We start from the raw sequence: 272729 nt of genomic DNA, 5'->3' as shown, positions 1-272729 counted from the left end.
AAAAAGAAAAAGGAGGCAGCTAAGGCAGGGGCCGGTCCTCAGGACGTCAGCCTTCTTCCTCTGCTCTCACAGAACATGCAAGAGATTGATTTCTGCGGTAGGCAGCAGCTCACGTGACCAACTGCTCTATGGTTCTACTGGATTCTTAACTCTGAGTGAAAGCAAAGACTGGTTAAAAACAGGGAGTGCAGGTTCCAATTCTACTACCCAGGCTGGACTCTGGACAAAAGGTGGTGTCACTGCCGCTCCTGCAGCCTCATCCTCACTATCTCCACCTCACCTCCTGCACGGAGAAGGGACACAAAATGAACCTTACCTGGTATCTTTTGAAACAGAGAATGTACGTTCTTCTTTCAGGCACAGCTACAAGTCACAAGAACACAGAGTTCACTTACTCAGGAACGTCTCTGTGTGGCAAGAAATGGTTAGAACTTCTGTTAAGACACTAAGTAGACCACCACCAATGTGTCCTGCACATGACACCTGGGGAGAACATGACCTGTAGGAAGCGAGCAGGTCAGGTCCAGGCCTCCATGACACCCCCAGCCAGTGGCTGCCCATTCCTCAGAACTCAGCAAAAGGGTGGCGGCAGCCGAGTCAAAGGATTCCAATTAGTGCCTCACCAAACCCACCCCTCCTCAAACTGACTCTGAGCCCAGGCACAGCACAGGAAGCAGCACACCTTCCGAAACTGGGGGGGAAAATGTACTTTACGTGAACAGAAAATGTATATTTTTAAAACTATCAGAATGACATGGAAACTAAAAAAGGCTTATGGGCAAAAAAAAAAAAAAGAAAGCTGTAACACACTGAAGACTGTAAGTTTAAAAACGGAACGTTAACAGTAAATAAAAGGATCAAACCTGGTCTTTCCCACATCTTCCCTGATTCTTTTGGTTTGGCTCCTTCACTTTCTGTTTCTTTGGATTTTCCAGCTTCAGCTGGTCAGTATTCCCCCTCTTCCTTTAGTGAAAGAAATATTTTTTATTGAAATATAGCAATATTGTAATGTGATTACCAAGGGCGGAAATGCAAAGCCAACACAGATATGGTGTCTCTGACTTGAAGAAACACACACTGCACAGAAAAGTGACAGGACCGCTGGCCCCTCTCCTCTCCAGCCCAACACCAGGCTCCTTGTTCCAATCCACCTGGCTCGTGTCCCTGTGCACATGCTACCCCCAGCGCATCTTCCACTAGTGCAGGGATGGGATCAGTTAGACCAGGCTGTTTCAAGATCTAGACCAGCTCATTAATACAAATCACAATTCGCCCAGCAAAGGTCACTTCTTCCCAAAAGTATTCAGTTACCTTGTGAGGGCAACCTTATCCTTTACCAAGAACGCCTTCGAATCGGACACTTGACCGTCTCCCATCACCTCTTCTTTATCTGTAGTTGTCTGTCTCCAACTGTAAGAAAGCACAGAGAGCTCAGATGCATCCCAGAGGACCTCGGACAAGTAGCAGTTCATTCCTAAAGGAGGTGAGCCTAGGCCCGCATGGCAGGGACAGTCTATGGCCCATCACGCCTGTGGCTGGTGGTCCTACCGGCAAAGCCTACATCTAAAACACAGCAACAGCTAATTCACATCAACCCACCACCAAGAAAGGAGTAAAGGCACACTGTTCACGAGGTCTCTGTTGAACAGGTGCTAGTCATTCTTGACATTACTACAGAATTACTCTCTCCAGGAACAGTTTAAAGGTATTTTTTTATACATCATCTTTATATATATTGGAGAGGGAGGTAATTAAATTTATTCATTTTGATGGAGGTACTAGGGATTGAACCCAGGACCTCATGCATGCTAAGTGCGCTCTCTACCACTGAGATATAACATCATCTTTATATTTTTAAATATTACAATTAAGTATCTTGAATGTAGGCATAAACTCCACTAAAAATAACCTGTTTGCCAATTCTAGCTGAGTACTTACGGCTTTAGATACATCAGATCAAAAGGAAAACAAACAAAAAAGCTGTAAACTCGCAGTGTTACAAGAGGAAGGCAGATGGAGCTCAGGAAAGGGGGCAGTGCCCCCACGACGAGGACGACCCAGGCCCTGGGGTAGGCCGGTGCGAGAGATTCGGGTTCCAGGGCAGCGCCCCGACCGAGCCCGGGGACAGAGGGGTTTGCGCGTGTGAGCGCGGGTCCAGGCCCTTTTCCGAGGCGGCCAGCCAGGCCAGCGCCGGAGCAGGGGGCCCCGCGGGCCACTCGGAGTCGAGCAGAGAAGGGGGTTTCGGGGCAACGTCCAGCTCCGGACACCGCCGCGGCGCCCTCAGGCCGCCGCACCTGCTCTTCGAGGCCCCAGGCCGCCCCTGCCCGCCCGCACGTGCCGCGCCAGGCCGCCACCACGGGGGCCGCCGGGAAGGCGGGGTCGCGCATGCGCGGGCGCGGCCAGCTAGGTCAGGGGAAGGGACACCCTGACCCAGGCGGGGAGGCAGAGCTGGGCCCTCGCGGAGTGGTGAGGGTGGGTAGGGGGCGCCCAGGGCCAGGACACCCCCCTAGAGGGTCCCTCTCCGGGTCTGCGAAGCTTGGCTTCGTGGGCTCCCGCGAGCCGAGGCAGACCTCACTGGGCTGGGGTGCTCCCCAGACCCAGGCGTGGAGGTGCTCTGGGCGGCTTTGAACGCTGAATGGTAAAGTGTGAGAAACGCTCCCGTAGCAATCTGCTCAGCGTGGGCTGATCCGGGTTCCACGGGCCAGCTGGCGAGCGCCCACTCTGGACGTTGGGTATGCGAGTGATTTCATTAAGCTGCGCCCTAGGCCGGAGGCTGGGGGTGCGAGGCAAGCAAGGCATGTTCTTCGGTGTCGAGAAGGCGGGGAGCATCCTTAACACACAGGGGCTGTGCTAGAAGCACGTTGGGGTCTGGGGAGGCGGTCGCAGGAGGTGACACTCAAGCTGAGTCTGGAAAGTTGAGTAGATGTTGGCCAGGATGGCCTGGTAGAGTGGACCCCAGACAGTTGTGTGGACGGAGGCACAGCACAGCGTGTGTGCAAGCTCTGAGGTTGGGTTCCCTCAGAAGAAGACCCTTGGTGAAATACTTTATTTGGGCAGGGGGCCCAGGAAGCACAGGTAGGGGACTAGGGAAGGGAAAGAGGCCAATCCCAGGTGTGCTGAAGAGTAGGTTTGTGCTGTGGGCCCCCACGTGGGGCCTCTGGGAGAACACAACACACCTCCAGAGTGAGTTAGCTCCAGGCTCCTCCTGTGTGTCATTGCCTGGGGCTGCTTTGGGCCATCAGCTCCGAGGCACTTACAGCAAGCCCTGGGCACAGGCCAGCACAGCTGGGCACTGAGAGGAGCCCGCAGGGAGGAGGAGTGGAGTGCATGGAAACAGCCAGAGTCCAGGAGATGTGAGCTGGGTGCTGAGAGCATTGGCCAAAGTGTGTGGGCTGGTGTTGGGGAAGGGCCTGGCGGGGTGTGGATGGTTCAGGCTCTGGGGGGGCACTGTCAGGTTAGGAATGATGACAACCTGCTTCCATTGCTTTTCAGGCGATGAATGGGCAGGACAGGAGGGCCTGCAGAAAGCTCAACGCCTGGTCCGGTAGGAGATGGACGGAGTGAGGATGGTCATCTGAGGACGGTGGGAAAGAGAGGTGTTCAGGATGGCACCCAGGTTCCAGTTCACATGGCTGGGTGGGTGGGGCTGTCCTCTACCCCTAAAACCCACCACAAGGAAAACTGCCTAAAAACACCTTTGCTGAAAATAGAGGAGGCTATTACAAACATGCTCCCTTATTTTACAATTTGGTTGTTGTTTTACAGGTTCTGGTGCCTTTGTCTTAGGTTCTTAAAGATGCCATTTTTCCTGCCTTCTTAACAAATGGACGTTAGGTAAATAGCTGTTTTCCAGCTTTGGTGAATAATGGCCAGATGGAAGCCTTCTGTCGTGCCGACGGCCTCACACTGCCAGCCGACAGTGTGTGCCACAGAAGCTTTGCATAAAGATGGCATCTAATCTACAATTGTGCCTGGATTTGCTAGAGCCCCATGGAGGCTGAACTCATTTTATTCAGAACGCCACAGGAACGATAACCAAAAAAGGATACCATGAAGGCAACATCTATCATACGCTTCTTAAAAAACCCCATTGTCAGCATCAGTGACAATGGCATTACCGCTCAGTCACTGAGATTAAAAATTAGTCATACGTGGAAAATAGAAACAGGTTTTCAGGGAGAGGGAAGCTTTGGCTCCACTGAATTACGCCCCCCTTTTTTTTTTTCGCTTGGTTAATAAATGATGCATATTTTCTGATGATACATACTTTCAAGGGTAGCTGTGTCTACGTGGTCCCGGGTTTGGGGTGAGAGCCTTGTCAGTTGACTGGCTGGGCACATGTGGAAAATATTTTATAAATTATATCCAAAACCGTCTGACAATGAAGTACTCAGTTGTGACATCAGTTACCTCCATCTAGAATCTGAATCTTTCTGGATTAGGTCACAGAAGAAAAAGAGTCCTTGGAATTAAGGGTTTTTTCCTTCCCAGGATCCCAGGCTATCAGTGAGGCATGGTCATTTTCCAGAGCATCACTCAGCTGGCTGTCCGTGCCCTCTCACCAGCTCAAACCTTGGTGAAACCCTGCCCCATGCCTTCTGAGCAGCCACATGCCAGCTAGGGCCCTGCACCACCAGGAAGGCCCACTCCCTGTCCTGAGCCATCCTCCTCCCCTCCTGTGACCTCCAGCACCCCTCCTTGGCCCACTCCCAGCGGGGCCCCTGCTTCCTGTGTAGGAACAGCCCATAGGGAGCATCTGCATCCTCCCAACCCCACACGTGCCCTGCCTGTGGCCCCCACCCCTCTGCCCTCTCCTGTTCCTGTGGTTGGACTGTTCGTCCCTCTGTCAAAGGCCAGCCAGCCCCTCGGCCCTCCCCTGACCCCACAGCCAGGTGTCACGCCAGTTCTGTGCTCTCCCCCACCCTGGGCAGAACTCCCAGACACGTGTCCACTTCCTCTCCTCTGGCTCACTTTTGAGCCTCATCAAAGCAGCCCCTTGTCCCCATGTCCCACTGAGACTCCTTGCTCCCGGCAAGGTCTCCAGCAACCTCCACCACATTCCCTGGCTTCATTCTGCTGACCGCCAGCAGCATGAGGTGATGTCTTAGTCACCCACTCCCCGTGGACCCAATCCCTCCCCAGGTTCCCGGGCAGCACCTGGCCCAACCCTGCTGCCCCAGTGGCTCCCTGTCTTCCTGACCATGACGCGCTGCCCAGCCCTCTGTGACTTCCAGCTCACGTGGCTCTGTTGCAGCCTGCTCCCCGCCTGGCCTCCGCCCCTCCAGAGTCCAAGGATCTGATGCAGAGTATCGTAGGGGGGGCCCCAGTGGGGAAGAAAATGCTGGTGATTTGGCTGTCTGCCCGAGATCAGACCAGTAAATGCCAACTACTGACACCAGTGCTCTGGGCAGCCCAGGGCGTCCTCACCTCATGCTGTTCTAGGATGAAACTAGTTCCCCAAAGTGGCCAGAGAAAGGCCCGTGGAGCCAGGCCACTCTGCCAAATTTACAAGGACAGTAATCTCCCCCGCTTTTCTTGGCCCTCGTCCCTGAAAAGGGCCATTTTCCCAGAAGCCACCTTCCTTGCTTGGAGCGAGACCTCTCCCTCCCTCCCCACATGTGCACTCAGCACCTTTGTGTCCAGGAGGGACGAGAGTGCGGACCTGGCCTGGGAATGTCCGGAGTGTGGTGGTTGTTCAGGGCCCACAGAGCCCCTCCTGCTAGGGCCCTGGGCTGGGCACCCTGAAGAAGACAGCTCTTGGGAGCTCCCTCCGCCCCCAAGTGGCTTTTTTGAGGTGCCCTCTGCAAGCCGATGGTCTCAATGGCTCTTTTCTTTCCCCCCAAATGACTCTCAACTTGCCTTCAAATAAGAATAAATATGCGTGTCTGCTCCCTGGGCTTTGACAGCCCTGAGCTGGCCCCAGGACGAGGGTGGGATTGATGGTCCTGTCTCACCGGGAAGCCAGGTGCATCTTTTACTAAAAGTGGTTTCCAAATGATGAATGGGTTTCTCAGAAACACAAAACTGTTGATCGTATTTACAAACAATTCCTTTTTCACGTCCTGTCCTCTGGCCTCCTCGTTCCCCAGTGACGCCCCATGGCTGATGCACTGCTGGCTGTTAGCACCATTGATTAAGGCTTCCTGTGGTTCCGAGGTGCCTGGGACTCCATTTGTCACAGACAAGTGGCTCACACACAGCAGTATATCATGTTCCCTTCCGGCTTTACAATTATTTATTCTTCAATTTATGTTGCGTGCCCTCTAAGTACAGGCACATCCCCAAACTCCAAAATCCCAGCCTGCCACAAAGGTCAGCAAACACAGGAGTGAGGGAATTCTGTGCCAGTCCCGTGTTCCAGCACCTGACCCCTCTGCCCCTCATTCTGAAAAAATGTGAAGGTAAATAAACAGTGTCAGCGCTGTCCCTAATTGACACTCAGGACCAGAGAGAAAGTCGACAGAAGTGCCACCACTTTTCACCAAGTCACCAAGCAGTTAGCCCTGAACCAAAAGACCCAAAACCCAAATTCTTCTGCACCTCCTGAGAAGGAGGCAGCATCAAAGTGGCCCAATCCCGGCCAGCAGGGGGGTCTTCCAGGACCAGCTGCTTTGTCCACGTCTCTGTCCAGACCGCCGCCTTCTGATTGCATTTGCGGCTCACCCGTGGCATTCCTCGCCATCAGTCCCTACAGGAGACCAGCTGGTATGCACTGCTGTGGGTCACTACATCCTGCCGATGTTTTTGGGATGCCCTGACATTAAAAGGCATTTAACCTCCCCAGCTTCTGCCCTACACAGCCCCCACGTGGTTCCGACACGCTTTGGTTATTTACCAAGGTTTCCACCTTTTTGGGGCTGACTTGCCGTCCTTCCCTGGAATAAGGATGGAGGCAGGGCAAGTGGACAGGACCCCACCAACAACGGGGTCTGCCACTTAGGTGTGTGGGTGAAATCCATGCAGTGTTTTCAGCCCTCTCTTCATGAAACGTGGCGTCTCACCTGATCAGCTGCTGGTGTCCCTCCCCTTCACCAGCGTCTGTCCTTCACAGATGAGAGGACTTGCTGCGTGACTGTTAGAGTCTGGTGCCCCTTTCAGCAGTTTATTCTACAGTTATTGGTCTAATCTGGTTTTCCTCTCTTTCCAGGGTCAACTTTGATCATTTACGTTTTGGTCCAAGATCATGGTTTTCCCTGGCTCTTCCAGTTTACTGTCATGATGTTCCCTCACAGTTTGTCTTGGTTATTGCTCTGTTTTCCTTTCTTAATGTGGTGTGTTTGTGTTTTCGCTCTGAGGCAGCCGCTACTCGTGGGGATCCAAAGCCCTTCTGGTTCTCCTGAGAGACAGAACCCCAGTTAGTTTGGAACAGCACATGCCAGCAAGGACAGTACATTCCTGGCCTCCCCTGCAGCCATGTGTGGCTATGTGACAAAGTTCTGGGGGACTCTGGGGGACATCTTGCTTTCCTCCTGATGCTTCTTCCTCCCTGGAACCCAGACATGAGCCCAGAGGCAGAGTAACCTCGTCTCCACTGAAGGTGCACAGCAGACACCCCTGTGGCCGTACCCACGCCACCACCGCCCACTTCTGAATGGTGACCTGGGGAAAATGCTAAGTATCTCACTCCCGTGCTAGGCCACCACATCCCAGTCCCCTGCAGTCAGAGGTGGATCCTACATGATACAATCTTTTTTTCTTGAATGGACCCTCTCAGGAATTCATCAACTTTTTTTTCCCTTAAATACTCGGGTTTTTTTTTTTCCCTATGTGACTGATGTCAGCTTTTAATCTTCAGTTATTTCCTCCTACTACTTTTTTTTAATTTGGTTGATTTACTTTATATATATACGCATTATATATGTATAGTAATCAACTCCCCTAAGTTTACAGACTTTCCTTTGGTTTATTCCGTACACTTTATATAATGTTATTTACTTTTTAGGTAATGTGCAGTTTGTGTTCTTTCCTTTAATTCATACCTTATTTAGAAATATCTCTTCATTTCCAATGGTTACGGTCTATTTTGGATGTTTTTCGTTGTCAAATTCTAGACCTCCACACTTCAAAAGACAAGCTTTGGGATTCTCTTGTTACAGAAGATGTGGAGTTTCACCAACCTTAGCTCTACAGTACCCACTTAGCCAGACAGGAGCCTCCCCCAGGGCCCCTCTGCCCTCCCCAGAGGCAACTTCTTGTAACTCTGAGCTGCTGATTTGGCACTGAATTCCAAAATTCCAAACCACATGCTTCTGCATCTGGAATTCTGCTTTCTAATTTAGGCCTTATCTGTTGACTTAGCCTCAGGAGAAGGAAGCTTCACCTTTCCCCACCTAACAGAAACACGTTGCTTTGTCCTGGGGTATGAGTGGGAGCATCTTCTAGGATTACTTTCGATTTTCCCTGGAGCTAAGAATAATTTTATTTTGTTGTTATTGTTGCCGATGGCCAGGGTGAGCCAAGGAGCTTAGTTTACAGGGTTTAGCTCTGGGGGAAGGGCAGCATCAGGCGGGCATGTTGGGGGAGAGGAGCCCAGGGTTCTGCACCAAGGCAGAGGGTGAGGGTGGACAAGGCTGGATCTTTACAGGAACTTGATAAAGATTAGCTGTGGTTACTGCTTATGCTCTGGTGTTGCTGCCCCTACAAACGGTGTTCTTAGGTGAGGTGAGCCCCACGTGAAGTTTGAGTGCGGTCCGTAGTCACCATACCTAGAGAAGTAATGAAAGGGAGCAGGCTGCGGAGAGTCCAATTCTGGAAGCAGGCCGGTTCCGCAGGCTGGCTGCTCCTGGATGCAAGTCGGTTCTGGAAGTAGGTTGTGAGAGGAAGATGGTTCTGGAAGCAGGTTGTGGAGGCGAGTTCTAGAGGAGGGTTCTTGGGGGGTGGATTTTGTAAGCGTTCTGGAGGAAGGTTCTGGGAAGTGGGCTCCACAGGTGGGTTCTGGAGGAAGGTTCTGGCGGCGTGACAATGGACTGCCGACCACCACACCGCTCTGAGGCCAGGCCGGAGCCCGGGTCCCCACCCAGAGAGAGGAAAACGGACCTCAAGCGCTGCACGGGCGCTCGCTCTAGCAAAACCGTTAAGCCCATCGCGAACGTTTTCGGACTCGTCCCGCAGAGGCCCAGCCGCCAGGGAGGATGAAACCCGCGCTGCCCTGGGCCCGGCGCTACGCCTTGTTTTTCACTTTTCCGCCGGCCGGCGGTTACCAGGGGCGACCACATTTCCCCCCCGGGACTCCGCGGGCACGGCGGGCGGGGCCTGTCTACGAAGCCACCTCCCCCACGCTCTGGTTGGTCGAGGCTGCTGTCCGTCGGAGCCGCCGCCGCCGCCGATTGGGCAGCGGAAAGTTTCTCACGTTCGGTCCCCAGCACCCCGCCCCTCCCCTCCGGCCCGCTGGGTTGCCGCCGCCGGGAGAGGGCGGTGCGGGATCCTGCGCGTCGGGAGAGCCTGCGCTGGCGTCGGCTTCCAGGCGGGTGTAGCCCGGGCAGGAGGCAGGAATGGTTCCCGAGGAGAAGCCGGATGGTCCGGGCACCGGCGAGGAGAGCGCCCGGCTGCAGGCGGCCGGCAGCGTCCGCAAGGTGGGCGCCCCCGGGGGCTGGGGGCACCGGGAGAAGGGCTCGCTCTTGTCGCCATCTGCCGCAGGCGCGCACGAGGCTGCGGAGCCGGTGTTGGCTTCTCCCGTCCAAGCGCGCCGCTAGACTCGGGCGGATCCCCGCATCTTACCCCTAGAGGCAAACTGGAATTCCCTCTGGGGAAACTGAGCCGGGCTGCCTGTCTGGACTGAGCTCCTTTCTCTCCCCTGGGGGACCCATCCTGTACCGACCAGGAATGGGTGGGAGCGCAAATCCGGCGCGTGGTTTTCTCCGACGCTCTGAGACCCCTTTCTCTGGCAGGTGATCGGCTCTGGTCAGTGACAATTCGTGGCCCTCGTGTTTGTTCCTGGCCCCCGACATTCCTCCTTTCCTAGCTTTTCCTTCTCTCTTCCAGGCCTCAGGTTTGCACTGGGCACCCAGCTCTGTATTTCATGAAACTTTTAGCAACGGGTGGCTGAAACCTACTGGGTACAGGACATGGCTGGAGGACTTCCCAGCTGGACAGTTTTGTCTATCCTCACTTCCCTGCACCTCTGCCTCCTTCTGAAGTCCCTGGCCCTGTGCAGTGCGGAATGTGGATCATTTCCAGGAGCACTGGGGAAGCTGGGAGTGAGGGAGGTGGGGACCTCAGGAGGAGGTGTCCGGACCTCGGAAGGAGGGGGCACTCAGGCTACTCCACTCTGCAGCCCAGAGCCCAGTTGTCCCCTGGGAATCACCACGAGGCTGCCCCAGTGTTTTCAGTCCTGTGCCACCAAGCAGAGGTGGCACCCGCACCCACAAGGTTGTGGAACCGGCACTGCTGACTGACTTGCTGTTTGTTCCGAGACCTGTGCTGGCATAGTGGTCACCACACTTTGCCAGTTTGGGCCGCCATCCATGCCATTTCCTCCTGGGTTTCTTGAGGGGACCGGCTAGACCCTTGCCCGTCAGGGATGCAGCAGTGAGGGTGCTTGGGTGTCACTTCTCTGTTCTCCATCAAGGTGGGGGTTGTGGCACATGTGGGCAGATCCCTTTACCACCCAGCACTGCAAACTGGGCTGCAGTCGCACCTCCCTCCCAGGGCCTAGGTCCTACAGCCAGCTGGCCTCCTGGAGGGAGCCTGAGGGTTGCGAGGCCATGAGGGGTGCTGGCTGCAGAGCTCAGAGTGGATCCTGGCTCAGAAGCTGCCATCTCCCACCTCCAACACATCTCTCTAGGAGCACTTGACTTTGGAGACCAAATGAACTGTGTTGATGAGGACAGCCCTGCTGAGCTGGCTGCCCCTGCCCAGGCAGACAGTCATGCTGCTCACCCAGAACCCTTAGAACCTGCTTCTCTGCAGTGGAACCATTGGAGGGAGAAGGATGTAGCTTCAGCTGTGGCCTTCCCTCCCAGGATTCTCAGGCCTCCCGGAGGGAAGACAGCCCATGTCCTCTGCTCCTTCCCTCCTGCGCACAGCGGGTGTGGGAGGCACCATGGAGAAGAGGCGCAAGGCAGTGGGAATACAGACACTCAATCAGCAGGGCAGGGAGAGGAGGGCCATGTGTTGTCTTGTTCCCTCCTGGTGCTTCCCCAACACCAGCACCCCGTCCCACCTGCAGAGGAGGGCCCACCCAGGGCCCCACAGTGGGACGTCCTCCAAGTTGACTGCTCCTTCTCTCATTGCTCAGTGGGAACAAGTCCCCTCTCCCTAGTTACCTCAGGACCACTCGGAAGCCTTCTGTCCTTCAAGTCCCAGAAGAATGCCTCCTCCTACAGGAAGTCCTCCCTAACTGATCTCTCCTGAGAATGTTGGAGTCTGGAGGAGATGCTGGGCTGTAATCCAAGGTGGCCACATGCCTTGTGTGTGCGAGGGTGTGAGGCCTTCTTCTGGGTGCCCCCTGTGCAAGGCTGGGACAAGCTAGAGCCCCCAGAGGGTCTGAAACTGCTCTATGTGATGGTGGGGGGCACACTTCCTCAGGTATGTGGAAGACAGTGGACATTGCAGGGAGGCTGATGTCAGGCCTGCATGAATAAAACCTTTGCCTGTCCATGTCATCAAGGCATGGTTCTGGGAGGCACTGTGATCTCATCCCTGCTCTGGTCAGGGGCTGGGTGACCACAAGAGGACGTTGCCCAGGAAAGTGCATTCTGAGAAGCCCTTCTCAACTCTTGGGCTGGTGACTGACCCAAATGGGAGGTGTCTGAATGGCCAGCCATGCCAGGTGGTGGCCACAGCTGCATCAGTCCTACGGGGGCCGTGAAAGCCCCTCCCCTCAGTGGAGGAAGCCTCTCATCACCTCCCCCGCCCCCCACCCCACCCTACCCCCGTGGCCAGAGTCCTCAGGTTGTTGTTGCTGCTTCAAGCTGCCTCACAGCTCCCTGCCTGGGGCTCCAAGACGTGGGCGGGATGGTCCCCATGCAGTGCAAAACCCTCACTGAGGTGGGTGGGGCCGACAGGAGGGCCATTGGGAGGCCTGGCCTCCTGCCCATGAGCCGAGCAACCCTGGGCCTGAGGTTTGGGTACTTGTGGCAAGTAAGCAGCCGGCTAGGACAGAGCACGGCCAGGCTCACTGTGGCCCAGAGGAGCCCCAGCACCCTGCAGGCAGACCCTTCTCCTTGAGCGCCTGGGCAGGAGCTGGGCTAGGGCACCCCCTACACCTAAATGCATGCAGGCCAAGTAATTGTGTGGGCGGATGGGTCTTGGGGTTACAGAAGGAATTCACAAGGGCAGGAGGACATGTGGTGAGTGATTGGCCATCTCCCGCCAGGGGCTGGGGGGTAGGTTCCGGGCTGGACTGCTGAGACCCAGAGTCCCAGCTTCTTCCCGGGACCCTGTCCCAGCCACGCCTCCACCCACCACGGCCTTCCGGGACTGGCCTTGTGACCTGTGGCCTCTCTGCAGAGCTGCGACCTCCTGGCAGATTCGCAGGACAGCCACCTGCAGAGCCGCAGGACCCGGATCCACCAGCAGATCAACAAGGAGCTGAGGATGCGGACTGGCGCCGAGAACCTGTACAGGTGAGTGCTGGGCACGTGGGGCACCTGCTGCCATCCCTTTCCCTTGACTCTTAGGAGAGTGGTGCCGTGTTCCCAGAGGCCCCTGCGAACCAGGCCCCTGGGTGATGGGGGCAGGGCAGTGACCCAGGTGGGTGCCTGCTCTTGTGTCCACATGTGAGTCCATGACTGTGGCCTCCAGTTGGGCTCCCAGGAGGCAGGGCTGCACCTCCCACCAGGGTCTAGGGTGGCCGTGCTGCTCAGCTGAGATCCTCACAGATAACCCAGGCCCCCACCTTGGTGGCCCTCACTGGCAGGGGTCAGCTCAGGGCCAGCTGAGTTCCCTGCTGGGCTGGAGCCGGGCTGGAGGGGTGTCCACACCAGTGTGCAGTGTGGGAGCCTCTGATATGCTCATGGTGACCAGCAAGGGTACTTTCTAGGCTGAGCTGTGGAAGGTTACAGGCGTCCTGAGGTTGAGGACCTGGGAAATGGTCCTCCAGACGTGGAGGCAGCTCCACCTTAGAGCACATGAGCAGCGTGTGTGCTCTCACCTCCACACTCACCTATTCTATGGGTGATGGCCCGAGGCCCAGCCTGCTCCAGCCCCAGTCGGTGAGAACAGAGCCAGCTCCAGGACAAGGCTCTGCTGGGCCCAACAGGCCCCTCTTTCCCTTAGCAGCCCTGCCTTCCTGGAGGCTGCCGGCCCCTCTGGCAGGCACAGAGAGGGTCTGATCCCCACGCCTCCAAGGAAGTGGGCTTCCAGTCGCTGTGGAGAGCAGGAGTGGGCTGTGTCCTGGGGGAGTGAGAGGTGGTGGAGGGCATTTATGTCCTGGAAGTCCTAGGTCTGAGGAGATGCACCTGGGCCAGAGTCACAGCTCACACGTGAGGACAGGAATCTGCATGAACTACGGGGGGACACAGGGAAGGGGAAGTCATCTGGTGGGCCCTGGACCCTGCTGCTGTGCCCCACCCCAGGGGTCTGGGGTTGCAGTGAAGCCCAGGGGCCTGTGGTCCCCCAGCAGGGCTAGGGCTTCACTGCAGCCTGGCCTCCCCCAGAGCCACCAGCAATGCACAGGTCAGGGAGACGGTGGCCCTGGAGCTGAGCTACGTCAACTCCAGCCTGCAGCTGCTAAAGGAGGAGCTGGAGGGACTGGATGGCAGCATGGATGCTGACCAACCCGAGAGGTGTGTGTCCATGTGTGCGTGTGCATGTGTGGGAGGACGCGACCCAGGACAGAGCATGGTGGGGGCCCCTGTGTGCAAGGATGCCAGCCGGGCAGCACCTGTGGGATGTGATGTGTGTGGGTGTGCGAGCACACGTATCAGAATCAGAGGAGAGGAGTGTCACACCTAGCAGGAGCAGTAGCGGGTGCACTCCTTGGCCACTGGGGACGGCAGAGTCCATCCAGCCCAAGTCCGGACTCGACGCTTCTTGTTCTAGTGAAGGCGTCACCGTCCCCATGATCCCCCTGGGGCTGAAGGAGACCAAGCAGCTGGACTGGGCCACACCCCTGAAGGTGAGTGCTGGCCTGTGAGCCCCCCGGGGTCGGGGGCATCTTAGAGGCTTCCTGGTCCAGGCGTCTCACCGAGTGGACGAAGACTCTGAGGCCCAGAGGGAAGAAGGGTCTGACCTGGAGCCGCCTGGCCTCCCCAGGCTGGAGGGGATTTTGATGGGGTGGACTTGGCAGAGAAGCACGCCCTAGAAGCCCCAAGATGGCTATAGGGTTCCCTGACTCTTGCTCTGAGGGTCCCGCTGGCTGGGGGCTGCCCCCTCCAGTCAGAACCTGTGCTGAGAAAACCCACGGGTTCCTGGGGTCCCTGTGGGGTCTCACAAGCCAGGCTGCCCCGAGCAGCTTGCCGCTGCCTGCCAGGTCGGGTGGAAAGGTGCTTTGACTCTTGGCCTCAGTGTCCCTTCCTGTGGAGTGGCAGACAGCACTTGTTCGTGGGGATTATTAAGGGAATTTGGGTAGAAACGTTACCAAGCTTCTGGGCCCCTCATCTGTGGTGCTGGCAGGGCCCGCGTCAGGGCGCGCGCCGGCCCTTCTCCAGGGGCCCCGCGCCTGCCTTTGCTGTGGGTCTTCACTGCTGCTGGGCTGGGAGGTCCCAGGGAAGCCCAGTGCCTGTCCCCCCCGAACCAGGAGCTGATCTCGGGGCACTTCGGAGAGGATGGGACTTCCTACGAGGCTGAAATCAGGGAGCTGGAGGAGCTGCGGCAGGTGAGTGGGCTCCTCCCAGTCTGAGAGGCCGAGGCGCAGTCAGGGACTAAGCAAGGGGGCTGGGTGTTGACGTTCACTCTGCAGCAGTCCCCACCTGGGGCAGCAGGGAGCCCGGCGCCCCCAGGGCTCTGTGCATGCTGGGGAGTTCCGTCCTCACGGGACGCTGCTGGCCCTTTGGGAGTGGCTGCTCCCTGCCTGTCCCCTCCCCAGGGATCCTGCCTGGGCCTTGCGCCCAGTGCCGACCCTCCCCTGGGCCCTACAGTGTCCTGGAGTGGCATGTGTGGTCACAGCAGCCCTGGGGAGGGCAGGTGTGACCCTGTTGACCCCTAGACCCCGGAGTTCTCCCAGGGGGGCTCCAGGGTGGTGTGCCTGCCGTGGGTGGGTTGGGGTGGTGGGACCCAGTGACTCCTGCCCAGCAGGCCGTGCGGACCCCCAGCCGGAGCGAGGCAGGCCTGGAGCTGCTCATGGCCTACTACAACCAGCTCTGCTTCCTGGAGGCGCGCTTCGTCACCCCTGCCAGGAGCCTGGGGCTGCTTTTCCACTGGTAGGGCGGGGGTGGCCAGGTGCCCTGGGGCCACCTCGGAGACTCCTAGCTTCTTGCTGTCAGAACTCTGCCCAGCCTGACCCCACCCCACAGGTATGACTCGCTGACGGGTGTTCCAGCCCAGCAGCAGGCCCTGGCCTTCGAGAAGGGCAGCGTGCTCTTCAACATCGGCGCTCTCCACACCCAGCTTGGGGCTCGCCAGGACCGCTCCTGCCCCAGGGGCACCGGCCGTGCTGTCAAGGCCTTTCAGAGGGCCGCTGGTGAGGCTGCCCAGACCCCAGCCCCGCGGCTGTGCCAGCACACTCCTTGCTTCTAGGCCCGTGCAGCAGGGGCCCTTCTCTGTGGTCAGAGCTGAGGGGATGAGCAGGACGGCCCGCCACCCTCGGAGCTCAGCACGCACAGGCCCTCTCTGAGGCGTGCAGAGGGTGCTCCCTGACCATGGGTGGGGGGCACAGGTGGGGGCACCCTGCTGCACCACTGTCAGCTCCCCTCCCCCTCCGCAGGGGCCTTCGGCCTCCTGAGGGAGAACTTCTCCCACGCGCCCAGCCCCGACATGAGCCCCACTTCGCTCTCCATGCTGGAGCAGCTCATGACTGCCCAGGCCCAGGAGTGTGTCTTCGAGGGCCTCTCCTTGCAGGCCCCCACGGACCCCTATGACTGCCTGGCCCAGCTGCACCTGGCCCAGGAAGCCGCCCAGGTGAGCACGGGAGCCCCTGTCCCTGGGAGACAGGCCAAGCTGCTGTGGCTCAGCAGGCAGCAGGGCCTGGGTGGGGGGTGCCAGCTGGAGCTGAGCGGGCAGAGCTGAGGTCTGGGCAAGGAGGGGCAGAGTGCTGTGGCCACGTCTCCTTCTGTTGACTCCCAAAGCCAGCTGTTGTCCTGTGCCTTGTGGGGTTGATCAGGACCCCAGGGTCCTGGGTCCCTGCTTCTGCGGCAATACCAATCAAAGCAGTAGCTGGGGGCCTCGACCCTAGAGCTCAGCTGAGCGTGAGGCGGGGCGGCTGGGGCTTTGGTGGGGGTCGGTGGAGGCCCCAGGGTGAGGAGAGGCTGGGGCCAAGGCTGCTGGGCTGGTCCCGGTGTCCCGCAAGAGGCCCCATGTCCCGCCATGTGCACCAGCAGGTGGCGGCCGAGTACCGGCTGGTGCACCAGACCATGGCCCAGCCGCCCGTCCAAGACTACGTGCCCTTCCCCTGGACCACCCTGGTGCACGTGAAGGCTGAGTACTTCCGCGCCCTGGCGCACTACCACGCAGCCCTGGCCCTGTGTGACGGCCCCTGTGAGTGCCACGCCCACCTGCCCCTGTGCTGGATGGGCCCGGCCAGTGGCTCATGGCTCTCTCTGACCCCTAGTGGTAGCCGAGGCGGAGCTCCCAGCCGTTGAGCAGGTCTTTCTCGGGCTCTCAGCCTCCTCAGCACCCAGGGGCCCGGCGCTGCCCCAGGAGCGGGAGGAGAGCAGGAAGCTGGGTGAGGCGCCAGGAGGAGGGTCCTGGGGCCCCTGCAGGGGTGGGAGGTGAGTGACCCACCCCACCCTGTCATTCGCAGTCCTGGTGTCCCAGCACTGGTGGGCGATGCCCAGAGCAGGGGCCCGAGCATTGTGGGCAGCGAGCATTACAGGCAGGTGGGGGCACACGTGAGAGGCAGCTGTTCCCACTGGAAGCCCCCACCTGCTCTCCTCTCGCTGCATCTAGGGGCGGGGAGAGCCAGGGCCCCACACGGCGTGTGACAGCTTGGTCCCCTGCAGGCAAGGCCCACCTGAAGCGGGCCATCCTGGGTCAGGAGGAGGCACTGCGGCTGCATGCTGTGTGCCGGGCCCTGCGCAGGGTGGACCTGCTGCAGGCCGTGCTGGCCCAGGCGCTGCGGCGCTCACTGGCCAAGTACTCGGAGCTCGACCTCGAGGATGACTTTTTCGAGACCACTGAGGCCCCTGACATCCAGCGTGAGCAGCCAGGCCCCTAGGGGTGGGTGTGTCCTGGCCGGAGGGCCGACTGTGGGTGGAGGACCAACTGTGGGTGGAGGCCCCTGCCATCAGCTCCCAGGAGCTGCGGGCCCTGGAAGGAGGAGCAGGCCGCCTGGGGGAAGCCCAGGCCAACAGTAGGCTCGCTCCCCGGTCCCTCCATGCCGCCCCATCCCTGCACCTGTTTCCTGTCCCATGGGAAGCTGCCACATGGGAGACAGACACCACAGGCCAGATGTCCAGGGGGAGCTGAGGGCCCAGGAACCACATGGGGCTCCTCCTGGTAGTGAGGGGGCAGTTGGGCCAAAGAGGTCTGCAGAGGGTCCGGTGTGCTCAGCCTGCACCTTGGGTCACCCACTGTGCTCTGGCCAAGCTGCATCCAGCTGCGTCCCAGAGTTCTGGGGCATGAGCCTTGGGCTGAGCCCTGCCCTCCCTTCACCTTCACCCTTCCAGCTAAAACACATCAGAGGCCGAAGGCCAGGGCACCCAGCTTCTCTCGGGTGAAGGTGGCTGACATCTTCCACCGGCTGGTGAGCACCCCTCCCAGGCCACCCCCACCTCTCTCCGTGTTTTCAGCAGGCCCACGACGGGTGGCCAAGCCCCGGCCCTCTGCAGACCCCACTGGTTTCTGTCCCAGGGTGTACACTGGGGTGAGGGTGCTATGGGCCAGGGCTCCGCCAGATGCTGCAGCCCAGCCAAGCCTCTGACCTCTGACCCTCCCAGGGGCCCCTGTCCGTGTTCTCAGCCAAGAACCGCTGGCGGCTGGTGGGGCCCATCCACGTGGCCCGCGGAGAAGGGGGCTTTGGCTTCACGTTGCGGGGAGACTCGCCCGTCCTCATTGCTGCGGTCGTGCCGGGGGGCCAGGCTGCGGTAAGGGCCCCCTGACCGGGGCCGAATGCATGAAGGGGACGGTGGGTCTGCAGCTGGGGTGGAGGGGTGCCCGCAAGACCCCCAACTGACCTGTCTCCCTGCAGGCCGCCGGCCTGAAGGAGGGGGACTACATCGTGTCTGTGAATGGGCAGCCGTGCCGGTGGTGGAAGCACGCGGAGGTGGTGGCCCATCTGAAGGGCATGGGTGATGAGGGCGTTAGCCTGCAGGTGGTGACACTGCTGCCCAGTGTGGAGCCGCCCGGCCTGGTGAGCCCCAGGGCCCTGGGAGGGGGTACCCACCTCCTGTCCCACCCCTGCCCTGGGCCTTCTGCCGGGCCCGAACATCCCCAGGTGCTAATAGGGCCTTGGGATGGCCTTCCAGGCAAGCAGCCACCTGTGCCACAGCCTCCACCAGGCGGCAATTCCTGCCCTCGATGAGGCCCCTGCCCACCCCACAGTGGCCTCCCCACTCCCAGAGGCCCCAGGCAGACGCTGCTGCAGGAGCTCTGACCCCTGGCTTTCACCCACCCCAGCATGGCAAACCCACTGGGGGCCCCGCTGCATGGCCGCCTTCACAGGAACCCCCAGAATCCCCCGTATACCAACCACCTCATCCCCTCATGCTCGCCAGGCCGGCCCCAAGTAGGTCAGGCCAGGGGTGCTGACTGGTGCCTGTTTCCATTCCAAACACAGGGGGCCCGCCGGCCAGGCCTAGGGGCGCTTCTCAGGAGCCAGAAGGAGTGTGGCCGGGAGACACCGGGGCCTGCCCGAGCCAGCCCCAGGCCCCTCCTTGGCTGGAGCCGCAAGGCCAAGAGGGGCAAGACTGGAAGGAGGCTGTCCCCAGCCCCACAGCCCTGAGCTGCTCGCTGCTCTCGCCCTCTGGGTTGCTCAGGGTGATGGTGAGGGGCTGGCTCCCCCCACACCTGGGCACAGGCTTCAGCTGGCTGGGAATGAGGACCCCACTCATGCCTTCCCCACCCTAGAGAACCTTCAAGCCGGTTGGCTGCACCCCGCCCAGTGCCCAGAGCTGCCCATTAAAGACAGTGTCGGATGAGCTGTGGGAGCCCAGTGCTGGCGGCCAGGCACTGCACTTGCATGCGGCAAGTGTCACAGTCGCTCTGGACCCTCAGTCCCAGGTGCCAGAGGCTGCCTCTGGGCTCCCCTGTCCTCATGCATCCCCAGTGCCCACTCGAGGAAGGCAGCTTCCCAGATAGGGGTGTCCAGCCACTCCCCTTAGGCCCTGAGGGAACCGTCCCCGGAGAGCCGGGTGGGCTGGCGATGTGCTGGCAGCAGGCCCCTGCAGCCCAGGTGCCCACTCCCCTGTGCTGGGCTCCCATCCCCGTGCCCTCCAGCATGTCCCTGTCCACACCCGCCCTCAGGGCTAGGTCAACCCCAAGCCAAGTTTCTGCCTGTCCCGTAGTGAGCCTTGCTGGGCACCCCTCCCACCAGCCCACCCAGCTCCCTACACACTGGAGAAGGCTCAGCTCCCTTCCTGCCCGGCCCCTGCCTCCACACAGCAGCCTGGGGTGCCCACAGCACCACCAAGGCCAGCCGCTGTGACACCCTTTACTGTCCCTCTGTGCACAGAACAGGGACCCCTTCCTGCTTCTGTACTTCCAGTCACTTCATTCTCACAGGCCCCTCCCTTTCTGCAACCAGGGCAGATCCCAGACCCAAACCTGCAGTGGAGTCATTGTCCCTGCTGCCTGCCCCATCCCGACTTCCCACCCTGCCAAGCTGGCCCCCACCTCACCCTGTCTCCCCCAGGCCCCGCCCCACCCATCCTCGCCCTGCAGTGGGGCTGGGGCACCCAAGGCCACTGCTCCAGCCCACAGGCAGGTATCTGTGGAGCCGTCTTATCCCCCTGCGCCGGGTGCCTCCAACGTGCTCTGGCCCCTTCGGACCCCATCCCTGCCGCTGTGGCACCAAACTGGGCTCCTTGGACCGTGAGCCCTCAGTGTCCCCAAGCCGCACCTCCTGGAGACAGCCCCTTAGGTGCCACGGAGGGGACACTGTCCTGGTCCCGCGGAGATATGGCTCAGGACTTGGCCTCAGAGGGAGGAGTGAGAGGTGGGAGGGGTGCTGCCCGCGGCCCTAGGCAGGTTGGGGTGGGGGGGTCCTCGTGGCCACCAGGGGGCAGCCGCTGCCTGCTCAAGCGGCCGCAGGAGGGGCGGGGTCTTTGGGCAGCAGCAGGTTTTGTGAAGGGCAGGCCACGGTACCCAGGAGAGCAAGGAAGACCTCTGTAGGCCAAGCCCCACCCCCTCTCTCCAGGTGCCGTCCCTGACCCTCCGTGGGGTCCCCAGGCAAGAGCAGTTCTGGGAGCCCAGCCCCTGTGACCTACTGCCTTCGTCCTGACTTCAGCGCTCCTGGGGAGGGGGGACCTGTGGGGGTGCTAATGGGGGCTGCTGAGAGAGAGCAGCCTCCCAAATGGAAGGGCAGGGCTCCCCCACCTGCCTGCGCCTGGGGACAGGGCGTCCAGGTGTGTCCTTCCCAGACCCACCTGCTCCGAGAATGCCCCTCTCAGCAGAACCGGCCAAGGTCACCTCAGCACTTATTAATTTGATTAATAAAACTGTGCGTCAAGGAAGCCATTACCCACTAATCGGGGACGACAGGGCTGGCAGGTCCTGTCCAAGATCCAGCAAGTCCCCCACGTCCTGCGGCCAGCCTGGCCCTGAGGGGGATCAGGAGCTGCCACCTGCTTCTTGCTGCAGGCAGGGAGGGCCCTTTCCCAAAGACCACACCCTCCCCACTCAGGCCCTGCCAGGGCTCTCCCAGCCCCTACACAGACAAGTGGCCTCTTTCCTGTCCCTCAGGCAAGCCAGGGTCTTTGCTCCTCAGGGATGGGCTGGGCTGTGCATCCAGGGGAGCCCCAGCTCTCCAGGAAGCAATGAACCCCTTTTCCAGAGGGGAAGGAAGTGCTGACTGAGGGCCATAGACCAAACAACACCCCTCAGGGCCCATGGGAGTCTCTGCCTGCACACTTCCTGCCACTTGAGGCACCTGTCTGCTGTCCCTGGGCCCTAAGAGAGGAATGCCACCCTGTGTCCACCCACATCTCGGCACACGGGGACGGACTGGCCTGTCCAGTTTTCCTGGCATCTCCCTAGTTCCCCGAGACTTCCCATCTGCCTGCCCGCACCAGCGCTCCAGTCTCACTCTGCCTTCTGCCTTCCTCTGCCTTCCTTAGACTTAGCCACCTCTCATGTCTCGGCTTTAGACCCCCACTTTCTGGCTTAGCCACGTCACCATTGTCGCTGTGTCACAGATGGGCCATGGGTCACGGACAGGGATCACGCCAGCTCATCCAGAAACTCCATGAATACCTGGGGAGATGCAAGTGTCCCACTTGTGTGTCACCTGGGGCAGGCCCAGGAGCTGCCGAGACAGCCCAGGACACTGCCCAATGCGGGGAGGACCCATGGATGACGTGGGAGAGTGCGGGGCTGAGCACGTTGTGCTGACTGGTACCCAGGGACAGCACACAGGGAGGGCACGTGCACGCGGCCATGTGCCACTGCCCCCAACACCCCTCCCCACCCCTCAGCCCCATGCAGGGGCATCTCATTTTCCAGAGTGGTCCTCCCTGGGCGGGGAGGTTGGGGTGAGTGCGCGCTGTGATCCTTTTTGCTTTGCCAACAGAAAACTGCCGAGAGGGGAAAAGGCAAACTCCATTTCGCTTGGGTCAGCAGTGAGGCCGGTGCAGATTAATGTGAGGAGAGGAGCAGGCGGAAGGCGGTGGGGCCAGGGAGGGGGGGTGGGGCTCAGTGATCACAGGGGAGGGCCAGGCGGAGGGCAGGTGCTAGGGCCACAGGCTGGGGATGACCCTGGGCTCCCAACGCACCCCACCCTGACCCTCACTGGCCTGGCCCAGGCCCCTCCATCTCAGCCTCCATCTACCTCCGATCCCCCAAGTGGCAGGGTGGCCCAGGAACCTCTGAAACAGGGCCTGGATTAATGCCACACCGCAGCTGGAACCCCACTAGTGGTGTCCGCCTGGTGCTCCCCAACCTCCACCCCACCGGACACTGGCCTCTGGGCTGAGCCCACAGGAGGCAGCGCTCAGGGGCCCAGGGCCAGTCTGAGAGGCGGTAAGAGGCACCAACGCCATGCGGCCATCTGGGGGCCAGCCAGGGTGGTCCTAGGGCCCTGAGGATCCAGGGTGTTGGGGGGCAGTAAGTGGGCGGAGCAGCAGTTCCAACCCCAAGTTCCTGGTGGGGCCGAGTTCCCAGGGCCCTGCCCAGGAGATTGGGGTAGGGGTCTGTCAGCCCTTGTGGAGGCCAGGACGTAGGGGACAGCCCAGGGAGCCCGAGGCACACGCAGCTGCCACAGCACAGCCACCTCTCGGTGGGTGCTCCTGTAACCCCTCGGCTGAATCCCGGCCAGCACATCTGCCTGGCCCGTCTCCTGGGGCGGAGGGTCCCTTGGCTCACAGCCCTGGAGGGACAAGGAGGAGTGAAGAGGCGGCGACTGCCCTGAGTTCTCAGGGGCAGAGCGCACCCAGCGCTCAGCTCGCGCGCTGGGGAAGGCCCTGTGCTTCTGACCGGATGCCTCGCTCCCTCCTGACTGTGGGGCACCGGCCCCAGTCCTGCCCCTCCTGAAGCGGCTCCCCAACCCCCACCAGCGGTGCCAGTGCCTGCTGACCTGTGGCCCTCTCTGTCCTCCCCCTCCTCCCCTCCCTCTCTCCCCTCCTCCCCACCCTTTCTGCCCTCCCCTTCCCCCTCCCGGGAATCCCCTCCCACAGGGCCTGCAGTCTCTCAGTGGTGGAGGGCCTCGGGGCGGTAGGTGTGGAGTGGAGGCAGGGTGTGCGGGCTCTCGGGGCGGGGAAGGGCGGGGAAGGGCGGGGCAGAACTGTTCAGCTGAAGCCTGAGGCTCCACTTGGGAGGCCTGGGGACATGGAGGGCGCCCCCTCCCAGACTGCAAAGAAGGCAGCTGGGTTTAAGTTTTTCTATCTGTGAGCTCAGAGCCCTCAGAGGGACGGTACTGTCTGGGAGTCCCGCACTCCTCCTGGAGGGGATGCGCCCACGGTGACTCCCTCCTCTCGGAGCGTTGACCACTGACTCGGCCGGGGTTGGGGGTCAACCCAGACATCAGGTGCTCACGCTCACGCTCACTGTCACACCCTCCCAGGCCTCGCAGACCCGAGTCAGCCATGCTGCACCGGCACACATGCAGGAGGAAGCACGGCCCGGAGGGCAGAGTCAGCCCCGGAAAGGCAGGAAGGACCCTCCTCACTTCCTGTATCCCCTCCCAGGCTCCTGAGAGGGGCCTCTGTCCACCTGCTGCCTTTCCCTTCCCCTTCCCTCCCCTCCCCAACCCCGCAAGACTCACCTTTGCTGCCCTCACCTGCTCCACCTGTCCCAACCCTCCATCAATGTTAAGACCAGTAACAGCTCCAGACAGTGGCCACGGCCAGTCAACAGCCCCTCCACACCCCCATCCCCACAGCCATCAGCACCATCACCTCCACCACTGTCACCAACGTCCACGTCAGCATTTCCCCACCCTGCATCCCCATCACCCCTGTGGCCAACATCCACAGCAGTGTCACCACTAACTTGGTCTTAATCCCCTCAGCCACCACAACACACCAGCTTTATAAGCCCCTGGCCAGCCTCCCCTTCACCATCGTCCCTTCTGGACAGATCACCTCCGGTTGGGGCCAGTCTGTGTTGGGGTGATGGTGACAGGGGCCAGAATCAGCCAGGGATCGGCTCCGGAGAGCCCCAGAACCCAGCTTGACTGGCATCACTGAGCTGCACTCTGGGCACTAAGAGGTCAAGGCAGCCCCCAGCCCCGGGGGACTGACCGACTGGGGGACCAGGGCAGGCGTCTTGGGGCAGTGGCAGGAGCAAGCACAGGGAGCTCTGGGAGCCCAAGGGGCCTTCACTGCCCCGCATTTCAGATTGGGCTCAGCAGGAGTAGGGGTGAGGAGAGTCTAAAGGGGCAAAGAGGCAGGACGGAGCCAGGCGGGGACAGGGTGCCTGGGGCGGTGGGGGACTCCTTCCATGAGCTTTTTCATGAGCTGGGCCCCTGCCTGTGGGGGGCATAGCTGCAGAGCTGCACCCCACTCCCAGAGACGCCCTGGCAGCCTGGACGCTGAGGTCCAGGGTTCACAGTCCCAGAAGCAGAGCTCTGAGGACACCGTGGAGGTGCCTGGGCCGGGTGTGGTGGGACTGTGGTTCCGAGAGGAGGAGCAGGTTAGCGTGGGCCAGCTCAGGCTGGACTCACTGGGCCTGGGCTGCCAGTGGGCACGAGGGCGTGTCCGGGGAGCCAGGTGTGGTCTACAGCTGGAGGGAGAGGGATGTTGGAGGGACCTGCAGGGCCACCTGCAGTCCTGGGAGAGGGTGGTCAGGCTGGAAGGGTCCGGGGGAGGGCTGAGACGAGAATCTCGAGGGGGAGTGGCGGGGAGGTCAGAGGGGAGCAGGGGCACAGCTGCTGAGGGGAGAGGACGCGGCCAGCGCCCTCCTTGCCCCCAGGCCAGCCAGGCCAGCCCTGCTGAGGGCGGGTGGCTGGAGCTACAGGCCGCGGGGGACGCTGAGGTCTCTCTGGAGGGTGGAGGGGGCGGAGTCTGGGAGGGGTGGGGCCCTGCCGATCAGACAGCCCAGACCAGGCTGGGGGCTGGCCCTCCTGGGGTGGAGGGGGCCCTGAGCTGGTGGGAGGAGGGCGGACTAGAGGCCTGGGCAAGTCCCACCTGGGGTCAGCCCCTCTGGGGTCAGAGGGCTCACCTTGCCTTGACCAGGAGGAAGGCCGCAGTAGGCCACCCCTTCTGGGAGTCAGGGCTCGCTGCCTCAGTCTCCCTCATCCCCCACACACTCTGTCCCAGGCGTGGGCTATGCTCTCTTCTCAGCCGCCTGTGACCTACGGGGGTCCTACCGGCAGAGGTCCACCCTGGAAGAGGGCCCATGCATAATGCTGTATTTACCTGGGGATGATTGGCAGGGGCCCCCCAGGCTCCACACTCCCCTCCCCCTCAGCCCCTGGATGGGCAAGCCAGACATGCATTAAGACAAGAGTGACTTATCGAGCTGTCAGGGGGAGCGTTTTAAGACAGAATTATAGGGGAGAGGAAAAAGATTTTTACCAAATTAATGAAAAATCAATCTGGCCTCAAAAATCCATTAGCTTTCATAATGTGCTGGTTACGGGCCGAGCCGCACAATCCAATAGCGGCTGTTAAATACTGCAGCCCCCCCATTCATTACCCCACGGTGCTTACTTCTGAGAATGACACCTGCCACCCCAACTCCAGGCCCCAGGTCCAGCCTTGGCTGGTCCAGGCCTCCTACCCCAGAGCCCCTCTGAGGCCCCAGCCCTGGACCACTGTCTGGCTGAGTGGGCCACTGGCTGCCCCAGCACAGACCCAGAGGGCCCCAAAGACTGAGTGAGGTAGCAGTACGGTGAGGGGGGAGTAGACAGGGTGAGGGATGCTGACAGGGGGCGTGCTGGTGATGGAGGTGTCCATGGAACTGGCCGCACGGGCAGAAGGCTGGCAGTGGTGGCTGAGGCAGCCAACCACTGGTCATGTGGCCATGAAGATCAGTGTTGCTGGCTGTGGAGACAGGCTGGTGCTAGGGTGAGGGGTCAGGGGGCCAGTCGCTGTGGGGACTGTGCAGAGCTGCTGATGGTGGAGGGTGCCGGGCCCTGGGGGAGCAGGCAGCACTCTCCTGGGAGCTTGCTCCTACAGAAGTGTGCAACGTGCCTGTCCCTCCCCTCCCCACCAACTGGGCGGGTGGCTGAGCCACAGGAGCCCTGAGGGTGTCCAGGCTGGAGGCCCTCTGCCCGCTGCCCTCACGCACAGCCGCGTGGGGGGGGGGGGGCAGGAGGCTGAGAAGCTGTCACTCTGTGGAGGCCACAGGAGGCAGGGGCTGGGGACAGCAAGAGGGTTCTGGGTGACCCTAGACACAGACGCTGCCAAGGCGACTCCTTCCCTACTAAGAGGAGGAGGCCAGGCCCAAGAGCAGGCAGTCTGAGGTCCTCCGTGCCCAGCATGGGGTCTGCACCTGGCCACGAGGCTGAATTGATTGATCTTCCATTAAACTGGCAAATCTCGGTCTTTTTCTCCCCTCCCTCCTGGAGCCCCTCCTTAAAGCTCCACTGCTCTGACATCTGCATTCATCAGCAGCCCCTTTCCCACTGACCCCTCTTGGGAGCTGTGGCCAACACCCTTCCTGTCACCTTGCCCCTCACCTCCCTGGAGGGGGCACCCTCCAGCCTGGCCTCAGACAGGCAGGATCCCAGGGAAAGCCCAGGGCCCAGAGGGCAGCCCCCTCACCTGGGTCCTTCTCCTCAGGGCCCCAGCCAGCCCGCTCCAGTGATGGCCCCTGGTCCATCTGCCCTGCGCCCCTACCCTTCCCCGGCCTGTCCTCTTACGCCCCCACCCCACCCAGACTGCGTTTTACAGTCTCTCCTGGACCTGTGACTCTGAGCTGCTGAGCTGCACCCTAATAAGTCCTCTCGGGTCTCTGCTCCCCTCATTTGTTCATTCATTCGCATGTCTCCTGAGTGTGTCCTGGAGTCCTGCCCTGACAGTGCCCGCTGCCTGGCCAGGGCTCAGTCCTGGTCCCTGCTCCCAAGAAGTGGGTGGGTTGCCAGAGGACAGACAGGTAAGAGGAGGGCCCCAATGGGGTGGGGGGTGCAGGTGGCCCCAGGTTGGGAAGAGACAGAGTGGGTGCCCAGCCAAGGGGTGCACTTGGAGCAGGTGTGGTGCTGACCTGAGCATTGGGCCCAAGGCTGTGGGTAGTGGACGGAGCTGGGGCCTGGTTCTGGGGCAGGGCAGAGCCGAGGGTGCTGGGGCAGCTAGAGGAGCCCCACAGGCCCTGCACACCCTCCTCATCCACCCCTGGGGCTGCTGCAGGAGACTGCCTACAAGGAGCCCTGGTGCCCAGAGGGGCGCACACTTGGGGTCCTCCTACCTGCATAGCCATAGGGATCCACAGCCCAAGGGGTGACTGGCCCCAGGCCATGAGCATGTGGGACATTGGGCAGCATCAGCTCCCCAGCCCTGCTGTGCCTTGGCCAGCGGGCTCTGGGACATGGCTCCACTGCCTGCCAACCCCTCACCCGGCCCTGCTGGAGCCAGATAGTCACGGCTGTGGTGAGATGTGGTCTCGTGGATCAAATCCCAATTCATTAGCGGTGCAGGCTTGGGTGGGAGGGCGGGTGTGGGCGAGGGGCCGAGGCCCTGCCTGTGGTTTTCCGAGTGGCCTGGCTGCCTGGCTCCAGAGGCTCCCTGACCCCACCAAGAGAACCTGCTTCCAATAATCAATCCAGGGACGGCACGTGCCAGTCATGAATCACTCAGACCGCAGAGTGTGGCCCAAGGTGACTTGAGCCTGGTCCTATGGCTTAGGGGTGCCCAGGGCCAGTGGGGGCCCAGGTCCCAGCCCAGCCCTTTCTCTGACCTGGTGCCTCTGTTGCTTCCACTTTGTCTCTGGGCCTCTTCTCGGGGTCTTTGCTCCCTGCTCCTCCCCTTCCTGGCCTGTCTCTCAGGTGCTGCCTCTTGTTCTGATTCTCAAGAGCCTCTCCTCCCAGAAACACCATCTCGTGGGTGAATATGCACCTGTTTCTTCTAAGCGTCGGCACTCCTCGCACCAGGAAGGGTCTGCAGTGCCTAGGACCAGCCAGTGCAGGAGGGAACCAGGCCATCCAGGTCAGCAGGCCCCTTGCAACAGGCTGGCAGTATGCCCACTAAGATTCAGAGGTCACAGCCGAGTTCCCACTTTGCCTGGGGAAAGGGTCCCCCTGACCTGCAGGATAGTGCACCAGATGTGTCCTGATCCCGTCAGGGCCCGGGATGTCCTGCTGCTGCCAGAGGAACTCCAGCTCCCACTGCAGGCTGGGCCTCTGCTCTGCCCAGTGGCACTGCCAGGCAGCATCAGGGATGCCCCGGCCCTCAGGGCGGACCAAGCAGAACATTGTCAGCAGGAGTCGGGGGGCGTGGTCCACCTCCATGTGCAAACCCTGACCACGCTGCACAGGCAGCCCCCACCTCCCCCAGGGCCCGGTGAGACCAGCATCCACCTGATCAATGGCCAGGCACATTCCCACATCCTGAACTGGGACAGATCTGCTGACCCAGGCCGGCCTGCCCCATCCTGTCCTGTCAATAGCAGATCATCCATGCTGTGCTGCCTTCCGCCCCCCAGGGAGCCTCAGTAGGACAGTGGCCGGGCCCTGCAGCCACCCTGGGGTGTGGCCCTGGGAGTGAGATGGGCAGGTGGGTAGTCAGCTGGAGGCTCCTGGGCCTCTCCACCCCTCCTGTCTCCCTGGTGGCCTCCAAGGCCTGGCAGGATGGCCCTCAAAGCTGCCTGGGGGCCTCCACCGGGCCTCTCTCCCAGGACTCCTGCAGGGCTCTGAGGCACTGCCCGTCGGGTGGAAGGGCCTGGTAAGACCTTAGAATCCCACCAGGGCACTGGGAGGAATCCCTGGGCCTGACTACTCTCAGTTCGGAGGACTTTCTAAGAGGCAAAGCTGTCCCAGATAGTGGGGGGCCATGGAGGGGTGAGCTCCTCATCACAGCGCTATCAAGGAAGAGGCCAAGTGTCCCTGACAGCAGGCAGCCAGGCCCCTGTCTGGTCAGAGGATCTGCCACCCACTGTCCCCAAGAAAAGGGGCCTGTGCTTCCCAAGCAACATGCGCACCTTGTCCTGTGCTTCCCTGAGCAGCCCTGGCCACGCAGGCGGGGCTTCCTGCCTAGAGAACAGGGGCGCCAAGAAGAGACTGGCCAGCATGGGGGTAAGCCTGGCCCACAAGGAGTGGGGGCCAGAGAGGTGCAGGCCATGGCCGGTGGGGCAGTTGGCCAGGGTAACCACCACCCCTGCCCCCACCTGTGGCCCCCACACCGTGGCTTCTTACAGGCACTGGTTCCTGTTCACCAGGCCCCTGCCTTCTCCCTGGCTCCTGACTCCCCAGGGAACATCCCAGGCCCTTCCCTGGAGTCTGGGGGAGGACAGTCCAGTGCAGAAGCCCCATTTTAGCCCCAAGGCCTGAGCATGGCCAGCCTCCACGTTCTGCCCGCTCACAGTCCCCACGTCCCCACAGCAGAGGTGTGCAGAGAGTGCGCGGGAGCGGGGACCCCGCTGCCCCTGTTTGCAGTGTCTGGGTCTGTGTATTTCACAGTGTGTGTGATCTGTTGCTCAGTCACACAGGTAAACACGTGATAAATAAACTCACAAGTAAACACTCCTGGGCCTGGTTTACTGAGCCCCCTGGACAGCCTGGGGCTTCATTCATGGAGGGGCCTGGCCCCCAGCCATCCACTCAGCAAGCACCTCAACCCAATGGGTGGGGCCAGGAGGCAGACGGGGGACTTCTGGGGGCTCAGTGCTCAGGCATCTGGATGGAATCACAAAAGGGAGGTATATTTCTGCTTGGCAAGGGGCACTACAAAGGATTTTGAGGAGTGAATAGGAGTTCTCTAGGCTGACTAAAGAGTCTCGAAACAGCCTGGTATGGGGAGGGCAGAGGGAGTGAGGCAGTCAGGAGGGCCAGTTCAGGGGCCCCAGAGGAGGGCTTAGAGGGTCGGAGATGCAGTCAGAAGGTCGCTTGGCCACCATGGGGATTGTGGGTTGAACGGGTAGTTGGGAGGTGTCCTGGGACCCTGTCACAGCCTCTCAGGCTGGTAGGGCTGGGCTTGAGCTTCCACTTTAGTGCCCAGAGAAGTTCAGAGACCTGTCCGGTGTCACACAGCATTTGGGCAGAGTTGGTGGACGCAGACACTCACCTCTGGGCCTGCTCAGAGCAGTTTGTTGGGGTTTGAAGGGAACCCCCAAGGGCAAGCCCAGCCTCCACCACCACATCCCCTGCCAGGGGTGACCCCTCACTATGTGCACAGTGCGGGTGGGAGGAGGCTGGTGGGCTCTGTGCTCTCTGCCCTTGAAGGAGGCTGAGCGGGGGCAGACTTCACTTGGGGACTAGGATTTACCTGTTCTTGGAACTGGTGTTTATGAATATTCCTAAAGAGGAAAATCAATCAATTATCCGAAACCGTGGCCATTTTTCTAACTGGGAGAACAAGCAGTTTTATACACCTCGGAAGAGACACAGGGGTGGATCGATGGCCGAGCGGGCGGCCCTCTAAATCCTCCCTGGGCTGGCAGCCACCCGACTGACCGGCTTCCTCGGGCAGACTTCCATCTCCCCGCCAGGCACCTCCGTGCCTCCGGCACTGCCAGGTCAGCAGCGCCACCGCCGACTCATTGGCCCAGGAGCTGTGACCCCTCAGGGTGGCCGGCCTGGGACAGAATGCTCCTTTTGGTCAGTCTCAAATGCTCCTGCCAAGGTCCCCTCCCCAGGCCTGAGGACCCCCCACCTACCCTGTAGACCCAGCTTGTGGGCGATGCGGGGATCCCGTGAGGAGCGCCCTGTGGGGTCGGGGCCTGCCCTGTCCTGACCCAGCAGGATGCCAGGCTGTCTCAGCATGGGGGTAGGTTAACAGCAGAGTTGAAAAAGTTCAATACACCAGCTAAAAACTGATGTGCTTTATATCATCTATGACACACTAAGCACTGTCAATAAGAAAACACCCCGCCCCCCGCGGACCCTCCCCTCCTCCCCCAGCCCTGAGCCTGGGCCTGGGGAAGGCCTGCCCTTGGGGAGCCCCAGCCCCAACCTGGCCTGGAACCCAGCCATGCAACCCCCAGAGTCCCCTTGGCCACTGCCACCCCACCCAGGACAGCCCTCAGAGGAGGGCCTGGCCAGCATGGGAACAGAGTCTGTGAGACACAGTCACCTCCCCCCGGCCTCAGTCCGGTCTCCTGGGAGCCGGTGGTGAGGGCACAGAAACGGGACAGTTTGATTTTTTAAAAATTTCTATTGTGTTAAAATATAGTTAACATAAACTTCACCATCTTAGTCATTCTTACGTGCACAGTTCAGTGGCACACATTTACATTGCTGCGCAGCCTTCACCATCAGTTCTAGAACTTTTTCATCTTCCCAAACTGAGACTGCTTCCTTAAGCCCCAATCCCCTCCCCCAGCACCCGGCCCCATTCCTCCCTCCTGTCTCTCTGGGCTTGGCTGCTCCAGGGATGCCCGGTGGGCTGAGCCCTGGGGAGCCCGGGTGGGACTGGTCCCTCTGTGCCTGTGTCTTCCACTTAGCGACACGGCCTCCAGGCTCAGCCTGGTCATGGCGTGTCCGGCGGTTTTGAAGGAGAGTGGGTACTCTGCCCAGGCCAGCCAGGGAAGGGTGGGAAAGCAGAAGGACACCACCATCCCCTCCCTGAGTGGAGGGTTGGATGGAGGAGGCACGGGGGAAGGGAAGGCGGCAGCCGTAACTACAGTCCAGCAGCAAATTGATGTCTCCAGGCGGCCGGCAGCCGAGAGGATTTTTAATGGTCCCTAAAGCCTTCGGTCAGCCGGCAGCGCTGAGCTCAGCATGCCCCTGTGAGGCTGGGAGGGGCCCACCTCAGCACTCATCCCCCACCCCACTCCTCCTCCCCCAGGGCCACCGGAACCAGCTGCCCAAGAACTCAAGGAGAGGCTAGTAGAGCCCTGTCCTGTGGGCCTTCAGACCCCAGTGCTGACACCTGCCTGCCAGGCCAGAACTGCCCTGCTGGGGGGCAGGGACAGATCGGAAGCTCCCCTCGTCCTATTTGTCAAGGGGCCCATTAGGTCCTGACAGCTGCTTCCCCATCTGCCCAGCGCAGGGTGGGCTGCGGCTCCCGAGCCCCCATCAGTCACGGACCCTGGGGTCTGCAGCCCCCTCCTCCTCGATCTGGGCTGGGGGACCCCAAGCGGACTGCTCATCCAGGAAGGACATCATGGAGGACTTGGGAGCATGTGGAGAGGAGGCAGCCCCCTCAGGCCAGGAGGCCCAGCAGCACGACCCCCAGCACCACAGCCCAGCCCCGGCTGGCGGCCAGAGCCCGCACCTGGGCCTTGAGGAGTCAGGGGCAGGCTGGCCGTTAACAGCCCTCTCACGGCCACCACAGGGGCCCTGAGGCTGACCCGCCTGGGCTACAGGGTGCGTGGGAGGCCAGCCAGACCTCAGGAGGCCTGGGTGCGGGTGGTGGCCTGGCCGGGCCCAGCAGCTGCCCCTGGGTCAGGATTGCCTGGCAAGCTGGAGTTTATTTATATGATGAGGTTTATTTATTTATAGGACTCTCACTGGGCGGTGCCCAGCATGGACTGGGGACTCATGGCTGCTGGAGGAGCCTGAGCCCCCCAGGTACTCAAGGCCCCACTGCGGAGGAACCCACTGCAAAGGTGGCCGATGTCCAGCACCTGCGCCCCCACAGGAAGCAGTCCCCAAGAACCCTCCCTGCTCCCTTTGTGTGGGGAAGCGGGGGCCACACTGCTGAGGGTCACCTAGGGGTGTCAGGTCACAGCTGGGCTGGACCATGATTACAGCAGTCCTCCAGGACCGAGTTCCTGCAGTGCTCATGCCCGGGGCCGGCTCCCAGACCCTGGGTGCCTGGCTGCTCATCGCCTTGGAGGCTGGTGGGGACGACTGGGCCCTGGGGCTGGGGGTGGCATGGGCCCTGCCAGGCTCAGCAGGCACAGAGCTTCCCTCCTGCTTCTCCTGTCCTCCCCTTCTCGCCAGGGTCTTCTGCTAAAGCACAGGGACAAGCACATTCTCCGTAGGTGATGAATACGTTTTAGTGTAAGTAGTCCCCAGGTCAAGCGTGGGCACACTTCATCTCAGATTAAGCTGTTGACCTGAAATCTGAATGTGACTGGGCCTCTTGGGTTTTTATGTGCTAAATTTGGCTGCCCTCCAAACACCAGACAAGCAGCTGCTTGGGACCCCACTGAGGACAGAAGGAGACCCCACACCCTCCCTGCAGAGATGCCCCGACTCCCCTCCCACAGGCCAGCCTGGTCAGACCTGTCCCTGTCCTGCCTTCTCCCCATATTTCAACCTCCAGCTTGCCCTGTGCCCTAACCCCTGCACCCGGATTAATTTGGGAAGGACAATGTTTATATTAACCGTTCATTTATCGACGTCTGCCTGCTGGATCAACGGCCAAATTTATTGTCTCACAAGATGGGCCTTATTGAGCGGCGTATGCCCATCCCCCACCCTCACCCTCCAGCCCTGGGTGGACAGACGCTGTCAATACACAGACGGCTGACCTTGGGCCTGCTAGTCTCTGCTGGAGGTTGGGGTCTCCCGGGAGAGGCTGTGGGAACTGGGAGGACAGTGGGCAGTGGGGTTCACCCCCGCACCCCACCATCACCGCGGTCGCCTAAGCGGCCGCACCCTCCCTCACGGATTGAGGAGGCACTGCCCACAGGCCAGGGATTGGATTCAGGCAGGTAGGACCTGGAGGACATCAGCCAATAAGCCCACTAGGCACCTGCGCAGTGACGGGAGGCACGCAGCAGGCAGCCCCAGCCACTAATGCAGAACAACATGTGGCAGTTGTGGGGGGAGCTTGTGGGGAGAGCCCCACCCCACATCACCTGGAGCAGAGACGGGGCAGAGGAGCCAGGGGGCACAGAAGCCCTGAGAACTGGCTGCCCATCTTGGTGCCTGGCTGTATAGTCGGCCAGTGTAGACGCCTGTGTCAGCACTGAGGCCCTGTGTTGTGCAGAGAGACTAGGGTGTGTGCGGGCCTTAGGGCCATCTGCACCTCCAGGCCGGGCCCATAGTCGCCTGAAGGGGAGGACCAGGCCCCCTGGGGCCCTGAGGGCCGAGCTTTCCCGCAGCCCAGGTCCCAGAGGTCAAGTGGGCTCCTGTCCTTCCTCCCAAGGGGCTCAGACAGGAGTGTTCTGGGCCAAGGGCCTGCCTGCGTCAGGGTCCTGAAGCAGGAGAGGGCAGCAAGCTGGGGGCCAGGCGCAGGCAGGTCCTGAAGAGGCAGCGACAAGCTGAATCTGGAGGGAGGGGCGGAAAGGCAAGCTCCGGTGTCTTATGGAGGAAGGTCACGGGGTGTGAGGGGTCTGGCAGTTGGGGGTGGCATCCACGTGCTTCCAGGGCAGGGAGCTGGCCCGAGATGGGGCAGGGGTTTGGATGGGGAGCTGGCTCTGCTGGGGGCGCCATCCTGAGCGGTGCCTTGGGGCCCTCCCCTCACTGAGCCCCTCCCAGGTCCTCCCCTGGGCTTCCCCGTCAGTGCTGCCCCCATAGAGGTAAGCTGTGGACCTGGGGAGCCAAGGGGGCTGGTCAGTAGGCTCCGTTGTGGGCAGTAGGCGGTCCATGGGCCTGGGACAGTGTGGCAGTGGTTAAGATGCCACCCTTGAGTTAGAGCCTCCTGGGAACAGTGGTGAAGGAATGTCAGCTTGTCAGGGGAGCAGGGCCCAGAGGTAGGGAGAGACGGGGGAGGGGTGCATCCTGCCTTCCCCTCCCTCATAAGGTCTTACCTGCCGCCAGCTTCCCCACCTGTGTCTTGGGGGCTGGGAGGATGGGTGGGTCCCCTGGGGGTAGGTGGATCCCTCAGGCCCTCCATCTCTTCCAACGGGTCTCGCCATCCCAGATCCCCCATCTTTTTCCTGTTTCCTTTGACAGATAAATAGATAGACATAGATATAGATATAAAATTAATAGATCTTTTTTGAGCATTTTTCTGTTTACAGAGAAATGAGCAGAAAGTACAGGTCCCATGTACCCACTCAAATCCTTCCCAACATATTGCATTCATGTGATACCTTTGTTGTAACTGATGAGTCAATACTGATACATTATTATTAGTAGTATTAGCCTATAGTTGACCTTAGGTTTCTGATGTTGAACATTCTAGGAGTTTGACGAATGTATAATGACACGTATCCACAATCACAGGGTCACACAGGAGTTTCACTGCCCAAAAAATCTCCTGCATCCACTTTATTCATCCCTGCCCACCACACACACCCCCGGCGACCACAGAGCCTTTTACTGTCTCCACAGTTTCCCCTTTTCCAAAACAGAGTCATACAGTCGGAACCATACAGTAGGCAATCTTTTCAGATTGGTTGCTTTCACTTCAAGATGTGCATTTAAGGTTCTTCCACGTCTTCTCATGCCTGAGAGCCCCCTTGTTCTTAGCACGAGTTTCCATTGTCTGGATGAACCACAGCTTATCCACTGCCGGCTTAAGGGCATCGTGGTTACTTCCAAGTGTTGGCAGTTATGAATAAAGCTGCTGTAAACATGCATGTGCAGGCTGTGTGGGGATATACGTTTTCAGCTGCTTTGGGTAACAACAAGAAGCATGATTGCTGGCTCCTATGGTAAGAGCACGTTAATTTTTTAAGAAACTACCAAACTGCCTTCCAAACCATCGGCTGTACCGTTTTGCATTCCCTCAGCAGTGAATGGGTGCCCCTGTTGCTTCACCTCCTCGCCATCCCTCCCAGTTGTCAGGTTCTCCATCCTTCCAAATAATCTGTGCCCGTGGCTGTTTCTGGATTTTTTCAGCTTTCGCCATCCTCGACTGCCTTCTTCCTCGGGATGGGGGGTCTCCGGCCCTGCACCTTGACTTGCTCTAGTCCCCATTAAGGCCAGCTATGGTCGGAGCCGTCTCTGGACAGTCATTCCTGTGGTCGTGTAGATCTGTCCATGGCTGACACTCCGTGCCCTACAGCCTACAGACTCCTGGAGCCAGTCCCCCTGCCACCTGAGGCTCAGGACTCTCCTGCATCCTTGCCCTGCGTGGCTCTCTGCACACTGGGTGTCAGCAGCCTGCAGCCCCCGCGGTCTTTCCCAGGTCGTCCCCCTGGACCTTCTGTCCGTCCGGGGATGACTCTGACGCTGCGGCTTCCCTGCGCCTCTCTCAGGTGCCAGGCTCCCTCCTCCTGGGACCACGTCCTCCTCCTCCCTGGTTTTCCCTCACAGCTCACTTCCCCAGAAAGGACACTGGAAGGCAAACCTTTGGGGACTTTGCAGACCTTAAAATGCCCTGATTCTGCAACGCACCCCGAGGGGCAACCAGCCCAGAATTCTGGTTGGAAGTTGGCTGTGAGGGGCGCTCCGCTGTCTTCTGGCACCTCCCCTATCAGAATCCTCCTTTGTATGTGACCTGGGCCACCCCTCCCCCAAAACTTTCAGGATGTTCTCTTTGTCCTCAGGTTGGGAAGTTTCACACTGATGTTCAGACTCTTTCTACCAGGTGTCAGAGGAAGAGCTCGTGGTCCAGAAGTGGGACATCTCTCACCATCCGCAGGCCCTGACAGGTCGTCTCCCTCCTCTGTGTCTGGGAGACAAGCATCAGGCCCTGTGGGACCCACTGGGGAAGCTCCACTTCTCCCCACAGAAGAGGGAGGCCTCCATCCCCAATCTGCCACACCCTATGCCTGCCCCTGGCAGCCTCAGCTGCACTGCTGCTTCCCCACTCACAGCCTAGGGGGCACCAGCTTAGTGGCCAAAGAAGGCCAGGGTACAGGTGGGAAGCCAGCTGGATGCCCAAGCAGGCTTGGTGTCCTGGTCGGCAGGGGAAAGGCTAGAACAGGCAGGAGGCTCTGGGGGTGCCCCCAACCCTGGGGCTGAGGTCACCTTCCAATCTCAGCCAACTGCATTATTCATACCGTGGTGGAGTGGCCTGAAACCCAACCCCACAGCTCCAGTTCCCTCTGCAGAGCCCAAGGCCTGGCAGGAGGGCCAGGAAGACTGGCCCACTGGGGATGCCTTCCAAAAGCCCAGGGGGCCAGGGTGCCATCACAGGCCAGGGCAGGGGAGGCTGGCAAGGGTGAGGTCAGAGACCGTGGAGGGCAGGGGCACTACTCAGCCCCCCGGCCAGGGCCCCGCCCTCTCCATCCCCTGGCTGGCCTCTGGCTTCTTCTCTACCCTGGTTGTGGGACACCTGTGAGGTCATTTCAGATGCCACCCCCCCAGGAAGCCATCCCTCTCGGACGGACACTGTCCCTCCACCTTCTGAGGCCCTTGTGATCCAGCCACGTGATCAGTCTACCCCAGTGTAGCCCTCCCCAAATCCCTGAAGGAAGACTCTGGGCAGGTCCTTGGCCCCTGGGCTGTTCCACCACCTGGGCCTGGCCCCTGCTTGGGGGTCCCTCTCATCCATGGATGCCCTCCCCCAGTGAGGTAGCCACTCCTTTCTGGCCCAGCCTGCCCCTCACACCCCCTGTCCAGGGTCCTGCCCCCTGCATGCCTGGCCTGATGCCAGGTGTCCCCTGCAGGATATCTGGGGTATTTGTAAAAATGCAGATTTTCAGACCTGCCCCTGGGCCTTGGGATCCCTGAGGCGGGGCCAGGAGTATGTACCTTGGTACGGTTGGGGCACTGTGGCAGGTCCTCCAGGGGAGACTGTCACAGGGCCCCCATTAACCACGCGAGGTCCAGGACCCCTATAGAACCAGAAGCTCCAGAGGACGGAACCTGGGTCCCTTCTCAGCCTTTGAGTCCCCCATCCCCACCAAAATGTGTTATTTGTGATAAATATACTTCACTTTGGTCAAATAGATTTGATTAGGAAAACACTGAGCTGAATTTCATTGCTTTGAGAAAACAGTAAATGCAGGTTGGAATGAAATTCTGTTAGTTTCAATACGAGTGTACTGGTTCTAGCGAGTTGTAAAGGCCACACCCCAGAGCCCTGTCCAGGTCCTCACACCAGCGTGGATACCACCCGCCCCACACACTCACTCGGACAGTCAGACAATTCCTGGCTGGGCTCTTCTTCCAGAAGCCTTGTCTGAGGTGTCCCCATTGTGGTCATGGGCCACAGGATACTCTGCTCAGGAGCAGACACAGGATGAGGTCCTAAGACCCTCTAGACTCTTCTGCAGCCTAACCCAATGACCTCACCCCACTGCCCACAGTGGCCCCCTGGCTGCAGCACTCCCAGTGCCTGCTGCCCTGAGCCCCTGCCCTGCCCTGACAGTTCTCCCTCCATGATGGCTGAATAGCCTTCCGGGTCTGTTCCCCTGGGGATCCCCCAAGCCCGAGTCCCAGGCCCCGCCCCCAGGAGTCGCATCCAGCCGTCTCCCACTTCTTTGCCCTGTCCACAGTGTCAGGCACAGGGCCCACCACTGCAGCCAGGAGGGCAGGGGTCATCTCCTTCAGCTGTCCTGGCCTCACCGCAGGACTGGGCAGGGAGAGCGCCCCTCACACTCTGGCCTCCACGCCAGGGTGGCCTCCATTGTTGACAAGAGAGACAGTTCCTGTGACCTCCACCTCCTTCTTGGAAGCCTCCTCAGCCCACCGCCCCACCCACCTAGGGGGAGGAAGTGGGCCCTGGGCTCCCAAAACCCTAGCCCCAGGCTCTGCCCTGGCTGCTGCCCACCTGGCCAGTGACCTCCTCCAGTGTCCCACCCCCCACCAAACTGGGGGCCTCACAGGTGCTCACAGACAAGTGCTCATCTGGCTGCAAGAGTCGGGAGACCTGCCTCCCTTGGACCCCTAGAGCCACCACATAGGGGCAAGGCCACTGTCCTGGGACTCCCACCATGTCCCACTGGGGCCCACCAGCCATGCCTGGAGTTGGAGGCAGCTCCAGCCTCCACCCCACTAGGGCGAGTCTGGGTGCTAGGCCCTCTCACTGAGAGAGCAGCCCTCCCCACAGGGCCACCTGGCTGGGGATGGGTTTCCTCAGAGCTGGTGGGCCGGGCTACCAGGCAGCCCTGCCCAGAGTATGGCCCCTGAGCAGCCTGGGTGTTCCCTCCCCAGGAGCCCCTCCTTGCAGCAACTTCCCCTCTGGAAGCTTCCATGGGACCTGGACCTGTGTGGAGCCCAGCCCACCCACCCTGTGTGCCCTGAGCTATGCCCTTGGCTGCGACCAGGCAGCTTGCTGGCTTCCAGCTTTCCTTAGGGGTGCCCTTTTAGCTCCGGTCCGGTCCTTGGCGTAGGGGTCTCCGTGGGGACAAGCCCCCTGGAGAACAGGTGTGTTTTCCACTTTCTGACAGGGTAACAAGGGCGACTGGGATGACAGCTCAGTTAGGCCACGGGAAGCTCCTTTTTGTTGCTGCGTCTCTTTTGCTTTTGTCTTTAAGAACGTCTATTTTCTACCTTACCCTTTGCACTTCCCGTCCATTACCTCAAATCCTTATACCACCCTACGTCCACCTTGCCCCGGGCCTGCGTGGGGAGTGACCAGCTTACCCGGGCGGCGGGAGCAGCCCCGGGCAGGCGCCGTGGCACAAAGGCAGCGAGAGCCGGCGGGGGGGGACGCGAGGGGCAGTGAGGGGCGTTGGAGGGGTCCTCGGCGCCGGTGCCCCGGCCGCGCGCCCCGCCCCGGGAGCCCTGGCCGCGCAGGCGCACCGGCGGCCCGGCCCTCTGCCGCGCAGCTGCCAGGAGACAGCTGAGCCCGCCCGCGCGTTCCCACCTCGCCCCTCCCGCGCGCGTCGGGACAGCCCCGGGCACCGGCGGTGGCAGCTCGGCGCGTCACCTCCCCTGCCACCCGCGCGGCGCGGCGGGCACGCGGCCCCTCCAGATGCGCAGAGCCCAGGGCCCCAGCAGGCTTCCTCCGCGGCGGCGGGGGTCGGCCCGGGGCGGCGCCATCTGACGCCCCCTCCACCTAGTCGCCCCACTCTGCCCGCCGCCATCTGTCGGCCGTGGAGCCGCGCCAGGCCACGGGCCAGGGCCCGGAGAGCGCCTCAGCCCCTCCCCACGTCCACAGCAGGAATGCTGAGTCCCGCCCGTCCCGGGTGACGCCCCTGGGCCGGGGCAAAGCAGGGGAGGGCGGGTGCCCGACCTCCACGTGGGGCCAAAAGGAGGGCCTCTAGGACCTTCCTTCGCTGGAGTCTGGGCTCTGGGGCCTCCACAGGGTCGCGCGCACGGCCTGCCCCGCCCCTACGACGTTTGGACTGGCCCCGTGCGCGCTGCCCTGCTCAGGGTCTCCGTGCGCCTCCACCGGGCTCCTTGGGTTGGAACCTGAGTACCCTTCACCTCTGGTTTGCAACCCCAGCCTCTGGAGCCCTTTCACTGCCCCACATCACGCAGAGCAGCAAAGAGCCTGGAGGAGACTTTCATCTCACACGTTCACTCTACATGGCCCCCACTTAGGGCCGAAGGCAGGGGTCCCCATAACCCCCTCGCCATCCCTCCTCTCTCCTCCGAATGGAATCAGGCTGATCAGCAAAGAACCGCAAGGGGTGGGACACACACCCCTGGAGGAAGGCCTCCCATCAGCTGAGGAAACTGAGGCTTCCAAGGGCTGTGGCCATCCTATCCTGCCCATTGGCTCCTTCAGGGAGAGGAGGGATGTGGTCCTCCTGCCTTGGGGGGAAGGGGCCTGGCTGCATAGAGCACAGGCATTGTGGGCTGGACAAGGATGTAGGAGGTCTCTCGGAGGGACCCCAACCCCCTGCACCCCACCCCCACCCCAGCTCCCCACACACCCGCAGCCTTTCCTGTCCCATTTTTCATCAGCCTTCCTGCACGATGCCACCCCTCTACTCACCGCATGAGCCTACGGGGAAGGGGCCACTCAGAAGAGATGGGCTTCAAATGTATGGGGGACTGGCCACAGTCATCTGCCTGTCAGGCCGCTGTGTCCAGGTCCCCTGTGGGGCTGTGGCTGCTTGGGGTGAGGGAGGGAGAGCCAGAGTCCAGGGGAGCCCAGGTGGTCACAGATGGGCCAGGACGCTGGAGGGGGCAAGGGCCCTGCCACGAGGCGTGGGCACACTGCCCTCTCAGTCAGGATCCACGGTGAGGGCAAGCAGCTGGAGGCTCCAGGACACATCTTCCCCGGGAAGGCTGTCTCCAGAGGGAGTGGGCTCTCTGTCACTGGAAAAGCTCAAGTCTTTTGGGCAGGGGTGCTGAGGGGAGGTGAGGGCCCAGGGACCCATTTGTCTGAGCAGTCAGAGAGGGACAAGAGAGGCTGCAGGGTCAGGGCCAAGAGATGCAGGGAGCAGAGCCATAAAGACAGGGTCCCTGGGACCAGGGCTGTGTTGAGGGTGGGGGCCTCAGAGTGGGGGCCAGGCTGGGGAACTCGGGCTGGGAGGAGTGCCCACTGCCAAGGTTACCCGTCACCCTCCTCCAGTCTCAATCAAGCTGCTAATTAGCATCCTGACCACTCAATTAATTAGGCTGTGCGTGCTTAATTATGACAGAGTGCTCAGTGGGGGTGGGGCAGCGCCATCAGTCCACACCCCCAGTTCCCCCAGGAACCGAGGTTTATTGACCAGAAAAGACATATGAGGAGACCCTGGCCACGGGGAGCAGGGTGGTGGGGGAGTGAGTGGAGGGTCCAGGAGGCAGGCAGTAGCCCCTCAGTCTGTGTGTGTGTGTGTGTGTGTGTGTGTGTGTGTGTGTGTGTGTGTGTTTGTGTGTGTTGGGTGGGAGGGTTACTCCCACATCCTTAGCCTGGTTCCCGCCCAGGTACCTGGGAGTGAGTTCTCCCCATTCCACACCTCTGGCCTCTGAGTTTCTACCCTTACCTGCCTTGCCTGAAGACTGCATTTACCTGAAGTTATCCCAGGCAGGGTGGGTACATGGCCTGGAGGCCCCTGAGTGGAGGCCACACCCCTGCCCAGCCCTCTTCTCTTAGGGCCTGGAGCAGGTGAGTGCCCCTGGCCAGCCAGCAGGGACAGTGGGAGTCCCTGCACACCCCCTGAGCTGTCTGGCCATGCCATTCAACTCATTAAATGTTCTACCTGACTGCCAACCATAGTGACCAGGCCCGAGGCCCTCCCAGCCCCAGAGACACCTCCTTGTTTACTGTTCTGTGGGCAAAACTAGTCAAACTGGCATTTAATTTTTCGCAGAAATTCAAGAGGGTGTGTCTTATCTCTCAACTAGATGGTCACGAGTCCAGCAAGGCCCTGCGTCCACAGTAGGCGCTGATGGTGAATTATGCAGTGGTGGTAACGGGGGTGGCTGTGGGGGTAGGGGTGATGGTGGGGTGACAATGACAATCGTAGGGGTGATGGTGAGGTGAGGGACCCTGTCTTGAGATGTTCCTCACCGGCTTGGGTGGCGCATCCTGAACACAGCCTGGCGGGTCTGAAGGAGGGGGCCCTTGTCTAGTAAGGCAGTGCAGGGTGTGCATCCCAGGGGCCTGGGAGGATGTTTGCTGGGGGCTTCAGCTTCTCAACAGAGACTCGGCGGTCTCTGGGATTCCTGTTCTCCTGAGATCTGGACCTGACTTCACCACCTACAGGGGGAAACTCAGGGTGGACCTCTGCCTGACCACTGACCTCTACCGAGGATGGTGTGTCCCAGGCACACAGTAGGGCCACACTGTTGAAGACCTCAGTGCCTTCTGTCCAGCTGGGCCTCGTAGGTGACGGGGACCTGAAGGGACAAGCATGGAATAAAGAAGAGAGACTGGCAATGCTGGGCGGGGTGGGGAGAGGCAGGAGCCCTGGCAGGAGCCCAGGGCCTCTGAGGCGCTCCTGAGGGGCTGGCAGAAGCTCCCTAATGGGGGAGGCTGGGCGGAGTCTCCAGGTGTCTGCCAGGCACAACCCTGCAGTGACTGAGGCTCCCCTACTGTGCCTATGCCCCCTCTGCAGCCAGAGTGGGGCTAGGAAGTCTTGCTGGGGGAGGGGCTCACATCCCAGAAGAGACAGGGGCCCACCAGGGATGTCTATGAAGCCAGGAGGCCCCTACAACAAGGCCCTTTGGGGAATCAAGGAGGCCAAGCCAGACCCAGATGGGAGCCTGGAGCGCCCCGGGGAGGAAGAGACAGGGTGCCCTGTCCTGAGGTGTGTAGCCCCACCCTGGCTTTAACAGGGGTGCCCTGGACCCCTACCTGGCCCTGGGAGGGAGGCCTGGTGCTCCTCAGACAGGGAAGCCAAGGAGAATCCTGCACCAGGTGGTGGCGGGCTGGGGGGCAGGTCCCAGGCAGAGGGCAGAGCTGCCTGGGCTGAGAGGGCCAAAGGCCGCGTACACCCTCCACGTCGCCACCCCCTCGGCCGTGGTGGGCGCTGGGAGTCAGATACAATTACTCACTCAGTGCATCATAATTACCGCAAATAGCCCATTAAAGAGAAATTATCATCAATATGATATTAGCGGACAGCGGGGGAAATGAAGACAGGAAAGTGCTTATTCTCCCATTGTCGCCTTAGTGCGGACGAGGGGTGGGGAGGTAGTGACACCCCCCTTCACTGACCCGGTCCCCTCCCCGCTGCACGCAGCCATGAGGGAGCCTGCAGGCCCACGGGCCCTCTCGGCAGCTACCATCCCTGCCCCGGCCTCCCCCTCCCAAACCCCGTTCCAGCCCAGGCCGCCCTCCCACCGCCACCCAGTGGATAAGGCCCTGGACAAGGAGGGGTTCTGAGCTCTGCCCATCCAGGATCAGCGGAACCCTGTGCTTCCTGAGCTCTTGGGTGTCATGGTGCTGATGGGATGTCTCCAAGCACCCACAAAGTGCCTGAGGGGCTGCTCTTAGGGGACACCCAGACTAGCCTGCTTTGGCTCTCCTGGTGGGATGGAGGGATGGGCTCTGGTCACCAGAGGGGTGGAGGCTCTGGGGCCAAATTCATGACACCCCTGGGGTACACTGTGTCACCCCAACCACAGATGAGACTGAAGCTAGAACAGGGCCCAGCTCTCACCCCAGGCAGCCTGGGGGAAGGCACGTGGTCAACAAGGGTGGCCTCACCCTGGGACAGCACCCCCAGAACCCAGAGGGCTGGCAGGTCAGGGGACCGATTAGCCACTTGCCCGCATGTGGAAGAAGAAGGTAAGGGTCCCGCCCAGGCCTGCCAGGGCTGTAGCCCCCACCCAACCGGTTCTACCCCTAAGCTGACCGGTCAGAATTCCCACGCTCCCTCTGAGAAAACTGGGGACTCCGGCTCCTCTGAACTACAGGGCAGGGAGCGGGGGGAGGAAGAAATCACCAGTCTCACTGGCCTGGCCAGTCTGCTTCCTGCACCTGGCAGTGGCCGCTGGCTCCGTCCCTGCATCTCTCCCTACAGCAGCAGGGTGCCTGCGTTGTTCCCACGCCCACCAGACTTACTTCTGTGACTCTCGGTCCATGCCCTCTCAGCCCTCCCTGCCATCATGCCCCAGCCCCTCCCCTGCAGCCATGAGGGCCCCATGCCCCCTCAGGCCAGGCCCTGCACCCCTGCACCCGGCCTCCGCTGCTGCCCCTGTCTGGGGTGGGGGCTCTTCCCCGCCCCCGGCCCTGCCCCAGTTTGTCTCTCGGTGCTTGCCTCGCTCTCGCTCTCGGACTCAGTCTGTCATTTGCTCGTTTAACTTGCTGACCTGCTCCCTTCTCAGTAAGCAGAGCTCCAGAGCCGCCCTGCGCCGGCTCCCTGCTCTGCACACCTGCCCACCCTGGAGTAACAGGTCCCAGCGCTGTGACTCCACGTGACCCACGGGAGTGTCCTGCAGCGACTCAGCCAGAGCGTCTCACACACCGAGAAACACACCTGGAAGTGCCACCTCTTGACACCCTCTGCCACTCACACCTGCAGAGGCACGTCCCCCACCCCGGGCAGGCGTAGCTCCCACCCTCAGCTGCAGCGCTGCAGGAAAGCCTCGGGCCAGCGATGGGAGCAGGTCAGAGGCTCCCCAACCCACCATCCACCAGTCCCTCTCTGGCCACGCCTGATCCCTTCCAAGCCCCAAACCACGGGATCCCCTGAGGATAGGGAGGTTTCAGCTGTGCTGTGGCAGACGTGGGGGTGGGGTCTCCTCTGCTCCCTGCAGGAAGGTGGGAGTTAGCCAGAAGGCCACAGGGCGACAGTCAGATCCTCAGGAATTGGGGCTGAGGGCCCTGGGGAGCCATGGGTGGCTCCTGCCTAGAGAGAGCAGCCCTCGGCTGAAAAGGAGAGACCAGGAGCATTAGGGAGAAGCTGGGGTCAGGGCTCGGGCGGGCCTAGCTGGGTCAGTTGTGTTTAAAACCCCTTCTGTCTCAGACGAGTAGTGGGCTGTGCCTCCCTAAGTCATCAACTAATTGCTGGGGCACCGGTGCCCCACAGAGAGCTTCAGGGATCGCCGAGGGAACCCTGCCCCTCCCCCACCTGGGTCTGATGCTGCAGGAGAAGGGACAGCGGGACCCAGTTACCAGAGGAACCTGGGATTGCGTCGGCGCTGGCCTCTGAATTCCGGCTGGGCCCCAGTGAGTGATCTCGAGGAAAGTCCTTGGCTTGTTCCTGCCCAGCATCTCATCTGTGACATGGGCCTTTGCCACCCCAGGACCATTCCTAGGAGGCTATCAGGTCATACAGACCTGGAGTCTGGCACATGCTGGACACTCGATTGTGTCATTCCTGGGCCCCTCTCTGAGGGACAGGGTGCGAGGGAGGGCAGTCAGGGGAGAGTCCATGGCAGGGAAGGGGAGGCCAGTCTCCTGGGGGCTGGGACCAGGCCGAACACATGCAGGTGTTGGAGGTGCAGGGGAGGTGGGGGACGCCACAAGGCAAGAGGCCAAGGCCCCTGTGGGGACAGGGATGGGAGCAGGAGGGGGATGGGAGGTGAATGGCAGAGGCAAGTACCTGTCTGGGCAGGGCAGGCAGCGACAAGTGATGGGGAACTATCTCCCTCCAGGCTGGTATGGCTGATCCCAGCGGGCCTCAGGACACCTGGCTGGGGTGTCAGCCAGCAAAGGCACCAGAGTCAGGGCAGCCAGCCTGGAGGAGGTGGCAAGGCTCAGGGTAGTGGCAAGGCTAAGATGGACAGGAGCCAGGCTGCTGCTGTGGGCAGCTAGTGTGCCCCCTTCCCCTCCTCTATTGCCTGTCAACACTAGGTTGGGTTGCGGGGCTAGGGGGTCCCACACCCTCAGCCTGCTTCTTTCGGCGCCACCTGCTGCTTCTTGGGGGCATCTCCCTGCCAGGTGGCCAGGCTGACAATCTCCCCCCAAATCTGCCTCTTCCTGTCACCGGCCCCCTCCCCCAAAAGAAAACCTTCTGATCTCTACCCCCTGCCACATGGCTTCAAATCTGAGCGCCCTTGAAATGCTGAGGTTCAAGGAATCTGCATTTTAGCAGGATTCTAGCTCGGCATCCTGAGAAGAGCCCCCCAGCCCATCCTTCTCCCCAGGCAAGGGTGCCAGGTCAGGGAGCTTGGAAGCAGAAGGAGGGGGTGGGGGAGAGGAGGAGGTGAGCTCCCCCAGGGGAGAGGGGCAAGTGGGGCTGGGGGCCCAGCTGCACTTGGACGCCCCTTCCCCGCGCTGTCCGGGCTCCATCCGCCCTTCCGCGCCCCCCTCCTCCACCCTCGCCCGCAGCCTTCTTTCCTCCGGGGCCGCGGGCTAATCGGCTGTGACAGCCCAAGCCCTCAGCAGCTGAGCGGTGTCACTGCGAATTAGGCAGGCGCTGAGCCCGCCAACAGCAAATTACTCATCACTGTGCGCTGGTGCGGCGGCGGGAGAGGCAGGAGTGTGAGCCTCGTGAACAGGCAAGTGGGCACGTGGGCTGAGAGCTCGGTGCCAGCGAGGGGGTAGTGGGCGTGTGGGTGCCTGAGGCTCCCCTGCCTCCCCACGGCCCATCCCTCCACTCCCATCACTGCAGCCCCCTCCCCTCCATCCTACCAACTATCGCCCTTCCTGCCCTACCCAGACCTGGGCCCCGCCCCCCCCCCCCCCCAGCTTTTCTCCCTCACCTCCGGCCCCGGCCAACCTTCTCTAACCCGCCCCCTCCCCGCTGATCAACTCTCCTTTTACCAAAACTTCTCCCAAAGTGACCTCAGCTCACTGTCCCACTTCCTGGGCCCCAGCAGTACCCTACGGGGTCACCAGGAGCAAATCCGGGACTGGCCTTTCCCCCTCCTCCCCTCTGCACTTGCCTAATTTAGGCCCTGGCTCCCCAGCCCTCCCTGGCTGGTCCCCAGTAAAGTATCCTCCTGGCCCTGGGGCGCAAGCTGGCGCCCTCTGCCGGGGGGAGCTGTGGCTTGAAGCACCCTAAGTGTCCCTAGGGGACGCCATCCCGCTGTGCCACACGATGTGGGTCCAGTCTGGGCTTGGCCCAGCCCGCCCTGGCCCAACGTTGCTCCTCCCTGCCGCCTGCGCTCCCACCTTCCCATCCCCCTCTCAGAGCCCCTCCCTGAGGCCCCGCTGCCCCACCCGCAAAAAGCTCCTCCCCCTCCCTGGCCCCCAACCTGCCTCCACCCCCCAACTCTGCCCTGCTTCCTCCCCTCCCTAGGTCCCTCCACCGGGGAAGTTCTTCCCCAGGTCTCACCTGCCCCAGGCACCAGCGCCAGGCCTCTGTGGGCTCCCTCCCTCGCTCCTCAGCGGCCACACCACAGGCCTCACCGTGGGAGCTGGGGCTGCAGAGCTGTCTCCCACCAGAATGGGAACCCCAGCAGTGCGTGGCCTGTCCTGTTCCAGGTTCCATCCTCACCTCCTGAAATAGACCTGGCACACAGTAGGTGCTTCATCAACAGTTTGAGTGAATGAATGGGTCCCCGTCCCCGGAGAAAAGGGGTCTGATTTTCCTCGGACCTCGGTGTCCCTGTAAGGGCCAGGTTGGGCTGGGCTGGTATCTGGGAGAGCAGGGGCAAGACCAAATTCCCCACACCCCAGCAGGGCCTCCCTGGCCCTTGGTCGGACTCCACGGCCTCAGGGACTGCTGACCATGCAGCTGGGCCCAGGGAGGTGACAGGGCTGGTCCTTCGGTCAGAGCAGCAGGCAGGGCTGGGAGCTGGGCAGGGGGACAGCTTTGGACCCCAGCAGGACTGGTGGCCCTTGCCTGTCCCCCAGTTGTCCCTCAAGTGCTGGGGACAACCTAGCTTGTCACCTCCATGGCGGGCTCAAACCAGCCACTCATCTGCTTCCCAGAACCACTGGAGGTGAGGAGACCCAGGCCTACTAGGGTCTGGGTGAAGGCCATTATCTTCCCAACGCCCGCCCTGTTCCAAGTCCCTAAGCCCTGGGCCAGAGAGTTGCAGGGCCACGGCCAGGGGATGGCTTGACCCTTCCTTGGGCCCCTGGTAGGTAGGTCACGCAGCCCTGGCTCCACCCATTCCCCACAGGCGAGTCTGCAGGGTGGGGGACACTTCACAGCTCCCTACACCCTTCGAGGCTGGACCTAGTATCTGCTGAACAAGTGAGTTGTGGACCTGGAGCCCCAAGTCCAGTGCAATTGGTGATGGTCTCCACTGGGGCAGGGCTGGGCAGGGTAGGGTGAGACTGAGGAGGCCTCCATCCAGTGCTGGAGGGCATCTGGGCCCTCACTGGTGGCATGGAGGACCTGGGCTGGCCAGAGAAGGAGGGCAAAGGGGTACGTGGGGCAGCCCCAGGGTTCCGGAGTCTTGGGTCGGGCAGAACCGAGCAGACAGTCCCTGAGGGTGACAGCCCCCTGGGATGGCCAGTGTCAGAGCTCACGAGGCCACAGGGCCAGGATGTGGGATGAAGGGACTGGGACAGACAACACCCACGTGGTCCCTGTGCGTGTGCAGGTCCCACGAGTGCTGCCACAGGTGCCTGGGTCTGTGTGCTCCTGTGCATGTGCATATGGGGGTCTGTGCATTTGCACTTGTCTCAGCCCACACACGTGGCCGTGTCTACTTGCATGTGTGCATCTGTGTGTGCACCCATCCTGGGGAGGGGGAGGCCAGGGAAGAGGACACCTTGGCCTTGGCTGGCCCCACCCCCCAGCAGCTATAAATAGGAGGCCAGGGAGGGGCCGGCAACAGCCGCTGCCTGGCTGCTGAGGGCAGGGCTGGTGCTGGTGTGGAAATGGAGAGGGGCAGGGGGGTGCCAACTGCAAACAGAAGTGGGATGTCCCCAATATGGAGCAGCCCTGGGGCTCCCCTAGGGCCAGCAGCTGGGAAAAGGGGCCAGGGCCTGGCTTGGTCCCCTCAGATCCCGGCTCAGAGATTTTCCTGGAGCCCTTATAACCAGTGGGAGATCGAGGGGAGCAGCTGGGCTGTGTGTGCATGTGTTTAGGATGTAGGGACCCTTGCAGATCTGGAAGCTGAGGCCCAGCTGGGCACTCTGTGTGGGGTAGGGGCCTGAAATAATGCCGCCCCTAGGGGCCCTGGCAAGCCTTGTTCACGGGGAGCAGGGCCAGGATGGTGTGGGGGCGCTAGGGCCTCAGCTCAGTCAGCCTCCCTGGGTAGAAGCTGGGGCAGCTGGTGCAGGGGTGGCCCTGGCCAGAGAGTCTGGGGCTTCCAGCCGGCAGGCACTGAGCACAGCTGTGTAGGTCCAGCGCAGAGGGAAAGGGACTGTGTCCTGCCGCTGCCAAGGCTGGGCAGCCAAGCAGGGGAGTGCGCGTGGCGTGGACTGAGTGTATGTGTAGGGGTTACATGTGCAGGTCTGTGTATGTCGAGTGTGTGTGAAATGAGTGTGCACGTGTCTAGCGTGTGTGTGCCACCCTGTCCTCCCCAGGTCCATGGGCCACAGGTCCAGGCACACAGGCTCCAGGCTTCTCCCTCAGGTCTGGGAAGAGACAGCTGCCTGGAGGGTCATTCCCAGGCCCCCCTGGGAACACATGCTGCCCTCAAGGCTGCCCCAGATTTGCTCTAATGTCCCAGACCAACAGACCAACACCTAGCACCAACCACTACCCCCCTCTCCCCATCCTCCGGGCACTCAGCCTTCTAAGGAACTTGCCTCCTGAATGGGTCTGTCTCCCCTGGAGCTCTGGGCCAGGGCTGTCATTTCGGTCCCTGCTGTGGTCACAGAGTTGGGACTCAGACTGAAAGAAGTAACAAAGGAATGAATGGTTGAATCCCCTAGAGGTGGTGGTGGGGGTAGCAGGCCAGGGTGGTTGGGGTCCCCAAGGCCACAAGGTATAGATTCTGTCCACATGATGGTTCTGGGGAGCCTCCTCCGGGAGGTCACTTTGGCCCCCTGAACATCCAGGCAGGCACATTAGCTCCGGGACCCGGGTGCTGGGTGGAGGCCCGTCCTGCAGCGTGGACACTGCGTCTGGCACCCCTACCCCAGATCCAGGCCCCTGGCTGCCTGACAGCTCCCTCTCAGACCAGTCTGGGTGGCTCCACGGATCTTGGTGCTGCCACAGCCCCCACACACCTACAGAGACAAGAGTCATGTCGCACTCACACTGGCGGATGCAGACAGACATACCTGAGCGCTGGCTGTCACACTCTTGAGGTCCCCCAGCTCTCCTGGCCCCCAGGCCCAGTGAGGTGGAGGTCAAGGCCTCCAGTTCTCACACAGTCCCTCCCACACCTGGGCCCCTGCCCGGCCCCGGCCCGGCCCGAGGCGGGCTGAGCGGGGCTGGCGGGAGGCAGCACCTCTGGGGCCTCCTCTGCTCTCCCGGCCCTTTCGCTTTCCATAGATTGGCTGCTTTCCTGTGGGAGTTCATGGATTCCCCCAAATGTTTTTCGGAAATCTGTCCCTAAACACAAAAATGAGCCATCTTCCTGCCTCCCCCAAGAAGTTCCACATCCTCCATGTTCATTCCTCTTCTCCATTTGATCCTAGATGGAAAACTGGAGGAAAGAAGGAAGGGGTGGGGGAGGAAGGAGGGAAAGAGAAGGAGGGAGGGAGGAAAAAGCAAGAGAAAATAGAAGAGGAAAATGAAACCAAACCCAGCACTCAGCCCCGGGCTCAGGCCCGCCCTGCAGAGAAACCCAACCGCTGCAGAGTGTGGCCGTGGCCCCTCTTCCCGAGCTCCTCGTGGGCCCCAGGCCCCCTGCTGGGTACTGGGCTCTGGGAGGCCTGGGGTGCCGGAGGGAAGGGGTGAGCGCAGCTCCCTCCCCCAGGAGAGCACCAGGCTGCCCACCCGGGCTGGTTTCTCTGCCAGGAGGGAGGCTCCCTGATGGCTCCTCACGGCAGTGGAAGCCAAGGTGCCCTCATCAAAACCAGCCAGTGGACTGGCCCTCACCTGTGTCCAGGCCCCTCCTTGGCAGCAGTCTGGGCCAGGACAACGATCCTCCTCCCATCTGAGCCTCGGGACCCTGTCCTGAGGTCGGCTGGCCTGGTTCCCCCTCGCGCTGCAGCCTCCCGTACTGGTCCCTTGAACTCCTCCCCGACCTCCACACTTCCCCTTCTTTCTACACCAGCATTTTTGCCCTCAGAGACGGCAGCTCGCTCCCCTCCTGGGGGCTGGAGAGCTCAGCCCCTGGATTTAGGGACTTTGGTCAAACCCCTCAGAAATCCAACCTTCCAGTTCTAAATTTTACCCGAAGGCAATTGGGGAGGGGGCAGCACTCGCCTTTTCTGTTTCTCAGATGGAGACAATAAGAAACTCTGGCGACATCCTCTCGGGAACTGCAGCTGTCCCAGCCCTGAGGAGGAGACCTGGCGTCCCCAGGCTGAGAAGTAGCGCAGCCCTCCCTGCGGAGAAGAGCCAGGGAGCCCTGGCCAGGTGGGCGGCAAGTTCAGCTCCAAACGTGAGGACCACAGACCTTCACCCGACTCTGTCCTGTTTTGAAGGGAGATAAATCAAGTATCCTACAATGGCCTCAGCCCCCTTAGGGTGAAATTTCCAGAGGTGCTGCCCTCCCCGGTTCCCCTAGAGTCCAGGCCTTGGACCTTCAGGTGGGAGGCCAGACTGCAGGCTCGGAAGAGCTGGGGACAGCGCTTGCCACCAGGATGCAGTGGTGCTGGGCGTGGGGTCACCACCAAGGCTGGCTTCGTGTACTGGGCCGCTGTCCTGCCTTAATGGGGTCCCCAGGTCCACCCTGTGCATCCCTCCTCCCTGAGGGGCAGCCCGGGGCCAGCAGGGCAGATGCCTCTGGGTCGGGCCCTGACGGCAGGCTTTTTTACAACTCTGGTCAGTCTCTCCCAGTCGGTCAGCCCAGGCGGGTCACCCGAGCTAGCAGGGCCCAGTTTAGGGACCTCCTTTTCCTTCTACTCAGGAAGAAGTAAGCAAAAATGAAAGCCAAAGAAAAACCAGCCAGGCTCCAGTGACTTTTGGATTTAAACAGATTTATTTTTTGTGTTTTTTTTCTTTCCTCAGTTTCGTAGCAAATGAAAAAGGAACCCAACAAAACCCAACAACGCAACAAAACTTCCCGCAAGCTGGCGAGTCTCCTGCGCTCAGCAGGAGCGGCTGTAGTCCGGGACCGGGACCTGCAGGGGCCGGAGCACCAGCCTCCCCACACTCTCTCCCGCCTAGTCCAAAATTCGATCAGGCTTTAAAAAAACGAATCCACAAACAAAACGAAACATATTTTAAACTAAAATAAAAACACTTTCTCCACCCGCCCCCATGCCAGGAGATTCAAGCGAAAACCTCCTCTTTAAAAAATTTTTGTTTTCCGCTAGAAATACTGTGCATTACTATTTTTTCCCTTTTCACTTCTCTTGAGGGTTAAAATAAGATATATTTTCCCAGGAGTCATAAATACGATCTGGTGCATAGAGAAATAGCAGCACGGAGTCCGGGCCAGCCCCCGCCCCCGTCGAGTACAGTAGGGCAGCAGGACTGAACACAGCATAGATAATACTCCTCGGCTTCAATCTCTATGGGACGCCGGCGGCAGGGTTGGGGGCAGGCGGGCAGGCGGGCAAGCAGGGGCCGGGCCCCTTCAAGCGAGCAACACATGCTGGGACACGCGGACAGCCGAGGGCGACCCCGGCTCGGAAGGAGGCAACTTCCTCCGGGGTTTTCTTATATAATCACCGAGCAAAATAAATATAAATACTTCGAAAACAACACCGCTTTGGAAAGGAGGAGTAGAAAAGGGCAGGGTAGGGAGGCCGAAAGAGAAAAAGCAGGAGCGCGGGGCGGCAGAGGCTGCCGGGGAGGGACGGCGGCGGCGCCCTCGGCGGGCTGGGCCGGGCCGGGTCAGGGGCAAAACCGCGCTCTGCGTATGTACAAGCGGACGCCACGAAGGACTTCGATCTGGCGCAACTTTGCTGGGAATCGCCGCGTTCCGCGCAGAGGAGTTGTGGCAGCGTCAGGACCGCGACCCGGAAAGGTGCGCGGGCCGGGAGCGAGGAGGACGCGCCGCGGGAACGGGCCTCCAGTCGGCGCCTGCAGACGTTGCAGCAGGGCGCGCGGGGCCTGCCCGGCGGGAGGCGGAGGTGTTAACGCGGAGGCCCGCGCGCGCAGGCAGCGGCTCGGCCGGGAGTTGCGTCCTCGTCCTGGGCCGCAGAGTCCGAGCCGAGGCCCCGGGCGGCCTGAGCAAGTCCGTTCCCGCCGGCGGCGCGGGCTCGGGGTCCGGCGCTCACAGGAAGAAGTCGGGCGCGCCCTTAGCCCCGCCGGGGCCGGCCTGCGGCGGCGAGGACTCCCGCGGGAAGCCGGCCCCGCCCGCGCCCCCGGGGCCACCCCGGCCAGCCAGCTTCTCGTATTTCTCCTTGTACAGGTCCCGCTCCTTGGCCAGGCGCCCCACCTCCAGCTTCAGCTGCTCCACCTGGCTCTGGAGCTGGCACTTCTCGCTCTCCAGAATGTGCCGCTGCTGCACCCGCTTGAAGCGGCACGACTGCGCGTAGCCGCGGTTCTTGAGCGTGCGCCGCTTCTGCTTCAGTCGGATGACCTCCTCCTTACTGAAGCCGCGGAGCTGCCGGTTCAGCTCGCGCACCGACATGGACACCAGCTGGTCGTCGGAGAAGCGCTCCTCCAGGCGCACGTGGTGGCTCGCGCTGCTGCTGCCGTGGTGGCCCACGCCGGCGTGGTGGCTCGCGCCGGCGTGGTGGTGGTGGTGGTGATGGTGAGCAGAGTGGTGGTGGTGGGTGGCGTGGTGCGTGCCGTGGTGGTGGCCGGCGCCCATGTCGTCCGCGCCGCCGCCGCCCGCGAAGCCCTGGCCCCGGAAGGCCTCGTAGGCCGCAGCGGCCACTGAGTGGTGCGCGACGTGGTGCCCCGCGTGGTGGCCGCTGCCGATGAGCGCCTCCACCGCGTCCTCGGGAGTCAGGTTGAGAGCCTCTGGGTTCAGGTGGTGTTGGTAGCCGCTCATCCAGTACAGATCCTCCAGCGCCGGCTTTCCCGAGGCGCCCCCGACGGCGCCAGGGCCCCCGCTCCCCGGCCCCGGGGCTGCCCCGGCCTGCGCCGCGCCGCTGCCGCCCCCTGCGCCGCCGCCGCCGCCGGTGCCCGGGCTGGGCGCGCAGAAGCTGGGCGAAGAGGGCACAGAGGAGCAGGGCGTGCTGAGCGGCGTCGAGGACAGCGAGCCGGGCGGCAGGCGGTGGCAGAAGCGTTCGGCCTCGGGCGGCTCCTTCTTCACCTCGAACTTCATCAGGTCGAAGTCGTTGACGTACTCGATGGCCAGAGGGCTGCTGGGCAGCTCGGCGCCCATCGCCAGCTCCGAGGCCATCGCCCGGAGGACCCCGCCGCCGCGCCCGGCTGCGCCCCTACGGGAGGCGGCGGGGGGGGGGGAGCCGCAGGCCTCTCCCCCCCCTTTGCTCTCCACGGGCGGCGGGTCCCGGCCGGGTCAGCCGCAGGGAGCGCGGACTCCGGACAGAGGCGCGCGGGGAAAAGTTTCACGCAGCCAACTCAGGGGCGACCGCTAGGGACGCCGCCGTTTAGGCCTCTTGTGCAGCCCCTAGTAGCTCCCTGGAGGGCGCAGGCCAGCCGTGCTCCCCCGTCCCCGCGCCGGTGGCCAAGCGGGTGGCCGGGCGGGTGGCGGTGAGGCAGGCCACCGCCTCGGGCTCCGCAGGTTCCCCACACTCCACCCGCTCACCGCCAGCCCCGCCTCCACCGCCGAACGCCGCGCCGCACGCTCCCCTTTATAGCACCGGGCGCCTGGGTCCGCCTTTCTGGGAGGGGCGCTCTTCCACGGGCCAATCGAAGCCCCAGACCCGTCGCTCTCATTTGCCTATCCCTATGGCAACCCGGAACCCAGCTGTCAATCTCCTGCGGGGAACAGCTGTGGGAAGGGGTGGTGACCCGCCGCCCACGAGAGGAGGGGACAGGGCCCTCTGGTGGCCGCCTCAGGGGTCTGCACAGGCAGAGGGCTGGGGTGCACGAGAGGCGCGCGGGGGCGCGGGGCCTGGCCTGCGGCCTCCGAGGGCTCGCATCCGCGACGGGGCGGCCACAGAATCTTGGGGAGCAGGGGGCGCACCTCGGTGCCTCTGTCCCCCGCCACCTAGCTGGTCCGTGACCCCGCAGCCCTTTTCCAGGTTTTTTTCTGCCAGCCGGCCGGGAGGACGCGTCGGGCTCCGCTAGCTTGGTGGCGCCGGGACATTCCGGCCTCCCAATTCGGATGACACTGCGCGGCCCGGCTGGGCGCTGCGCGGGAGCGCCGGTTATTTTTAGCTCCGCGGTTCAGGCGGGTTCAGGAATTCAGTCAACAAAGTTGCTGGCACCTCCGTGGGGCGGGATCCACCGCGGGACGCCCGGCTCAGAGGGTGTGTAGCGCGCAGGTGGGGAGGGAGTCGTGCGCGGGCCAGTGAAGACGGCGTGCTGGGGACCCTAGGATGGGGGCGGGAGCCGGGGCGGGTGAGGCCGGACACTTAGGGGGTCGGAGGGACTCCGGGATGGGAGGGACCTGGGGGCTGGCTCTGGCCAGAGGGCTGCCAGGCCAGACACCAGGTTAGGAATCCTGGCTCCAGCTGCCCACCTGCCCAGGTCGGGCCTAGTGGTGCCATACTGGCTGGGAGCAGGAATAAGAGGGACGGAGGTGGGAAACCTCCAGAGCCAGAAAACCTGACAGCTGGGCTGACTGTGAAGGTGCACCCAGAGTCCAGGGCTTGGTCACCAGGTAAAGAACTGGAGCAGTGGGTGCACCCGGAGCAGGGGAGCCTCCCTGCCTCTGCCCACCAGGATCTACTGAGATGGGAGAGGCAGGACCCAGAGAGCCCCTCCCACCCCTGTTCTCTACACTGTTATATGACTTTTATAGTTTAAAACTTCAATCTTACACACAATCTTCTATGCATAGAAGGAAAGGTCTGGAGGGTGTGGGCAGGAAGGCACCAGGGGTGGCCTGGACACGTGCTGGGGACACTGTCTACTGGGGCTTTTACTGTGTTCCTGGCACGAATGTCTGCTATTTTCTAATAAGAAAAGTGTCATACTGTGGGGAGTGAAACTTCACTTCCTAAGATGTCATGTGGGTGGCCAGGCCGCAGTGTGCATGGTGGGCAACCCTGCCCCTTCCTCCTTGCCCCCACGTCCCTCTGGGTGGGCTGTGCTGTGACGCAGGGCCATGCAGAGAAGGACCACCCCACAGGGATGGCCCAGCAAGTGGCAGAACCGAGGCCCCAGGCTGGGTGCTTGGGCTCCCAGCTGAATGAGTTGCCAGATGCATTGCCAGGTTTGGGGCTTCCGTTAAAGCACCTTGTGTTCAGAGGGAGGCCACGGCTCAGAGAGCTGATGCCACATGGCGAGCTGGTGGTATTGTCTGCCTGTCTGAGGGGGAAAAGCTTGCACGGGGCTCCTGTGCCTAGCCACCTGACTCTGCCCCTCACACTGTGGCTCCAACCAGGCCCCTGGACCAGGCAGGGGTTCAGTCCCAAGTTCAGAAGGATGCAGGGTGGAGCCAGGCTTGTGCAGACAGGAGCCCTCCTCACAGCTCCTGGCCTCAGGCCGAGGGGCACCATTCCGCAGTCATGCCCGGGCTCTGTTGGACCCCCAGTCCCTCCTGCTCACCTCATCTTGTCCTGAGAGGTGCAGTAAGGAGGCTGAGGCCAGGGCAGCCCTCCTCAAGACCCATGCTCAGCCACATCAAGTAGGGGACAGCTCCCCTCACACCCAGCCCTCAAATGTGATGCTCAAGGATGCTGGGCCCCGGCCTGGCCAGGCTGGCCGCGCCTCCACTGACTCACATAGGTTCCCTCCTTCCCTCACTGGGGGAGAGGAACAGCCAGTGTGCGGTCTGCTGCACGTGGGGACCAGAGACCGCATCCACACTAGGGGGAGGCATAGGGCCTCTGGGGCAACCTGGGAAGGCGGCACTGCCTGGAGCAGAGCAGGGCACCCTGTCCCTGACTGGCGTAGGCACTGGGCAAGCTCCCCTGGCCCTGGACGGGGAGTCGGGGAAGGACTGGCTTCCCAGAAGTTCTCTGGGCTAGTGTGCCTGCCCTCAGCTCTTGGCCACCCCCAAGCTTTGGGGGCAGTTGCCCCAGGGCCCTCCTACGCTCTTGCCAGCGGCTGTTTTCTCCCTGGTTCCCTGGCTCCCCCTGGTCTCAGCTGAGCCTTCTCTCACAGCCAGGTGGGTGGGAGACGGGAGAGCAGCCGACTGCCCCCCGCACACACGCAGGCTTCGGAGTGCTTGCCCACCCGTCCAGCCAGCGGCCTGCAGAGGGGGCGAGGTAGGCTCTCCCTGCCAGGGGAAGGTGCTGCCCCTTCCTGGCTCCGGTGGTGGTCTCTAGGCTTGCTCCTTTGTCTTCGTTAACTCCTGTTTGCCACTTGCTGGCCTGGGGCAGGGGACACACAGGGAGGCACTGACAGCCGGGTCTGGGAGCAGAGGCCGGGGGGTGACCAGGGCCCCCTCCTGTCTGCCAGGAATGGCTGGTCGGAGAGCCACAGATACAGCATCAGATGTGCTGTGTCTCCTGGCCACGGCAGCCACCAGGGTAAGGTCTTCCTCTCGGCTCCCCTGACGGTGGAGGCTGGGAGGGGAACAAGCCAATTCTCCGCGGCCCCAGAAAGGATCATTTTTCTCCCACCTAGCACCACCATGCCCTCCTATCACAACACATCAGTGACTAAACCCATGGAATTCCACAGGGACTCATTGAACCCCTGGGGCTCATTGTTAAATGCACAACACATGTCTTTACTGAGCACCTTCTGTGCACCAGGCTGCCTGCCCGGGGTACCTTCCCCCACCTCCACCAGGGAGGCTGCCGAGGCTTGATGGTGAGATGCAGCCATCACTGGGGTCCATGGGCTCCGTGCCAGCCAGGTCGTCCTGGGAGCAGCCGGAGGCTCTCCCTGACCCGACAGCTGGGGGGACTTGAAGGCTCGAGTAACTGGACAGCTGGTGGGGAGGGGTCAGGGGCTCAGGACAGCTGCACTGAGGTAGGGCACCCACTGCCTGGTCCCCATGGCCACCTCTGGTCTGTTCTGCACAAAAACCAGTGCAGGGTCGGGGTGGGACCCCTGACTCCTCCCCACATCAGGCCAGGCCCCCTCCACCTTTCACCTCCTCACGTGCTGTGGTGACCCCCTCCCCATGAGAGTGGACAGGACCCCTCCAGGGGCTTCCTCACCAGCCTGGACACATGGGGGCAGTCAGGTTGGGGGAGCCAGGGTGACCTCCAGCCTCCAGTTGGCAAGGACCTCGGGGCCTTACTCCTCAGGCTCAAAAGAAGCGGTCTCAACAACCTGAGGGAGCTGGGGGGCTTCCTTCCCCAGAGGAACCTCCAGAGGGGACCCCTCCTCACCATGCAGCTCCTGAGCCGAGGCGTGTGGTGACCTGGCCAGCCAGCCTCATGGACGTCACAGCGTGAAGCCACAAGACATCTCGTCCTCGACAGCAGGCTGGGGTCAGAGCCCAGCTGAAGACCTCTCCTCAGCCTCTCCCCCTCTCGCCAGGGATTTCTTCCTGGGCTCAGGGAGCACTAGGCTGGTGTCCTCCCACCTCGGGGCTCATCTGGAGCGAGAGCTGCCTGGCACCATCCTGGTGGGGCACACTCCCAGCCGGGGTGGGCGGTGGCTCCCTGGGGAAGGGCTCTGGCTGCAGGAAGCTCCTGCCTTCCTGCCACCACACTGCCGGCTCCTCCAGCTCCCCTCCTGCTGCCTGCCCAGCGGCACCCCCTCCCCAGTCAGCACCTGTTTCAGACCCCACCCCAAAGTCACCTTTGTGCCACTCCCGCAGGCCCCTTGGCCTCTCCAGTGCACACCCACCCCGCCTACTGTTCCTACCTCGCCTCTCAACCCTCAGATAGTGGACCAGGCTCTAAGCTCCCCCCAAACGAAGCTCGCCTCCAGCCCACGCCACCTGCTGGTCACATGACTTTGGGTCTCAGCGGGGGGGGGGGTGTCCCCGCTTCCCTGCCTTGCCTCTGCCACCTGCAGGCGGGCGTGTCACCGTCACTGCACCCGGCCCGCCACCCTCACAGGAGGCTCCCTGTCCGTGGGGCCATCGTCTGAGAAGCTGCACGACCTGTTGTCCTAGGGCAAAGGGCAGTCCACAGAGGGCACAGGCCTGGAGAGGGGATCCTTCCTGGGCTCTTGGCAAAGGCAAGGAAGAGGCTCCAGGGTCTGCCTGGGTTGGTACGGGCAGTAGAGGGGGGACCGACCCACACCCTCATCCCCAGGGTTCTTGGTTGGCCTGCCCTGTAGCCTGAGGAGCCCAGGGTGACCACTGGCACACTGCCCCTCCTGCCCGGGGGCAAGGGCTCTGACCAGGCCAAGCCTGAGGCTGACAGGGTCCCCTAATAGGTCACAGAGAGTGGTGAGGGCTCCCGGGGCCGGGGTCCAGGAGAACAGGGCAGCCACTAGCAGGGCATCTCCTGCTTCTAGGAGTGCCCTGCCTGTCCTGAGCCGTCCACGCTGGCCCACAGCTGTCAGACCGGCCGCTTCCAGGCAGTGGGCTGCACCGTGGGGCAGTGGGGCCCGGGTACAGGTGGCAGGGCCTGTGGCTGTGAGCAAGTGGGCGGCCAGGGGAGAGAGGCAGAGCAGCCGGGAAGGGAAGACTCGGGGGAGCAGTGGTGGTCCTGGGCGGGCGGGGGAGTGGTCCAGCTGCCCATCGGTCTTTTGGGAGCCCACCCCCAAGGAACACACCTACTCGCCTTGGATCTGGCTGGTGCCCACCTTGCAGCCAGGGGTGCAAGCGTGTGCCCCTCCTTTATTGCAGAAGGAAGCGCAAGGGGAGGGTCTGAGCTGGTCATGGTTCAGGTCAGGCTGGACCAACAACTGTCTCCCTCTGCCTCTCCTGCCTGTCCAGGCAGAGGAGTGAATTTACTCCCTGCCCCTCCCATTGTCACAGGGTCCCCTGTGTGTGGGAGCTCCCCGCGGGCGTCAGGAGGGAGCTCAGGGGAGGAGGCAGGAGGCCGAGGTTGCCCCTGGTCATGTCGCACACTAGTTCCTGCCGCACCCGCGCCTGTCTGGAGAAGGAGCCGAGCAGCTCGCTCAGCCCTGGCTCCAAGGCTCCTCTGTCAGTGCTTAGCCCAGGCTAAGCCAACCCATGTGGCTCCTCCAAGGGCCTGGTCTGAGGCCACCACAGAGACCCGAGGGGTGGCTAGGTGAGGACACATGGCTCTGCAAACCTCTGCCCGACGTGTGCCCGGCCAGAGCAGCTGCGGGGCCAGGCTGGGGGAGCGAGCTGGCCCACCGTGGGGTCCATTCGGCTCACTGACTGGGTGGGGCTTGCTCTCTGCCCCATGACCCAGCATCCCGCTGAGATGGCACAGGGCAGGCCCGGGACAGGGCGCAGCACCTGCATCGGCACTCGAGGCAACGGGTCCCCTGCTCCCGGACCGAGTGTCGCCGTCACACAACGACATCAGGCAGCGCTTGCCGCCACCCAGCTTGGTTCTCGTCACCTCTGGGGCTGCCACAGGGACATGCCATTGCACGGACAGGGACTGGGGGCAGGACCCCCAGATCCTCACCTCGGCCTCATGGGGCGGGGGCGGGGGCGGGGGCAGGGCCGAGGGACCTCCCCAACGCCCTTCGGCCAGGGCTGGTCAGTGCTGCCCTCTCACCCAGGCCCAGGAGGAGCAGGTGGAGGACAAGTGGTGGTGCAGCCGGCTCCACTCCAGGCCAAGGGGTGGGGCTGCAGGCCACGCGGTGTGGGTGGTGATGCAGCGACACTGGTGACACGGAGATGGAGGCACACGGCAGCGGTCCAAGAACGGGAGGCTGTGGGCACGTGCTCACCAGCTGGAGTGCAGCTCACTTCTCTGGGATGAGGGATGAATACTCTGAATGGCCTTGACCTTGGCCTCCCAGGATCTGTTAGACCAGACCCTGTCCCAGGCCCCCGGGACCAGAGACACTTCCAACGTGGAGCGAGCTGCCTCCTCTTTGCCCTGTCCCTACCTTGGCCCAGCTGTTCTCCTGAGACACCTGGAGGAGGAGCTCTGGAGAGGAACTCAGCTTGGGGGACCCTGGCCCCCGACTGTCACATCCAACATGTGCCCAGGGCCCCCTCCTAGGCCTCTCCCAACCGCAAATCACATTGGCCTGGCCATGGAGAGGCTGCCCCCACCTGCGGAGCCATCCAGGAGGCAAGACAGCACCAACATTCCGGCCCAGAGGCAGCGAAGGGGATGTGCTTTCTCCCTGCCTGGCTCTGTCTGGGTCCGTGGCTAAGCGGGCAGGTGAGAGGATGCGCAGGGGCCATGGCAGGGGTGCCCCCTGGACGGGTGGACGGCCCCTCACCTGCCTCTCAGTCTCAGGCATCCAGGTCTGCGGGGCGGCACCTCTAGGAGAGGCTCTGGGGCATGAGCAGTGTGCACCCACCCGAGCTGATGCCCCACGGGGCTGCGCGGTGGCGTGGCGGCAGTCAGGACAGCCGAGTAGACACAGGACAGAACCTTTATTGCTGAACACAAAACGCCCGCCAGGGAGGCCTGCCCGGCGCGCTTCCCCGGGCAGGCATCCTAGGGGAGGACTAGGGGCACATCGCATGGAGGGGACAGGGCTGGGGGTGAGCCCTGCTGGGTGCCCCTTCGGGCAAGGCTGAGGAACCGGGGTGGGAGGTTGGTGGGGCCCAGCCCGAGGGAGGTGAGACCTGGGTACTGGTCACGCAGAGCTGAGAGCCAGGTGGGCAGAGCGATGGCCCTGCAGCCCCAGGGGGGTGCTCAGTGGCCGGCGGCCCCTCCTCTGGGGCCGTGGCGGGCAGAGCCTCCTTCCTCTCCAGGGCCGAGGGGCCGAGGTAGGCATGGGCCGGCCCCCTGGGCCCTCAAAGACGGGGTTTGATGTGCAGAGATTTCCCTGTTCCGAGAGGGGCAAAGGTCAGAGCTAGGATTCCCAGCCAGGAGGAGGGCCCCCATGGGCCCAGGCCCACCAAGCACGGGCCGCCAGAAATAGGGAGCGAGGCTTCGGGTACACGTCGTCCTCTAGCCCAGCGCCCACTGCCCACCCGGGGGGTCAGTGTCCAGCAGGGCGCAGGCCTGGCCTGCGGGGCTGAGAGGGCAAGGCGGGGGAGCCGCGGACAGCAGGTGGGTCATGAGAGCGCAGCAGTCTGCGGGCTGGGCTACAAATACGGGTGCAGACGGTCTGCAAGCAGACACAGCCCAGACTCACACCTGGATGAGCCTGAGGCTCCCAGATGGAGCCTTCGACGTGGAAAGCCAGGGTGTGTGGGAGCAGTTGCTGGGTGGTGAGGGAGGGACCGAGGCCCCCCTGTGTACAGTGACAGGCCTGGGGGCAGGAGGAGGAGAGGCAGTGGGTCGGGCTCCTGCCCTGTGCACCCTCTACTCACTGGGCACCAAAGCCTCTCCCCTCCAACCACCTCATAGGCCAGCAAACCAGCTGACCACAGAAGCCTCCGTGTGGCTGCCCTTAGGCACAGCACTGTCCGTGTGTCCCCTGCAAGCCCGCCTCTCCTCCTGGGACCCCACTTCAGGGCTGAGGACCCCAGCCACCTGCTTGGCCAAGTCAGAGTGCAGATGTCAGGCCCAGGCAGCTAGGGGCCCAGGCCCGCAGGCTCCACCGAGGGCCTCAGCCGCTACTGGGTGGTGGCAGGGGCGGGTCCAGCCTGGCTTCCTGCCCTGATGTGGTCTCAGGCCTCCCTCTGGCTCCCAGGAAGTGGGCAAGGCCTCAGCAGGGAAGGAAGGCTTGAAGCGGTGGCCCTTGACCACCCCGCCGGCTTCCCCTGATAATGGCGCGGGCGGCAGGGTTCCTGATAATTACTTTAAAAAAAAAATAAGGTGGCTTCCACAGGCTGTCTGCCCCGTGCCCCATCCCCTTAGTGTCCTCCCTGGTGGGGAGCTGGTGTTGGCCTGGCCAGGCAGGTGAGCAGAGGGCCTGCTGTGGGCTCTGCAAGCAGGAGGTGTGGGCCCCAGCCCAGCTGAGGCAGGCCTGTAAGCATGCTCAGCAGAGCTGCGAGAGAGGCTCAGCCAGCATCTTCCATTAATGTTACGACCGTGAAATATGACAATAAAATGATAGCCGTATGGTCGCAAATTTGCAGCCCGCCGAGCTGCGTAGGGTTTATCGTCACTCAAACGCGCGGAGAGCTGTAAAATGTTTACAGAAAGGGTCGTTTGCAGCCATAAAATCCTCTTTTCTCTCCTAAACAAGGCTGAGTGGAGCCATTTACCAAGCCCCAAATGCTCATCAGGGGAGAGGGAGCATCTGTTCTCCCCAGGAGCGTGCGCTGATCTTCCAGAACAAATTAACAGAAATGGGTGCTTTCTAATTAAATCAGGCCTCGGCTGGGGTGGCCTGTGAGGGCAGCACTGCTGTGCTCGCACCTCGGATGGCCCTGCTCCTGTGGGCCAGCAGGTGTGCCCCTCAGCCAGGGACCTGGCACTCCATGCCCAGCCCACATGGGCTCTCTGGCACCTTCCTGCCCCGCCTAGAGATTCTGACCCCATGGGTCTGTGGTGGGCCCTGCAGGAGTGCCGGGCTGGCTTCCAGAGGCTGGGCTGCCTACCTGAGTCCTTGGTGGGGGGGCTCCTGGGGGTCCGGGCCCTGGGCTGACCTCCTGGGCTGGGCGAAGACTGCAGGGAGATGAAGGAAGGCAGCTTGGAGAGGCTGCTGGAGCCCGTCCCTGCCGAGGCAGCCTCCTCCTGCAGAGACAGCTCCTCCTGGTCCAAGGACAGGGAGGGGGAGTGGGAGGCAGGAGGGGGGGAGGAAGGGGAGGGGGAGGACGGAGAGGAGGAGGAGGATGGGGAGGAGATGGAAGAGGGGGGGGCTGAAGCTGCAGCTAAAACCCGTGGGGAGGGAGGGGGGGAGGCCGGGCCAGCAGCCACGGCGGTAGGGGAGCTCGTTGTCTGTCTGCTGGGTCGCTGGGCAGCCGAGGACTTCCTGTGGGAAGGAAGGGGAGCAGAGGTGTGAGGGTGAGCGGCTGTGTGCAGGGCAGGGGTCTGGAGGGTGCTGGTTGACCACCTGTGCCCCGCCTGTCTCAGCAGTGAGGCTCCTAACCCTCCCTGCCCCTTCGGTCCCAGCAGCCAGCAGGCCTCGCCGAGCAGGTTCAAGGCGGCCCTCAGCCCCAAGGACAGGCTGATGATGTCATGGGGCATCCAGCCCGAGGCAGCTCCATGTTGTCCCTGTTCTCACCTTCCGGAGGCTTCCCAGTCCAGGGCAGGTGAGTGCAACGGGGCCAAGCCATGAGCATCGCCCCAATCCTCCCCTCCCCCGGGGAGTGGGAGTGGGCAGCCGAGAAGCCCCGCCTTCCTCCACAGGCTGGTCTGGGCCAGGACGCCCTCAGCTCTGTCCTGCCTGGGGACCGGGGGCGGGAAACCTCTACGGCTCACTCGCTCAACTTGGAGGTTTCTTTTTGGGTCTGAAGCCCAGAGCTGGGCAGGGCCTGGGGGCTCCCCAGAGAGGATCCCAATTGTGCCCCAGAGCAGGAGGGCCCTTTTCCTGACCGCCCCAAGGGTTTACGCATGCAGCACCCACTGTCCCCGTCACCTGGGCCCGTGGCTGGTGGAAGTCCTGCTCCTGGGGGGCGCACTGCTGGGTTCCGGGGCTGGGGGTGCGGCTGTCCGCCGGCCGAGGTGCTTCTGGTTACGGTGGAGTAGCTGGCACTGGGCGCCCCGCGGGCAGACACCCCGCCGGGAGAAGTCGGGGCACAGCAGCGTGTGCTTCTTCTTGCACTGAGGGAGGAGGAGCGCAGCTGGGTGGGCCAGTGAAGGCCGGAGAGCTTCCTGTTGGATGACTAAGGCCCCCAGCCCAGAGTGGCCCCCAGCCCACACTACCCTATCTGTAAGATGTCCCCTGAGCAATCTGAGGGTTGAGTGGGGACCCTTGCATGCTCACAGACCCTGTGGGCTGGCTTGGGGTTTCTCAGGGCACTAACTCCTCCTGACCGCAGCCCACCCATACTGGCAGAAGTCGGGGGTGGTGGCCACTAGTCCTGGGGACTCACTGGGTGGGGTTCAGGCTTCAAGCCTGGGGGTGCAGCAGGTCGGCTGAGGCCACGCCGTGTGGAGGGAAGGCCGGCCACACACCCGATCCATCACACCTGTCACTGTGGCTAATTATACCCGTGGGGGGGCGCGCCATCGGGCAGGTGCTCGGGGCAACATAGCCTCAGCTCTGCCTGCCAGGCCTGCAGGGAACCACAAAGCCTCTGCCCAAGGCCTGTCCTTCTTCAGCTCTCCTGCCCCAGGATGGGAGCTGCAGAGACCAATGCTGCAGCCCTGCTGTGTGCCCACTTCCATCTGGCCCTTCTAGGGGAGGGTGTCTGGGGTGAAGCAAGATTGGGCACCCCAACTGCCCCTGGTGTTGGACACAAAGTGCTGGAGAGACAGACTGGATGAGAACCGCCACAGGCAGAGTCCTTGCCAACCCCCCAGAGCTGAGTGTAAAACCAGCCCTGGTGCCCAAGCAGCCCTGGATGCCCAGGGGCACAACCACTGGAAACACGTGGCCCGGCCTTTAGACCGCTTCCTCCTGGGCCTCATAACCTGCCACCCCGGACATCTGTCCTCAGAGTCTTGGATCTCGGCCCTGTGCCCAGCACCCAGGACGAAGCGCCTGGCTGAGGACCCCACGGAGTGGGCGCCCGTCCCAGAGCAGGGTCTGGGCGCTGGCCGCATTCTTGTCCTGGCCCCTGCTGCTGCCAAGGGATTAGAAGCCCCTCACGCTGGTGCCTGGAGGCAGGTGGCAGGCTCTGAACACCCCTGAGACCCCTGCCAGCTCGTCCCCGTGCCTGGCAGACCCAGCCCTGCCCCTCAGCAGAAGACAGGCTCAGGCTAATGCCTGCTTGCTTCTCCTTCCCTCCCTCCCTTCCTTCACTGACATAAAAACTGAGTGATTATTTCTATAAGCGTAAAAGAATCTGAATCAGTAGTTAAACAGTAAGGGAAACTCTGGCACGGATTCCTGAGGGGGTCTCATTCCAGCCCCATGTGAACTGGCCCAGAGACCAGGAGGACAGAGGAAACTCCTCAACACTGTTTACTGGACCAGAACAACCGTAAGCCCAAACCTGACCGGGACTAGATGAGAAAGGTACATTTAGGCTGATTTCACTTAGGAACAATGACTCCAAAGTTCTACACAAATTATAAGTAAACTGCATTTTGCAATGTGTAAAAACACTGATATGTGGAGACCAATTTAAGTTTATGTCAGGAGTGCAAGGTTAGTTTAACGTCAGAAAATCAGTGAACAAACACATGCACATTAGCAGACGAAAAGAGAGGCACCTTGATGGATAGGAAAGCATGTTCAATGAAAATTCAGCCACAATTTACAGTTTAGCAGATTAGTGACAGAGAGGAACTTCCTTGGCTTAATACAGAGGTTCTTCGAAGAACCTTCCAGAAAGCATCACCCGCCACGGGCGTGGCTGGAAGCCCACTGTCACCTCTCGTCAACTTCGCATGGACCACAGGGAGGGCAGGAGCAGGAAAAAAAGGCAATGCATTTAAACTCAAAGGAAGAAAAACAGTTGTTTTCTGCAAAAGATACGACTGTTTATGTAGAAGAACCCAAGAGAATCTGTGGATAAATTATTATAATTATTAACAGAGTTTAACAAGGTTGCTGGAAACAAAATCAATTATTAAAAATTGTATGTCCGTATCCCAATGAACAGTGAGAAAATAAAATTTAAAAATATGTTATTTGTAATAACAATAAAACTGACAGGAAAAAATTCTAAGAGATAAATAAGAATTTTATTCGACGACATCGAAGGAGAGGCCTGTGTAACGGGAGGCGGACGCCTTGCTCACGGGCAGGAAGACGCACTGGAGACAGGTACCAGTTCTTGCCAAACAGAGGCCCAGATTCAGGCCAATCCCCATCAAAATTCCAACTTTTAAAAAACTTACTATGAATTGAAAATATATTTCTGGAAGAATTAAGGGCAAGAAGAGCTAAAACAGCCATGAGGAAGAACAAGCTGAAGGAATTTGCTTTATTATTGTGAAAGACTGAGCAGCTCAAACCTGCGAGAGAGCCTGGCACCGGCTCCGGCCAGTCAGCAGTGAGGAGGGCAGAGCCCAGAGACAGCCACCCCGAGGAACCTGCTCCCAGGGGGCCAGCTGCGGGCACAGGCCCGTCGGGCAGCCTCCGTGCTCGGGCAAAACGGCATCGCCTCCCGCTGGGCTGAGAGGTGGCCACAGGGCTTGGGGCTGCGGCAGCACCACTCGCGGGAGGCGAGGGTCCTTGCTCGAGACCCGAGATGTGCGAGCTCTGGAGAGAGCAAACAATGTTACTTCCATTACAATTAAGAGCTTCTGATGAAAAAGAATATGAAAACGAATGTATGTCTGCATATGCATGACTGGGACATTGTGCTGGACCCCAGAAATTGGCACATAGTAACTGACTGTACTGCAATTAAAAAAAAAATTTAAAAAAAAAGAGGGTCAGTTCTTCAAAATGCATCACAGAAAACTGAAAAAACCACAAACTGAAATATGATACTTGCCACTAATACAACTGACAAATGATTAATATCCATAATATTTTACGTTGATGTATTTTAATGTTCATATTTATATTTTATAAGTTTCCCACAAGTTATTAAGAGAAAGCTGACCCAGTGGGAAAACGTCCCCACACTCCCTTAAAAAGAAACAAACTCCAGGTGGTTTTCAGCAGAGAAGGCACCAGGGGTTTAAACACTGGGGAAGATGTTTGGTCTCATTTAAATCAGAGGAAGGCAAATTAAAAAATTCAGAAAGGTAACTTAATTCTCAAAGTGGTCAGAAAGAAAAAAAGAGGCTGAGAGTCACGAGGGCTGGCAGAGAAGCGGGTCCACGACTAGTAACAGGCACCGGCCGCCCAGGAGTCGCGTGTTTCCTGCCACAGCAACTGCCACACACTCTGTGCCTGTGGCCCCCACCACAGGCTCAAAGCCCTGGTCTCCTCGGGGGACAGCCGAGCCTGTGGCACAGACTGTTCCCCAGATGTCGGCCTGTCCCCCGTGAAGCCCATGCCACAGGGACCAACTGAACCACACACCGTGGCTCTGGGGGCCCTTCTGTCCAGGGCCTCCCCCGCTGGCTGTCTGCTCCAAGCCAGCTGCTCACCGTGCAGAGCTGGCCTGGGGGTGCGGGCCTTCCCACCCTACCTGGGTCCCGCCAGCTCATCCCCACCCTCAGCCTCCCACACGGTGGCCTCCCTCACCAGTCCTCCCTCCTGGAGGCAGGTCCTCCCTCTGCTGCCAGCAGCTCCTCCACTGGTGGCCCTCAACGTCCCCAGTCCCCTGTGACTCACCAGCTTCCCTCCCACCCTCCAAAACCAAAGCTGCCCCTTCTCCACCTTGGAGGTGCCCCTTCCTGCCCATCTCCGCCCACCCGCTGTCCCTCTGCGCGCCTCTCGAACGCATCTGCCGCGGTCAGTGTCCATGGGGCCTAGGGCAAGGCCTGCCTCATTCACTTTGTCATTCCCTCCAAAACTGGTACCCAAATGCAGTGTGGTATCTTAGAACAGAAAACAGAAATCAGTAGAAAACTGGGTAAAATCCAAATACAGCCTCAAGCTAAGTTGGTAGTAATGTATCAGTGCTAATTTTTTAGTTTTGACAGACAGCTGGTATGGTCACATCAGACGTTAGCAGTGGAGGAGCCTGGGTGCAGAGGGTATGGGGACTCTGCTCCATCAGCAACTTTTCAGTAAATCTACGGTTATCACGAAGATGCTTATCACACAATAAATGATGAGCACTTGGTGCTGGGCCCCACGCAGAGAACAAGCCCAGAGGAGGCGGCGGGGCAGGTGGCGGGGCACCAGGGCCCCGCTGAGTCAAGGTGCTGGCTGGACTCCTCCCGAGTGCATCGGAGGTCACTGGAAGGCCAGGGCCCAGCAACCACCGGAGCTGATCCCAAGGGTGGGCTCTGTTGTCTGAAAAGGACACTTAGATGGGCAAGCATCGGGCGAGACAGCTCGGGAAAAGGCAAGAAAATGCCAACTAAATACAGATGGAGAAGGTTAAAAGCTTGAGAGGCAACAGAGAGTGTTAAACACACCTGCACACCAATACAGTGAAAACCTAGATACAGTAGATCAGTTTCTGGGGAAAGTAAGCCAAAATTGGCATGAAAAGAAACAGAAGGAACTTCCACTTCCTGTAAGATGAAGTAAGTAGACACATTTGTCCCCCATCCCTCCGTGAAGCACAACTAAACCCTGATAACATTAGACGGCTCTGAAAGGCGGAGAGAAGGCAGGCCACCAGGGACCTGGGGACCCAAGGAGGGAGACGGCCCTGGGTCCTAGGACTTGCTCCTGCCTTGTCATCCTGACCTGGAGCTGAAGCAGCTGGCAGCTTGGAAGTGCCAACTCAGGTGCAAAAGCTGAGTGCGGAGCCCTGACCCCTGGCGCCCCTCTCCATCCTGCTTGGGTGGTACCAGAGGATGCCCCAGGGAGCAGGAACGCGGGACCCTTCCTCGACCGACCCGGGAGGCTCCAGTGGAGGCTGAGTGGGAAGTAAGTACTGCCCCCCCCCAGGACTAACAGGGAGGCCCCTCAGGTGTCCCTGGAGGCTGAGTGGGGAACCGGGGTTTCTAGCTCCACTTGGCAGCGACACGGCAGCACCTCCACTGCCCCGTCCACCTGCCACAGGTGTCTCAGAGAAAACCAGCTGAGGCAGAAAGCTTATACGAGATTCAGGATCTCATAGCAGCCAGAATGTCCAGGTTTCACCAGGAAATGACTCATGGTACCAAGAGCAAGGAAGACCTCAAACTAAGTGTCAGCTAGCACCAGGCGGCAGAGGCACCAGCCACCTCTGACAAGGGCTTTCAACAGGCACTTCCAAACACGCTTGAAACAACGAAAGCACAGGAAGTCTCAACAAAGAAAAAGAAGATTTAAGGTAGAATCAAATGGAACTTTTAGAACTGAAAGACATAATAAAAAATAAACTGGGATAAAAAAAAAAAAAGCCCCTGGCCACAGGCTCAAAGCAGCAGAGAACACCGAGGGGAGTCAGAGCTGCAGACAGAGTGATGGACATCACCCAACCTGAGCGAGAGAGGACAGGCTCGAAGAGGAGCAGAGCCTCAAGGGCCAGCGGGGACACGGCCAAGGACCCACCTCTCACACAAGGAGGGCTGTGGAAGGAGAGGACGTGTTCAGAGAAATGATGGCTGAAAATGTCCCAAACGTGGCAAAAAAACATAAACCTAGAGATTCAAGAGGGTCAGCAAACCCCAAACAGGAAGAACCAAAGGAATTCACCAAAAAATACATCACTGTCAGACCTATGAAAGCTAAAGACAAGGAAGCAGCCCTTGAATCAGCCAGAGAAGTGACGCTTTACCTGCAGGGGACAAACGTCGAATGACACGACAGAGGCCAGAGGGAGCGGTGTTGCATCTTTCAAGTGCTGAGAGGAAAGAGCTACCGACCCAGAACCCTCTATTCAGCAAAAGCCTCCTTTGGGAAAGAAGGGAAATCAAGGCGTTCTCAGATGAAGGGGACCTCGGAGCATGCTGCCAGCCGTCCCGCTAACAGTGGCCAAAGGAAGTTCTCTAAACAGAAAGGAAACCACCAAGAGAAACCTGGAGCGACAGCAAGGAAAGACACGGTGAACACACTCGGCTTCCCTGAGTGTCCCCCGCTGTGCCTGACGGCTGAGGCACAGCTCGCACAGCGTGCGCATGAGGCTCAGTCCGCAGGGGCAACGTCCCTGGCAGTTTCCACTTTGGGGGGGGGGTGAGGTTTTCCCTGAGCTGGGAAAACCACAACACCAGTAGGCTTCGACAAGTAACAGACACACAGTGCAATGCCTAGCGCACCCCCCCAAAACTACATAAAGATATACACTCAAAAACACTATATACAACAGCCAAAACATGGAAACAACCTGAGAGTCCATCCACAGATGACTGCACATAGAAGCTGTGGTATATTGATACAACGGAATACTACTCAGTCATAAAAAAAAGAATGAAATAATGTCATTTGCAGCAACATGGATGGACCTGGTGATCGTCATTCTAAGTGAAGTAAGCCAGAAGGAGAAAGAAAAACACCATATAAGGGGAGAGTGTACGGCTCAGTGGTAGAGCACGTGCTTAGCATGCACAAGGTCCTGTGTTCAATCCCCAGTGCCTCCACTAAAAAAAAAAATTAAATAAATAAAGCTACTTACCTCTTCCCTCAACAAACAAACAAACAAACAAACAGAACACCATATGGTATCACTTATATCTGGAATCTTGAAAAAAACATAAGTGAACTTATTTATAAACAGAAACAGACTCACAGACACAGAGAACAATCTTACGGTTACGGGGTGGGGGAGGAAGCGGGTGCAAAGGGATAAATTGGGAGTTCAAGATTTGCTGATACTGGAAATCATAAGCAGAACGAAACGACAACATATGGAATGAGAGAAAATATTTGCAAAAGATGAGAATGACAAGGGCTTGATTTCCAGGATATATAAACAGTTCATAAGACTTAGTAAGAAACAAACAACCCATTCCAAAAATGGGCAGAAGACCTAAACAAGCAATTCTCTAATGAAGACATATGAACGGCCAATAGGCACATGAAAAAATGCTCAATACTGTTAATTATCAGAGAAATGCAAATCAAAACTACAATGAGGTATCACCTCACACTAGTCAGAATGGCCATCATTCAAAAGCCCTGAAGTGATAAATGCTGGGGAGGCTGTGGAGAAAAGGGAACCCTCCTACACTGCTGGTGGGAATGTAGTTTAGTGCAGCCATTATGGAAAACAGTGGGGAATTCCTCAAAAGACTAGAAATAGACTTACCATATGACCCAGCAATCCCACTCCTGGGCATCTATCCAGAGAGAATCTTTAATTCAAAAAGACACCTGCACCCAAATGTTCAAAGTAGCACTATTTACTAAGACATGGAAACAACCTAAACGTCCACTGACAGATGACTGGATAAAGAAGTTGTGGTGTATTTATACAATGGAATACTACACAGCCACAAAAATAATAATGCCATTTGCAGCAACATGGATGGCCCTGGAGAATGTCATTCTAAGTGAAGTAAGCCATAAAGAGAAAGAAAAATACCATATGAGATCGCTCATATGTGGAATCTAAAAAAAAGACAAATGAACTTATATAAAACAGGAACAGATTCACAGTCATAGAAAATGAACTTATGGTTACCCAGGGGGCAGGGGGTGGGAAGGGATAAATTGGGAGTTTAAGATTTGCAGATACTGATAGTTACATATAAAATAGATAAACAAGTTTATACTGTATAGCACAGGGAACTATATTCGATATCTTGCAGTAGGTTATGGTGAAAAAGAATATGAAAAGGAATATATGTATGTGTTTGTATGACTGAAACATTATGCAGTACACCAGAAACTGACACAACATTGTAAACCGACTCTACTTCAATTAAAAAAAAAAAGCACAATGGGATTTAAAAAAAAAAATAGATAAACCAACATAAAATTCTAAGAAATGTTCAAGTAACCCGTAGGAAGGCAGGAAAAAGAAACGGAAAGAACAGAAGACAAAAATCAAATTGCAGACTTAAGCCCTAACATAGCAATAATTACATGAACTGTAAATGACCTAACTACACCAACTGAATGACAGAGATTGGCAGAGTAAATTTAAAAACATGACCCCACTATCTGTTGTCTACAAGAAAGTCACTTCAAATATGATGCTATAGGTAAGTGAAAAGTAAAAGGATGGAAAAAGATATATCACGCAAACATTGATCAAAAGAAAGTAGAAGTGGCTCCGTTAATACCAGATAAAGAAGACTCAGAGTAAAGATTATCAGAGACAGAGAGGGACATTTTATACTGATAAAAAGGACCAATTCAACAAAAAGACACAGCAACCCTAAATTGACATGCACCAAATAAAAGAGCTGTAAAATAAGTGAAGTGAAAACTGGGATATGTAAGGAGAAAAAGACAAACCCACAATTACAGCTGGGGACTCCAACGTCCCTCTCTCAAATACTGACTGAACAGACAGAAAATCAGCAAGGATACAGAAGAACTAAGAAATGCCTTTAACCAGCAAAATCTAATTGACATTTATGAAACACTCCATCCAACAAGAGGGGAACACACATTCAAGTGCCCATGGAACATATACAAGATAGACTGTATCCTGGGCCATAAAACATACCTCAAGAATTTTAAAAGAGGTAACACCATACTGAGTGTATTCTTTACCATGGTGTACTCAAACTAGAAGTTAATGACAGGAAGATAACAGGAAAATCTCCAAGCACTCAGAAACTCAACAACACACTTCCAAAGAATCTGTGGGTCAAAAAGGAAGTCTCGAGGGGGAAAAAAGGAACTGAATGAAAATATAACATCTCAAAATTTGTAGGACCCAGATAACTAAATTCATAGAGAACAAATCTTTAAGTCAATAATCTAAGCTCCCACCTAAAGAACATAGGGGAAAAAAAGATCAAAAAACCCCCAAAGCAACAGAAAGAAACAATAATGGTAAGAGTAGAGATCAATAAAATTGAAAAGAAAAAAACAGTAAGAGAAAAATCAATGAAACCAAGAGCTGGCTCTTTGAAAAGATCAGCAATACTGACAAATCTCTAGCGAAACAAAGAAAAAAGAAAAGTCACATATTTCCAATGTCAGGAATGAAACAGGATCACTGCAGACATCAGAAAGATAATTAAGAAATACTTCAAACAATTCTACACATGTACATTTAACAACTTAGATGAAATGAACCAATTCCTAGAAATACACTACCTACCAAAACTGACTTAAGAAGAAACAAAAAATCTGACCAGACGTATATATAGTTGACCCTTGAACAGTACAGGTTTGAACTGTTTGAGTTCATGTATATATGGATTTTTTTCAACAGATACAAACCACAGCACTACACGACCCATGGTTGGTTGAATCTGTGGATGCAGAGCTACGTATATGGAGGACTGACTGTAAAGTTATTTGCAGATTTTTGATGGGGGTGGGTTGGGGTATTGGTGCTCCTAACCCCTGTGTTGTTCAGGGTCAACCGTTCAGTAGAGAGACCGCATCAGTAATCAAAAGACCTCCCAACAAAGAAAAGTCCAAGACCAAATGGCGTCAACTGCTGAGTTCTACTAAACATGTGAAGAAGAATTAACACTTATTCTCAATTCTTCCAGAAAACTGAAGAGGAGGGAACAGTTCCTAACTCACAATAGTCAAAACTATCTAAGAGGCTAGGCTTATCTTGATTCTAAAACCAGACAAAGATACTACAAGAACAGGAAATTACAGATCAATATTACTTATGAACTTAGATATAAAAATCCTCAACAAAATACTAGAAAACTGAATTCACCAGCATATTAGAAGGATTATACATCATGACCCAGTGGGATTTATTCTCAGAATGCAAGGATGGTTCAACACCCCCAAAATCAATCAACATAATCGTGATTCAATGGGATCAATATGTTTGATTGACCAGTTTAACAGAATGAAGGTAAGAAAACCCACATGATCATCTCAATTGATGCAAAAAAGACAGGGCAAAATTCAACACCTTTTCATAACAAAAACACCAAACAAACAAGGACTAGAAGGGCCTCCACATAAAGGCTGCGCACAGCAAGCCCTCAGCTGGTGTCATCCTCAGCAGTGAGACTGGCAGCTTTTCTCTAAGATGAGGAACAAGACAAGGATATCCCATTTACCACTTTTTTTCAACATAGTACTAGAAGTTCCAGCCAGAGCAATTAGGCAAAAAACGGAAAGAAGGGAGGGAGGGAGAGAGAAAGGACTAAAAAGCATCCAAATCAAAAAGGGAGAAAATTTTCTCTGTTGGCAGATAACATGCTCTTATATGTAGAAAACTAAAGGATCCACAAGAAAACTGCTAAGAGCTAATAAATAAATTCAGCAAAAATTTTAGGATACAAAAGGAACACACAAAAATCAACTGTATTGCTATACATTTGTAACGAATAACCTAAAAAGGAAATTAAAAACAATCCCATTTACAATAACATCAAAAAGTATGAAGTGCTCAGGAATAAATTTAAGCAATTAGGCAAAAGACTTGTACACAGAAAACCACAAAATATTGCCGAAAGAAATTACTGAAGGTCTAAACAAATACAAACACATCACAGATTCATGGACTGGAGACTTAATATCGTTAACACAACAATACTACACAAAGTGATCCAGAGTCAGTGCAATCCCCGTTAAAATTCCAAAGGCCTTAAAAACAACAAACAAAACAGAAATAGAAAAACCCACCCAAAAGTTTATATGGACTCTCAAGGAACCCTGAATAGCCAAAATAATCTTGGAAAAGAAGAACAAAGTTCGAAGGATTCAGATTTTTTGTTTCAAACTTATTACAAAGCTACAGTAATCAAAACACTGGCGTAAGGACAGACACAGACCAACGTAACAGAACGGAGAACCAAGAAGGAGACCACACGTGTGTGGTCAACAGATTCTCAACAGTGGTGCCTAGAGCAGTCCATGGGGAGAAGACAGTCTTTTCAACAAACGGTGCCGGGAAGAGTGGACATCCATCTGCAAAAAAATGAAGTTGGGCCCTTATCTGACACTATATGCAAAAAATTAACTCAGAATGGACCAAAGACCTAGACCATAAAACTCTTATAAGGAAACACAAGGGAAAAGTTCATGACATTGGATTTGACAAAGTATCTTGGATAGGACACAAAAACACCAGGAGGTAATAGGAGAAATAAATAAATTGAACTTAAACAAAATGAAAAAATTTGTGCATCAAAGGACACTATCAGAGTGAAACGACAACCCACAGAGTGGGAGAGAAATGTGCAAATCACATCTCCAATAAGGGGTTAATATCCAGAATATATAAAAAACTCCTGTCACTCAACAACAAAAACCCCCCAAACAACCCAATTCACAAATGGGCAAAAGACTTGAATGGACATTTCTCCAAAGAAGATATGCCAGTGAGCAACAGGCACATGGACGTGCGCTCAACATCACTCACTTTAAGGAAATGCAACCTGAGATCACAACGAGATGCCACCCACTAGGCTGGTTATTTAAAAAAAAGAAAAGAACAATGGATGAGAATGCGGAGAGAACGGAACCCTCTTGCCCTGCTGGCAGGAACGTAAACGGTACAGTCATTACGGAGCGCAGTGTGGCAGCTCCTCAGAGAGCTAAACACAGAATTATCATCCAGTCCAGCAATTCCACTCCCAGGTACCCTCTGCGCAAAGGAGGGCAGAGCAGGACTTGGACAGACACTCGTGTGTCGGTGTCGGTTTGCAGCAGCGTGAGTCACGGTATCCAGGAGGCACCACCGAGTGTCCATTTCCAGGCAAGGAGATGGACAGGGCGTGGGACGTCACTCAGCTGCAAAAGGAATGAACTGTCGCGCTGCAGTGTGTGGACCTTGTGAATGTGATGCTGAGGGAAAGCAGCCAGACGTGAAAGGACAACCACTGTACGACCCACTTATGTTACATCTCTTGAACAGGCAAGCTCACTGAGACAAACGTAGATGAGGGCTTGCCAGGAGCTGGAGACAGCAGGGACAGAGTCACTGCTGGCTGCTTAGAGACTGTGCCTGGGGTGACGGTTTCAGCGCTGGAAGCAGACAGGGGTGGTCGTCGTACAATGCTGTGAATGTGATTAATGCCACTGAACTGTACACCCGAAAACGACAAATTATACGTTGTGTTCATTTTACCGCAAGTAAAAATGTAACACACCAAACCCCACTGTGCCATGTACTTAAATGGGTGGCTTACGTGGAATGTGAATTCTATCTCAACAAAGCTGCGAAGAAATGGGTAAAGGCTTGGCCAACAAGCACACAGGGGCTGGATGTCACCAGAAATACAAGAAATGCAAACCCACACCATGGTGAGAGGTCACTTCTCATCCACCAGCAGGGCTGAAGCCGCACAGAGCCCCGCACACCACACACGTGCGCAGCGGGCTCACCCCAAGAGCCCTGACTGGGAACACCCAGATGACCGTCCACTGACCAGCAGGGAGCAGGAGTGGTCTCTGCACACAACAGAGAGGCCTGCGGTCCTGCTCGCCGCCACAGTACGACGACCCTCAGACCACGCTCACAAGGGAAGCCAGGTGCCAGCGTCTGCTCACTGCAGGCCTCTCATGTGTGAAATGCCCAGAGAAGAGGCTTACAGAGATCGAGGCAGATTTGTGCGCTCTGGCCGGGGGCCTGCCTATAGAAGTCTTGGGAGGTGCTTTGGAGTGATGGAAATTCCTAAAACTGGGTTGTGGTGATGACTGCACAGCTTTGTAAACTGACTAAAACCCACTGATGGGAATGCCTGCGAGGATGGGCTGGACGACACGCAAACTGCGCCTCGGTAAAGCTGGCTGTTACAATTTCAATGGCAGCACAAGTCGGAGAGGAGAGGATGGGGGCTCTGTGTGCAGCTTCGGGGAAAAGACCCACTAAACAGAGAACCTTGGTGAGGCCGTCCGTCCCAGCAGACGACGAGGCGGCCACGCAGCCTCCCCACAGCCCAGGCCGCTCGCGGCTGCGGCTCCTGCGCTGACCCCTGGTCCTCCCGGTCTTCCTGTGCAGCGAGTGCTGCCATTATCCCAGTTTTACATAACGGGACACCACGGCCCCCAGAGGGCGAAGTGACCTGTGCGGGGCCACGGCTCCAAGTGGCAGAGATGGGGCTGGCCTAGGGTCCGAGCCCCGACCCAGAGACGCGTCTCCAGGACCCCTTGCCATGCTCATAAAGCCATGCTGGCGCAGATGGAGGCAAGTTGCTGTGGCCTCGGGTGGGCACAGATCCTGGAGCAAGACCCACAGGAGAAAAATGGCAGGACTCTGCCCCCCAAAATAGAAAGTATTTAGCCTAAGGAAGGCTGCACCTCAGGCCAGTTAACAGGCGGTGACGGGGAGATGCTGTCTGGATCCCAGAGAATGATGTCCAGATGAAAAAGAGCTTCCGCAGGGGAGAGAGCAGGGGGTGTGTGTGGCCAGGGGGCAGGGACCCGGGCACCTCAGCTCACCGCTGGAGCCCCCTGAAGGCCGGGCACCGACAGAGGAGGAGAGGTAAGGACGTCGGCGGTGGAGAGTTTGTGACGGAGGCAGGGACACAGACAGGGCTGGGGCTCGGCTGAGGGCTGGGGGGTGTCAGCACAGAGGTGGCTGTGGATTAAACCACACACGTGCACTCAGACAGCTCCCAGCTCTGTGCCAGGAGAGGGGCTGGAAATGTGACGCCCCAGCTGCAGTGAGCTGGGAGCACCCAGACCAAAAGTTTTAAATCCGAGGGAGGGGAGAGGAGCCTGGGTGCCTAGAGGAGTGGTGGTCCAGGGCTGGAGTGGGCACGGGCCCCTGCACCCTGCGGGCCAGACCACGTGAGCGTGAAACCCAACAGTGACAGTAAGGGACTAGAGCCACTGGGAGGAGTGGGATGCAGGAGGAGTCATGGACACAAACACATAGTGGGGAAGATGGGAAGACCACACCCAGGGCAGGGTGGGGAGTGGGTGGCAGGCAGGAGACAGCTGTGCTCCAACACGAGCGCTGAGAGCCTGGTTTTCCGGAGCCTCAGAGTGGCTCCCACAACACATGCGTTAATTAGGAGCCAAACCCAGCACCTCGGCTGACTCGACAGCAATTGATCAAGGACCCCACCCCCAGCGCCAGGAATGAGCATCAAAGGGACGGGACAGGCGGAGGATGCACTGTGGCTGTGACACTGTGACACCAGGACTGCGGGCCACCCGAGGCGATGGCCATCCCGCGGGAGCATGGCCATGGTCCCCGAGGGCCCCAAGGAGATGGCAGAGGCCGACCTCTGAGCCCCGGCCAGAGGCAGCGCGCAGCCCTGAACAGGGGAAGGGGCAGAGGTTTCCTCTCAGCCTGAATTCTTCACAAGAAAAGGGCCCATGCCTCTTTAACAAGCCGTCGCTTTATGAAGCAAGGTTAACAATTCCACGTGATTCAGTGGAATATTATAAACTCTCTGGGGCCCATCTGAGGACTTCCACTCCAGGCACGAGGTGACGACTCAGCGCTTTCCACATTATTTAGAGAATAAAGTTAACCCTTGCCGGCCCGGCCACCGTGCTCCTCGCCGGATCGCCTGCTCAGCACTTTCCCGGCTGTAATCACAGGCCGCCACCCGGCACGCGGCAGCCACACAGCGCCCACCCGCCGAAAGGACGCAGTAAGCACTTCCACTAATAGAAGCAGAACTTGAATATCGCTTTGATGTTTTCATTTAAATGGGACTCTTTTACAGTAATCACCCACAGCCTCTGTAGGGGTCCTGTCCCCTCACCCCACGACCTGGGCTGGGCTGGTGTGGCCTGCTGGGCTCCACACTCTGGGCAGGGCCTCCCAGGAGTGACCTCTGCCTGAGCCTGGCCTGGGCTGAGCCTCACGGCAGCAGGGAGAGAGCGGCTGTGATTCTACAGTGACCCCCAGCATGGGCCCGGTGTCCTCACCTCCACTGAGCTCCCTGGCAGCCCTGCCCTGGTCTCCAAGCCAGCCTGCGGGCCCACGAGGCAGGGCGCCACTTACAGCGTGTGGGGACCATGCTGCATGCCTCCTTTTGAGGCACGGGGTACTGAGAAGGCCTGTCCAGGGGCCCCCAGCCCAGGGCCACGCTGCCCATGCAGCCTCCCACCAGCCCCGCAGACCTGAAGGACAGCAGTGACACAGAGGGACGCCTGGTGCTCAGCTGCTGGGGGTTTCCCACAAGGGCAGCCCGCACGTGGGGCTGACAGGTGGCCAGAGGTGGCAAAGCAGAGTCACCCATGACCCAGGCTGGGTGTCATTCACAAACCAGCTCCCTCAGCCCCCCCACCTCGGGGGCACACCAGCTCCGGTGGGGGGGGCCGGGGGCTGCCTGCCACCTGCCTACGCGCCTCACCTTGGCACCCAGAGGGCAGTAGCCTTTGAGGAAGTCAGTGCAGACCTCTGCCTTGCGGGACACGTAGACATGGCTGTAGGGACAGCTGCTGTTGCTGCAGACCCCCTTCAGGAAGTAGGAGCACACAGGCATCTGCAGAGCAGGGAGGACAGTGAGGGCCGGCCACACCCCCGACCCCTCCACTGCCCCACTCCACGGGGAGGGGCACCAGGACTCCAGGGGCCCACTGCCGGGCGGCAGCCACCAGAGATTGTGGCTGGAGACCCTCACCCTGGCCCCGCCCCAGGGGAGAAATAAACAGTGCTGGCAAGAGGTGCTGCCCACCCCGAAGTCAGATCCTCAGCTTCCCCAAGAAGGCACGGTCGCCAGAGAGCACGTCTACCCTTGCCCGGTCTAGACGAGCGCACTGAGGCGGGGCTGTGCGCAGGCCCAGGCCTGCTGTCACCCGAGCCCATCATCTGCCCTAGGCCTGCCCAGTTTCCAGGCCGCGGGGCTGTGGGGGATGGGCCGGGAGGAGGCTGCTGTCTAGAACAGGGGCTGGGGGAGGAGGGAGGCAGAGCGTGGGAGCTCTAGGTGGGCTGACAGCCTACAGGGCCTGAACTCCAGATTTTCCAGCTGGCTGACGCGTGGGTGCCTGGCAGCGTCTACGAGCTGGGGGTCTGTGAGCTGGGGCCTGACTCGGCCTGGGGAAGCCTGGGCAGCAGACTCTGGCTACGCACTGACCATAGGCTAGCACCGTGGAAGCCAGGCAGGGGGCTGGCTCCCCCGCGCTGGCCCACTGGCAGGTGGGCCCAAGGGAGACCTGGTGGGGGCACATCGGGTGGGCAGCCCGGGCAGGGCTGTGTGGCCCCAGCCATTCTTGGCCTCCAGGCTGGCAGTGGGAGAGAGGCAGCCCACCTTCTCCCCACTGGGCGGAACTGAGACCTGAGGGTCAGCAGGCCAGCAGGAGGGGTCTCTGATCTGCCCACCCTGTCCTTTGAAGCTGCGACTCTTCCAGGCGACTGCTCTGTTGGGGCCCTCGGGGTGAGCCCTGCCCCTGCTGCAGGCCAGCTTCTTGGGCTGTCTGGTCCCACCTCAGGGGATGGAACCTTGCCTCAACCTTACACAGCTGTCACTCTGTGGGTCTCAGCCCTTCCACAGGCCAACACCTCTCCCGGGCCTCCTCACTCTGCTGTCAGGTCTGCTCCTATGGCAGCTCCTTGGTCCCCACTGCTGGTCCCCACCGCACCCCACTGGGCTCTTGCCTGCCCGCAGGGGATGCACAGGGACTTCAAAGAGCCACTTTTCTGGGGGGAGGGGGAACATAACTGAGGCTGAGGAGGGAAGGAGGGAGAAAGCAGAGAAACAAAGGGTGATTTAGCGAAGAGAGTTTATTTTTAATTGTCTTTTAACTGCAGCGCAGAGGGGAGCGGCCGGCCTGGGGCTGGCGGTGCCGAGGCTGCAGACAATTCCCTTAATGTGCGCTTTGATACAGGGCCCAAATTAGCACTAATAAAAAGGGATAATAAAGCCACCTCTTGCACCAAACGGAACTCCTCGCTGTCAGTGCGGTTATCAAGAGGAAACTGCGTTCGCATTTCAATTAACCTTGTTTGCACCCAGCACGTCCACACAAATAACAATAACATTAATTCAGGGCGCTGGTGCGGGGCGTCCACATTAGACAGCTCAGAACACGCACCGGCTTTGGAGCTGGGAGCTAATGAACCCGAAACGCAACGTGAATTTCCAAATTGCTCACAACAGAGTTCCGAAGCTCTGTTAGGGAGAAAGATGCTGATTGTCCCCGAGCCCCTCCCGGGGAAAAGCAGTAGCCGCAGCAGCGGCAGCAGCCCTTTTGGAGCCCGCCTCCCCTGCCCGCCGCAGACCCCGCTCCAGGCCAGTGGGCTCCCCACCAGCGCTGACCCCGACCTCAGGGCTCCCTGCAGGCTGGCGCTCTGGCCCCGGCACGGCGGGGCCCTGGACAGGAGGCCCCAGCTGTGTGCCTCCCTCTCCTCCACCTCCCAGGGAACGGACCTCGTACAGCCGCCCCTCGCCAAACGCGGGGCTGGACAGGGGTGAGGCCGGGGCCGCCAGGGCACACCTGTGGGGCCACTGCCCCTGGGTACATGACAGGGATGGAGGTGGTGACCCCGGGTGGTATAGGGACAGCCTCCAGGTAGGCGCAGCCTCCAGCCGGCGTCAGAGGCGGCCAAGGCTGGACCTGCGTGGGGATGATGGGGCACCGCCTTCAGGTCACCCTCCCAACTCCTCACACAGACACAGGGAGGGGAAAACTTTGGGCCCAGCCAGCAGGGAGGCCAGGAGCGGCCAGGAACTCACCTTCTCCTTGGAGACATGGTGGGAGAAGGGGCAGGTCCCGTCTGTCTTCTTGCACGTGCCTCGGACAAACCTGCGCCAAGGGGAGGGTCTGAGAGAGTGGGGATGCCTGGGGAGACCCAAGACCTACGCCAGCGCCGCCCCCAAAGGCCCAGGCAGGGGCGGGGGGCACCTGGTGCACACGGCCACCTTCTCGGGGTCGTGGATGTAGGGGCAGCGCTCGCCGCGGTTGCACCTGCCGAAGCGGTTGTAGTACATGCAGTACTCCTTCCTCTTCCGCCTCTTCTGCCGCGCCTGCCGCACAATGGCCAGGCTGCGCTGGACGGCCCGGCTGGGGATGGGGCAGAGGTTCATGAGCCCCAGGGAGGAAGGCGAGGATGGGGAGGGCCCCCCCAATCCAACCCTGAGGAGCGTACCTGGCCAGGGAGCGGCTGCAGCTGCTGGCAGGGTCCAGCCGGCCTGTGGGAAGAAGGCCGGTCACGCCAGGCCTCCCACCCCGGCTCTGTCCTCTCCCTGCCCTCCTGCGTGGCACCGGCCCCCTCGGGATCCCCACCCTCAGCTCAGGCACTGCTGCCCCCTCCAGGAAACAGCTCACCCTCCTAGGCCCTGCCAGGCCCCTCTGGGAATGCAGTGCTGGAGGACAGAAAGCTGCGGGGCCACCCTCCACCCCGTGCTGGTGGGAGGCCAAGGCGAGATGGCAGACATGGGCACGGGGACAAGGAGCAGGGACCAGGTCTGGTGGCACAGCTCCCCAGGGCCACACTGGTTTTGCCTCAAGGCAGGTGGTCCCAGAACAGTGGGTGGTGGGGCCTCCCTCTGCCTGGAGCAGAACCCAGGGACACGTGGGCCTGAGCGGGGTCTGGGAATGCCACCTGGCTTTGCAGTAGCTAAGAATGGCTTATTCAAAGGGTTGTAAAATAAAAAGAAAAAAGTATATGGTTGTAAATCCTGAAATCCTGACTCCCAGGCCCTAGAGAGCTGTGTGCCAACCGCGGCCTGCACAGGCCCCGACGAGCACGTGTGGCCCCAAGCCCCGGCAGGTGCCCGGTCCTCACGATGCCAGAGGCACCTTGTGAGACGCTCCTCAGAGGCCCACATGCGTGGACCAGACAAGGCCTCTCTGAGGCCACTGCTGCAGCCCGAAGGGGAGCTGTTCAGGAAGTGGTCCAGGGTGACCGAGAGGGAGCAGGTGACTGCCCAGCCAGGGCAGCTGGAGCCCGGGGCTGGAGCCGCGGGCCAGGCGGGGCACTGTCGTGTGCAGTGGGAGTCGGCCCTGCAGAGGGGTGTCCAGATTGACACACGGCCCCGCCTGCCTTTTAGATGCCAGGCTCCTCCCTAGGACCAGGGTGGGTGGGGCAGGCGAGAGCCGGCTCAGAATAGCCACAGAGGCTCCTCAGTGCCTCAGACACACATGTGACCCTTCCCAGACCAGATCCGATTCCCACAGGCAGCTGGCTGAAATGAATCTGGTGGCTGGGGCACAAGTGACATCACCCAGAAATTCTAGGGACCTACAGCCATGATAAAGCGTCCCAAGTTTAAAAAGGGACGTCCCCAAGCTGCCTGGCTCTGAGCCGCTCCCATTGGAGCCACATGGGAAGCCTGGACAGGCAGCCCTCCTGCCACCTGCAAGCCCCTCCCTGGCTGTCCCTGGGCCCGCTCATCTTGGGCCCATCCCGAGCCCAACACCCAGTCACACAAATGTCCCGACACTTTACTCGGCCCGTCCACACCCAAACCCTTTTGTGCCTCAGGGGCTGGGCCGTTGGACACCCTTCTCCACCTCCCACCCTCTGCTAAGCCCTGACCACCCCTGGATGCTCTCTGTGCCCTTCCCAGGCCAGCCCTCAAGGCCCTGCTGGAGGTGCCCCTCCAGCCAGGGTCTGCCCTTTTCTGAGCCTCAGTCTCCTCAAGTTAAAAAAAGGTGGCTCCAGGCCTGTGCAGTGAGACCCCCAACAGGAGGGAAGTGTCCTGCACGGCGGCCTAGGCCCAGGTGGCTGAGATCTGAGTGGGGCTGGTATGGTGTGTGAACAGGGGAGGGGGACATGGCGACACAGAGGGGAGAGGGGGGTCTCAAGGTGTGAGGGGCCGGTGGGAAGTGGTCTCAGGAAGAATCCAGGACATACTTAAGTCTGGTTTCTAGGCTGGGGACACCCATCCTGGGGGTGGCTGGCAGTGGTGGCCAGACCAGATGGCACGTGGTGTCCCTGCACCTGCCAGCCTGAGGGTGACAGAGAGCAGTCTGACAGCTGCCAGTCAGCGTGGCTCCCCGGGCTGTCACCCAGGCTGCCGTGATGTTGCGGTGCCACCTGCTCCCGCCAGGGACCGCTGTCATCACGTGTCTGCCTGTCAGACCAGCCCCGAGGCCTGGCCTCTGGGGGGGAGGGCAGGTTTATTCCCCTTTGCACTTTTGCTCTTATAAAAATACCAGTGTGGGGCTTGTAGTGGGAATTTTTACAAGAACAGGAGACACCTTTTCAAATGCTTTGCGGTGTTGCGGTGTTAAAAAATGCACATAAAGTAGCTGGCTTGAAAGGAGGCCGTGGAGGCTTTGAGAGGTGCTAAAAAGTTTAGCTGAAAACGGGGCCTCAGAGCCTTCTGGAGCTGCACTTCCCAGGGATCTTCCTGGAATACACACAGCCAGCTAGGCAGCCCCCTAGAACGCCCACCCGGCCCAGGCGGTGGCTGCTCCTTGAGAGTCGGGGGCTCCTGTAGCCCCCACCTCTCAAGGTGGCCTGGCATATGCACCCTTGGGAAGAAGACTGAAACTGGGTGCTTCCTGGGACAGAGGGAGTCCCAGGAAGAGGTGTCTAGAAGGGAGGGAGGCAGGCCCCAGAAGGACTGCTAGGGCCCTCTCTCACGTGCAGCTCTGTGAGACCGAATGCACAGAACCTAGGGAGGGGTCGCAGGTCACTGATCACAGGTCACAGATGAGGTACAGAGCTCCACTACCTGCCCAGGGGTGCTCACTGGCAGGTCAATAGCAGGGAGGCTGCCCACCACAGCCTAGTCTGCGTCAGTCTGGGACCTGGGGCTCAGAACAAGCCCAGGGGCCAGCCTGGCAGCCCAGGCTGAGGGAGGCGGCCCTGGCAGGTGGACTCAGGGCCCTTGTTCTCGGGGTCGAGATACATGCCAGACCCGTAGAGCAGCCATCCGAGCCTGTGCTGGGTATCCCCAGGTCCCAGGCCAAAGCACGTGGGGAGGAGTCCCAGGCTGCACAGGCAGGCCTTAGACCCGGGAGAAGTGCCTAGCCCTGGGTTCCAGGGGGCTGAGGTCGGCCTGCAGAAAGGCCCTGCCCCTGGGGCTGGGGGGCCAGGAGATGGGCAGGGACAAGGCTCTGCCCCTCTCTTCCCCACAAAGCCTGGGACGGCTTGAGGGCCCAGCTAGGGGCTGATGCTGCCTCAGAGCATTGGCTGCCCAGCCTAGTTGGGCAGCCAGGAGGAGGGGAGGTGGAGCCCCTGCCCCCTCCCAAGGAGGGCTGCACTTTCTTGCTGAAGTCAAAGTTCTGTTGACACCAGAGAAGAAAATTTATTTCTTTAATTATTATTCATCTAAGTGGGCTGCTGGTCAGCAGGCATTCCCACAGCCGGGAGCAATCCACCTTCCTTGCAGACAGTCGGCCACCCGCACTGGGGCCCAGGCAGCTGGTGCTGTGTTGGCCCTGCCTCGTGCCCCCAAGACCAGCTGCCCTGTGGGGTGTGCTCCAGACCCCACCTCCCTGCCCCCACACCGAGGTGGGAAGGCTGAGCCCCAGGGCTGCCTCTCAGCAGCCAGCAGGCTGGTCAGATGGGTGGCCTGCAGGGGCAGGTCAGCAGAGAGGAGGCCTCCTGGGATCCCACCTGCCCTGTCCCCGGAGGCCTCTGTCCTCATCTGATTGCCCAGAAACCGGGGGCCTGGGGGAATAGGGGTGGGAAGGCCCAGACGCCACCCCTGCAGCGCTCCTCTAAGCAGAGGCGGGGTTCTGCGGAGCTCAGCCCTGGGAGGGGAACGGGATCAGCATGGTGTCCTCCCCAGTGAGAGCGACAGCTCCCTCACCGCTGGCTGCCAGCGCAGGTGGGGGTGCCGCGCTGGGGAGAAAGGAGGCGCCCCCACAGCCCCTGATGCGGGCCCCTCCGCTCAGACTCAGTGCCCAGGCGGCTCTAACAAGGGGCCACTCAGTGTCTGTGAGGAGGCTGAGTCCAAACCTGCTTCTGCCCCTCAGCCTCTCCTGCCACGTGGATGTGAGGGGCCCAGGTGGTAGGTGTAGCCCCACTCACAGGCCCACCAGCCCGTCTGGGGTCGGGCTCACGTGCAGCAAGACCCCTGCGAGGGCCATGACAGCTCCAAACCACAGCCTGTCTGTCCAGCATCTGGGGACCACAGCAGGGAGTGGAGCCCGGGTCCTGCCTGCCAGCTCAGAAGGGGGCACGATGAGTGGGGACGATGCATAGGACAATGACAGTGGGTGCTGGGTGTGCCCTTTGCCAAGGAGCACCCACCACCACCACCGCAGCTGGCTGGAGGGTAGCTGTGGCCAGAGGGTAGGACCCACAGAGAGGCTTGGTCACTTGGGACCAACCAGGAGGTCACTCTGCAGAGTGGCTGCTGCCAGCCTCTTGTGGACTCAACCAGATGGGGTCCCCGGTGCCCATGGCTCTGTCCACCCCACACAGCAGCTTGGCCAGGGCAGCTCTGTGAGGGACCTGGTTCAGGGGGAGCAGCAGGCTGGAAGGGGCTCTGCTTCGTCCAGGAAGAGGCAATGGACAGAGGAGGGGTGTGAGATCATGTGGGGCCCCAGAGACCATGAGTGCTGAGGCTAGAGGCCCACCGGGAGCAGAGGGAGGGCTGTCCTCTGATGTACAGTGCTAGCCCCTTGGGGCTGAGTCCCACCAAGGCTCCTGAGGAAGCCTGGCCCGTGCTCCACACCTGCTCCTCTACCAGGCAAGCTCACAAGGCCAAGGCAGAGCGCTCTGAGAGGCCACGAGGCCCATCACCGCAAGGAAGAGGTGGGAAGCAGGCACGTGGGAAGCAGGCACCTGGGGGCGGAGCAGAGCCTGTCCTGGGGGGCCTGGTGCATCTGGTGCACCAGGCCCAGAAGAGGGCAGCGGGGTACGCGGGCCCACAGAGGCCCTGGGAGAACAGTGCAGGGCTTCCGGAAGGGGCATTCTGGCTGCCTCCCTGCAGAGCTGGCCCTGTGCCCACCTCCCCTCTCCTGCCCTGTGGCGGTGGGGTGGGGGCTGAGGGCAGCTGGGCCCATGCAATCCCCACACTCACTACCTGCAACCTCACCTTTTTTTCTTAAAAGAAATGGGAGTAAAAAATGGATTGAAACCAAAATATTTTTCTAGTTAATGTGTACAATAAGCGAATCCAAAGCATTTCCTTCTCCTCCGCCTGCCTCCCCAGGCCCAGAGGTGCGTGTGGCAGTGGCGGCGCCTCCAGACACAGCCGGGAGGCATTGCCAATGCGATCAGGCACTGTGGCCGCAGGTGTTTGCTTGCCCAGGCCGTGTTCACTGTACCTGGCTCATCTCCTTTGTCCAGGAGCAAAACATGGAAAATCAGAGGCGGCTCAGCCAACCGAGAGGCATGCGCCCGGCTGTCCCTGGGGGGCTTCCCCATGGTGGCTGCAGCCAGCCTTGTTAGGGGCAACTCCTGAGGCCCAGGGAAGCCCTCACTCGGATCGGCTCCCAGAGAGCACCAGGTCCGCAGCCTTGGACGGCAGCAAGCGCGGAGCAATTGCGCACCACACAGCCCTCACCCAGGAGCCTCACCTGTGCGCAGGAGGGGCCTGCTGCCCCCGTCGCCGCTGGGCCGGCCGCAGGTCTTGGAGAGTTTGTTGGCCGACACCTTGTAGAGGACCCCTCCGATGCAGCGGTAGCCTTTGCTCCGCCACCGAGGAGAGCCAGTCTGGGCTTTTCCGCCCACTGCAGCCGGACGCAGACGGTTCAGCACCAAGGACCTGCAGACAGGGACGTGCTCATCAGCCCAGCCCCAGGGCCTCTGTCCCCTGACCCCACTGTCACAGGAGGTGGCACCCTCAACCCCACCAGCTAGGCTGGGACCGTGTGAGCCCCTGAAAGGCCCCAGACAGGGGACAAGGTGCCTCCCCCCAACAGGCACACCCCTGGGACATGACCGCCGGGCCCTGGCCTCCTGATGGGGGGCTTTGAGAGAGCTCTGCTGTGAGGGGAAAGGCCCAGCACCCATGCTGAGGCGGCCTCGAGGGTCCGTGCCGAGGCCAGCAGCCACTACCACTGCCCAGGGGGGTCTCTTCCCGGATGCTGCCCCAACTCACGCCACCCTGGCTTTGGGACCACAGCGCTGTGGAGCCAGCAAACTCCACTGCCCACCCTGCCCCACCCCTCTTTCCCCTGCACGCAGAGCCCAGGAAGGGGATGGGAACCTTACGGACCCCCACCCAGGCAAGCTGTCTGGGGAAAAAGACTGGAGTTGCCTCAAGGGCCAAGGCTGCAGAGACCCGGGCTGCCTGTGGGGGTTACCTGAGCAGATGCCCAGGCCAGAAGTGCAGACCTGGGGCCAGCCACACGGCCCTGACAGCCACCTGCTGACTCCTTCCCTCCTCGTTCTTCTCCCTCCTGGCCCTGGGCCCCATCCTGCCAGACGCACACATCCCCCCAGGAAACCCAAGAGCAGAGTGGATTGTGAGAAGGCACCAGTACCTCCCTCAGACAGACATCCCCCCACAGACACCACGGCTGCGGTGGGCAGCGGTCCCAGGACCCCTGGCTCAGGCCTCACGGACTGTGGGCCTGCAGATGCCCTGGCCAACTTGCTCCCCCAGCTGCCACGAGGGGTCAGGGCCTTCCTGCTGCCTGGGACCTTAGGACTCCGGAAGGATATGGCCTCAGCCCTCAGGGTGCATTTCAGCAGTAATATGTTTATGCAAATTGAGCTTAATTCCGAATCAGCTCAACTCTGCTCACACCGCTATCACCACTGAGTGTACATTCAGGCCCCACTGGCAAATCTGGGCAAACGAGCACCTGCTATCTCCATGAGCATCATCTCTGCCTGAAGGTGGCCCAAGCAGTGGGAGGGGCAGGGTGTGAAGACAGCGGCCCTTGGGCAGGCAGTGCCACCAGGGGCCGCTCAGGGCCCAGTAGAGGAGCCGGCTGAAGTCAGGGCCCGTCTGGGCGCACACACAGCCCCCTCCCTCCTGGGTCCTCCAGTATGCTCCCCCTGAGGCCCCCATGCCTTGCAGTCCCTTCCCCTGGGAGCTTATGGACCCCAACTCCACCTGGCTGCACAGGGCCAGGGAGGGGGACCCCAGACTGGGTCCGATGAGTCCAGGCAGGACAGGGCAGGCCTCGGGGTACCCTGGCGCACAGGCTGGCCCAGGCAGCTGGCAGCCGCCGCCAAGGCCCACCACTCAGCCCAGCAGCCCCTTAGGCTTCCGTCTCTCCACCTGCAAGGTGAGGGGTAGTTCTCACCAGCTCACAGCCTCCAAGTAGCAACTGTGCGAGTGTGCCAGGCACTGGGGACCTGAAGCTACAGCGTCAGGCAGGAAGAGCCGAGGTGGCCGCCTGAAAGCACTTGACCCAGTTTCCCTTAATTAAAACATGTTCACAAACACCAATCTTGGAGGGAACAACTCCCACCAAGGGTCCTCAGCGGCCCGACCCATGCTGGCCATGCCAGACAGGCTCCGGCTGCCCCCATACAAGGAACGTCTAGGCAGGAGGGCCAGGTGGGGTGGGCATCCTCTGGGGGAGGCAGCCAGACCCCCGGGGCTCTCGTCAGTCCTTGGGGCCCCACCCTGGCGTCAGGGTGTCCAGGGCACTCTGTCCCCTGGGCTCACACCAAGGCCGGGTGGGGTCTCCTCCCCACACTGCAGAACCTTGTCAGCCTTGGGGACTCTGGACCCTCTGCAGGAGCTGTGGCTACTGTCTGAAAGGCACAGCTTGCCCTGAGTCCTGATCCCCACAGTTGAGAGCTGAGCCCAGGCCAGTGGTCACCACAGCTCGCTCGGCCCAAGGCTGACAGGCCCCTGACAGCCTCAGCCCCGTGCTGCTCAGAGCCTTCAGTGGTCTCCCCACCCCCGAGGCAGCTGTCCTCTCATAAGCCAGCCTGGGCTGAGGCACTGTTAGGGGGCCAGTGGCAAGCCCACCTGGGCACCCAGGGTCAACTCACAGCACCGGCTTCTTGCTGAGCTCGGTGCTCATTGCAGAGTGGCCACTCGGGGCAGCTCCCATACTTCCCAGCAGGTTTGGCATCCAGACAATGGGACACACTGGGTGGGAAAAAGGACCCTCTCAGCTGCCTCTTCTTGTGCAGGGGCCTCCCCTCCTTTTCCTGGGCCACCATTCCTACCCACCCTTCCCTCCTCCCACGGCGCTGGCTACTAGGAAATATGAGTGACGGGCGGCAGGACGCCCTTGAGAAGGTGGGAAGGAGGAAGCGGGGCCCTGGATGCCCCAGAGCCCAGCCTCTCAAGGGCTGAGAAAGCCCTGGGCCTGTGGGCATGTGCTCCTGGCTGAAGCCGGACTGGGACAGCCCCCTCCCTCCCTGCAGAGGTGGCCCAGTGTGGGAGGGCCCAACGGGGTAGAGGCTGGCAGGGCTTCAGGTCCAAAGGAACTGGAAGCTTCAGGGCAGAGGGTGTTCTGGTCCCACAGCTCTGCGCACAGAGGAGCCTCAGTCTGGGGCTGCCACCTCCCACCCAAGAGAAGTGGCCTCATTAATCGCTGTCTTCCGCAACTTGCTCTCACGGCTAAAATTACATCCCAGGCGACACTTCTTTCTTGAGACATTGTTGATTATTCTCATGGTTAACTGGGACCAACCAATCCATCTCCTTTCCCACCCAAAAATCCCTGCCCCTGGGCCCTGATGGCAATTACAGGGCGGCCAAGGCCCCTGGGAGGAGTGGAGGTGCAGCAGGCCTCCTGCTCTGAAGCCCTGGCTTGTGCTCACAGTCTGCACACACCTGTGCCCCAGGGCCCCATGTGCCCTGGGCCCACAGCCTCCAGGGGCACACCCAGGAGCCCGGGAGCCGGCTGGGAGAAGCTGCATTCCCAGACGGTGTCCTGGGACTGCCTGGGAGGGGGTGGTGAATGCACCCAAAGAATTTGGGGAGGGCTGGCCAGGTAGGAATGTCCTTGTCGCCCATGGAAAACAGGCCCAGCCTGCAGGCCTGCAGAGCTGCCTCTGCCTTTCCCTCACCAGCTTGTCCGGCTGACTCTGGACCTGTGGCTGGGTGAGTGCCGGGCAGGCGAGGTCTGGAATGGGGGGCTGGGGGGCAGCCGTCCCAAACGCCTTGTAGCTTTTCACTACCGTGGGTGTCACAGCACTCCAGTAAATTGTTACCCTAATGGAGAGGACAGCCTTTGGAAACGAACTGTATTGAAAAGAGGGGGTAAAATTAATGAGATAATAGTAGGGCCAAGGACCCGGAGAATGCTCCTGCCCTCGCGGCAAGGGCCTGTAATTCCTTTTCTACAACAGGAGCCTCAGATCTAAAGGCTTCTCCCATCCGTCCGGCAGGCCCACGCCGCCAGGAAATTTCATTAACGCTGGAAAATAGGAAAGGTATTAAGCGTGGATAATGAAGGCCAGGGAGGGAACCGTGCCTTAAGATAGTCCTCTTTCTCGCCTTTGTAATGGGAGGCATGAACTTTCCCTTCAAATCCATTTCTAATCCATTTGAAATACTACAGCAAATTATCTTTCCTTCAGCCCGAAAGCGGCCGGCCAATTTACTCCGAATAGAAGTGACAATGCCCCAGGATTTATCACCATAACCTTGACTACATGGGGTGAGGGCTGGGCCTCCCCTCGCCCCCCGCGGGGGCACGAAGGATGGGTGGGGGGAGATAACGTTTTAAATGAAAAGCAGTGGTAATGGGGAGAAAGACACACACAACACAAAGTAGGTTTAAAAAGAAAAGCAGTCCACGTGTCCGCTGCCTGGGGAGCAGCTGGAGAGCTCCAGGCCTGAGGCCGTGCAGGCTGACCGAGGGGCTCTGCTCTCTGAGGCCCCTCTCACCTGCTGTGCCCGGCAAGTGAGTGGGAAGTGCCAGGGCAAACGGACCCAAGAGGGGGTTGTCAGGGTCTGGGGGGGACAGGATGAGTGTGATGAGTCCTCCACCCGGCCTGCAGGGGGCGCCACTGGCAGCGGCCAAGAGTACCGGTCTGCCAGGGCTCTCCCAGCCCCCAGGGATTCTGAAGGCTGGCCCTGGACACCAAGGATCCTGTCCAAGCAGGTCCGTGGAGCCCCCAACACTGTGTGGAGGGCGCTTCTGCCGTGGGTCTGCTTCTCAGGCCGTACAGCCGAGATAGGCCCACCCAGGGCATCCTCGGCTGCGCAGCCTGGCAGCCTGGGGCATGAGCACGCATGCACGGAGGGGACAGGCAGACGGGCTCCTGAACATGTGTGAGCACACACCTCACCTGCCCATGACCTTCCGAGGGCCAGCTGCCCACCCACCCCACAGTGAGTGCTGTGGACCAGTGGGCCGCCTCCTCTGTACCCCAAGACCCTGGGCGGAGGACAGGCAGGCTGCCTGGCCACATCGTGTGAAGGCCCACAGGGTGGCCCACTCCTGATCACAGGCAGAATCAGGTGAAGGTGGGCAAGGGGCAGGGAGCCAGCCAGGCCCTAGAGACCCTGGGGGCAGCCCCAGTCTCCCGGATGCCCTGCAAATCCCACACTGGAGCTGTGCCCAGGTGCCCAGGCCTCCTCGCCAGGTCCAATGGCCTCAAACTCATGCCGCCAGCACAGCCCCGACTCATCCTTGGGCCGCCGGGAGGGTCTGCAGGACCACACTGGGGCAGCGGGGACCCCAGCCCCCTCCAGCTTAGTCCATCCTCAGGTCTCCCAAGGCCTCCCAGCACCTAGTCCCACAGCAGCCAGCGCAGGGCACAACGACCCAGAGAGGGCGGGACAGGTCCCCCTGGGGACAGGGCCAGGCCCAAGGGCTGCACAAAGGCTGGGCACAGAGGCCCCCACACCTGGACAGGAAGTTGCTGGTGGAGCTGATGGCTCCTTCCCACAGTATGGCCTCTTTGACACAGAGGCATTTTGCTGGCACGTTCTTCCCAGTCCCCTCAGAGAGGAGAGGTCCGGCAGGGCTCCCTAGGCTCATGGGGAGAGCCCCCTGGGCATCCCCCTGGTCTCCTCCCCTCCTCTGCATGCCCTGCTCCCTTCCTGGGGGCCCTCACCTCTCCAGTGATGGCAGGCCCAGACCTCAGTCACCGAGGAACCTGCCTCACTGAGCCACTTGCCCTCTCACCCTAGACACAGGCTGGGGTCCTGGCCTCATTCACAACTTCCTGGTGGGTTCCCTGCACCCACCCTGTCCCATCAGCTGGTTTGAAAACTACATGTTTGAGTAAGTTCCCTCTGCTCCACCTAACCTAACACCCTGCAGGGGCTCCCCATTGTTCAACTGATGCCCGCCTCTCAGGAGACCCTCCGGCCCTCCTGGCCACTGCCCCCACACCCTTCTTCCAGCTCAGACCGAGCTCAGACATCAGGTCTGGTCCGCGGGAAGCCCTCCTGACCTCCGACAGCTAGCAGACACAGGCCCCGGGCCCTGGCAAAGTGCAGCGTCACACCTGGGAGCGAGCACCCTGGGGCGGGGCGGGGCCGGGCCAGTGAGTGTGACTCCACTGACCTGTGCTGGGTCATGCACACCAGGAGGGAGGCTGGGGGGCCGCCTGGTTCCATGCACTGTGATCCGCGGAGGGGTCAGGTAAGAGGCAGAGAGGAGGCTGCAGTGGGAGGGAGACGGGGCCACAGTGGGCCGGAGAACAAAGAGGGGGACCCACAGGCACCTACACGAGGAAAAGCCCTCGGGCACAGTGGGAGGACTGAGGCTGGGGAGGCTGGGTGGGCAGAGGCAGGAAGACTCAGGACTGTGGGCAGTGGGGTGCAGCCAGGCTCCCAGGATGGAATGTGACCTGTGGCCACAACCCGTGGGGCAGGGTCCATGCGTGGCTGAGGACCCAGCTGCTCACCGGGCCAGCCACCCAGGCCGGTGGTGACCGTGCAGGAGGCGGGCAGGCTGGCTGGGGAGCAGAGAAAACAACCGGGGAAGCATTTTTCAGGAAATGGAGCGCGGTTCCACGAAGCTCTGAGGCGAGCAGGGAGTGCACCGTCAGCAGAAGGGGGCCCGGGGGAGGCGGCTGTGCACAGCGAATCCCAAGTAGGTCAGGCTCAGCCGCCACTGTGACGGCTGCAAACTGCTTAAGTGGGCTTTCCACGGAAACGCTGACGGGCGCCACCTCAGCTCAGCCGGCTGGCAGCGACAGCACTGCGCCTGCCCATGAGCCTGGCCGGGGAAGCGGCTCCGGGCCCAGAGCGGTGCCCAGCTCCCGCATCAGACACCAGGCAGCCAAGGCCGCACTGGGCGGTCTGTGGTGCAGGCGCTGACAGAACATTCTGGGTCCTCGGGAGTGGGAGAGAGACCCTTGGGTGAGGGGCCCATGCAGGGCCAGCTGGGTGGGAGGGCGGAGGTCGCCGGAGCAGAAGCCAGGGGCCCAGTGGACAGAGCGGGCCTTGTGATGACCGTGGCCACCTGACCTCCTCCTGCCAGACAATTCATTCCTCCTGAACGTGGTCCCCTGCCTGTTCCAGGCCCCTGGCTCCCCGAGAATCGGGCCGCGGCATCTGCCCTGCAGCCAGCTCCCCTGCAGCAGCCTCACTCCTGGCGCCCGCCTGCCTGCCAACCTCTGGCCACCTTGGGGCAGGCCCGAGTCGCTTTCCAGGCCACACCTTCCAGGAGAGGATGGGGGACCACGGGCCTGGGTAGGAGCCTGAGGGCCTGAGGGCCCTGGTGGGGTTGCAGCAGGGACAGGATGACCCTGGAGCGGGACTGGCCGGCCAAGGGCAGAGGCTGGGCACTCTGGAGCTGGAGGGGCGGGGTGGAGGTGGGGATGCTGGCCGGGGCCTGGCTCCCATGGCGCCCCCAACCAGCAGGTCACCTGAAGGCGTCATCACTGAAGGCTCTGCTCCTTCCCAAAGGCCCCTGCCCATCTCTCTCCCATAATGAGTGGAAATGATTCGGGGCCCAGGCAGCTGGCATCTGGTGGGTGACACTCACCGTGCTGCTCCCAATACCAGCACTGTGACTGCAGGACCAGGGGCTGGGACTGTTTTATGTGCTCACATCTATTCAATTGGTATTTCGATCAATGGATGCATTACAAGCGTTTCCTTTAAGAGCCTAATAAACAACAAGATGGAAAGTAAAATTCTCCATAAAATGACACTTTTAAAAACCCATCTCAGCTGAAGCTATCGGTGTTTCGTATGTTAGCTGCAGACAGCAGGTATTGTCAGGCTTTAACGGCCCCACTGCAGAATGCGGAGTTCAGCTCGTTGTACAAAGGGGCCGGGGCCCAGAACCTGGCAGCCATGTGGCTGGGCAGCCCAGGGCAGGGCCTCGATCCTCTGTGCCCAAGTGTCACCCCCCAGGCTGGGTTGTGAGCCCAGGATCCCCCTGGCCCCTGACAGCAGGTGAGGGCAGGGCCAGCCCTTCCTCTGCTCCCTCAGCCCCATCCCCCCTCTCTCTCTCTTGCCCACCAACACCCACCCACCCCAGCTCACTGAGCACGTCAAGTCCAGCCGGCTCATCCTGGGCCTCTCCCCCAGGGCTGCAGCTGGCAGGGGCTCCATACCAGCCATAAGCAGAGGAGTAGGGGACTCAGGCAGCAGAACCCCTGCCCAGAGTTCTCTAGGAAGACCTCAGGAAGTCAAGGGAGCAAAAGGACCTAGATCCTGCCTCAGACCACCTGCCTCACTGGTTCCCAGGTTGACAGCCTCTGAGGGAGCCGTGTGCCATCGCCTGGCTCACCCTGCCCCCCTCGCAGCCCAAGGACGCCCACAGGGTACTGACCCTGACACCTGAACCTGAAGCCTCCCCCCCGCCACGTCCCCTCTCCATGTCCCACCCCTAACCGAGACCCCCGGCTCTGTCCCCTGAGCCCCGAGGGCACTGCCTCAGCTCCCTCCCAGAAGCTGGGCCAGCCCATCAGCCCCTGCTGCACACCATCCTCCCAGCAACCCCTACTCTGTGCCCTCTCTCCAGGTGACTCTGGTGTCTCTGGCCCTGACCCTCATCACCAGGGATGCGGGGACCAGCCCAGAGAGCGCCCAGCTAGCTGACGCCGGCTGCCCTCCACCTGGCAGGCCGGGGTCTCACTGAGGCCCCGCTCAGAAGCCTGGCGGCCTGGCCTCTGGCAGCAGATGGCCTGCGCTCCTCCGCAAGGCCTCGCCTTGTGACCGGTGACCCGCCTCAGAGCTCCCGCCCTTGCGCTGCGCTCTCCAACCTGCAGCCCCCTTCTCGGGATGCTGCTCGTCTAGCCCCCGGCCGCCTGCTGCTCTGCCCACATGTGTATGTGGCCCGGGCATGGCCAGGCTGAGATGCTGAAGCGTGCGACAAAGTGGGACACTTCAAGACCCCAAAATGCCACAAGCTCTGGTCCTTAGGGGCCCGCATGTCACTACCTCCTAAAGACTGAGGAAGAGAGGAGCTGGGGGGGCAGGTGCCCCTCCCACACAGACTTGGGGAGATGGCTCCTCTTCCTCCTAGAATCACACTGAATCCCACCAGCTCCCCAGAAGCGGGGTGGTGGTCCCGCAGACGGCGGGATCCCCGCCAACTCCAGAGAAAGGCCCACGAGCTCAACAGCAAAAGCTCCCGGGAGTCAGTGGGCGAGGGGCAGCTAAGTGCACCGTGACCCACTGACATCACAGCTTTCGGAGACACCAGCAAGACCGGCTGGGGCCACCGAGAGAAGCGAACAGACGTAAAACAGACAGCTGCTGTGACCAGCGGCAGGCGAGAGCCCTAGGATGCGGCTCCTGCAGCACTGAGAGCGGGAGGGTCTTGTGCAGCAGGCAGAGGGAGAAGGTTACGTGTAGCTGGGCTGGTGTGGGGCTGCTGGCTGGGGACGGCTGAGAAACTGAGCCAGTGTCTCTGCAGTTAGTCTGGAGGAACAAACACTGAAGGCAACGACGCCAGACCCACAGGTCAGGTGAGGGCTGCCTCCATCTAAGCACTTCGGGGGCAGAGGGCTCGTCTCTGGGAGAGGGGCAAAGGGACCTAGACCCCACCTCAGACCACAAGTCAAAGTTAACTTATGAGGGGGTCGTAGGCGTAAATGTGATCGCTAAAATGGTCAAGCCTCCAGAAGAAAATATGACCTTGGGGTAGGAAACTCATTCTTAAATAAGACAAAGAGCACTACTCATAAAAGAAAACGACAAATTAGACATCCTGAAAAAGCAAGCCCCACACTGTGAGAAGGTACCTGGCAGAAAAACACATTCATAATATACAAAGAACACTGGCAAGTCAATAAAAAGACAAACTAATACAAAAGTGGATGAAAGACTCCAGGGGTGCTTCATGAAGGAGACAGTAGTCTATTTGTTTGTTGGTTTGTTTGTGTGTTTTCTGGGCAGCGAGAGGTAATTAGGTTTTTATTCATTTATTTTTAGTGTAAGTACTGGGTATTGAGCCCCCGTACTGTGGCTCGAGTGCAGACCAGGACAGCTGTGGGGACCGGCCTTTCTCCCTGCAGCTCAGCACCCATCCCCTGGCTGAGCTCTGCAGAGATAGGGCTCCCAGCAGGACTGACAGCAGCAGAGACCAGGAACAACTCAGATGCCCAATGAGAGCAGAATGAGCACAGGGGGCACACCCTTCCAGGAGCACTTATCAGCAAGGAGAGAAGAGGAGCTTCCACCACACACAGCACCGGCTCAGGCGGCCGGCCGTAAAGCGCCACAGATGGGCAGCCTGACTTTCTCCCAGTTCCGGAGGCTGCAAGTTCAAGACCAAGGTGCCCGCAGGGCGGGCTCCTGGCGAGGCCCCTTTTGCTGGCCTCCTGCTGAGTGTTTACAGGGCCCTTCCCCCATGCGTCTGCAGGGCAAGCCCTGGTGCCTCATCCTCTTCTTGTGAGGACACCAAGACCCACCCCAATGACCTTATTTAACCTTGATCACCTCTGCAAAGACCCAAATACAGCCACACTGGGGTTCATGGCAGCAGCCCATGAAACTGTTCAGACGATTCAGCCCACAGCAAACGGTGAGCAAAAGAAGTCAGACACCAAAGAGCACCTACTGTACAAACCCGCTTACATAAAGTTCAAGAGTTTTGAGACAGAGCTAGTCTAGAATGACAAAGGCCAGAGGAGTGGAATCTGTGGGGTGGGCGGGGTGCAACGGGAGCAGCACACAGAGGCCTCAAGGGGCAGGAGATGGGCATACCCTGACCTCTGCGGCAGGCACGCAAGCTAACCCACAGAACCGACCACTGAAAATGCAAACATGCCACGGACGATTTCAAAGGGAAATCCAAGAGGAAGGACTGTGCAGAGGCCAAATTCAGAAACAAAACTTGTATATGATAAAGGTGACATTTTTAAATATTGGGGAAAAGTCTGAATGTCTAATAAATGGTCCTGAGACAACCAGGTAAGCATTAAACAAAATTAAATTTGACCTTTAATCTTGCACCATGTTCCCAAATAAATTCCAGGTAGACTGCAGTTTTAAATGTAAAACTTGAAAAGACAGCACTAGAAAAAAATATAATTGAACTCATGTAATCTTGGGATGAGGAAGGCTGTTCTAAGCAAATCAATATACCACGTCTTAAAAGACTGACAGATTTAAATACACAGGAAAGTAAAAAGCCCTGTTAAAAAATCCTTATAAACAAAATGAAAGGCAAAATTGAAATTGAGAAAAAAATGTATAGTTTGCCAAAAGGGTGCCACCCTCAATAATTAGAGAGTCTTGCAAACCTGTGAGAAACAGGCCAGAAGCAAACGAACAGTAAACATAAAAACGGTTGAACTTGACAAATCAGACAGCTTTCTCCCCTAGTAAGATGTCAGGAGCTTTCTGGCAGTGGCAGCTAACACTGGGAAGGACACGGGAAGACGGAAACCAGCGCGCAGGAGGTGCTCTCCCTAAAGCCGGGAACCAGGCCGTCCTGTCCTGGATCGACCGACTTCAGCAGCCCGCAGGTCAGGGTGTGCCTCCACAACCCACAGGCGAGTGTCACCTGCTCCCCTCCAGAAAGCTTCGCGCTGCAGACACCACAGGGCGGGGCCGTCTGCAGGGGTGGGGAGAGGAGGTGGCGGCAGTGTCAGCGGACCTGGTCTCACAGCGGGGACCTCGCCAGCACTTGCAGGGACCCGCTGAGCAGAAGTCCAGTGGAAAGCGCTCACCCAGCGCCCGGCCCAAGTAGGCGCTAGGGGTAGTGTGGGGGAGCCCCCGAGGGCAGAGGGGTGCAGCCAACCCCAGCGCGCCTGCATGCAAACCCCGCCCCAGCACGGCCACCTGGGCCTCTACGGCAGGTGGGCAGGGCGGGGCTTGGTGCGTCTCTCCGCTCGGCCCCGCCCTCCCCCCCCAAGGAGCCCCTGCGCCAAGGGAACAGAGCCCAGGCGGTAATTTATGCTCCCCCGCCTATGCTTTATGGCTTTCTTAATTCGGCTCCTGCTACTATTAATGTAGTTAATGCTGAGATTATATCTATTTTCTGGCGTCAGGCAGTGATTTATTCAAGCCATTTTTCCGGTGGAGGCTCCCACGCTGTTAAATCAAGCGCCTTGCCAATTAAGTGCTGACTTGGGAAGTGGACGCAATCTTAACAGACATCTAACCGCAAATTAAACCGGGGCTCCTGACTCTGGGGAGTGGGCGGGGCAGCCAAGGAAACCTTGCTGACTTCGAGGAAAGTCAAGAAAATAAACCGGCTGCACACCCGCCCGCTGCTTGTGCTTGCTGCTCTGGCTCTGGGAGACGGGAGTGCAGGCCCAGAGCCAGGCACAGTGAGAGCTGGGGTCAGGGTCCCACCAGGCGTGGTGCCCGCCCTGCGAGCAGGAGCGGCTGGGGAAGGGCAGCAGTCACTGGCCCGTCCCCCACACAGAAGTCTCTGCAGCCACAGCCCCTCCCACCTGGAGCAGACATCTCAAAGCAAACAAACACCCCATGATTCCTGAGCTGTCCCGCAGCTTGCACACGACGAGACCCTCTGACAGCCTTAGAAGGAGGTGCCAGGTGGGAGAAGATGTGATATGGATAGCCTCCCAGCAGTGGGTGGTCTGCATTCTGGCTCAGAAATCCTGATGCTGGTCGGAGCCTTGAGTGGTGGGGGGGTGGGGGGACATGCCTCCTCTGAGGGCCCAGCACCTCCTTGGAGCTCCTGAGCCCTTAGGGAGCCTCCTGCTCAGAGAACCTGAGGGTGACATGGGGCAAGGCAGATGCCACAGGGTGGGGCCTTGGGAAGAGGCAGTGACTAAGGCGGCCTGAGGCCCACCAGGGCCTGAGCAAGCACTTGCTTGTGGGAGACCTTTGGACATGGTCCTCTGTGCTGTGAGTCCCTGGGCCCCACAGCCAACACAGGGGGCCCGTCTTCCTGCGCTACCCAGACCCCTAGAACAACGCCTCCCCGCACCCATCTCCAGAGGCCCTGGTCCAGCCCTGAGAAAGGAATCATGTTTTGGGGTAAGATCAGGCTGGAGGGTTGATATATGCAAAGAGTTAAATATGATATTGATTATTTGAACAATGCTTTACTACCACCTCTAAAACCAGGATAAAAGTGGCATTTAAAACGGTGTTTGACTGTGTAAGGCACCCAAGAACCGCTGGGTGACAAGGACATTTTATTTCTTCCTGTCAGGGGCAGTATTTTCAGCTTCCCCTGCGCCTCATTCACAGGGACACCTGGGGCACCAACCCAGACACACGAGGACCACAGTGCAAGGTGTGGTCAGGGTCTGGGCATCGCCAAGGGTGACCTCCCACAGGGCTCCACGGGGAGGGTGCTCACAGGCCCTTCCCAGCTGCCTTCAGAGCGAAGCTTCCATCCAGCAGACAGAAGGGATGCTGCTCTCTGGGTTTATCCTGAAACACCCAACCTGGCCTGTCTGACTCTTCCTTACGAGCCGCTGTGCTGTCACCAAGCACATGGGGAGGCCACACTGCGGCCTGTGGTTGTGGCAGTGGCAGCGTCGCATGGGGCCCTGCGGATGCTGTCCAGTCAGGGTTTGCCCATAGGGAGCCAGGCCTGCGAGAAGCACACGGCGGTTTGAAGGCCTTGGCCACCCCAGCCAGCTCCAGAAGAGCAGAGAAGTCACCTGTGTGTCTCACGATCAAGACACAGTCACCACGCAGGCAAGACAGGCCCGGCCAGGTGAAGGATGCAGCAGGGATGGAGGGTGGCCTGGGAGAGCGCTGACCCGTGGGGCTGGCGCAGTAGGGCGGAGGCAGGAGATTCAGAACAGGAGCAGCACAGGGCCCGAGGCGGCCGGCACTCCAGGCCCAGAGCCCAGCACCCTGCCTGCCCCTCCTCCCTCCTCACCGGGAAGCCCAAGGCTCCGAGAGCAGCTCCCCACACCAAGGGGAAGAGGGCCAGGTGGTGGAGCAGGACAGAAGGAGGGACGTCTGTGGAGAAAGGGGGAGAAAAACACAGGTGTGGAGGCAGCAACAGAAAAGCGGGGAGAGACTGAAGAAAGAGGGCCAAGGGCTGGAGGGCCCGAACCCTGCACAGACGTGAGAGACCAGCAGGCCTGGGGGCTGGCCGGACAAGGGAGACAGTCCTGGCAGGGACCTGTGACAGGGCCCAGGGCAGGAGGGCAGAGCACACTGGCCTTCTCAGGGGGCTGCTGTGCCCCACCACCCCAACCTTGGCCCTAGCCCTGCCCAGCAGCTCCCACCTGCCCACGTGGCCCTCAGGGACACAGACACCAGGGCCACACCAGGGCCAGAGAGCTCCGGGCCAGCTCCCTGTGGGCAGCTCACTGCCTATATGACGGCAGGTCCTGGCCTGAGGCGGAGCAAATGGGGGGCCCTGGTATCTGCTACTTCTTCCCTCTGCTCCCACACCATCCACAGATGGAACCCGGGTGCCACCTCTCATGTGTTCTCACCACAAACATTCCAACTACAATACCTGTGACCCCAGACCCTGCACCAGCAGTCCCCATGGCCAGGGAAGAGTGATGGCACAGATACCATGTTAGGAGATGACAGTCACAGGGGCTGTGTGACCACTGAGGTTGGGCAGAGGCTGGGCCAACAGGGAGGTGGCATGTTAGCCCACCTGACCCCGCCCACCACAGGCACCTAAGCACCCCCATGTCAATGCCCCCAGTGCCAGTGACCCCTCCCCCCCCAGGGACAGTGCACAGAGGGCGAAGGAAGAGGCAGCTAGAAGGATGGCTCAGGTTCGCCCTTGCCTGGGAGCACAGGGGTCTTGAGGCACTGGAGCTGCGCACGGCCTCCCCTCAGGGCTCCAGATCCTTAGTTCTGATCTCTGCAGAGGTGTCACAGGGGCCATCCTGGAGCTGCCCACACAGGTGGGGACAGGGATGAAGGAACGAGCAGAACCTGGACCTGGAGGGACTGGCTGGCCTGGAGCTCAGCTCCTGAGGTCCTGAGGCCAGAGGGGTCCTGGGGAGCTAACTTGCCACCCCACGCCGGGATGGGAGTGTCTGACAATGAGCACAGAGGAGGAGGAGGAAGCAGTGGGGTCACCTCGCTGGGACACCAGCTGGACCCTGGCGCCCAGGGCACTCCTCCTCAGGGTCCCAGGCCCAGCGCTGCCAGCAAGGGGCTGGGCTCCAACATCGCCAAGAGAGGCCCCTCTGGACCAGGCTCCGGAGGGAGAGTGGGTGTCCCTCAGCATCCCAGTCCCGAGAGCGACGGGACGGCTGTGCCTTGGCGGGCTGGTCTCCTCCCCCACCTCCCCAAAACCGCCAAGGGCACGAGGGGTGAAGGCAGTGAGGGGTCAAGGCCCCACACCCCCACCCGAGCCCCAGGCCCTGCCCACGCCCCATGGAGGAGCGCGGGCGGGCATTCAGGCCTGGGGGCTGCCGACAGCTGAAAGGCCTGCTAGACTCAGAGAAATACATAAATAACCCGGCGCGCTCTGAACCGACCCCCAGATTAAGAGCTGCACCCTTGCTGTCAGGCCCCGCCAGCAGCCCCTGTGCGCCTCCCGTGCAGAAACGCACCTCAGCTCATCCGTTAGGATGATGCAGGCAGAGGGGCCAACAGCCGCGCTCCTTCCTTAACGAGCAGCCGAAAGATCGGTAAGCATAATTTCAGAGCCAGCAATATTTTATATAATCGCCAAGTGGTTCAAATTGAAAACCCCCAACTGAATCAATATTTACTGCATTGAAACGAAATGAATAGTAATAAGTCACTAAGCTCTCTGTCCTGTTTCATAAAATAAAAAATTATAAAAATGAGCACAGGCGCAGGGAGGCCATCTCATTACCTTTTACAGCACTTGGGGAGCCACAGCCGCCTGCTCTCATAAAGCAAAGCCCTAAAACACCTGCCGGAGGAGGCCTGCTCCAGCACCACGCAGGGAAGTGGACGGGGTCAAAGGTGGGAGGGGAGAGGGTGGGGCACCCCGCGGGCCCTCCCTGACCCCTGCAGGCACCCACCAAGTCCTCCCAGAAGAAGGCCCAGAGGAGGCCCCGCCCTCATCTCTCCAAAGCCCCAGCACTAAGAGTGCTGGGCACACACTCCCTGCCACCCTCAGGCCAAGCCTCTTGCTCTGATTTGTTTCCCTGTTTCTTCACATTCCACCCTGGTGGGTGTTCTGGGCCACTCGCTGACCGCTCTCGGGGCCTGGGCTGGTGAGGGGCGTATGTGAGAGGGTGGAGGGCAGGGTTCAGCAGAGAGCAGAGCCGGGTGAAACCCCCAGAGGGAGCTGTCCCTGGCCTCACGCTCTGGAAGGGGGGCGGACACAAGCCCCCCAGAGGGCCCACCACCAGACTCCTCCTCCCGGGCAGGAAACAGAGCCCCCACTCAAGCTGAGGTCAGCTTGGCCAGGGAAGGGGAGGGCAGAGGGCCTTAAACAAGCAAACAGCCCGGCGGCTAAAAAACAGGAAAGAAACCAGCAATTAAAAACGGGCAAAGGATGCGAGCAGCTCTGACACCATGAATGGCCTTAAATAACCCTATGAATAAGCATTCAACATCACTGGTAATCAGGGAAATGTGTTTAAACCACAGTGAGACGCCAGCATACCTTGGGAATGTGAAAACCAAAAACCAAATGCTGCAACAGGAACAGGAGGGGGCACTGCCCCGAGGAAAGGGCTCAGCAGTTTCACACATGGTCAGATGCGCCTCTTCCCGGGTCCCCATGGCCCACTCCTAGGAAAGTTCCCACGAGGAACAGCAAATGGGCCGACACAGAGCCGTGTGTGAGCAGCCAGCAGCCTCACCCACCACCACCCAGATGTCCGTTGGGAGGAGAAGCAACCGTCAGATGGATGCTGGGGGCGCGACTTGGCCGGCGCACGACGGTGCTGAGGGTGCCGGAGATGGAGGTGCCAAGGGTGTACCTGGCATCCGCGACGTTCTGGAACCAGCCAAACAAACCACAGTGACAGTAGTGAGAAGAAGGTTCCTGGCAGATGAGGTACTGATGGGTGTGACTGAGAGGACGTGCAGGTGGCGGGACGACCCCCCCCCCCACAACCCCGGCGATGACAGCAGGGCTTTTACACAGAGGTCTGCACTGGTCCAAATTCAGACAACTGTATGCTTAGATTCGTGCATCTCACTGGATATACGTTCTACCTGCAAAAAGAACTGTTAGCAAATGCTGAGCTCTAGTGACTGGCTGTGCTGAGAAAAGAGGGGCCAGGCGTCTCTCCGACGGAAAGGCAGTCCAGAGAGGTCGTGTGGCCACGGAACCGGCAGCATCAGTATGAACCCGAGGTCTTAATCCAGAGAGAGCTGTGCACACAGCTGCACGGACTCTAAGCTGGGAAGGCCTGGGAGAAGGACGCACACCCCTGCCTGACCTTCCCCTCCACACGGTCCCCTCACCCTGCAGCTCTGTCCACAAGACAGTTGGCTGTGGGGGCCATGGGGGACAGAGAGCCAAGTCCCAGGAGAGCTTGCAGCTCCTGCTGTGCAGGTGAGCAAGGCTCAGGATGATGATGCCACGTGCAGAGGAAGCAGGGCCAGCACAGGGGCCTCCACAGGCCAGGGCTGTTGCCACTGGAGGGTCAAAATGAACCATAATGATATCAGACTGCAACCTAGCAAACAGAACAAGAACTCGGAGTCCACATCATTACAAACAAACAAATGTACAAGGCAACGGGGGATCCGGACAGCGGCTCCTCACAAGACAGCAACCAACAAGTACGGACACAGTGAGGGGCTGGAGTCACTGAGGGTCTAGAAGCACCGGGTGACGTCCAACAAGAAAGGATGCCATTGTGGGCTCCACGCACCTCCCCACCAGCACCCAGAGGGACCCACACCACAGAGAAGCCTGCTACATCAGCCAGGTCCCCCAGGCTGCACCGAGGGCCGCCCAGCACCTCCGCTGCGCGAATCTGAGGCTCCTGACACACGAGGAGGCCTCTGCTGCTGGTGTCAGGCCGTGGAAGGCAGCCCCGGACTCAATGGGGCTGAAGAGGCAGGACCCCCGCAGCCAGCTCTGCCTCCAGGCCACGCCCGTGCAGCAGGGACCACACCACGGTGCCTGGTCAAGGGCACCGAGTCTCCGACTTCCTCACCAACGGCGGTCTGTGAGCAGAGGGGCGAGGTACAAACCACGGTGAGTTCAGCTGAAGGATACCTGGCGGTTCCCTCAACTAATGCTGCAATTTTCCTCTAAGTACAAATGCAGATCAAAATAGTTACCCCAAAAATTAAATGTTAAAAAACTGATTACAAGAGGGAACAGGAGTGAGCCCAGGAGCCCATGGCCACCGCCCCCGGCTCCTCCTGGCCCGGGGGCCCTGACTCCACGCACCCCTCCCCCAAGACAGCCCACTCACTGTTTGGGCAGCTTCTCCAGGGGCAGAGGAATGATCACAGCAACAGGGTGCTGCCCCCCATCCACCGTGCTGACATAAAGTGGGGAGCGCTGCCTGGGGTCCACTCAGGCCACAAGCCACGGAGCAGCCCAGCTGTGACCATCTGCAGGGCTGGGCAGAGAGAGAGGCGGTGCTGGGATCAGCAGGCCCCTGGGCAGCCAGGTGGCCCTGGAGAGGGAGCTGGGTCAGGGTCACTCTCTACTTGCTTGGCACTGCCCAGGCCTGGTCTAGTTATCCTAGACTCGTCCCTGAAGCCTCAGGTCTGGTGGAGCCTCTGCACTTAAACGTGCTTTGCCCCCTGCCCGGGCCTTCTCACAGTCTCTCCTGTGCTGTGTGCATCATTTCCTCTGTAGGAGTGACCCCCTCTGCCTGGCTACCTCCTACTTACTGCAGCCAGGCCTGGGTGAGCCTGCCTCCCAGGCCTGCTGGACCCCTGGCACACTGGCCCAGGGACAGTCTGTCCCTTGCTGGGCCTCAGCTTCCAGGCAGGCAGGGGCCCAACACAGGGCAGGCCATCCGCAGACACTTGCAGGGTGAGTAGACAAGTGAAAGGGCAGGAGAGGACTGGCTCCTCTTCCACAGGCCCAGGGGCAGCGAGGAGTCACTACAGCCAGCCGCCTGGGGACCCTGGGCCTGCTCTGCTCAGCCTGCAACACCTATGAACCAAGGAAAGGACACACTCAGGTCCTGCCCAGTTAAGAGCCACAACCCAAAGACCTCCAGGCTCTAACCTAGGTCGAAGACCTGTCTCCCAGAGGACAGCCCCATCAGGCAGCGAGGAGGCACGGCAGACCCCACAGAACGGGCGGGGGGCTTCCTCTCCGGGCCCACTCTTGGCTCCTGGAGGAAGTGCCCCCTTCCTCAGGGCAGCCCCCACAGCCTGCTGGAGACAGAGCAGGCTGGGCCTGAACCAGGCATCCCAGACTCACAGCCCGGCCGGCACCCAGGTGAAAGCAGGGGACGTTCTCCTCCCTTGAAACGGACACTTCCCTTTGTAACAGAACCAGCTCAGAACTCTGCTGCCCACTCGCCTCCATGCCTCAGCCCCTTGACAGGCAGCCTGAGCAGTGCTGGCCTGGCCCCTCCTCAGCTGCTGGTGCAGGCTGCTCACAGACAGGGCCATCGTGGGGCGGGCAGAGGCACGGGGTGGACGGAGCCAGTAGCAGTGAGCGGCGTGTGCCCGGGGCTGCACACAGCAGTCCCAGCCTGGGGAGCATGGGCTGCTGCCCCCACCCTGACCACCCACGCCTCCGCCGGTCCAGCAGGCCCAGGTCCCACCATCAGCGCTGGCCTCCAGGTGAGCTCTGCAGCCATTCTGGGCTCCTTCCCAGGCCCACAGGAAAGGCCCTCCCAAGGCAGCCCACACTCACCTCGCAGGCCTCACCCCCGGAGAAGCCTTCCCAGCACCCCACTGTCCGCTTGCTTCCTGACCACCTCTGGCTGGGAGGTGAGCACTGTGGGCGGAGCACCGCCCAGCACGACATCTGCACCCAGGAATTCACAGGGGGAGCCCTGTCAACCAGCACCCGGCACAGGTGCTGGCCTGGGCTGAGCTGGGAGGAGTCTGCCGTGCCAGGCCCGGGCCCTCACCAGAGACAGCAGGGCCTGGAGTGTGGCCACGGCGGAAGGGACGTGGAAGGGAGCACTGCTTCACAGAAGGGTTCACCCCGTGCTCCTCTAACTGCCACACCCTTTGGGGCAGGGCAGGAGGCTGTGGGGACCCCACAGGGCAGGCCTGGGGACGAGCAGGACACCCCCTACTCTGGACTGAAGGCTGTGTCCCCCCAAACTCCTGTGGTGAAGCCCTGGCCCCAGTGTGGTGGTGCTTGGACTTGGGCCTTTGGGAGGCAACGTGGGTGAGGTGAGATCGTCGGGGCAGGGCCCCAAGATGGGCTTAGTGGCCCTGCAAGGCCCCAGAGCCTTCCACTCTCCCTCCCGCCTGAGAGGACACCGCGAGCCCCGGGAGGGAGCAGGCCCTGCCAGCACCCTGACCTCAGACTCCCAGCCTGCAGACCGTGAGAAACGAACGTCTGCTGTCCAAGCCCGACACTCCAGAAACTGGAGGGAGAAGCCATCTGCTCACCAGGAAGCCGCAGGGGCGAGGGGAGCGTGTGGAACCATGGCCACCAGCAGGGATGCCCAGCCTCGTGCTGAATTCCTCCTTAATAATCAGTCGTCACTTTGGAGAAGCATCTCAGAGCCTTCAAAATCGCAGCCCATACCTCGTCAAACCACCCAGAGATTACTCAAGATTCATTGCACAGACGCAAAAATAAAATAAAACAGGGCGGCCCGGCAAGCGCAGCCCTGGTGACGGCACCATCTATAGTCGGGACAGGGCAGCTTCCAGACTCATCTGCTTAAGCACGGCGGCTTCTGTTCACTCCGCACTTCCACGTCAAATGAATTTGGAAAGAGAAAAAAAGTGACAGGCAGTTTAGGGACATAAGTCACATTTCAGCTTCAGCTCAGATTAATGAACTTGCTGGAAACCGGCGAGGGCACAGGCAAGTCCACAGATCTCAGAACAAAAACATTAAATGCTCGCTCAGCATGAGCCTCAGCCCTGGGATGTGCTGCGTGGGGCCCTCTGATGCCTCCAGGACCTGGGCCTACACCACAGACCCCAAGCCCCGGGGCTGGTTCTGGGCAGCAGTGGTGTGAAGTCCTCGAGCCCCGGACCCAGTCCCACCAGGGCCATCAGCCACTGCCCCCACACAGGCGAGCGTCCTTTCTAGGAGGGGCCCCACCCCGTCCCTTGCATCCCCCCTGCTCCAGCCCCAACACGCTCCGTTGGCCAGGGCAGCAGCCACCTCATCCAGCCGTGGCTCTTGACAGGACATCAGACACGTCCCCAAAGACCCTGGCGGACAGTGCCCACGGGGCCTAGGAGCTGTGGCCCAGCGCTTTCCCACCTTCTGTCTGTCCCAACGTGGACGAGTGCAGACCATCCGAAAGAACTGGATGGGCTCGTGTCCTGTCGACTCTCCTCTCGGGTATTTCTGGAGTCAGGGCCTCACCACAGAAGCCCCAGAACCTCCTCTACCTCCAGACAGACAGAGCTGGTGGCAGGAAGGGGACGCCCAGGACTCCTGCTGTGAATACAGGCCCCCATGTGGCCCCTTGGCTTCCCACTCACTGCGCAAAACCAAAAAAGGGGCTGAGAGTAGGTTTCTGTCTAAATCAGGAGAGAGGGCAAAGCCACCTCATGAGGCAGATGTGCACCCTGGTCCCCAGGACAGTGCTGACAGTGGTCTCGGGCCAAAGTGCTGCATGTGGGCTTCCAGAGGGGAACAGGGACCCCACAACTCTATTCCCCTGCCCAGACACCAGGACCCGGGCCTGCGGGCGCCCACCTCCCAGCTCCCGCAGAGCAGGCAGCAGGCAGAGGAGCTCAGCTGCTCCCCCGCCCTGGGCTGGCGGGTCAGGTGAGCAGCAGCCAGGCCTCTCTTGGTGTGGGACTGAGTGTGGCAACCCGCTCCCCCTACACTTTGAGGGGCATGTCGTTCCTTGGCACAGGCAGGGAGGGACTTGGCAAGGCCACAACCATCAGGTGCGGGTCTACACTGAGCCCAGGCTCCAACTCAGCCCCTGCCCACCCAGGGTCACACAGTGTGCGCCGCCCACTGGGGCTCCCTGGGCTCCTCCCAGATGGCAGCCCCCAACGTACAGTCTCCTCTCTGCAGTGACTCACGGTGAGTATCTGTAGCGGGGTGGGGTGGTCCAGGGCCACCCCACACCAACACTGGCACTGTCGGCTGCTGGGCCACCTGCCCCACCTCCCACCTGTGTCCACTAGCCCCCGACTCCGCCCACAGATTCCCAGGACTGCCGAGACCTGCCGGTCGGCCCCTCCACAAGCATCCTCTCTCGAAGCATACAGGTTGGGAGGCCCAGAAAGAGCCCTCAGTCTCCAGGCTCAGATCTGCCACCTTGTCTCCTTGCTGTGCAGCCCTGAGCCCACAATGGCCATGTCCAGCCACCAGCCCAACCCGTCCTCCTGCCAGGGAGAACTGAGAAGACGGCAGCTGCGCAGGACAGAGGTCAAGGCCTAGGTCAAAGCCAGCTGACCCTAGAACCTCCCTGAGGCCTGCCCACCACACACACGCAGCCCCAGCGCTGACGGAGTTGACGGAGGCGGGTGGACAGGTATCAGACTGGCTGCAGGCCTGGGAGACAGGCCCCTTCCACTGCCTCAACAAGCCGAGCCCAGAGTGCCCAGTCGACAGTGGGCCAGGCAGCTGGCGGGTGGCCACTCTGCTGAGGAGGCAGCCTCACCAGGATACAGGCAACCTGGGGCAAAGGAAGCCCAGTCCACTGGCAGCCACACTTCCCAGGGCCTCCTGGCCACTCAGCCACCCACTCTGCAGACCATGCCCAGGGGCCAGGCCACCCAGGATCCAGGGCTCTGCTCAGGCAATGGGTCAGAGCAGCTACGGTGAGGCAGACAGGGCGGAGGGAGGCCCCACTGAGCACGGCCCCCATGCTCATCCCTAGTTAACGTGGGGCCATCCTGGGGTGGGCTTGGCCACATCTCCACACACAGGGAGGGCGCTGGGGCCTGGAGCAGCTGGGAATCTGCCTCAGAGCCCCCAGCCACCAAGCGTGAGCCAGGACTTTGGAGCCTGAGCTGTCTGGCGTCCAGCATGGCCCGTGGGGGCTGCAAAGAGCCATCGAGGGCTGCACCCTCCCTGCTCCTGCCCCCCATGCCTGTAGTCATGCCCTCCCTGCCAGGCCGTCACCGTCGCTGGGGTGAGCAGCTTGAGACATGCAGTGGCCATGCTAGGCTGGCAGCTGGGCCAGGCCTGTCCACTCCCAGCGTAGACACACCACCAGGCAGGGTCTCTCCCAGTGGCCCCCACGCCGTCCGCCTGCCCCTCATCTCCAGAACTGATGCAAAGGCACACTCTCTGCCCTGCCACTGACCGGGCTGTTTGCCGCCTGACAGACTTGACACTCCGGCTGAAAGTGCGAGGCGACGGCTGCCTCAGAGGGGCACCCAGCCACCTCCCTCCTCAGGAACCCTTGCCCCACTGGGCCCGGCACACGTAGCACTGGCCCAGATGGACCGAAACCTGGGGCTTCCTTGGCTCTCAGAGGCCAAGAGGGAGAGACCAGCTGGTGACCCCTCAACAAAAGTCACCCCCTGCCCCTGATTCGAGCCCCCTGGGAGAGGCGGGGCCTGGCCAGGCTGCCAACGTGGGGCTGAAATGCCGACTGCAGGAGGGGAGGCAGGAGCAAGAATCAATAAATCTGAACCTCATTCACGATGATCTGGGGCTCTTATTAAGTAAATTAATTTAAGTTAATTTAGCTCGATCATGACTCCCGATCACAGTGATTTAGTGAGGGGGAAATTGCATTAGGAAAGGCCATGCTCACCAGATAGGAGAACGGAAGAAAATTAGACCCACTTAGCGCTGTGAATTAATATGGAAATAGCAGGTGTAAATTTAACCTTATCGAGAGAGTGAAAATTATCTTCATAAATTTGTAGAAATAGCCCCCAAGATGCTTATAAATCTATTTAAAACAAAAATATTACAAAAAGTGCAGTAAAATTAATTTAAAATATACTTCCAGCTATTGCCTCCAGAAAAGTCGGCAGCAGGGCCTGGTGGGAAGGGAGGAGGGCAATGGGCACGTCTGACCACCTAGGCAGGCTGACCTCCGGGCACACCTATGGGGGTCAGTAAGCTGGCACCACCTCCCCCATGGCCCCAGAGCCAGAGGGTGGTGGGGCCCGTGGGGGGCTGGCAGGACAGCCCTCTGCCCTGTGGTCCAGCCCCTCAGGGCACAAGGACCCCCTACTCCACAGCCTTTGGCCCGAGGCCATGTGCCCTGGAGCGCCCACTGCACCCAAACGAAAGCCCACACTGGCCAAGCCGCTCACACACTGCTCCCCAAGCATGGCCAGAGGGCATAGGGAGCTGTCTGCCACTCCCCGATCCCCACCCACCAAGCCTGTCACCCCTGCCCCTGCCTCACGGAAGGAAGGGGCCACATCCCAACTTCTGCAGCCTTCCTGCTCCTGGGCTCAGAGTACCCGGAAAAGAAGGTGGGCTGTCCACACTGCATGTGCCCTCAGCCAGAAGCAGCCTGGAGCGAAGCCATGGCACCCAGGGTGTAGGCCAGACCCTTGTGTGGGCAGGTGGAGGGCTGCGGCCTCCCCTCCTACCCTTGTGATCAACATGGACAGTGAGATGGTCCCGCAGAAGAGGCTGCTCAGGGCCCAGCCTCTCTCACCAGGAGCTTCTTCCTGAGGGATGCCAGGCGTGGTGTGGCCTGGGCGGCGGCTACTCCCAGACCATGCCCAGTCAGGTAGCGGCCTGCAGACGGACGACAGGGCAGGCAGTGTGTGGTACACGCAGGCCAGCCACACGTCTGCAGGACTGCTGGACGGGAAAAGCAGCCTGTCCCCCAGCCGACAGACTGCAGACGAGGCACTCCTGGCGGGGAGCTCCGTCCCTGAGGCCCTCAGGCTCCCCTATGCTCTGGAGCCCACCAGCCCGGCCTCCTACCTGGACAGGGAGAGGCGCCGTGCCCGCCAGGAGGGTGGGGTCGGGGGGCCAGGGGCAGTGCTGAGAGATGACACTGGGTTCTTCTTGACGATGCGATAGCGGGTCTTGATCACTTTGCTGGTGGGAGGGGGCCGCAGGCCGTGCAGGCTGGAGGCTGCAGGAAACCCAGACACAGTGGTCAGCAAAGGTTGGTGGGGACTCCCATCATCTCTTGATCCAACCCCCCCTCCCCGTGCCCTCGCCCATTCCCGAAGAGCTGGGTGGCCAGGCCCTGGGGATGCTGAGAGGTGCCGGCGGGGAAGCAGGGGAGCAGAAGCAGTGCTTCTGGAGGGGACAGGGGTTGACTACGGCAGCATCGCAGGCCAGTCCCCTCCATGACCAGCACCAATGCCACCAATGGGAGGCGAAGAGGGGCCTGCCAGTGGCTCCCGGAGGCTGGGGGCGTGACACGCTCACCGTCCCCTCTGGCACCCCCGCCACGTGCCCACACAGACTTATGTACTTAATCATCTCTGTTTTCACAACATTTTGCTGAGTGATACACACCACGGCTTCCCTTCTTGCTGAACGTTTCATGCAATGAACAGGGATCTGTTTTGCCCGAGTTCCCTTCCACTTGATAGCCAGCAATTTCTCCATAGCTTCGAGGAACACATCTAATTGCCTGACTTTCATAATATACAGCTCTAACTGCCCAGATAATTAAAGCTAACGCAGCGCAGGAATACAGGCACCACCGCGGCCTCTCCTGACTGACCCAGCGGCCCTGCCCCTCCAGCCAGGCTGCCTGGACCCAGGCTCCCAAAGGCGCCTCCTTGTGGCCCCCTCCAACCTGCCTGCACAGAGCCCAGAGCTCTGCTTGGAAGGGAGGTCACTGGTATAGTAAGTGGCTCCTTGGGGTTCCCACCCACCTAGATGCCCGCAGGCAGGCAGCACAGACAGGGTGGGGAGGGTGTTAGAGTTAGACAAGGGGGCATGTCTGCCAGGCAAGGTGGCCAGGAAAACACACAAGTGGTCTCACCACCTGACCTTCGGCACAGGATGGGCCTACATATGACCCCTGGGCAAGAACTGGTCACCCTCAGCTGAGGCTGCCTGGACTCTGGGATGGCCCAGGAGAGGGAGCAGGGCAGGGGCACAGTAATGCCAGGCCCACAGGCCCCTCACGCCCAGCTGCTCAGTGCCAGCCCTGGCTGTGGTCAGCCACCCACCTCTCCATCGGCACAAAACACTGCTCCATGACTCTGCTCCCCTGAGCCCCAAGGATGAGTCCTCCCAGAATCTGCAAACCCTACAAAGACCAGTTACTGCTCCATGAACCGCGCCAGATCATCTTCCAGAGCCTTAAACAAAACACACCACCAGCCCTAGCCGGGCCCTGCCCCAGGCAGCAATCAGTACCTTGGCCCAGATGCCTCCTGCGGCCTCTCCAGGCTCTCCCAGCCTGCAGGAGCCCCCTGTGCCCTCGGCCACCCACACGGGAAGACCAGGACATAGCACAGGCTCAGAGCCCTCCAACTAGAGGAGGAGGATCTGTAGGCTCCGTCACCCAGCTGGGGTCAGGGTGGACGTGCAATGCTGGCAGCAGGGGACACCTCTGCTCCCGGGACTGAAGGCAGGGACCCATCAGCTGCCCAGGAAGAGGGGACACGGATGTCCAGGCAGTGCCAGGCCAGCACAGCCCAGCAACAGCACAAGTCTCCCTCCACTATCTCTGCCTCTCTGTCTCTCTCCCCATCCCTTCAAGGGCAGCAGCTCGGGGGGAGTCGGGGAGGAGGGAAGCTCAGTGAAAGCACAGGGTACCATCTGGGATGCGATCTTGCTGAGTGACCAAAGTCAGCGAAGCTCTAGCCCTGGCTGTACCACACATTTGGGATGTAGGGGAGGGCCCAGCATACAGGGGGCGTCAATAAATAAATGTTTGTTGAATTGAATTTTCAAGGTCTTACAAGCAAGGAGAGACCAATGAAAATCAATAACATCTTGTTCAAACTAAGAGCTCAGGAACACGAGAATACCTCTAAGCTACTGCCAAGCCCCACGCTGACCTCACGGCCTCCAGACCCACCCCAGGCTCCCTCTCCCACGGCCTCTGCACCTGGACAGCCCACTTGCCTGTCCCCTCCACCCGGGTCACCATCCACAGCCCCGTTCCAACCTCCCTTGGCCACTACCATCTGCCAGTCCGGGCTGTGACATGCACCCTAGCCCCCACAACCCTGCTCTGCAGCTCGGGGGCATAGCTAGGCAGAGGCCCCTCCCCACAAACCTGGCTGTGTTCATCCCCAGCACCGGGAACCCCCGGCCTGGCCAGCTTTGCTCCGCCATCACCCAGACACACAATATCACCTTCCCCCATCCACCCCCACCCCTGTTCTGCCAGATGTCACCTCCTCCAGGAAGTCCCCAGCCCCCAATGCCCAAGGGACTGGACTCTGCATTCTGGAAAGTTCCTCCTAGCACACAGCGCCTCTGGGCCTGGCCCTCATTCCTGCCTGTTGACGGGCATCAGTATCTATAACAAATTCCTTTGCAGTGCAGGCCCACTGTGAAGTCAACTTCATTAACTCACTACATTTTACTTATTAGAGCCCAGTTACCACTTCTAAGAAAATGCAGAGTAATAAAGCAGACTCCTCCCTAAAGGCTGACTGTTACTTCCCAGACATCACCACCTGCTAGACCCAGGCCCCGTGGTCCTGAGAGGTAGAGGGGAGGGCATACTAGCCCATGGCCCGGCCCCACAGTGGGGCCGTTTCCCAGATGGGCAACTAAGACACAGGTGGTGGCAGCACTAGTGACAACGGCCCTGGAGAGAACTAGCCAGGGTGCCCGTGCCGAGGGCACAGAGAGCTCAGCAGGGCGGGCGGAGGGGCAGGATTGCCCCTGACAGGCTGGGGGAGTGAAGGCTCCTAAGACCACTCATGGCACACAGGGACCAGAAAGTTGGGGTGGAAGCCCCTCCCACAGCCCTGACTCCAGTGCGAAGGCAGAGCGGCAGGCGTGGGCTGACTGAGAGGCCCTGCCGCCTGGCATCCTTGAGCGCGCGGGCGCCCAGGCCTCACCCGGCCCCGTGGTGCCGGAGCGCTGCCCCAGCGCGGCCCCGCCAAGCAGCCCTCTCTCCCTGTCCTCCTGGCTGGCTGAGGGCTTGTGTAGATAATCATGTTATTTAAATAGGAAGTTGGTTTAATTCCCTTCATTACAGACTCCCAGGGCTGTAATTTTTTTCTCTGCGTGATGTATTCCCCGTGGCACATTTCACTCAAATCAAACCCTTCGCGCCTTTATTGCCAGCGACGGCCAGGCACCGCGTTATCAGGCCCACACACACAGCCCTTTCCACCCCACCGTGCAGAGGTCACTTCTAATGACTAATCGATCTCATTAGCTTCCCTAATTAAAAACTTTACTACCGCAGTAGAAGACAAACTACACAAAAACTGCTGGCATCATATTTGAATGGGATATGAGCCCATCCATCAGCGGGGCCCTCGCTCCTGCCCGGCATGGGGCCTGGGGCGGCCTGCCTCTCCACTTCCCAGGCTGACTCGCGGGGTGGGGGGCGCTTTCCCGGGGCCCAGCACGGGTGCACCATGCACAGACACCCTCTCCGAGAGGCAGGCCACCAGGCCCAGGGCAGCAGGCGGCGGAGCCTGGCTGGTGTGGCTCCTACTCCAGCTCACACCACCTCCGGCTGCAGAGGCAGGGGAGTGCCAGCTCTCTCAGGCTAGGCCATGCAGCAAGAAGCGCAGGGCTCCGCCCAACCATCGTTGGGCACTGTCTGCAGCGAACGCTCCCTCCGGCTGACCCCAGCCCCCCAGAAGAGCCACCACAGATGGCAGAGCTCATCAGGTGGAGGTCATGGCTCTCACTCTATTTTACTGCAGAGTGGGAGTTGAGAGAGAGTTCAGATTTTTATGGAACTTCAAAAGGAGATAACTAGGAAGAAATCGAGCTGCTGATTTCACAACTGCTTAACGAGTGAAAAGAAGATAACCAGGACTCTAAGCCTGAGGCCGCCACCAGGAGAGGGGAGGCTGCGGCACAAGTTCCAAGGGCCCGGGCAGTGAACAGCCAACAGGGCTGTCTGGCTGCCCTCCTGGCTCCTGGCATCCACAGAAACAGGATGGGCTCCATCAGGAGGGGTGGGGAGGGGGCCATGAAGTGGACCTTGCCCTACCACCAAGGAGCAGGGACCAGAAGATCCGCCACCCTGGATTTGGCCTGGCTGTGCTCCAGGCCCCACGGCTTCTCGTCCACCAGCCTCTGGGCCTCGCCCAGCAGCAGGCCACAGGCAGGGCATCGGGGCCTCCAGAAATGGGCAGACCAAGCGCCAGACAGCAAAGCTGCCCACAGCTGGGCTTCCACCCCGTCCAGGGGCCCCTCCCCCAGCATCTGAGGGCCAGTGGGCTACGAGACGGCTGGGGCACTGCTGGGAAGGCATAGCTCGAGAGCACAGCCACTCTCAGACCTTCCCAGCTGGAGGGCGGGACAGCTGAGCAGAGGCCAGTGACCAGTGCCTGAGCACAGAACTCGCCAGAATCAGCCACACAAGGTGCCTGGGCCGGGCAGAGCCTGTGGACAGAGAATCCCGACTGCCTGTGGGGCACCCTAGAAACCAAGCCCCGTTCTTCAAGGAGGGGTGGGTACCAGACCAGATCCCCAGGCCCACGGGCGAGGGGCGTGGGCAGGGGCAGCACGGGCCACTGCAGCGTGGCGGGGGCAGGAACCAGGCTGGCAGGGCTGCGGGGCAGAGGGCCCTGTGCCAGCCCAGGCTTTCCTGGGCCCAATTCCATGTGATTTGACTTCCCCCAAGTGTCGCCGAGTCTGCTTTTCATCAACGGCTGCCTCGACACTCTGTCAGCGCCTCTGACTTCACTGGTAAAAGCTGCTCAGCCTTTTCAGAAGCCACACTGATTTCTGCTCTCTGGCCCTCAAGCCACCCTCTTGTCCTGGAATCCAGGTCTGTCAGCCATCAGTGCCCCACCTCCTGCCACTGTGCCTGCCTCCCTCAGGCCCCCCATGGCCGCCACGCCAGGTGGGCACAGCACACGGGGACCTCCACTTGACCTGGGCCTATGGGCACCGCCAACTAAAGCAACTTTGACACGTTTGAACTTGCTCTTCTGGTTTCTATGGTCGAAAGACCACAGTTTCCGAGGGTGTCCCCATCAAGGCCTCTTGCTAGGGCACCCACCTTGACTGCCCCCCGGCTCCCACGAAAGCAGGCCTCTCAGACTAACTGCCTGGTCAGAGCTGGGATCAGATGCAAGGTGCTCAGTGGTGCAGGGGGTGTGTGCCACAGCCCGGATCCACGAGAAGCACCTCCAGCTGGCCTTTGTGGGGCCCAGGCAGAGGGGACAGCATGGCCACAGGCCTGGAAATAGCAAGGAGCTGGTGGTGCCCTACCTTCTCCTGGCAGGAGTGGGGAGGTGGAATGGGGGGCTGCTGGGGGCCGGTATGGAGTTGGGGTTCCCCTCTGTGCTGCCTCGAGGCTGGTGGAAGGCTCACAACTTGCTCCCAGACTCTGCACCACCACAGGAACAGGGACGGGGGGTTCTGGACAGCAGGCAGGAAATGAGAAGCCCAGAGCCTGAATGGGGAAGGGTCCCCAGAGAGCCAGCAGGAGAGGCTGAGCCCAGACAGGCTCCAGGTACCCAGCTCAGGATGCGTCACAGGCCCTTCCAGGGCCTCGCCTTCCCACCCGCACACCAGTAAAGCCAGGCCCACAGTGGGCAGGAGCAGGCGAGGTGCAGGTTAGCCCAGAAGGCTCCCAGCCCCGTTGGCAGCAGCAGGTGGGCCTCACACAGGACAGGAGGCCGCGTGCAGGAGCCAGACACGCAGGGCCCAGCAGAGCGGGGGTCAGGCAGCCCCTCTGCAACAGTGGCCAAGCCGCCTTCTTGGAAAACCAGCCACAGAACAGGAGGCACATGCTTCTGAGATCACCCAGCAGCACTGACAGCCCTGTTGCACGTCGGAGCCACGTGCAGCCTGGGGCTGGTGGGACGGCAGTGCCCACTGCTGGAGCTGCAGCAAAAGCCACGTCAGCGGGACGCTGTCTCCTGATGAGGGTGGCGCAAGCAGAGCTCCTGGGGAGGGGGGGTCGTCGAGACCACAGCTGGCCTCTCTGGACACCGCCCATCCACCAGGACATTTCTGAGGGCCAGCCCCATCTGAGCGGTCACCTCGGTGACACTCACAGTCCTGGGGACAGTAAAGCCATGACTGCACTGAGGGGTGAAAAGTGCCCTGGGGCTCTGAGCAGGGGAGAGCAAACCCCAGGGGACACCACGAGTGGCTTCAAGGGGGCACGCCACTTGGCAGGGAGCAGCCAGGAGGAAGCCGAGGGAAGTGCGGGCTCTGAGGCACGGGTGCTGCAGATAGGGGTCCCCAGGAGGCCTCCTCAGGCCTGTTTCTCCTGTCTCTGCAGCAGCTGCCAAGGGAGAGCTGGCCTGGAGTCTGCAGCCTGCCCAGCACACTCCCCGCTGACCCCCAGGGCCCTGCCCCGACGGTAGCTGGGCCCGCCCTGCCGAGACATGTGCACACAGACACAGGTATGTGCACACACCAGCACAGGTGTGCACGTGCACACACACCCAATGTGGCCAGCCCCTCACCACGTGACCACAGGTCCTTCAGTTCTGCACTGAGCCAGGCTGGACAAGTCTAGATGCAGGGCTGCAAACTCCAGAAGCTGCCTGACCCTGGGGCGCTGGGAAATCAGCAGCCAGAATGGGCTCCAGCCCGGGAACCTGAGGGGAAGGCACCCATGACCCAGTGTCCACTGACACTGGTGAGGTAGGGGCTATAGGCTACCCCACCTGCCTCCCTTGGCTCAGGGTAGGCAGTAAAGACTTGGAAAAGGGCCCTGGGCAGACGGTTGCTTAACCCCAGGAAGCCCACCAGGCTCTCCCCACAGACCAGGGAGCTCAACCTGACCCCCGAGCAGTGTGTCGAGGGCACAGGCAGGCCCGGCAGGCATGGACCCACTCAGCCAGGGACACACTGGCTGGAGCCAGAGTTGGTGTGGATGCCCTCAGGGCAGGCTGGGCTCCAGGCAGGAGAGGAAGGAGCCTGCACTCAGCTGAAAGTCCCTCGGGATTCTGGCCTCTTTGGCCCCCTGGGCAGCCAACTTTCCGGAAGAAACAGGTGCTCAGCCCATGCCCACCACACGGCGCTCAGCCTGGCCTCACCTGCCCTGGGTCTGTGGCCAGTTCTTCAGCAAGATGATTGCTAACGAGGCCTCACGGTGGTGGACGGGGGAAGGTAGTCCCCACATTGGCCCCATGCCGGCCCCCACCTTCTCACTGAAGGGCTGGGGCAGGGGTCAATGCTGGGCAGAGTTCTGGACCCGGCTAGGCCATTAGCAGAGCACCAGCTTCCAGTCTGTCACCTCTTCCTAGTGGCCTGAGCCTCTCCCAACTACCAGGATTTCCCTTTTCTGAACGGCCTTAGAATCTGCATCTTCTCTCCTCAGAGTGGCGATGCCAGCTCCACGGTGGACAATGCTGGCCTGGTGTCCAGCCTGCTACTTTCTGGGTCTTGATATTTAAAAGCAGCACACAGGCAGGCTCAGTTTCTCTCTCCAGTCTGATAACCTCCATTTAATTAAAGCACGTAGTTCACGGACATTTACTCCAGCAAGTGGGGTGTCTGGTCCACATCCACGTCTCACGTGTGGAGTGCTCTCAAGTGCTACCAGGTGGTGCCGGGTCTCCCAGAGGGACCAGTCCCACTGCCTGAGTACCAGCCAGGTTCCCCCAACCCCAGGCCGCAGACCCTTCTCCAGTGAGGCCAGAAGCAGGGCGGCTTCCTTACCTGCCCTTCTAGTCAGCACCTTGACCTCCTCCACAACACATCTGCCGAGGCCTGTCCACGGCCGGGCTCAGCCACAGTACCTGCAGCCATACGTTGCCTGTTCCCGAGGGGGGAGGCCCACACCATCCCGCAGACACACACCCCTTGCGCAGACTCTGAGGAGCTCAGGGAACCTCCCTGGCCTCTCCTGCCCTAGACTTCACAGCTCAGCAAACACCCCTGGGCTCCCCGGGGAGACGTGAGGGTCAGGCCGGGGCCGTCCGGCTGCTGCTCCTCTTTCACAGATGTGAAGAAGAGTGGCTGCCACCCTCCCACCACTGCCTCTGGGCCCTCGTCCCTGCCTTCAGCCGTCAGCGGGGCGCCCTCACTGGGGAGGAGCTGCGGGAACGAGCACTGATGAGCATCACTTCCGTGGCAGGCCAGACACCAAAGCCTGCAGGTGGCCCGCGGCCAAGAGGTGCGGCAAGATGGGCTGCTGGGATCCCCCGCCTCTAAGGGAAAGGGAGCAGCAGAAGCAGGTGCTGAGAGTGGCTGGGCCCTCACCCTGCCCAGACCTCCAGGCCCCTCTGCTGTTTAGGGGGAGGGCCCGGGAGGGTTGCTCTGGTCACCTTGGGTCACACTTCACCATCAGGAGAAGCAGGGAGCTTCTGTCCTCTCGTCCCCTCCACACAGAACCCACAATGGCTGCCACACAGCAGACGGGAAGACTGAGGCCCAGAGAAGGAAAGTGACTGCCCCTGGTGCCCAGCAGGATGGAGCCCAGGTTGGGCCAGAGTGGGTGCTGGGCCAAGGGGCCTTTGCCCAGGGGTCTCTCAGGAAGGATGGAAAAGGGGCTCAACTCTCAGCAACACCAGCCTGGAAGACAGGGGCACACGCCACTCCACCCCACAAAGATGCTGGAAACGTACCTGCCAGCTGCCCTGCACCAGACCCACCCCGCGCCTGCAGGCCTCTAATTAGCACTCTCACACAGGGGCACTGGTCACCTGGTGCCAGCCCTGGGCCCACTGCATTCAGTGCCCCGGCACCCGCCCCATGAAAGGTTCAAGTGCCCGCAGGCGCGGGGATGGCAGCCCAGGCAGGAAGCGCGCTCACCCGGCCCTGCGCTCGCCCTGCGGGAGCTGCCAGAAACTGCGCTCTAACAAGCTTCAGACGTGGATGACTGGGATCGCAAAGTATGAATTTTTATGAGTCTAATAAATCACTCCACTTTTCCTGTGTCTGATGGCTCCCAGCACTTCAGACACTGGAAAAGCCCTGCTGCCATCAGATAGCCGGCCCTCATCTCTGGAGGTGGCCATGGCAGCGGTGACGGGACAGCCAGAGGCCCCTCCCAGGCACCCAGAACACCCCAGCTCTGCACCCTGTGGCCACTGGAGGCCAGCACACCCATGGGCCCCTCAGGAATGGCTCGGGCAGCTTGGTCTCCCCTCCACTCACCAGCCAGACTGTGGAAAGGCCCCACCAGCATCCCTCAGACACATGGCCACAGGGGCATGCCTATGTGTTCCTGGCCAGGATCTGCAGGGGCCAGCACTGCGGAAGGATGAGTGGACACGTGCACCCGTGCGCATACACACGCACATGCACACACATACACAGCATGCACACCTTTGTAACAGAACCGGGGTCCAGGGGTGGGGGGAAGACCCCAGGCCCTAGGGGGGGTATCTGATGGGCATCACAGCCCAGGCCAATCCACGGGCCCTGCACGGGCCACTCAGCACCTCCTTGGGAGGACAGGCAAGAGGGAGTGGTCTGCCTGGCCCAGGGCCTCGCGCCCACAACAGGAAGACAGGACGGGCACCGGTGGGGGCTTCCAGTAGCACTGTCATCTGGACCCGGGGACCAGCCTCTGACAAACATTTACTGACCACCCAGTCACCGTGGCAGCCTGTGGCAGCCCAACAGGGCCATACGTCACCAAGCCGCTGTCGGTACTGCCACAAGAAGAGCGTGGGCAGCTGGGTGATGACAAACAGTTGCTGTCAGCTGCCTGTCCCCCTGGCCGCGTTCTCTGTTGTCTCACACTACCTGGTGTTTGATGACAACACTGTCAGCCCAAGACGCACGCGGCGCCAGGGCTGTCAGGCCCTATTAGAGGAAAGATTGAGACCCTACTCTCCTCAAACTCACTCAAGCAACACAAGCCGCTAGTTCCTGTAATTACTGCGTGCGAGCCATCGATCGCACGCCGACGCTGACCCGTCTGCACGAAACGGGAGTAGTCTGCTCCCTGACAGGCGCTGTACGTTATGAGGGGTGGGCCTTCCCTCCCCTTTCACCCATCGCTCTAAAGAATGGAAGAGGGGAAAGTGCACACCTCCCAGCCCCACCCGCAGGCCCTGGGCCAGGGAGCCCCAGCGCACCTCGGTGGTTGGAAGGCGCACCCCAGAAGGCCAACGGGCTAGCACATGGGCAGTGAGGGGGATCCCGGTAGGGGGCAAACAGGCTGAGCAGAGCCCACACGTGTAAGAGGCAGCCACACCCCCAGCCACGCACTCCCAAGTGAAGGCAGGGAAGACAGCACAGGCAGACAGCTCGCCCTCTCAGGACACCCCAGAGACAGGACCAGGCCCAGAACACGCTGATGAGCAATGTCCTCCTGACACAGGCTTGTCCAGGGCAAAGCTGGTGCTCACCCCTCCCCCAGCAAACCAGGTATCCTCTGCCGGCCTGGGCCATGCCCTGTCGGCACCCAACCCGCAAGGAGCTAGGACTCCAGCAGGTACAAGGGGTGCCTGTGTCCAGGACAGCACGCGAGGTGTCCGCGGATGTACTGATGCGCGCACCCCGGGACCCAGCAGGTGAAGGGATGCACACATGTGTGCGGGGTAGGGCCGGTGCCTGTTAGAGACAGGATGCTGCCAAGTGGCAGGTCCCAAGGCTCGGACCCAGCCTCCCAGAAATGGAGGGCTTACAGCTGGGGGGCTAACCCTGGTCCCCTCCTCCCCTCGGCCCTGGGTCATGGGGCAGGACTGGGCCTTCCTATTCTTGGAGCCCAGCCCTGACCTCAGTGACCCTTGGGGCCCCTTAGTTCTTCGGCAGCTGACTGGCCACTCCTGTCCTCACACGGCCCTCTGATCGGGCCTCCCGGCCCTTGCCGGACCCTCGCCGGCAGCTCGCGGTGCTGGACTATCAGTCATCTGCAGCCCGACACCAAGCCAGGCCTGCTGTCTCACTGCCTCTTCTACTATTGCAGTCTGAGGTCTACTTATCACTCACACAAGGTCAAGAGAACACGGACATGAGAAAGCTTAGAAAGAGAACAGTGAAAATGCAGTGTTTAAAAGTGACTACAAACCACGGGAGAGGCCAGAGAGGGAGTGGACCTCCATGCTCAACAAAAGCCACCCCGGAGGCCAGTGGGCTGAGGAAAGGACGCCTGAGCGGCACCCACACCCGTATGCCCCTTGCACAGAGTTCGCTCAGTCGTTCAACAGACATTCAGTGAGCCCACTGTGTGCTGGGGAAGCGGCAGGGAGCACAGCAAGACCCCCACCCCTGCTCAGGTCAGGCGAGCCCCCTCCGCTCCTCCTGGGAAGGGTGGGTCCCTCGCGGCACACAAGAAGAGGCAGCGGCAGCACCTGCTCTATCGGCTCAGAAGGCTGACAGGGTCCTCACCAGCACCTGGGCTGGGCAGGGCCTTCCCACCCAGGGTTCCGGGGCTCTCAGGGGCAGCACCACAGGAAGCACCTCAGCTCATCTCGAGATGATCCCATTCCCTGCCGGGTTCCCAGGGGCTCAGCCTCAGTGCTGCCTGCCCACGGGGGCCCTGAACTCTCTGTGGTCCAAGTGGGACCAAGCACAGAGGTGGGCGCTGCCTGCCGGGACCCCCGTCCAGGTAAACGTGGAGCCAGCCACAGTGCCCCTCTGCAGGTGCATGCTCAGCCCGGCCCCCACCTGCCAGGGGACAGGAAGTGAAGCTGGCCCAGCAGGAGAGGCAGGCCAAGACCTCACGCAAGGCCTCCATACCTACACTGCGGCTGGGGCTGACGTGCCAGGGTGCAGTGGCTGGAGGCCTCTGCCTGGGGGGATCAGGTGCCAGCCAACACCCAGCCCCGCGCTGGGTCTGCTGCTGTGTGGTCTCTGCCCTCATGGGACGGCGGCCCTCCGTCATCACTATGCCCCTTCATTCGGGGGTCTGGCCCAGACACGCCAGGAGGGCAGAGGAGGTGGCCTGGAAGGGGTATTCACCCCCGACCAGGCTGAAACTCCAGAAGCCAGGGCCCTGGGGAGAAACGAGGGCTCCCAAGTCCAACAGGGAGAGACGAGGGGCCACAGCTATGCTCCCCCGGCAGTGCCAGGGCCCCCATGCGAGCCACACCAGTGCAGGGAGGGGACAAAACCTAGTCTGTGAAGTGAAGGCCCACTCGACCCACCTTGGCAGCTCCTTCTAGGGGCTTTGGGTGGGTGGGAAAGTGCTGGAAAGAGCCCACCAGTCCCAGATGGTCAGACACCCCATGTTCCAAGCTATGAGAGACAGAAAAGGTCCCTGGACACAGGCCTGATGACCACTGCTACTAAAGGGCGTTGGGCAGAGCCCCCTCAATGGGAGCTGACAGTGATGCTAACTGGTGCCACAGGACAGGCACTGGTGAGCCTGCCTCCACCCTGCTGACCCCCAAGAACCCCCACCCTCTCCCCCAGGGCGGGCAGTCCAGCCCACAGGGGCCCTAGGAACCATAGCTCCCTCCCGCCCCACTTCACAGGGGCGGAGTCTGGCCAGCTTCCACAGGGGCTGGGTGGCTGCCCCACGGCCTACGGTCCCAGCTTCACTATGTGGCCCAAAGCTGGCAGTCCCCGCGAGGGCAGTGCGTCCTGCTCACCACACCTGGCCTCCCTCGGGATACCTGCACTGCTTTCTCGGAGTCAGGCCAGAGGTGGACGCTTTCAAGAGAGCCTGGGGATAACCCCTCTATAAAAGGCAGCGGCCACGAAGGGAAAACCACCAGTCCCTCCTGGCCACTCACCAGCTCCTCTCTGGGGCTCCTCTGGCCTTTCTGGTGGCTGGGAGCGGGTAGGGCTGCAGCACAGGGGCAGCGAGCAGCCATGGGGGGGCCCCTGGTGCTGGGCGTGCCCCAGCCTCACTCACCCTGGAGCCCGCTTGGACAGACAGTCCCGCCAAGGCAGCAGGAGGGCAGCGCGAGGGCCACGTTTCAGGGAACGTCCCAGGTCACATTACAGCTTCAAGTGTACCTGACAACTGCCCAGCAGAGCGGAGGCAGCGAGGGGGCAGCACAGACTGGCCAGCCAGGGAGGGAGCGAGGGCCTCCCCTACCCTCAGCTCAGGGGCGACTACAGGGAGGAGCTGGGGCACCACAGGCCTTGCCTAGAGCTGCATGGGCACCATCACATTCAAGGATGGGCCTGTCCCCTCTCCTCCGTGTCCTCCAGCCCTGGCACAGGACACAGCCACAGAGCCAGCAGCAGTGTCAGCCTCAGTGACCCATCCCAAGCACAGAGCCAGCAAAGAGGCCCTCCTGGGGCCGCACGGCGAGGACCAGCGGCTGTCCTGGGGACCCCGAGAAAGGGGCTCAATGCAGCCCACCTGCTAGTGGGAGAGAGGGCTCCTCCTACAGACAAGGGCCCACCTCCTCCAGCTCGTGCTGCCCTCTGACTTCTGCAGCCACCTGGCCCAGCCCAGCCCTCGCGCCCACTGTACTTGCCTGTCTCCTGGGGTACCAGGGCCACAGAGGTGCAGGCAGAAGGCACACAAGAACGGACCACAGTCCTGCAAGTCTAGGTGCTACAGGGTGCGGGCCTGGCGGGGGAGAAGTATGTCCTCCCGCTGGCTGTACGCCCTGCTCAGAGGCGACCCTGGACCAGGCCTCTGCTCCCCAGGGCCGGGCAGGGCAGGCACTGCAGGAGGCACCTGGGGCATGGCTGGTTGGGAGAACAGAATTCAGGTGCACACGGTCACCCCAGGATCTCCCACATCTGCCTGCTGGGCCCAGCGCTCTGGCAGGCAGAGCCATCAGCGCACCCTGCTGCCCACCCCGCATGCCTCCCCAGCCCACGGCGATCCGGGGCCAGGCAGCTGCCCTACTGCGCCCCGGTGCACGGAGTAGGGAGCAAGCCGATCTGGAGGCACCCCGGAAGCAAGCCACCTCTCACTCTCCGAGGCGCCTCACGCCTCTCCCAGCGCCCGTCCAGAAGGTAGTTCATGCCCCGCAGGGACTCCCGCAGCTACAGACACATGCTGCTCTACAGGATGACCTGCTGCGTCCTGGGGACCACCTGCTTGCTCAGGGGGCCATGTGCTGCCAGCCACTGTGCCTGTGCCCGTCCCAAACCACCTCCACACGCTAGGCTCAGGACAGTGGCCACTGTCACAGCCCGCACCGCTGTGTGTTCTCCGCAGACTGCCGCCTCCACCGCGGACCCAGAGCCAGAGCTGCGCACACCCACCACTTAATCGCTAGGCCGCTGATGCGGAAAGGGCAATTAGGAGAAAAGCTGCCAGAAGCTACGCAGGGTGCGTAGCTTGAAACACGCCATGAGAAGGAAACACAATGGCTCCAGAATTAATTTAGAAAGCGCAGGCCCCGCGGAATGACAACAAAGGAGCTGGCACGTGCTGCGGGATGGGACCGGGACGGGGCCCAGCCCAGAGGGTGCCCCTAGACCTGCCTGGATGTGCGGCTCTCCCTCCCGGGCACAGCCAGCCGGGGGACAGGGCCGGCCATTCCAGGCTGCCGCACAGAGGGCACTAGGCAGCCCCAAGGCTGTCAGGAGGCTCCCCATCCACAGACGGGCACGAGAGGGAGAGGGGCAGCACATCCTTTAGGTGGCCACCACACCCAAAACTGACAAGATGGGAGGGAGTGAGTGTGCCAGGGACAAGGCCCCTGCAGACACCCCAAAGCATCCCAGCTCCCTCAGTGCAGACCAGAACAGGCCCCAGAGCAGGTGGCCAACATGAAGCAGGCCCAAGTCTGCTCCCCCAGCACAGCTGTAGCAGGTGGGGACAGGCCACCAGGCATAGGCAGTCAGCAGCCTGTGCCCGGCCTGGAGAGAACACTAGCCCCAAACCCATGGGCGGGGGCTGGGCGGGGATGCCAGCCCAGCCTGGTATCTGCCTGGAGAAGGCTCAGTCTCAGGGGAAGAAGAGCCACTTTCCAGGCACATAAGAGGAAACAAGAAGGCAGGAAGGCCCCACAGACACCTGAGCCTTTCCAGGGTCACAGGATCTGCCCAGATGCTCCAACAGCTGAAGGGGTGCAATCCTTCTGCAGAAGGCCACGTGGCCCACCCTTTCCGGGACAGCTGAGCCCAAAGCTCTAGTGTCCCTCCATCGGCAGAGCAATCAGCGGGGGCCCCAGCAGGATGGGAAGCAGATGGTCTCAGCTCAGACCCCAGGGGAGGCCCATCCTCGGTGCCTGTCTTGAGTGGGCTCCATCCGGGCCAACACGCTCTCATGAAGACATGGGATGGGGGGGGCAACCAAGGGGACACAGCCCTGGAGGCTCCAAGCAAGTGCACCATTGCCCACTGCCCACCTGCCGGCTGGCTCTAGGGCAGCAAGCCCTTCCTGTCTTCGTGTCCCGGAGCCCATGACACTTCCTGTCACCCCACAAGGGGACAGGGGACCTCAGATGCACAGAGCTGGGGGCTGGTGTCACCAGGTCCTGCTCTTTGCCCAGTGCCAGGATCAACAGCCCACACAAACCAGCAGAGCTCCCCCTGCCAAGGTGGTCCTGCCCTCAAGGGCCAAGAGGAGCATGCCCTGAGGCAGTCAGCCCCACACGAGGTCCGCGCTAAACCAGAGACACTTCGCCGCTCCCTCAGCACCCTGTGCACCAGGCCCACTGCCTACGGCCAACGTGAAAGTCCGAGGCTCTCCCTGGGGCCCCCAAGGGCCCTGCCAGCACAAACACTGCCACCTCAGCTGTCCCTCACCTCCACTTAGCAACTCCGCCCCAGGCAGGGTGCACCCTGGGCCCCACCTGGCCTCCACCGCCAAGGCCCTCCCCCAGGCTTGGCATCCTGATGCAGCATGGCTGCCAGAGTCCTCTCCAGGCCTGGAGTAGGGGCAGGGAGAAGCCTGCAGGAACAAGGCCACCATCCACAGGCCCACAGGCTGTCCTGTTGACATTATACCCAGAGACCTCTCAGAGGCCACGGGTCAGTGAGCCCCTCCTTTCCCCAATGCACAGGTCACTGGGGATCGCAAGGAGCCACCCTTCCTTCCCAACCAATCACACAGGGGGCGGGGGGGGGGGGAAGTGGGCCTCTATGCAGGGCTGGGTGGAGGGGGCTCCCACTGCCCCTCAATCACCCTCCCGCACAGACCTGCTCTGCTGGCCTAGGGAGCATCTTGGGCAACGCTGTCAAAGGACAGCCAGGGTCAGCAGCCCTCCTGGTGTTCCGTCAGCCCACCTAGAACCACCCCGGCAGAGCCCCTCCCTGGGCAAGACACAGCCCCCAGGGACCTGCCTGGGCCTTCTCACTCCCCACACTGCCCTGACTCTGCAGGTCTGTCTCCCCAGGGACTGCGTACCCTGTCTGGGGGAAGGTGACATCATCCAGCCACAAGTTATCTCCCGAATTCCATACACAACTTCTGCCACACGATACAAAATAACCAGACACACAAGCAAATCACACTTAACCCAAAACTAAGAAGGGAAAAACCAGGCAATGGGATGAACAGTGACCCAGATAACTGAGCGGTCAGACAGGGATTTCAAAAATGATTATGCGTTCAAGAACTCAAAGACAAGACTGCAGATACCGGCAGAGACCCAGTAACCATTTTAAAGGACAAATAATGAAAATCTCAGAACTTAAAATAACTAAAACTAAGACCTCAATGGATGGATTTAACAACAGATTATACAAAGCTGAACAGACAATAAGTAATCTTGAGAACAGGTAGGAAGAAACTGTCCAGATTTAAGCCTGGAGAGAAAAGTCACAGAAGACACAGGAAAGAGCACAGAAAACATGTAAGATACGGTGAAAAGGTTCGGTGCAGACGCAGCAGAGATCGCAGGAGGAGAGGTGGGGATGGAGCAGAGGCCATGCTTGAAGACAGAATGGCTGAGAATTTTCCAAATTTGATGAAAACTGATAAGCCACAAATTCATAGAGTATGGCAAACTGCAGGCAGGGTAAGTAAAGCCTGCAGGAAGCGCCCAGAGCACAACTGCTGAAAACCAGGGACAGACAAAGCCCCACCGCAGACGGGGGCGGGAAGGGGGGGGCCCAGTTACTGGCTGCCACGGGACAGTCTCTCCCCAGCGGTTCCCAACTAAAACACTCTCCAGAGAGCGACAACAGAGACGTCTCAGGGAAACATCTATGGAAAGCAATGGTCCCCAGCACCCCTGTGACACAAAGGAAACATGAAGAAATGTTCCCAAATGCAGGAGAGGAAGGGACGGAGAGGGGTGGCGCAGTAAACACATGGGTGAGTCCACTGCACACAGCGCTTGCAAGGTCTAGGACACACGGAGAGTTAACATCACAACAGTTCCCGTGCTCGTGTCGAGGGAAGAGAGGAGAGTGGGGCCTGGGGACTCCGAGCTCCTCCCACTGTCAGCGGAGGGTCAGACGATCATTACTAAGTCCAGAAACAGTGAGTCGAGGATGCATACTACCACCTCTGTGGAGACCACTGAGGAGAGGAATAAAAAAATGCATTATAAGCTAACTGAGAAAATAGAATAAAAATACACCCAAAACAAGAAAAACAAAAAAAAGAAGAGAAAAGAGCGGAACGGGTGGAACAAAGAGAAAGCACCCAGCAGTATGCATATTTAAACCCAAGTACAGCAATAACTGCACCACACGTGAATAGGCAAAGTCTCTTACAGACGACCGCACGCCACTTTTAACTCTGGGGTTGAACCACCTTCAATTCTCAAGGTGTACTGACTTTTGCTTTACTAATAAAATCCTTTGCTTATTAAAAAAAAAAACGAAAGAAAGACAATCTCAAACTGTGCTTAAGAACCAACTACTTGCTGGATACAAAAAAAAATCCCCCAAAACCACAGCTGTACTACAGGAAGGCCGACAGTACACGCGTTCCCAGGCGCCACGTAACATTTGCATGGCGTGTGAGCGCACATGTGCACACGCACATTCTGCAACACTCCCAGTGTAGCTGTACTCGTGTCAGAGAAAGAGGACTTCAAGGCAAGAAGTGTTACTGGAGATAAAAAAGGACATTTCATAACAGTAAAAGATTCAATCCACCAGAGAGATATAACAACTCTAAACGGTTTGCACTCAGTTAAGCGACCTCAAAATATTTAATGCAAGAGCGACAACTGGAGAAATGAACACATTCACTGGCACAGAGGAAGATCCTGCACTGCCTCCCCGTGACTGTGGGGAAAACAGACTCCCTCCCGGCCCATCAAATCAGTGCACATACAGAAGGTGTCAACAACACAATTAATACCATTTTCCTCACAGAGCCCCACACTCACCAACCAGCATCATTCTTTCCAAGTGGACACGAGAGCTTTACCGAAACTGACCCTAAGCTGGGCCTTAAAACAAGTCTGGGCAGACTTCAAAGGACTGAAATCACACAGATGGCACGCAATCCCCAGGGCATTGGAAATGAAGCACCCCTTTCTGAATAACCCTCGATCAAAGAAAAACTTGAAATGAAAATTAGAAAAACTTCGGAGAAAAACATAAACAATTAACTTGCAGAAGACAGCTAAAGCTATGCTCAGGTAGGAATTTATAACCTTTTACCTGCATGTTTTAGAAAATAGGAAAGCCTGAAGGCCAACGGTCCAGCCACCTGGTCCTGTGTGCTCGGTCTGATCTCAGGCCCACTGGCCCGCACAGGTAGCTCTGACCCTGAAGAGCAGCCCCCGCCCCGGCCTCCGCTCCCAGGCTGCCTGTGCCCCTCGTCACCCTTTGGGGCACTGACTCAGGACCCAGACTCGAGCGTGCACACACCAGCCGGCCCCGTGTCCAGGGCAGCAGGAAGGCAATGTGGCCCTGTAATGCCTCCACCTGCTGCCCTGCCCTCACAAGCCGAGTGGACAACCGTGTGCGGGCAGCAGCCTGAGCCAGATGCAGACGACAGACCCCCACCACACCTGGCACTTTCTTCCTTTAAATTGCAGGGAGTAGGGAGAGCTGGTCTAAACAGAGCTCCCTGGGGAAACATGATTCTGTAGTTCCTTTTGGAGATGCCACCTCTGGGCCCAAGGCCTGCTGCCCACCTCGGGGCCCCAGGCTCCACGCAAACAGAGGAACAAAGGAGAGCCACTCTGGCCCAAACCACTGGCTCTCGGTCTTGGAGGGAGGGTCCATTGCATCCTTGCTGGCTCTGGCACAGGCCCAGGCTGAGGTGAGCAGGGACAGGGGTCCCCGTGACAGTCCCTGGGGAGTGACGGTGTCTCACCTGCTCCTCCCACAGGGCCGGGCACCAAAGATGCAGCCTCAGAGCAGTCCCTGAAAGGACCCTCGGGTGGCAGAGCCGACAGGAGGGGACAGGCCACAGGACGGCCCTCCTCTCCCATCTTAGCTACTGCTCCTCCCCAGAGGCCTGGACCAGAAGGTCCACCCTGGGGACACCCCTGCCATGGCCTGCCTGGTCTTCCTTCTCTGCCCAGCTGTCCCAGCGGGAAGGAGATCCACCCAGGGTGGTCAGGCCGACACAGGTCCTGCCTCCCAGGCAGCTCCCAGCGCCATCCCCAGGACTCATGTCCCTGAGTGATGGCCTGGCTGCCCTGGCTGGGGCATGTTCCCAGGGTGTTTCAAAGTCAGGGCAGAGGGCTGTCATCAACCTGTCCTGAAGAGGAGGAAAGGGAGGCTGAGAGGCCAACACCCTGCTGAGGCCACAGTCACTCAGCACAGTTCAAGGCTGCCTACCAGCTGGGCACCTCCCTGCAGCTGGCACCGGGTCTCCGTGCCCGGCCCACTTAGCTCCTGGACAACCCGCTGGGGTTCTGTCACTCAGGACACAGACACAGCAGCCAGTCTGGCCATCAGTCTGCACCAGATTCTCACTGAGGGACGGGGCAGACTCCTGGACGGGCAGTGCTGGCCTCCGCGCCCCTTCCCGGGCCCGCCTCCTCAACCATCTGGATGTCCTTGGTCACAGCAGCCCCTGCGCCAGCCATCCCTGCCTGGGAATGCCAGGCTCCCTCCCACCCCTTCCCCACTTCAGAGGTGATGCCCAGCATCTGCACACAGCCTAGTGGGTGGACACCCCCGGAAATGTGGCTCTGAAGGCCACACAAGGGTGCACAGGCCCACAGCCAGGTGCAGACCGCTGCCCACAGTGGGGGAGGCCCGAGCCTCCCCAGCCTCACTTACCACCTACAGGAAGCAGTCACCTCAAGCTCAGAGCCCGGAACAAATTTAAGTTGTGTCCTTCCCCTCCTTCCCCAGGATCAGGCATGGATCAGAGCTCACCGGGCACCTCCTCTGCAGCAACGCAGGGCACAACAGAGACCAGGAGGACAGAGATGACAGGAGGCGGTGGGGATGCAGCGCACGAAGTCCTGCCTCACAGCCAGACTGGTGAGGCCAAAGGGACTGGGGTCTCAAAACAGCCCCCGGGGCTGGAGAGGCTGCAGGTCAGATGCTCCACTCCTTCGTGCCACTCAGACCAGCCCAAGGTGCCCCCAACCTAGGGATCCAGGCCTGCGAAAAGGGTGCTCCACACCGTGAGAACGTCACCTCTCCTTCCAGGCCAGGAGTCGGCGGGTAGGCTGGGGAAGGACGCAGTAGCCCCCCTCCCCAACCCGAGGCTCTGAGCCAGCTGCGCCTGACAGGCACACGCACTCCCACGCCGCCCTTGTGGAATAATTAATTGGCAAGGCCACGACAGACGTAAAACTGGATGCCTCTGACACGCCAAATAATCCATGCCAGGCTCGAGCCGGCTGCGGCTGCCTCTCATAGGGCCGACGGCAGCCTTTCTATTTCCCCTTAGGAAGCACGGGTCCAGACTGAACCGCTCTCACGTCCTTCACCGCATCCAGCCAGCATGCCACGGTGGGAAACTCCAGCAGCGAGAAGAGCGGCGGGGACAAGAGGCGCCACCCAGGCTAGCACCCGCTAAGCCCACCCTAAGCACCTGCCTGCCCACCCCCTCAACCCACATAGCCATGCCCAGGAGGTGACCCTTGACCCCCACCCAGACGTGGAAACAGAACACGGCAATGCCAGCACCAGCCTGGAGGCTCAGAGCAGGGCCCCCAGCACTTCGGGAGCCCCAGACTGGAGCACTGGGCAGGGTGGGGACACCACGGAGCCACTCAGCCCTGGTCTTGCGTCCTCCCTTCCCTACCACAGGAAGCCTGCCTCCTTCCTCCCACCCGCTCTCTTCAGGGTCCCGGCTCCTGACCAACCCAAAATGCCTCAGTGGGCCTAGTGATGAGTATGGAGGTCCAGGGCAAGTCTTTGCTCTGCTCCCTCTGACCCCTGCCTGATCTTCCCGCAGGCCTGAGGCCACCCAGCACCATGCAGTGGGTTCTGGGCTGCAGTGTGACTGCGGGCCCCTGCCCACTGGGTCACCGGGTCAGAGGAGAGGCGGGGCCTGTGGGAGGGGGGCGGGGCTGCAGGACTCCAGAGGAGGGGACGTGAGGACGGCTCTGCAGTCTCCCGTGGCTCCCTAGAGGTTGCTGTAGCAGAGCTGGGCCCGGGCACCGCACCACCCTGGAGGTGCGTTCCCGACTCCTCAAGCAGGCGCCTGCTCAAGGGCCGCCCCACCAGTGCCCCTGACAGACTAAGCATGACTGACAGGCTTCAGGGCCCAGGCAGCTGAGGGCCTGCTCTGACTCCACAGGAGCAGGAGGGCGCCCCAGGGACATGGTGACCACCCCAAGGGGGGCCCTTCAAGCCCAAATGACCGAGCAGTGGGGGGAGGCAGCCCAGGATGTCCCCTTACAGTCAGCCCACAGATGGGCCACCCAGGGACCCACACCCCAGTGAGCACTGTGTGCCTGAGGAATCCCCCGACCCTACAGGTCCCTGCTCTGGGGCTGAGGGAGGGGATGACAGCCCCCCAGGGGGCTTGGTGAGGAGCCTGGGTACTGGGGACAGACACTCGCACTCAGGCTGGGATGGCCCCAGCACCGGGTGACCCCAGCCAGAGGATCTCCTCACTGGCCACCACGGCCAGGTGTCAGAGACTGGGGGCTACACAGTGAAGACTGGGTAAGGCCCAGACAAGGGCCCAAGTCACACCTGCCTTTCCTGCTAGTGACCAACGGCGAGTGAACGCCCCACTGTGCATCCATAAACAGGTGACAGCAGTTCCTCCGGATGGTGTGGCTGGCGTGGCCCCAAGCCTGGCAAGCTCTCAGCCAGGGGCAGGCAGCCGTGTGAGGCCCAGCTCAGGAGAAAGCCCTCAGATCTGCCCCTGAGCACCTGAGAGCCCAGCCCTTCTGGTCAGCCCCAGCCCTGCCCACACAGCCCCGGGCCGCCCTCCATGCTGGCAGCCTGTCTGCGAGGTCTGGGGCTCTAGACAGGCAGAGGAGGGAGAGGTGGGGGGGCTACTGCCTCACGCTCACTGCCCTGGGCAGACGAGGCAGAGGGGACCCTCCCATCCCAGCAACTTCCAGAGGTGAGAACACCCTCACCCACCCCCCCGTGGCTCTTCCTTGGCACAGGCCAGCAAACATTCACAAGTGGCTGGAAGGAGCCATGTGACCTGTTGCCACCATGAAGTTTCCTAGCCTGGGGCCCTGTGGGTCGTGTGGACCGGGCAACAACCTCTCCACCCACAGGGAGCCGAGCTCAGCGGCGCACATCGGGTCTGCCACCCAAGGGCAGGGCAGCCTGAGTCATGGTGCTGGGCCCAGCATGGCCAGGGCAGAGGAGCCACGGAGCCAGCCCTGAAGCCACAGTCCTGCCCTGGAGAGAGAGCTGGCGCAGACTGTGACAACTCCACAATTCAGTGGATGGCAAACCGGAAACCATTTCTGAGGTCTGAGAAAGGTTCTCTCCTTTGCTGCCTTCTCTGGGGTCCAGTCCAGCCAAGGAGTGGTCCCCTGCCCATCCCTTCTCAGGTGTCACCTCTCCATCCCCAGCTGCCTACAGACCCACCCTAGGATGAAAAGGAGGACAGAAAGACCTGTGATGGCAGAGGGGGAGGCCCTGCGGCCCCCCCCAGGGACACCCGCCCTGCCCCCCTCAGCCGAAGCCTGACTCTAGGCCCAGGGAACTAGGTGGGAGGGTCAGAGGGCTGGGCCAGAGAATGAAGGCAAGGGTAGAGGCAGGGGAGGGAAAGCAAGAGGAGGAGTTGGGCTGGAACCTCCACAGTGCTCAGTCCCCAAGGCACCAGCGGCCACGCAGGTTTGAGCTCAAGCAAAGCGAGTGTGTGTTGCGCCAAGTAAACTGTGTGCCTGCGGGCTCGCCGTTCCCTGACCGCTGCCTCCTGCTTCTGCGCTCTCAAATGAAACTGCTGATAATATGCGCCAAAATAAAAAATGAGCGCACCTGGTCCCAAGAAAATTGATTCTCCCTTTTCCTGAACTGGCGATTGCCAGGTTTTATATACTCTGTTCCTGGTGATCATTAGTAATTCAATTTTCTTTTTATTAGCCCCCTTATCTGCTGAGCAATATAGTGGCAGAGCTGACCTCTTTTGCACGGGTAAATGTTTAAAATCTTTTCCCTGATTAATTTTGCCAGTTAAGAAAAAGAGGAGAAATGGCCCGGCTCTAAGCCATCACAATGAATAAAGCTTAATGTTGATTGTGATGGAATTTCTAACACCAGGGAAATTGATTGAACGCAGCAATTACACTGCAATGGTAACTCAAGGGAGATGGGCTCGCTTCCCCTGGCCGTAGCCTTTTGGTTATTTAAAACAATCCAATTTGCAAGGATAATTATGTATTAGTGTTTTATCTGCCACTTGAAATGAACAGGGGAGTTTCGATACTGGCCCAGCATTAGCAGGTTATTGCTGCAAATTACTTGATACCTGCTTTCTTTCACATAAAGAGGAAATTAGGCAATCAATTACCAGAAAAAGGTGGATGAGGGATAAGAGGGGCAAGCGCGCCCTCTGCTGGCCACTGAGAAGCACAGCGGGGCTGAAGGGGGAAGCCCATCTCTCCCCACCCGTCCCTCTCATCTCCATCCCCAGAAGTGCAGGAGCCCACAGGGGTCAAGTCTGACCTTGCTCAAAGAGGAGGGGCACCTGGCACTAAGAGTTTGGGTGAGGAAACAGGATGAGAGGCCTCAAGGCAACTCAGTGAGGAGGCCACCCAAGCTCCCTGCCCCCATTCCCAGGGAGGCCCTAGCTTGGGTCTGCACTTTCCAGGAGGCAGGAGAGCACGACCTTGGGCGATGTGGACAGACAGACCAAGAAGCACACAGAGCTGCTCGAGCCCACTGAGGGAGGGCAGGAAGGCCTCACTCCCTTACCCCAAGACCTACAACACTGAATAACCCTTCCCATCCTCTGGTCCCACCTGCCCTCTGGCCTTGGCCCCTCCCACCCTCCGGGATGCCGGCCACAGGGGACCCCTCTTCCCCTGGAAAAGGCAGTGCTCAGCCCACCCATGCCCCTGCCTGCGCAGATGTGCCTGCTCGCTCCTCTCCTCACACAGGTCTCAGTTAAGATGTCCCTCCTCGGAGAAGCCCCCAACTGCCTGGCTAGAGCTGACCACTTCCCAGCAGCACCCCTACGATACTGCCACCCGCTTCCTCTTCCTCAGAGCGCTTCTGCCTCCAGAAAGCGACTTTCCCACCTTTTAAAGCACCTGCATTTGTGTCCACCGCCCACGGTGCCCCGGGAGCCAGCACACTGCCTGCACACAGAGGTGCACCACACACTGTCCTTGGCTAGGTGGGGGGAGGGGAGGAGATGGACGGAGGCCGGATGGGTGGGCTTAAGAACAGGCAGGTGGAGGGTGGGGATGGATGGAGGATGGAAGGTGCGTGAGGGGAGGATAAATGGGTGGGTGGAAGCTTTCTCCAAGCCTTTCCCCCGCAGGGCTTCTGTGCGTCGTTATCCGTGGCCATCACGTTGAACTGTAACTACGAGCTTACTCATCTGCCTCCCAGTGCAGAGAAATGTGAAGGCAGGGACTGTGTCAGCCCCCTCGGTGGACTCTGCAGCCCCTACCCGACACCCCACATCCCACGGTGCCCACAGAGCAGCGCACCTGCCCTGTCAGTAGTGGCGGCCTCCACCATCCCCAGCCTACACCCTACTCTGCTCCAGGCCTGAAAAAGGACCAGGCGGTTCACAAGCCAGCGGGGCCTGAGGAAGTGCCCTCTTCCTCCACCTGGCCTGCTCAGCACACCCACAGGCCCAGTGTATGGTCCCGGCCAGCCCCTCACCCCTCTATCCATCCACCTGGCAACCAGGGGATTGTCCTAGAATGCACCCAGCCCACAAGCCCAGGACGCTGCCCCTACGGCCCCCACCCAGCTCTCCAGCTCCCTTGGGGTCCCTCCGCCAGCAGTTCCTGCAGCAAAGCTGCTGCCAGGATGTTCCTGTGCCCAAGGCAGCCCTCACACCCCTACCCCCAGTCGCACCAGAGGAAGATTCTGCCCTGCCTCCCAGTGACTGTGGACCGCAATCAGGACCACCCTCCAGCCCCATGGGAAAGTCTGGCTCTGCCTGGAGACTTTCTGGTGTCACCCGCCTCCCACCCCATCTGGAGAGGGCTCCTCGAGCCAGCCCTCAGCCCGTGAGACAGAACGACCTCCTCTACCACATGCTGCTCCTTCCTTGGGGGCGTCCGCCGCACGGGACGGCAACAGTCTGTCTCAGGCTGTCGAGCCCCAGACCAGGCTCCGTGGGGGCAGAAGCTGCACAGGCCCAGCAGGGACACAGTCGAGGCCAGCTCCGCTAAGCTGCGAGAGCAGCTCACACGTGGCAAGAGGTCAAGGTGTGCCTACCTGGGTCACCCCACAAACCCCTCAGTGCCCATCCCTGCCTCAGGACACAGCACCCTGGGAGGCAGGAAGGGAGAAAAGAGGGCCCAGCCCTGTCTGCTACAACCCTGCCACACTCAACACCTGACCAGCAGGTGCTCCGCAAACACATGCTTCCAGGCCCAGCATGGAGGCCTGATGCCCGGCAGACGCCGACCAGCACTCGAGGAACTCCGCCCCCCAGAGAGCACTGGGGCCAGGAAGGGCCCGAGGAGGAGGGACAGGGCCTTAGGGCCTCCCCAGCACGCTGCCCTGACTGGGATACTCCTCCCACGAGCCACCTTTTACCACACCCCTGTCGTCTTGCTGAAATACCGCCTCCACGAGGCGCCCTGCCTGGCTACCCCCACTCCCTTCACCCCAACACACCCTCCTCACGGCCAGCCACTCTAAACGTCTGTTTTTCACTGACCAGCTGGAATGCCAGCCACAGGAGTTCAGGAGGGGACCCCAACTGCCTGCCCCGGGCCTCCTGGACCCCCAGCACCCGGACAGGATGCGAAGAGGCCTATGGCCTCTTCCACCTCCCACAGCCAGCCCTGAGCACCGCCACTGCCTGCAAGCTGCCAGCCCCATGTGGCACCTCATCTGTGGGGACAGATCTCCATCTGCAGCTTCTCTGCACATCCATCCTCCGGCGGCTGAGACAACATTGTGATGGAGAGGATCTGAACAGGGGCTCTGAGTCCCCGCAGAGACCCAATGTCCATAGACACCATCTTCTGGCCTCTCTCCCAGATGCCTCAAGAGGCCACCTGAACCCTCCACCTGTCCCCAACCTCCCTGGGGGCTCAGCCACCGCCACCAGTCTCTCAAAGCAAGGGGCCTCCTCAACCCATCCAATCCATTCAATCAAGGCAGCCTGGCTATAGGTCGGTCACCTTCAACCTCTTCACTCCCAGTCAGTCCTGCAGCTAAGGCCCAACCCCTGATCCAGGCACCTTGCTGGCCACCAGGGACCGCCAGCCAGGCTCCCTGTGCTCTGTCACCTGGGATGAAATCTACACCTGCCATGACACACGGGCCAAAGGAGGGCAGGTGGCAGCCGGTGCCCTCTGGCCTCACTTCCTCATGTCTCCCCTGTGCCCTGATCAGCCCTCTGCCTGGGACCACCCTCTCATGGCTCCCCGCATAGATGCTCAGCTCTGCCCAGGCACCCGGTCATCCAGAAGCCTTGAAAGCCTCCTGGCTGGGCCAAGGACAGCGCCTTCAGCTGGGCTCTCAGAGCCTGCTCAGCCCCAAACCCCGATCACCTCGAGATCCACACATGGCCACCTGGGAGTCATGGCCACTCATTCCCCCACTGCTCAAAGGGGCCACGCCAGGGTCAGGTGTGCCTGCAGGAATCCTGGCTCTCCTTCAGGGCACTGCCATCACCTGACGGTGGGGAGCCACCCTTGTTGGGTGCCATGCCCACAATGCTCCCCACCTCTCTCCTGGACACCAACCACTCAAAAAGAGGGCAAAGCCCACCCCTCCCAGGCCAGCTCAGGCTTCCCCAGGAAGAGGCAGGAACCAACAGGGAGGGGACGGTTGACCTGCAGCCCAGGTGGCACCAGTCACGCCCCTCCCCCTCCAGGTCTCACCCACTTCCCAGGGACAGGACATGGAGGGATGTGCTGAAAAGGCCTCCAGGAGCCTGCCTGGAGCATCTTCCCCAGTCAGAGTGCAGGGCACAGCACCCCACCCCAACCCCTGCCCAGCCCGGCCCTTCCTGCCCTCCACTGCCCCCAGGCTGAGCACTCCGAGAGGAGGGCAGGGCCAGCGCAGACCCTCTCGGGCAACTCCCCAGATCCCCTCCTCCCAGTGGTCGTACCTTCCTTGGCGGCGGGGAGCTGCGTCCGGCTGGGAGGCAGGCCGCACAGCCGGTGCCTGGTGACCTGCATCAGGCCCTTGTTGGGTGTCTTCTTCAGAATGGGGCTGCTCTTCCCCCGGAGGGCCTGCCTCCGCCGCAGGCTGAACTGACTCTTGGCCGCTGCAGCAGGTGGGGGGCTGCTCTTCTTGTCCCCAGGAAGGCTGCAGAAACACAGGGCAGGCAGCTCTCAGCAGGCTCCCCCAGCAGGTGGCTCCCCACACCCAACCTTAACCACCCAGGTCCCAGAGCCACAGAATCAGCCCCAAGAGGCAGCCAAGCCCCTCACCTCCCACCCCGCCATTCCCCTGCTGCCCCCAGGTTCCAGCCCTGCCCACTTGGCTTTCCCACCCACTCAGCCTCAGCAGCTGTAGGACAGCTGCTCCCTCCCACCCCACCTCAGCACCAGTGAGCACAGGGCAGCAGCCCATGACCCCACTCGACGTGTCCACAGCCATCTCCTCCACCTCCCCAAGCCACATGAGCACCAACCCGAGTAGACCTGGAGGAGGAACAAAGGAGGCAGGCACCATCCGAGGTGGAGCTGCCCCCAGCCGCCCCAGCCCTCTCTGGAGGAGGGGCTCCCTCTCATGGCTCCCCTTCCACCCTCGCTGAAACAGACCACTGGCCAGAAAAAGCAAACAGCCCGAGTAATCCAAGCCAGCACCTGTCTGGGAGGCAGGGCCCAAGATCAAGGCCAGACAGCAGGAAGGACCCTGGAGTGGGACTCGCTGGGAGGATGGCGAGTGTCACCATGTCTGAAGGCACAGGCAGGCCCTCTGACCCCGCCATTAGCAGCAACCTCAATTGAGTCCCTGACCCCAGACTGAGCACCAGGCTGTGACTCCATCTTCCAGCCTCCTCAAGATCCGAGAGTGCGGAGGGTGGGAAAGGCGACAGGCATTCAGTGAGGCAATGACTCACCCTGTCCCCTGGCTGCCAAGGGGCAGCCTTCCTCCCTAGAGGAAAGATGACTCCTGCAGGTGCACTGCAGCCGGGTCTGTTTGCCGAGCTCCTGGCCCGAGCACAAAGCAGTCCGTCTACAGCCCCCAGGGTCCCAGGAAGGAAGCTGGCCCGGCAGCCTCTAGTCTCTCACCAACAGGACAAATAGTAGGCTTGCTGGCACCACCTCCACCTGTTCCCGCCTGGCTGGGGGCCCCAGGCAAGCAGCCCCTAGCCATGCTGAGCCCCCCTCACTCAGCTGTAAGGAACAGCAGGAACCCTGGCCTCGTCCCTACCAGATATGTTAACACCACACCATGGGCCCCATAAGGGCGATGCTTCCTTCCTACCCCTCACCTCTGCAGGTGGGCCCTCCCAGCTCCCACCTGCTCTACATATCAAGCAGGGAGCCTGCCTGGCCAGCACGCTCCCCACCCTGCCTGCTCAGACAAGACCAGGGGTGGTGGCAGGGACACATACCCAGCACCCCCCCGCCTCCTGATGATCTTGGTGCGGCTCTTCACTTTGTATGCCGAGAGCGGGGTCTCACTGAAGACAGGCTTCAAGCTGCTGTGTCCGACTGCTAGTCGGTCCCCCGGCGGGGACCTAGACGGGACTGGGGAGAGCTGGAAGGCATGGTCCTTGCTGCCAGCCTCTGACTGCCAACAGAAGGACGACGACGAGGAGGCCGAGGGGCTGGAGGCCTTCCACTTGTACTTGCTGGGCGCTGCCCCAGGCATGGAGGACACAGCCGACCTCCTGGGCTTGGCATCTAGGTCGGCACTGAGCTGCGGCTTCTCCACCCGCTCTGCTGCGGCAAAGGGAGCCTGGCACACATTCTCTGCCGCTGGTCTTGGACTGAGGGCCCTCCGAGGGGCCCGGGGACTCTTCGCCGAGGCAGCCACCCACTTGTAGTTGTTTTTCCGGAACTTGTTGGTTCGACAGGACACGAGCAGCGAGGGTTCCCGGGTCTGTCTGGGTCCAGTAGCTGGTCTCGCTGGGCCTGTCACCAAGCCAGAGGCAGTTGACTGATCTGAGCAGCCAGCATTTGCTCTCCCGTCCCCAAGGAGCTGTGTGACAGAGCTGGCCACAGAGTGGGAGCCCACCTTCCGGCCCAGGGCCAAGCAGCCCCGCTGGGGCAGGCTGGAGGGCAGGCAGCAGGCCTTGACCGCAATCGCGCTCTCGCTGACCGTCCGCCGGGGCTCCGAGGGGCTGTCGCTTAAACTGCTCATAGACTTCACCACCCGGGGCTTGCCAGGCTCCTTCTGGCAGACCAGAAGGGGGTCCTCGGCACTGCAGCTCCCTTTGGCTCTGCTTGGCCTAGAGAGCTGCCGCTGCCCACCAGGGGGCTCACCCTCACCTCCCTGAGGTCTGTGTTCATGTCCATCCACGAAGCCCCTCAAGACCCCCGCAGCGCTGGCTGAACCCGGCTCTGATGGTGGTTCTATCTTGATGACCATGTTCTGATCTGGACTGAGCTGGACCTGCCTCTCCAAGACATACTGCTGGGGTTCGGAACCCTGGCTGCCCCCAGCCCTAAGGGATGGCTGTGCAGCACAGTCGCCAGGTGGGTCCGAGGATGCCAGGGGCCGATTCACCAGGGAGTATTTCTTGCGCCACGTAGGCCCATGGTTCAGGGAGAAACCCCTCTGGTTCGGGCGAGGGTAGCGGGCACTAAAGGCCCTGCTGCTGTTGTAAGTGGGTGGCTGCCACTGGGGAGCGGTGGAGGTGCCTGGGGCAGAGGCACTGCCATGGAGGTTTTTGTAGTCGTCAATCAGACCTGAGAAGACAGGAATACAGGCTTAGTTAACCAGAGAGTGAGTAAACCAGCAAGAATCCCCAGGAGGGGCATCCGCTGACAAGACACCCTGCAGACCCCACTGGACCCTGCCAGGTTCCAGTGCAGGAGGAGCAGCCCCAGGGCCTAAGAACCACTGACAGTTCAGCCCAAACTCTCACGGCCAATCTTTCCCATGAGGCTTTTCCTGTCGGTTCTACTTCAGTCCTATTTCTGCCTGCTTGTCCTTAAAATGCACATCTGCAGCACAGTATTTCCTATTTGCTGGGAATACAACACTGGGTCCACAACACTCTGAGGGGACATATCACTCAATATGAAGAGACAAGCAAGGCCCCATGCTGCAATGCCTTGACAAGAAGGGGTCCAGGCGGTCATGGAGGCCCTCTGGCTTGCCCATGGACAGAAAGGGGGCAGGACTGCACCTTAATGACCTCCCTGCCTGGCACACAGAATGGTGACTGTAAGATAACTGATGCCTCTGGGCACTCCCCACTTGACAAGAATGTCACAGTACCCTCCCCTAAGGAGAGGAGAGGCCTGGCCAGCTGGAGCCCCAGCACAGTGGACCACCATGGGGCCTTTCCAAGGAAGCCCCTGGACAGCTGTCCTGGTGCAGGTGGGGCACAGGCCTCGGCTGAACAATCGGAGCTGTTACAACTCAGCCAACAAACTAGTAGCCAACCCCCAAGTTATAACATTCCCCAACCACAGGTCCCGCCCCCATGCCCAAAGAGAGCCATATCCAGACCTGGTGACACATTAGGGCAGGTATGATGGAGATCCAGGAAGCGGAAGGAAGGCGGGTTCAGCCCTCCTGGACACCCCATACACACTTTCCAAGTCCTTAAGTCTCTTTGTGGAAATAACTAAAAGTGGATTTTTTTTTTAAGTATAGAAAGCCAACTTGGGTCAAAAAATTGCAAAGTTTGGAAACTGACGCCTGGGGAATCTGGGCCCAGAACATGAAGGAGAGTGTGGCTGTACGGAGAGAAGAGCGTCAAAACGGGATGTCCAGGGAAGAAATACACACGCCTGCCCCCGAGTGCGCCATGCCCGGCAGCGCCAGGGACCAGCCCTCCGCGCCACGGTCAGGCGCCGGGAGGCAGGAAAGGGGCGCAGAGGACCTGCTCGCCGGTGGGCGGGGGGGGGGGGGCGGGGAACCGCCTCCCGCCAGTTACTAAGCGACCGCTCCGCGGCCACCTGCCGCAGCGTGGGAAACGCCCGTACCTTCCGCGGGACGAAACCGAGCGACGGCTCTCCCCGGCCGGTCCGAAAGACCCTCCGGGTTTCCTAGCCCCAGCCGGACCCCACCTTATCTCCCTACCCGACCCGACCTAGCCGCCGAGACCGCAGGTGGAGAGCAAACCCCTCGGGGAGGTGGACGGGGGCCGGCTGTGAGGTGAAGGGAAAGAAGGGGACGTGCGACCCGAGCCCGGCCCGACCCACCCTGCAGGAGGCGGATCTGCCGCCGTAATTGCTCCTTTTCCTCCATCTCTGGAGTCCGCGACGCCCGGCCAGGCCCCCGCGACGTCATCGCCGAGCGACCGTTTCCCCGCGGGCGGGGCGGAGCGCGGGAGGTGCCGAGACTGCGCACTGCGGCGAGGCCCGGGCGACTGCCCGGCTGCAGGGGATGATGGGGGAGGGATGGAAGTTGCGCCGTCTCCCTGGCAAGGGCCGGGGAGGCGGGGCCACGCACGCGCAGAGCGAAGGTCGGGGGTATGATCACTGCAGAGCGCCCGCAGGGTGCATCTCCGCGCCTGCGGAGGGGACGTTGCGTCTAGTGGTTCCCGCCATGGGCTCTCGTTCCCTGCGGAACTGGGCGGGGGACCGAGCCCCAGACTCCACCGGCGCCGCAGCTCCGTTCCTTCTGCGTAGTGTTAAGTTCTGGGGGCTCCGCGAGGGCGGCTTGGTGGCACGAGGGCCCCAGGGGCTCTGTTACAGTTGCGCGGGCCAGGACAGGAGAGGAGACGTCCCAGACCGAGGAGGCCCTGCAGAGACTTGTTAAACCTCTGAAAATGTGAGATGTTTTGGTTTATCCGTGGAAACAGGTACAAAAACAGGTGTGTAAACCCCTGTACACTGCTGAGGGGTGTAAAATTGTATGGCCGCTGTGGGGAACAGTCTGGTGGCTCCTCAGAAGTTTAAAGTAGAATTACGGTTTGACCCAGCAACTCCACTTCCAGGCATATTTCCTGAAGAAGTGAGAAAATGACTCAAACATACTTGTACGTCAGTTTTGGATGAAGCGTTATTCGCGATAGCCAAAAGGTGGAAATAGCCCAAGTGCCCATGAGGATGAGTGGATAAACAGTCTATATCCATACAATGGAACAGGATTTAGCCTTGAAAAGAATGTAGTACTGACCCATGCTACAGCGTGGATGACCCTCAAAAACATTACGCTAAGTGAGATGAACCAATCACAAAAGGACAAATATGGTAAGCTTCCACTTACATGAAATGTCTAAAATAGGCAAATATATACAGAGAGACAGTAGATTAGAGGTTACCAAGGGCTGATGGAAGGAAAAATGGGGAATTAATGCTTAATGGGGACAGTTTCTGTTTGAGGAAAAAGTTTTCTAAATAAACAGTGGTGATAGTTGCACAACACTGTGAATGTACTTAATGCCATTGAGTTGGACTCTTAAAAATGCTTATATGACAACTTATATGTTGTATATTTTTACCCAATAAAAAAATGGACAGAATGTGTCTGCCACAGACCTGAACAGCAGGAAATGTTAAGAGGAATTCTTCAGGGTGAAAGGAAAGGGTACAATACGGAAACACCTACTTGAACAAAGAGAACAGGAAATGGGAAATACGTTAGTAATTAAAAGAAATCTCACTTCTTATTTTCTCTAAAAGACAAATAGTTACAGCAAAAATAATAAAAACATACTGTAGGTTTATAGCATATGCCAGCAATGAGGCAAAGGGTCACGTGCACTGTGTCTCCTGCAGGTGAAGATGCAGCCACAGGCAGCCTCCCAGATCAGCACCTGAACCTGCCCTAGGGGTTAGTGTTACTCCACTTCACATACATCAGGAGGCACCCTGGGGCTTCTTCCACAGTGGTGGCACCAGGCTGGGAAGACCAGTCAATAGAATGGCCCCCTGCACTCAGGCTGTGAGACCTAGTGAGCCATGGGCCCGGCCCTAACACCTGAACACTGTGTAAGATCCTTGCGCCTTGGAAGACTTGGCACATCTCTGAGGGCGGGGTAGGGGAGTTCTCAGAGAATGAGTGAAATGGCATTTTCCCACTAGGGGTCTTGGAAAGCACTTCTTTGGGCTTGTCTTGCTTCTCCTGAGAATCCTGCAACCATCCCTTTATGAATGAGTCAGGGTTGGCCTGCTGGAAGATGGACAGCATGTGCTCAGTTAATACCACTGACCCTCTTGACAGTCAGCCATCTGCCAAACACATGAGGCCACGCACGCGCAGAGTGAAGGTCAGGGGGTACGATCACTGCAGAGCGAAGGTCGGGGGGTATGATCACTACAGCTAGTCACAAAGTCAGTGAACCCAGGTGATAGCACGTGGAGCAGAGATGAGCCTAAGTGTTATAATTTAAAGAAACTCACAGAATTATGAGCAAACCAGTGGATGTTGTTTCTGCCACTAAGTTTTGGGGTGATTTCTTAGAACAGCACATGGGTGTAGCACTGAACCTGTTGGCTTTGGTGCTCTACAAGCTCTCTGCTCCTGGACTGCAGTCCTGGGGTGGCGGACGGGAGACAAGGTTTGTGGATTCGTCTCCTGGAGCTGTGAAACTAAATGGCATGTAAGTGCTGCCACGGGTAAGCCACTAAAACTGATCTTGACAGTTACACTTAAAACTCTTTGACACCCATCAAGCTGGCAACGATTAAAACAGTCTGCCTTCACAGTGTTGGGGGCGGAGACTCACTTCACTACTCACTTTTTGAATGTTGGCATAGCCTTCCTGAAGGGCGATTTGCAATATGTGCCAAGACCCTGAATACCTTTTGAGGAAATGCACTTTTTGGGATTCCCCCAAAGGAAATAATGAATCACATGCAAGGCCTTATGAACGGAAATACCAGGTTCTGAGTTGTTGCATACACGGGACAAAAATATTGAGTATGCTTTTAGCCCATACAGCATGCCAGGCCCCACTCTGGTGTTAACACACATTCGTGCAGTGACTCTTGACAACAACCCTCTCAGGTGTCATTTCTGTCCTAGGGATGAGGAGACCAACACAGAGCAGGTCAGTCTCTCATCCCCAGTCTGGCAGCATAGCCACGCCCTCCCCAGTCTCCTTGGCAACCTGGGCCAACTACTTCCTGGTCGTCCCTCCTCGAGGGCTCCCTTCTTGCTCCCTGCAGTCTGCCCCTCTGCCAGGCTTCTCTCTTCCCCGAGGGGCTCCCCAGGCGCAGGTCTGGGGCCACAGAAAGGACTTCCGTTTGCACATGCAGCACACAGTTGCTGAGGATCAGACATCCCCGTTATTGGAAGGCCGTTTTCAAGGGCCTTTCCCTCTCTTCCCTGCCAGGGCCGTTTTCTCCACTCCCCCTCACCCCCCTTTGCTCACCCCGCTTCTCCCACACCAGCTCTTTTGCTCTTTTTCTCTACACTACCCCAAGCAGCCTTCTTCCTGAGGAAGCACCCCTCAGAGGAAAGGGCCCCTAGGACTTACACGCACTCAGCACTCATCAGCGCAGCTGGGCATTCACTCCCAGCCGAGTGGTGCTCTGACACACAGGGTGCTCTGGGGCGCCGCCTGCAGGGGCTTCTGGGTGGCAGGGCGGGCAGGGCAAGGGCAGAATGCAGGCAGGATGGGGGAGGTGGTGCAGGGTGTGGCATCCTGGGCACCGACTTCCCGGCATCCTGGGAGCCGCCTCCTCCCGCAAACTGTTACTGGAGGGGGGCACAGGGTGGGGCCAGTCCTGGCTGCACCATCCCCATCGCAGATCCAGCCAAGCCCGCGTGATCCCGGGCCCTGCATGCCCCTGTGTCCTGATGGTCTGGGGCTGGGTGGGGAACATGGGGCCCTCTTATGGAGCATAGGTGGGTTCCTCTGATGACTTCCCCTCACCACGGTCTCATGTGGTCCTGGTCTCTGCTGTCCCCTCCCTGGCTCCCAGCTACCACCCTCCTCCCTCCTTTCCCTAAGTTCATTCTCGTATCTCCTCTAAGGCGTCCCAGTGCTCCTTGCACCCGCCGCACTCTCCTGGTTATCCCCAGGATCTTAATGACCTGCTCCTCCCAGGGCAAAGGCTGGCAGGCCACTGCCCAGTTCCCAGCGGTGCCTGGCCGGGTGCCAGCCCCTCACACTGGGTGGGTGGAGGCACCCCATTGCAGGGAGCTTCCTCTTCCTTAGAGCTCTTGAGGGCACTTGACTCCTTCCCGCACACAGCCAGAAGCCCCCTCCCAGGCCCCCATCCCTGGTCACAGCTCTCCATCAGGGGCATGGTGTCCTCCCTAGCTCTGGACACCTGGGGCCTGCCCAAACCTTGCCCAGGGAGGCCTCGGCCACCTCCCTATAACAGAGTGGCTGTGAGGAAGATACCACCAGACGCTCTGGCCCTCAAGATGGCCTGGCTCTCCCCAAGCCTGTGAATGGTGGTTGGGAGGGATGGGGTGCAGGGTCAGCCCCTCCCACCTTCCTTCTGCCTTTTCTCCCCAGCGAGCGCACTGCCTGCTTTCTCAGGCTGACCTCTGTCCTCAGTGGAGAGTCAAGAGCCCAGTGACACCCCCGCTCACCCAGCCCGGTCCCTCTCGTTTTAGTTATTGCCAAAGAACTGAAAGTGTAAACCGGGAACTGCAGCAGCAATGCCCTCTCCAGGCCTCACTCAGCCTGAGTGGGCACAGTGTCCCATGCCATCCCTGGTTGTCATGGCCACTGCAACCACCACACTGCCCCTCCCGTGGACGTGGTCGGCACCGGCCTGGCACCTCTGCGTCGGGCCCAGTCCCCCAGGGCTGCTGCGCCGCCGCCTCCATCCTTACACTCACGTGGCAGCCAAGGCCTTTTAGAAAAATAAGCCAGGGCTGGTCACACCCCTGCTGGAAGCCCACAGCAGGTTCATCCCACACCGAAGAGGCTGCTACCTCCTGACCTTGGCCTGGAACCTGCCCGACCAGAGAGGTGGCAGTAAGGGCCCCAGGAGCAGAGAGGCTGCACAGCCTTCCAGAAGCTTGGCTGGGCCGGAGAAGGGAGACCCTTCCAGCATCAAGGACGTGGGCCCAGCATAGGCCACACGGCACCCCCCGCACTCACCTGAAAGCACGTAGCCACACACGCGTGCACATGGCAACGCAGACACACACACACTCAGCCTCGGTCTCCTGGCCCTCCTGCCGCCGCCAGCAGGACACCCTGCTCACATGAGCATGTGGGCCCAGGGCCTGGGTCGGAGCTGGGAGCCCCACACCGAGTTGGGTGAGGGCCCCGTGTCCCAGACCCTCAGCAAGCAGAGCTCACAGGTCTGTGCTCCAGCCTCCTGGAGCAGAGAGAAAAGGCCTCCAAGACCCCAGGCAGGCACTGGAGCAGCCCTGCCCACACCCCCACCCCCCACCATGGATGGTGCCTGCCTGTGTCTGCCAAGCACACAACCAGTTCCATGCTTCCACTTTCACGGAATGATTCCTTCCTGTTTGAATCTGCATTTCCACTTATTTGCAGCTGCAACATTCCAGAACACACCCCACAGGAAATCATCTTCCCTGCACTGGCATCAGGGCCGCTGCCCTACCTGGCGAGGCCTTGTCTGGTTCGCCAGAGCCCTTGTTTGGAAGAGCACGTGGCACCGGGTGCTGTTACACACTCACCACACAAGGCAGTGCGTGTGGCAGAGCCTGCAGGATGAGCTCCCTGGTGTGGCTCCTGTCTCATGGGGCCCAGAGACAGGATGTGGCAGTGGAGCAGCGGGGAAGAAGGGGCGTGGGCTCCTGGCTGCCTTGCACTGGACGTGACCGGCCCGCGGCCCAGGACAGTAAGGGCACTGAGCCCCTGAGACGGGCCTGGACGTTGTTACTTGGCCCCAGGGTTTCAAGATAACAGGTTTATTGAGGTATAATTCCCATCCCCAGTAGTTCACCCATTAAAAGTGTAAAACTCTGCGGGTTTTAGCATGTTCAGAGTTGTGCAACCATTGCCACAATCCATTTTAGAACATTTCCATCACCCCGAAGGAGACCGCGTCATGCCCTGTTCCCCTTCCCCTGGCCCCTGGTAACTACTAATCTGTTTTCGGTTCCTGTGCTTTGCCTGTTCTGAACATTCCACGTACGTGACTGCTGTAAGATCTTCTGTGCCTGGCTTCTCTCACGTAACAGTGTTCCGAGGTTCGTCTCCACTGTACCGTGTTTCAGGACTTCCTTCCTTCCGTGGCTGAGCGCCACCCCACCGGGAGCGTTCCGGTGGAGGAGTCCACCACGTCTCGCTGACTCGTGCTTCTGTGTGCAGGTGGGTGCTGCAGTGCTTCCACACTTTGGCTCCTAAGAACGCTGTGTGAACGTTCACGTGCAGGTTTTCACGTGAATGTGTGTTTTGCTTTCCCTCGGGTACACCTCTGGCAGTGGGATGGATGGGGCCTAAAGTAATTCTCTGTTTAACTTTTTGAGGAACTGCTGGACTGTTTTCCAGGGCAGCTGCACCATTTTACATCCCCCAGCAGCGTCTGAGGGCTCCGATTTCTCCACATCTTCCCCGACCCTTGCTACCTCTCTTTTACATTACAGTTACCCTGTTGGGCATGACAGGCATCTCACTGTGGTCTGATCTGCATGTCCCTGACAGCTAAGGATGTGAGCATCTTTTTGTGTGCTCGCTGGCCATTTGTACATTTTCTTTGGAGAAACGTGTATTCAGACCCTTGCTGTGGCCCAGACTTTTAGGAGAGAAAGACAGGAAACATTCCAAGCCGTTGGAGGCAGTGTTAGGTGGGGCGCGAGCCCGCCTTCCCCTCTCCCGCCAACGCGGGGGCGGCACGAAGGGGCGTTTCCCGGAACGTCCTCGCTGCACCAGGCTGCTTTCACTCTTGAGTCTGGTAATCTCCAGGCCGTGCGCTTGCTGTGCAGGCGGCTCCAGGGCAGAGCCGTCAGGACACCGGCTTCAGCGCTGTGGGAGTGGAGCCTGGGCGCAACAGTCAGGGTGAGCTGCCCCCGCGCCCTACCTACACTTGCACTCCGCTGCCAGGCCGGCTGGGCTCCGCTAGCGCTGGGTGGGGGAGGCCGGCCCTTCTGGGAGGTGACCTGGTCCCGGCACCCGCCCAGGGTTTCCTCAAGCCCCCAAGGACTCCTATAATCCCAAACTGGCTTGGGGAAGTCCCAGGCCTCTGGAAAGGGGGACTCCCTCCCCAGCCTGGCTGGTTTAGGCTTTACTCCAGGTAGGCCCCTCAGGTGCCCCTTGGCCCATTCAGATTTCAGACCAGCACCGAGGCTCAGAGGCTTCATAAGGGCTGACTGCTGTGCCTGGAACCCAGATCTGTCTTGGGTCAGGCCCACCTTGGCCTCAGACTCCTGTGGACTCAGCTTTAGACCAGGGGATTGCGGAGCTCAGGGCACAGAGGAAGCCATAGAGGACACGCCTAGGAGCTGAGGACACCATGGCTGGGCGTTGCTGGGGCCCCTGTGCCGAATGCCCAAGAACTGGTGGCTTCTCTTTCTTCCCAGACCTCTGAGCACCTCAGCCAGAGAGACAGCTGCTGCAGGCTCCCGCCTCGCCTTGCCGTTCCTCTAGGGCTGCTTTCCACGAGCAGCCCTAGGCCTTGTTGAGGTGACACAGTGAAGGAGGCTTCAGTGGGTGGCCGAGGGTGGCCCCACCCCACCCCCACCCTCAGAGTTCCAGGATTTTCTTGGGCTTCGTGTGGGCACTCTGGTCACAGAATAGGTGGTATGCATGGCCTGAGCCCCACTGAGGGCTGTGAATGACGTCCCAGCTTGGAGGTGCTCATGGCCCCTCGGACAGGTGGACCAGTGGGTGACAGGGTCCACGCTGTTTCTTTCTGTGTTGGGTAGTAGCCAGGGGCAAGAGCTTTCTGCCAGTCAGAGCCTTACCACGCAGAATCGCCTTGGAGGGAGAGAGTTCCCCATCTCTGGAGACATCCAAGTACCTGCTTCCCCCCTTCCAGCCCTGTGTGTGCGAGGCCTGACTCACCTGCCCGCCTCAGGAGCATGGCATCCGCCTTTGAGAGGGTGGTCAAGAGCGTGGTCCAGGAGCTGGACCACAGTCAGGAGCTAACCCCAGTGAACAGCCTGTGGAGCTCCGCCGGCTTTCAGCCCTACTGCCTTTTGGGCAGGAGGCCCTCGAGTTCATGGTTCTGGAGACCGCGCTACAAATGTGTCAGCTTGTCCCTCAGGGACATCCTGGAGCCTGATGCCCCGGAGCCAGGTACCCACCTAGCACTGAGTCAGAGCCAAAGGTGGGAGGGGCGTGGGTGGGCCGGCTGCCACCTGCTCCGGGCCTCTGGGCTCTCTGCTTCCAGAGGGCAGGCCCTTTCCAAAGGTCCCTTGGCCCAGGCAGGACAGGCAGCAGCTGGATGGGGCCTCAGCTCTGGTCTCGCTCTAGCTGTGGAGCAGGACAGCCCCTTCCACTTCCACGAGACTATGGACGGGCAGCTGAAGGGCAGTGTGAAGCTAGCGGTCCCAGGACAGGGGAAGATCTCAGGCAAGGCCGCGGGGTCCAGCAGCTCCAGTGCCTCAGTGAACGTGTGCATGCTGCGAGTGGCCCCCAGCACCTGGGAAGCCATGCGCCGAGAGAGGTGAGCCCTGAGCAGCCTCTGCGTCATGACCTTGGGACATCAGAAGTCACAGGGTGTCTGTGCCAGGCTGAGGTCAGCACAATTTGAAGGAAGTCCCAGAGGCAGGAACATGCTGGGACCAGGCGGAGAAGGAAGCACAGAGGTCAAGGGGGCCTCCGTCCTGTGGGCCAGGGGGGCCAGGCAGGGCCCGGGGGGTCTAGGGTTAGACAGGGTCCTGCTGCAGGGAAGCTGGGCTGCTGGGATGGGACAGACACAAGGATGCTGGTGAGGAGGACCATTATCTCAGAGTGGAGACGTGAAATTTGGATCCGGGGGGCGGAAGCGAGAGAGCAGCCAGTGGGCAGCCAGCAAAGGCGTGGGAGCCTCCAGGGGGCCTGCAGGCATCCGCCCATCCCTGTTGGACCTTGTCCCTTCTTCCTGCACCCCTACCCACCCACGAACACTGTCGGGAGGACTGAGGGAAGAATGATGGGTGTCCCATGCCTAGGCAGACATGTCACCCGCTCCACAGGCACAAAGGCTGAGGTCTGGGGAGGGAGCCGGTCCGGTGGCAGGGGCAGGAGGGCAGGCTGCCCCACTGTGAGCTCCCCACTGGCTCGCTCACCATAGGCGCCTGCGGAAGCCCGAGCACAAAATCCTGCAGCAGCTGCGGCACCGTGGGGATGACGTGTTTGTGGTGACCGAGGTGCTGCAGATGCAGAAGGAGGTGGAGATCACCCAGACCCACAAGCAGGAGGGCTCGGGCCAGTTTGCACTGCCTGGAGCCATCTGTTTGCAGGTGGGTGGCCTGGGCCCTGCAGTGGGTGTGTGTCAGGGAGAAGGGCAGTGTCCCCGGGTGGACAGGCAGTTCGCTGCCACCAGCATCCCATCACCCCACAACCCAGAGCCCAGTTCTGAGCCGGTATCCATCCCTCAGGGCAAGGGCCAGGGCCACATGAGCCGGAAGAAGACGGTCACCATCCCCTCGGGCACCATCCTTGCGTTCCGGGTGGCCCAGCTAATTATTGACCCTGACTGGGGTGAGCTGGGAGCAGGGTGACTTCTGGGGCCCAGACTCCATGGCAGAGGGCAAGGAGGCCTGGAGGAGCCACCCATCAGCTGGGGTTGCTGCGGGCACCTGGTTGCACAGCTTCACGGGTTGGGGTGGCCAAGGGTCCCTTGCTCCGGCATGTGGAGGGTGGGGCACAGTGGGGGAACTGCGTGGCTCCATCAAACTGCCTCCCTCATCTCTGCTCCTGCCTGGCTGCCAGACATCCTCCTCTTCCCGAACAAGAAGCAGAGGACCTTCAGCGGGCCACTGCAGGCAGGTGAGGCCCATGGACCTGGGCAGTGGGGTGAGGCATTCTCCTGCCCAGCACAGCGCAGACACCCACCCCCCACACACGGGCACAGGCGATGGGCTGAACAGCCTGCATCAGACTCCTCCCGCGGCCCTGGGCGGCCAGTGTTGGGTGGCGGCGACAAGCTGTGAGGGCCCCAGGGAGGTGACCAGTTCTGCCTCACCCAGGCCGCACGGGTCCAGGCAGCCAGCCAGAGCCGTCCCTCCGCGTCTCCGACCAACTCAAGTTCCTGTCAGGTCAGTACCTTCTTGACCACCTCTGGGGCCCCTGGTGGGCTCCCCTTCTGCCCCTTGGGGTCTGCCCTTCCTGACCAGGGCTCCCCAGGGCCATGTGGGCACCTGGGTGATGGCAGCCCTGTCCCCACAGACGGGCTCATGGAGGACCAGTTGGAGACCACTGAGGACTTCCAGGGCCTGCAGTTGGAGGTGGGGGCCTGGGCCGCAGGTCTGGAGGGCTTGTCCGAGGAGCCATGTGGGCAGCTGCTGGGGGGCCTGGGGCAGGTGCTGCAGGATGAGCACGCCCTGGAAGCCCTGGAGGAGCTGGTGAGCGGGCTGCGTGGGGCGGGCGGGCTGGGTGGGGCGGGTGCCTGTGCCCTTCAGGCCCGCTTAGCGGCCCCGCCTGTGTCCCCAGCTGGAGCGGGGCCTGTGCGGCGGGCAGGTGGAGCCTCAGGACGGTCCAGTGGGCGCCATCCTCGAGTGCCTGGTGCTCCCCTCCAGACAGCTGGAAGAGGAACTTGCCGGCCCCGTCTCCTACCTGCTGGGAGCTCTGGCTGGTGAGAAGCCCGGGGGTGGGCCGGCGGGCAGGGGTATGGGCTTATCCAGCTGGGACTCCCAGACCCGCCTCTTACCCAAGGTCTCTCCCCAGTGCTGAGTGAAACCCAGCATGTGCTTCTGGCTGAGGTGCTGGAGATGGGGGCCCTGTCTGAGGTGTTCAGGCTGGTGAGAGGGCCTGGGTTGAAGGGAAGGGCTGGGCTAGATGCCTGGAGCCCCCACTTACCACCTCCTATCCTGTCCTGCCAGGTGCGGAGCCTTTTGGAGCAGAGTTCCCCGTGGCAGGAGCGCAGGGCTGTGTCCCTGCCACCCGAGCTCCTGGGGAGCAGCTGGGGCGCAGAGGCACCCTCCTGGGTCCTGCTAGAGGAGTGCGGCCTAGCGCCACAGGCAGGCGACCCCCAGGTGTGCTGGGAGCCGGAAGCCCGATGCTGCACATCTGCACTGTACGCCTGCCTCGCCCTGCTGTCGAAGCTGAGCCCGCCCTGCTAGCTGGCCTGCCAGTCTGCCCGCTCGTGGGGACAGCTGTCCTGGCAGGACAGGTCTCCTGCCCACCCAGCAGCCAGGAGCCCAACCCAGCCATGTGGGTAGCTCACCACAAGGCCTGGGAGTTGGGGAAAGTAAATAAATGTGTTGAACAAAGGAAAGATGGCTCACTGAGCTTTTGAAGGGCCCTATATCTGGGGTAGGGGGCAGGGGTGGGGACTGTGCCCCTACGGCATAGGGAGGAACGTGGGGGTCCAAAGCAGGCATCTATCCCAGTGGGCTCACTCCTGCTGCATCATGGCGCCCAGGGGAACCATCCCTGTGCTGGGACCGGGCCACCATTAGGTGACCAGCCATGGGGCCAGGCTCCTGGCCCCTCCCCGCAGGCCAGCCTGTGAAGGAAGCGGAGCAAGTCAACCCCCAGGATGGGTCTCTCGGCTTCGAGGAACTTGAGAGCTGATGGAGGCAGGGGCTGCAAAGGGGATGAGAACCCGTGGGCTGACAAGAGATGGACCTGCACTCTTGGGGCTGCATGGAGGCCTGGGGAAGTGACCTGAACCAGAGAAACTGGCCTTTGGGGTGTGTTTCATCCAAATCCATTCACTCAGAGGTAAGAGTCTCTGGAGAAGAGGCCTCCTGGTCCCCGAGCTGCAGTCCTTGCAGGGCTTGGCCTCAGTGGGAATCCAGGACTGCAGCCTCCTGTGGGTCACAGCCTGTGGTCCAGGACTGGCTAAAGAGAGGGGGTGATCGCTTCGGCTGTGGCTGGGAAGTTAACCCCCGAGAAAACTCTGGGTCAAGGCCAACAGTGAAATTAACAAACAGAAGCATGCACCCCAAACATCCCGGATCTAGGTACAGAAACCCCCTGGAAACCGACCCCTCCCACGGTGAAGGGAGATGCTGGATGCCTCTCAGGCCTTCTTGTGTTCACCAGGGCCATGCTGCTCCCTGGGGAACCTTGTTAGGGGAACTTGAAAGGCAAAAGCAAGGTGGACAGGACTGGAACGGCTTAGGTTCTGGGAAGCACTACGTAAGCAGGAGCGGGAAAGCCGCTCCTTGGCCCTGAGACTCTACCCTCAAGGCCAGGCAGTGACTTAAGTCCTGGGCCCTGCCAGGCCCCCTTTGGAGAGTCTGACCGTCAGCACTCAGGTTCTAGGACCACCAGTGCCCTGAGGTCTCCAGTGGCGTAGCTCACCTGAGAATATCTGAGCATCAAGATCCAGGCAGGAGGGCATCATGCGGAAAAGAGTGCACCCCGATCCTAGTGCTCCCAGTCCTGGCCCCGTGTAGGGAGATGGGCTCTTAGCAGGCAGATCCGAGGGACCTGGGCAGCCTGGACATTCACAGACCAGAAGTACTCACCTGGGAACAGGGCTATGGCATCGCTGCTCCACCTGGACTCCAGCCGGCAAATCCCCAGGAACGGTGGCACTCCTAGGACAAAGCAACAGGCTTTACAGGGAACCTCACACACGGCAGGCGCGGAGTCTGGCAGGGCTTCCCGCTACTGGGCGAGCAGCATAGCAAGGCAGGTGGACACATGACCACATGCAGGCAGATGCATCGTTCAGGAGACAGCCTGTACTCCAAACGGCCTGCTACAGGGTGGAGGTGGCGTGAGAAGAGGTAGGGCGCTGTCTGCCCAGACCTCCGTCTGAGCTGGGCTCTCCGTCCAGGTGAGCATCACTGTGGGGTTTGGCACCAGCCTGCCCCGCCATGCTGTGGTCGGACAAGTGTGTACTTGGTGGGAGAAGCAGGCATCAAATGCCCACCCAGGGTCCTGCTGAGCCCAGCCCCGGGCCCAGACCAAGTCAGGCGGCTGTGAGGATGCTGCTCACAGACCTGCCTGCAGTGATGGGAGCTGAGAAGGGGATCCAGCCCTGCCAGGGGCCCACAGGCCTGGGAGCTGGTGCCTCCCTGATGAGTGACTGGCTTGAGAAACCCCGAGGACACGCCCACCTGTGGGGCAGGCTGGCGTTCTTGAAGTCCTTAACCCCCACTCCTGGATGCTCCATGTGCCTACATTCCTTCATAAAAAGATAAAGAGCATTTTTTTCCCAGACGTGTGTGCGCCCTGGCCAAACTAACCGCCCCTAGAAACCGCTAGTCTCACAGTACCTGCGCGGGCCAGCCCTGGTGCTAGAATGGGCTCTCCATAGACTGGAGGGAGCCGGGCAGGGCGGGCGTGGTGCCGGCTGAGGTGGGGTGGGCGCAGGAGGCCTCACTGCACACCCTGCCCTTACCAGAGTCATAAACCCCGTGACTTAGAACAGCCCCCGCCGAGCCTCACTAGTCGCCAGTCGGTGCCTGTGCCCCAGCTGCGCAAGCAGCACCCCCTTGTGCGCACAACCCTGTCCCTGACGTAAGCCCCCGCACGTCTACGCCGGGGCATGCGAGCTCCGATCGCTGTCCACATGGCCCGCTGTCGCCCAGCTGTTGTGCCCATTTCCACTTCTTCCTTGTCTCTCAAACTCTTCTTTGTCTTTGGTAAATTCTCTTACCACCCGCGACACCAGCTTGCCGTGTCCCCGAACACCACCACCCTCCCTTCCCCCTCCCCCTCTCCTTCCCTCAGGGGTCTGCTGGCCTCCTGGCCTCTCCAGCATGACCCCAATATATTTCCTGTAGTTCAGTCCAGCTCTGGCAGCTGCTCTGGAGGATCTGGACTGATACAGCAAACCGTACCTCTGGCTTCACACAGACAAGTGCCTTTGGCCTAAGCCTCCCCAGCCTGGGGATGCCCAGCCAACGAAGAGACCCCAGACCCCTCTGCTGAGCTCTGACCCCGCTGGCTCCACACACTGGACCACAGAGTAACCTCTCGTCTCAGGGTGAAGCTGCCTGACTTCTGCACCCACCCCCGGGCTGCCCCCTGCTCCTGGCCACATAATGCCTTGTCTGTCACCTTGGCCAGGCCCAGCACACCAGCACCACAGCCTCGGCCCAGAACCAGGCCACAGACAGATGCTGAGCCTTCTGACCCGTGCGTTTATTTTAAACTCTCTCCATGGGGATGGACAGAGCCCCAGCCTCCAAGAGGCTGTGTGAGTCGAGGCCTCCTTCTCTGAGGAAGCAGCTCTGGGGGGCCCTGGGAGGGCAGGAGGACACCTCAAGGTGGATACTCCCGGTGGAGGAAGCCACTTGGCAGGGCCTGGAGGGGCCTAGTCACAGCTTCAGACACTCCTAGAGGGGCCTCTTCCCCGAACGTCCAGTCCTGCCTTTCTCATTCAACCCTGAGCCAGGCGCTGGGGCACCGAGGCGAGGGCTCAGCCCGGTGGGCTGTGGATGCGGCTGCCTCACACCTGGACCTGCAGGCATCATCTCGGGCCTGTGCTGTCCAGTGGGGAGGTCAGGGGACATGATCCGGAGAAGGTCCGGGGGGCGGTCTGACACCATGGTGGGCGGGTGGAGTGGGACCAGGCTGTGGGGCAGCAGGTGTGGACAGACCAAAGCTTCTTGAGCAGCGAGGATGTGGCCAGGAGCCTGAGAACCTCAGGCCAGGGCATGGCCAGCAGGGAGTGGAGCATACGATGGAGGGTGCTGGGCTGCTGTGGTGGCCAGGAGGGCCCGACAGGTAGAGGCCCCGGAGGAGGGCTGTGCCAGCTTCACACTGTCCCCCACCAGAGTCTGGCTTGGGAGGCCAGGTGCCATGGGCAGGGCACACTCCAAGGGGCTTGGAGAGCCATATGCCTGAGGGGGACAGGCGGACCCAGGTGTGTAAGAAGTGAGAGGCTGAGAGTGAATTGGTGCTCGGGCAGAAGGCACATGGGCTCCCTCCAGGCCCCATGGCTGTCACGGTGGGGCGCTCCTGGAGAGGGCTCTTTGTGTGCAGCAGGCCTCGGGCAGCTCCAAAGGCAGGTATCGGTGTCCAGCACCAAGCCCGGGTGCCCCTCAAGGGAGACCTCTTCCGCAGAACTGGCCCTGCCCAGACTGGCCACAGAGTGGTGGGGCGCCCCACTCAGACCCCTGACTCCCACCTGGAGGGCAGGCAGGTCAGACTCAGCCTGGTCCTGAGCAGTCCCAGTGGCCAGCCAGGCTCCAGTGCTGGAATGGGCTGTCTTCGTAGACTGGTGGGAGCTGGGCAGGGTGGGCGTGGTGCTGGCCAAGGTGGGGTAGGCGCAGGAGGCCAAGGAGGCGCCAGCAGTGGGGACAGTGCTGTGTTCGGGCCAGTAGTGCCACCTGCTGGCAGGACACTTGTGCTGCTGCCACCACAGAGGGCTCAGGGTCACTCTGCAGCTGCCCCAAGTCTGCGGGGACAGGGAGGTTCATGTGGCAGGGAGCCGTCCACCTGTCCATTCCCATCCACTCCACTCTAGTACCCATCACCTCTCTGGGACCCCACTCCCTGGTGAGTCGGGTCCTTACCCTGGAATAGGGAGTCCAGTAGGTCCTGGTTGATGCAGCTGAGGCTCGAGTGATGGACCAAGAAGCCTGGACCAAAGCAAACCCCTGAGTGCTGGCCCCACGCCCACAGCAGGGAGGGGCTGGCCCAGCTCCCAGAGCCTTGGGTGCAAAGGACAGTGTGACCAGGGCTGCCTCACCTATGAGCACGGCAGCTGCCCGGCGCAGGCGGTCCTGTGGGCTCCGCAGGTAGCCCTGGGTCTGGCTCAGGAAGCTGGGCACGTGGCTTGGGTACCACTGAACCTGGGGACAGAAGGGGTCGTGGCAGGATGAGAGGGCCAGTTCTGCATAGAAAGGCGGCTGCAAAGTGAGTTAAGGGGCCAAGGCCCCCTAGGGACCCCCTGGGTGCCACCATCTTGGCCAGAAGGGTGGGGAGACTCAGTTTCGGGAGAGTGGCCCTGGTGTATACTGGGCCAAGTAGGCAGCTGACCACACCCCGTCACTGTCACTGTCCTCCCCTTACTGACCAGGCGCTGGCAGATCTGGCTTAGGGCCTCAGGGCTGTTGTAGTGGGCCACAGCGACCATCTCCTCCAGCAGGCCCCAGCGCAGGGCCTGGTCACAGCGGGCCAGGGTCCACTCTGAGCTCTGGAACAGGGGAAGGGAGCAAGATTAGACGTTCTGAAAGCGGCAGGAGGCAGCCAGGGGTGGGTGGACAGGATGCGGAGTAGAGGAGCCCAGAGCAGGGGCCCCAGAAAGACCAGGGACCTTGACACGGGCACCTGTGCTCCATGGGGAAGTCCCTGACCCGAAGTCTTTGGAGAGGCAGCTGTGGCGGGGCTGGGTGGGGGTTCTAGTGGGGACAGCAGTGGGGCAGTCTTGGCAGGCTGAGCTGACCTCAGCAGTGTCCCGGCTGGGATCATGCAGGCGCAACAGCAGCGGCACGAGACTCTGCAGCACCAGCTTGCGCAGGGGGCCTCGGGGCCCCACCCACAGCCTGCCCCGGGCCCTCCGCACCAGCGTCCCGAGGAGCCCGACCGCAGAGGCGCGGACTGAGTCGCGGGCCTGCAGGGGAGGGTGCAGTCGGTGTGGGGCAAGCAAGGAGAGGGTATAGGAGGGCTGCTGTCTGGGGGTGCGGTCTGGGAGCCAGGACGGGGGCCAATGCGGGAGCCAGGGGTGGGATGGGGATCCTGGGGCAAGAGGCGGGGGACAGCGGGGGACGGGGCTGGAGGGCGGGGCGGGGCTCACGTCATCCAGAAGCGGTGGGAGACGTGGCCCCAGCTCTGCGCTCAGGAGGCGCACTGGCGCCTGCGGCCGCAGCAGAACCCTCCGCAGCACCCCCAGCGCAGTGCCCACGAGCCGTGTGTCACCCTCGCCCAGGGTGCCCAGGAGCGCGGGCAGCAGTGTGCTCATGTGACGCACCTGCGGAGACAAGGACTCGTGGTCGGCCCCTCACAGCCCCCACCCCCCTCACCCAGTCCTGCCCCTCACCTTCCGGCGGTTCAGCGCCAGGTGGCCAAGGCCCAGCAGGCCCAGCCAGCGCACGGTGGGCTCGGGGTTGCCCTGCCAGGTGCAGAGCCGCTTCAGGATGACCTCCTCCCGCAGGAGCCGGGCGGTGGGCTGGCTCTGTAGCAGCTGGGCGGAGCACACAGGGTCAGTCAGCGCGCTGGCGATGCCGGTCAGGCCGGGCTGCACAGGGGATGAGTCCCCAGTCACACCAACCACCCCTCTTGGGGGCAAGCTCACCCCAGTGAAGAAGGCCATAGCTGTGAGGCGCTGGGCATCGTCCGTGCTGTGCAGCCGGGGCAGCAGGTCTGCGAACAGGCCTCGCAGGTGGTGGTCGGCATGGGCCACCATGGCACTGTGATTGGGCAGAAATGGGAGCTCTCCCTCCACTTCTGGCCTCACCCCTCCCAAAGCCTCTACCCGGCCACCTCCTGCCCTTGCCTCTTCTCCCACACTCATGCCCCACACCTGGCCAGCAGCAGTACACCCTCCAGGTGCGTATGGGCTCCCACCAGTCTTCTCCAGCCACCAGCCTGCTCCATGCACGTGACCACCATGCGGCTGCCGTCACCAGTGAGCAGGGCCTTCAAGGCCTCCACGGTGCAGCTGGAGGTGGGGGCAGCAGACAAGTGAGCAGTGAGGGCCAGGAGGGCACTGGCCCAGCCCTCGCCTCCCCCGGTGCACACCCTCACCTGGCGTGGCTGTGTGGTGGCCCTTGGTAGGATGGGGCCCAGACCTTGGGAGTGTCAGGGGAGCACGTGCCCCGGGCCATCTCATGTAGCTGTGTGACCAGAACAAGGAGGAGGTGCGGGTAGAAGCCCCGTGTGGCCCCCACGCAGCCGGACACGGCCAGCATCTCCCGAAGGGCACGAGTGGCCTGCAGAACAAGCAGCCCACTCTGGCTCAGGCATTGCAAAACAGACTAGGACAAGGCTTCAACGCTTGAGGGATGTTATGGGTGGGCATGGCCCAGCTGAGAGCCTGCTGCCCTCACCCCTCTCGGGTCAACTCTCCTGTCCCCCTGGGCCAAAGCCAGGGAGAATCCCCGGCAATGCTGGCTGGAGCCACCTACCGCCAGAGCCTCCGGCTGGGGTCCGGCCGTGCCCTTGAGCGCCCAGAGCAGCTGCACCAGCACCTGCCCATTCACCCGCTGGTTCCGGCTCAGGCTGCGCCACAGCTCGGCCGCCGCCCTGGGGGCACGGGGCATGTGAGACGGGGCCTGGTGGGATGTGGGAAGTCCCCAGGTCAGGGCCACTAGGACTCCAGCAGGAGGAGGGGCAGGCAAACCGCCCCCAACCAATCCCAGAGAAACAAAATGAATGGCATCCATGCAGACCACAATACAGCCAGGTCCACGGGATTGGCCGCCTGGCAGGGACCACTCAGAACCCTGTTGGGCCGGCAACAATGAAACAAACCTGGTATTAGGAACAATCACCATAGAGAATAAAACCAAAGATAACTTCTCCTGGGGCAGATTAGCCAAAGAGCCAGGGGTGCTGGGGTGCAGAAACCACCTGGCTTGCTCACTTGGCCTTGGAGCGCCCTCCCCAGGCTGGGCTCCAAGAGAGACCTGGAGAGAGAAGGCAGGCCCCAGGCCAGGAGCCCAGCTCTGAGGACCCAAGGTGGGAGGTGAGAGGCAGGATTGGAAGGGACGGAATTAGAAGGCTCTGCCCGCGCCACCACCTGACCCACCCTGGGCCAGACTCTGCCACCAAGCGGGAAAGGGGAAGGAAGCTGCATGGGGGCAGCGGGGAAGTGGTGCGTTGGGGCAGGGCAGGTTACCCGTCCGGGCGCAGCGAGCATGGCAGCAGTGCACACACCACGTCCCGAGGATGCTCCAGGGCAAGTGCGCTCAGCACCCGCAGGACTGCCCGCCGGCGCCTCCCCTCTGCCAGGCCGGGCACCTGTGCCAGCAGCCCACGCACCAGACCACGAACCTGGCGAGGAGGGGTGAACGGCAGCAGTCAGGCCTTCTGACCCCTGTCTATTACCCTCTGAATCCCCCCCAAGCAGGTGTGACCCGAAGGGGGCTGCTTGCTCCAACCCCCAAACTTGGAGGCCAACGGGCAGGAGACTCTGGGGCAGGGACGGGATGGGGGCTAACCTGGTCCTCCAACTGCTCCCCCTGGGCCTCCAGGACTGAGGACAGAGTGAGGGCTGTTGCCTGGGTCCCCGCAAAACCAGCATCTTCCAGGCAGGCAGCTGCGTACAACGCCAGGTCTTCAAGGGCCCCATCCTCCCAGGAACTCTGGGGAGTCTGGGGTTGGGGGTGAGGGGGTGTATGAAGACCCCTTGCCTCTCCCACTCTCTTCCTCCCCACCCCTCCCCGCTCTAAACAAAGCCTCTGTGCCTTTCTGTTGTTCTGTTTGTTCCACTGTTCCCTCCACTTTATCTCCCCTGACCCCCAGACATCCTCCTGCTCACCTGATGGGGTATCGCTGGGGCTGGCTCCTGGGCCGGGGGCCGGGAAAAGGGCTCACTGCCAGCTGTGGGGCTGGCTGCTGCCCTCTGGGGCTCCACTTCAGATTCAAGCTCAGATTCAGGTTGAGGGCTTGTGGAAGGGGGTCCCGGGGGCTGCCCCTGCCTGGCCCGGATCCCTTCGGCCAGAGCTGTCAAGGTTAGAGCCCCCACAGGGGCCCCCCGGGGCCGGCCCCACATGCCCCCAGCCATGGCTGCCACACACGCTGAGCCTCTCAGCCAGGCCCAGCCTGTAGCACCTGCCACCAGTCCTCCCAGGAAGTCATGCCCAGGCCTGACCTAGAAGCATGTCCCAGGCAGGCGGGACCAAGAACAGGCGTGGTGGCGCGTGCGTGCGTGCGTGTGTGTGTGTATGCATGGGGGTGGGGGTTGGGGAGCCACACAGAGGTGTCCCCAGGAGTGGTGCCTGCTGGGGGCTTATGAAAGGCCCTCCTGCCTGGGCTGCTGGAGGTGAGTGGCCAGCATCTGGGGTGAGAAGACTGAGCGCCTGGGGTCTGACTCTGCCCCCAGGCCCTGGGGAAGAGGGAAGGTCCCTGGGAGACAGTGGGTCTGCAAGGGGAGAGAAGGGTCCTTGTCCGTGATCTCTGCCTCCTCTAGGCAGACCTTGGGGAAGGTGTGGACAGCCCTGAAGAGACCCTGGCAGGGTCCAGAACGCTGGGCCTAGCCCTGAGCTGAGGCTTCACCTGATTCAGCCCAGGCTGGGCCTGGGCTGTCCCCTCTGCATTCCGACCCAGCCATTCTGGGAATGGGGGTAATTCAGAGAGCTGCCCACACCTCTGAGCTCGGGGCAGCCCTGGGGTGGAGCCAGAGGCAAGAGGAGCTGCCCTGTCTGTGCCTTCAGGTGTCCTTGCAGGTGACCGCCATCGCTGGAGGGGGGAGGTGCTCTGGGTCCCGGCACCAAGGAAGTGCAGAGCTGAGAAGTGGTGACCCGTGGGTACCTGGGGCCAGTGTATGTTCTGTTGTGTGTCTGTGTGTCTGTATCTTCCTCCAACCACCTGTCCCCCAGGGATGGCCTGACTGGGCCTCTGCCCTAAATTCCCACCATCACTGTCACCCAGCAACTCAGGGGCACTGCCCAGCCTGGGCAGGGGAGCCAGAAGAGCTGGTCTGGCCAAATACCTCGGCAGGCGGCGGTGCTGTGGGAAGCGCCCTGGAGAGTCAGCACCTCCACACCCACACCTGCTTCAAGGCCTGGACAGGCCAGGCCCGGGCCCCGCCCTCGCGTCCGCAGAGCCCTAGACCGCTCTCTTGAGTGGCCCCTCTGGAGACCTGACTAGCCTGCCTGCACAGAGCTGAGCCACTCTCTGTCCCCTCAACTTCTTCACTGGCTCTAGCGCAGGCCCGGACCCGCTCCTCTCCCTTCCGAGGAGCCGGGTCCCCAAGGCCCAGGCTGGTCGGCATCATGACAGGATGCCAAGGCCAGGAGGGAGCCAGATGGGTGGGGCGCAGGGCCACGGGGGTCCCCAGTGGCAGGGTCCTGCAGGGCTGGCAGCAGCAGTGGCAGGTGACACCAGGCTGCTCTCTGGCTTGGGAAGCTCAAGGTGCCCCACAGAGCCTGCCTGAGGACAGTGCCTTTGGCAGCGCATGGTCACAGGAATGCTGGAGCTCCTGTATCTGGCACTCTAGCCCCACCCCGAGGTGCCCCTTCTCGAGCCTCCAGCAGGGAGAGGCCTTCCATGGTAACACCCCCAGCTCCCAGCTGGGCACCAGAGGCCTCCCTTCCCCACAGCCCTGCCCTTTCCCAGCTCCCCAGGCCTCAGACACTCCCTGCCCTTAGCCTACCTCCTCACCACCCTCAGGCCTCGGCACAGGGCCGCCTCCCTGCCCGGGCCAGGCGGGATCTCCCCTGGAAGCACGAGCCCTCACGCTGATCCCTGACTCCAGCCCACCCCGGGAGGCCCTGGGGGTCCAGTGAGTGGCAGGCTGGGTGAAGACACGACACATGACAAGTTGTGGGGGACAGTGAAGGACTCGTGTTAATTTCAGGCAGCTCCCACCATTGGACTCTCACGGGGACTGCTGGCACTCAGTTTGTCCACCAGGGCCTGTAGCTTCTCAGACAGTGCGACCTGCAGGGTGGAGAGGAGGGGACAGTGGGTGGCTGTCGGGGCAGAGAGCACACAGGTCAGGTTGACGATGTGGGCCCGACACCCACCTGGTACAGCTCAGGCTGCTCCAGCCGCCTGTGTGCGGGGCTCAGACGGCTTAGGGACAGCTGAGCGAAGGCTCTGGATTCAGCCAGAGATGGGAGGGGCTCACACAGCTGGGGGGAAGAGGGAAGGAAGGGGCTGGCTCTAGGTCAGGTGTCAGGGCTTGATTTGGGTTGAAGGTGCAGCCTAGCGGGGTGGGTAGGGGCGGTCACCTGTCCCTGCTGGACCCAGAGTCGCAGAAGTGGCTCCACATGGGCCGGCCTCACGGTACAGGACTCCTGGGCCCCTCGAGGCCAGACTCGCAGCTCCTGGCCAGCCTGGGGAGGTGGCTCCTCTGCCAACTGCAGCACATCCATCAGCAGAGACCCTGTGTGTGTGTGCGTGTCAGGGGTGCCAAGAATAACGTGGGGGGCCAGGGGCCTTGAGCCGAACTGCAGAGGGTCAGCAGGGCAAGCCTCACCGTTGGAGCCCAGGAGCCGGAAGGCAGCCTTGCTCCCAGGCAATGTCTGCTTCTCTGGGTCCTCAGTCAGCTTCATTCGTGGTTGGCCTCCCACGGACACCAGCTGCAGAGACAGGGTGTCAGCAGAGTTGGACCCTTCCCCTCGGGCCCATGACCCAGCCCAGCCCGCCCCCACAGGGCCCCTGCCCCGTCTCCACCTTGTAGACACAGCCCAGGGAAGGCTGACGAGGGCAGGTGACCACGCTCGTGCCGATGCCGATGCCGTTCACCTCGCTGCCCTGGAGGAGGGGACAGGAGGCGGCCCTGGGCTCGTCCAGCACCCGCAGGCCTGGGGCCCCCGGCCGCCCTCTGGCCTGCCCCTGCCCCACTCACCTTCTGGGCCAGCCGGGCCAGCTCCTCCTCGTCAATGCTGTTGCTGACGGTGATAGGGACCGACTCTAGCCAGGGCACCCGGAACCTGTGTGGGCAGCCCCTCCGCTGCTCCCGATGCGCTGGTCCCCTCCCACCCGTCATGCCATCTCCCCACCCCCTGATAATCTGCCTTCAGCCATGCTGGCTCTGGCCTTTTTGCCTGCAGGCCCCTGAGTGAGCCCACCCCAGCCTCCTCGCCAGGGCCGTGACTTCTCTACTGAGGTAGCGACCACACCAGAGAGCCTCACCGTGGGAGGGATGAAGATTGGGAAGGTCCCTCCTTCCCCTCCTCTGTCCCATCCCAACATTCCAGCCCCAGAGGGGGTCTCAGCAGGCAAAGTGCCCCGGGGACTCACTGGGCCGCCACCGTTCGGAAGACTCCGCGGATTTCCTGGGCTTGCTGAAGCAGGTCGCCGCTGTCCAGCCTCACGCCCACTGCCTGGTAGCCCAGCCCCTCCAGAGCCAGGGCTACAGCCAGGAAGTTAGGAAGGCCGCTCCTGCAGGCAGGGCAAGGCGGTCGGGGGCCTGAAGGTGCTCGGCTGAGCCCGCTCCGGGGATGCCTGGGCCTCACCTCCGCACACTGTAGGTGTCCAGCAGGCCCTGGAAGGCCCGGGGAAAGGCCAGGGCATAGGCCACAAAGGCTGCCCGCTCCCCCCGGTGTGGCTCCTGCACTCCCAGCCCCAGGTGGGCACACACACGCTCCAGCCATGTCTCCACACTGGCAGCCAGGTCCACGGTGGGGCCCTGACCAGCAGCAGGAGCCAACATCTGGGGAGAGGAACTAGTGAAGGATGGAGGATCCAGAGCACAGGGTGGGGTCTGGTTTGTCCCTGGTAAAGGGTCTGAGCCACCTGCCTGCCAGCTTCCCAGCGCAGCACCAAGACTACCTGCCAGGGTGGCTGAGGTGGGCCAGGCATGGCACCTACCTGAGTGCAGAGCAGGAACTGGCCCCTCCCTCCCCTTGGGCAGCGGCTGGCTTTGGGGTCTGCCCTCTGGACTGCAGTGGGGCAGACAGGGGTACTGACCGGGTCAGGGGGCACCTCGGTACCCAAAAAGGACGTGACGAAGGAGTGTGCCAGGGTTCCGGCCACAGGCACGCCCCGAAGCTGTCCCGCAAGCACATTGCTGCTGCCATCAAAGCCTGGACCAGGGCATCAGGCAAGGTTGAGGGACTTCAGGTACTGAAGTGAGGGGGATCTCAGGGCTGGCCTCCTTTCCCAAACCTTGCCTCCCTCTCCTGGCCCTCACCGCCCAGGTAGCTGTAGGTGGAGGCCGTAAGACCCCCATCCGGTCCCTGAGCTCGCCGAAGCCCCATTTCCAGCAGCCGCTTCTCCGGCCCTGCGATCAGGCGAAGCCGCGCTGCGTTCGTGGCAATGAGGCTGTTGGAGCAACAGGGCAAGGGCCCTGCATGAGGGCCAGGAAGCCAACCAGAGCCGTCCTCTCCTGGGACCCTGCACTGTGGGAACCGAAGGTCCCTCTCCAGGACCCAGGCCTGGGCTCCACCATCCAACCCAGGGGCCACGCCCCACAGGGCGGGGCCCGGAAGGCCGTGCTCCTTCCTCAGAGCCCAGCCTTCGGGTCTTGGGCAGGAGCCCCGGTCCTGCCCCAGGCCCCACCTGGCACCCCAGGCCCCACCTGGCATAGCTGACCAGGCAGAGGAGCGGCGTTTCCAGCAGCTGCACCACCAGGAGTGGCCCCGACACTTGCAGCAGCGGCACCTGCGGGGCAGGCTGTCAGCTCGGCACCCCGGGCCCACTCAGCCCCACCCCGGCGTCCGGCTCACCCTGCACTCACACCGGGGAAGGCGAGGGAGCCCTCGGGCAGGGCCCGCACTGTCACCCCGGAGCAGTCGAGGGCACGAAGGTGCTCAAAGAACGCCGGGTCTGTGTCTGGGGGCAGCACCGAGGCCAGGAACTGCACATCTAGGGGCGGCAGAGGTGGTGGTGGGCGGGGGGAGGGGGCCGGGTAGGAGGGGCTCCCGGGCCCGGGGGGGGGGGGGGATACCTGCTTCCCGGAGGCGGAAGGTGCGCAGGAAACGCACGCAGTCGCGCAGCCCAGCAGCCAGGGCGAAGGCTCCACCGAACGGGCAGCGACGGAAGAAGAGCTCGAATTCGGCCTGGTCCTGCGCCCGGCCCGCGCGCCAGTAGCCCAGCGCCATGGTGGCCTGGTAGAGGTCGGTGAGCAGCGGCCGGGCCGCCGCGCGCCCCTCTGCGTCCTGCTCTGCCGCCATTACCCCCGCACTCCGGACTCTCGCCGCCCCGCCCGTCCACCCCGTGACGCCACGCTCCCCAAAGCCCGCCCAGCCAGCGGGACGCACCAGGAGGCTGGGACACCAGGGAGAGACCGCCTTTCCTGGCAACCGGCATGGGCGGGGCGGGCCGCTGGCCTCCAGACACTCCCAGGGGCCCCAGCAGCTGGACCTGGCTGGGGCTGGGGGCATATGCTCTCGCTGGTCACCCCTGCTCCCCTTGGCCCCTTGCCGCGTGGCCTGTCCCGATCCCCGCGAAGCTGGCAGCTCCATGCAGTGGGCTCCGCGAGGGTGGAAGAGGGCAGCCGTAACTCCACGTCCAGCTGGACTTTACCCGCACCCACCCAGGGGCCGCCCCGGCCTGGGGAGGGCAGCGCACAGCCAGCACCGCACCAGGCAAGGCCCTTACCACACTGCTCGGGAAGGAGTGTGGTGCCAACAAAGGGCGAGGGGGCCATTTGTCCACCCCAGCTGGCAGCAAAGGCTTTCAGCTTCTGCACTGTAAGCCCCACAGAAATCCCGAGGGGGGCCCTGGAGGACAGCACAGAAGTAACCACAACCCACACTTTCTCCCAGCACCAGAAACGGCTGCCTCAATGGCCACGTGGGCCAACAGTCCAGGGGAGAAACCACTAGTGACTCAAGTGTTGTGCAAACCTGGGGCTCGGGAGTGCAGGTGGACAGGGACAGGCAGGACAGTGGGCACCAGCGCACAGGGCAGTTTGTCATGGGATCCGTCTAGGGCCCTGGTCTCTAGTGCGGGGGGCAGGGGGATGCGCGACCACAGACGCAGGCAGCACACTGGAAGGTGGGCGGGGCAGGGCGGTGAGCACCCCAAAAGGACTGAAAGGAGAGGGGCAGGGCTGGGCAGCAGGGGCCTCGGGGCTGAGAAAAGCCCAGCCTTCTTTCTAGAGATGGTGGGATGTCTGGCAGTGGTTCACACAGTTCAAACTTGATGGGGCACCTGGCTATAGTCACAACAGCAGGGCCAGGTCAGCCGCTGGGACCTCTCCCCTGGACAGTTTCAGGCTGGCACTTCTGCACTTGTGGTGACAGCTCGGCAGAGAAGAGAGGAGGTGGTGGACAGGGATGCCTCCTACAGTGAGGGAGCCAATATGTGCTCGTTTCTGGTTTCAACAGCTTGACCTGGACGTGGTGCTCGCGACGGAGGCGTGAGCAAGATGGGAGGGGGCAGACAGGAGGGGCAGCAAGGGGTGGGGTCCCACAGCCACGGGAGGGCTGTGGAGAGGCCAAGACAGCGGTGGAGGCTGGTGGCCACTGGTGCAGGAGCAGGACAGACAGGGGGCCCAGGCGACACTAATGAGGCCTGGGGCCTGGCAGAGAGCCGCTCACTGAACGTGCCCACCGTGGGGCCCAGGCCAGGACAGGAGGCAGAGAGCTGGAATCTGTCTTTATTGGCTGCAAGACTTCACACACACAGGCCCAATGCCAGGCTCAGACCTTGTTGAAAGCAGCAACGTCGACGCTCTGCACCTGTGGAGAGGGAGGCTCGTGTTCACAAAGGCCCACGTGCTCCTGCCACATGCCTGGCCTGGCCGGAGGTTCACTTGGGGACCCCACCGTGTGTGCCTGCCCACTCACGTGCTCCTGGAACTTGGTGATCTCCTCTTCCAGCAGGTCTGTCCCCACCTTGTCGTCCTCCACCACACACTGGATCTGTAGCTTGTGGATGCCGTAGCCCACCGGCACCAGCTTGGAGCCCCCCCACGTCAGCCCGTCCATCTGGATGGAGCGCACACAGGCCTCCAACTGGGCCATGTCTGTCTCGTCATCCCACTGGGGAGAGAGGTGGGGGACTGGGGTCAGAGCACAGTCTGAGTTTACACCTGCCCGGCCCCGCCCTGATCTCTCCAGGACCCCAGGGCACAGGGTGGGGAGGGTCAGAGGTGAGCCACTCACAGGCTTGACATCCAGGAGGATGGAGGACTTGGCCACCAGGGCAGGCTTTTTGGCCTTCTTCTCAGCGTACTGCCGCAGCCTCTCCTCCCGCAGCCGGGCCGCCTCCCTGTCCTCCTCCTCGTCGCTGCCAAACAGGTCGATGTCATCATCCTCGTCATCCTCCGTGGCAGTGGCCACCTTCCTGGCAGGGGGCTCCACTTGGCGCATGGGAGACACGTGCTGCCATAGGGGACAGGAGGCTGAGGCCCACGCAGCCAGGGACCCAACTACACACCCTGCCCGGCAGGGTGAGGGCACCAGGGCCCGTGTATGTGAGGGCCTCCTGCTCCTCAGTGCCAGGCATGCGGTCCCTGGGTGTGGGGAGGGCACTCACCTGCGTCTGTGGGGCCGTGGCTCGGTGGGCTGGCGAGCTCTTCTCCAGTGCGCTCAGCCGGGCCTCCAGCTTTGAGACAGCCTGCTGCAGATCCTGCACCACTGTGGGAGCAAAGTGGGTGCTGGTCAGAAGGCAGGGGCAGGGTGGGGTCCCCCACCCATCAGGCCCAGGGCCTCACCCCCTCGCAGGCTCTGGTTCTCCACTTCCAGGCTGGCAATCCGGACGACCAGCTCACTGTGGTCTCCACTGGGCCCACTGGTGGCCCCAGGCCCCGAGCTCTGCAAGGCAGCAGGAGAGGGTGGGCTCAACACCTCAGCCATTCAGAAGCAGAGCCCCAAGTTGGGTGAGAAGTTCGTCAGCCCCACGGGGTCCACCTGCCCCAGGCAAGTGGGGAGGAAGCCCTGCACGTGTGAGACCAGGGACACCCTTGGCTGAGCAGACAGCACAGGACAGGAAGCAGGAGGCCCAGGGCAGCCCCAGAACAGAGGCAGTGCGGAACTGAGCCACAGCTGCCGTCGCCCGGCGGGGTAGAGGGAAGCAAAGGACTTAAAGCCCTTGGGTCAGCCTGGCCCAGAGCCTCATGAGGACTGGGCAGCACAGCCTTGAGCTGAAAACAGGAGGGGATGGCAGTTGAGGGGCCCACTGGGAGCAGGAGGAAGGAGCATGCCAGAGCAGGGGGCAGCCACCTTGCAGCAGCCAGCGCCACACCCTGCCTCCCTCAAAAGCTCTGAGTGACCAGGGACCCTGGCCTGGCCACCAGCCTCCTCTGGTTCCTCCCTGACTGGGAGCCCTGTCATCTGACCCAACAGCGGGGCCCAGGGAGCTCACCCCCCAGGTGTCATGGCTCAAATTACCCCCTGGGGCCTACAAGCAGGCCACTCAGCACCACCACACTGCAGTGGAACGGCTCCAACGACAAAGCATGGTCACTGGGCCCTTTCCCATGGCCACTGCCCTTCTCCAGTGTCCAACGACAGTGAAGACCTTGAGCCTGGGGCCCGCCCACCCACCAGGCAGCCACAGAGCAAGCCATGTGGCCTCCTCCTCTGATCTGCACACCCCCAGGCCACTGCCAACAGAGGACACACTGACAGCACCTGGCTCCCTGCCCACGGACCTGGGGCGGTACTAGGCCGACACTGTCTCCTGTGACCCACCAGCTCCTACTGCATCGAAATCTCGTGAGAGCTGGCCAAGTGGCGCCGTGCTGCTGGGGAAGCAGTGCTGACCAGGCCCTAGGACCGGGGTGGGCTCTGCTCACTCCATTCCCCTCCTTTTAGATCAACCTACATGTCCATCCCCAACTTGTCCCCATAACCTCCTACTCTGGTTAGCAAATGCCAACAGCATCCACCTGCCAGTTGACCGCCCTCGCCACTGCCACAGAGCACCCAGCCTCTCCAGCCTGCTTCCCACAGCACTCAGCTCCCAATACCACTCCCACCAAAACCCTCCAGCAGCCCCACCGCACAGGGATGAAATCCAGAACCACCTGTTCCCTGCAAGGCCCTGACCACCCTTCCTGCTCCACGAGCCTGCACGCTCCGGCCCGGACCCCTCTCAGCAGGCTCACCTGCCAAGCAAATGCACCAGGGTCTGGCGGCAGGCTGGAGCCTGCTGCCCGGCATGTCGGCCCAGCCCCGGGGACCTCCCAACACAGCCCTGGTGACAGCACTGAGTGGGAACCGACGGTTGAGGATGCAGGCTCCGGGCAAGGCCCCACCTGCTGCAAGGCCAAGAGGAAGTGGCGGGGCAGAGACCGGACTGGGGGCCACTGGGTCACCACTGCCCAGCCCACAAGCCCGTAGTCACTGCATGGCTTCTGTGCCTGAGGGCCACCCTGCCCACTGCTACTCGGGGCACAAAGTCTGGGAGCTCAGTGAGGCGGGCCCAGGCCACCCGGTCCAGTCGCAGACCATGATACAATAGGCAGCCACCTGGCAGCCTCAAGGGCAGACCCACACTAAGGTTTTGAATCCAGGACCCTCCATTCCTGCCTCTAGCCCTGTGCCTGTCACCTCGCAGTTTGTGGGAACCTCCGGAGACGGCAGGTGCTGAGCCCCACCCCACCCAAGTCCAAGCACGGGGCTGGGCCGCAGCATCCCTCCTGGGTTCCTTGGCAGCTGAATGATGCTCCCCTGAAGTTCACGTGGGGGCCCCACCACTAGGGCCTCAGAGTGGGGGCTTACTCGGAAACAGTAATTAATCATGAGGAGTCATTAAGTGGTCCTAATCCCGTAACTGGTGTCGTCATAAGAAAAAATGTGGACACAGATGTGACAGAGACACAGGAGGAAAACAGCCTTCTACACGCCAAGGAGAGAGGCCTTGGAAGGCACCAACCCCCGCACACCTTCATCTCGGAAGCTGACCCTCCACATCACGAGAAGGTAAGTGTCTGTTCCTCCTGCCACCTGGTCCGCGGGGCTTCACACAGCAGCCCAAGCAGACCTGCCCCCAGGCCCAAGCAAGCACCCACGTGCTTCCCCCAAAGACCAAGACCCTGCCACTGACCCCAGTGGCTAAGGCCCCAAGGCCCGGTGGGGGAAGAAGTCCGCAGCCCAGGAAGCTCCAGGGCCACAGCCCCCAGAGTTGCTGAGCCCCCAGCACTGGCCTCCTGGGCACAGGAGCCTGACGCACCTGGCCTGAGTGCAAAGACCTTGTGCCACCTCGATCCCACGTCTGCCTGGCCTGAACTGTGTTGAGCAAAGCAGAGGGTGGCGGGTGGGACTTAGGGCTGCTGGACGGAAGACAAGGCAGGAGCCAAGCACAGAGCACGGTCTGCTGGGCACCACTTCCTGGGGACACTCACCCAGGTCTGCCCAACCTACAGCCAGGACCTCCTGAACCAGCTGTGGCCAGCAGAAGGTTCTAAAACCTGGCCCCATACCAATCCCCAAACCCTGTAAAAAGGTGACCTCGTGGCAAAAGGGACTTTGCAGATGTGATGAAGCTGAGGCTCTGGGCGTAGGGAGATCACCCGGTGTCCACCGGGGAGGCCAGGGTCATCACAAAGGTCCACATAAGAGCCAGAAATGTGGCAGAAACTGACGTCAGAAGCCACGGGCCAAGGAACGGGGGCAACTCTCTGAACCATGGCATGTGCCACCCTCTCCTGCGTTCCTGAGCCGGGAGAGCAAGCCCAAAGCAAGAGGTCTCCGGGTCTGTGCCTTGGGGTGCACCCTGCAGGATGAGGGGGCCCACACTGGCCCCACAGGAGTGGCCAAGGCAAGGTGGGGCATCCTAGGTGACCGCCAGCCAGCTCAGCAAGGACACAAGAGGAAGAACATCTTCTCTGGCGGTGTGGGAACACAGCCCTGCACACCCTACGCTAACTGCTCCAAGAGGCCAAAGTAGTCAGCAGCGCGGGGGAGGAGCAGGGGCGCGGGGAGGGGGGGCGGCGGCCTGCGGTACGCACCCCAGCGAGGGACTTCTGGATGTTTTCTCTGGCTCTCGCGATGTCACGGAGGATCACACTGGCGCCGTTCTCCTGCAGACAGTGCAGAAAAACACCAGTCTCTCTTTTTCTTTTTTAAATTTAAAAAAAACTCAAAAAAAACCCAGACTCATGTGAGGAGAGCAGGGAAGTGCTGCACAGGATGCGCTCAAGGGGCCAGAGGACAGACGAGAACAGAGTCCTGGGCCGCAAAGACGGGGCCCGCGGCGCGGGCTCTGCAGGCCCGGCCGGGCCGGGTCCCGTGGGCCCCAGGGAGCGCCCTGCGCCGAGACGAGGGCAGCTCCAGCTCCCCGGGAACCAGCCAGACCGCCCTCCTCCGTCCCGCCGGCAGCGGCTGCACAGAGTCCCTACCTGGCGTGAGGAGCCGGCCACGGGCCCGTTCATCTGCTCGTAGAACCTCCTTTCTGCATCGTCGTACTTGAACTTGTCGAACCAGATCTTCTCGTGCACAAGGAAGTTTGTGGCCATTTTCCTGTCAGGAAGGGGAGGAGAGACTAAGACAGCCTGGCTGGGAGAGGGTGCTTCCTCGCAGGCCCCAGGGCGGGCCTGCACGAGCGCCCTTTCCGACAGCCCAGACCTCAAGGGTGCCAGGCAGGCTGTCCCATCCTTGGGTGACAAGGGCTCCAGGCCCCGAGCAGAGCACCAGCGGTTCCTGGCACAGACCACAGTGAGCCCATAAGCCCCTACCCCTGCCCCCCGCCTTGGACTTCCTTCCGTTCTAAGGCCCATGGTCCCCGGGCCTATCCCCAAGGCCAGCAGCTCTCAAAGTACAGCCATGAACCTCCAGGGGTTCCCAAGATCCTCCCTTTTCCAATCACACATTTGTTCAAGGCTGAATTTGTCGATCAGACAACGTACACCAGCAGACTGAATGCACAAGCAGGTGCAGGGATCCAGCTGCCTTCTATTAAGCCAGACACAAGAAATTTGCAAAAATGTAAAACAAGGCCACCCTATTTCCTATATCTTTTTGTTACAAGGAAACTATTTCTGCAGAAATATGTTAACAAATAACGACCTTATTATTTTCCAACAAATAACCTCCTGTGTTTTATCACCAACATGGTAGAAATCCATGGTAGAAAGCTCTGGCATCCTGAGACCAGCGAGTCTGAGAATGGCTGGCGAACTCTGGCCTGAGAGGCGGGTGCAGCCACCATCTGTTTTGGCAAACTGGAGCACTGGCACGTCGCAGCAAGACAGGGGAGCTGCCCCAGACCCAAGCACAGGGTCCATCCTCTTCTCCCTCTGGCCCTTCACGACAACCCTGATGCCACAGGACTGTCCTGTCCCTCACTGAGTGTGACAGAAAAGGACCCAATCCCACCAGCTCTCTGTGCCGAGGACCCCAGGCCATCACCGGACCTCGCCAAGTGCCCCTTGGTGACAAGAGCTCCCCTCTGTGCCCCGCCCCCATGAGGCGCCACCATGAATCCAGCTTTAGTTCCATGATCTGCCCCCATACTCCCAACAGGGAACACCCCCAACCCCCCATGTCCTGGCCCCTCACACCAGGGCCCAGATCCTCTCAAACCAGCACATCCACCCCCACTGAGGAGCAAAGGGGCTTTTGCTGGGAGTCACGCCCAGGGAGGCCTAACTCCCTGCTGACCCCGCCTGCACCACAGGCTCTCTCCCCACTGCTGCGCCTCCAATCCAGTCCTCTCCCCTGAGCCCAGCTGGCTAAGGGGCCCCTTCCACGGCCAGACACTGGCCTTGCCCACCCCTCCCCTCTCCTCCAAGACCCCTGAGTACACAGGCTGAAGGCCAGTTGGCCTCGTCAGTGGGTGTCCTCCAGACTCAGGCCACTGGCATGTGCTGGTGCACCCGAGATGCCCACCTCCCCTCAGAGGTGGTTACAGGGTAGACAGAATTCCCAGGCAGGCCCAGTGAGGCTCGGGCCAGGCTTCATTGCTCCCTCTGCCAGGCCCATAGTTGCCAGGCCAAAAGGGAAACCCTGCCCAGGACAAACTCAGCCCTTCCCTCCACCAACTCGGTGGGGGTGACCAGAACTCAGTGACCCCCAAGGGTGATCCTGGAGACCGCAATTTCCCAGGAGGAGAGAGCCACCCCTGCCCAACCCGCTCCAGCATCCAACTCAGTGGGGTCCAGGAATCAGGAAGAGGCCCGCCGGGGTGGAGGTAGGAAGGGGACCATGTTGGCCTCAGCCCAGAAGCCTAGGCATCCACCCAACATGTTTCTCCTACTTGGATCTCAGGCTGGACACGGAAGGGCCAGACCAGGCGCTGGGTTGGCGGGCCAGGGATGCGGCTTCGAGGCGCCAGGCCGTGCGCAGGGCCTCAGCAGCATGGTGGCGGCACTCAGCGCTGTCGTAGGTGGGCTTGCTGAGCCAGGGGGCCTCGGCATCCTTGTGCAGGAAGTACCAGTAGGGCAGGGCGGAGGGGGCCTCCCCGTTGGCCCGTCGCTGCTCCAGCCGCTTGCCTCCCACTGCGCTGCGGCCCCGCCGGTCTTTGCGGCCCCGCCTGGCGCCCTCAGCCTGGCCGGCCCGCTCCCGCAGGCGCACCTTCCCAGGAGGGTGGCCGTCAAACATGGCCTCGTAGAAGCCCCTCTCGGCTGCGTCGTACCGCGGCTTCTCGAGCCACACCCCCTGCACGAGCGCCTGCAGGCTGCCCAGTGGGGGCTGGTTGTTGGCCGGAGGGCTGGGCTGGCGGATGAGGTGCAGGTCCGGGGCGGCTGCCTGCTGGCCTGTGTCGGGAGCTGCCTGCTGGCCGCCCCCCTCTACAGCCAGCAGCAATGCCTGAGACCATTCCACGAACGCCCGCTCTGCCTGGTCAAAGGAAGACTTGTTGACCCAGATGCCCCAGGTCACGTGGTGGCAGGCAACCTGGCTTCCATGGGTGCAGGGACCCCAGGGGGCCTGGGCAGCCACGTCTGCCAGCCTCTGGTGGTAGGAACTCTCTGCCTGGTCAAAAAGCGGCTTGTCCAGCCAGACGTGGTCGGCTGAGAGGCCCACGAGGGCCAGGTCCGCCTGGCTGAGCCAGCCCTTCGGGGAGCGCTTCCTCTTCTTCTGCAGGGGCTTCTTCCCGTTGGGGCTCTTCCCGCGGTCGCTCCTGCTGCCGTCGGGGGCGTCTGCCTCCTCCACATCCTCCCCGCCTGGCCCGTTCACAGCCGGGGCTGCGGCCAGGAGCTGCTGGGCGGTGGCGGGGGCGGTGGCTCGCACAGCCTCGTGCTCGTGGAAGGGCCCCTCGGCTTCCTCATACTTCTGCTTGTCCTCCCAGACGGTCTCCAGGGCGCAGGAGGCCTTCCCGCTCCTCATCTTCACGCAGCGTTAAAAAGCAAGCAGGAGAAGGCAGTTGCAACACCGCGAGCCGTCTGCAGACGGCGCCCCCACCCCCCTGCTCAGCCTGACTGGCGGGGCTGCGGGGGACGCCCGCTGCGGAGGTGCCTGGGGGTTCTGTGAGGCAACAGGCAAAGACCCGGAGTGGAGTGCACAGGCAACCCCGTGAAGCGACTGACAGACACACACGTACACATGCGTGTGCTGTGTGTGCCGTGTGTGCATGCATCCTCCCAACTGCAAAGCTTGTCTTTTCTGATCCAACGGGCAGGGCACCCAGGCTCTCCAGAGGGGTCTGGGGAACACTTCCCAAACATCTTTGGCTACAGAAGCCTTTCCTATGAACCTCCAAGGAGGGCAGCCAGATAAAATACAGGACGCACTCACTTGATTCTCACATCAATGGCAAATGACTTTTAGAATGAATATGTCCCGTGAGACATCTGAGACTCTTATACTGAAACGTTATTCGCTGTTCATCTGAAATTTTAACTGGACGTCCTGTGTTTTTGCTAAGTCTGGCCACCTCCCAGAGGCACTGGGGTTTCTGTTTTATAGACATGCACTTGGTGGTCTTGGAAGATGGCCCCTCACGGTGCCCGGGCCTGAGTCCCCCACACCCGCATGGCCACCCCGCCATCCTGAGCAGGGCATATCCCGAGAGGAGCTGTGAGGGTCTGAGACGAGGGGCAACCTCCCAGTGGGCAGCTGGGAGCAGAGGGTGTAGTGCCCAACCCCACAAGGTCACATCAGGAGAGACACCAGGAAGTGACCATCTCAAAGGAGAGGAGCTCAGGCAGGGAGTGAGGACCAGTTTCCCTGGTCAGTGGCAGCTGCTCCCCAATCAGGAGGCAATCAGCTCACATGTGTGGGTGCACCCGAACTAAAAGGGGCCACGTGGGAACCTCCAAGTACTGTCCTCGGATGCAGGGACCCTCCTCTCATCAGCACTTCTGGTGTAAGGGCTCTGTCACTGGGACAGTGGGAGAAGGGTGTGGGGCTTTGCACCCCACCCGCTACTGGGGCGGGTGGGCAAGCCTCAGCTTAGACGGACCTGTGTCATCCGCTGCCCCAGAGGCCCTGACTCTGCCTCACGCTACCTTCACCCCAGATGGCAAACTCTTCCCACCACTCAGTCCAGGGTCTACGCCCCCTTCCTAACACCCCCTAACAAAACGAAAACCCAGTTCCTATTACTCTGTGGGACATGGGGGCTAAGTCCCACCCCTGCCCTGGACTTCAGGGAGATCCCCCCTCGTGCTCTGAAGGGGCACGCTGGGGGGCCCTCTAACAGCACATGCCGCAGGCCTCTTATGGCAGGGACTGAGGCCCCAGGCTCAGAGAGGTCCCTCCTGAGGGAGAGGCCCTGCTCCAGTGTGGGCCCGCGGGCTTGAGCCTTCCTCCTTAGGCTGGAGGCAGCACTTACCAAGGCCAGGCTGACGGCAGAGGCAGTGGTGGGAGGCGGTAAGTGTGCCCAGGAGGGGGGGCATTGTGACATCACCCACTGCCCTCTGACAGCAAGCTCCTGGCTGACCCCTCACCAGGGCAGGTCTGGGCTGGTCCAGTCCCTTCAGCCCTGCCCACCAGGCTGAGCCCCCAGCGCCAGAGTCCCACATAAATCTACTGACTTAAACATTGTCCTTGCTCCTGACATCAGACTAGGCTCTGCTCAGAGCTGAGGGCCGCAGCTCAAGATGCCCGTGAGCCAGGGACAGGGTCTGGGACCGGGGGCTGGCAAGGCTGCAGCTCCAAGCCATGCCTACAGACGGTGCTCAGGGGATGCCCACCCAACTCACAGGCAGGAACTGGCTCAGCCCAGGAAAGCCGAGCCCACACCGACAGGATCGGACTCTGCTCCAGACAAGGAAACCGAGGCCTGCAGCCTGGCCCCACAGGTATGTGAGGACGGCGGGCAGGTTGAGGGCCAGTCTGGGGGTCTCTGGGCTCAGATGAAGGGAACGCAGCGGGCTACTTACTTTCACTTTGATCTCCTAGGACAGCATGAAGAGAAAGCAGCAAGGTTAGAGGCAGTCAGACAGGGCGGCCTGAGCAGGCTGGAGGGCCTTTTCAGACGCTGCTCGGTGAGGTAGCGTGGAGGCGAGGGTGATGGAGAAGACACAGGGCGAGACCCACCACCAAAATCCCAGGAGGTGGCTGGGTCCACTGCTCAGGGCAGCACTGCTCCATCCTCATGTGAAATGGGCAGATCCTGGGGGGCACCATCTGAGTGCCCCTCCCACCGCTCCCCACCAAGCTGAGCCAACCTGGGAGAGGGGAGCCAGCACTAGGTGTCCCCACTGTCCACCTGGAGCCGTTGCAGTGGAGGGGATCCCCCTCTCTGCACAGCCACTGGGTCCAGACCGCTGGACCAGGCCCAAGATGACCTTGTTGAAGGTCTCAGTAGCCACCAAGCCCCAGTGCCTTCTCCTTCAGCAGGGCCACTGCTGGGGCAGGGTGAGAGGCTAGGTGGGCAGGGTGCCACTGTCCCCGCAGGCTCCCACCAAAGCACTCTCAGGGACACAATGCCTTCCTGGTGTGCACAAAAGGACAGGTGGGGAGACACTAGGTGCCCCACCCGAATCCGTAGGAGGCAGCAGCCCAGGAGCTGGGGGAACCACACACATAAGCAGCGGATCTGTCCCGCTCTGTCCCAGGGGCCCCCAGCTGCCCAGTGACTAGAGACCTGAGGATCTGTCCCTCCTCCCATAGGAGCCCTGCCACCCATGCCCCTGCCCTCCCGTCTACCCCACACTGCAGCCAGCGCTGGAGCGCCTGCATCAGCCACCACTGGACAGGGATATACAACGTGCCCTGCGGGAGCAGGGTGAACACAGGACATCAGCAGGTGGAAGTGCACAGGAGGTCATGGTAGGCTCCTTGCAGACACCCACCGCTGGGGCTTCTCAGGTGATGAGGTTCCCAGGGGGAGGATGTGGCCAAGCACTGGGTGAAGGAGGGCTCTCCAGACACCACAGGAGAGCATCACCTGAAGGCTGGCCACACACAGTGGAGTGCCTCCTGGCGTGAAGCCAAGAGCACCCAGAAAGACTCCACGGGTGGGGGGATAGGTAGCTCTCAGAGTCCCCTGCCTTGCTGCTGGGTCTCCCAGGACAGGTGACACAGCCCCCTAGCATCAGATGCAAAAGCCCACCTCCACTCCCTGTCCCTGAGTGCCTCCAGGTTCCATGAGACCCATCTCTTCCTGGAGAAAAGCAAGTCTGAGTTTGAACACTTCCTCTCGAGGACAGACACCTCAGCCTAGAGCCCTAAAGTCAGGATGCCGTGTGCCTACAGGACAGCGGGCCCTGCTCTGCTGCACTTCCCCCAGCCAGAACAGAGCGGAGCCCCGGGAAGAGAGCTCCCAGACGCCAGGCAACTAGCCTCAGGGGTCCCTCCCACTCACCGGCCCGCCGCTAAGGCCCAACCCCTGGTCCATAAGGTGCATTAAGACCGTTCCCACAAGAGGGGGCAGTGAGGTGGTGGGAGGCCCTGGAGGCACTGCACCCGACCTGGCCACGAGGACCTGTGGTGGAAGCAGCGATGCAGCAGTTCCTCTGCAACCCTCCCAGCTCAGCACCCAGTGCAGAAAGCGCCCACGGCTGTGCCAAGACAGACACGTTCTCCAAAGCCTGTGCTGGGACTCAGGGCCCTTCTTGGCCTCTGTCCTGGAAGGGCAGTTCTTGCAGTGCCAAGACAGGGAACCTAGCAGCAGCCCCCATCCTGGATACTCCTGGCTGGAAAGTCTTGAAGTAAAGCGAGGACACAGACTGGCAGAGCCACACCAAGGTGCCAGGGAGCCCAGAGGCCCCAGGAGGCTGGGTGAATGAGGAAGGTTTCTGGGAGGGGTGGGGGTTGTCCCCTCCCCTGGCTCTGCCTTCTGCACCTTCCCATTTCCCAAACACTGCCCCAGGTATCCCCGTGCTCACATCATCTCATCTCAGTCGCACACAAAGAAGGACTCCCGCATCATCCACCCAGGGAATCAAAGCTCTCTCCACCTTCCACAGGAAGTGAGAATGGGTGTGAACTGCAGGCAGATAGGGGTGGGGTCCCCACCCCCCGCTGTTGTGGTCTAGACCACTGCTGCACAATAGAGCTTCCCCACGGGCAGTGTCCGGGAGGGCAGTGGTGGGCACTGGCCATGTTTCAGGCGATGAGAACAGTGACACAGTGGGGCTACTGTGTGGGAGTGATGCCCTCTGCTTTTCCTTAGGCGGTAATGCCATGCCCCAAATTCCTAGTCAGATGCTTTCCTACCTCTGACTCCTGGACAGTCCAGCACCACCCAGAAATGCCAACCTGCCCTGCTGTCTGTGCTGCAGTGCCATGGCCTTCAGTTCTATTTGTCTCAGTTGGTGCTGCCCTGGTCTATCTACCCTGACTGCCAGGCACCTCTACGCCCTTCCCTGTGGGCAACTCCAACACTGCACCTGCTTTGTTAACCATCCTGTGTACACCTGATTTCTCATGTATGCCTCCAAGCCTCACAGCTGGGAAACAGGAGTTCGGGAAACTGTAGCTCCAGGTGAGGTGAGGACCTGGCAATCTGTGTCTCACTGGTGCCTGTACTTCATGCCAATGTCACACTGCTGTCCACTTTGAATTTACACATGTAATCTTAAAATATCAGCACAGGGCCAGGGCTCAGACCAGCATTTCTTGCTTGCCCCCTAAAAAGCTGACACCAGAGCACAATACGTTGGAGATATTCACAACGTGATCTTTTTTAAAACACCACCTTCAAGAAACCTCCACTCACAAACACTGATCAAGCACGTCTGCCCACCTTTGCTGAACCCTGCAGCCTCACCCAGCTCCCCAGCAGTGGAGCCAAGGAGGCTGGTCCTGCACCAGCCTCCTCCAGAGGGCAGTCACCCCACTGACCACGAGAAGACACCACTCTGCCCAGGCTCCCATGAGGCCCAGGGCTGACTGCCCTGCAGAGATGGCAGAGCACCTGCTCCTTGCAGTTTGTGTGCCAGGCACTCTGCAAGGAGCTTTTTCAGGGAACAGCTGCCAACAGAGCTGGGCACAAGGGGCTCAGGAACAACTGAGTCACATCTGAACCAGCCCACTTACCGGCTGATGGCGCCCAGAGGAAGTCGGGCTGTCAGGGCCGCTTCTGAGGTAACACCAGGCATCCTTCCCTGACCCAGACCAGGCCTACTCCCTAGCGGGTTACCTGCCAGGGTCAATGTAAGAGGTGCTCCCGCAACAGGCAGGGACCACCCCAAATTTAGCCACACAAATAACTCTCTTGCTCTAGGGTAGCCCTTGATTCTGCAAACCCTGCGGTGCTGCCTCCATCGAGTCCCCACCCCTGCCACCCCCTTGGCTTTCCCTTCTTCGTTCCATTTAAAGAGCCCGTTTTCCAGGAAGGCGACACTCTCCCCTTCAGACACTGGCTTGACACCGCTTCCTGCCCGGACCACCTTATCCAAGTCAAGGCCTTCGGTCACTCTCAGAGAACGCTGTGTGTTTCTTTCTAGTCACTCAGCAATCACGTCCTTATTTCCTGCATTCACGAGCTGTCAAGGTTTCCCGAAGGTTGGGCCCGCGCCTGTCCTCCGAGGCCCAGAGCCGGCGTGCAGGAGGTGCTCAGTAAACGCGGACAAAGGAAGCGCTACAGGCCCGGGCCACAGCTAAACAGGCGTTCCTGTCATCCACCGAGGCGCCGGCCAGCGCGGCCGGCGCAGTGTCACCGCCGCCTTCCCGCCGGGGCCGCCGCAGGGGTCCAGCCAACACGTGGCCCGCGGGCCCCGCCCCTCTGCGCTCCCCGCCGGCGCTGCACTCGGCCCGGCGCCCCGGAGTCGAGGACGGAATCGCCGGCGCAGTGCGGACCGCCCCTTCCCCGGGCCCTGGGGCCTGGCGGCGCGAGCCGCGGTACTCACTCGCCAGCCAAGGACGCGGCGAGCAGAGATGAGGGTTCGGCGGCGCTGGACGGCAGAGGAAAGGGAGGGCCGGCCGCGCCGCGCACGGGAAATGAAGCGGCGGGGTCTACCACGCGCCGGGCCGCGGGGGAGGCGGCTCGCGCGCACGCTCCGCCTCGCCGCCGGAGCCCTCCGCGCAACGCTCCCCACGGGTGTGATGACAGAAGCCAAAGCGGGGCCACCACGGGGCCCACTCTTTCCCAGAGGAGCGGGAGCAAGCGGCCGGGCACGGCGCCGCACCTGCTCGCCCCCCTCCGCCGCGGCTCCAGTGGCCTCGTCGGGCCGGGGCGGGGCCGACCGGCCGGCACTTGTCGGGTGACGCGCGGCGCGGGGCGGGGCCAGGAGGGGCCAGCGCGCCTGCGCGCGCCGAGCGGGCGAGACAAAGGGGAGGGCCCGGCCGACCCCGCCCCCGGTGCCCCGCCCCGTGCGGCCGGCCGGGCGGGCGTATGGCCCCCGATCCGGTACCCCCGTCGCTGCCGCCGCCGCCATGTACCCCGCGTGTCCCCCGGCCGGCCCGGCCCCGCGTCGCGGCCGCCGGCCCCCGCCCGGTCGCCCTGCGCAGCCGCTGCGACCCCCCACGCCTGCCCCGGTCTCCGCTGCGCGGCCCCTGCCCCCTGCACCCGGGCCGCGGCCCCGCGTGGCGGTGAAGATGGCCTTCCGCAAGGCCTACTCCATCAAGGACAAGCTGCAGGCCATCGAGCGCGTCAAGGGCGGCGAGCGGCAGGCCAGCGTGTGCCGCGACTTCGGCGTGCCGGGCGGCACTCTGCGCGGCTGGCTCAAGGACGAGCCCAAGCTGCGCTGGTTCCTGGAGCAGCTGGGCGGCGAGGTGGGCACGCAGCGCAAGAAGATGCGGCTGGCCAACGAGGAGGAGATCGACCGCGCCGTCTACTCGTGGTTCCTGGCGCTGCGCCAGCACGGCGTGCCGCTGTCGGGGCCGCTCATCCAGGCACAGGCCGAGGCTTTCGCGCGCCAGATCTACGGGCCCGAGTGCACCTTCAAGGCCAGCCATGGCTGGTTCTGGCGCTGGCAGAAGCGCCACGGCATCTCCAGCCAGCGCATCTACGGCGAGGCTGAGCCGCCGCCCGCCGGCCCCTTGCCCGGCCCCCCGGTCAAGCAGGAGCCGGCACAGTCCCCCCGCGCTGGCCCCCTGCCCGACTGCGCCTCGAATTTCCCGGCCCCCGCCGAGGGCGGCTACGGCGACGAGCAGATCTACAACGCCAACGTCACTGGCCTCTACTGGAAGCTGCTTCCGGAGCAAGCCGCGCCTCTGGACGCGGGGGACCCCGGCGCAGGGGGCTGCGGCCGTCGCTGGCGGGGAGACCGGGTGACGGTGCTGCTGGCTGCTAACCTGACCGGCAGCCACAAGCTGAAGCCGCTGGTCATCGGGCAGCTGCCAGACCCACCCAGCCTGCGCCACCACAGCCAGGACAAATTCCCTGCCTCCTACCGCTACAGCCCGGATGCCTGGCTCAGCCGCCCCCTGCTGCGGGGCTGGTTCTTCGAAGAGTTCGTCCCGGGCGTCAGGCGATACCTGCGCCGCAGCTGCCTGCAGCAGAAGGCCGTGCTGCTGGTTGCCCACCCACCCTGCCCCAGCCCGGCTGCCAAGATGCCCACCCTGGAGGAGGGCGAGGAGACCCCCAGGAGGTGCCGGCTTGAGCCCCTCGGCTCCCCAGAAGAGCTGCAGACCCCTGACGGGGCTGTGCGGGTGCTGTTCCTGTCCAAGGGCAGCAGCCAGGCGTACATCCCTGCCCCACTGGAGCAGGGCGTGGTGGCTGCCTTCAAACAGCTGTACAAGCGCGAGCTGCTCCGGCTGGCCGTGTCGTGCGCTGGGGGCTCCCCGCTGGATTTCATGCGCAGCTTCATGCTCAAGGACATGCTCTACCTGGCTGGCCTCTCCTGGGACCTGGTGCAGGCAGGCAGCATCGAGCGCTGCTGGCTGCTGGGCTTGCGGGCCGCCTTTGAGCCCCGGCCTACGGAGGAGTGTGCTGGGCAGCCAGCTGGCCAGGCCGAGGAGGCTGCAGAGCACAGCAGAGTGCTCAGCGACCTCACGCACCTGGCAGCCCTGGCCTACAAGCGCCTGGCACCTGAGGAAGTGGCCGAGTGGCTGCACTTGGATGATGATGGCGGGCTGCCCGACAGCTGCAGGGAGGACGCGGGCCCCAGCCGGCCCCCTGTACTGGTCCCTGGGGCCCCTCCACCCCCAGCCAGCCTACTGTCTGTCATGGCAGGCGGAGAGGAGGAGGAGGATGTCACTGTGCCCACTGCAGGGGAGGCCGTTCGGGGTCTGGAGACGGCTCTTCGATGGCTGGAGAGCCAGGACCCCCGGGAGGTGGGGCCACTGAAGCTGGTGCAGCTTCGCTCACTGATCAGCATGGCCCGAAGGCTGGGGGGCATCGGGCCCTCTCCCACAGTTCCTGACGACGGGTTGTGACCCAGCCAGCCCGAGCAGCCCCCCCAGTGGCCTTTCTCCTGCTGCACTTGGAGGGAGGGGACACATCGTCTCCCCTTTCCACCTCCTCCCTCCCTTGGGGTGGCCCAGCCCATGGCTCAGGAGTTGCAGGATCCCAGCCCAGCCTGGCTCTGAGGAGCTCTGTAGGTGAAGGGTCATCCCCTCCACTGGTCCCCCTGACTCATGTAGGGGTAGCTAGAAGAGACCCCGGGCTCCTGCCCCTCCTTCCTGGGCAAGCACACATGTTGGGTCTGTGCTCTTAGCCAGGGCTCCCCCCACGCAGGCCTAGCAGACACACACACACCACAGCACTTTACAGAGCAGTTTGCTGTGTTCCCACCCTGGCCCCTGTGGGGCTGAGGCCTCCAGCCCCACTCCTGCCCACACCTCCTACTCCCTGACCCCTGCCTCCAGGGCCCAGCACTTACACTGGACAGGGGCCGGCACACCCCTCTGACTGGGCTCTGATGCTGCGTGATTCCCACACCATAGCCGCCGGTCGTCTCAGCGGGAAGCACAGCAGTCATTTCTGGTTTTAGTGTATTAAGTCCATTTTTACGGATACTCTCCAGGAACCCAGAGGGAGGGGTGTCACTCCCTAGCCCGGGCCATCTCGGAGGGCGGGCAGCTACGTGGGCTGGAAGGGAGAGCGGGGCCTCCTGAGGCTCCGGACGCAGCAAGGGGTGCAGGTTTGTGGTCCACTCGGATTTTCAATTTTCCTTAAGAAAATTCCATCCTGAGCAGCTCTCATTCTGTGGGGCTGGCGAGCACTAGACCTGGGCCCTGGTGACCAGACCAGTGAGTGGACCAGCCACGGTCCACTTCGTCTGGCTCCAGGGAGCTGCCCCGTGGCACTGACAGCCACACACAGGACAATCCTTGTGCCTTTGCTCCCTCCAGGGCTCCTCCTGCCCAGCTCACCCCCCCCCCCCCGAGGCTTCCTCCACCCCTGTCTTGGCATTGCTGAGGGTGTGGCCCACAGCCCGGGGATTTGGCGTCTGGGTTGCACATTTTGAAAGGAGAAGGGAAGGGCTCCTGTGTTCCTGTCCAGCTCTCATTCTGCTCCGGCTCTAGATTCAGGATTCCTGCTGGTGACCTGAGGCTGAGATATCCAGATCTCCCAGAGGCTGCTCTGCAGAGATGTCCAGAGCCCTTGTGAGGGGCAGGGGGCCTGGATTTGAGGGGCTGCGTGCATATTGGCACTCTCCCCTCATCAACTGCCTCATCTGTCTGGGGGTCCAAGACTGCAGAGGCTGCAGAGGTGATGTTCGTGGTAGGGAATGGCTGTGCGCTGTGGGGAGGCAGCTGGGGCACCCTTGGAGCAAGGACGTAAACTGTTCCTTGGAACCATCCCTGGTCAAAAAAGTGTATTTGAGAATGTGTATATGTCAAATCTGAAAGCTAGGGGAAGGTGTGGAGGATTTGGGAGCAAGAGAAGGGAGGCTTGGCTGGCCAGGCCAGGGCAGCAGCCTCCTGCCACACCTGCTGGGGCCCAGCTGGCACATCCGCTGCCAGCTGTCTCAGGTCCACACACCTGCAGGAGGCAGACTGCAGCTGGACCTGGATCTAGCCAAGCAGCTGGCATCAGGCTTCAGGACAGCTTGCATGTTACTCCATCTGCCTCTCTGGCTGGTAGGGACCCAGCCTGGGGCTCCTGGTCACAATAGCCGGTCTGCTGGGCCTCTGCTCTGCTGGGCCTGTCTGCAGGGGTGTGTGGAGACAGAGACCTCAAGCCCCACGTGGGCAGTGGGTGAGGGCGGCCTCAGCAGTGCCCTGCAGCCGCCATCAGCGCCCCACCTCTTGCTGAGTCTCCCTCTTCTCCCCATGGGCCTGGGTGGGGAGGCTGCAGTTAGTATTGGGAACCAGTGTCAGGACAGAACCTCCTGCCTCCCTCTCCTCACGTCCCACCAGTCTCGTCCCCTCTAGGGAGCCAAGGCTGCACCCTAGGAGGTGGCTCTGGCAAGTCCCCATGGCCCTGGGTGTGCCCTGAGTGAATGAGGCACAGCACAGGATGGCCTGGGGCCTTGGAGATCCCAGGTGGCCATCAGGGTGGGTCTGAGAGCTCTTTCTCTCTGCTGGGCCAGGACCTCCTCTAAAGGTATCCTCTCAAAAATGGAGGTGTTGGTGCTGTGAGGCAGAAGCCATGGGCACTGAGCCCTGCACACGGAGGGGGTGGCTCTGCCCCTGAGGGTGGCCTCAGACATGGGTCCTCCAAGCCGGGGGCCTGCAGCAGTGTGTGGGTGGTGGGCGGGCACCTGGGGCCCCACCCCAGCTCTGGTGGCTGTCACTCCCTCCCTGGGCTCCTCTCAGTGTGAAACCATGGGACAGCCTGGTCAGAGCTTCCCACGGGGGACGCTAGAGGCTGTCTCTGCAGGAGAATCGCCAAAGTGGACCCCAGCTGGGTGGCCTCCATGCTGTTGGCCTGCTGGGCCCCAGGCCTTTGAGTTTGCCACCCTGGTGCACAGTAAGGAGAGAGAGGTGTTTGATGGCACCAAGGGGGAGGTTGGAGTTGGCGCTGCTAGTGTCTTCAGCAGCCATCACCTGCAGCACTGGGCACCACGCCGGAGACAAGCTTTCTTGCCCTGGAGGGAGACATGTTTCCCTGGTGGGGCGGGGACACCCACAGCCAGGGAGGTGCTCAGGGACACAGCCACCAGCCTCCCCTCCTGCTGTTCACAGTGCTGTAACGATGCCTTGAGGCAGTGAAGATCACCTTCCAAAAAGTGGCTCTGGGTCAGAGTCACCGTTAGGGCCCCCAGAGGGTTTGGCAGTGGGCATGCAAGGGAAACCCTGCAGATGGAAAGGTGAGCTCGCAGGCTCCTGCTGAAAGCACCCTGACCTGTGGGGTTGGGAGGGCGAGGCCAGGCGGCAGGTCAGAGGAAGCCTGTCTGAGGCCAGCCTTGCCTGATGGGCTGAGTGTGTGCTTAGGGGTGCGGAAGGGGAGCGCCCTCAGGCTGAGGGGTCAGTCCTCCAGTTGGCCTGAGAGGAGGTCAGGGTTGCCAGGGGGAGCCTGCGAACAGGGAGCCCAGGCAGGGTGAGGCTCAGCTCCAGTGGCAGGTCCTAGGGTGGGCGCAGGGTGCGTGTTCTTTCTGGGCCCCTTTCACATCAGCCTCACTGATAGAGTTTACTGGCCAACTGGGCCCCGTGTGCTTTATAATAAAGGCTGAATGTGTCAACCTCACGCATATCCCTGTTCTAGCCTAATTTTTGTTAACTTGATCCTGAACACATAATTTGAAGAAGTAGGGAGGATACAGAAATGGGACATTGATGAAAGCTCACGTCCACCAACTTCTTGGAAAAGTAATTTCAATCTTACAGTAGAAAGTAAAGAAATGGCCAGCAAGGAATTGATCTGTGACCCTGCCCCCATCCCACCAGCTGCCCTTCTTGGGCTGGTCCCTCCTCAACGAGCATGCCTTGTCACGGTCTGTCACCAGCTGGGCTGGGGGATCACCAGGGCACCTCTCATGCAGGAAGTGGCCTGCTCAGGTCAGGCTGGGCAGAAGTGCATTTTCTGCTCCCCAAGTTGAGCCCATCCTGGTCCCCAGGGATCCTGCTGGAAGATGCATCACTGGGCCCCACAGACATAGCGCTGGGGGTGAGGTCAGAGTTGGTGGGGGGCCCAGTGAGCCCATCCTTGCAGAAACCCTGTCCCCACACCACCTCATCCACCTGCCCCAAACCTCTCTGTGCCAAATGTCCCAGGCCTTGGCAGAGACACGGTTCCAGACCGGGATTTGGTTTCATTGGCCTCCCATTAAACCTTGGTCTCTGCTGCTAGGTGGCGTCTTTATTTCCATTTACAGGTACAGAAAGCAGGTGCGGAAACAGACTCAGGCCGACCCTCTAATGAGTGAGGGTCAAGATCAGATGGGCAGCGGCTGGTGAAGGCTGGAATGGGGGCTCCCCCAGGGTGGCAGGGCAGCAGGGAGTGAAGGAGAGGCTGCCACCCAGGTGCCTCACCCCATCTTACAGGCAGGAGGACCCTCTGCCTCCAGTCTCAGCTGTCAGGCTGCAACAAGAACTGGCGCCTCCGCCTGGGGGGGGGGCTCTGTCATGTGGGGAGCCCCCCGAGAGCCCTGGGGGTAGCACAGCAGAGAGCTGCAGGCAGCCCCCCCCAAAGGCTCCATGTCCTTGCTTCAGGCCCCATGTTCCTGGCTCCTGCCCTGCTGGCCCGTTCGCAGACATGCTACAGACCCAAATCCTGCAGTCGAAGGCCAGGCCACGGGACTCTCAGGACTCTCCAAGCAGGGAAGGGTCAAGGCCAGCTCCATCCGCCACTTGCCAGGAGCTTAGGGTCTGGGGAGGGGCCCAGGACCAGCCATGTTCACGGCTGGCCAGGCCCCGTCCTCCAGCTACCCTCAGACCTCAAGCAGCTCCTTCACTGGCCTACAGAGTCTTCGGAAGGGGCCAGGGAGAGAGGAAGGGAGGGGCGGCACTCGGGGCTGTGGCCAAGTCCAGCGCCCATGTGCCCTATTTCCGGCTGATCTCCTTGGCCCGGCAGGTGGCAGCCTCCACGGCGCTCATGGCGGCTGCACGCAGCCCACCCCGCTCCAGCGCGTGCAGCCCATAGATGGTGGTGCCGCCCGGCGTGCACACGTCCGTCCGCAGCTGGGCCGGGTGCTGCCCCTCCTGCAGAAGCATCTTGGCTGTCCCCTGCAGGGAGGGTGAGGATTGGGGTGACTTGGGGGAGGCCGGCAGCCCCTTCTCCAGCTCAGCCCTGACTTCTCATGCACCCCCCACCCTGCCCATCTCAGCCCAGGCTGCCCAGGCCAGCTGTCTCCCATCCCACTGCTCCCAGGAGGCATGCTGACCCCTCCCGTCCACACACTCCTCTGGGGCCAGGCAGCAAGGTCTCACCAGCAAGGTCTGGGCAGTAATGCGGTGGGCCAGGCCGCTGGGCATGCCCATCTTGATGGCACCTTCAGCCAGGGCCTCTGAAAAGGCGCACACCTGTAGCAGCAGGGGCGGGGTCAGAGCCAGCTCTCCCCTGGACCCAGCACCCGCCTGGAGAAGGATGGGAACCTTCAGGAACACAGCCCGGCACACTAGTCACCAGAGTGGAGGCCTGAACCCAGGGGTCTGCCCAGAGGCCGGCCTCAAAGGCCCAGGAAGGCACCGATATAGGGAGGGTGGTGCTCGTGGGCAGCCCAGGGACCCAGCCACAGTGGCAGGGGCTCAGAAAGGCCCCACTCTGCCAAGGGCCGTCCTGTGAGGGCGGGGGTGGGAGCATGGGGACCCAACAACACTCACAAAGGCCACACCACTGCCACTGAGGCCAGTGTGGACGTCCACATGGGCTTCGGGCACCTCCTCGCATTGCCCGCAGGCCTCTAGCAGGGTCCTCAGGAGCTCAACCTCACTGCTGCCGGCATGGCGGCCCCGCGCCATCACCAAGGCCCCCTCCTGGACCACGCAGGGCAGGTTGGGCGAGACCCGCAGCACTCGTGCAGTTGGGGGCAGCAGCTGTCCAGTGAGGCTACAGTCAGGGAGTCCGTAGGATCGGGCCTACTGGGCAGGCACCACCTCTGCCAGCACAGGCTCCCCTCCCTGCTTCCCCCAGCAGGAGAAACCTGAACCCTGGCCCCTCAGCCACCCGGCCACCTCTGCAGCAACCCATCCTGGGCCCAGGCACAGCTGGAAAGGGGTGGCCAGGGCTGGGACGCTGAGTCTGGCCAGCAGAGCCCACCCTGGGGTCAGAACCTCAGCCCCACCTAACCCCACGGGCCACTCACCTCCTCCAGGGTGCTTAGAGAGACCCCAGCAGCCACAGACACCAAGATATGCTCTGCGGTGACCACAGGGGCCACCTCTGCCAGGACGGCCGGCAGGACATGGGGCTTGGTGGCAAAGAAGACGAGGGAGCAGCCCTGCAGCACCTCCAGGTTGGAGTGGGTGGTCTGGCAGCCCAGGGCCTGCAGCAGGGAGGCCGGACCAGCCCCAGGTCAGCGAGGCGCCCTCCCGAACCGCAGCCCTCCCTGCTGGAGGCCGCTCTGGGTCCTCATGGGTCTCTCTCGCTGCAAACGCCTGCCCTGCTCCCGGTGTCCAAGATCGCCCAGACGCCCCTGAGTGTCAGCTCCTCCTCCAGCCCTCCAACCCCAGTGAGTGCCCACGACCACCCCTGCCCATCCAACACACACATGTCCACACGCACACACTCCGTACCCAGCCCTGGCCCTCCACAACCTTGACCTTCCTTGTGGCCTTTGACCTTCCCTTCCCCAACCCAGCCTGCCTCAAAACTTTAGTTAAGTAAGCAGCACTTTCCTGGCCCCAAGGAGCATCTCAGAAGGACAGGAGCCAATAGCCACCCGGGGCCCCGGGGGAGCCTCCACTCCAGCCCACTCACCCGGAAGTGGCAGAGGTTCCTGTCAGTGGGCGCACTGGCAAGCACGTGCTGAGCTTCCACTTTTCCTGGAGAGAAAGGTAAAGGTGGGGCAGGGTTGGGGGTGTCAGTGAGGAGTTGGGGAGAGAGGAAGGAGGAGGAAGAGCCAGTCTGGCAGGCCCCTTCCTGAAGAGTCTCTCAGGCTCAGCCACACCTGGGCCATCCCAAGACTCTCCTGGAAGCAGAGATGGGGCCACAGCATTGGACACATTCGATTTTACTCAGCAGTCATTGCCACCTGCCTGCTGCTGAGTCCAGATGCCCTGCCAGACACAGGGGCCAGGAGCTTGCCTCGTCTCGTGAGGACACATATCCCTCGGACCGCTGCCTGGGGAGGAGGGGGTGTGGTGGGTGGGGAGGCCTGGGGGTGGGGTGGGGCCCAAACGTCCCTGGGACGGGGTGCATCTGCGCTGGGACATCCAAGCAGAGGCTAACTGCCCATTTGGTAGAAATCATCTAGTTTTGTGGGTTCATGGTTGGTAAGCTCAGATTTCTGTGCGGTCTAATAGAATGGCAGAAGTGCAGCCCCAGCCTGAACAGTGACCGCCACTGTGTGCTGCCTACACGTGCCGGGACTGTGATCCATGTGGACTCTACCCACCAGGAGGCAGGCCAGCTCTCAGGTGTTACAGGTAAGACACCTGAGACCTGCAGTAAACTGTCTTCCGATGATTTTGACCTCTCTGGACCTTGACATGTAGCGGAGGCCACGGAGAGGGCAAAACACCCTACAATACGAAGGATGGAGAATTCTCCGGCTCCAAACGTGCACAGTGCTGAGACTGAGAAATTCTGCAGAAAGGCCAGGAGTGCAGCTGGGACACAAACAGAAAGAAAGAGTCCGAGGCTCGACGGGTCAGGCGACTCCACCAAGGTAGGAGGTTGGGGAGTCCCGGGGGATCCAGCCTCTAGGCCAGCCTGGGCGGCCCAAGAGAAGCATCACAAGAGCCACACGCGTTAACTTTACATTTTCCAGTAGTCAGAGTAAGCAAGCAGGAAGAAGCAGGAAAAGTTGAATTGCACTGCATTTTTTAACCAAATATAGCCAAAATATACACGTACTCAATGTTAAAAATGGCTAAGATACGTTACTTTGTGAGCTAGATCTTCCAAATTCTGCGTATACTATACTCCATGCACTCGCCGCACATCTCAGTTTCACGTGTGGCTCGAGTCCCACGGGGGGACGGCGGGCTCTGAGCCTCTCCACATCCCCCTCGGGCTGCGCTCCCAGGGAAGCAGTCCCGAGGGGCAGGTCGGCGCTCCGCCCCCGCCCACGGCCGCCCGGCCCTGCTCCACCCTGGGACCCTGCGCGGAGGGCCCAGTGTTGCCGGGGACTACGCCGGATTCATCCTTCCGGGCAGGTGAGCCTCGCCCTCCCAGGCCGCGCCGGTGTCGCGTGCCCGCCACCCCCGGCAAGGGGACCCTACACACCCCACGTCCGCGGCGCCCCACCTGCTCGGATGAGGCCTTGCGCGACGGCCTCCGCCATGCGTCCGGCGCCCACGAAGCCCACGCGCCGAGGGAGGGACTCCGCCGCCTCCGCCGCCATCTCACCACCGCGCCGCACCCCGCCCTCGGCCGGGCCAATGGGCTGCGCTGCCCCGCACCTGCCCTCGTCCACCCGCCGCCAGACCCTCACGCCTCGTCCCCTCCCGTCCCGGCTCGGCGCTCTGCCGCCCGCTTAGTAGTTGGTCTCGCCCCCTGGCGGCTCGTTGGCTGGAGAGCTCTAGACGCGGGGAGCCGACGCAGAGGGGGCGGGGCGCCGACGCAGAGGGGGCGGGGCGCCGCAGGGGGCAGCACCGGCGCAGTTCCGCGCGGATGTTTCGGTCCGACTGAGGACATGAGTTCTGTTCTGAGGACCCCGGCGAGCGAGCCTTGATAGGATTGCGAGCGCTTGTGTGATTTCTCAAGTGCAGCTCGAGAGAGGCCATTCAAAGGCGAAGGGTCCCAACCGGTGGGGGCTACTCTGACCTTATCCTAGAAGTCGGTGCCCTGCAGCCCTCCAGGTGGGGGTCCCTCTCGGGGATGCTGCAGAGCCTGGAACACCAGTGATGGCGGTCACTGGGCAGCTGAGCTTCCAAGAGGGGCATCTGACCAGCCGCTGATGAAAACCTGGCAGCCGGAATGTGGACTCCAGCCGATCATCCAGACAGGCCAGGGGCTGGAGAGTGGGACCCTGCTCACGCTGGGTGGGAGCAGCATTCTCAGCGCCCTGGTTTTCTGTTTGGAGCTAAGAGTGGACTCGGGCCTGTTGTACAAGGCTACCTGGTCAGGGCTTGTGGACAGCTCTTCTCCAAGCCGCAGTGGGTCCAGCAAGCCAGGGAAATGTGCGAGCAGGGGTCTGTTGCATTTCTGTGTTTAAGTGGTTTCCACAGGCCTCCCAGGGCGCTGAGGGGAGGAAGCAGGAAAGACCTTCCTGAGGCCTTGGTTCCCAGCAGAGACCTAGCCGGCTTGTTGGCCCTGAGGAAGACAGAGTGCTTGGCTGCGGCCAGGGACCACCTTAGAGACTGACAGGGGTGTGGGCTGTGGGTGTGGGCTTTGCTTGTAATTTTTGCTTGACGTGGGAAAAATAAGGTCTGGAGATCTAAGACTGTAGTTAAAACTGCATTTTAAAGACATTTAGCTATCTTCTTTAAACTCTTACTTTGACTTGTTCTAAGTTCTTTCAGCAACTGCCCCTGCAGCATGGGGCCTGCTCTGGGCCGGGAATAAAAGCCACACAGCAGCGGAATGGACAGCCAAACCCCTACCCTGCAGATCTGCATTCTGGCTTGGGGGACAGCCCCTCCTCAATAAACACACACACACACACACACACACACACACACAGGACAACCCAGGGGACAGCTCAGGACACAGAACCACTTTTGGTGTCCTGTCACGCATGTCTGGCCTCTGCTCTGTGCCGGGCCTCCTGCCCACCGTTCTCACCTCGCTGATCTGAGCTCAACTCAGGTACTGCCCCTCCCCCTCAATCCCCGCATGGGCAGACCCTTCATTCACCAAGGGCTGGCACCAGGGGATACCTGGTCCTGGAGCTCCAAGTCCCTGGGGGAAGGACAGGTATCACCAGAGAAGCAAACAGGTAGGGTGGGCCTCGGAGAGGGAGAACCACTTCAGTCGAGACATAAAACGTGGCTAAGCCAGAGAGAAAGGGGGCAGTGACGGGAGCCATGCATGGTCAGTTGGGCACAGGGATAGAGGTTGGGACTGCGTGCCGGGCACAGGGAAGACAGCCAGTGCCGCCTGGATAAACAGAGTTAGTCATGAAAGCAGCTGACACACTTGAGGCCAGAGGAAAGTTGGGGGTCACTGGCACGAAGACCAGGAGAGCCGGGGAAGGTGCCTGGGTCCTGTGTGAGGTGGTCTGTGGACTCTGGCCTGAAGGCTTGGGAACTGGGCACCCCTAGGTCCACACCCAGCACTAGCTGGCTGGCCAGTGGACCGGTCAGTCAAACTGTCCAGATTTCCCCGTTGAGGACGGGGCGGCCCAGGCCGTTCACCTTCCTGCCCACCAGGCCCACTCTGCATGTCACCTGTTAACTGTCCACGGGAGAAGGGCAGGCCAGGCCCTGGCACCCAAGCAGCCACCCGAGGGCTGGGGAGATGAAGGTTCAGGTCTGGTCCTACACTCTTCTGGAGTCCAAGGGGCATCTGAGCCATGCAGTCACCACTCTCTCCTCTGAGCCATCCGTGTGCCCACTCTGCCTGTCTGAATCCAGACCCAGCCTCTTTTCCCAAAGTGCCAGGGATGAGGGGGCTCCGGGAAGAGTGCCAGTTTCCAAGGCCTTCATGTGGCGACAGCCGGCCACTGTGGCCTGGCAGCTTTTGGGGGCTGAGCAGTCAGTGGGGGATGGTGGGTTTGGGGGCTGCCCAGGCTCAGGGAGGCTGTGCCTGTGGGTGGGGAGGGGAGGGCTGGTACAGAGTGGCTGGGGCCAGGCCTGTGAAAATGCACTTTATTGGTTCCTGGGGAGCGGAAGAACAGGACCAGAAGTGGACACATTCAGGGACCGACACGGGGAGTGGTGCCAGGCCTGGCCAGGCCTTGGTTTCCCTGAGGATGGATGTGAATGGTGGGCCCACTGGACAGTTACCCAGAGCTGCCCAGGCAGAGAGGGTGGAGCCCGGGCTCCCTGACGAGGGCAGTGCCCTCAACTCCTGGCAGGTTGAGGGTGGTTGCCACTGGGCTCTGCCGGCTGAGCTGGGTGCCTGGAGAAGGCGGCACCGCTCCCTCTGCCCCGCTTCACTTCCGGGCCTGCTCGTAGTTGTCAGTGAACCAGGCACAGGTCTCCTTCACCGCTGCAGAGGGGGCAGGTAAGGGCCAGGGCCGAAATGACCTCCGTGGGGTAGGGGGGAGCATCATCCCTCTGTCCGGCCTCCAGGATGAGGGTGTGGAGACCAAGCAGCAGGGAAGCAGAGGCCTGGGGAGGTCCTGAGGGATGGGGGGGGCACTCACCCTGCTTGAAGGGCGTGAATCGGAAGTCGGGTAGGTAGGCCCGCAGCTTGCCGTTACTGGCTGTCTTCTTAAACTGCCCGTCCGCCTTGGTGGTGTCAAACTGGGGGCCTGGTCAAGGCCACAGCAGAAAGGGAAGCGCCCACACCTGCCCTTGCCCCTTGCCTAGCCTTCCCAGGGAGAGCCTCTGAGAGAGCAGCAGACCCCACTCCCTGCTGCCTGGGTGAGCAGGCGCGTCTGCACAGAGACCCTCGGTGCCCCTGCCTGGAGTGAAAGGATACAGTGACCTCCCCATGGAAGTCCATGGCCTCCATCACAGCTTCGGCTGCCTCCTGGATGGAGATCTCATCTTCCTCGCCCACTGTGGAGAGCAAGGGGCCAGCGGCCAGGTCAGGCCTCCTCTGCCTGGAGCCCCTGCCGCCCACCCCCAAAGTGTTCCCGCTCCACTACTCCACACAGCTCTCAGGACAGACGGGGGCCCTGGCCTGCCGCCTTTGGGGGCCTCAGGGCGCCCACCTGACAGGATGATGGGCTCCACTTCACTGTACTCCCGCAGGACCCAGATAAGGAGCTGGGCCAGGTCCTGGAAGTCAGATGGCAGGGTCAAAGACCACAAACTATGGCCAAATGGGGCCACAGATCACCCCTCCCAAGTGCCCCAGCTCCATCCCTGTGGGCTTGGCCAGCTCAGTCCCAAGTCCCTTCTCTTGATGAGCTCGGACTGTACCCAGTACTCCCTTGGGGACAGGAGCCTATAGGGACTGAACGAAAACTAGTGACTGCTCCCCAGGGGGCTCAGCCCAGACCCCCACCTTTTCCCAGACTCCCTCCCTCCCACAGCCGGCATGGCAGCCCCAGGAGATGTGCTGGGGGACAGCCATGCACTCTGTGACCAACCAGTGAGTAGATGAACTGCCTCCGAGGCTTCCCTGTACCCCACACCGTCAAGGCTGAGCCAAGGCCTGCAGGTTCCAGGAGGGTGAGGTCAGGGGGGCTGTGCCGGCCACTGCCCCTCCTTCCCCTGAGCCGCAAGGACCCCATCAGGCGGTTGACCTGGCCGGTGTGTGGGTGGTAGCACTCACTCTTGGCCAGGTGCACCTTGTGGATGAGGCCAGGCAGCACGTGGCCATCCTCGATGCTGAAGTTGTCATGGGGCCCGAAGACGTTGGTGGGGATGACCGCGGTGAAGGTGCAGCCGTGCTGCTGGAAATAGGCCCTGCGGGGCAGGCACAGCGTCTCCTCTGGCCCTCACCTCGCGACCACTGACCCACCCCGACCTGGCCTCTTACAGACAAAAAAGCAGAAGCCGGCCGGGAAGGGGGAGGTCTGGGGCCCCGCCCACCGCACGGCACTCGGGCCGGTCCCCCATTCCTAGCAGGTGCGTGGGAGGACCTGTTCTGCACGTCGATCATCCTCTTGGCGTAAGAATAGCCAAAGTTGCTGCTGTGCGGCGGTCCGTTGTGAATCTAGGGGAGCAGAGGAGCCATTGCATCTCAGCCCCGCCCCCAGGCCCCGCCCCGCCCCGGCCATGCCCCGCCCATCACCATGGTCTCGTCGATGGGGTAGGCGGTCTTGTCCGGGAAGACGCAGGTAGACAGGCAGGAGACCACCTTGCGCGCGCCCACCTCAAAGGCCGAGTGCAGCACGTTGTCGTTGATGTGTATGTTTTTCCTCTGCGGGGGCGGGGGCGGGTTCAGGCCCCTCCAGGCAGGACCCCAGCCCTGACCTGTTCCCCCAGGGACAGAAGCAGGGACACACCCTGGCAGGCAGTTTCTGAACCAGCTGTTCTAACTGCTGCCAGGGACAAGGCAGGGCCCACCTTCCAGAAGTTAGGGCCCCTCCCAGCTGTAGGAGGGTCCGGGCCTGCCCTCCCTGAGGCTGGGAGAAGGCCCTGGAGGAGAGCCCCGCCCACAGGGGCTGAGGCCTAGGCAGGTGATGCAGGAACCAGGAGGGACCCAGGGGACCCAATCTGGCCCTGGTACAGCAGGGTAAGAAGGGGCCCCTCCACCCCCCCATCCCCAGTAGGAGTGGGGCCTTGGCCAGCCACACCCCTCCCTGGCCCCACTTCCCCTGCTGGAAGTTGTACGTGAGCTGGCCAGGGCAAGGGTGGTTTGGGGAAAGGGGAGAGGGCGTGGTGAGGCAGCGTGCTGGGAAGGCTATCACTGAGACAAGGAGGGGCCCCCTTGCAGAATCTGGTCTGAGCTTTTGCCGTCCCAGTCCTGAAACACGCGGAGGCCAGAGGCAGAGATGATGAGCCAAAGCCCTGCAGGGGCCCGGCTACAGGCAGAACCCAGATCTCTTCCTGCTCAGCCCCAAGCATCCATCCTCTCAAGGCATGTGTGCAGCCCAGAGGGCCTGGCTCCATGCAGCTGGACCTCTTGGGAGCAGGAGGGTTTGGCAGCCCAGAGGGCAGGAACCAGCCCCCGGTCACACAGCAAATGCTGTTTTCTCCCAGCTCCCCTAGCCCCTAGGTTAGCTCCGTGGCTTTTCCTATCAGGCCCAAATGCCCACAGGCCCACCCTCATTCCCCTATGCCTATGCACCAAGTGTGCATCACTGGGGGCCCTTCAGGTTGTGCCAACCCCTGACCCTCAGGGACTTGCTGGGGCCAGAATGTGAGCATGGGAAGCTGGCCAGGAAGTTCCCAAAATCCAGGGTCCTGGCTCCCAATGTTCACTGGGGCCCCCTCACTTACCCAGAAGTCCAAATTGTATTTGATATTCCGGAACAGGCCCCCCACCATTGCAGCAAGATGGATGACGTGTGTGGGCTGGACCTTTTCAAACAGCGCTTGGGTCTGTGCCGTATCCCTGAAGGGAGCCAGGCCGTCAGGAGCCACTTGGAGGCCTGAGGGAACTAGCACCCTGGCTCAAGGCTCTGGGGGCAGGACTCAGGCAGGGCTGATAGCAGGGGGGGCTGCCAAAAGGGAAAGTGGCCAGTTCAGGCCCTGGCTGTATGAGGATGTGGGCTTCCAGGAAGAGATGGGAGGAAGTTTGCCCAGAGCTGCACACACCCAGGCCAGGCCAGGCCAGCCACCTGGCAGGGAGGGCCCAGACAGGAGGCTGCCAGGCCCAGGGACAGGCCTGGCCTGGAGTCTCAGTCTGAGAGAGAGAACGGTAGGGGTGCTTCCGGCATGAGCCCACTCACGTGAGATCGGCATCCTTGGAGGAGACAAACACCCAGTCCTCTCCGGGCAGCCTGGCCCCATCTGCTACCACCTTCTGGATGGCTCTGCCCACCAGCCCAGAGCCCCCAGTCACTAGGATCCGCATGGACCCCTGGGGCTCACCCATGTTGGCTGCACCTGTAGGGTCAAGTGGTGTGAGGCTGAGGCCCTCATGCTCCAAGATGCCCCTGCCCAGGGTCCCTGCCCTTACCACTGGGCCCCACTATGACTTCCAAGGGCTGACCTGGGGCTCCCTGGGACAACTGGCACAGGATGAGGTCCCCAAGGAGTAGACACTGCCCGCTGGAGACCAGATAGACCCAACTAGCCTGAGTCATCCCCTCCTCCCACCCCCATTCCCCAGGGAGCTCTCTTCCTAGAGCCACACAGGAGCCCTGAGACTGCCACTCAGCCAGGAGAGCCAGGCTGCGCCCTGCAGGCCCAACTCTGACCCCTACTAGACCAAGAAAGGGACCACTTGCTCCCTTCTAGCTGACAAGAGAGGAGACAGCCAACCCTGGGGCTGGAGGCTCCTGGCCCAGATCTTTAGGGCTGCTCCCAGCCAAAGTCCATATGCTACAGACAGGGAAGAGGCAGTGCCTGTGTTTGTAGCCCAGTGCCCACCTGGGGCCAGCTGGTCCCAGCAAGGCTTCTAGAGCCTGGTTCCTTCTGGTTCAGATATGGAGAGGCCTCGGGGCACCACCGCCTCTGGGGACCTTATCTTGGAGGCTAGAAATCTGCTTAGGCCCCTACAGGACGGCTCTGACCCCACTGTAGGGCCCCACAGGCAGTCCGGACAGGAGAGGACCCTGCCCAGACATCCGGCTGCTCCAGACTACGCGGGCAGTCCAGCAGCAGGTACCACGGTCGGCCCCCTTTCATGCCGCCGGGCGCTTCCCACACTCCCGGATCCTCTCCCGGGGCCACCTCCATGTCTACTAGCATCTTGCAGCTGGGCACCCCCCAAAATTTCCCAGGCCCCACTCACGGCCTGCGCCCACGAGCCCCCGTCCCACGCCCCCGGCTGCCAGCACCCCTCAGGCCTCTCTGGCTGTCACAGGACACCCAAGGCCCAGGCCCCGGCTCGCCACGCCAAGCCCCCCCCCCCCCCCCGGGTCCCCTCGGTGCCGCGCGCAGGATCACCTGCGCCGTAGCCCACCTGTCCGACGCACAGAGAGCTGCTTCCGGCGCCGGCGGAGTCTCGGGCAGGACCGGGCCAGGTGGAGGGGGCGGGACCAGGTCGGGCCCTCCCGCGGCGCTCTGGGAAATGGAGTCCTCGCAAGGCGCCCCGGGCAATGCTGGGAAGTGGAGTCCAGGACTGCGCAGCATCCTGGGAAGTGTAGTTCTTTCCGGCTCCCCTTCCCAGAGGCGGCGCTCGGTCCTTCTTAACCCAGCCAGACACTGGGGAGCGTGGGGGAACCTACTGGGAGAGGATGCACGTCGCCGCAACCCCGCAGGCTCTGCACGGAGGAGGGCGGCATCGCCAGCGACCATTCTAAAAATGGAGGAGCCACAACTCCTCATTGCTTTCCTAGGGCAAAAATTTTGGATTTGTGAGAAAGTTGCAACTCTATTACTATATTCGGCACTCTGAGGGAGCAGTGTATAAAATATATTTCACTAAATACATTAAAAACAAATTTCTGGAGATTATTGCAAAGCAGGAGACCACTTGGGGGCTGTCGCTGTAGTTCAGGTAACAGGACTCAAGAGAGGTTTACTGACTGAATTAACAGGACCTGTGCTTCATTCGCTATGCACGTTAAGGGGAGGAAGTCAGGCGTGATGCCTGGTGTGATGGTTGGTGTTATGTGTTAACTTGGCCAGGCTGTCGCACCCAGTGATTCAACCAAACATCGTCAATCAGCTGATTTGAAGACCTCAAGCGTGCTAAGCGTCCGCTCTCCCACTGAGCTCCACCCTCCTCCCGCCCACACCTGGTGTTTCTGAGCCATGTCTTCTCCTTTATTTCTGGCAAGATTCTATTTTTTGCGTCTTATAAACTTAACTTGAATTTAACTATTGCTATCACACCTTCGTAGGAAAGGGGTAAAGGAAAGAGAAAGGAAATAAACTTTTAAATATGACTGTAATACAACTTAGTGACTCCTCAAGGAAATACATACAGAAAGAGCTATGGCTTTTGTTAGAGTCCTGAGGCAAACTGACTTTTTCCCTCTGTGAGTGATCTTTTTTTTCCTGGATGTTTGTATAGCATTTTTGTTTTGTTTTGTTTGGGAGGGAGGTAATTGGGTTTATTTACTTACTTATTTATTTTAATGGAGATACTGGGTATTGAACCCAGGACCTCATGCACGCTAAGCAAGCCTCTCCCTCTGAGCTATCCCCTCCCCCACTCCCCTCATAGTGTTTTCTCTTTCAGGATCAGTAATTTCATTAGCCTTTGTGTTCTCTATTTTTTTTTTTCGGTGCACGATGTGGTCTTTCAGTTTGGAGAGTGGATATTCCTTTCGTTCAGGAAAGTTTTCTTCTGTTATAGCTGTGAATCTAGTTTGGCTGAAACGCTGTGGCCAACACCCAAATCCCCCCTTTTCACTGTCAATTTACCTGTGGCATAAGAGTTCCTAAAGACACAAAATAAGATGACTCAAACTTCATGTTATATTTTATTTTATATATATTTATATTTCTTCAAATGATCATGTATTGCTTGTGTAATTCAGTTATTTAACGTCTGTAAGAAAATAGCTGAGCACGTTCAGAGTGTCACTCAACATGGTGACAGTAGCCTCGAAGTGCTAGTGGGATCTACCAGGAACGCCGGGAGTTCAGAGCGTGATCACACTGCACAAAGGCACAGCTGTCCCCCTGACCCTGATGCCTGGGCACCATTTGCCAACTAGTTGTGACATCGATCTTACGTGTTTCACAACCACTGGTTTATTTTATACATTTTATCTTAGTTCCGCCACGTTTGAACAGTTTTTGGAACGTGATTATTGTATAGAGAACATTCATACCACGCAAACTCATTCTGTATGGAAGAACTGGATGAAAAACAGAACAGTTCAAATGAAAGGCACACTCTTAATGTTTCATATTGCCTGCCTGACGCAGAAGGTCAGCACAGGACCGTGAAGCTGAGCCAGTCAAGCGGAGCAGCGCCAGGGCTGGGCTGCCCAAGATGAACAGTCACATCCTGTTGCAACCAACTGGCATCGGAAAGTAACCAGCCAGAACGAAAGGTGATATGGGTTATGTGACCTGTCCTGGCCCTTGGCCAGGTGCTCAGGGCTGCGGGGTGAGGAGAGACCTACAGCCTGTCTGGATCGCAATGGCGCTTAGAATCCACCTATGTTGCAAATAAAGGCAAAGACCTACGTTTTCAGTTTCAAAAATAAAATCTGGACGCACTTGAAAATAGTAACTTTCAAAGCACCACTTTCTCCAGGGAAGTGCCACAGCCATGCCAAATCCAGCAAGCGACCAGGTGCTGTTGGCCCGGGTGGGCTGGCTTGGGCCCCTCCTGTCGTAGGACCTGAAATGCACACACCAATCACGAGTGGGGAACAACCCGGTCCGTCCTGTCGGGCTCACTCTGGCGCCGCTCCCCTGGCCCGGAGACACCCTTCCGTGGGGCCCAACCTGGAACATCAGCCCTTCATTTCCCTAGAAGCCCTAGCTTCTCCCCTCCAGCGGCTGCTTCCAGAGCTTAGCTCGCAGAGGTCCAAGCCGCATCGCTGCACAAGTGGGACTTCTGATGATTCCGAAAGCTGGACTTCCAGATGAAACTCTTGCCGCACCTGGCACACTGGAACGGCCTCTCTCGGGTGTGGATGCGCTGGTGCTGGGCGAGGAGGGTGCTGTAATTGAAGGTCTTCCCGCACCACTCGCACACAAAGGGCTTCTCGCCGCTGTGGACACGCTGGTGGCGGTGCAGCGTGGAGAGCCGCGTGAAGGCGCGGCCGCACTGCCCGCAGACGTGCGGCTTCTCGCCCGCGTGCGCGCTGCGGTGCTGCACCAGGTGCGAGCGCTGGCTGAATGCGCGGCCGCACTCCCCGCAAGCGTGCGGCTTCTCGCCGCTGTGCGTGGCCCGATGTCGCACCAGGCGCGAGAGGTATTTGAAGCTCTTGTCGCACGTTTCGCAAGTGTGGGCTGTCTGAGCTTTCATGTTTCTCTCGCGGGCCCCAAGGCGAGGACTAAGGAAGAGGCTGCGTCCCCAGTTACTGCCTTTCTGGGGACCTTCTCCTTTGGAGATTGTCCAGCACGTTCGGTGCAGTTGTCTCTCCTGGGAAAGGAAGTTCTCAAGGCTCCCTAACCTGCCCTCGTGACAAAGGGTCTCTCTGTGGACCCGTGTTGGAGGCTCACCCCCTGAGCAGCTTTCAGGTCCTCCTCCTTCAGGCTCTGCACCTTGAGTCATTTTCACCCTCGAAGTCACCTGCTTACACAGAGACCCCCAATCGGAATCTGAAACAAAGAAAAAACACCCACACATTACCCTGTTTGAGTTCCCCCTACGGCCCTCTTCGTGCCCACAAGCACCAACCACCTGCCAGACCTCTCCCCAGGGTGTCTCACAGGTGACCCCAGGCTCAGTGGCTGTGCCCTTGTGCCCCCCCCCCCCCCGGCGCCAAGGGAATTACATTGTAAGTCCCAACGTTCCCCTCCATGTTTTTCTAGTTGAAGCTTGTAGATGCTGCTGGCATCCTACGTCAGGCCTCTGGCTACCTGGGATCTTGGCCTAGTTGCAGCAGACAGCTCTGCTCCAGTGCACACCGCAGCCCTGCCCCTTCTCTGGAGCTCTGTGCTGCCACTACTCTGCATTAGAGGTACCGCCCCAGAGTGGGAACGGAGGACAAATATCCCACTTTCTTCCTTCTGATGGGCAATCCCAGACCCTTTGGCAGCCTCTCGGTGGTCCCAGTTCCAGGCCTGTCATGCTCCACATGCTTGCAGCAGCAACTCTGTACTGAGTTTTCTCTCCTCTCTGGCTCCCTCCCTGCTCCCTCTCCCCTGCTTCCAAAATTGTTGCCTTCCAAATATACCACCTATACCCCAAACTCTCAGGCTCTGCCCTCGGGGGACCCAAACTACAGTGACTGGTACTGGTCCTCAGGAAGGGTTTCTGGGGTGAGGCCCCTGCTGCCCAGATGCCCACAGGCCTCCAGTGCAGCATCAGGAGTCCAGGCCTCTGCTGTGGCAGACGGAGCGGGTGGGCAAGAGGGAGTGCATGGTTTTGGTGTCGTCCGTGCCCTCTTGTGTGCGGACTGTGGGGTCACCTGGCTTTTGTAAATGTCCTGGATCACACTGAGAAGAAGGACAGACTCAGGGCAGCCAGCTGGCCCCCCCCCACCAGGAGGCCATGAGAGCCAGAGGCCTCCAGAGCTGTTCCAGAGCCCTCTGCTCCCCAGGCTGCACTGACCGTGCAGCCCACGCTCACCCATAAGCAAGGCCAAACACCAGGGAGCCAGTGGGCACGGGCTGGACCATTGCCATGGCTCAGATCAAGGCCTGGAGGTGGGGGGAGCAGGGCCCTGGGACCTGGGGTTGGGACGGATCATTGACCACGGTGCTCCTCAAGACAGATGGTGAGCAACTGACCTGGCTGCTGCTCGACCTGGTGAACCAGACAAGGCCAAGAGACGGGAGGGGAAGGCCAGGGTCGGCCAGCGTGCTGGAGAGCCCGGCCCCTCTCTCAGGTCTGGGCAGTTCTCAGACCTGGGACCCAAGGGGAGCCTAGAGAACCCCTCACACTGGATCTTCCACACTGGAGGGATTGGAGGCTGATCCTGACCCACACTGGTATCTGCTCCAGACCCAGGTTTGTCTGAAACACCTTGGCCAGCACTCTGCTTCTAGGGCCCACCCCTGGTCTCTGGGCGTGGGAGCCACAAGTCACAGCTTCAGGCCAAGGGACCTACTTTGGGCAAAGGAAGTCAACAGCGAGTGCAGGGCTCCCGGAGCCCCAGACGTGCACAGCAGCAGCAGCCGGACTGACAGAGCGCTGCAGGGTCCAGCTAAGGAGCCAGCTGTGCCCCCCTGGAGGGCACAGGCACTGAGCCCACAGCAGGCACACAAGGGCCAGAACTCATCGCCTGCTTGCAGAATTTTTGCTTCCTCTTACTAGAACCTTTGGCTCTGCGACAGAGACTGCATGGCCTGCAAAACCTAAAACACTTTCAGTCCCAGCCCCAGGCCTCCAAGGAGACGAGGAGGGCTAAGAGTGAGTCCAGTCACCAATGGCCAATGATGCAACTAACTGTGCCCACGCAATGGAGCCTCCATAAAACCCCAAGCAGAGGGGTTCAATGAGCTTCTGGGTTGGTGACCACGTGGAGGTGCTGGGAGGGTGGACCCGCCTAGACAGGGCATGTTGGCTCTAGTTCCTTTCCCTAGACACTGCCCTATGCATCTCTTTCATTTGGCTGTTCCTGAGCTGTATCATTTATTATAAACAGCAACCCAGTAAGTACAGTATTTCCTTGAGCTCTCAGCCGTTTCAGCAAATTCATCAAACCCAAAGATTGGGTCATGGGAACCTCCAGTCAGTAGCTGGCTGGTCAGAAGCACAGGTGCCAGCCTTGCCTTGTAACTGGCGCCAGAAATGGGGCAGCCTTATAGGACTGAGCCCTTCACCTGCAGGGTCGGCACTAACTCTGGGTAGTCGGTGTCAGAACTGAATTGTAGGACACCCAGCTGGTGTGCAGAGAGCTGGAGAATTGTCAGGTGTGAGGAACTCCTCTAACCTCAATATTTGGTGTCAGAGATGTGAGAAGTAGAGAAACAGAAGTCTCCCTTTAAGGGCAGGTGGGTGGACACATCCTGACTGTGCAATGGCCAGCCAGCGGGCCACCAGCACATAAGGCCAGCAGCCGATCTGGGAGGCTGGATGTCTGACCTGACCAATGTTCGACGTTCCAGCTTTCACCCCTGTGCCAATGGCACCATCTGGAGTCTAAGACCCTCAGCAGTGAGAACCAACCCCAGCCCAACTGTCATGAGCTGAGCCAAGAGCACCCCTCCACACGCTGGCCAGTTTGGTTGGATTTCCTGCTCCTTGTAACTGATAGTTCTGGTAGCTCATCCTATGGGGTTGTTGGGGGAGAAAGTGAGGCCAATTTGTAAAGCACCTGGCACAGTGCTGGGCTCCTGGAAAGTTCTCCACAACCTGCAGTGATGGGGAAGGCACAACCACAGCCTTTACACCATAGCTGCTAATGAGCTACCTGTTTTCAGCCTGATGGATGTCCATGTACCTGGGTAATAACACCAAGCCATGAGCCGACAAGAGTGCACTTTGTGACTCTGTGTGACTGTCTGCAATGATGCTGGCTGTGTACACTGACTGGACATACTGAACAACCTGAGGCCTGTGGCTCCCCTCACTCACCTGTGCCAGGGTCTCCTGGGGTCTCTCTCTCCTTGGTTTCCAGCATCTCCAAGCCCCAGGGCTCCTTTCCTTGCTCCAGCTGGGAGATCAGATCTGGTTTGGATCCTGGACCTCCTGCCCGAGAGGAAATGGGTGAACTGAAGTGCTAACATACCCTTGGCCTCCCTGCCCCAGAGGCAGCCTGGGAGTGGGTGGCTAGCAGGCCCCGGGATGCAGGCTCAGAAATAGGGGATCTCCCCAGGAGGTGGGGGGGACAGAGAGCCGGGCAGGGATGTGGGCTCAGGGCTCAACTGAGGACTGCAGCTGTGAGAGATGGGGATGGACACTCTACTCAAAGGGGCAGCAAAGGGCTGGGAGAGGCCCTGCCCCAGGGATGGGAGAGGAGGCACCTGCCCTGGTAATGGACCCAGAGACCCCACCTGTCTCCTGGGCCTGGGAGCAGAATGTCCTGGCTCTGGTCCGAGTCACAGCCAGCCTGGCCCCTCTGAGATCCCACCCGAGCTCTGAGTGGGGGCTGGGGATGAGGAGGAGGGAAGGCCTGGGGCTGAGACACCTCACCCAGGGAGGCCAGGTTCCTGTAAGTCTCCAGCATCACGTCTCTATACAGGGCCCTCTGCCCAGGGTGCAGACGTGCCCCTTCTTCCTGGGTGAAGTGCACAGCCACGTCCCCAAAGGTCACCGGGCCCTGAAACAACACCGGTGCTGCCCATGGGGTCACCACATCAGGATGGGGTGGGGGAGTTCAAGGTGGAAGGGGCAGATGGCTCACCAGCAGGTGTGTGGCACAGATGGGTTGTGGGGTACTGTGGCACCCCTGGACTACCTCCTGAGTACCCTGCCTGCCAAGGGACTCCTGATGACAACTCTCAACCCAAACTGTCCAGCTGGCCTCATTTCTCTCCACCCTCCACCCACCCAACCTGCTCCCTACCGTCTTCCTTGGTGAATGTCCCGCTCCAGCCTGGGAGGGGGGAGGGGGTCGAGTGGGGGGGTGCGACAAAAGAGGACGGGTCAAGGAAGGCCCCTGAGTCCCGTCGTCCTGGAGAGGCCCTGGCACTAAGGGCCCTGGGTGCAGTGGGCTCTGAGGAAAGATCTTCCGGGAGGCGAGAAGCTCAGGCCCCGGGGACAGACGCTCACCTGGGGCCAGGAGGCCGGGGAGCTGCCCGCCATGCTCCGGGACGAGGGCAGTGGCGGCGGCAGGGCGGCGGGGCGGGCTGCGGAGAGTAGAGCGGGCAGAGGAGGGCGGTGGGCCCGGGGTCCCAGCTACGAGGCTGGCGGGGGACTGGAGCCTCTCCCGGACGCCGACGCGCTGCGTTAAAGCGAGTACCGGGGCGAGCGGGTCAACCCGTTAACAAAGCCGGGCTTGCGGGGTGGGCGCCGCGAGGGCCAGGCAGGAGAAGCCCACTGCCCCGCCCGGCCTACCTAGGGCGAGGCGGCCGCTCCCCGGTTCCGCAGTCCAGCGGGCGCAGCGCGGGCCCCGCAGCCGTCCGGGAGCCGCGTGCCCGCTGCGAACCCCCGAGGCCCAAGCCCTGAGCCGCGGGGACCCGGCCGGCGCGGGGGGCGGACCCCGCCAGGCTCCTCCCCCTCTTTGTCTCCACGGGTCCCCGCCCCTGCCGCCCCTCTGCCCCGCCTCCCGCGCGTGCGCGCTCGGGCCCTGCCGCTTTTGGGTCCCTGCCCTGGAGTAACTGGGATGCCCGTGGAGGGCGCAGTTGGCGGGCCCTTGCTGTGGGAGTTCTGGTTCTGTGGGTCTGAATGGACTTGGGAGTCAACTTGAGCAAGTTCTCCTGGATCCTCTGTCGAAGGCAGGCTTAGGAACCTGGCCCCGCCCCTCCTGTTCCTAGGATAGTCCGCGTCCTGGCCAGCGCTGCCCTGGGCCCCGACCTTGGAGGGGCTGCTAGTCACACACACACACACACACACACACACACACACACACACACACACACACACACACACACACACAAGCTGCTAGTCACACACACACACAAGCTGCTAGTCACACACACACACACACAAGCTGCTAGTCACACACACACACAAGCTGCTAGTCACACACACACACACACACACCTCTGAATTTAAAAAGGAAAAGAAATAGGCGACTGGTCTAGGAAAATTCGTGGCTGTGACCAGCCAGTGTTAGAAACATGATGTTTCCAGGTGCAAGGAGGGTTGGAGCAGTGGAGCTGCCGCCTAGGTGAGAGGAAGGACAGGTGGGTTACTTGTCAGATCCTTCCATACAGTTCATCCCGCAGAAGGAAGCAGCGGTTCGGAGTAGTGAGGGCCCCTACTCTTTCTTCTCTTCTTTATTAACCACACTGCATGCAGGGGCAGGGCAGACCCCACCCAAGATTTGGTTGTGACGTGAATTATAACGACATACACATCCAGGGGGGTTCGCAAAGATTTACTGCTAGGTGTGCTTCTCTGGGCACGGCAGGGCAGACCTCTGAAGATGGTTTGAGAGAGCTGGCAAAGAAGATTTCGGTTTGACCATGGTTAGAGGGTGGGCCGAAGTGACGGTTCCTACTCGCAGTCAGGTACTTGGAGGGGGCACCCAGGCTTTGGTGTCTGGTTTCCCAGATGTGGGGCAAAGGGAAGAGGGACAGGTGAGGCTTAACAGCTGCCAGCACTCAAAGAACTAAGACTGCAGTCACACTACTACATCTTCAAGCTGCAGTTCCTGGCTGCAGAGATCCTCACAGATTGCTGTGGTATTCACAGTATCTGTACATTTTGCATTATCAGGTCATTCATATTCCTCTCAAGCTTGTGTATTTATTTGTAGGTCAAGATGTTGCATGCATGCAGCCTGATACTGATTTTTAACCGTGGCAACAAGATAGACATTAGACCCTCCAATTGCAAATATTGTATTTTTATAAGCGTATTTAATTACATTCACTTACATTTTCAAAAAATTAAATTTCAACATTTCAGCTTTAAAGTTCAAGAGCATGAATATGTGTAAGCACATTCAACTGTCCTTTATGATTGGATTATTGCATTCTGTTGACTATTAAATAATTTAATTTAATAAAATTATTTTAATTTATTAATTTAATTTTAATTAATTAACAATTTAAAATAAAGTTTAAGAGCAGGTTAAAATAATCAGAGCAGTATTTGTGTCTTCAGGGGCTGGGAGGGAATTTTGTGGGTTGATAGTGATGTTCCTTGTCTTTGTACGGACTCGAGTAATACAAGAGTCTGCAGATGTCAAAGTTCATATGAGAGTACATTTAAGACATGCATTTCACTGCCTGTTAATTTTACCTAAAAATATTTTCTGTAAATATATTGAATTCTAGTTAGTGATTTGCATGCTGCACTATTTAGGAGTTGTACTAATGGCTACAACTTACTTTGAAATGCACCAAAAAATAAGATGAATGGGTAGATGCCTGGGAAACAAGCTGCTGGAAAACAAGTTGCTGGACAACAAGCATCTAGAAAAGAAGCCACTCTTAAATTTCCATGAGCTTAAAATATTGTATTCACACTTACTTGCTTAAAATGCACATGCTTGCTTTGTTTTAATGTTTTACACAGTAGATGAAATTAGTGGTGAGCAATCCTGACGTTGACCATAAGGGCACGAAGGAGGGCAGATTATTTCCTTAGGGTGAAGCAATGGACGGTCCTGGAAAGCCAGATCGTCCATGAACAGAACTTGGTTCTGGCAGGAAAGCTGCTGTTGAACCCGGGGGAAGTATTTGCTATCTCGAGATGTCCCGGAGGCAATAGCAGGATAGATTTAGAAAATGTGCATACCCCGAGGAGGGTGATTGTTCCTGGAAGGGATAGGGCCTGAAATCGATCAGTTAACCAGCAAGCAGAACTTAGTGCTTATTGCACGAAATATCTAAAGCCCCACCTCTTTGATCGCATTTTTTTCTGAGCTGCTACTCCTAATAAATACGATGTCCACCAGGCTTTCTGGGCTCTAGCTCTGCGAGACCTTGAGGCCCCTGGTCCCATCTTTGCCCTTTATACTTTGTCTCTTTGTTTCTTAAGTCTTGTGTTGCCCGTCCTCAGACACGTGTGGTCCTGAGCTGCGCTGGGTGCAGTAGTAGACAGAATAGACAGATGAATAAATGCATGATAAATGTAGCAGAATAGTAAATGGAGAAACTAGATAGTGGATCTGTCAGTGCTCACTGTACAATTTTTTCAAATGTATTATTAAAAATTATTTAAAATAGGAGGAGGATGTAGTTCAAGTGGTAGAGCACATGCTTAACATGCACAGGGTCCTGGGTCCAATCCCCAGCACCTCTTCTAAAAATAAAGCAAGTAAGTAAACCTAATTATCTCCCCCAAAAAAATTCTCAAAAAAATTTTTAGAATAGTCATAATTAAATATTGAGCACTTTTTCATTTATTTAAGTTTTTATTTTACATCTTTATACTCATTAACAATAACTTATGTTTTGGTTTTTAACTTCAACTTTTTATTTTGAAATAATTTTAGACTCACAACAATGTGCAAAATAGTACAGACAGGTCCCATGTTCTCTTCCCCCAGCATTTCCCAATAAAAACATCTAATATTGTCAAAAATAGGAACCTGATGATGGTAAAATACTATCAAGTCATGTACAGACCTTATCCAGATTTCGTAAGTTTGGCATGCACTCTTTATTTTGGGAGGAGGTGTATAGTTCTTTGAAATTTGATCACATACACAGATCCTTGTAACCACTGTCACAGGATGCAGCCCTGCACCATCATCACAAAGAAATGCCTTTGTGCTGCTCCTGTATGGCCACTCCTCCCCACGGCTCTGACCCTTGGGTCTCTGGCAGTACCATGTCGTCACCGTGACACTGTCACATAACTGGAACCATGCAGGATGCAGTGTTTCCAGATTGGCTTTTTCCCTCTGTAATGCCCTGTGACCCATCCATGTTGCATCAGGTTTGTTCCTTTGGCTTGCAGGTTTGCTATTCATTCACCTGCTGAAGGATGTTAGGCAGTTGTGAATAAAGCTGCTATGAACATTCAGGTGTAGGCTTTTGTGTGAACATACGTGTTTATTTTTGTAGGATAAATACCCAGGAAATGCAATTGCTGGGTCATATGGCAAGGGTATAACTTTACAACAACTGTCTAACTGTTTCCCCAAGTTCTTTTTCACAGTCCCGTCGGCAGAGTAGGAGTGGTCCACTCCCTGATCAGCATTTGGTGCTGTCGCTATTTTTAATCGTAGCCATTCTGAGAAATGTGTTCTGATAGATATCTCACTATGGGTTTACTTTGCATTTTCCTTTACGGCTAATGATATTGAAGATCTTTTCACGTGCCTGTTGGCCATCTATATGTATATTTTTGGCGAAGTGTCAGTTTAAATCTTTTATCCACTTCCTAATTGAATTATTTTTTTCTCACTGTTACGTTTAGAGTATTCTTCATATATGCCAGATATGAATACTTTGTCAAATATGTGATTTGCAGATGCTTTCTCCCAGTCTGTAGCTTATCTTTTCATCCCCTTTACAAACTACTTTGGAGGCCACAGAGATCTGTGAGTTGTCCAGAGCAAGTTGAGATGTGGAGGCACTTAGGTAGGAAGAAAGAGAAATTAACTACTGGATCCGATCTGTCTTGCTTTTCTTCCTGTTCCAGTCTAGGATTCCAGGAAGACTCAGAAATTAATGCAGCTATTTGCAGTAGTGGCTGAGGAACATTCTGCAATATTAGTTCATATTTCTCTTGAATTTGTATATGTGTAGATCTAGATGAAACATACATTTGGAAATGTATGTTTAAGGAAAGGACTTAAAAAAGGACTTAAGGAAAGGACTGAAAAAAAGGAACTTACAATTTTAGGCATCAATTTTCAGTATTATCAAGGGCATGGAGATGACACTGGCGCTGGTTAGAGAAGGTGAAGACATATAAGCCGGGGCTGCACACCAGACATTGACACAGCACTGTAAACTGACTCTACTTCAATAAAGAATTAAAAAAAAAAAAAAAAAGACATACAAGCCAAAATTTTGGCCAAAAATCTAGAAGCATTTTTTGTGTTCTGTGTCATGTCTCTGGGAGACCTGACCTCAATTGTTCTAACCGTGATGACATTCTCTGGAACAATCAAAAGATCATACGCAGTATTTTCTGGATCTGACAAAAGATGAAACGTCTTGGAGAAACACATCCCATTTGACCTTGTAACTGCCCTTGAACACGTGATGGAAATGCTGATTGAACACTTTAAGGGACGTAGATTTTATTTAAATTCTAAAAGCACCATAAGAGTTAAGCAAAACAACACAAGATTATCAGATAAAGAGCAGATCTTGGTCTCAAGGAGAAAATGAAATCACCCCTGACTTTGCACCATCCACCGGCGTTTGAGATGGGCTGTTGCTTATTACATTGATAGAAGTTTAACAGAAAAAAATCCAAGTTTGGCTGTTTTACTTTTTTTGTTTGTTTTACAGTTGATGAGCCAACGCTGGCACATTGTTACTAACTCAAGTCTCCATTGAATTACTTTTGCACCTTTGTCAAAACTCCGCTGGGCGTCTTTGTGTGGATCTGTGCCTGGGCTCTTTATTCTGCTGCTTAGACCTAGGGGTCTGTCCCCACCAGCAGTGTCACACTGTCCTGATTACAGTGGCAGTATCCTACTGGGTGGTGGGTCTCCCATTCTTCTTTTTCAAGAAATTTTTAAAGCTATTCTAGGGCCTGTTCTGTCCATGTAAATTTTAGAATAAGCTTGTCCGTGTCTACTAAAATTTTTTTATGGGATTTTGATAGGAATTGCATTAAATTTTTATATTAACCTGGGTAAAATTAACATTTGTATTGAGTCTTCCAATCCATGAAAGTGATACATGTCTCCATTTATTAAGGTCTTCTTTGGTCTCTGTCAGCCGAGGGAGGCTGATGTGGGGTTCTAGGAGGTGAGTGGCCCAAGTGAAAAAAATGCATGAGAAGTTGCCATACTGCCGGACAGACTTCAGCCAGAGACACCATGGGGTTAACATTTTATTGCCACAGGAAGGTGCACGCCTATGATGCACCTGTCCTGCTTTTTATCTGTTCTCTGCCAGCACATGCACAATCTGAGTTTCTTTGTTCACTAGGCTTACAGAATATCTCTAGCACATGCGTACTTCTATTTTCTTTGTTCTAAATCTTATATAATTGACGCATGTGTATAGCAATTATTTACTGCATCTGCAAACATGCTCTAATCGTGGCCTTGGGTCCCATGGCCTTAACTCATCTCAAGGCCAGCTCACATTCCACCCCCTAGGTGGTGGGGACCCTAGCCCACAGGGTGGAGCATCGTGCCCAAAGACCACAACAATACAGAGTACAGCAGCCTACCAATACACAGGCAGCTACAATAGCCAGGACAGTTAGGCTCCATCTCCAGGAGGACATCAGGGATGACCACCAATTCTTAAGAGGGTCTTCAGTTACATGATCTATGCGATCCCAATTCCTGATCTATTTCATGCAGTGCCTTGGCTACTTCCTCCTGGTGATCTGGTACATAGATACAACATTCAATATGTAACATAGCACATGTGCCACCCTGGCTTGCAGTGAGAATATCTAATGCCATTCTATTTTGTAAGGCCACATTTCGCATCTGGGTAGTCTCATCTAACAATTCCTCCATAGCTTTTCTAGTAACATTCAGCACAGCTGATAAGCTGAGTCAAAGCTTCTACCTGCAATTTGACACTGATGGGCCCAGCACCAGGTAGGAACAGGACCATGGGATAAAACCACCAAGCTGCATGCTTCCCCCTGTGCCACTGGGTGTGCAGTGGGTCCCAGTTTGTGGGGCGCTCTGTTAAAGTGGGCTGGGTATGTCTAGGCAAGTAAGCTCTACCCCAAGTATAGCGCCATGTGCACTTAGCCAGGAGATAAGACCATCCGTGGGTGCCACATACCCACAGGTACCCTGGTGGCAGGAAATCGGTGGGTTTTGTGCCAATTAGAGGTCATCCATCCCACCAGGTGGAGGCATTTACATTGTAAGTAATTTTGGCACACAGCTCTTCTGGGAGCCACCCCACAGTGCGGTTTGGAGCCTCGTGTTCAAACTGCTGCTCAATACAGAGAGGGCTAAAATTTCTCACTTTTACATGAACACTATTCATCCATCCCCACCCATTCCATACAGTCCTTCCAATTTGGGGGGGGGGCATTGCCCTGCTCACGTCAGGGGATCTTTTCAATAGTCTGCCGCCGCAAGTCCCAGGGCAATCTCGCTGTCCTGTTGGCATTCCATCAAACCAAGGTGTACCAATTAGCTCTGGACGCGGGGTGGAGGTGCCACAGCAGTCCATCTCCTGCGTCTACGGGAAGTTCAGTGCAGACCCAACAGTGAGAGGCGTGGTGGACTCACGCGAATGTGTATGCCCAGGAGAATATGGTATTTGCTGTTACCCTGGATGGAAGGACAGAGCAGAGGTGAACACCATGATTGGCAAATCTCTCCCTTCTGGGAGGATGCAAGCAGTTTCTCATCCTGTGAGAGTACAGTGGCAGGAAGGGCTGTTCGCCCTGGGCGGTGGTACCACACCAACCCGCCCACACTAGGTTGGTTACACTCTGGGAGAGCTTCAGGAGCTATCAGTGGAATTGCCCAAAGCCGTAGGGCTTCTGCTCCTTTAAGTGGGGACACTCCTGTTTTCCCTAGAGTAACCTGCACATCAAAAGGCTATTCCCCCACTCATGGGGTTACCTGCAGGGCTTTCTCTAGCCCATCGCCCCATGGTGCCAAAAGGGCTAGCCAGGGGCCTTCAGTCTGGACCTGATTCTTCCATGTCCAGGTGTCCTGTTGTCCCGAGTTCAACACCCTGGGGGCGTGTAATATTAACGCCCCATTACTGAGACTTCAGAGGTATTCTGCATGGGCCCAACTCTGAGCCTCTGAATAGTCCCTTGCAATAACTTTTCCAGTGGGCTCATACCTGTATGGCGAGGTTGTTCATTCAAAAGACGTACTGCCTGCGGCACGACACTGTTCCAGCCTCACCATTGTGGTTTGAGAGCCCTCAGTTTCTCCTTTAATAGGCCATTGTACCGTTCAATCATTCCTGCTGCTTGAGGACAGTAAGGCACATGCAATACCCAGTTAATGTCATTTTCTTTGGCCCACTCCTGGGCCTGTTGGGCAGTGAAAGGGGTCCCTCTATCACTTTGTATTTCTAAGGGAGTCCCATAGAAGGCCCGTAAAACTTCCAGTGCTCTAATAGTAGCCTCTTGTGTAGCTCGGAGCACATGGTGAGCAAAACCTAGGCCAGCAGTGGTGTCTACCGCTGTCAGCAGGTACCGCAAGCCCGTACTCGGAGCAAAGGGGCCCACGTAATCTATTTGCCATACTTGCAATGGCTGAATTCCCCGTGCAATCTTCCTCGTCTGTTGGGGCCATCGCCGCTGGTGCGGGTGGTGCTTAGCACACCATGGACACTGCTGCACGGCATCTTTGGCTTCACTGTGGCTCAGGTGCAGGCCCCACTGGTCAGCTGCCTGCCTCATTGTGTATGAGCCAACATGACCAAGTTTCTTATGAAGCCAGGGACCTATGTTGGGTCCTGGGACCATGGCCTCTACAGGGCGAAGTTGGGCTAGCGTGTCAGCAGCATCATTGCCCGGTGCCAGGGCTGGGCGGTGCCCTGGTACATGGTAAACAGTATATTGGCCTTCTTGGCCTTTGTCCCATAACTGTTTCCACATCTGTTGTCCCCATAGGGGCCGGTGCCAAATCATCCAGTCTTGCAGGCCCCATTGGGGTATCCACAATGTAAGGCCTCGATATACGGCCCAACTATCCATGCAAATCTGCAAGGGGCTAGGCTCATTCATCAACACCATCCATACTGCCCATAACTCAGGCCATTGGCTGGACTGGCCTTCTCCAGTCTCATACCAGAAGGCTGCAGTGGCAGGGTGCAGAGCTACTGCAACCCAAGTGGGCAGACTGCCCTTACAAGATCTATCTGTATACTAAGCATTTCCTGGGGGTGGCCCTTTCCCTTCACGAAAGGGACTGGGCACAGGGTCCACCCCTTGTGGGAGCGTCTGTACATCAGGGGCAACAAGTCTCACAGGCCCTAACACCTGCTGCAACTCTGCAGCCAAGGTGCTAGCGGTGTACTGGGCTCTCTGTTCCAAATAAGCACCTCACTTCGTCAGAGTTGGGGTTTGGGCAGTTCCCGATCGGGGTTGCTTTGCCCATGCCTGTACCCATCCTGCAATAGGGCATGTGGTCTGCACTTGGACCTCTTGCCTCCCCATCAGGGGTTCAGTGGCAATCAAGGATGCATAAGTTGCTAGCAATTGTTTCTCTATCAAAGAAAAACGACATTCAGCCCCTTTCCATAACTGAGGCCAGAATCCTATGGGCACTTTCCGCTGCCCATGTTTCTGCCATAAGCCCCAGCCATATCACATCATCGTCCACACGGACTGCCAGCCAGAAAGTAGGTCTGGGTCTGCAGTGCACAGTGCTTGCGCTTGGGTCACCTTCCTCTTACTTCCAACAAATGCATATTTGGTCTCATCAGGTCAGTTTCAGATTTCTCCCTTTTTAATCAGTTTATACAGGGGTTTGGCTATTTGGGCCAAATGAGGAATAAACACCCGCCAGTATCCCAGAAGACCTAAATAAGTCTGTAACTGTTTAACTGTTTCAGGGCGGGAATATGCCTGGATTTTGTCTATTACTGCTTCAGGCAGCACTTTTGTCTTACCCGACCAGACAACACCCAAGAATTTGACAGAATATCCAGGTCCTCGCATTTTGTCCTTGTTCGTGGCCCACCCCCAGCCCGCCAGGGCTTCTCGCAGCGCTGTGGCACTGGTTTCCAAATCTGAAAGAGAATCAGAGGCTAGCATGATGTCATCAATATAATGGAACAAGCGAACGGTATCTGGTTTGCTCCATGTAGCCAGGTCCTGGGCCACCAGGCCATGGCACAGTGTGCGGCTGTGCAGATATCCCTGTGGCAACACAACAAATGTCCATTGTCATCCTCCAGGAGACATCTGGCTTCCACACTGGCCACACTGGAGAATTATATGGGCTATGCGTAGCCCGAATTATACTGGCTTCCTCAGGCTTTAGAATAGTCTGCCCTATTTCCTCACAGCCTCCGGGCAATCGATATTGCCGGACATTCACCACTCGTGTGGCCTGTGGCAAAATCAAAGGTGCGTGATGAAGATGTCCCCATGTAACTGTTTTCACCACGCGGACTCTCAGGTGAAATTCCCCTTGAGTCGTCTGTATCTGCAATCCTTGCAAAATGCCTATCCCCAGAATATATTCAGCTACTGGGGAGATATGCTCTTCATATGCAGCAGGAGACAGACGGCCAATGCCCAAAATCAGAGTCACTCATTTAACACACATTTGCTTGTTTCCATATTCTTCTATATCAACCCATGGTCCCCCCAAATGCTCCAGTTTTCCATGCACCAATGTAATTTCAGCTCCTGTGTCTACTAGTGCCAGTAGTTGCTTTTTATACATAGGGAACCAGTGGATAGTCAGTTCAACATGTGGCTTCCGGTCATCGGGGTGCCCCACGTCCCAAACACCTTGGCCTTCCTCCTACTCCGGGAGGAAATCAGCAAGGCCACCTCTCAGGCCTGATGGGAGGTTGGCAATGGAGTATATTGTTGCTCAGGCCGTAATTTCTTCCCTAAGTCCATCAGCATCTCCAATCGCTGGCCATCTAATTTTACACAGTCCAAGCCAGCTGCCAGTAAATCACACCATATCTGCTGGCTATCTAGTTTTTGGGGCCCTCCTAAAATTGGAGCATTCCCCTTTTTCCTCCTCTGTGTGGACTTCCCTTTCTGAGTCACTGCATGGGAGGAGGGGGTCTTGGACTCACCTTGAGTCTTGGCAGTATGCACCCCCTTTCGGAGCATCTCTGTGTCTCCCAGATGAGCCAGAGCCTCAGTTACTTCATGTATGGGGCGGTCTACATACGGTGCTAGTAGCACTGCCATAGTCCCAAACGTTCCCGTTGGGCCATTAGCCAAAATCAAATCTTTCATTCAAGCTATAAGGAGTTCATCATTCAGACTATGGAAAAGCAAAGCAAACATCATCTGGTGCATCCATTTCTCAGACAACTTGCACTAAGTTCAAATACGTGGTCCGTTTACTCACGTGTCACTCGCTGTGGTCCCGCAGGAGTTCCCCCCTGAGCCATGGGCTCCTCCAGTTCCACCTATTGCCTCACCATGGGCCATAGACACAGTGGAATGGGGCTAGGGGCCAGGCTTACTGCTCTCAGAGACGGTAGGACCGGAGCTACACAGGCATAGCTGCTCTGTGGTGGCGGAGCTAGGACCATGCGGACACCTTTCTGCTGTGCTGGGTCTCCGCTTAAGCTCCTCTTCTCTGCACTGCAACACCTCCACTTGCAACCGTAAATCTCTCATGTCTTGGCTAGCGTGATGTAAAACAGATAAGAACACCCAGGCCGCCCTCCCGGCTGCCTCTCAGTGGGCTAACGGGACATAATTTTCTAACAGTTCCAACGCCCTCCGGATGTCATCTGGCCAGGGTGCCACTGTGTCCCCATCTTCAGGCTGAGCCCACGTCAGCCAATAGGCTGCCACCGGGTACCATACAGAGGTAGGGGGCCACTTTGCTTCCATCAGAGCATCCCCGTCAGGGGCAGGGGGTTCAGAGGGGGCACTCACCTCATCCTGCTCACAGTGCCAAGTGTCAGCCGAGGGAGGCTGACGTAGGGTTCTAGGAGGTGAGGGGCCCAAACAAAAAAATTCATGAGGAGTTGCTGTACCGCCGGACAGACTTCAGCCAGAGACACTATGGGGTTAACAACATTATTGCCATAGGAAGGTGCACACCTATGATGCACCTGTCCTGCTTTTTATCTGTTCTCTGCCAGCACATGCACAATCTGAGTTTCTTTGTTCATTAGGCTTGCAAAATATCTCTAGCATATGCGTACTTCTATTTTCTTTGTTCTAAATCTTATGTAATTGATGCACGTGTATAGCAATTGCTTACTGCATCTGCAAACATGCTCTGATCGTGGCCTTAGGGTCCCACAGCCTTAACTCATCTCAAGGCCAGCTCACAGTCTCTTTCTTCAGCATCTTGTAATTTGAAGTGTACAGCTCTTGTCCATGTTTTAAGACAGACAGCACTCTGCCCTCAGGCCTTCTCCTCCAGGAAGCTTTCCCTGCTGTGCAGGGGTGTAGGAGCACTTCCTCGGGGCCCAGCGCCGCTCTCTGGTACTTATTTTAAGGATCCCCTTGCTTGCTCCTCACCTCTCACCGCTTGTGAATGCTGTCCCGCCCCAATTCCAGTTAGATTGTGTTTTGCTTCAGAAACCTTGCTGGCCAGGCTGTTATAGCCTTCACAACCCAGATAAGGACTTGGGATCCACTGTGCAATGTAAAGAGGGGGCAGAGAACTGACTGCAAGGCAGAGGGTGGTTCTCTGAGGTGGGATGGCAGGTCCCCCTGGGTGGTGTTTGTAAGTTCTCCTGTTGTAACATATGTAATAGGCAAATCACTCAGTATCCCAAATAGAAAACAAACTCCGTCACATCATAAGGAAAAAGACAAGCAGCCCAGTGGGAAAATGGGTGAGGTCATTTCAGACAACTGGAGTTACTGACATTCCAATGGTTGATAGAAATAGAGGGCTGGCCTGACTGGCCATCAGGTTTGCTCACTGAAACACCTGGCAGGAGTGGGGACTGATGGAGAAGGGCCCCAGGGAAGCACTTTGCGGGGATGGAGATGTTCTAGGCCTGGATTGTGGAAGTCACACAGGAGGATTTTTATTTATCAAATATATTCATTTACTAAAAATAACCACATTTAATTTTAAGTACATCTCAGTGAAGTTGATAAAAAAAACCAAGATACCACTCTTCACCCCTTAGATTAGTAAATTTCAGAAAGTCGTGTAGTACTGAGCATTGGTGAAGGTGTAGGGGAACAGGAATTCCTTCACACCACCAAAGGGAGTATAAAGTACACAGCCACTCTGAAAAGCAGTATGATAGTACCTAAAATTAAAATCTGCACATTCAATCCCATCTCTAGGCATAACTCCTAGAGATACCCTTGCTCACAGGACTTGGGGATACTGTACAAGGACCTACTTCCCTGCAGTATGTGCAATAGAGGAAAGCAGAGGAAAACTGAAGCGCTCGTTAATAAGGCAGGGTAAATGCAGAGCAGTGTAGACGTACAGTAGGACTCTGCAGTTTGAGTGGGTAGCCCAGACCAGATATCTGTATCATGGGACGATTTAAAAACAATGCTGAGTGAAAATAGCTGACAGAACAATGAGACGATGGGCACTTTTGCTGTAAACGCTTAAAATGAACGTACGGACTGAGACCACGTATTAAACATGCCAGCCCACGTTGTCTGCCACTCCTGTGGGTCTGGTAGGGGCTTTACTCTGTGCTCAAGCAGGCTTCCAGCTCCTTCCGTCGTGCTCCTTTCTGCTACTTTCTCTTTTGGAGTCCTTCAGAGGGTCCTCTGTACCCACAGCAGGTGTGAGACAGGAAAGGGGGCAAGGTACAGTCATTCAAGGAATACCACAGCAAATAATACCAGAATGGCAAAAGATTCAAACCCCAGTAGGCCTTGAGGCTCAAGATGGTGGGGGATTTGACTTCTTGAGCTTCATTATATGCTCATTGTAATACATTAACATGGTAAATAACATGCCCATGACAGTCCCAAGGCTGGCCAAAAAGTCAAGAGTGGGAAATGGCCAACTTCCTGGGAATCCCAGCCCTTTCCCCAGGCTACTCAGACTGGTCCTTACACTTATTAGCATATGAAGCCACTGAGCCCATAAAGACTGACAACAGAGGGGCGCCTGGTGGCCGCCCTCTCCCACAGGGAACACCGCCCATGGACACAGGGGGCTCTCCAATTCTCCCAGAGTGCAATCACCCCTGGGTTTGGGTTTGGTAACTGGACGCCTGCTCTTCCACCGGGAGGGGGAGAGAATGGCGGGATTTCCCGCGACCCCCCAGAGGCCACGGGGCACCCCTGCGATCAACCGCACAGCCAGGGCAATGGCGAGGCCGCCAAGGCGGTCTACCTGGTCACTCACTAGCTGTGTGTCCTCGAGTAAGCGACCTGACTTCCAGCTTCAGCCTAGTCTGTAAAAGGAAGATGTTAAAAGGCCCTCCTCAGGGGCTCATAGTGGGCGTTACCAGGAGACCGACCGGCGGGAGGCGCCGGGAATCGCTGCCAGGCGCGGGAAGTGGGCGGGAGCCCCTGCGGCCCCTCCACAACAGGCCTCTCCTCTCAGAGAAGCGGCCCTCGGTCCGGGGCCCTGGGGCCGCTCGGCACGGGCGCGGACGCGCCCCCGAGCTCCGCTCGTCTTCGATGTCGGCATTTACAGCTCGACGGAAACCGACCCCCTCACAGCCATTCACAGCGTGGAGACAGACGGCGCTCGGGGCTCCGGGGGCGCAGAAGCTGGAACGCTGCTCCGCTCCGCCCCCGCGGCTCCCCGCACCACCCCCGCAGGCCGGCCGGAAGCCCGCACCACCGAGAGGCCTCCCGGCCCCGAAGCGCCTAGAGCGGCACCGGAAGCTCCCCGGGCGGGGCCTCGGACCGACTTCCGGCCGCGGCGTGTGGGCGGCGGTGCGGGCTTTGTTGGCTGGCCTGCGGGGCGGGCGGACCCCAGTCTGCGTGCGGGGTGCGTGCCGTCCTCTCGCCACTGGGCGCCGGGTGAGTGGCGCGCTCCGGGCTGCGGGCAGCGGCAGGGTCCTCCGGGCGGACGGGCGGGCTGAGCGCGGCCTGCCCCGCACGGGTGTCCCGGAGCGTGGGCCTCGGGGAGCCGGTCTCCCGGCGCCGTCACGGCCGCGTCCGCCGGGCTGCAGTCCGGCCCGCAGCTTCTCTCCTAAAGAACGTCGTGTGGGTAAATACCCAGTTCCACTCTTGGTTCAGTTCCCCAGCTCCAGGGTCACACCCTCAAACCGTGTAGCCTCCAGCTTCGGCGTGTGTCGCAGCTCTCAAGCTCGCTAGCCCCTCTGAGGTGGCCTGGGGTGGGGTCGGGATACAGGTACGGGTGGCACTGCTGTCGTGTTCTAAGCCTGCCTCCTCTCTCTGGAGCCCAAGAGAGCTCTCCAGATGAGGCTGGGGAAGTGGCGGGATGCTTGAGCCTCTTTGTGCTGGAGGAGACGCAGAGCCGCGGCACCTCTCCCCTGCTGGGGGTGCAGGTCACGGACAGAGTTCTCTCCGGCGCTTGGGCCTGAAAGAGAATTCCCAGGTGGGGAGAGGTGATTCGGCTGCGCTATCCTAGCTCTTCTCTGACGGCTCTCTTTCATTGGAAGTCGCTATCAGTCCCAATGGCCATCTCTGCTGATGTCCCGGACGTCTTAGCCCCTCACACAGTGGCTGCACCCTGGTCATGGGATTCCCCAGGGCCTGAGTAGCATGCCTGCGGTTTCCCAGGAATGCTAGCTGGAGGCCAGCTTTGAGCTAAGGCAGTTTGTCCGTAGAGCTCATGACCACCGTGCGGTGCTCTCTGCAGCATGACTGACTTCACCTGAGGTCCAGTCCCGATGAAAGATAGAAATAAGTGTCTTTTGCCCACCTAGGATCTGAGAGATGCCAATGTCATTGAATCTTCAGGCGATAAACCTTGCTCCTGTCCAGAGGTGGGACTCTTGTCCCTGTTGTAGATGTAATCTTGTAACGATATCTTAATAATGGCCCTAATGACAACAACCCTCTTATGGAAGATACAGACGAGGGGTGGGGGAGGGCTGATGTTTTTTCCACAAGCCTGACCACGTAACTCTAGCCTCTCCTGGAGAGAAGGTGATGGATTCCCTCCTTCCCTAGAAAGGTTTTGGGGGTGATAGGGAGGGCCGAGCTGAGAAGGCCCAGACAGCGTTCTTGGCCAGAGGTGGCAGGGCGCTCCGGGAAGTAGCTGACCCAGAACAGGGTGGTGCCATAGAAGCAGCACCAGGAGCTGCTGGGCATGTCCAGTGCTGCCTCGGGTTGTGGGAGATGACTGCTGAAAGGACACTGAACTCGTCAGGAAAGAAGAAGACCATTGGTGTCCTTGGTCAGAGCCCTGGGAGCAGAAGCCAAATGGCCTGGGGTGGGAGGAGGAGAGAGCAGCCAGCAGCTCCTGAACCTCCCTGAACCTGGTGGACGCTGTGAGGAGGCCACGAGGAAACAGGAGGAGCACACCTGCGTGCTCACGTCCCTCTGGAGCTGCAGTGGCGGCCGCAGGGCAGCCCAGAGGTGCAGTCCCCTGGAGCTCTGCTCTGTGTCTTACTCAGTTACCCTTTTGCCCTTCTTTTCCCATTATTCCCGAGGGTGGAGGTCTGTAAACCTCCCTGTGTCCTGTCTCTAGGCTGTGAGCAGCAGACAGTGACTGACTAACTTGCCAGCCCAAGGCCATAATACCTCTTTACCAATGTGGACCTGAAACAGCTCCCAGTGCCTGCGTGCCACTCCTCCCCCAATCTCAGAGCTACTCCGGGCAGCTCACAGGCCCCCACCCCCTAGATTAAGCTCCCACTCTTTCCCCAGCACTGAGAATCGCCTGTCTCTCTCAACATCAGCTGTGTACTTAGATGATTTCTTGTTCTAGTGTCACAGCAGAAAGGAGGGCTATGTTAGCCTCGCATGTTTTGGAACCAGAATCTGGTGTGTGTTTATTTCCTTTTGTTCATTTCACTCAGGTCTCTTTAAATGAAAGAGTATCGATTTAAGTTTGCTTGCATCCACAGAAGATAAAGGAGCTAAGCAGAAACAGAAAGATTGCTGATTTTCCAGTAAATGTTAATTCAAAGCAAGGTATATCTGATTTGAAAATCTTCCTCTAAAATTAAGGAAAAAATTATGAAAATCATGAAGAGGTACACGTTTTTAAAGCTGTATTCGTGTAAACAGATGCAGGCTTGTGTTCAGGTGGTATAACAGTCATTTTAAATGAAAAAAATCAGCAAATATCACCTCCAAAGCAAACCAATAACCTAACCCCCTTTTTTAAGAAAAATAAAGTTTAAAATATAAGCTTACTTTTATAATACTAGTCCTGGCTGATCTAAGCAAAACATCCTGTAAAAGTGTAAAAAGTTCACACCTGGAAAGGGAAACAAAATCTTTGATAGTGGTAAAGGGCAAGGGACAGACATACCTGGGTCTGAACCTGAGCGCTGCCACGACTGACTTGGTGGCCTTGGGTTATTGACTTTCAGTCTCTTTCTTCATCTGCAAAATTGAGTAAATAACAGGGCTAATAGCTGCCTCATGAGGTTCGAAGGTGTGATGGGACCACACCAGCCACTTGTGCGGCCCACCTGGCTGGGGTGCCAGGGGCCCTTGTAAACAGTGCCCCTCCTCTCCCAAGCCTGAACCAGGGAGGCATGTGAATGGCAAAATGTGCCCTACTACTGATCGGAGCATTTGCTGGCGTGACGTGGGGCTGCTTAGGCTGAGTGCCAGTTACACACTTGCCTGCCTGCTTGCCGGGAGCCCTGGGAGCTGCACCCTCCCCTGGGGTGGGGCTGGGCTGGCTTGGGAGCAGAGCAGAGCATGCACCCTGGTGGGAGAGGTCGGGCTGCATGCCTTGTTATGCTCCTGAAGATTTGACTAACTCCTTCCACCTCTGGGGAAGAGAAATGGGATGAATACATTGGGAACATCCTTCCTCATGACACCAGAGCACAGGGATGGGCGCTCCCTCCAGCGCCTGGCCTGTAGCAGGGACCCTGAGGACCTCTGACAGTAGCGCCGCTTCAAGGCCAGGCGCACCAGTGCGTCTGTGTGGGTGGTCACAAGAATGCCAGGGTGCGTTAGAGATGGGGAGAGTGTTGCAGAGGGATGGGTGCACTGGGTCCTGCCTGTATTTTTGAAAACTGCATGTGTACATAGTAAATGTACAGTCGTTTTAGCAGAGGTCTGGGTGAGTGCGTGTGAACTAGACAGCTGGCAGTGGTCTTGCGTTGAATTGCTGGGGATTATCATTGTCTGTTTTGTTTACCTCTTGAAATACTTCTACAATGTGTATTTTATGTTTGTAATTGCTGAGAACTAACAAGATAGAAAAGTAAAGCAAAACAGGATGTGAGACTGAGTAGCATGGTCCTGACTTCATACTATATTGGGGCAGAAAAAAGGCCAGAGGAGAAGTAATGTCAGTGTAGTGATCTGAGTGGTGGGGTTAAAGGTAATTTAATTTTTATTTTTAAAGTTTTTCTCAACTAGCATACTTTACCTTTATACCCTGGGTGGGTGGGGGGGAAACTAGTTAAAAGTAATTTTTGTAAGCAAGAGAATGATTTTAAACCAAGTTAATGGGCCTCTAACTCAGAAAAGCATTCTCAGCGCATGCGACCAGGCAGTGGTCATAAATGCTGTGGCGCAGGGCACACCGGGAGGGCCACTGCTCCAGGAAGCCGGGCTGCGGGTCTCCGTGGAGAGAAATGCCTCCCGTCTGCTGCTGTTCAGATGCCCCTTCTTGCTGTCGGGGTTCCGCTGCTTTTTCATCGCGGGGAGAACTGCATCTGAATAGTCAGGTGGACTATTACCATTTTTTAAGCATGGGTTAATTTTGCTGTAACAGATTCGAAAATGGTGTTTCCAACAAGAAACGTGGCTTCTCATGTTCCATCTCACAGGCACTTGGGCAGCTCCGCCCCTCAAGGTCTCTGGGAGCCTGCCATGCTGTGTTGTCACCTGTCACTGTGGGCTGGGTGAGGGACTGGGACATGCACACACTCCTTCCATTCCTGGGTCCTTGGCTGGAATCAGTCACACCTCACTTCAGGGCCCATTAAGAAATGTCATTTGCAGGTGGCTGTGTGAACACTAAAATTTCTGTAGGGATTTCTGTCACTAAAAGGAAGCAGGATGCTGGGCGGTCTTCAGTCTCTGCCGCAGTTTACCCCACTGGCCACCTGGTCCCACATCAAGCCTCCCCAAATGCTGTCCCCCACACCCAGCAAGAGAGCAGGGCGGTCACATGGACGCATGCACTCAGGAAGGGGGAGAACCCCAAACCCACAGCAGTTGCTGGTCCACAGCTGCCATGGTTCCGGGTAGAACTTGCAAAGGTGGTCTGAACAAGTGGCCACTGATTGAAGTGTTCCCAGGACCCAGTGGAAATGAGGCCCTCCGTCGACTGAAAGAGAAGTACAGGGCCACTGACAGCTGTTCTGCTCGTAACCCTGAGCTGCCAGCAGCCCGGCTGCGGGTGAGTGGAAGAGTGGGCTGTGCATGGTGGCACGTCCGGACAGACGGAGAAGCTGTGCGGGAGGGAGGGGCGCTCCCGGGCACGTCCTGGGGGTGGGCGCAGTGCAGGCCCGAGTGCTCTGGGATGAACTAGACAGGGGCAAAGGTTCTGCGGCCTCAGGGATGTTCTGAGTTGTGCACTTGAAAATGATGAGTTTTATGGTGTGTGAATTGTACCTTAATAAAAAGTGGGCACACGATTAATAAAAAGCAGACACAAAAGAACATGCTGTTATGACTCCACTTCAATGAGACTTAAAACAGAGATGCTTAACCATCATAACAGAGATGCTTAACCTTGGAGGGGAGCGTTTTGGGTGACAGAAATGGTGGTGGTTAGATAGGTGCATGTGAGGCGTTTGTCAGAGGGGTTCATGTGATGTAGCTGTAGCAGAGGGGCAGGGGAAAGATGTGGGAAGGAAGCCCGGCCTGGACGTAGAGCGTGTGTAGCCTGGTTACACCTGCTCCCTGGGCTGCGCCCTCTGCCCCACTCTGTCCTCGGAGGCACATCCTTGTCTTTGGCAGCCACGTTGCAAATGGGTTTTGGATGGCATCCCTTCGTGGGGCTGCACAGCAATCAGTTTGCTTCCTGCTGGTGCAGATTTCGGGTGGGAAGTGGACTCAGCTGGGGAGAGCCCTCAGGTGACATGCCTGGAAGGCAGGCAGGATTGGGCAGTGAGGTTAAAATTGTGACCAAGGCACATCCCAGTGGATCTTGGGGGCTAGTATGACCCTTCTGAGTTGCCCCAGGTGGAGGCAAGGGCACTGGCTGGGGTGTGGTAGGCTGTGTTCTCAGGTGGCCCTCTGAGATTCCTGGCCCCTCATGTCCAGCACCTCCCAGCCACCAGGTTGGGATTTCAGGGATGTAGTGAAGGTCCCGGTCAGTTGCCAAAAGGAGCCCTGGGAAGACGAGGTTTTCGGCAACTGGTGGCAGAGAAGTCACGGCGGGGGGGGGGGGGGGATTCTCTGAGCTGTTCTGCCAGGAAGACAGGTTTTCCCAGGGAGCCACAGCACGTAGCTGAGACAGTTCTACAAGTGCAGGGAACCAGATTCTGCTGATGGTCTGAGTTTGGAAGTGCTTCCAGATGAGACCTCAGCCTGGCTGACACGCTGTGTAACTCAGAAGGGTCCCAGTCCTGCCAAGCTGGACCTATGACCTGCAGCACAGAGGTGGCAGATAGACACTGTTTCTGCCGTGAATTCTGTATCACTCCATAGTGACGGGCAGCTTCCAGTGGGAGGCCTTTCCTGGGAGGGGCCATGGCTTTGGCAGGTTCCTGCCTGAAGGCGGTTCTCAGTGGAGAATTCCAGAGCTGGAGGGCAGCATTGCTCTGAAGAGGGGAACTGGGTGCCACGTCCTGGTGACCATGTAAGGTTAAGTAACCAGGCTTTTCCAAAGCAAACATGCCCATGTGCAGATCCCAGAACCCCCAGGCCTCCCTGCACCCTTGCCAATCGTGAGCTCCCTGGAGACCATCCCTGCCTCAACTTCCCTACCATGGACTGGTTTTGTCTGTTTTTGACCTTTGAGTAAGTGGAATCACACAATATGAACTCTCAATCGATGTTACATCTGCGAGGTTCGCCTGCGCTTTTCTGCGGGCGCTCTTTTTCACCGCTGTTTGTTTCTCCCTTGTCGGAGGACTCCTCAGGCCACCCTTTTCTCTGCAGATGGGTATTTTGGTGGTCGTCAGTGGTGCTGCCGTGAACCTTCCAACTCCAGACTTCTGCAGAGCAGGTCTGGGGTCACTGAGTAGATAACGGGTGGGTGTAGTGCCCAAGGGGACGTGTCTCCCTTAGACTGCAACAAGGACACCGACCCATGTAATGCGGGAGGGAGCGGCGTGGGCACCAACAGGTGGCTGGTAAACGTAGTGGGAAAAATGGACGTTCTCACCTCATTGCTTTTGTTTTCTCCCTGAAGTGAGACACAAGGTCATCAGCCGAGAGGGAGGGCAAGTGTTGGACGTTTGTGAGGAGAGAACCAGGAGGCGGCCCTATGGGAGACTCACCCAGGTGTAGACATTGCGGGCAACTCTCAGGGCCCTGTTAGGCAAGTGCTTGTAAACATGGAGAGAATGCAGCCAGCAAGGATGCAGACCAGGTCAGGAAGCAGGCTGAGTTTTGGCCGAGGTGCGGTTTTCTCGTGCATGTGGTAGAGGAGCTGGGGCTCACGTGCAGGAGAACGACTGATACGTAGCCTGCAGTGAGTGTGACACCATAGACCGACCATGCTGCGAGGAGGGATGGAGGACCTGAAGGCAGGAAGGGCAGTGGACAGGTGATGAGAGCGATAAACTTGTGTTTCTTTGGAAATAGGTCTGGATTTTTGAATGGAGTCCAAGCCACTTCCTTCCCCTCTGCTCCCTGGCCAGTCGGGCCCCTGAGGTCAGAGGTGGAGCCCAGGGAAACCGCCCCAAGGGTGAGCCGAGCACTGTGCTGGGTCAGGAGTGTGGGCAGAGGGACACTTTGCTCTCCCACTCCTTGGATTTGCATTTTATCCCCTACGTGCTCCAGCAGATTCCCATCTGTTAACAAAGGGAAAGATAACCTTTCTCTTATTTCAGGTTCTGACAGGTGACTCGAAGGCAACCCCAGACTCTGAATTTCTGAGCATGGAAATCTGCAGACGGCAACGTCAGAAGCCCTCACGGTGATGGAGCTTGCTGCCCCTGCATCTGGGGGGGCCCCCGAACTCAGGTTGAGGGGGCTGTTGGGAAACCTGGAAGGGCAGAGCCTGCGGAGCTGTGCCTCCCAGGAGGCAGGTTTCAAGCAAGTGACGGTCACCCACTGGAAGATCCAAGCAGGAGAAGCAGCCCTGGTGGGTGGTAGGTCAGGGGGGAGCCCGGTCCTGAGCTCCAACCTCCTCATACTTCAGAGAGAGCTTATAGAAGGGGAGGCCCACCCGCACAGGTGCGACACACACGGGGAGGGGTTTGGCCAGAGCGCCCGCCTTGCCGAGCACCGGCGAGCTCACACTGGAGGGAGGCTCTACGTGTGCGACGTGTGTGGGGAGGACTTCGTCCACCTCGCGGGCCTTGGGGAGCACCAGAAAACGCACGCGGGAGAAAAGGCGTTCAGGTGCACCCAGTGTGGGAAGGGTTTCTGTCACAGCGCAGACCTGGTCCGGCACCAGCGGGTTCACACCCGCGAGAGGCCTTTTGAATGCAAAGAGTGCGGGAAGGGCTTCAGCCAGAGCTCGCTGCTCATTCGACATCAGAGGATTCACACAGGCGAGCGGCCCTACGAGTGCAACGAGTGTGGGAAGGCCTTCATCCGCAGCTCCAGCCTGGTCCGGCACTACCAGACCCACACGGAGGTGCGGCAGTACGAGTGCCAGGAGTGCGGGAAGGCTTTCCGCCACCGCTCGGACCTCGTGGAGCACCAGCGCATTCACACCGGGGAGCGGCCCTTCGAGTGCAGCGAGTGCGGGAAGGCCTTCATCCGCAGCTCCAAGCTCGTTCAGCACCAGCGCACCCACACTGGGGAGCGGCCGTACGTCTGCAGCCAGTGCGGGAAGCGCTTCAGCCAGACGTCCAACTTCACCCAGCACCAGCGCATCCACACTGGCCAGAAGCTCTTCCAGTGCAGTGAGTGCGGGAAGGCCTTCTTTCTGAGCTCGTACCTCATCCGACACCAGAAAGTCCACACCGGGGAGCGCGTGTACGAGTGCAAGGAGTGTGGGAAGGCTTTCCTCCAGAAGGCGCACCTCACAGAGCACCAGAAGATCCACGCGGGGCACAGGCCCTTCGAGTGCAAGGACTGCGGGAAGGCGTTCATTCAGAGCTCCAAGCTCCTGCTGCATCAGATCGTCCACACTGGAGAAAAGCCCTACGTGTGCAGTTATTGTGGGAAAGGCTTTATTCAGAGGTCAAACTTCCTTCAGCACCAGAAGATTCACACTGAAGAGAAACTCTACGAATGCAGCCAGTATGGGAAAGAGTTCAGCTCAGCTCCAAACTTTAAAAGTAACCAAGATGTTCACCAGGAGGGACTTCCCTTGAGTAAGACCCCTGTACATTTGGGTAAGAAGTATGTAGGTCAGGGGGAGCACACGGACTCGTAAGTGACGACCCTCCACCTTGCCGATTGGGGTCTGGAAGCGCATGGCAAAGAGGCCTGGTTCACGCAAGTTTGGATGTGTCTGCGTCTCCCTACGTCACGGGCGGGGCTGCCTCCGCAGTGGACCCCTGCCAGCCACTGTGGCAGTGCTGGCCCCCATCCTCCTCTGTGGGAACATGTGCCCTCCAGGGAGCCATGCGACTGGACAATTGGCTGAGCTGGCACAGTGCCGGGGCAGGAGCTGGGCCGGGAGAGAAGGTTCTTGTATCTTACTGCTCCGTTACAACCGCCCCTGAGCTCAGTCCTGTTCCAGTCAAGTTCAGAAGTGTGTATCTCACCTTATTAGTTTAAAAGAAGATTGTTTAGCAAATTTTGGTCTATCAGAAAGGCAAGTTGGAGAAAGGTACTTCCTTGTCCAAGTCTGCGGATTGGTTCCCTGTTGTCCTCGGGATAAACTCCAAACTCCCTGCACTTCCTGGAGCCCCATCTGCCACCGGTGAACTCGCGGCTGTTAACTGCCAGACGTCCCCACTCAGCCAAGCCGCTCCAGCCTCCTTTGTCTTCGCTTGGATGTCGCTCTCTGCTCACCTGGCTCCCCGGACGCGTCAGGACCCGCCTCAGGCCCCTTGCTGGGCTCAGCCGGCTCCCCCGCCTCTGCTTCTGTTGCTTGTTGTTCATTCACCTGTTAGTGCACTTCCTTTGATATGTCAACATTGTGTTTCTGTACCATCTCTTCCATTATTACACTGTTAATTCCTGGAGAACAGTGAGCATATCTGACGGATTTATGTGTCGCTGGAGTCTAGGGTGAGGTATAGAAGGAGCGCGCCCGAGCTGTGTGCTGGGCTTTGTCCTCTCTGTAGTACTGATTTAAAAAACCTGTTTGGATGTTCTTTTTGTTGTTCTGTTTTGTAACACTATAGCCTTCTGGTCTACTGGAAACGACTTCCCTCTCAGCCCCGTTGGCTTTTGCTTGCACTTCATTCAGTGAGGCCAGTGTTAAGACTAGCGCCCCTTGTGTTTTTTGCTATCAGAGCTTATTCAAGACTGTCCACTTTTGAGGGGACCCTTGTCTTCACTTAGTTGTGTGTGCATCTTCCTAATTCATTCCAAGGGCTCACAGTCCTGGTGCACTGCATGACTTTTTCCTGTCTCAGCAGTTCCATGACTGACTCCAGTTCTTTTCCCTTTCCCTGCTCTCTGGATCGCTTTGGCATTGATTTGTAAATGTATTGCTCTACAAGGACCAGCCCTAAAACTGGGGAACAGTTAAGACTGCCCACCTCGAGTCATCCAGAGCCTGATGGGGAACTGCACGCTGAGTGGAAGTACACATGCGTCCCTGTCGTGTAGGAGCGTAGGTAAGGAGCTGACTTACTCGGCGTGGGGGTCTGGGACAGCTTTGCAGAAGAGGTGACACTTGAACTGGCCTCCAGAGAGAAGCAAACATGTCAGCTAGAGAGGCGAGTGATCCTGGAGCGGGAACCTGCGGAATGGGAGATGTGGCGGGTCCCTTTCTAGGAGGGGCTGTCAGAAGCAGGCAAGTTCTGTTACCCAGCGGCAAACTGTCTAGCAGAACTATTAAGTTGTTGCCTCTGAATTTCTTTTATCTAAACATTTAACAAAACAGCCAGTTTTGAAATGATTTAAAGCAATGTTTTGCCCATGAGGGTGTATTTTCAGTCTTAAATTCCCACAATGCCAGAAGCCTTAAGGGGGTAAATAATTCAAAAAGAGCATACAGTACTCCATCCTTTGGGAAACTCACCATTACTAGAGATGTTTCAGGTGGTATAGAAGCAGATTTTATCAGACCATTTTAACCAACTTTGGTTGAGGTCCAGTTTCCATACAGTAGAACACCTATTTTTAAGTGTACGGAATTTTGACATATCCATGTACTTGTGTAACCACCATCACAATCAAGAAAAATAACAGTTCTCTCACCCAGAAATGGTCCCTTTTGCCTTTTCCTGGTTAATCCCACGCTAGCCCCAAGTAACCACTTTCTGTCTGCGTGGATTAGTTTTGCCTGTTCTGGGGTTCACGTAAATCGATGCACATGGTATGTAATCCTGTGTGTCTGACGTCTTTCACTTTGGCACGTTTTGAAGACTCAGCTGAGTACTTCTGCTTCAGTAGCTCTTTCTCTTTGTGAGTAGTGTTCCATTGTAGGGGTAAACAGTGCTTATTATTCACCTGTTGGTGCAAATTTGGGTTTCCAGTTTTGGCTGTTATGAATAAAACTGCAATGAGCATTTGTGTAAAAGTGTTTTATTTGGACATGCCTCTTTATTTCTCTTGGGTAAGTGCCTAGGAATTTAATTGCTGGATTATGAGATACATGAATTTTAACTTTATAAGGAATAGCCCAGAAGTTCTCTATAGTGATTGTGCCATTGTACCCTCTGCCACTGTCAGGGCTCCAGTGGCCCACGTCCTTATCAACACTTGGTATTAGCCCTCTTCTGAAACCTAGTGGCGTAGGTGACACCTTTATGCTTCTGGTTTGTGTTCGCCTGCTCCGTGATGGTGAGCATCTCTCCATGTGCGTGCTGCCAGTCTGTCTCACCTTTTGTGATGTGTCTGTTCACATCTTTTGCCCACTTTAAAGTTGGGCTGTTTGTCTTGCTATTTACTTGTAAGAGTCTTTTCTATTTTGGGTCAAAATCTCTTCCAAATACATATTTGTGATGAGTATTTTTTAGTCTTTGGCTTACCTTTCAATTTTCTTCAGATTTAACTTAAAAAAATTTAAAGGTCCAATTTACCAAAAAAAAAAAAAAATTGGGTGGGATAATTAAGTTTTTTTTTTTTTTTTTATTTCTTGATGGAGGTATTGAGGATTGAACCCAGGACCTTGTGCATGCTAGGCATGTGCTCTACCACTGAGCTACACCCTCACCGCCCCCCCGCCCCCAATTTTTAAAATAGTTTATGCTTTTTGAGTTCTAGCTTGGTTTTTTAAAAAGCCTTTTTCCCATTGACATTGCCAGTGTGTAGAAATTGATTTGACTTTTGTAATTGACCTCATATCCTGCAACCTAGATAAATTCATTTATTGGTTCCAATAGCTTTTTTCTAGATTCTTCAGCATTTTCTGTGTAGATAATCAAAGAATGTTACCTCTCCCTTTCCAGTTTATATAGACTTTGTTCCTTTTTTTTTTTTTTTTGTTTTATTGCACTGCTAGGGCGTTCTGTACAGTTTTCAGTAGAGGCGGTGAAAGGACGTCCTTGTCTTGATACCAGCGTAACATTGCTCTCAGTTGTGAATTAGTCTCCCCACATCTATTTTCTGAAGTTGTTTGCATAATAATATTTCTTCCCTAGGTGTTTGATAGCTTTCACCAGTGAAATCCTGGGGAGTTCTTTGTGGGAAAATTACAAATTCAATTTCTCTAACAGATACAGCACTTACTCAGATTTTTCTATTTCGTCTTGTGCCAATTTTGGTAACTTGTATCTTTCGAGGAATTACTTATTTCATCTAATACAATTGCATAAAGTTGGCATAAAGTTGTTAAAGTTTTTTTCATTGTTTTTGTGCATTCCATTTTACTTAACTAATTATACTTGAAATGATGTCCCCTCTTTCCCTGGTGGAGACTGTGTCTTGTGTTTTTCTGATCAGTCTAGCTAGAGCGTTACCCACGTCCTTAGTCCTTTCAAAGCAGCAGCTTTGGTTTTTCTTGATCTTCTCTATTGTCTCTTGTCTATTTCATGAAAGTAGAATCATTTTCTTTCTTTCCTTCTCCTTTGAGCTAATTTTCCCTTCTCTTCTCTAGCTTTTGAAAGTGGAAGCTTAGGGCTTTAGTTTTCAGACCTTTCATCTTTTCTGACTTAAACGTTTAAAGCCAGCAATTTTCCTCTAAACACTGCTTTAGCCGCATTCCCTAAATTTTGATACATTTTCATCACTTCCGGGGGCCGGGAAGGTGGGCGGAACTCGCGCGCACCAGGAAGACGAATGCCTGGAGGGGCGGGAGGGCCGCTTCCGGGAAGAGCACTTCCGCTGGGAAGTCAGCGGAAGTGGGAGGCGGGAGCAGCGGGGGGAGGGGCCGCGAGCGGGGGGAGGGGCCGCGAGCGGGGGGAGGGGCCGCGAGCGCGGGGCTCGGCCGGCTGCGCCCGCCCCCCACCCCCCACCCCCGGCTCTCCGCGGCCCTGCGGGGTCCGCCCGCCGGTCAGCAGTGCGCCCGCGGCCCCGGCTGCCCCAGCGCGCCCTCCGCGCCTCGGCTCGTCCGCCCGCGCGCTCTCCGGCGGCGCCCTCCCCGGGCGACCCGTCCGTGGCCGTAGGCTGCTTCCGCGTCTGTGACTCCGCCGGGCGCTCCGGAAGGATCCGGGTGTGGGTCCAGCTGCCGGCTTAGTCTCTAAGGCACCCCATCTCCGCGCCCCGGTTCACGGCTCCTCCTCTGGGGGAGCCGCGTCTCTCGCCTTGCCTGCGCTTCAAGTCCATTGGCGTCTTCGGTCATTCCCGCCTCTCCCTTTCCGCCGTCCCCGCCTCTGCCCGGCCCCCTTCCTCTCTCCGCTCGACTGTCGGTGGGCAGTGGTCACCTCCCTGTCTTCCCCCCGCCCCGCCCCGCTCCGCCCCGCCTTGCCGCCTTCTGATTTTGTTCACCGCGGGGGGATCTTTCTGAAACGTAACTTGCCACAAAGGTCTACGTTAGACCTTTCCTGCCTTTCCTGTAAAACCATGGCGCAGGATGCCCTGGGTACCCTTGCCCGCTCTTCTGGCCGTGCCTCACACAGTCCTCTCTCAGTCGGCCAAGTGCAGCCGTTGGAACACGTAGTGGATGCCCAGTCCAGGGAGCCGTTCTTGTTTTATCGCTGTGATCAGTGGCTGGAGGAGCTCGGGTTCTCCTGCTAAGCGCTGCCCGAAATGCCTGTGCCCAGTGTACCTCCTCGTGTGTTTATAAGCCATGTACATCTTTTGGTGAGAGAATCCAAATATTATGTCCATTTTAAGCTTCATTTTTCTTTCTGTTACTGGTTGGTAGGTGTTCTAGTGCTGGATGTGAGCCCTTTGTCAGATACACGTACTGCGGATATTTTCTCCCAGTCTGTGGCCTGCCTTTTCATTTAACTGTCTTTTGGTAAGGAAAAACTTTTAATTTTGGTAAAGTCCATCTTTGGTAAAATAGCATTGTGTCTTTTATTTCTATTCCTGAACACATGCAGTTTGGGAAGACTTTTCTCCCCGTGTCATGTGACCAGACGTCCGCAGATCGTGGGAAAAGCGCTAGAGGTCTGCCCAGTCCTGCTGCTCCCAAGAGCACAGATGAGTCGAATATCAGGTGAGGTCAGAAGAACAGTTGGCGCTTCTGCTACTGTGGCCAGGACTGTCTGTCACAGAACCCCTGACAGCACCATCTGAAGAGCCTTGGGAGCTGGCCCTGGACCTTGAATCGGCACCTGAAGTTGGCTCTTAAGGTAGCCGTGTTCACTACAGGGTTTTGTGGGGAGAGGCGACCTCTTTGTTGTGGCTTTATAATTCCCGCAGCAGCTGCCAGTGTCATGGCGCTGGGGTGGCCAAGACCTCTTTGTTCTAAACCTGAGGCATGTTTTCTCGTGCAGCCCCAAAACCTGCTGAGTGGGGTTCACAAGGGCACCAGCTCTCACTCGGAGAACTGGTCAGGGGACAGGACACCTGACCCCCTTCCTGTATGAGTGCTGTTGCAGGTTATCTAAATAACTGGTGAAGGATTTTGATTTTGTTTTGTTTTTGAAGAATTCCGGAGAGAAAAGGTTGGGGCTGTGAAGGGCTAGCAGAGCGCCAGAGGCACTGCATTGAGGGACCTCTCACCCCAATTTGAGCAAACCAGCTACAAAAAGCATTTTCGAGACAATCATGGACATTTGAACGTGACCTTGGTATTAAGGACTTTGTGATGATAATGGTGATTCTGTTTTTAGAAGTCCTTATTAAGGATGCATTCCGACACACTTATGGGTGAAATGGCATGATGTCAGGGATTTGCTTTACAATTCTATAAAAAGAAGAAACAAAAAAATACTGGCAAACGAGTTGCTTGAAGCTGGGTCATGAGTATGTTTGAATTTTATTTCACAGGGTATTTATATTTTAAGGTCATTAATACATACTGAAGGAGGTTGGAAATAGCCATTAGGTCATGTTTGGGTCTGTGTCAGTCAGCTCGGCCTGCATGGCAATACACACAAACCAGGAGGCTTAAACAAACAACAGGAATGTATTCCTCACAGCTCTGGGGCCGCAAGTGTGAGATCAGGGCGCTAACACAGCCAGGTTCTGAGGAGGATCCACTTTCTGGCTTGCGGACGACGCCTTCTTACTATGTGCTCACGTGGCAGAGGGAGGGAGAGCCCTGGTGTCTCCTCCTTTTTTAAGGGTTCTGTCCCACCATGGGGCCCCACCCTGATGACGTTATTGCACCCAAAGGCCCCACCTCCAAACACCACCACGTTGGGGTTAAGGCTTCACACTGGATTTTGTTTGGAGGTGGGTGGAAACAATTCAGTTTGCAGCAGCAGTTCTCTGGGTCAGTGACCAGCTGGGAGGGGGTCACACAGTCATGGCCACTGAGGCCACGCGAGCATGGAGCCCAGGGCCCTCCAGAGTAAACAGATCTCCCCACTGGAGCATCCACGTGGCTTCTCTTTTGTTTATAGAATCCAAATCTTTGCACCAGTGCTTGTGTTTTTCTTCCAGTTCAGAGCTGTGGGCAGGACAGTGGCTAGTTTGTTCCCAGCCAGCACGTGGAGTTGTGAAGGCCCTCAGGGGGCCTTTCAGCGCAAGTGTGAATGGCCGGTCTTGGACAATAAGCACTACAGAGACAGCTTCGTCCTGCAGGATCAGCTGGCCAGGGGCTGGGTCACTGGTTCTGGTTTGTAATCCTTCACGATGCTTTTACCTCCTGCTGTGACCATGTGGGGTTAAATGTGAACAATTCAGAATCACGAAATTAACTACATTCCACCTGCCGATGATTATGGATGGATCCCAGCAGGTTACCCTAGCGCTTGGCGGCCGCTGCACAGCAAGCACACCGGCTCCCCTGTGCTGGCTGGTTAGTCCCAGACTGCAGTTTTCTCTGTGCCTGGCTCTGCGGGCGCCGGTGGAGATGGCTTTGAGGGAGCGGCAGCTGGCAGGCGGTGAGGGACACAGCGGCCTCCGCGTGCACTTGCACGTTGTTCCTGACGACACGCTGCCATCCTGACACCTTAGAAGGAGAGGCGTGGTAGTGAAGAAATGTGAAGACACCATAAGGTCTGCACTGCCAGTGCCCTGTTGCCATGTCCCCAGGGGCAGAGTGGTGGGGTCCTTGAGGTAGGTGTCCCATAAGGTGTACCAGCCTTCTCAGGGCAGGTGCACCTGGCCAGCAGCTTGCTGCCCCAGCTGCCACTTTATCTGTATTTATCTGGGGCAGAGGATATATGAGTCACCTTGGGACAGGACAGGTGTGCCGCTGGAGACTGACAGCTGAGTCTCGTCCCAGGTCTGGGCCCTGGTGCTGTGGGGAGTCCACGCCCTCACACACGTTCTCTCCCTGACTCGCCCAGCAGCCTTCTCGGGACCTGGCCCACAGAGCACAGCATCCCACACCTTCCCACTTGGGGTGCAGAACACCCAAGCTGGTGTGTTGTTGCTACCTCGTCCCTGTCTGTGACCTATTGAACCCCCCTCCCCAGGAGTCCCTGTGGTCTGACTGCCAGCGTGAAAAGTGTAGACCTTCCCCTGGGTGGGGGTAGGGAGGGGTGAGGTCCTCATTCCCTTGACCAATAAATTAGGCAACTTTATCTGGAAAAGAGAGCCGAGTTCACGTTGTTTTAGTGAAATTTATTCCAAGTTACAGGTCAATATAAGCCTCACACTAAACAAAGGATCCCCCTGGGAAACAGCAGAGACTAGATCCCCCCACCTGGTCCTCAGGCCAGAGGGATAGTCTGCTGACAGCGAGTGTGTCCTCGAGTGCTTGTCTAGGGCCCTGAAAGTGAGCACATGATTTTGGCTTGTTTCCCTCAAAGTAGTGGAACCACACCCTCCACGTCCTTCTGCTCATGTATTTTGTCCGCCTCTCAAGGAGCCTCCTCGTCCCTCCCTGCTCTTAATAGCTTCGTGGTTTCCATAGCTCAGGACTGTGGACGGCCTCTTCCTGCACCGAACAATTTTACTCTGACGTCTGTTTGTGTGAGTGGGTTGTATCCGTCTCCTGGGACAACCATACCCCAAATGTACCTCAAAAGTGCCACAAACTGGGTGGCTGAAGCCAACAGAAATTTATTCACCCCAGTGTTCATAGAAGCACTATTTATGATAGCCAAGACATGGAAACAACCCAAATGTCCATCAACAGATGACTGGATAAAGAAGGTGTGGTACATACATACAGTGGAACACTACTCAGCCATAAAAAAGAATAAAATAATGCCATTTGCAGCAACATGGATGGACCTGAAGATTGTCACTCTTAAGTGAAGTCAGCTGGAAAGAAAAAAATGCCATATGACATAATTTATATGAAGAATCTAAAAAATAATAACAATAATAATAAGGACACAAATGAACTATTATTTTGATTTCTTGAATCTGTGTCAGCACATTTGACTGTCCTTTATGATTAGTTACCACATTCTGTTGATTCTTATTTTGTAGTTGGCTTTATTCCTTTGATAAGTATGTAAGTTTAAAAAGCTAAAGATCTAATCTGTTCTTAGAAACAATTAGCACATATATATAAACTAAAAAAAAGTGCAGTATACTGTATATATGTATTTACATGCAATATAATGTGTATGTGCAGTCAAACTGTAATTAAATTCTACAAAATAAGACTGAAAAAGGAAAAATAAAAGACAACGGAAATCTGTCTCAGTTCTACAGGCCAGAAGTGTGAGGTCAAGGAACTGGCCCAGTGGTGTACCTCTGAAACCTGCCTCTCAGCTCCTGGTGGTACGGCCATCCTTGGCATCCCTTGGCTCGTGGCCACGTGGCTTCATATCTGGCTCGGTTATCGTGGGTCTTCCCTGTGCGTCTCTGACTCCTTGTAAGGACACCAGTCCGATTGGATTAGGGCCTTCCGTACTCCACGGTGACTTCATCTCAGCTAATGACATCCGCAACAACTCTGTTTCCAAGTCAGGTCTCATTCTGAGGTCAGGATTTAAGCATCTTTCACGGGACACAATCCAGTCCACAGCATATTTGCAGAACAGACTCCTGGAAGAACTAACTCATCAGGAACAGACAGCCAGGGAGGTGGGGCGGCCACGCGCTCAGGCTCAGCAGGCTGGCGCCCCGCCCCGCCCGGGGGGGCCCTCCCTCCCTGGGCCCTGCTGTCGCTGGCACTGCCCTGTGTCCCGGGCAGCTGCTCTTCTCCGATGTGCACTGGCTTTGGGTTTCTTCTTTAGTGCCTGCTTTTTCCGGTAGGTTTTCGTTGGCTCTTTTTCTTTATAGTTTATTATAAAGTTATGTTTTGTCTATTTGGTCGCTGTAAATATTTTTTCCAAATTGTCATTTATCTTCTAATTTATAGTATATTTTACCATAATGCTTTTCATGTTGATTTTCCTATTATAATCTTTTCTTTTATGCCTTGGAGTTTTCTTTCTTGTTAAAGACTGGCTTTTTAAAAAAATTATAGTCAGTTACAATGTGTCAAGGGGGATATAGCTCAGTAGCAGAGTGTGTACTTAGCATGCATGAGGTCCTGGGTTCAATCCCCAGTACCTCCAATCAATCAATCAATCAATCAATCAATCAATAAATAAATCAATAAATAAATAAATAAAATAATTAATTAAAAAAAAAACCAGTATGTCAACTTCTGGTGTACAGCATGATGCCCCAGTCATGCATATACATACATATATTCATTTTCATATTCTTTCCCACTAAAAGTTGTTACAAGATACTGAATATAGTTCCCTGTGCTACACAGTAGAAATTTGGCTTTAATCTATTTTTATATGTAGTGGTTAACATTAAAAAGTGGCTTTCTACTCCTCAGAATCATAAAAGGATTCCACTACTTTAATGTTTTTACTTAAAAAAAAAAAACTAATAGGCTGTACATTTAGAGCAGCTTTAGGTTTACTGAAAAATTGACCAGGAAGTATGGATTTCCAGAGCCTCCCCAGCACCCCACCCCGCGCTTCTCATCTCACTTCCGTGTGGCTCGTCTGTAGTAGCTGATGTACCAGCACTGATGCGTGGTTAACAAAGGCCATGGTTTGCCTTGGGGGTCTGTCTTGGTGTTGTATTCTGTGGGTCTGGATGAATACACAGACACGCATCCACCATGTAGCATCGTCCCCACTCAGTGCCTGGCATCACCAGTCTTTCAACTGTCACCATGTGTTTTTGCCTTTTCCGGAAAGTCAGAGTGGGAATCCCACAGTAAGCAGCCTTTTCAGGTGGGCTTCTCTCTCTTTGTGATGTGCATTTAAGGTTCCTCCATGTCTTTTCATGGCTGATGGCTCATTTCTTTTTAATGCTGATTAATATTCCATTTTCTGGTTGGACTATCATTTATCTGCTCACCTACTGAAGGACATCTCGGTTGCTCCCAAGCGTTGGCAATTATGAATAAAGCTGCTATAAACATCTGTATGCAGGTTTTTGTGTGGGCATGAGTTTTCAGCTCCTCTGGGTTGGAGTGTGATTGCTGGGTCCTGTTGTATGATTATGCTAATTTTGTAAAAAACCACCAAACTATCTTTCAGAGCAGCTGCACCATTCTGTGTTCCCGCGCCAGCAGTGAATGGGAGCTCCTGTTGCCCCATCTCCTCCTTAGCACTTGGTGGTGTCAGCCTCTGGGACTTCAGCCATTCTAACAGGTATGTGTTCACTTTTTGTTCAATGTTTGGATCTTCAGTCACAAAGATCCAGGCTAGCCTGATGGTGAGGGCCCTTTACTTGCTCTGGTGTCCAGCCGTCCCCCTCATCCCCATCTCCACTCTTGCTCCAGGGTCAGGCCTCTCTGCGCCAGCGGGCTCTTTGCAGAGGGACAATGCAGGCCAAGGCAGGGAGGACCAGGTCGTCTCCCTCCCTGCACGTGCAGCCTTCCTCTGCAGGCTGGGTCGCTGTACCCACAGGGTGCCCTGTGCCCTGCCTACCACACAGCCACCCACTCCCCTGCTCTCCAGCCACAGTCTGTGTCAGCATCCACCCTAGCCCAGCCTGGCCTGGTTCACTGAACCCCCGGAGGTGCTGCTCTCACCTGAGTCCTCATTGCACCCTCTGAGGGGGCCTGTCCAGTGGCACCCTGCCCCTGCTGAGGTGACCAGAAGCTAAGCAGGGTCAGTGGCTTTTTGCGGGAGGTGACAAAGCAAGGTTGTGGGTGGGCTTGCTGTGGTCCTGCTCACCACACTGGCCTGGAAATCCTAGGGAGGGTCTCTGGGTGGCATCGGGAAAGCCCCCATGGCGCCTGCGTGGTGAGCAGTGGTTACATGGGGCAGGAACCACAGAGCAGTGAGCAGGGGACAGAAGAGAGTGGTCTGAGAGGGGCTTAGACTGGAGGTGCCCATTAGGGCCATCCCACCCCCTCTGCTGCTATGTGTCCCTGGGACTGGTATCCCATGTGGCCCAGCCTCAAGGCCATGCTCTCCTCCATCCCCATAGCCGCTGTCGGGGTGGCAGGCAGCCTGATGGGGCAGACGAGGGCTGAGTTTGAGCTCTCTGTTCAGCAGCAGATGCCGGAAAGCCATGCAGGGAATGAGGAACTACCAGAACTAGCCCAGCAGGATTTTTAAAATAAATTTTTTTAATCAAAGCATAACATACACACAGATATGTCCTAAATGGTAAGTATGCAGGTGGATAAATTTTCATAAAGAATAACAGTGTCTAATTTGTGGGTTAACAAAAGGCAAAGCAGAACTAAAATCTTATTATCAATAGGTTCTAAGTCAGGAAGGTATGATGGAAATTTAAAGCATTCTGAGGGTTGGGAGGAGGGTAATAATATTATCTTCATGAATTATAAACTTAAATGTGCTTGTTAACATTTCTTAGGTGACCACTAACAGAGAAGAGTGTGATTTCCACACAAGTAGAGAAATGAAAGGAGAAGGAGGGGTTCAAATGAAACACAGAGAAAGGAGACAGTAAGTAAAAAATTAACTGATAAAAAAAAACTTCCATGAATACCGTAAATCAACCCATGTAAAATAACTACACTCCAGTCAAAAGACAAAGATTGTCAGACTGTATTCTAAAATATAAGAACCATTTATACTGATTCTAGGGACACATCTGAAGTATGAAACTGACACCCATAGAAAGGGGTGTGCAAGACAAAACGAGAAGAAAGCTGGAGCAGGCTGTGGGCAGAGGCAAGGAACACTGCAAACTGGTAAACGAGTCAATTCACAGAAAAGAGCTAGTACTAAACTTGTATGCAACTAATAATTGCTTCAAATACATAAAGTAAAAATGACAGAACTACAAAGAAATTGACAACTGCCTACTCTGGGTGATGTCTCTCAGGGAGCTATTTCATGGAAAGTCATGGGCTGGAGGGTCTTGAGGACAGGGGCTGTCTCGGCAGGAGAGAGTGGTGTGCCAGATGCTGGGAAGAGTGCCTGGGAACAGGAAGTGTGGAATATGCTGCTCTTCAGTAGCTTCATAATTACCAAGAAACTCTATCTAAATCTATTGATTTAACACAACAAATTAAAATAAAGGTTTGAACAAGGTCCACAAGTTGCATTAAGTGGAAATGTGTCTTAGTCTGTCAATTGTTAAGAACCCCCCCCCTTTTAAAATTCCTTGCCATTTATTTTTTGGGGGAAAAAAAGTCATTTGCCTTATAGAGGATAGGATGATTACATCCTAACTGTCTTTTAACATGTTCCTCTGTCCCCTATATTTTGTATACATAGTTAGAGCTAGAAGCTTGATTATTATCAGAGTTTTGTTTCTTTTTTTTTTTTTAAATGGAGGTACTGGGGATTGCACCCAGGACCTCACTCTACCACTGAGCTATACTCTCCCCCAGTTTTGTTTCTAGTTGAGAATGTTTTGTAAGTTGCACAGTGCAGACGCACGTAAGTGTCTCACTCTTAGCAAAGTTAAGGTCATTCAGGGGCTCAGGAGATCAGCTGGAGCCATCTGTTATCCTCATTAATCTTTCACCAATAGGCTTTAGCAACCATTATGACATAAATATTTTTTCTGCACTTATAGGTGGAATTCTGTACATAACTTTCCTTCACCAACAATTTGTTTATCCTGAAATTCAGTTCATATGGGAAAGGCAGAATGGATGTGATTCTTCATTTACTAATTTTCAGAATACTGGATTATTGTGCTAGGAACCTTCAAGATGACCAGTGGAGTGGGGTCTTACGGTACTTTAAACTCATGCATTTTGTATATCTTATGTGTTTCTACTCAGTGCATTCTTTTTGATGATGAAATTGTTGGCTTGGCCCATCAGGACCCTTCACCCTACTCTGTCCTGACAGCTCTCTCTCTGGGAACAATCTTGCTTTCTGGCACAAGATGCAAGATGTTCTGGACTCAATTTGTATTATTTCCTTCCCCAAATCTCACAAGAGCCCTAGTTCCTTTTAAAGAGAAATGGTTATGGAAACTTTTACCATCCTGGGTTTCAAGTGAACTCTTCCAAGAGAATCTGTTTGCTGCTTCCAGTCATCTACAAACTCTCCCAACCCAGATCGAGAACATTTAGCTAAATTTTCACCAGGAGGGTAGTGGGAGGGCCATCAAGGTACACAGGTCATGAACAGGAGCTCCGTTTTTGTTTTGTTTTGTTTTGTTTTTACAAGGGCCTGTGTGCTTTATTGCTTGTGCTGCAAATGCAAATGAATACAATAAACCTCTTTAAAAAAAATAAGGCACGTGAGCAGCCTTCTGTGCAAGTTCCATATTATTTAAAATTTCTATTGGCTAATAAATTATCTTCACTCTAGAACGGGGGAGCTCCGTTTTAAACCTGTGATCTGAACTCCTCCCTCCACCAGGCCCAGGCCTGCCACGTGGGTGTGCAGTCCGTGGTCCACGGTGGAGTGTTGGCCCTGCAGAGCCCCGAGGGTCCCTCTGGGTCTGCGCCCACCGCATGGGCACCACCCCGACAGGAAACCATCTCGCTGGTCAGGCTCTGCAACCCAGCACTCCAGTCTGAAGACCTAGCGTTTTTAAAAACCTTGCTCTGTGTTGGGCAAGTCCCTACCCCTTCGGCCGGCACTGAGGGTGGGTGGGGCCTGGCCTCCCCCACGCTCCACCTCCCCGATATAGCCGTGGATGAGTGCAAACCATACCTGAGGGACACCGTAATAACTGGCCTGTGCGCACTGGGACTGACAACTGAATGTGATGCAGGGCCCTGGCAGAGGGAGAGGCCACAAAGGATACTATTGGGACAACTGACATTTGAACGTGAGCTATGGATTAGCTAATACTATATTCCCCATACCAAGTTTCCTAACTGGGATCACTGTACTGCGGGAGTGTGGTAGGATGTCCTTGTGCTTGGGAAACACTAAAGGATTTAGCTGTGAAGGGGCAAGCCTCTCGAACTTAATCTAAAATGTCTCAGGAAAAAATGCACAGACAGAAACAACCAAGGTGCAGAACACAAACTGCTGTGGAATCTGGATAAATGGTATATGGGATTTCCATGTGTTACTTTTCTCTAGGTTGTAAATTATATCAAAATTAAAAAATTATTCCCGGGGGAGGGTATAGCTCAGTGGTAGAGTGCATGCACGAGGTCCTGGGTTCAGTTGCCAGTACCTCCGTTAAATAAATAGGTAACCTAATTACCCCCACCAAACCAAGGTTTACAAAAAGAAAAAGGAAAAACTTACCCCCAACAGGTTAAACATTAAAGACTCCTGTGGCTCTTCGTGCCGCTAGAGCAAAGGCACACCCCTCCCAATGGCTCTCCTGAGCAGCTGGCCCCACGCTGGCGCTCTCAGCCACGACATGCCGCAGGCCAGCTTCTCCCTGGCCTGCTGGACGCCTTTTCTGCTGTTACATGCCCTGTCCATGCTCGCGATGTCCATCTCTGCCACCAGACTGTCAGCCTTCGTGGGCAGGACGCTGGTGTGGCCAACTTCCTCTGCCCCTGCCAGAGCAGCCGGAGGTCAGCTGTGGAGTGGGGGAATGCTGAGTCTTGGCAGACACACAGGGCGATGAACGATCAAGCTGCCTTACAGGCTTGGAAACTAGAAGCCATAATGAGTGGCCCCTGCACTGGCTGGAAATGCTGGACAGTGAAGTAGGTGATGCCAGAGAGGGTAAGGTGGAGGGGGTCACACCTTTATTGATAATCCACTCACCAAATCTGCGTCCTGCACACCCCTCTCCCCCCACCGTCTGGCCTCACTGGCCTTTCTTCAGGGAGGTTCAGACTCTCCTCGAGGTGGCTTCGGCTGCAGCGTCATGTTCGCAGTCTTCTTCAACTGGGAACCGGGAAGAGCCTGATCCAGGGACGGACTTCCCAGAGAGAGTGGTGTTCTGTGAGGCCGCGCGCAATGAGGACCGCGAAGAGCCCCGAGAGCCCGGGCGGGACTGGGTCAAGGACGGGACCCGGGAGCCCGGGCGGGACTGGGTCAAGGACGGGACCCGGGAGCCCGGGCGGGACTGGGTCAAGGACGGGACCCGGGAGCCCGGGTGGGACGGGGTCAGGGACGGGACCCTGGAGCCCGGGCGGGACTGGGTCAGGGACGGGACCCCGGAGCCCACGTGCGATGGCGCCCGGGATAGGACCGGTGAATCCATCTTCGAAGGGGCCAGCGATGGGACCCCGGAGCCCAAAAGCCACGGGATCAATGACGGGACCCGAGGAACGGCGAGCTTGGAGAGCAGGGACGGGGTCCAAGCAGCCGCGCTCCATGAGACCTGAGACGGGTTCCGGGAGGCCGAGACTGAAGGGAGCCGGGAGGTCGCGAGGGACAGGTTTGTGAAGGAGGCCAAGGAGACGGGGCGCGAGGCGGCCGGCGGCGGTTGCCACAACGGCGGGCCCTCAGGGCCCCGGCGCAGCCAGCCATGCACGCGCGCCAGGTCCCGCGTGTCCTCGTGCTCGCGCCGCAGCTGGTCTCGCTGCTCCAGCAGCTGGCGCCGCGTGGCCTGCAGCAGCTGCGCCCGGCGGAGCAGCCGCACCATCTCCTGCCGCAGGCGCCCATTATCCGCTTTGATGGCCTGCATGTGCGCGACGAGCGCGCGCGCCGCCTCCCGCTCCGCGCGCCGGGCCAGGGACTGCACTCGCTGGCGCGCCTCGCGCTCGAAGGCTGCCTTGTCCTCCAGGAAGCGCCGCTTCACGCGGTGGAGCAGCTGCGTGTGCTCCACGCGCATGTGCAGCAGCTCCCGCTCCAACGCCCGAATGCGGGCCAGCTGCTCGAGCTGCAGCTCCTGCGGTGGGGGTGCGGATCAGCCCTGCTCCGCGGCGCGCGCCCATCTCGCCCGGCCCCCGCCCGCGGGCGCGCGCGCACTGGCCTTGTAGGGCTGCAGCTCCTGCACCTGCTGCGCCATCCGCGCCGCGCGCGCCTCCGTCTCCAGCAACTGTGCGCGCACCCCGTCCTCACGCCCGCGGTAGAGCGACGCCAGCTCTTCGCGCTGCCAGTGGATGAGCGTCAGGTCCACGCGGTTCTGTTCGTCCAGCCGGACGATGGCGTTGGCGCAGCGCTGCGCGCGAGCGCTCACGTAGCTGGCGTAGAGCCGGTTCTCCTCGCGCAGGCGCAGCGCCTCGCGGTCAAGGAAGGCGTTCTCTTGCAGCATCTGGTCGACGCGCTGCTCGCAGGCGTCCAGCTGCTCCGAGAGCAGTTTGTACTCGCGCTGCAGGTACTGAGCGCGCTCCGACAGCGGCGGCTCAGCGCCCTCTCCTGCCACAGCCGACCGGCGCCCCGCGCTCGGCACGCGCTTCTTCTTGGGCGCCATGGGTTGGGGCCCCCTACTCTCTCCTCCAGCTCAGCCCTTCCCCTCCCCCAGCCCGAATATTCTGGCGGAGTTGGACGCGTCTCAGGGTCACGAGATTGGGGGAGGCAGAATCAGGGGTTTGGGATCAATCAGGGGTCAGGGCATCGTCGCCAGCCTTTACTAGTGGGCTCCTTGGCCTTCCATCACCGTCTGGACCACCTTTAGTAGTGTTGCCGTTCAGCCAGCACAGTCTCCATGGAAACAGAACTTAGTCGCCCTCCCCCACTCCCACCTCGTTGCTTGGGCAACGGCCCGAGTCCCCTTCTTCCCTTCCCCCAGCCCCCTCACTGGAAGTCGGTGAGTGACGGCCTGTGTGCGTGTCCTGCAAGAAGATGGATCCCAGATGGGCAGGACTTCGGCTTCCCCCCGGCAGATGATGCTGGACTTGCTCCGGAATCTAACAGACCCAGCCACGGCAGTAGTCCCCACTCTCCACGTGCCAGACTTGGACCCTTTGCAATCTGTCCACCATTGGCCTCTACACCCAGTCATCCCCATGTGGGGAGTTTCGCCAAGTTCCTGTCCTCTCGCACCACACACACGTGTGAAATCTCCCTATTTGTTGTCAGGACAGAGCTCTTCCCCACATCTTTTCCTCTCTCAGGGGACCCTAGTTTTCCTTGAAGCACTTCTATGTGATTGCTTCCTTCTGGAGGCCTTCGTGGGGTGAGGGCTCCTGGGGAGGTCGGGCCCATTTGGATGTCATCCCTTTGTCCAGTGTGTTTCTCTCTGGGATCTCCTCTCAGAGGCTCCGTCCGATGCCCGCACAGGGGTCATCTGTTCAGCTCATCCCACCCACCTGCCGTGATTCGCTTCTTTCCCTTCCCAGCAGGCCGGCATGGTGGAGTCGGGGGGCAGGGGTAGGCGATGCTTCAGGGTTTGGCTATGGATCTTTTTGCTGTTGATATTGGGGAAGCAACATCCTAAACCCTCCCTTTTTTCAGTCGCCAGCAGCCAGGTCCAGCCTCCCATCCTGTCAGATGCCTCTGGAACAGGTGCCTCCAGACAGCCTTTGCAGTGAAACAAGTCTACAACGAATTTGGCCCTGTCATCATATAGTTGCGTTTCTGTCCAGGTCTGTCCACATTTGCTACAATATGAACAGATTCAAGATTATTGACTTGTAACTTTGTGCGGAGCACAGCTTAGGAAAAAACATTTGTAGGAAGGCTTGTCTTGAAAACTATCTTAGGAGGTTGATTTCAGAGCCTGGGCTTCGCTCCTGTGCCTGGACTTGCTACACCTGCCCTAAAGATGTGGCAGAGCCTCTTAAAATTAGGAACACGAGGTATTTTCCCCCTTGCAAAAAAAAAAAATTTTTTTACAATGCATGAAAGACAATGCAGAATTCCCGTTTGCTTTAACATTAAAAATTTAAAAGAAATGTTGATTCATAAACTAAAACAGCATGAATGTTGGCCTTAAATGATACAGGCTTCTTACAGAAGACTGGGAAAAGACCAAGTAGAACCAGGAGAAGCATCGCCCGTGACCCTGCAGGGGGCTCCACCGTGCCCATGTGGGCTGTCTCCTTCTCCAGGCCTGGCATTTCAGACCAGGATCTCTCTGCCCCCAGGGGCTACCCGCACTCTCCACCCTCAGGCCCACCTGAGGATACTGTCCCTATTTAACGGACTGAGAAACTGAGACTGCGAGCGATGGGGACCTGCTCACATGGCCGGGCCGGTCCTCAGCAGTCTCGGACCCAGTGCCCTCCCAGACCACGCCGCGGCTGCAAGTCTCCCCTGCCCCTCCGGGCTTGTGCTCAGCACACATCTGTCGCGGGAGTGTCTGGGTCGACCTTGGCCTTTTAGTTTGTTTCGAAGTGAGGCACCCGATGGACGGAGGTTTTTACGTTTTAAGCCGTCCCGGCCTCCCGGAATTCTTGGCGACTTGTCCTCGCGTTAAAGCTCATAATGCCTCCCCCCTAAAAGAGATGTGGCGAGCGTCTTGTTCTCGGTCTCCAGGTTCCTCGAGACGTCCTTCTTCCCAGCTCTGCAATTCCGGATTACGCAATCACGGTGGACTCCATCGCGGAGCCCAGGGGGAAGCCGCGCCCCCACCCCAACCCGAGCCCTGGTCCTGCCCGGGCCACGCCCAGCCTCGGCTCCACCCCTCCCCGCCCCTCCCCCTGGCCCTCCCCCCGGCCCCCCTCCCAGTCCGCCCCTGCCCCGCCGGGACCTTCCACCTCTGCGCTCCCGCTGGAGCCCGGCCGCGGCTTCTCGGCTTCGCCTCTGACCCGCGGGGATTAGCGGCAGGAGGGGACTTTGTCTCCTCTGCTTCCTCGGGCTTGTTCGGCGCCCAAGGCTAAAGGGCGCGTGGGACGAGGAGGGTGCCCGGCCTGGAGGCGGGCTGAGCCGCGCCCCTACTCCAGACCTCTGGGGCCTTTCCCTCATTGTGTTGGGGATAGGGTGTATCGTGTCCACCAGGTCTCACTGGCGCCCACGGGAGATAAAATTCACCTCCAAGGGCCGAGACTCAAAGCCAGGTGTTTCTTGCGATACTTCGCCCCACCCCTGGGGTCCTTTCCGTCTCTCTTCGTGAATGGCGCGGTGGTCTTTGTCCCTCCAGAGATCGACTACATCCCCCACAGACTCAGGCTCGGGAGGGTCTGCAGGGGTCACTCACCTCTTGGCCGGGACGCTGAGCTGGAAAGACTGGGAGGAAGAGGCGCCAGCAGTCTATTCAGCTTCTGCCAAGGCTGCCCCTCCCCCACACCATGTCGCGTCCCCTCCCCCTCCGCCCCTCTCTGCTGAGGGCCTGCCGTGGACCCAGAAGGCTGCAGCACGAGGTCCTATCTGGCCCGTTCCTGGGATGTTGCTCTCACCACTGGGCCGCGTCCCCAACCCCAGCAGGCTGCCCGAGGGCACACCTTCTGGCCCATCTTGCTGTTCTCTGTGCCTTGCAGCCCTCTCTACTGAGCTTCGGAGACTTGGGGTGAGCTCTCCTCCTCAGGAGGGCTGGGCTGTGTGTCTGAACCTAGGGTGAGCACTTCCAGCAGCCCCTGCTCCCCTTTCCCAGATGGAGAAACTGAGGCACAGAGTGAGTGGTCCAAGGACTCCTGAAAGCACTGGGGCTGTGACTTGGACCTTGGTAGGCTCTTCCCACTGTGTGCACTGCCTCTTGCTGAGTCCCCTCCTGTCCCTGCCCTGTGCCCTGGAGCAAAGGGAGGAACCAGCTGCCATAACTGAATCCCACTCCATGGCAGCCTGTGGCCAGTACAGGGCCAGTGCTCACGACCATTCCACCTGCCAAGGCCAGTTGGACCTTTGAGTGGGGCGTGGGTTCAGGTGACGCCAGAGACCCTGTCCTTGGAGTTCAACGCTGGTGGGAGCCTGAGACCCACAGAGGTGGCCTGAGCAGTGGCCAGACAAGGGTGTGCCCCAGCCCCACCCTAGTACCTTGTCCTTGATCAGAAGCACAGCATTGGTGGCGATCCCCATGGCGAAGAGGAGGAGAGGCAGGAATGTGAGTGGGGTCCAGGAGAGTGTGTTTGTCCAGTGTGTCCTCTGGCTGAGGTCAAGCCCTGGAGATCCCAGACCTGGCTGTTCTCTGGGCCCTGGACAGGACCCGAATGTGTCCCCTCCCCTATATTCCAGTTTGTGTGCTGCCTGCAGGTCTCCCTCTGCCCTCCTGCCCCTAAGCTGCCCTTGGCTTCAAGTTCAGGAAGGACCCTTCCTCAGGTGGCCTCCCCTCCATAGCCAAGTACCTTGGAGCCGGTGCCAGACCCACACCAGGCTCCCAGTCAGCCCCAGGTGGGATAACCAGATCCAGGCCATGATGTGCATCAGCCCTCGCAGCCTTGGCTGCCCCTGGAAGAAGACCCCTCCCCGGACACGCAGTGCAGTGAGGGCCAGGGCAGCGCTGCCGCCCGAGTCCCAGGGGCAGAGACCAGCCAGCAGGAGCCCTGCGGTGTTCGTGAGGGCCAGCTGGGGCTCCGCGGGGCTGCTGCTGTGTGACCCCAGCTCTGGCCTGCTCAGGCTCGGCAGGGCAGCAGCTTCAGGGGAGGGGCATTGTGGAAGCCCAGGGCTGGTGGGCATGGCTCCCTGGTCCTCCCTGAGGGGTCAGTCCAGCTGGCTGGATCTCAGGCTGTGGTCCAGGTTGGCTGGCATGCCCCCGCCAGGGGTGCCCACCTACCTCTGTGTGTGAGGAAGAGGATGACAAACAGGACGATGCCCAGAGTCCAGAGCCCTGCGTAGGCCCCGATCGCGATGCCAGGGCCCACCTCCACAGGCTGGCTCCGAGCTGCCCCTAAGAGATAGCCGTGAGGGGGCATCCAGCTGGCAGGCACGCCTCCTCCGAGACCCCCATTTTAGTGTTTGGACGCATGATCTAGAGATAACCACCCGAAGGTGCCCTGCTGGGAGGGGGCCCAGGCAGGTGCCTGGAGTGCCCTGGGGTACCTGGGTCCATAGGCCACGCTGGGGGCAGGAGATGGGAGGGCCCAACATTGGAGACCCAGGTGCTGGGGGAACGCAGCATGTCCACCCCCACAGGGTCGGGGGTGGGGGTTGCGAGGGAGACAGGATGGGCAGTGGGTGACAACTCTGACAGATGGGGACACAGCCGATATCTACTCAGATGTCCACACTGAGGGGCGGGGCCCACACACAGACTGTGACACACAGGGAGGGGCGGGGGCAGGGCCCACCCTCAAGGGCTGTGACAGTCTGCAGTCTGGGAGGCGGAGGTCCCTGTGAGTCTGGTCTCCAGGGTTATAAGGAGGCTAGTAATGGATGAGGCAGGAGGTTGGGGCCAGATTGTTTCAACTTGGGGGGTTGAGCTGCCACATGCCCACTCCCCCTAACTCTGGGTCTTTCGGGTGAGGCCTCCCAAATGGCACAAGATCTCCTCATGGTTCAACTGAAAATTAAATACTTGGCCCACTTTTTCTCTAAGGCATAATAAATACCCCAAGTCGACAACGTACTCGAAGCTGAAGGTTACAACTGCATGCAACAAGACTGATAGTCAACTAACAACTGACGAGAAAATAAAACCTCCTGGACAAAATGCCTGCTGCAAGGCTACATGAACACAAGAAGGCTGGGCTGGAGAGAAGTCATGACCCCAGAGGAAACACATAAGAACAGGTTCAAACGTGACTCATGGGTGAATCAAACGTCCACTGACCAACTGATTCAATAATGAAGTAAATGTAATGCAGTTCACTCTGCAGAATTCTTTTTTGCTGAAATTCACTGGTTTTGGTCTAATTCTGCTTATTGGCCACATTCTCAGTGGCAGAATGGCAGGGCTGAGACCTCCTCTGGCTGGGGGCTCCTGGGGGGAGGCAGGGAGAAAAGGGGCTGGCCTGCCAGGTGTCCCACATCCTCGGTGTGCTAGGGGTCAGCGCTGCCCACTGCCCTCCTGGGGACCGGCTCCCCTCCGCTGAGTTTACTAAGGCTCCCACTGTCCACTTGCGGTCCCTGCTGCCCCCGGCTCGGGGGCGCCCAGCTGTGCCTTCCTGGTCACCCGCGTTGGCTTTCCTGGCCGCTCAGACCTGCTCATGGCTCCGCTCCTCACGTCGGACCCTCCAGGGGGACTTCAGCTCTCATCCCCGCAGCCTGGCCAAGCAGTTACCAGTGCTTCCACCACTTCCTTCTGCTCCTCTGTCCTCACGGGCGGACAGCTTTCCAGTTTACGTTTCTGTGCTTATCATTGACTCTGCGTGGGGGTGGGTAGCCCCACTCACTCAGTGAATGTGCCATTTCATCTAAGTTAGCAGATTTCTTGGTGGGAGGTTGCTGATGATAAGCCCTTATTTTCTTCTCAGTGTTTGAAGGATTTGGTAGGAATGTCATCTTTTTAATTTAATTTTATTTTTAATGGAGTTGCTGGGGATTGAACCCAGTCCCTCGGGCATGCTAGGCACACGCTTTACCACTGAGCTATACCTTCCCCCCAGGAAAGTCATCTTTCATTCCAGACACCTAGTAATTCCTCTCTTAGGTTTTTAATTTTATTTTTTATGTTCTGTATCAGTTGTCTGGATTATAAGATGTCAGTAATATGAAAACATTTTTAATATAACAGAACATTTAGCCACATCAGTTTCTCATCAAGGCACAAGTCATTTACTGATGAGGATACCGACCATTTCAATCCATTGGCAGGAGGCTCTTCCACTAAGGGCTCCCATGGATCCCACTGTACCATGTTTCTCACCGGATTTAGTGCATTTTCAGTCTGAAGAATCACCCCGGCTATTTGGCCACCCTGAAGTGGCCCTTCTGATTTTCTAACAACGGGTTCTGCTTTAACCATACCCAGCGTCTCACTTGTAATCTGTTCTGTGTGTTTTCTGTGTGCTGCGTTTTTAGGGATTTGTTCATGAACTCTAGATTGGCAGTTTTTTTTTCCTTTGAGTACATTAATGATACTGCTTTTTCTTCTGGCTTGAAATTTTTTTTTCTGATAAGAACTCTGCAGTTATGCTTATTTTTGTTCCACTGCATGTAAATTTCTTTGGTTATTTTTCGTATTTTTTCTTTATTACAGTTTTTCAGCTACTTAGGTTCTGTGCTTGTTGTGGCTTCCTTTGTGTTTTTCCTAGTTTTTCCTGGATCTGTGAGTGTATGATTTTTCCTTCAAATCTGCAAAACTTTCAGCCATTACTCTCTCAAACAGACTTTCTGCAGCCCTGCCCCCTATTTGCTAACACCAGCTCCTGGGTCACTGAGGGCTTCTTCTCTGAGGGTTTCCATTTGGATGGTTTCTATTGCTGTGTCCTTGAGTTCACAGATCATCCTTCCTGCTAAGTCCTTCCAATGAGTTTTTCATTTCAGATATTCTATTTTTCAGCTCTAGAAATTCCATTTGATTCTTTTTAATATTTTGCCTTTCTTACATCATCATATTCACATTTTCGTTATATCCACGCACATATTTATAATAGCTGTTTCCAAAGTCATTACTGGTTCTTTCATCTCTGTCATTTATGGGTCTGGTTCTATCAACTTCTTTTTCTCCTGGATTGGCTCATGGTCCCCTGCTTCCTCACAAGTCCTGTAACTCATTTTTTGAGGTGAAATTCACACAACATAACCATATGAAAGTGTACAAATCAGTGGCATTTGGTACATTCACAGTGTTATGTAACCATCACTTGTATGTAGGCACATTGTCATCCCTCCAAAAAGAAACCCTGAACCCCGTAGGCAGTCACTGCTCATGCTCCCTCCTCCCTGCCCCTGGGGACCACCAGTCTGCTTCCTGTGTCCGTGGACTTACCTGTTCTGAATAGAAGGAGAATCACATCATATGTGACCTCTTATATCTGACTCACTTCACTTAGCACAGTGTTTCTAAGACTCAGCCTCATCAGAGAATATATCAGTGCTTCCTTGCTTTTTTATGGCCACATTATATTCTGTTGTTTGTATAGACAACATTTTGTTTATTCATTCATCAGCTGACAGACAGTTGGGTTATTACAATTTGGTTTTTTATGAATAGGCTGTTGTGAACACTTGTGTACGAGTATTTGTCTGAATACCTGTTTTCAATTATTTTGGGTTTATGCCCAGAAGTGGAGTTGCAAGGTCACATGGTAATTCTATCTGCAATGTTTTGAGGAATTTCCAGTTTTCCAAAGCAGCTGCACCATTTTAAATCCCACCAGCACTGTATGGGATTTCTGATTTCTCTCCATTTCGCCAAGATTTTTTCTTTTATCACAGTCATCCTAGTGAGTGTCAGCGCATGTCTTGAGCGCGTTTACCTGGTGGCTAGTGATGCTGTGCATCTCCTCCTATGGGGCTGACCTTTGTACATCTTCTTTGGAGATGTCTGTTCAAATCCTTTGTCCATATTTTTAACTGAGTAAGTCTAGTGACTTTTTATTGGATGCTGGATATTGTGGATTTTAGGTTTTCGAGTGTTGCTTTGTTGTTGTTTCCTTTTAGAGTGCTGACTTTTTTGGCAGCTATGTTTGTATCATCTGGTTCCCTCTGAGGCTTGTTCTCCACACTTAGGATGGGAACGGAGTAGCCTTTAGTCTAGAGTTAGTTTAGTCCCTTCGCTGAGGCATGCGTGACTGCCTGAGGTCTCTCTTAAATGTTCTGGTGTCCACCCTGGCTGCTTAGCACTTAAAGATCTCCTCAGTCTATGTGAAATTTGGAATGTTCAGCTTCCCTCGCCCCTTGCTTGTTCCTTACGTGGACTTGTGAAAATTTCTCCAGCTCCTCCCTGATGTGGTGCTCAGTGACAGAGTCAGGATGACCACATCTGTTTGCATTTTGCTGAGAGCACAGTCCAGTGTGGGTTCTTGTCCAGTGTTCGCAGACAGTTGTTCCATATACTTTGTCCAGTTTTCTAGCTGTTCACGGTTGGAGGGCATGGCCTGGGCCAGTTACTCCATCACGACCAGAAGCGGAAGCATCTCAGCCTCCTTGGCTTCTTTTTCCCTTGTTTATTCCCCACCCCCTCCAACTTTTATATTGAGATACAACTTAAGTATAATAAACCACACATACTTAAAGTGTAAAATTAAACAGGTTTGATATAAATGTACACCCCAGAGCCATCACCACACTTGCACATTCCTGCCGCCCCCAAAAGCCTTGTACCACTGGCAGCCCTTCTCTCCCCTCCTCCACCACAGGGCTGTCAGCAATCTGTAGTCGGGATTTTCTAGAATTTTGTACAGATGTAATCATACAGTGAACTCTTTTATGAAGAGATCTGACTTCTTTCATTGGCATAATGATTTTGAGATTCATCCCTGTTGGGTGTATCAATAGGTTTTTCCTTTTTTTTCCCTGAGTAATATTCCATTGGATGGCTATACCACATTTTATTTATCCATTTCTCTGTTTCAAACATTGGAAGTAGCATTCAGGACATTTCCAGTTTTGGGCTATTACAAATAAAGCTGCTATGAACAAGTGTGTGTGCAATTCTTTGTGTGGATGTATGTTTCCAATTCTTTTGGCTAACTACTTGGTGGAGAATGCCTGGGTCACAGTAAATTCATGTTAAAGATTTTAAGAAACTATCAAATTGTCTGTAGCATTTTATACTCCTGTCAACAGAGTATGAGTGTTCCAGTTCCTCCACTTGTTCACCAACACTTGGTAGGGTCAATCTTCTTAGTGTTAGCCATTCCAGAAGGCACGCAGCGTATCTCCAGTTCTAACTGGCATACTCTTTCCGTTTCAGACGTTATGTCCTCACGTGGCCACTGGACAGCACATGTGGCCCTGGCCTTCATTCCCTCCTTCTCAGTCTGCAGCGCCATCCCACAAACTCTTACAGGTCTGCAAGGAAGTAGCTCAGAAAGGGAAATGAAGAGTTAAGAAGCACAGTGATAGAAAAGAGCAATTTAATGACTGTTGAATCTAATAAAAAATGATGGGCTTTTGTGTATGTCTGAAGTTAAATTTTTTTTCTAGTAACTCATTTTTATTGGATTTCACAAAATTTCTGGTCTGAATTGGTTCAAATAAACAGATTGAAAGATTTAAAAACTGCTGGTCCCCAGACAGTTTGGGAGCTCACCCAGACACTGCAGGGCCCAGGGCTCTACTGCCTTTTCTCCTGTATCCACATTCACTGCCTGGTGGTCTTGCCTGGCCACTGCTTCCAACCCTCAGCACCTCCTGCATCAGCACTCCCGGTGTACATCACCTCACCCCTGAGCGCCAGAGTCAGGTCTTTCTGTGATGTCCACTTGGATGTCCTACCAGCTTAAGCTTCAAATGCCCCAATTTCTAGTCTCTCTAAACCTGGTCGATGGGCTGCCTTCCCATCTCAGCCCTGTTCCAGACACTCCCTTCCCGTGAACTTGGGGGTCACCTGACATTCCTCTTTCTCTCACACCCACAGCCCACCCTCAGCAAATCTAGGGGCTCCACTGCAGCCAGAACCCACTCTTGCACACTGCCACTGTTTCATCTTCTTCCCTGGTTCCACCTGCCCGTGCCTGATCAGACGCTGCCGCAGCCCGGGTCTCATTCACAATAACCGCCTCCTGCTTTGCCTGTCCTCCCGGATGACACCGTGGTCTCCATCCCAGGGCTCCCACCACACCGGGCCTCCCTGTGGTTCCAACGCGCCAGGCACACTCCCACTCAGGCCTTTGCCGAGCTGCCCCCTCGATGCTCTTCCTCCAGCGTCCAAGGGGTCATGCTCCCTCTTCCTTCCCTGGACACCCTCGCCCACCAGCAGCCCCTTTACCTGGCTTTCTGATCGCCGTCTGGCGCTTGACCTCGGCGCACAGCAGCCCTTCTCAGCCGGTCTCGTAAACCCTCACCTCCTCCAGCTTTGCGCTCCCAGCCACCCGCCCTGGAACTGCCCCCAGGCTCCACGCGGCACCTCAGCAGGAGCTCCCAGTTCAGACGCTCGCACCCGCTGGGGACGGCGCGGCCCCTGCCCCCAGACACCAACAGAGCGGAGGGGCTGTCTGCGAGTGGCGCCCTAACCATCGGCACCCCCGTCGCAAAACCGGGAAGAAGTAAGGCAGAGGGAGCAAACGGCATCCCGGCCGGCGGGCACCGCACGTGCAGAGGCCGGGAGTTGGCACGGAGGTTCTGGAGGTTGCGGAAGGCTCCGTGGGCGGAGGTGGGGCGGAGGGCGGCGAGGGGCACCTTCGGGGGCTCTGGTGGGGGTTAACGCGGAAGGATCGAGAGGAAGGCAGCGCCGACCGGGGGCGGCGCCGTTGGGGCGGGACTGTGGGGAGGAGCTCCTCGGGGGCCGGGGCTTGGGCGGGGCTTGGGCTGCAGACCCCGCTCTGCCCCGCTCGGCGCAGGCGCAGGCGCAAGGGAGGCACCGCCGCCGGTTCCCAAGGCAACTGGATTCAACAGCTCGAGCCCAGCCGGTGTCCAGAGGACTCCTGGCTCTCACCGGCCGGCATGTGCGCCGCTGAGGTGGACCATCACGTAGCCCAGCGATACCTGCTCAAGCGTCGGCTCGGGAAGGGGGTGAGTTCCGGGAGGCGCCCGGGCGTCCGCGGGATTAGGTCCCCTGCAGGGTGTGGGCAGAATCACTCGGAGGACTGTTGCCTTCCACACTGCCGGGGACTCCTGGACTCGAGCCCTACCTCCTCCACGAGCTGCAAGTGTGGCCTTGGGCAAGCCATCGAGCCCCTCGGTGCCTGTTTCCTACAACAGGGCCCTAACAGTGCCAACTCCCAGGGAACTTGTCACCTGGCTCTGGGAGTCTCAGGCCAGGGCCTCTAGGAGTCTCAGGTCCCATCTTGATGTCCCATCCACCAACCGTCCCCACGCAACGTCCCCGGCTCCCGAGCTGCCTCTCCCAGTGCTAACCGATGCTCCAGGGAGTCTGGGCACACCAGTCGTTGAGGGGGAAGGGCAGATCTCAGGCCCCACCCAAGAAGGGCCTGAGCCAGAAAATGGGGTGGGCATAGAGTGGGGGCCAGAACTTTGTGTGAGCCCGTATATGTTTGTGATTGTGAGTGAGTGAGAGCCTGTGGGATTATGAGAGTGTATGTGTGAAGGTGTGTGGGTGTGTGCAAGTGGGTAATGGGGGAGGGGAGAAAGAGCAGTCCAGACAGAGCAAACAGTATGTGCAAAGGCCCTGAGGCAAGGACCTACTGGGCTGTTGGTCAAACAGCAGAGTTGATGTGACTGGATGGGAGTGACTAAGAGCAGTGTCCATTTGTGTGGGGCTTTGGGGCAACTGTGAGGGCTTTGGCTTCCATTGTGGGTGACATGGGAAGTGGTAGCAGCCATTGGCACCACTTTATGAGGCTCCCCCTGCCCACTCTGTTGAGTATGGACAGTGGGAGTGGGTGAGGGAGATCCAGGCGAGAGGTGCGAGAGGCTCAGACCAGGGTGGGGGCAGCAGAGATGGTAGGAAGTGGTTGGATTCTGATGAATTCTGAAGGTGGAGCCAACAGGACTTGCTGATAGGCCAGATGAGGGTATGTGACAGAGAGGGATGAGGGCACCCAGGATGGAAGGCTGTCCAGAGAAGGGACAGGCTTCAGTTGCTGTCCAGAAGCATGCTCCCATCTACAACCTCATTTCTTCCTGGAGCCTCCACAGATGCCCCCTCTCTTTCCTTCAACCCCCCTTGCTTCCTATTAGGAACATACTAGGGTCCCTGGCCTGCCCCGGGGGGGGGGCTTTGCCCCTCACCATGCTGTATCCCCTCTCAGGAGCCAGGGTGGGAAGGAGGAGCCTCATGTCTGCAGGGGACAGTCTGGTGGACAGGGGATGATGGGGCAGGAGGCTAACCCCGTGCCCAGCAAGCTGACTGCCCTCCTCCCCAGGCCTATGGCATCGTGTGGAAGGCAGTGGATCGGAGGACTGGCGAGGTTGTGGCCATCAAGAAAATCTTTGATGCCTTTAGAGATAAGACAGATGCCCAGGTAAGTGAGTGGTTAAGAGGTGTGGGAAAGGATGAGGCATGGGGAGGGGCGGCCTCCTGCTGCTATGCGTCTGGAAGATTCAGCAGAAACTTGAAGCCCCATCACAGCAGGTTTCTGGCATCTCTCAGAGCACTGCCCTCGGCGACCCTGTGTCCAGTGAGTGTGTGAGATGAGCATCAGTCCTGTCAGCTCCTCTCAAGATATGGGCTTCCTTCTTGCTCTGCACCCACACTCCTGTTTTTGTTTCTTTCCAGAGAACGTTCCGGGAAATCATGCTGCTCCAGGTGAGTGGCCCAGGCCACCTGCCTGCTTTTCCAGGTGCCGTCTCTCCGAATAAGGGGGAAGCCTGGCCCGTTGATCCCCAGAGCACAGCACCCTCCACTTTCTCCCCAGGAATTTGGGAACCATCCCAACATCATCCGACTCCTGGATGTGATCCAGGCAGAGAATGACAGGGACATTTACCTGGTATTTGAGTATATGGGTGAGTGAGGCCTCACGCAGACCCCAGCCCAGGTTCCCCTGGCCTGGCCCCCAGTGGCCTGACTCCCTCCACATGTCCCTTTGCTGCTTGGGTCCCCACAGTACCCAGTGCGCTCAGCTTGGGCCATGTCCCTGTGCCCCGGGACAAACAGCTGGAGAGTGTCTGCCCCCAAGGCCTGGTGGCAAATACCCTGACCCCTCCGCAAGGCTCCTGCCCTGTCACTGTTTGCAGATGCATTTTCCTTTTTCTATTCATTTTATAAAACAAAGGCAACATGAAATTAAGTATAAAAGTAATTTCACAAACTTTTACTGCTGTACCAACAGATGGCGGGCAGGCTTGAGAAGCCAGCAGAGGGTCCCAGGCATTGCCTGCACCCAGAACAAGGCTCGGGGGGTGGCCAGCGGGACCTGGAGACTGTAGGCAGTGGGCAGGCTGAGGAACCCCCACAAGGGTCCAAAGTGGGCCAGACCTGCCTGCTTTCCCTAGCCCCCCAGACTGACCTGAATGCCCCCCCCAGACACTGACCTGCATGCCGTCATCTGCAAGGGCACGGTGCTGAAGGACACCCACAAACGCTACATCTTCTACCAGCTCCTGCGGGCCACCAAGTTCATCCACTCGGGATGCGTTATCCACCGGGACCAGAAGGTGCTGCCCCATCCCATCCCCTGAGCTGTGCCCGCACCCCAGTGTCCTTGAGCTCTGGTCCTTATCAGCCCTCCACCCATCTCTTCTCCCCCAGCCGTCCAACGTTCTCCTGGACGCCAGCTGCTCGGTGAAGCTCTGTGACTTTGGCCTCGCCCGCTCCCTCAGCAGCCTCCCTGAGGGGCCAGAGGGCCAGGCCCTGACCGAGTACGTGGCCACACGCTGGTACCGAGCTCCGGAGGTGCTGCTGTCCTCAAGCTGGTAACAGCAACCCACCCCCATCCCACCCCACCTCCCGCTGCAGGTCCCCCCATGCCCTCCTGCCCAGCCAGAACCCCTGGCCTTCCTATGTCCCCCACAAGTGTCCCAGATCCCACCCCTTGAAGTCCCTCCTCCCACTCCCACCTCTTTCTCAAGGGTCACCCCCACACATCCACCACCTCTTCCTGCCCCAGGTACACCCCTGGGGTGGACATGTGGAGTCTGGGCTGCATCCTAGGGGAGATGCTGCGGGGGAGGCCCCTGTTCCCTGGCACATCCACACTCCACCAGCTGGAGCTGATCCTGGGGACCATTCCGCCACCATCTGAGGAGGGTGAGCGCGTGTGCAGGGGTCCACTGGGCACCAGGCACACTTAGGGTCAGAACACACAGCTGTGGGGGGACAGCACCTGACAGGCCAGAACTGCATAGGGAGGATGGCGAGGAGTGAGCTGGGGATGGGAACCTGGAGGAGGAGGGACTGGGAGAGTCCAGATGCCTCAGGAAGCCTGGAAGGGCAGGCCCTGCAGGTGGTGGCCCACGGAGGAGCTGCTGAGGGGTTTGGGGGAGGAACTAGACAGATTCTGCAAGGGCCACGAGGTCCATGAGGGTCAAGCCGTGCTGCTGAAGCATCCATCCAGGTCAGGACAAGAGCACTGGCTCTGCTGAGGGGTGATGGGGGACCCACACTGTGCTGGGAGCTGGGGAGGGACACTGGCAGAAATGGGGGTGGGGCCTCAGGGTCCTTTCTCCTCCCTGGGGGAGGGAGGGTGAAGGGCAGCGCTAGGGAGCCCTATTCTCTCCCCAAGTCTCTGCTCTGGTAGAGAAGGTAAAGGGCTCTCCTGTGGAGGTGGGAGCACAGGACAGGGGGACATGTGTGCACATGTGAGTGTGCACATGTATGATGGACAGGTGGGGCTCTTATGCACAAGTGGCGGTACGCAGCCAGATATTGAGGGTTGGAGCCCTGCCGGCGAGAAGGTCACTCATGGGTCAGAAGGGCTGGCTGCTCCCGCCCTCCCTGAGCTGCCCCACCTACCACGTTCCTAATTGCTGGTCGCACCTCCTCCTACCTGCACTCCCAGACCTCCTGGCTCTCAGCTCCAGCTACAGTGCCTCAGTTGTGCCCCCGCTGGGGTCCCGGTGAGTGTGGGTGCTTGGGAGCGGGCTCTAGTGCCCTTCCTACAACCTTAAGGGCCAGTATGTGCCAGCTCAGGGGGCCCTGCCCTCCTGATGGTGCTCCCAATCCAGAAGCTGTCGGTCTGGCTGAAAAGGAGGAGATCTCAGTGTGGGGCCAGCTCAGCCCTGGTGTGCAGCACGAGCTGCGCCAGGCCTTGCAGCAAGGGGACTGGAAGGGAGGCGAGGGCTGACGACCCTCCCGGGCTGCCTGCGGGTGGTGCTTGGAACCACAGAGACAGGAAGGTGGGTAGGGGTGCAAGACTGGAAGCCTAGCTGGGGCCACAGCTGTGGACGTGGGGAGGGATGCCAACAGCAGAGGGGATGATAGGCAGGTGCTGGCAGGCCACGGCAGACACTGGATGCCCTCCTGCCGGCCGACACGCCCCCCGAGGCCCTGGACCTGCTCAAGCGACTGCTGGTGTTTGCCCCAGACAAGCGGCTTAGCGCGGCCCAGGCACTGCAGCACCCCTATGTGCAGAGGTAGGGTGGTTGCTGGGATGAGGGTTGGGGTGGGTTGGAGAGGTCAGAGGGGCGTGCTTGACTGCAGCCCGGGTCTCCCCTCTCCAGCGCCCGCCTTGCTGGCTCCCCTCAGGTTCCACTGCCCGGCCCGTGAATGGACACTGGAGGCGGCTGTGCAGCTTCCGGTGCACAAAGTGGCCCAGCTCTCAGCCACCGAGTATCGCACCCGTGTCTACCAGGTGCTCTGTCCCGAGACCCCAATCACTCCCATCCACTCACCCTAGAGGCCTCTCCCTGCCTCAGTAACCCCCAGTGTCCCCCACGCCCACACCAAGCACCTCTGAGCGCCCCTCCCCTCTCACAGATGATCCTGGAGCGCAGGGGCAACAGCTGCCTCCGGAGAGGGAAGGGCCTGGGCTCTGACCCCTCGCCCCAGGTGCAGCAGATTGAACCCAGAGCCGACCCCCAGCTGCCCTTGGGCTCAAGGGCTCGGATCCTGGGACCCAGGCCTCAGAGCAGCCCCGGTCACGACCCCGCGCACGGTTTGTGATCTCTGTCTGTCACCCTACATAGAGCAGGACACAGGTCCCTTCTGTATGAGACCACCCACCGTCAGCAGCACTGGACTCCTAACCTTGGGGCTTGATCTTCCCACCCACAGATGCCCCCCGGGGAGCCAAGAACCTTCTCAGGCAGATCTCAGCTCCCCTGCTCCAGCCTCCGCCTCCAGGAGGTCTTGGGAGAGGAACAAGTCCCCAAGGGGCGACAGCAGGATTCCCCTTGGTGTCCTCGTGGGTAGGTCGTGGTGGGTGGGCACGGGAGGACCCCACCCACTGGTCTTTTAGGAGGGCAGCAGTGATCCTGCGACAGGCCGCTTCCCAGGTGAAGCCCAGCGTGAAGGAGGTGGAGCCCTCCTTGACCTCGCAGGCCGCAGCCCAGGTAGCCATCCAAGCCTTGATCCGGAGTGACTGGAACCCGGGCCGAGGGCTGAGCGCAGCAGGCGCAAGACTGGTGAGCCTGCGCCCCTCCCGCCCTCCCCTCCCTTCCCGTCCTCCCTCCCCATCCCCCGCGCCCCCCACCCCACTCCAATTAGCTGCGGTCGGGGAGCCTCCTCCAAGCTTCCCTTCTGCCCCTCCCGCCCCCTTACGGGGATCACGTGTGCGCAGGTCCCTCACCGGCCTCCGCGGGAGGCGCGGCCAGAGCCCCGGCCCGGCCGGAGGATGTTCAGTGCCTCGGCCTCGCAGGGGGCCCAGGGGGCCGCCAGGGCCGCGCTCGGGGGCTACTCCCAAGCCTACGGTACCGTCTGCCAGTCGGCACTGGGCTGCCTGCCCTTGCTCCCGGGACCCCGCGCCTGAGCCGCCCTGCCCGCCTTCAGCCCCGGCCCCTCCCTCCCTCCCTGGAATACCTCCGCCCCTCCTCCAGCCCGCAGCCCCGGAAACCAGCGCTTTCCACCCACCTTTTCCCCAAACCCCCTTCATCTGGCCACATTTGGGTTCTGGAGCCTGTCTGGGCCTCCCTGGGGGAGTAGGTGACGCTCAATCCCCAGCGTCAATCACTTCCTCCAATAAAGTCTTGTCTGTCCCCAGCCTGCCTGCCTATCTTTCATCCTCAGCCACGGACTCCCTGTGAGGCTAACCACCTCTTTCCCTGAGCCCACCCCTTTCTGAAGACCCCCCCACCCCTGTCTAGGACAGAGCCCTTGAGAAGCCTCATGGACACCATATGCTGTCATTGCTGTGGCTCTTGTCTGCCCAGAGTCCAGTCCACTGCCTTCCTTCTCGGTTAAGGCTGCTTGAGGGGTGACTTGGGGCCACCTTTGTCCACAGCATCCAAGAGCCTGCCTGTTGCCTGGGGCCATCAGATTCCAGCTGGGGCTGCTGCAGGGGCCTGTCGCCAGGGTGGTCCTGGCAGGGGAGGGACTTGTGCATCTGTTGCCCGTGTGAAAGCCACCATGTGACTGCACTGTGGCTCTGAGACAGAGAGGGAAAGGGGAGAGATGACAGGGCAGTGCCCCCGTGGTCACTGTCATGACCCCAGCCCGTGTCCCACCACCACAGTGACTGGCACCTGATTGTCTCCAGGCCTTGGAGAAGCAGGGAGAACACATCAAGGCTGTCTCATGGGGCTTGAGGCTACCTCCTCTGGTCAGCACCGGGCAAAGGGGCTGGCATAAGCCCAGTCTGGGGGTATGGGGGCCTGAGGAGATGGAGGGGGGCACTGAGGTGTCTCTGGTTCCATGCATGCCCCGCATGGCGCCCGACCCTGGGCAGGGGTCAGAACACAGGGAGGCCACTTCCTACCTGGCTAAAGGAGCTCACAGCCTAAGGTTTCTGCCTATGTGATGAGGCCAGGGTCAGGAAGCCTGTGGGAGATACTGGCCACTGCAGGGGAAAGGCTAGGTGTGGATGAGGAGAACTGGGCAGAGGGTGGGCCCAGACCTGGCAGCTGCAAGAGAGATTCGAAAAGGAGAGAGAACTGGGCTTGGGGGAAGGCCAAGGATGGGGGAGGTGGGCATGGTTCTGGCCTGGAGGTGAGATGGGGCTGCAAGGAGGCAGTTTGTATTTCTAGAGGTTGAGGCATAGCTCAAAGGTGATGGGCACAGGGGCACAGGAAGTTGTGTGGAGGCGTGCCACTGCCCAGAAAGGAGTAGGGGCCCAAGAAGTCCAGCCTTCAGTGCAGAGGCAGTGCCACTGGGGCTGGAGGGCCTGGAAGGCCCAGACAACTGGGCAAGGGGCCGCCTGGCACCCAGGCCAAGGGTGCGCCCACAGCAGGTGGGGCGGCCATGAGGGCAGGGAGCAGACAGCTAAGTGTGGCGGCGAAGTGAGGCCTCTTACAGGAAGGGCTGAGAGGCAGAAGGAGGTTGTGTGGGGTTGCAAAATGCGGGTAGAGGTGTTGGCAGTATCGGTGGGGCAGGGTCTTCAGTTCTCCCCACAGAGATGAGTGGAGGTGTCTGCAGGGAAATCGGGGCAGTTCCTTAAGGCTAAAGGTTGCAATACATAACCGGGTGATTATTTTATATATGTATATTTGAGAACATGTTGGAATCTCGTGCATTGTTTTATTATTAACACCAAATGTGCAGAATCACATTTGAGAGATGTCTTACTGAGCACGATGCAGAGGGTGCAGACAAGAGGACCTCTGGCCTCTCCACAGGCAGAACCTCCTCCTCCCGCGAGGGCTCTCCCTTAGCAACAGGCCGGGCCAGGGGAGGGGCCTTGCACCAGGCTGGTCAACGTGCATGGGAAGGCCCTCAAACGCTTCCACTTGCCTGGCTGCTCAGGCACCTTTTCTATCTGAACTAAAGTCCCTGCTGTCACCCCTACCTGGGCAGTGACTTTGGTAACCAGATTGTGAGCCACCAGGGAGCACACGTGTCCCCTCACTCACCACCCTCCCTTTTCCGGCTGCCCAGTCAGAACTGCTGCCTCACTCAGCAGTTGTGCTTCTTAGATCCTTTCCCAGCCTGAGCAACTGGGGTTTCTTATACTAACAAAACAAAAGAAGACAAAAAACCAAACCAAAAAAACTATTTAAAAAGAAATAGTGCAAACACTAATTTAACAATGCTAGCACCTACAGTGGGGGACTTACAAGCATTTGGTGCCAAGATATGTCACTCCAGATCACAGTCCCTGTCTGGAGGTAAAAAGATACCAGAAGGCTCAGTGGGGAGACCTGGACAAATTTCTGGGTTGGTGACAAGGGAAAGGACGCAGACCAGCGTGGGGTCGGGCTCTGCTGGCCACCTGCAGGGCAAGGACCACTCCCACCTCACGGGGCACCAAGGCCCCTCGGATGTGTGGGCTGGGCCTCAGGTGCCGCTGCACCCCTCCCCTGCCCTCACAGAACAAGAGCACCACACCCACCCCTTTCTCGAGTGTGGCTGGGATGGCACCTGCGAGGGACCCTTAGTGGGGCTGGGGCCCCGCGCGCTTGCTCCTCACCAGGTGACGGCCACGGCCTCGCTGCAGGGGCAGCCACGTCTCTTCCAGCTCTCCTCAGGAGGGCCGCCCCACAGAGGGGTCCTCTGTGGCCACACACTCCCCCCAGCTCCTCCACCAAGACAGGTGCCAGGAGGCAGTGAGGGAAGGAGCAGGGCAGGAAGTGACCTCTCAGTGACCTGACAGGGAGGTGGGGGCAAACAGGCCCTGAGCAGGTGGGAGGTCTGGAGAGAGGACGTGGCAGCCGGGAGACAGTGGAGAGGCTGCCGGTGAAGCAGCACAGGCGGGAGGCCATGCACAGAGGGGGACCCTGAGACACAGAAGCCCTGAGATACCAGGACCTGAGAGAAGGGCGACTGAGGCACAGAAAGATGGGTCCCTGAGGTGACCCAAAGTGGACCTGAAGCCCAAAGAGACAGTGGAGACAGATGTGTAAGAAGGGGGAGGCCAAAGGTTCAGAGACTAAGACAGAGAAGTGGAGTTGGGGGGTACGGCAGGGGCAGCGAGGGCTGGGGCCCTCAGGGGGAGAGGCCAGGGGGCAAGAGGCAGGGAGGCTGGCCGCCGGGCGAGCCCCAAGTTGAGCCGGGCTCTCTGGCTGTGCTCAGTCGGGTTCCAAACCGCTTTGGCTGAGGGCCAGGTCGCAGTGAGCAGGCGCCCCAACCTGGGCTGGTGGGCCAGGAGGCTCACTTCTTGCTTTTGAATGTACCTAGGATCTTGGGCATGAACTTGCCCACCTTGCTGTCCCTGGTGTCCTCCTCGGCCGGGCCCTCCCCGGCCCCTGGCCCCCCGGCCTCCTCCTTTTTGCAGAAGACCTCGAAGCGGCTGTAGACGCGCTTCTCTTTGCGCATGCTCTCCATGCGGCGCAGCAGACGGTCGCGCTCCTCCGTGCTGGCTGGCAGCGTGCGGCTCAGCCGGCCTTGCGTCCCCAGGCTGTCCGAGCGGAAGATGGCTGAACATTTGTCCTTGTCGGACATGTCAGGGGCCAGGCCGCTGGCAGCTGGTGGGCGGCCTAGCTCGGGGCTGCCGTGGGCGGGGGTCGGGGTCGGGGCCGGGGAGGGGCCTCCCCGGTGCTTCTGGCCGTGGGCGCTGATCTGCTCCAGAATGGCTTTTGTGTCGTCCCGCAGGTTGCTGCTGTACAAGGCGTTAGCTGTGGCCGAGGCCACGCGTCCCCGTGGGCCCCGCTCATCTCCCGTTGTGGCCTCTGTGCTGTCAACCCGGCCCAGAGATGGGCGCCGGGGGCTCTCAGGCTGCCCGTTCTCCTGCGGAGCTGGGAAGCTGCCCTCATCCTCTGTGCGCCGTTCACCCTTGGGGCTCAGCAGCTGCCGCAGCCGCACGGAACCCTTGCGCAAAACTTCCATGGGACCGCCGGCCGCCTCCTCTGTGGGCCCGGTCTTCGGAGACTCCCCAGAGAGGGGAAGGGTGAGGCTGCCTCTGCGCTCTGGCACAGGGGGTACTGGGCTGCACCTGCGCTCTGGCACAGGGGGCACCGGGCTGCCCCTGCGCTCCGGGACGGGAGGCACAGGGCTGTCCTTGCGCTCAGGATAGACAGAGGTGGGGCTCCCTTTCTGCTCGGTGAATGCTGTGGTGGGGCTGCCTCTGCGGGTGGGGAACCCAGGCGTGGGACCCCCCTTCTGCTCTGGGTAGGCTGAGGTGGGACTCCCTTTTGGCTCAGAGTGGGGTGCTTGGTGCGCTCCAGGCCCCTCTGGTGGGGGGCCGTCTTGCCCTTGCAGGGAGGTGGAGTGGCCCTGGGCAGAGAGGAAGCGGGAAGGCAGCCGGTCTGTGCCGCTGCCGCTCCGACCCAGGGTGTCGAGCAGCTGGGTGGCAGTGAGAGTGGCAGCTCCCGGTTGCCGCTCAGCCTCCTGGTGAAGCCGCTGTGTGAAGGAGTCGCGCAGGTCCAGCAGGCAGCTTTCCAGGCTGCGGCGCTCACCCCCTGTGCCACCAGGCACCGACACCTCCTCCCGCCACGCCTGGGACATGACAGCTTTGCTATGGCTGGCCACTGTGACTGAGGCCCCCACGCCGCCGCCGCCGCCGGGATCTCGAGACGGGCCCTTGTACTTCTCCAGGAGCTCGGCCACCTTGGTGGAGGCAGCAGAGCGCACAGCCTCGCCACTGGACCCCACCATCTCGCTGACCGCCTGCTCCTTGTGCAGCAGTTGCACCTTTTCCGTGGTGGCTGCTGCAGCCCCGCCCGTCCCCTCAGCCTGCGAGGCACTGAAGATGAGCGAGGAGCGCAGCCGAGAGCTGCGCTGAATCAGCGGGTTCAAGCGCGAGCGGAAAGAATCCTGTTTGGTAAGGCCTGCCTCCTCCAGGCCCTCGCGATCTGGGCCATCCCCACCACCGCTGCGGAAGGCTGAGGGAAGTAGGTCCCCGGCGGCCACCCGGCCCCCAGAAACCAGCACATCGTCTTCATAGGCCTCGGCCTCCATGGGTGCAGGCAGGCCCTCGTCACCCGCGTCCTCACCGTGGCAGCCGCTCAGGTAGGAGGCCAGGCGCCAGTGTCGCAGTCCCGCCCGCCCCTCGGGCCCGCCCCTGCGCTCCGGCTCCGCCTCGGGCCCAGTCTCTGGGCCTAGCCTTGTTGCCGCCTGGCAAGGGAAGCGCTGGCCCAGATTGGGGCGTGGGGCCCCGCCGGGTTCCAGACCACAGGGCCCAGGCCCGAAGGCGGGGTCCGAGCCATGGCGCACCTCCCGCGACGCACTGGACGGCACGTAGTCCAGCCGCTGGTGTCCGTCTGGGCTGACCTCAGGGAAGCGTGGCCCAGCGCCCAGGGTGAAGTCATCGTGGTCGGTGAAGCCAGGGCGGCCGGCGCGCAGCTTCTCGAACAGGCCCTGTGGACGTGCGGGGGCAAGCTGCGGGTCCCACTGGTAATGCTGCTGGTAGAGCTGGTCGCGGTGGAAATGGCTGGTCTGGAAGCGGAAGTCATCACCGTGGCTGAGGAACGTCTGTCGCGACACCTGCCGTGCGGCTGCGAAATTCTCCACGGCGCCCATGCCGTCTGCGGCCGCATAGCTGTGCCTCTTGAAGGCATCCATCTCTAGGTGCCGTGCCTGAAGGAAGCCCCGCGGGCCCGAGAGTTCCCCGCCTGGTCCGGCCTCGGCGTCCAGCCGCCGTGACAGTGGCCGCATCCCAGCGTGCAGCTCCAGGGCGCCCCCCGGCATCCGCGGTGACTCCTCTCGGCGGAAGGCCGACAGAAAGTGGCGGTCAGGGTCGAGAAAGGAGGGGAAGCCCAGGCCTTCTTCCCGAGGCGGTGGGAACAGGACGTGGGCTCGTTTTTGGAAGGAGAAAGGGGTCGGTGCCCCCGTCACTTGGCCGCCCATGACGGGCCCAGCGCCGGCGTATGGAGCCAGGGCGTAGGCATCCATGCGGGCCAGCGCCCCGGCCGAGGGAACCAGCGGCTCGGACTGTGCGAAGAGGATGCGGAATTCCTCATCGAAGCTGGAGACCAGCTCGCCCTGGAATACGTGCGCCAGGCTGCGGTGGATCTTCTCGAAGGACCACATAAAGCTGGGAGTGGGATGAGGCCAGTCAGCGGGAGGGGGCGTGATTAGTCAGGGGAAGGGGCGGGGCCGTTAGTGGGAGGGAGGGGCGGGGCAGGGGCAGGCAGGGCTGTGCCAGAGGCTACAGGAGGAGGGCTTCTGGAGAGGAGGCCCTCGGATGGGGAGGTGCTGGGGCTGCGGGGCAACGAGGCTAGGCGCACCTGTAGCTCCCACTCATCACCACGGCACAATCCACTAGGAGGAACTTCTCCTTCACATGGCCCTGGAAGGACTTCCCAGTGCGGCAGTAGTAGGTGGGGCCCGCCACAGTGCGCACACGCAGGAACTGGGACCGGAGAGGTGTTAGGTCTCTGCAGATGGATCTTACCCCTTCCCTCCTATCCGCCCCCTCCCCACCCTCCGGTCGCTCACATCCACGTGGTGCAGGTTGACGCGGCACTTGTCGGCCATGTCCAGGAAGTGCTGCGCATTCATCTCATCTAGGAGGATGTAGACTGGAACGCGGCGAGCAGCAGCCTCCAACACTTCACCAAGAAGGTCCACGTCGGTGAACATGTCCATCACCACAGCCACCACCTGCGGGGGTCGGATCAGGGACACAGGGCAGACCCCTCTGCTATCCCCACCATACTTCTATGCCCCCCACCCTCAGGGGTCTCTGGATCACCAACAAACACTGCAAAATGGCCACTAGCCCATCCCAGGAGGGAATGGGGCCCTGTGGGGGAATGGGGGGCAAGGCAGATGAGGCCCCCATGACCCCGCTGCCTTAGATGGCTGAGCTTCCAGGACCCCAGGGGAGGCATCAGGGCTGAGCCTCAGGCTCCAGTTCTTCCTATGGGAGGCGGCTGCCACCTGAGAGGGGCAGAGGGCAGAGACAGGGGCTCTTCAGCGTCTGAATCTGCTGCCGCAGTGTCCCTGGTTTAACAGGCTCCCTTTGCGTCTGCCAGCTGTTTGACGGTGTTGGGGTGGGGCAAGAAGCCTCAGCTGCGTCAAGGGCAGGACCAGAGAGAATTCTCCGAACAATAGATCCAGGCAAGGAAGGGGCCAAGCCACCTCACAGCCTGAGTTTCTGGGCACTGGCCATGCCCACGGGCAAGCACACCTGTGCAAAGCTGGCAGCCTGTGATAACCAAACCCTTGGTGATCCTGGAAGTTGGCCAGGGAGCCATCACTGTGGCCTGAAGGCTGGAGAGGCCTGGCCAGCCAGCCCTGGCCTCACCCTTGCCTCCTAAATTGGGCATGCTTATATTTTCCCTTCACCCTCACCCTCCTACTCATGCTTCAAAGGTCCGACTCAGGCTGCCCTTCCCCACTGCCGGCTGAGCCTGTGACAGCACACCTGCTGGGCAGAGCGGATCATCCTTCGAGCCTCATCCTTGATGCTGGGGCTGTCAGGTGGCGGTGGCTGCACCAG

The 272729-nt window shown here is 59.2% G+C and overlaps 15 protein-coding genes and 2 long non-coding RNA genes across 50 annotated transcripts in view; 5 read left to right on the top strand and 12 right to left on the bottom strand.

Moving 5' to 3' along the window:
- The first annotated feature begins 9396 nt into the window (after positions 1–9396).
- RHPN1 (rhophilin Rho GTPase binding protein 1) lies at positions 9397–20700 on the top strand. Its single transcript, XM_010997537.3, has 15 exons — positions 9397–9572; positions 12451–12566; positions 13599–13727; positions 13984–14059; positions 14681–14758; positions 15178–15302; positions 15396–15562; positions 15806–15999; positions 16419–16575; positions 16649–16762; positions 17040–17234; positions 17706–17782; positions 17976–18122; positions 18227–18388; positions 18815–20700. Exons 1-15 carry the CDS (start codon positions 9492–9494, stop codon positions 18977–18979), a joined length of 1983 nt encoding a protein of 660 aa, XP_010995839.2. The 5' UTR covers positions 9397–9491; the 3' UTR covers positions 18980–20700.
- A 15400-nt stretch (positions 20701–36100) lies between these two features.
- On the bottom strand, positions 36101–40435 carry LOC135318672 (uncharacterized). Its single transcript, XR_010376943.1, has 3 exons — positions 40398–40435; positions 37643–37730; positions 36101–36236 (listed from the first exon to the last, which is right to left on the bottom strand). It is a non-coding gene; the product is annotated as an uncharacterized LOC135318672 (long non-coding RNA).
- Positions 40436–51713: 11278 nt separating this feature from the next.
- Positions 51714–54088, bottom strand: MAFA (MAF bZIP transcription factor A). The gene has a single exon (XM_031439774.2). It carries the CDS (start codon positions 54044–54046, stop codon positions 52967–52969), a length of 1080 nt encoding a protein of 359 aa, XP_031295634.2. The 5' UTR covers positions 54047–54088; the 3' UTR covers positions 51714–52966.
- A 7055-nt stretch (positions 54089–61143) lies between these two features.
- On the bottom strand, positions 61144–144088 carry ZC3H3 (zinc finger CCCH-type containing 3). 2 transcript variants are annotated; one of them, XM_031439775.2, is made up of 12 exons: positions 144000–144088; positions 141233–142532; positions 139775–139974; positions 112255–112408; positions 87664–87851; positions 82328–82370; positions 82084–82242; positions 81915–81984; positions 79593–79724; positions 64207–64391; positions 63227–63600; positions 61144–61560 (listed from the first exon to the last, which is right to left on the bottom strand). In XM_031439775.2, the coding sequence occupies exons 1-12, from the start codon at positions 144085–144087 to the stop codon at positions 61529–61531; spliced, it is 2925 nt and encodes a 974-aa protein (XP_031295635.1). In that variant the 5' UTR covers position 144088; the 3' UTR covers positions 61144–61528. The 2 variants fall into 2 exon arrangements, with proteins under 2 accessions (XP_031295635.1, XP_064332825.1); XM_064476755.1 differs by lacking the exon at positions 144000–144088 and adding an exon at positions 143302–143451.
- Positions 144089–149664: 5576 nt separating this feature from the next.
- GSDMD (gasdermin D) lies at positions 149665–156946 on the top strand. 6 transcript variants are annotated; one of them, XM_064476763.1, is made up of 12 exons: positions 149665–149995; positions 150590–150682; positions 151204–151306; positions 151662–151921; positions 152099–152291; positions 152901–153069; positions 153208–153310; positions 153542–153598; positions 153799–153867; positions 153998–154173; positions 154262–154403; positions 154651–156946. In XM_064476763.1, the coding sequence occupies exons 4-12, from the start codon at positions 151705–151707 to the stop codon at positions 155064–155066; spliced, it is 1542 nt and encodes a 513-aa protein (XP_064332833.1). In that variant the 5' UTR covers positions 149665–149995; positions 150590–150682; positions 151204–151306; positions 151662–151704; the 3' UTR covers positions 155067–156946. The 6 variants fall into 6 exon arrangements, with proteins under 6 accessions (XP_064332833.1, XP_064332834.1, XP_031295648.1 ...); XM_031439788.2 differs by lacking the exon at positions 149665–149995 and adding an exon at positions 154496–154569 and having other exon boundaries at positions 150542–150682; positions 154651–155045; XM_064476764.1 differs by lacking the exons at positions 150590–150682; positions 151204–151306.
- Positions 154729–165014, bottom strand: MROH6 (maestro heat like repeat family member 6). 6 transcript variants are annotated; one of them, XM_064476758.1, is made up of 16 exons: positions 163158–165014; positions 162838–162990; positions 162516–162670; positions 161803–161920; positions 161423–161607; positions 161199–161336; positions 160971–161085; positions 160716–160859; positions 160473–160646; positions 160122–160289; positions 159753–159872; positions 159426–159528; positions 159250–159315; positions 156247–156318; positions 156080–156160; positions 154729–155614 (listed from the first exon to the last, which is right to left on the bottom strand). In XM_064476758.1, the coding sequence occupies exons 1-16, from the start codon at positions 163401–163403 to the stop codon at positions 155298–155300; spliced, it is 2355 nt and encodes a 784-aa protein (XP_064332828.1). In that variant the 5' UTR covers positions 163404–165014; the 3' UTR covers positions 154729–155297. The 6 variants fall into 6 exon arrangements, with proteins under 6 accessions (XP_064332828.1, XP_064332826.1, XP_064332827.1 ...); XM_064476756.1 differs by having other exon boundaries at positions 160716–161085; XM_064476759.1 differs by lacking the exon at positions 154729–155614 and adding an exon at positions 155615–155646 and having other exon boundaries at positions 160716–161085.
- A 147-nt stretch (positions 165015–165161) lies between these two features.
- NAPRT (nicotinate phosphoribosyltransferase) lies at positions 165162–168506 on the bottom strand. Of its 4 annotated transcripts, none has more exons than XM_031439784.2 (13): positions 168237–168502; positions 168027–168154; positions 167868–167950; positions 167481–167611; positions 167258–167373; positions 166804–167000; positions 166589–166729; positions 166194–166236; positions 166019–166099; positions 165822–165924; positions 165574–165728; positions 165367–165474; positions 165162–165280 (listed from the first exon to the last, which is right to left on the bottom strand). In XM_031439784.2, the coding sequence occupies exons 1-13, from the start codon at positions 168460–168462 to the stop codon at positions 165194–165196; spliced, it is 1599 nt and encodes a 532-aa protein (XP_031295644.2). In that variant the 5' UTR covers positions 168463–168502; the 3' UTR covers positions 165162–165193. The 4 variants fall into 4 exon arrangements, with proteins under 4 accessions (XP_031295644.2, XP_031295643.2, XP_031295645.2 ...); XM_031439783.2 differs by having other exon boundaries at positions 166194–166278; positions 168237–168501; XM_031439785.2 differs by lacking the exon at positions 165367–165474 and having other exon boundaries at positions 166194–166278; positions 168237–168506.
- A 1368-nt stretch (positions 168507–169874) lies between these two features.
- Positions 169875–183718, bottom strand: EEF1D (eukaryotic translation elongation factor 1 delta). 3 transcript variants are annotated; one of them, XM_031439782.2, is made up of 8 exons: positions 183420–183718; positions 174582–174702; positions 174192–174263; positions 170952–171051; positions 170774–170874; positions 170401–170619; positions 170083–170277; positions 169875–169974 (listed from the first exon to the last, which is right to left on the bottom strand). In XM_031439782.2, the coding sequence occupies exons 2-8, from the start codon at positions 174696–174698 to the stop codon at positions 169936–169938; spliced, it is 843 nt and encodes a 280-aa protein (XP_031295642.1). In that variant the 5' UTR covers positions 174699–174702; positions 183420–183718; the 3' UTR covers positions 169875–169935. The 3 variants fall into 3 exon arrangements, with proteins under 3 accessions (XP_031295642.1, XP_064332831.1, XP_010997807.2); XM_064476761.1 differs by lacking the exon at positions 183420–183718 and adding an exon at positions 182608–182626; XM_010999505.2 differs by lacking the exon at positions 183420–183718 and adding an exon at positions 176438–177507.
- A 185-nt stretch (positions 183719–183903) lies between these two features.
- Positions 183904–189092, top strand: TIGD5 (tigger transposable element derived 5). Its single transcript, XM_031439792.2, has one exon. The coding sequence runs from the start codon at positions 183946–183948 to the stop codon at positions 185887–185889; it is 1944 nt and encodes a 647-aa protein (XP_031295652.2). The 5' UTR covers positions 183904–183945; the 3' UTR covers positions 185890–189092.
- A 593-nt stretch (positions 189093–189685) lies between these two features.
- Positions 189686–194037, bottom strand: PYCR3 (pyrroline-5-carboxylate reductase 3). Of its 2 annotated transcripts, XM_010999504.3 has the most exons (6): positions 193751–194031; positions 192260–192324; positions 191646–191825; positions 191164–191376; positions 190771–190863; positions 189686–190566 (listed from the first exon to the last, which is right to left on the bottom strand). In XM_010999504.3, exons 1-6 carry the CDS (start codon positions 193845–193847, stop codon positions 190384–190386), a joined length of 831 nt encoding a protein of 276 aa, XP_010997806.1. In that variant the 5' UTR covers positions 193848–194031; the 3' UTR covers positions 189686–190383. The 2 variants fall into 2 exon arrangements, with proteins under 2 accessions (XP_010997806.1, XP_031295654.1); XM_031439794.2 differs by lacking the exon at positions 190771–190863 and having other exon boundaries at positions 193751–194037.
- A 2203-nt stretch (positions 194038–196240) lies between these two features.
- Positions 196241–201223, bottom strand: GFUS (GDP-L-fucose synthase). Of its 2 annotated transcripts, none has more exons than XM_031439795.2 (11): positions 201061–201223; positions 199899–200055; positions 199447–199561; positions 198296–198424; positions 198144–198217; positions 197834–197967; positions 197649–197713; positions 197268–197334; positions 197033–197112; positions 196755–196854; positions 196241–196597 (listed from the first exon to the last, which is right to left on the bottom strand). In XM_031439795.2, exons 2-11 carry the CDS (start codon positions 200042–200044, stop codon positions 196542–196544), a joined length of 966 nt encoding a protein of 321 aa, XP_031295655.1. In that variant the 5' UTR covers positions 200045–200055; positions 201061–201223; the 3' UTR covers positions 196241–196541. The 2 variants fall into 2 exon arrangements, with proteins under 2 accessions (XP_031295655.1, XP_031295656.1); XM_031439796.2 differs by having other exon boundaries at positions 201077–201167.
- Positions 201224–202531: 1308 nt separating this feature from the next.
- On the bottom strand, positions 202532–208824 carry LOC105105684 (zinc finger protein 34). 2 transcript variants are annotated; one of them, XM_064476753.1, is made up of 4 exons: positions 208406–208824; positions 207827–207953; positions 207269–207382; positions 202532–204345 (listed from the first exon to the last, which is right to left on the bottom strand). In XM_064476753.1, the coding sequence occupies exons 1-4, from the start codon at positions 208436–208438 to the stop codon at positions 203591–203593; spliced, it is 1029 nt and encodes a 342-aa protein (XP_064332823.1). In that variant the 5' UTR covers positions 208439–208824; the 3' UTR covers positions 202532–203590. The 2 variants fall into 2 exon arrangements, with proteins under 2 accessions (XP_064332823.1, XP_064332824.1); XM_064476754.1 differs by having other exon boundaries at positions 208691–208818.
- Positions 208825–214254: 5430 nt separating this feature from the next.
- LOC135318708 (uncharacterized) lies at positions 214255–222788 on the bottom strand. 4 transcript variants are annotated; one of them, XR_010376995.1, is made up of 3 exons: positions 219145–222788; positions 216214–218115; positions 214255–215687 (listed from the first exon to the last, which is right to left on the bottom strand). It is a non-coding gene; the product is annotated as an uncharacterized LOC135318708 (long non-coding RNA). The 4 variants fall into 4 exon arrangements; XR_010376997.1 differs by having other exon boundaries at positions 214255–216345; positions 217996–218115; XR_010376996.1 differs by having other exon boundaries at positions 214255–218115; positions 219145–220776; positions 222490–222788.
- An 82-nt stretch (positions 222789–222870) lies between these two features.
- On the top strand, positions 222871–245456 carry ZNF623 (zinc finger protein 623). Of its 10 annotated transcripts, none has more exons than XR_010376992.1 (6): positions 235827–236518; positions 236764–237015; positions 237314–240987; positions 242287–242400; positions 243578–243669; positions 243810–243897. XR_010376992.1 is itself a non-coding variant. In XM_064476752.1 (3 exons), exon 3 carries the CDS (start codon positions 230181–230183, stop codon positions 231588–231590), a length of 1410 nt encoding a protein of 469 aa, XP_064332822.1. In that variant the 5' UTR covers positions 223013–229262; positions 229844–229946; positions 230092–230180; the 3' UTR covers positions 231591–233844. The 10 variants fall into 10 exon arrangements, 4 of the variants coding, with proteins under 4 accessions (XP_031295658.1, XP_064332822.1, XP_031295661.1 ...); XR_838678.3 differs by lacking the exon at positions 237314–240987 and adding an exon at positions 244751–245444 and having other exon boundaries at positions 235847–236518; positions 243810–243917; XR_004132624.2 differs by lacking the exons at positions 237314–240987; positions 243810–243897 and adding an exon at positions 244751–245456 and having other exon boundaries at positions 235844–236518.
- Positions 245457–246829: 1373 nt separating this feature from the next.
- CCDC166 (coiled-coil domain containing 166) lies at positions 246830–248467 on the bottom strand. Its single transcript, XM_031439803.2, has 2 exons — positions 248027–248467; positions 246830–247942 (listed from the first exon to the last, which is right to left on the bottom strand). Exons 1-2 carry the CDS (start codon positions 248465–248467, stop codon positions 246938–246940), a joined length of 1446 nt encoding a protein of 481 aa, XP_031295663.1. The 3' UTR covers positions 246830–246937.
- Positions 248468–259190: 10723 nt separating this feature from the next.
- MAPK15 (mitogen-activated protein kinase 15) lies at positions 259191–265456 on the top strand. Of its 2 annotated transcripts, XM_031439805.2 has the most exons (14): positions 259191–259428; positions 260742–260840; positions 261095–261124; positions 261234–261324; positions 261845–261975; positions 262070–262233; positions 262428–262567; positions 263319–263376; positions 263755–263892; positions 264005–264110; positions 264236–264413; positions 264533–264666; positions 264754–264882; positions 265038–265456. In XM_031439805.2, exons 1-14 carry the CDS (start codon positions 259360–259362, stop codon positions 265224–265226), a joined length of 1656 nt encoding a protein of 551 aa, XP_031295665.2. In that variant the 5' UTR covers positions 259191–259359; the 3' UTR covers positions 265227–265456. The 2 variants fall into 2 exon arrangements, with proteins under 2 accessions (XP_031295665.2, XP_064332820.1); XM_064476750.1 differs by having other exon boundaries at positions 264533–264882.
- A 1928-nt stretch (positions 265457–267384) lies between these two features.
- Positions 267385–272729, bottom strand: part of FAM83H (family with sequence similarity 83 member H) — a 9584-nt gene continuing 4239 nt past the window's right edge. For both annotated transcript variants that reach the window (XM_031439825.2, XM_031439826.2), the window contains exons 2-5: positions 272655–272729; positions 271724–271888; positions 271513–271637; positions 267385–271319 (exon numbers count right to left, since the gene is read on the bottom strand). The exon at positions 272655–272729 is cut by the window's right edge and continues 387 nt beyond it. In XM_031439825.2, coding sequence (XP_031295685.2) covers positions 268499–271319; positions 271513–271637; positions 271724–271888; positions 272655–272729 — 3186 coding nt within the window. In that variant the 3' untranslated portion in view covers positions 267385–268498. The remainder of the gene's footprint in view (positions 271320–271512; positions 271638–271723; positions 271889–272654) is intronic.

Source organism: Camelus dromedarius, chromosome 20, assembly GCF_036321535.1.
Source record: "Camelus dromedarius isolate mCamDro1 chromosome 20, mCamDro1.pat, whole genome shotgun sequence".
Lineage (NCBI taxonomy): Eukaryota > Metazoa > Chordata > Mammalia > Artiodactyla > Camelidae > Camelus > Camelus dromedarius.
This window is presented reverse-complemented; position numbering and strand designations above follow the sequence as displayed.

Coding starts and splice junctions, on each gene's coding strand:
- RHPN1 (XM_010997537.3), top strand. CDS start 9,492: ATGGTTCCCGAGGAGAAGCCGGATGGTCCGGGCACCGGCGAGGAGAGC. Junction 13,728..13,983: donor GATGCTGACCAACCCGAGAG/GTGTGTGTCCAT, acceptor TTCTTGTTCTAG/TGAAGGCGTCACCGTCCCCA. Junction 16,576..16,648: donor GGCCCTGTGTGACGGCCCCT/GTGAGTGCCACG, acceptor TCTGACCCCTAG/TGGTAGCCGAGGCGGAGCTC.
- MAFA (XM_031439774.2), bottom strand. CDS start 54,046: ATGGCCTCGGAGCTGGCGATGGGCGCCGAGCTGCCCAGCAGCCCTCTG.
- ZC3H3 (XM_031439775.2), bottom strand. CDS start 144,087: ATGACGTCGCGGGGGCCTGGCCGGGCGTCGCGGACTCCAGAGATGGAG. Junction 142,533..143,999: donor GCAGATCCGCCTCCTGCAGG/GTGGGTCGGGCC, acceptor CTGTCTTCTCAG/GTCTGATTGACGACTACAAA. Junction 139,975..141,232: donor AGGAGGCGGGGGGGTGCTGG/GTATGTGTCCCT, acceptor GTGTTTCTGCAG/CCTTCCTGGGGACAAGAAGA.
- GSDMD (XM_064476764.1), top strand. CDS start 151,705: ATGGCATCCGCCTTTGAGAGGGTGGTCAAGAGCGTGGTCCAGGAGCTG. Junction 151,922..152,098: donor GCCTGATGCCCCGGAGCCAG/GTACCCACCTAG, acceptor GTCTCGCTCTAG/CTGTGGAGCAGGACAGCCCC. Junction 154,174..154,261: donor TGGAAGCCCTGGAGGAGCTG/GTGAGCGGGCTG, acceptor CTGTGTCCCCAG/CTGGAGCGGGGCCTGTGCGG.
- MROH6 (XM_064476756.1), bottom strand. CDS start 163,403: ATGGCTGGGGGCATGTGGGGCCGGCCCCGGGGGGCCCCTGTGGGGGCT. Junction 161,921..162,515: donor TGCTCGCTGCGCCCGGACGG/GTAACCTGCCCT, acceptor CCGTGCCCCCAG/GGCGGCGGCCGAGCTGTGGC. Junction 159,316..159,425: donor GGCAGCTGCCGTGCTCATAG/GTGAGGCAGCCC, acceptor GCTTTGGTCCAG/GCTTCTTGGTCCATCACTCG.
- NAPRT (XM_031439783.2), bottom strand. CDS start 168,462: ATGGCGGCAGAGCAGGACGCAGAGGGGCGCGCGGCGGCCCGGCCGCTG. Junction 167,374..167,480: donor CACCTACAGCTACCTGGGCG/GTGAGGGCCAGG, acceptor GCCCTGGTCCAG/GCTTTGATGGCAGCAGCAAT. Junction 166,730..166,803: donor GACACCTACAGTGTGCGGAG/GTGAGGCCCAGG, acceptor CCCTGCCTGCAG/GAGCGGCCTTCCTAACTTCC.
- EEF1D (XM_010999505.2), bottom strand. CDS start 177,507: ATGAGGAGCGGGAAGGCCTCCTGCGCCCTGGAGACCGTCTGGGAGGAC. Junction 174,703..176,437: donor GTGTCCAGCCTGAGATCCAA/GTAGGAGAAACA, acceptor CCTTCCTGACAG/GAAAATGGCCACAAACTTCC. Junction 170,278..170,400: donor TCCTCCTGGATGTCAAGCCT/GTGAGTGGCTCA, acceptor CTCTCTCCCCAG/TGGGATGACGAGACAGACAT.
- TIGD5 (XM_031439792.2), top strand. CDS start 183,946: ATGTACCCCGCGTGTCCCCCGGCCGGCCCGGCCCCGCGTCGCGGCCGC.
- PYCR3 (XM_010999504.3), bottom strand. CDS start 193,847: ATGGCGGCGGAGGCGGCGGAGTCCCTCCCTCGGCGCGTGGGCTTCGTG. Junction 191,826..192,259: donor GGAACCTCTGCCACTTCCGG/GTGAGTGGGCTG, acceptor TCCCTGCTGCAG/GCCCTGGGCTGCCAGACCAC. Junction 191,377..191,645: donor CTCTAAGCACCCTGGAGGAG/GTGAGTGGCCCG, acceptor CTCACTGGACAG/CTGCTGCCCCCAACTGCACG.
- GFUS (XM_031439795.2), bottom strand. CDS start 200,044: ATGGGTGAGCCCCAGGGGTCCATGCGGATCCTAGTGACTGGGGGCTCT. Junction 197,714..197,833: donor CAAGGTGCACCTGGCCAAGA/GTGAGTGCTACC, acceptor TGGAACCTGCAG/GCCTTGGCTCAGCCTTGACG. Junction 196,855..197,032: donor ACTTCCATGGGGAGGTCACT/GTATCCTTTCAC, acceptor CCAGGCCCCCAG/TTTGACACCACCAAGGCGGA.
- LOC105105684 (XM_064476753.1), bottom strand. CDS start 208,438: ATGGCGGGCAGCTCCCCGGCCTCCTGGCCCCAG. Junction 207,954..208,405: donor CCCCGGCCTCCTGGCCCCAG/GTGAGCGTCTGT, acceptor GTGTTGTTTCAG/GGCCCGGTGACCTTTGGGGA. Junction 207,383..207,826: donor CAGGAACCTGGCCTCCCTGG/GTGAGGTGTCTC, acceptor CCTCTCGGGCAG/GAGGTCCAGGATCCAAACCA.
- ZNF623 (XM_031439798.2), top strand. CDS start 230,181: ATGGAGCTTGCTGCCCCTGCATCTGGGGGGGCCCCCGAACTCAGGTTG.
- CCDC166 (XM_031439803.2), bottom strand. CDS start 248,467: ATGGCGCCCAAGAAGAAGCGCGTGCCGAGCGCGGGGCGCCGGTCGGCT. Junction 247,943..248,026: donor AGGAGCTGCAGCCCTACAAG/GCCAGTGCGCGC, acceptor CCCCCACCGCAG/GAGCTGCAGCTCGAGCAGCT.
- MAPK15 (XM_064476750.1), top strand. CDS start 259,360: ATGTGCGCCGCTGAGGTGGACCATCACGTAGCCCAGCGATACCTGCTC. Junction 261,125..261,233: donor GGGAAATCATGCTGCTCCAG/GTGAGTGGCCCA, acceptor CTTTCTCCCCAG/GAATTTGGGAACCATCCCAA. Junction 261,325..261,844: donor CCTGGTATTTGAGTATATGG/GTGAGTGAGGCC, acceptor TGCCCCCCCCAG/ACACTGACCTGCATGCCGTC.